This window comes from Pinus tabuliformis, chromosome X (genome assembly GCF_031772625.1).
Source record: "Pinus tabuliformis cultivar Carrire ecotype Pingquan chromosome X, CPIR1, whole genome shotgun sequence".
NCBI lineage: Eukaryota > Viridiplantae > Streptophyta > Pinopsida > Pinales > Pinaceae > Pinus > Pinus tabuliformis.
This window is the reverse complement of record NC_142308.1, coordinates 922,074,768-922,363,125: the sequence shown is the minus strand read 5'-3', so window position 1 is coordinate 922,363,125 and position 288,358 is coordinate 922,074,768. Positions and strand designations below refer to the sequence as shown.

At 39.1% G+C, this 288,358-nt stretch overlaps 1 protein-coding gene across 8 annotated transcripts; it reads right to left on the bottom strand.

Annotated features, from left to right (window-relative positions):
• Positions 1–149,340: 149,340 nt before the first annotated feature.
• On the bottom strand, positions 149,341–282,501 carry ADA2B (ADA2 2B). Of its 8 annotated transcripts, none has more exons than XM_089452931.1 (14): positions 281,889–282,501; positions 247,443–247,498; positions 229,407–229,579; positions 224,111–224,176; positions 223,849–223,974; positions 223,668–223,743; positions 214,513–214,588; positions 214,336–214,397; positions 214,066–214,143; positions 210,736–210,964; positions 209,301–209,511; positions 178,751–179,098; positions 150,305–150,491; positions 149,349–149,991 (listed from the first exon to the last, which is right to left on the bottom strand). In XM_089452931.1, exons 1-14 carry the CDS (start codon positions 281,939–281,941, stop codon positions 149,951–149,953), a joined length of 1,782 nt encoding a protein of 593 aa, XP_089309057.1. In that variant the 5' UTR covers positions 281,942–282,501; the 3' UTR covers positions 149,349–149,950. The 8 variants fall into 8 exon arrangements, with proteins under 8 accessions (XP_089309059.1, XP_089309060.1, XP_089309057.1 ...); XM_089452927.1 differs by having other exon boundaries at positions 149,351–149,991; positions 214,066–214,194; positions 281,889–282,500; XM_089452932.1 differs by having other exon boundaries at positions 149,353–149,991; positions 210,736–210,958; positions 281,889–282,500.
• Positions 282,502–288,358: the final 5,857 nt, after the last annotated feature.

Here is a 288,358-nt window from a genome sequence, read left to right as displayed (position 1 = left end):
AATTAATTGGTGATCGTGTTATTTATCTAGTCTTGTATGTGGATGATATGTTGTTGATTGGAAATGACAAAGAAATTATCCACTATTTGAAGACCCATTTGTCCTCAAAATTCAACATGAAGGATATTGGTGCTACAAATTATATTTTGGGCATGGAAATTAAACGAGATCAGGAAAAGAGGAAGCTCTGGTTAAACCAGAGGAAGTATGCCGAGAAAATACTACTAAGGTTTAATATGCAATATAGTAAACCGGTGAAGGTTCCTATTCATGTAGGTGTAAAGTTATCTATTGAATAATTTTGCAAGACATAAGAAGAGGAAGAGGATATGTCCCATGTTCCATGCGCAAGTGCAGTCGGTAGCTTGATGTATGCAATGGTATGTACTAGACCATATATTGCACATACAGTGGTAGTATTGAACAAGGTTATGTCAAAACCAGGAAAGGAGCAATGAACAGTAGTGAAGCGGGTTTTCAGGTATTTGTGTGGCACTAGTGATTATGGTTTGTGCTACCAAGGAAGACCAGGATTGGATAGATTTTTTGACATCCGTGGCTTCGTTGATATAGACTAGGTTGGATATCTAGATCAGAGAACATCTACAAGCGGGTATGTGTTTAACCTATTTGGAGGAGAAATTAGTTGGATGAGCAAGAGACAGTCTCTAGTGGCACTTTCAAATATAGAGGAAGAATACATGGAAGCCACTCATGCAAGAAAGGAAGTAATTTGGTTGCAAATATTATGTTCAAGTATGGAGTTAGTACAATGAGCTATAAGGATAGACTGTGACAACCAAAGTGCAATTTTCTTGATAAAAAACCCTTCTTATCATTCAAATACAAAGCACATTGATTTTGAGTATCACTTAGTGAGGGATATGGTTGGGGACAAAAAGGTGTTATTGGTAAAGGTGGACACTTTGAAGAATGTTGCAGATGCATTGACAAATTCTGTGAGTACTGAGAATTTTTCTAGGTGTAGAGAAACAATGGGTGTTGCAGGGCTATACCAATGAGTAAGCTCTGTTTTGACCCCCTGTGTGGAAAATAAAACAACGAGTGGAAGAATGGTATGTGTGTGTTATATTATTTCCACGACTATTCACATGTGTGGGGATGGGGGGGACAATATCCCCCCTTGTTCGTTGCATTGGGTACAACAAGGGGGTCACAAGGGGAATGCAGCCCCCCTACATGGGGTCTGAGGCATTAACCTGAGAAAGAAAATTAGACCCTATATTATGTGGGTAGACCTACCTATGGTTTTGTGCATGGGTTTTGCACATGGTTTTGATCATGATGGTTTTCTAGCCATGGTATTTTGTAGATCTGGCCAAGGGAACTACGATTATGTTCTAGTCCAGGGTTAATGGATTGGGGTTTATGAATTCTTCAGAATGTATATATATGTATTGTAACATTAAAAGGAACATAATGAAAATCAATCTAATAGTCCTGGTTTTGGGATCCAGGGGAAAATCTCAGTGTATATTTGTTTTATGTTTTATGTTCTTGCCATTGTTTATTTTATGTTTTTAAAATTCGTATGCAAGTAATTTCTGTAAAGGGTTAAAACCTACATTTTGTAGATGACTTCAAAGTCATAACCCAACAACTTAGTGATCCATTTTTGTTGCTCTTCTAAAGATAATCTTTGTTCCAAAAAGTATTTAATACTATCATGATATATTTTTACCTTGAAGTTTCTTCCCATTAGGTAAGAGCTTCATTGCTTCAGGGCATGTAGTATTGCCAACATTTCCTTCTCATAAATAGGTTTGTGTAAATACTTTCCCTTGATTGGATGAATTTCAAAAGCAATCGGTCTTCCTTCTTGCATTAAAATGGAACCAATTTCATTTCCTAAGGCATCACATTCCACCATAAAGGTTTTTGTTGCGGAATCTCCGTTGATTTTGGAGCAAGCCAATGATGGTTTGTTGTTAGATAGGATTTTGGATTCGGACAAAGCTTTGTTGGAAGCTAAGCACTAACATGATGATATGGAAAAAAAACAATGTCAGTCTTTCTAGCTTCTCTTAGAAGACAAGTTTCTGCATCACTTAAGCAATATGGAGTATTCCTTGGATGGTTTGTGTGAGGAGTGTTGCATGCAGGACCTGCACTTAATAAAACTCCTCAACACTTAATTGTCAACCTGGGGGATTCATAAAATTAGAGACGAAGCATAGGAAATTCCAGAGATGGTATGAATTTTCTTGATAGAAATTCCTACTTTCTTAAAGAAAAGCTTGCAGAATCGAGAGAGTAAAAGATAACTTAATCATCAAAGTAATCGAGTGCTAGAACAAGAAATAATGCATTTGCAAAGGAATCAAAATAAAAAGGCAATCACTCCAACTGATCAATTTTTAATTACTAAGTATGTGTTATGTTTTTCTTTAGCAGAGACACTTGGCAGTCTCGTAGAATGGTCCCTTAAACCTGCTTCTTTAGAGATTTCCTTCGTGCACTAATTTTTCCTGCACTATCGCAGTATGCTTGCACTAGTGCAGGAACAAAGGTTTATGCAGGAGGTATAAATGGTGTCTTTACCAAAGGCTTTTTACTTCATGCAAGGGCTCGAACTTCCAGGGTTCAAAGCACTCAGATCCTATGACAAGAAACTAGTTCTTGCACCTGATTAGAGTTTCCTGCACTTAGCTATTAATTCTTAAAATGAGTGCTTAATTATTGCAAGTGTCAAATTAAATTGCACACATAAAAAATGAATGTTCATGATCTTAATAGAATGCAATAATGAAGAAACAATCAATATAAATTTATCCTGTCATCAGCATTTAATGAAAGAAAAGAAGATTGTGGGAAGTAAGCTAAAAATTCTTGCTGCAACACACCAACGTGCACTGGTGTAGGTTCATTTCTCCTACTTGGACCAGGCGGGGAAAACCAATCAAACAGAATTGCAGGAAAGGAAATATCACACCAACATGCACTGGTGCAGGTTCATTTCTCCTGCTTGGACCAGGTAGGGAAAACCAATCGAAATCAAGTGTGGGAAGAGAAATTGCAGGAAAAGGAAATTTATCTACTTCACACAACGGATCCGCTTTCACTCAGACAGGAATGCATGTGCTAGAAATTAAATCACACTTGACAATGTAAACACAAATTATAGGGAAATGAAATGGGGTAAACGTGTTGGGTTGGCTAGGCCCTAGCCAACCAGTGCGTTTCCCTTTTAAATAAAAATGCTGCTCAGTAACTCAAAACAGACTCATTTGTTAAAAGGAACAAATAAGGTTTGAAAAGCATGAGGTGAAGCTCCTTATTCCTATTGATTCACAAAGGCAAAGTACATCATGAAATACAGAGTCCAGCCCAGATTTGGGTGATAACAAAAGGTACAATCTCCCGTTTAGAAACACAGTCCTGTTACTACCTCCCCCCTATGTGCATAATTGCTCCTCCTTTTATAATATGTTTGCATGATAATTAATCGTATCCTTTGTAAACAATCATGGTTATTTCATCCCAACTAATTCTAGTTAAATAGAATATCAGTACAACCTCTCCCCTATTAAAAAATAGAGATTTAATACGAATTTTCCAAATCTGGGCATTTTCTAGATTTCTGGAAAAATTGGTATTTTTAAGAAACTGCCTCCAAATATCTCTTCATATCTCCTCAACCATTATGCATTTTGGAAAACGGCTGATGTCTTACTCAATTTCCTATACTGGGAAAAAAAACCCATGTTTCAAAATTTTTAGATTCGCAATGATCGGCGTGAAAATCGAGGAGTAAATCGGCTGTCGGGAAACTGCTGTGAATTCGGGTGGAAGTTGTAAAATCTGAACTGGTGCAGGAATGTGTGGTGCAGGAATCCTACCGGTACTAGTGCAAGAATGTGTGGTGCAGGAACTTTGCCTCTATCAGAATAGGCATATAACCAACTTTGTAAACCTGCAAACACACAAACTATTATTAAATATGCCTTTAATGTTTAAATCTCATTAAAACAAAGGAATAGCAAATACTTACTTATTATCTTCGAGAATGAACAAAACTATGACAATGACTAGTCAAGCTAAACAAAATCATGAGTGATTTCGAGTAAAAGGTGATATAAAGCAAGGCAAAACAGAGGCCCAACATCCCCCCATGCTAACCTTCTTGCATGTCCTCATGCAAGGAAATCAATTGTCGTGTTGTTGCTCCCAAATTGCAAGGATGGTGCGTGCTTGCACTGATCTACTTACACTGCCTAAACTGCGTTGCTTTGCAGGCACTTTTCTGCCTGCACTACTGTATATTACAACATGATTGCACTGGTGCAAGCAAAGGAAGAAAATTGATGGGGAATTGCGAAAATGGGATATGAAGAAAGGCAGAAAATTTTCTGGAAGGTCTCCCTGCTAACCACGTTACAGTTCTAATGAAAATATTAGTTGTAAGAATGCAACAAGATTAGGTACAAAAAGTAGAAACTATAGACAAAAGAGTATGGTACATACCTGTTACCTTGTCCCAAATGAGTTCCTTGTTTTGTTTCTACCCAAAGTCTTATAATGAAAATAAATTTTTGTTGAAAAGGTGCAATCTCAAAATAACTACCACAAGTTCATGCACCTACTATAGCAATCTTGTACCTAGATTATACAACGCATATTTAAAAGCAACCACCATCAATACACATTGTTGCCAACCAACATCTTGTGAGCAGTCACAATTGAGTAATTCATCACTCTAAATACCATGAAATTCAAAATGAGTTATGATACCAATTAGCAACCTCTTTATTGAACACTCTAAATTCTGTTATCATCTGGATTCAAACTAAATTTCCTCTTAATATAGAACAAAGAATAACCTTTACTAAGGGTACCACATCCTTAAAGATTCTTGATTTTTTAAAGATATAATTCAAAGCATCATGTTCAAATCGTTTTTAAAACCATTGTCCAAAAAAAAGGATAAGTTTAGGGGAAGAGAAATATAGCCAAGCAAATCATAGTATGCAATTAACTTTAATACCACAGACATATCCCTATTGCCCGCAGGTCTCCATAACCTCGGCAGGGGTGTCTTTTGACCCATTGAAATGTCTATGTCCCACTTACTAGGCATGGATTTAGAGTTATCTTATTTTAATTTTAGATGAAGGCCATTGTTCTGGCTTGGTAACCAACTCATGGCAGTGCCACTCATAAGAAGTAACATGGATGAACAGGTCGGCTCATGATGAGACCTCATGTCTTCCAACTTTTTGGTTGAAAGCCATTACTCTGGCTTGGTGACCAGAAGTAGTAATGTCATGCATGCTAGGTCTCATGATCATGGTAGGTTGGCTCATCACGAGACCTCCTATCCTCCCCTAAAACTTTTGTATAGTCTGATTATGATTAACCTAAAAGGTTACTTAATAAGTGGGGAGATAGATCTACTCCTTAAGAGTACGAGATGGCGTGAAAAGTTTTTAATGACTAATCATTACTGACTAGTTCCTCTGCCCCAAAGACTTATTAAAGATATCCCAGATAATGACTAAAAGACTCCTTGAATTAAGAATGCTAGTGTTCTGATGAATAGCTTATTTATGATCTTAACAAGAGTGGTCCTCCATAGAGGGTTTCCAATAGTACCTTCTAATAGAAACTGAAATCATATATATCAGATGACAACTTCTTGGAGTGATTAGTCATGGTTACTTTGAAAAATCATGAGGTATTAGAGTGAATCATACTCAACAAGATGTGTCACAGATGTGTGTGTTAACAACCAATGCGGATCAAAAGTAGTTTTAGTGACTACACTTTAAAAATCAAAAACCCTAATAGCATCTTAACAGCTTTATTCACCTACCCTACTTTACCTAAGAGGCGGAAGGCTTCCTTTTATGTATAAGAGTACTTCCAATGAAGCCATGTGTGGATCAGGTGAAAATATATATTCATGCTCAAATTTATCATACAAACTTGAAAGTGTGCATGAGCATGAAAAACCAATGAATGTAAATGATATGACAACAAGAGTTTTAGAAGAGGATAATGTTGCCTTGCTTGAGTAGTTGTTTGGAACCAATGTTCGATGTAATCATGGTAGCCTTGGTCCATTTCTTGATTTGGCCCATGCTGCACATCTTCTTCTTCCTTGTCATGTCGATTGTCCTCCTTAGGGCGATTAGTCTCTTGATCACATTCTGGATCTGCTAATAGACATGTCAAGAACTTTTCGTTCTCAGGTTCCAATGGATATCCTTCATTGATTATAGTGCATGATTCATTCGTCTCCTCAAAAGAGACTTCTAAATCCTCTTGTGATGGTGGAGAAATGGACAAGTCCTTGACTATTGTCAAGAAGTTTTCTTCTTGAGAGGTAGAGATCAAGATCCCAGTAGCTACTAGGGCTTGAGAGAGAACCTTCATACTTGTTATCATCTTTAAGTCCATCTGGTTGATTGATAGTCCCTGTCTCCACACATATATTAGTAACGGGGGTTCTTATAACACCCCAAAAAATGATATAATGTTAAAGATTAGGATCTGAAGATAATTGATTTTAAAAGTTATTTGCTGAAATAAATCTCACCAAACTTGCATAAAAAATACAAAAAAGATAAAGGCAGACTTACCCCTATTGCATCAACAGAAAATTATTACCAAATCAAATTGCCTCCCCGGCAGCGGCGCCAAAATGTTGGGTGCAGGAATTGCACTTAAGCAAACTCCTCAACACTTAATTGTCAACTTGGGGGATTCGTAAACTTAGAGATGAAGCACAGGCAATGCCAGAGATGGTATGAATTTTCCTGATAGAAATTCCTACTTTCTTAAAGAAAAGCTTGCAGAATCGAAAGAGTAAAAGATAACTGAATCATCAAAGTAATCTAGTGTTGGAACAAGAAAGAATGCATTTGCAAAGGAATCAAAATAAAAAGGCAATCACTCCAACTGATCAATTTTTAATTACTGAGTATGTGTTATGTTTTTCTTTAGCAGAGACACTTGGCAGTCTCGTAGAATGGGCCCTTAAACCTGCTTCTTTAGAGATTTCCTTCTTGCACTAATCTGTCATGTACTATTGTAGTTTGCTTACACTAGTGCAAGAACAAAGGTTTATGCAGGAGGTATAAATGGTGTCTTTACCAAGGCTTTTTACTTCATGCAAGGGCTCGAACTTCCAGGGTTCAGAGCACTCAGATCCTATGACAAGAAACTAGTTCTTGCAACGGATTAGAGCTTCCTGCACTTAGCTATTAATTCTTAAAATGAGTGCTTAATTATTGCAAGTGTCAAATTAAATTGCACACATAAAATGTGAATGTTCCTGATCTTAATAGAATGCAATAATGAAGAAACAATCAATATACATTTGTCATGTCATAAACATTTAATGAAAGAAAAGAAGATTGTGGGAAGTAAGATAAAAATTCTTGCTGCAACACACCAACATGCACTAGTACAGGTTCATTTCTCCTGCTTGGACCAGGAAGGGGAAAACCAATCAAACGGAATTGCAGGAAAGGAAATATCACACCAACGTGCACTGGTGCAGGTTTATTTTTGCTGCTTGGACCAGGCAGGGAAAACCAATCAAACGGAATTGCAAGAAAGGAAATATCACACCAACGTGCACTGGTGTAGATTCATTTCTCCTACTTGGACCAGGCAGAGAAAACCAATCTGAAATCAAATGCAGGAAAACAAATTGCAGGAAAAGGAAATTTATTTACTTCACACAACGCATCTGCTTTCACTAAGACAAGAATGCATGTGCTAGAAATTAAATGACACTTGACAATGTAAACACAAATTACAGGGAAATGAAATGGGGTAAACATGCTGGGTTGGCTAGGCCCTAGCCAACCAGTGCGTTTCCCTTTTAAATAAAATCGCTTCTTAGTAACTCAGATCATACTCATTCGTTTAAAGGAACAAATAAGATTCGAAAATCATGAGGTGGAGCTCCTTATTCCTATTAATCACAAAGGTAAAGTACATCATGAAATACAGAGTCTAGCCCAGATTTGGGCGATAATAAAAGGTACAATCTCCCGTTTAGAAACACAGTCCTGTTACCGCCTCCCCCCTACGTGCATAATTGCTCCTCCTTTTATAATATGTTTACATGATAATTAATCGTATCCTTTGTAAACAATCATGGGGATTTCATCCCAACTAATTCTAATTAAATAGAATATCAGTACAATCGTTCCCCTATTAAAAAATAGAGATTTAATATGAATTTTCCAAATCTGGGCATTTTCTAGATTTCTGGAAAAATTGGTATTTTTAACAAACTGCCTCCAAAGACCTCTTCATATCTCCTCAACCATTATGCATTTTGGAAAACGGCTCGCGTTTTACTCAATTTCCTATACTGGGAAAAAAACCTATGTTTCAGAATTTTGAGATTCGCAACGATCGGCGTGGAAATTGAGTAAATCGGCTGTTGGGAAACTACTGCGAATTTGGGTGGAAGTTGTAAAATCTGAACTAGTGCAGGAATGTGTGGTGCAGGAATCCTACTGGTACTAGTGCAAGAATGTGTGGTGCAGGAACTTTGCCTCTATTAGAATAGGTATATAACCAACTTTGTAAACCTGCAAACACACAAATTATTATTAAATATGCCTTTAATGTTTTAATCTCATTAAAACAAAGGAATAGCAAATACTTACTTATTATCTCTAAGAATGCACAAAACTATGACAATGACTAGTCAAGCTAAAGAAAAGCATGAGTGATTTCGAGTAAAAGGTGATATAAAGCAAGGCAAAACAAAGGCCCAACTTCCCCCCATGCTGACCTTCTTGCATGTCCTCATGCAAGGAAATCCATTGTCGCGTTGTTGCTCCCAAATTGCAAGGATGGTGCGTGCTTGCACTGATCTACTTACACCGCCTAAACTACGTTGCTTTGCTGGCACTTTTCTACTTGCACTATTGTATATTACAACATGATTGCACTGGTGCAAGCATAAGAAGAAAACTGATGGGGAATTACGAAAATGGGATATGAAGAAACGTAGAAAATTTTATGGAAGGTCCGCCTGCTAACCACATTACAGTTCTAATGAAAATATTAATTGTAAGAATGCAACAATATTAGGTACAAAATGTAGAAATTATAGACAAAAGAGTATGGTACATACCTGTTACCTTGTCCCAAATGAATTCCTTGTTTTGTTTCTACCCAAAGTCTTATAATGAAAATCAAATTTTGTTGAAAAGGTGCAATCTCAAAATAACTACCACAAGTTCATGCACCTACTATAGCAATCTTGTACCTAGATTATGCAGCGCATATTTAGAGGCAACCAGCATCTTGTGAGCAGTCATCATTGAGTAATTCATCACTCTAAATACCATGAAAGTCAAAATGAGTTATGATACCAATTAGCAACCTCTTTATTGAACACTCTAAATTTTGTTGTCATCCAGATTCAAACTAAATTTCCTCTTAATATAAAACAAAGAATAACCTTTACTAAGGTTACCACATCCTTAAAGATTCTTGATTTTTTAAAGATATAACTCAAAGCATCATGTTCAAATCGTCTTTAAAACCATTGTCCAAAAAAAAAGGATAAGTTTAGGGGAAGAGAAAGATAGCCAAGCAAATCATAGTATGCAATTAAATTTAATACCACAGATATAACCCTACTGCCTGTAGGTGTCCATAACCTCGGCAGGGGTGTCTTTTGACCCATCGAAAGGTCTTTGTCCCACTTACTAGGCATGGATTCAAAGTTATTGTATTTTAATTTTAGATGAAGGCCACTGTTCTAGCTTGGTAACCAACTAATGGCAATGCCACTCACAAGAAGTAACATGGATGAACAGGTCGGCTCGTGATGAGACCTCCTGTCTTCCAAATTTTCGGTTGAAATCCAGTACTCTGGCTTGGTACCCAGAAGTAGTAATGTCATGCATGCTAGGTCTCATGATTGTGGTAGGTCGACTCATCACGAGACCTCCTATCCTCCCCTAAATCTTTTGTATAGTCTTATTATGATTAACCTAAAAGGTTACTTAATAAGTGGGGAGACAGATCTACTCCTTAAGAGTACGGGATGGCATGAAAAAAATTTAATGGCTAATCATTACTGACTAGTTCCTCTGCCCCAAAGACTTATAAAGATATCCCAAATAAATACTAAAATACTCCTTGAATTAAGAATGCCAGTGTTCTCATGAATAGCTTATTATGATCTTAACAAGAGTGGTCCTCCATAGGGGGTTTCCAATACTACCTTCTAAGGGAAACTGAAATCATATATATCAAATGACAACTTCTTAGAGTGATTAGCCATGTTTACTTTGAAAAATCATGAGGTATTAGAGTGAATCATACTTAACAAGATGTGTCACAGATCTTTGTGTTAACAATCAATGTGGATCAAAAGTAGTTTTAGTGACTAAATTTTAAAAATCAAAACCCTAATAGCATCTTAATAGCTTTATTCACCTACCCCACTTTACCTAAGAGGCGGAAGGCTTCCTTTTATGTATAGGAGTACTTCCAATGAAGCCATGTGCGGATCAGGTGAAAATATATATTCATTCTCAAATTTATCATACAAACTTGAAAGTGTGCATGAGCATGAAAAACCAACGAATGTAAATGATATGACAACAAGAGTTTTAGAAGAGGCTAATGTTGCCTTGCTTGAGTGGTTGTTTGGAACCAATGTTCAATGTAATCATGGTAGCCTTGGTCCATTTCTTGATTTGGCCCATGCTGCACATCTTCTTCTTCCTTGTCATGTCGATTTTCCTCCTTAGGGTGATCAGTCTCTTGATCACATTCTGGATCTGCTGATAGACATGTCAATAACTTTTCGTTTTCAAGTTCCAATGGATATCCTTTGTTGATTATAGTGCATGATTCATTTGTCTCCACAAAAGATACTTCTAAATCCTCTTGTGATGGTGGAGAAATGGACAAGTCCTTAACTATTGTCAAAAAAATTTCTTCTTGAGAGGTAGAGATCAAGATCCCAGTAGCTGCTAGGGCTTGAGAGAGAACCTTCATACTTGTTATCATCTTTAAGTGATCTAGTTGATTGATAGTCCCTGTCTCCACACACATATTAGTAATGGGGGTTCTTACAACACTCCAAAAAATGATATAACGTTAAAGATTAGGATCTGAAGATAATTGATTTTAAAAGTTATTGGCTGAAATAAAGCTCACCACACTTGCATAAAAAATACAAAAAGATAAAGGCAGACTTACCCCTATTGCATCAATAGAAAATTCTTACCAAATCAAATTGCCTCCCCGGCAACGGCGCCAAAATGTTGGGTGCAGGAATTGCACTTAAGCAAACTCCTCAACACTTAATTGTCAACCTGGGGGATTCGTAAACTTAGAGATGAAGCATAGGCAATGCCAGAGATGGTATGAATTTTCCTGATAAAAATTCCTACTTTCTTAAAGAAAATCTTGCAGAATCGAAAGAGTAAAAGATAACTAAATCATCAAAGTAATCTAGTGTTGGAACAAGAAAGAATGCATTTGCAAAGGAATCAAAATAAAAAGGAAATCACTCCAACTAATCAATTTTTAATTACTGAGTATGTGTTATGTTTTTCTTTAGCAAAGACACTTGGCAGTCTCATAGAATGGGCCCTTAAACCTGCTTCTTTAGAGATTTCCTTCTTGCACTAATATGTCCTGCACTATCGCAGTCTGCTTGCACTAGTGCAGGAACAGAGGTTTATGCAGGAGGTATAAATGGTGTCTTTACCAAAGGCTTTTTACTTCATGCAAGGGCTTAAACTTCCAGGGTTCAGAGCACTCAAATCCTATGATAAGAAACTAGTTCTTACACCTGATCAAAGCTTCCTGCACTTAGCTATTAATTCTTAAAATGAGTGTTTAATTATTGCAAGTGTCAAATTAAATTGCACACATAAAAAGTGAATATTCCTTATCTTAACATAATGCAATAATGAAGAAACAATCAATATACATTTATCCTGTCATAACCATTAAATGAAAGAAAAGAATATTGCGAGAATTAAGCTAAAAATTCTTGCTACAACACACCAACGCTCACTGTTGCAGGTTCATTTCTCCTGCTTGGACCAAGTGGGGAAAACCAATCAGACGGAATCGCAGGAAATGAGATATCACACCAACGTGCACTGGTGCAGGTTCATTTCTCCTGCTTGGACCAGGCAGGGAAAACCAATCAAACGGAATTGCAGGAAAGGAAATATCACACCAATGTGCACTGGTGTAGGTTCATTTCTCCTGCTTGGACCAGGTGGGGAAAACCAATCTGAAATCAAGTGCAGGAAAAGAAATTGTAGGAAAAGGAAATTTATCTACTTCACACAACGGATCCGCTTTCACTCAGACAGGAATGCATGTGTTGGAAATTAAATCACACTTGACAATGTAAACACAAATTACAGGGAAACGAAATGGGGTAAACGTGCTGGGTTGGCTGGGCCCTAGCCAACCAGTGTGTTTCCCTTTTAAATAAAAATGTTGCTCAGTAACTCAGATCAGACTCATTTGTTTAAAGGAACAAATAAGATTCGAAAAGCATGAGGTGGAGCTCCTTATTCCTATTAATTCACAAAGGAAAAGTACATCATGAAATACAGAGTCTAGCCTAGATTTGGGCGATAACAAAAGGTACAATCTCCCATTTAGAAACACAGTCCTGTTACCGCCTCCCCCCTACGTGCATAATTGCTCCTCCTTTTATAATATGTTTACATGATAATTAATCATATCCTTTGTAAAAAATCATGGGGATTTCATCCCAACTAATTCTAATTAAATAGAATATCAGTACAATCGTTCCCCTATTAAAAAAATAGAGATTTAATACGAATTTTCCAAATCTAGATGTTTTCTAGATTTTTGGAAAAATTGGTATTTCTAACAAACTGGCTCCAAATACCTCTTCGTATCTCCTCAACCATTACTCATTTTCGAAAATGGCCCTTGATTTACTCAATTTCCTATATTGGGAAAAAGACCCATGTTTCAGAATTTTGAGATTCGCAACGATCGGCGTGGAAATCGAGGAGTAAATCGACCGTCAAGAAACTGTTGTGAATTCATGTGGAAGTTGTAAAATCTGAACTAGTGCAAGAATGTGTCGTGCAGGAATCCTACCAGTACTAGTGCAAGAATGTGTGGTTCAGGAACTTCGCCTCTATCAGAATAGGCATATAACCAACTTTGTAAACCTGCAAACACACAAACTATTCTTAAATATGCCTTTACTAGTGCAGGAATGTGTGGTGCAGGAATCCTACCAGTACTAGTGCAAGAATGTGTGGTTCAAGAACTTCGCCTCTATCAGAATAGGCATATAACCAACTTTGTAAACCTGCAAACACACAAACTATTATTAAATATGCCTTTAATGTTTAAATCTCATTAAAACAAAGGAATAGCAAATATTTACTGATTATTTCCAAGAATGCACAAAACTATGACAATGACTAGTCAAGCTAAACAAAAGCATGAGTGATTTCGAGTAAAAGGTGATATAAAGCAAGGTAAAATAGAGGCCCAACAAGGAGGTATTTTATCTCATTGCCCAAGTCTCAGCCATGGAAAATATCATGTATGGCGGTGTTCAATTTGGTTCAGTAGGCATTGGTTCTAGTGTCTCCTAAGAACAAGAACTCTCGTCGTTCGCAAGGAGTTAATTCCCCTAGTAATGCTCGTAGCTGATGGTTGGTTCCAATGATTGTTTTTTATGGTTTTCTTAATCTCCACTAATATCTTGTGTTATCTTGCAAATATATTATAATCCTTGGGTCATTTTGTCGAATTCTTTGTAGAAGTGTTTTTGTATAAGAAAGAAATGTAGCTTTAGAGATAACGTACTTTTTGTATGAAGAAATGTATTTTTCTATGGCCAAATATCATAAAGTTGTTGTAAGAGTTTTGGCCCATAAACCAGTCATTATTAATATAAAACCCTGACATGTTTCCTTTATAAAAAAAATCCCAGTGGAATTCACAACTCTTACAAAAGTCAAAGTACAACCTATAGACAAGAAACCATTACAAAGGAAGTTAGAGTGGAAAAGTTGAGTGTCATTAATGATGAAAATATGTCTATAATTAAATAATTCAATCCATTGATTAACCAAGTAACACTTATAGATTGAATGATAATAAAAGGTCCATTTTCCACCATTGAAAAAGTATATCTCAACCTAAAAGCATTGACAAATAAATAAATACCAAAGAATAAGTTTTTGGTTTTGATATATCATATAGAAGATAAACTATTAGAAATTATTGTAACCCTAATATAAGAATTGTTACATGAAATGATCAACATATCCACATCATATTAAACAAAACTCATTCCATATTTTTAAATATGAAAATGTTAATTTGACTATTTCTAAAGGTATCCTAAGAAGTGTCATTGAACAAGACGTAATCAAATGGATAATCATATAATATTAACATTTATTGACCTAGGGTTTTTGCCCCCTTTTTGATGTCACCATATTGTTCAAACCTTTGAAGATCATGTTATCTTGTTTCCTCAACCAACGCAACATCAATATAGAGAAAATTCAAGTTGAAATAAAGATGCACATTTATCCTAATTGAGTTCTAAAGATGATGCACGCCTTAATGGAATCACGAAGTATACAAATATAGATTACATAATGATAAAATCAAAAGTCATCACCCTATCAACTTGTGACCAATAAATGATAATTGTAGTCACAAAATATCTCATATAGAAATCCTTACATTTCATTATTACAATATATTATATGTATCCTAATGGATTTCCTTCCTTACTCTTATATGGATTGGATTTTTTTTCCATGAATGTAATGGACATAATAATAATAATAATAAATGAAGTGACATATCCTAGCTTATGTTTGATTTTTGTAGCTATGGTCGGTCTTCATATTGTATAATTTAGCCTTTCAAATATATGTATTGGTAAATTTCAAGACATTGTTTTCATGTCTTTTTCAAAAGAAAGAATTTGATTTTTTTTTTATTTTAAATATTTTGGCATTAAAGAATTTAATTCAGCTTCCACTTGGTCAAGTTATCCCTGCCCCATTGTGGCATCCATTTGGCCTCCTAAGAAAGATATATATAAATCATTTAGCCTCCTCCTCTTGGCACCATTCGACCTGAAGAAATAACAACTTTTGATCCAAACGAAGAAGAAACAGAACAAGGATGAGGACAAGAAGACCTTTTCCTCTCTAGTTTTACCTTGCACTTTCTCTCTTTGTTTTTTTCGCATGTGCGACGTTTTTCGGGGAATGTCTAGCAGCAATTCCATTTTTATTTTTATTTTAGGAGGTGGCCGAAATTTGGCCCTAGCAGAGCACAAAAGGTCGATACTTTTGGGAAACATATTGACTCGATTTTAAGACAATTTGTCTAGGTTTTACAAGGGATCTCTTATTGGTCTATTTGACTTGATTTTGACTAGGAAAGATCAATTCTATCTCTTGTTGAATTGAAGAATTTCTCTAAGGAAAAGGTTGCTAGTTTTTTCCCCCAAGTGGGTTTTCTAAAGGTCAATATTATATTGTTCGTGTGCATCATGGTTTCATTATGATATCTATTGTCCTACTGCATTTTTTGTTGAATTTATAAATTATAATTTATTAATGGTTAATTAGAAGTGTGAAAGATAATCATCATACATTGATTGGAAGTAATTATCAGTTTAAAAAATAAGTGCTAGTATCTATTGTCCTTGTAAAATCAACATGGTATTGTAGAAAACTAAAAAACTAATAATAACACATTCACTCATAAAATAAATATTAGACATATAGAAAAAACAAACATGGTGGAAAAGGCCTCAGCATTCCTCACATTCTCATATTAATCAATCCAATGTACAAAGAATGATAATAGTATAAATAAATACATGAGGAAGTTGTCTCAAGATAGTGCATCTATCTTGGACAAACTTGGTTGAGATATTTTCTCAACAAAACACTAATATAGGAGAACTAGTTGGAGAGAATCTCTCATCCTATGTAAACTCCCTAGTTTGAGGAACTAACTCCTAATTCTCAATATTTGATCTATTTAATTATGATTTTTGGATTTATAATTGTTTTATTATGAGAGTCAGGCTAACATTTCCCCCCTCAATGTTAAATCCAAAATAAGAACAAGGAACCCTCTTCCAAGTTCTCAAGTTGATCCTCAAAAACATTTGCCTGAAAAACCGCCAAAGCTGGATGCTGAAGAAACTTCAATATGAAGAGACTATGAATCAGCTAAAAGTATGAGTCATCTCTGAAATTCTGTTTGACAAATCCATCACGTGTCAAGCTGTAAAAGGATCCATCTGTCCTTTGCTTGAAATCAGCGTCATGTGTCCATTGACAAAATTTGATGAACACCCACTGGTTGATGACGTTGAAAAACAACTCACTGTTGCTATTGTTGTGTTTGAAAACTACTCACTGCTGACTTTGTTGTCGATCGCCCACTGGCAAATTTGTTGATGCTCACTCACTGATGAAAATGACCACTGGTTGCTTTGCTGATGTTGTCGAGACTTTCAGTCTGACAACCATTGTCAATTTCATTGACATTTCCCTCCCTTTGTCAGCTAAAAGGAGAGACAATCTTCTGAATTTGATATCTGAACTCCCCCCCTTCAGGTGTAAGAGAGTTTCTCTATTTTACTCCTCTGTTCAACTGCACAAGAGTACCATCTTCATTTTTACTGTTGGCTGCAATATGTGTGAGTGAATTCAATTGTAAAACTTATACAATCTTCTGACCATGGATGACCATTCCCAAGGATCAATCCATGAATAATCGATCTTCAACCTCCTTGATTGTTGTTTTTTGCTGCATTGTGCTGATGAATGATTGGACTTGCCACAATGGTGACAAAGATGGAGATCAAAACACTGATCTTCCATATGATCGTTTCTTTGACAATGAAGGCATTTTGGTTTGACTGCAACTGCAATTTGTGTGTATTTCTGTTTGTCTTCAACTTTCTCAGAACTAGTCGATGTGATTTGTGCAAGAAACCCTTCACTGACAAACTTAATGGTCCTTGAATAATATGAGATATGCAAGTTGGTGTCATCTTTGACATATCCTAAGCCTCATCGATTTCTGTTACTTTGGATTTCTTCCCATGGCTTGATGATTGGTTTGGAAGAAAGTTGAACTAGATCAGGGACCACTTCGACACTTGAAGTTGGTTGGATCAGTGACTTGGAATCAACATCTTTATCTTCATCTGTACGGATGAAAGACTTGGAAACATCACTCTTCTATTGCAACTCATCTCTTTGAAGTTGTGACTCCAGTTGAAGGAACTCAATTGTTTCATGTGCTTGTTGTAGATTCATTGAAATATCAACAAGAGTTTCTTTGTTGATTTGTACCATGTCTTCAGCAGTTGAGAGGATCAATTGTTAAGAATCTTTAATAACTGAATGCTTTTCGCCATGTGAACTTGTTGGAACTCACACTCATTTGCTTTTAATACTTGTTGGATTTGTAGAACTCGTTGGCTTAATGTTTGATTGTTTGTTGCACGCTCGCTTGAACTTGTTTTAACAATTGATTGTTTGAACTCACACTTTCTTGCTTTCACGCTCGCTTGATGAAGATTGCTTTGCTTGAATGCTTCATTGACACTTTGTGAATGCTTCAATCAACTTCACACTTGCTCATTTGTTGTAGAAAGATTTTCACTTGTTTGAATTCACTCTCTTGATTGATCAAAAGAAGGGTGTTGAATACTATCAAAAATGCACCCAAGAGAAATGCTTACAATGATTTGAATGACTCAGTTAAACACAATGGATTCACTGGGTTTAATTTGATTTCCTATCAAATCAAAGCGTGGGTGTCGGTTTCAACCGAAAATGCACCCTTACAATTCAACTGAATTTGACTTTGATTACAATCCAACTTACAAATTATGATTTGCAAGTTACAGTTTTGTATTGAACTTATTAAAAAATGGTGCAAGTGCAATTTTCAAAACATTGTTGTTGAATTGCTGCAAAAATTATTGATGTAGATGACAACTTGATTGGAAGTTGATGTAGAAATGTTGTTGACAACTTGATTATGTATTGTTGCTTCTTGATTGCTTGCAGTTTGCTTGATTACATAAGCTTGAATGTAATTGATTATGTGCATGCAATTCGCTAATTTGTTGTGTGCTACATGTGTACCATATTACAAATATACCACATGAAGGTTAGTGTCAAAACTAGACACAAAATAAAAACAATATCAAGAATCATGCACCATCACAAACATACGCATGGTGTACCTAAGATCCCCTTATTCAAATTTAGGGTGGATCTAAGACACAAGCACCACAAAAATTATGATGTTATTAATTACAAGAGTACATCATTCTTCAATGTCACAACTTTGTAGTGTAAACTTCTCAATAAGAATGTCACACTTGTAAACTTTGGAAGCAAATTGTCTTCAAAAAACTGTCTGCACTGACTCAATCACTCTCAAAGTAAAATATTACTTTGGATTATAATAATGACTTTCACTCAAACAAATTCACTTATCGCTCCAAATTTACAAAATATGCACCTTATGACTCCACAAAATCATTTATTACTCCCTTACATAAAGAATTAGAAATACTCCTTATCCCTCTAAAATATACAAAAATCACCTCTTACTTCTCACTCCAAAAAACTTATTACTCCGAAATATTAAAACATACCCTTATTACTCCAAAAACATCACTTTAAAAATAAGAAAACACATATTATTTCAAAAAAATGTCTTTTCTTTTGGTTTTCTTGTCTTCCAAAAAACTAGAATTTTTTTTAACCTCTCCTAAAACAATACTTTAAAAAATCTACTTATCACTCCGAAAGTACTTTCATAACCCACCTTATCTCTCATAAAAACTTTAGGATCACTCTTTAAAAATTCCTTTACATACTTCCCATTAAAATGATTATTAAAACTTTATAAAATCACTTAAAGTCACGTTTCATTTTAAAATTTACAACTTCTGTATGTAAAGGTATGCTCGCCATTCACTTTATGGGTAAGTAACATCCACCATACAATGTCTTTTCAAAATCTTCTACAGCGTCCACACAATTTGGATTTACCAAAACAAAGCATAGAATAAGAGGCTCTCCATGGATAACAATATAACTCCTTGAAAAATGAGAACCGCAGATATGCTCTTTTTCTAATGCGTGTTCTATTTCAATTTGTTAAATTGCTTCGGAAAACAGTGGAATATGACCATGTCACTCTCGTCGCACTCTAGAGTTCAAGTCCAGCCAAACGTCCTTTTGTTTTTTGAAGCGGCTGTCAGCGAATGCGAATATATTGAGACGTTGTTTTCTGAAGCCTTCGTTTGAAGGAAATCAACGCATAGAATTATGTTGTTGCCTTGAAGAGACTGTCGTGAAGAAATGCTGCGTGAATCCTCCTGCACACGGAAAGAAAAGGAGAGCCGCAGAAGAATAAAGCAGCAGAAGAATTTTTCTCGGACTGTTTGAAGTCAAACAGAAAGAAAGTCCATGCTGCTACCGATGGAGAGTGACGACCATTTAAGAAGAGAATCAAGGCATTGGATCTCTTTTTAGCCGCTTAAAAAAGGCCCTCAAAACTGCATGAAAAAAAGAACGCAGTTTGTGAGCCCGCCAGCCGAGTTGGAGGAACCCGCACTGTCAGAAACCCCAGCCGGACGAGCAAGATCATCCCGGGAACCTCTCGTGTGCTCCCCACAGTGCAGGTCTTCTATTAAGTACGTTGGATGCAATTCAAAAAAAAGGAGAAGTATGCCACAAATACAATATGTCGCTCAATAATTTGAAGATCATCATCGAGATCTCATTGAACTAGATTAGAATTGTCGTTTTTCAGATGTCCGACAGAATTGCCAATCAATTATTTGCTCATCAATTGAATAGAGTTTTCCAAGACTTTGTTGAGTTGGAATATACTCGTCACATCAATGGTATTATTGGAGCTCCGATACCATATGTAGAAAACTAAAAAATTAATAACAACACACTCACTCATAAAATAAATATTAGACATATAAAAAAGCCAGACAAGGTGGAAAAGGCCTCAGCCTTATAACATTCCTCACGTTCTCATTATTAATCAATCCAATGTACAAAGAATGATAATAGTACAAATAAATACATGAGAAAGTTGTCTCAAGATAGTGCATCTATCTTGAATAAACTTGGTTGAGATATTTTCTCAACAAAACACTAATCTAGGAGAACTAGTTGAAGAGAATCTCTTATCCTAACTAAAATCTCTAGTTTGAGGAACTAACTCCTAATTCTCGAGACTTGATTTATTTAATTATTATTTTTGGATTTATAATTGTTTTATTATGAGAGTGAGGTTAACAGGTATCAGAGCTTTGGTGAAGGGAAGAGGATATCGATATCACTTTTGAAATCAAATAATTTGCAAAGATAATTTTTGATTATATTTATAACCATGGGTTCCTACATTAAGACATAAAACAAGTTGGAGGGTGTTACAAATTTCAGAGCATGGAAAACTAGGATTGATCTTATTCTTGCAAAGAATGATGTTTTGGATATTGTGAAGGGAAAGTTTGACGAATTAGTAGATAATGAAGGGAAACCAAAATATACTAATGATGACATCACATCCATGGGTATTATTGTGGAGTTTATTAGAGATCATTTTATTCCTTATGTCTCAAATCTTGACACTTCAAAGAAGATGTATGATGCCTTGGTTGGACTATATACCATCAACAACATTGGTCAAGCAATGAGTTTGAAAAATGATATTTGTGATGTTAAAATGTCAAGAAATGATATTGTGGCCTCATATTTCATGAGGATTTCTCAACTAAGAGATCAACTTCAAGCAATTGAAGAAATTATTTCTGAGAGAGAACTTGTGACTACAGCAATTAATGGTTTGCCTGACTCATGGGATTCGTTTGCATCTAGTATTTGTGGCAGGAAGGAAACTCCAAGTTTTGAGGAACTATGGACCTCATGTACTAAAGAAGAATCTAGACTAATATCCAAGGGAAAGATTCAAAGACCTCTAGATGGTGAATCTCAAGATTTTGCAGCCCATGCAAAGAATGGTAAAGGAAGGAGGAATTTTGGAAGATTTCAGAAAAATAAAAAAAATAATAAAAAACAAATAAAAAAAAACAAATAAACAAACAAAAAAAAAAAAAACAAAAAAAAAACAAAACAAAACCAAACAAAACAAAAAATAATAAAAAATAAATAATAATAATAATAATATTTCTCAGGAAGGATACTTTCTCCTAATCATGGTCAAGCAAAGAAATATTTCTCAAATATTCAATGCTTTTGTTACCACGAGTTTGGTCCTTATACTGAAGGGAAGGATGATAAGAAAAGAAAGAACAAGCAACATGTTTCTACAACAACCATTAATAATGAGCAACCTAATCAAAAGAAATTCAAGAATGAAAGTGAAGAAGATTTTTTTTCTTTTCTACTCTTTCATGTACTATTACAAGTAACAGTGATATCTGGTTGGTATATAGTGGAGTTTCTAGACATATGATAGGTAACCACACTAGTCTCAAAAATTTGGACGAAAATAAATTAACACTAAAGGTGGAGGTTGGTGATGATGGGAAATATGAAGTCAAAGGTGTTGGGTCAACATCCTTTCAGTTGGAAACAAGAGGAAATATGTCTTTGAATGATGTATTGTATGTTCTAGGTTTGAAAAAGAACTTAGTATCTACCTCATCTTTGGAAGACAAAGGATATAAAGTTTCATTTATTGATGGATAAGTTTTTCTTTGGAAAAGGGGCTCAGGCATAGATTCTGCCAAAGTAATTGGTGTTCGAGAATGAGGCTTGTAAAGAATCCTTGGAAAATATGATCAATTATTGATACATAAAAACACCAATATATGTGAACCATGCCATTGTAGATTTTCTCACATTCATTATAAGGCAGCTTTTTCTGTATTAAATAATGTTGTTATAGGCCTACCAGAACTTTAAGTATAGCATGTAGGAATTTGGAAAGATTTTGCACTTGGAAATAATGCCAATAGATACTTTCCAAGAAGTGGAAATAGATCCAAGGAAGTCTAGGAACTAATTCATTCATATGTGTGTGGACCAATGACAACAACTTCCTTGAGTGATGTAACATTTATTAATGATTTATCCTGAAAAAATTGGCTCTATTTCATGAGGAAAAAAGATGAAGTCTTTAGCAGGTTTCAAGAAGTCAAGATTTAGGTAGAGAAATTGACAGGAAAGAATATCATGATTCTTAGATCTAATAATAGAGGAGAATACACTTCCAATGAACTCATTTATTTTTGCAAAGAAGCTCGCATTAAGAGGGAGTTAATAGTTCCTTACAATCTGTAGGACAGAGTTGTCGAAAGGAAGAATAGAACCATTGTAGAAGCTTCTAAGGAAATGATCCATGATCAATATTTTCCCTTGTTCTTATGGGGAGAAGCATCCAAGACAATAATTTATGTGAAAAATAGAAGTCCTCACCAATTGTTGGAATTCAAGACTCATGAAGAAGTCTTCAAAGGTAAGAAACCAAAGGTTGGACATTTGAGAATATTTGGTTGTCCTGTTTACATACATGTACCCAAGGAGAAGAGGTTGAAGTTGGAGCCTTATAGAAAGAAGGGAACATTTGTTGGGTATAGTGAGACATCAAAGGCCTACAAAATTTATATTCCAGGTCAACGAAGGATTGAAATCAGTAGAGATGTTATCTTTGATGAGGATGCATCTTTCAGGAAATCCAAGGATGTTGATGTTGATGAAGAACATGAAGCTCCTCAAAATGTTGATACATGGCTCTCTGAACCAGTGAATCCTTCAAAATATCAGCAAGACTTAGAAGGAACAAACAATCCAATGGACTCTCCTAGGATTATTGTTCTAAAATTCAAGAAGATACATGCATGGCTTTCAAATACTTTACAGGATGCAGAAGGACATGCATCTCCTTATGGATGTTTGGAGAAAGCAAAAATCTGAATAACTACTCATGATATGTTGCATTAATGAGTCGTATCATTAATTCTGATCCATCCAACTATGGGGAGGCAACAAATTAGCAAGCTTGGAAAGATGCCATGTTAGAAGAACATCAGTCCAACATGAAGAATGACATATGGGATATTGTGTTAAGACCTTAAGGGAAGTCAGTGGTAACCTCCAAATGGATATACAAAATCAAACATGCAGTCGATGGCTGCATAGAGAAGTACAAGCCAATATCCGTGGCAAGAGAGTTATCCCATAAATGTTGAATTATGTAGCTTGGGAGGTGCTCCACAAGCCTAGATATAGGGTTTGTATGAGTTTGGTCACAAAATAATTTGTGGGAAAAGAACCCAAGTGAAGGGGTTTTAGACCCATATGGAGTTTAAAATTCTACAATAAATTAAAAGGGAAAAATTAAATTCCTATGTCTAAGAGAGGATCAAAATCCATAAGATCTAGAGGATTATAAAGAGGCTTAGGGAGATATATTTGGAGGCCTTAGGATCAAGGCTAGATATCAAGTGAGAGGGATATTTCTTGAGAAAAGAGGTTGCTAGAGATGAAGGCAAGGAGAGGTAGAGCTTGGACACTGAGTAGGGTTACAAGGGAAGCTAAAGTCATATATCCAAGTGCAATGAAAGGTAGTGAAGAAATATCAAGGAGAGTCGCAATTAGAAGGAGGGTTTCTATCCTAGGATGCTCACTCTTATGGAGGTATTATTCAACCCTCGTAGCCAATTTATTCCCAAAATTCTTGTTGAATTGTGATGAGGGTCACAGGCCTAGTTTTTGGAATGAAAATGTGACTAAGAGACATGTTTACCTTGCCAAGAAGGGGTCACAGAATGGTGTGTCTTGCCACAAGAAAAAGGAAAGGCCATAAGGCCTAAACCATTGTCCAGTTTGAAGGAAGAGGGACGCGAGCCCTAGTGTGCATGGTAGGAGGTCAAAAGGGCCTAGATGATTATGGCCATGAGGGTCGAGCACCCTCAAAACCTCAATGTAGAAAAAGAGTGGCCTATGTGGCCTAGTTGATGTGGAACATCCCTAGAAGAATGAGGTCGTGTGACTGTCTAAGGTGACTAGTGTCTTGGGCAAGTAGGTTGAATAGTTAGGACTATGTGGAGCTGCTAGAAGAGGGATTGAGTTGTGGAATAATTGCTAACTAGATAGGTTGATCCAAGGCTTGGGAACAACAAATTTGATGCCCTAGTGTAGGTTTGTTTAGTGCATACACAGTCACCCAGAATCAGACTCTAAAGTCTTCCCTAAATTATGTATTTCTCATAGGGGTTGGAGAAGAGGGTTGAGTCCCTTGTGGTACCAGTTTGTCTATGTTTGAAGGTAAAATGCATCAGGTCATTTTCATTAGGCCTATAGGAGAAACTGTGAGCAGAATAGTCGGCACAGTGGAAAAAATTAGGGTGTTACTGAAGGTTGGAACTTTCATGAAAAGGAACAAGTTGTGAAGTCTATTCATAGGGTATAGACAACAGATTTAAAGTTTCCCTAGATCTATGTGATTTGAGGGTCAAATCACGAGTCTGAGGGCAGATCTACAAGCCCTAGGTGAGGAGGGTTCTAGTGGCCCTAGATCATTGAGGAGATGACTGAAGATGGGCATATCTAAAGCATAAGAAGCAGTGTAGGATTGGTGTTAAAATTGGACAGTTGGATGGTAGCTTAAGAGCAGATTGGAGCACCGCAACAATTGTCATATTGGGGCCCCAAGTGTAGACTTGAGAAGGACCTAAAGCATGCTAGGAGAGGAATAATTATTGAGCTCAGGGACTTGTATATGGGTAAAAATGACCTCATCAACATGTAAGGGAGACCACCTGGTCAAAGCCCCAACTAAGCCCTAATATGTTTAATTTAGTGGTTCTGAATGGTTCTATTAGGTCTAGTTACCCCCTCTCTCTCCTTGCTTACTTGTGATATTCTAATACTCACCAAACAAGAAGAGAGATATCAGATCTACCTCCTTGTTGCATGCTTGTAAGAAAGCAGTCCATAAGCTAAATTAATGGTTCAGCCAAGCCACTCCAAAGTCTGCCCTTGTGTAAGAGGATTTCTAGAATCCAATAATTAAATCTAAATGAAAATCTACTCTAATATGCAAGTAACAAAAATAAATCTTAAATCTATCTCAATTGAAAGACGGGTTAGTCCCCCTCTCAACCAAGGGCAAGGTAAAAGGAGATTTGGACCGGCTTTGAATTTAGAATGAAAATGAAATCAATAAGCCAAGGAAATAGTTCGAGGACTTATCGCTAGTTCAAGTGAGTATATGCATTCAGCAATATGATGAATAGTCATCGATCTCTGGTGTACATACACCTAAATTAAAATAAATTCAATTCAATTTTAATAGTATGTTGTCTTAAGGAAACAGTTCTCATAAAACAATCATGATTAAGATAAATACAAACTTATTGTTAATCTGCTAAATAGTTAATAGTAATGACACATATATCTATTCAAATTCATTACTCAATTTGATAGTAATTAGATCCATCATTAAAAGAAAGTTTTCAAATGATTTAAACAAGTATACAATTGACTGAATTTACAATAGTGCAAAATTCAAGAAACATATACTTATCTAGATAAAGAATTGCCTCAAAATTGAATTACATTGAAGCTAAAAATCAATCCATGATTTTGACAAAAGTGTACAAAAATTGTGGATCTAATCAAAGCTTGTTGAGCATATAATTTCTCAAAAAAATTCATGGTAGTATGAAAATTTTTTGGAGTTGTAATACGTCTCTTTATATCTAGGCCAAACTAACTAATTATTTACAAAATTTTGGTCTCTACAGTAGTGTAAAAAGCCCTCTCTTTGCAGAGAAATTCCTCTATAGTTTCAGATCTAGAACCACCCCAAGTGCATATTCATGCTCCTTTTATAATCCTTTTGAGATTGTTTAGATTCATTGCTTTCTTCAGCATCCAATCTTCCATTATCCACGTGTCATAAAAACCATAAAAAAGTATTAAAAACTAAAATAAAACATAACTAAACTATATTAATACAAAAATATAAATTTAAATGTGATATTATCATTCAAATAAATAAAATTACTAAATGATAAAGACAAATAAATTCAACATAAGTAAACTAAAAACCATCCAATTATAATGAAATTAAACTAAAATAGCTTAAAAATAAAGTAACTGCACCGGTTCAAATCCCCGTGGGTACTTAGGTTAGTCTTAACTAAAAAAAACAACATAGAACTAGGTTTAAAATAATCTAAAATAATAATTGAACAAATTAAAACCAATAATTAAATACTAAAGTAGTTTAATTCACCGCAATTCAAATAATTATATTAATAAATGACGTAAAGTTTAAAATTATAATAACAATAATGTTATATATAAAAGTCTATCATCTTGGATAAACGGTGAGTGTTCTGTTAAGGAACTCTTTGATGTTAAGGCACTCTTTAATGTGAAGTGAACCGTGTGTTTTGTTAAGGCACTCCTTGATGTTAAGACATTCCTTAATGTGAAGCCATTTGTTCAATTCCTTAATGTGAAGCCATTTGTTCAATTCCCCACCCTGATGAGTTTAATATATTAAACATAGATCTGATGACCAAGAGGTGTAGATGTGAGACTGTAAATGATTGATTCTTCTTCATTTTGTTTCTCTTATTTTATTTCTTTTTCTTTTTTTTTATCTTCATCGGTTTTCTTCTCTTTTGTTTCCATTTAAGGCGAGCAATTCTTCATTTTGTTTCTCTTATTTTATTTCTTTCTTTTTCTTGAGCTTGATGGGTTTTCTTCTCATTTGTCCCCATTTAAGGGGAACAATCCTACGCCTTAAAATGCCCTCATATTCCTTTGCGTTTACCCAAATCCACCTTCCTGTGTTGTCTATTAAAACAATTTTAACTTGACCCAAATGATTTATTTCCACAAAATCTGAAATTTCCTTACTCTTTACCCCTAGGCTCTTTCGAACGTTTTCCATATTCTGAATGTTTACTTATTTAGAAGTTAACTGGCTCACTGCTGAGCAAACTCTGTTCAAACTCCCTGTTCACGTTATCTGTCCATTGAGCTCACAAAATCCTGTCCTCTACTTTCACGCTGCGTGTTGCCTGTAAACCGTAAAACTCCGAACCTGTGGAATAAAAAACGTCCAAATCCGAGCCTCCAGATAACCATTTAAAACCTTTAAATTGCTCTAGCCCTGTGCTCCGAGTCGCAGAGTCGCAAATGTCTCCACGCTGTCCGAACTGAAATTTCCGCGCTGTCCAAATAGAAAAGCCCGCGCTTCAAGCAGAATAAGGCATAACGCAGAAGAAAAAGGCCCATGCACTATGAACGCTCTGTAAATTCTCCGGATTTCAAACTGGACGGAATTTATGATCAGTGTGAAAGTGACACCGTGAAATTTTGCATATGCAAATCTGAATCCCGCTGCCCGTTCCACGCTCCCTGTTCCTGCGCTTCCTGCGCTGAGCTATGGAGGAACATGGCATAAGAAAACTGTGAGTAGCTTTGTCCTGAGAATGGCTTTTGAACCTACATCTCAGACTTTTTCAGCTGTGTCCAATTGCAATGAGTACACTTCAAATTCAACTACTTGGATAGATATGAATGGCTAGAATTTGTTCAATCCCGTGCTACGCTCTTTGTAGTCTTGCGAAACTTTGAAAAAAAATAATAAATTAATTGAACCGTTAACCAAACTAATTAACCAACTATCTATCCAACGCTTTTGAATTTCATTAGCGATTCCTTATTTTCTCTTTTTTTTTTTATTGGTTGCCAACAGTTTTCTTCATAAATCAACGTAATAAAATCGTGATTTGCTACACCCATATTTAGATTTGATCTCGTGGAACTGCCTCTGCGATTCTGATTGGATACGAGATTTTATCAACGCCACTTAATCCATCATACTCGGGATTTAATTTTCTCGCGAGATTTTCCTCCATCGTGGTATATCTGCAATACAAACAGTGTAATCAATTAGGGCATAAACTTGAAAACAAAGAAAAACAAAATTTTTAACTATTAAAGGAATCACGAGATAAAATGAAAGAAAGCTAACTTAACCTGGAATTCGCTTGAAACTTGTGTTTAAACAATGGAAAATCCTAATCCAGATGGCAGTTTAGTTTATGTGACCAGAGGTAAATTGTAGTGGTGAGGCTATGTGGAAATGACGTGGACATCTGACGTGGTTTCTGTTTATTCTCAGCATTATAGCATAAATTCACGGGATTTATATTTGATGGAGAGAATATTCTTTCCATCACAAGGTTGTAAAATATCAAGTGGTAATAAAAACTAACATAGATTCATTTTAACCACGGATCTAATATGAACAAAGAGATCAAATTTCTTCAAATGCAAACTTATTTTATGGTACAAAAAACATTATATAGTTTTTTATTGTTTAAACTAGATTTTTGAATGTTATAGAGATTATATAACATGTGCATTGACCCATTTTATCAACTTACATTAAAATGGTTTTTTTTGTTATTAATATATTTTTAAGTATACCTCAACATTAATTCATATTAAAATATTTTATTCCTAATCTATATTGAATAATTTAGTCTATACAACATTAAAATATTTTCTTTTAACATTTCTTTTCTATTTAGATATATGTAGTTGATATCACATGTTAAAAATCTTACATATTTTTTTTCTTTTCTATTTAAAGAATATTTTGATTTTATTTTAATAGGGGTGTACTACTTACACATCTCTTTCGCACTAGGCTTTAGAATGAGCATCTTAGCTCAATTATAAGTTTGAAAGTTTGCAAGCCGCTACTTCATCACTTATAACATACTGCCTATAAATTGGAGCATTTGCAATATGTTTTGGTTGTGCGCCCATTTTTTACTTGATTTTGTTTTGTTTTTGAGTTTTTTTTAGAGTTTTAATAAATGGTTATACATAATGAGTCCCTCACGAATTTTCATACATTAAATGGTTTTATCAAGCCGATAGGAATTTTATTATGAGATTTTACCCCATGACATTGTAGTAGATTCATCGACCTAGAAAGAATATACCAATTCGATGGTGTGATATTCGCGGGTATTTTGCATAGTCTCTGTTGGACAACTGGGAGTGGGCAGTGGGGTACAATTCGAGATTTGGGCTCTACTTTGTTGATTACAACAACAATCTCACCAGATATCCCAAGTCTTATGTCCATCTGTTCAAAAACAATTTGCTTTGGACCCACCTACCGCATCATTTCCTTCATTCCCTTATATAAGAGAATAAGCTTCGATAGTAACACAGGATTATCTGAATTTCGCTCCAACAAATTCTCTGAATAGCTTTTTTCAACAACCTCTATCTTTCTTTAGCAATGTAGTGATTCAACTATTCCATTGAAATCGAGAGAGAAAGTTCTCCCAAAATCGGCCCTGCAATCCAAATACAATAAAGAAATTAGCATTTTACAAATAATTTGAAACTAAACTAATCCTAATGAAAAACTAATGATAAATAGCTCGAGACCATTAATAGTGACTTATTCGAAACTTAATAGTAATGACCAAACCAAAGTGTGAAAAGTGGCAGACGTGGATGGATATCGGAGGTTGGAGTATTGGATTTTCAACATGACACACTTTGCAAAACTTGCAATATGTGGAAAGTTTCAATGAGGAGCGGATGTGATATTATATTAAATCGTTGTGATAAAGCCCATCAGATCCATAACCATATCGGCTATCAGAAGATTAAGTCATATCAGTGATTTTAGATATGTGCCATTTCAAAAGTTTCGATATGAGAATGAATGTGATTTTATAATTAATCCAAAACTTAAATCAAATCGGGTCTGACATATCAAAGATTAAAACATATCGGAGGTCAGAGGTTATATCGCATATCAGAGATCAAAGGGATATGAATATCGGAAGTTGGAAATCGGAATGATTTTTGTATCAGAGGTCGAATATCGGAGGTTATATCGCTATTGGAATATCGACGAAGCGTCAAATCATAGTTTTTTAAATGTGTTTCGAAAGGAAATCTCTGATATGCATTACCTCTAATATGCAAGAGCAGAATAATGACATAGAATGTGGGTGCAAAGATATGTCAGAAATTATGGTTTTATGAACAAAAGTTTGCATATTAAATGGGACTTATATCGGAGATCTTTAATATTACAATATCCATGGATTTTGATATGTGTGATTGTTAAGGGATGAATTCCCCTAGGGTCTTTGGGTTGACACCCTAGCAGATCGAAGGTTGTCTATACAGAGAAACACACATTCCATACAACCATAACGCTAATATAAGCAAACTATACAATAAGGGGCATACCTGGGGGTTCTTCGTTTGAGAAGATCCTGCCAGGGTCCAAACCCTCTTGGAGTTCCTTTTGCTCCTTCAACCTGCAAAACAATAAATTCAAGAAAGTACAGTAGTATATGGACTAAACATCATAAAGAAATCATCTTCATAGTATATTGAAAGGTAGTTAGTTATGTAATTAAACAACCATTCATATCTGAATCATAACATGGATATCATAAACATGAAAAAGATTTATATCAGGAACAAAGACAAGTGTTTCTTTTATTATAGACAAGTAAAGTACAGAAAGGAATAATTTCACCTGATTCATTCTTTCGCAGGCTCCAAGCAGAACCGTCCTGCGGATTCGTCCAGTCTCAAGCCTTTAACAAACTCCTTCCATGACTTACTCCATGATAGCTCAAGTAGTAGATAGACATCATCACACAAGGAAACAAGGGTTTCCTGTAAATAGGGGAAGTGCAGGAGGCACTAGGATCTTCAGACCTGGTCAGGGAAATCTCAGCATAGTAACCTTTCTCTCTCTTCTCTCCTCCCTTAAGCCTTCCCATTGAAGCCTTTTTATACTTCTCCCAAAGTAGTTTTTTAGTTGGGAATTCGTTGGGAACAGTTGGGCCACGGGCACTAATAGGTAATCAGCAGGTAAAACCCGCGATCTCCGCCCGAAATTAAGGAGATTTATTTTTTTTAAGTGTTTTAAGACATATACGCGGGTTGGGTATACACAGACCTGCATGCACACGCGTTTAAATCAGAGCAATGTCGTGTATAGGGAATAAAACACTGTTTTTTAAATTTTGGACCAGGTCTGGAAGGAGGGGTTGCCCTAGGTCATGAGTACAGCATCACAAACACCAAGAGTGAGGTTTGGAGCTATAATAGATGCCCCCTAATATATGAGGTCAGAAGGGGTACATGATGGCCGAAATGTATTAAGTAAGTACATGGAAAGGAAATCTGTCAAAAACTGAGAAGGACTTCACCAAAGTTCAGCCTGCCAAGCCACAAAAAGAAATCGAAAAGAAACACTATCTGAGGCGGGCATACCCATGCTCAGAGAAAGTAAAGCATGTCTGCATATCAAGTACAAGCGATCCACTAAGTATACAAGTATAAAGAACTAGAAAATACGTAATAGATCATTTGATCACGATCGGACAAGTACATGTCTGAATATCACATATAAGAATGTCAATGATGCTGAAGAATGAACTGGATCACTGATATCAAAGATTGATCACAAAAGGTACCAAATGGACATGATGAAATAGGATGGTACTACACTGCAAACTCAGATGCCAGCATATAGAATGTCGCCATGAATGACTGCAACATATAAGGTGGGGTGGTATCAACTAGCAGCAATAGGAGCAACTGTCAAGTGAACCAATGAATGCTGATGCAACCTGAGGTCTTCACCGACCATCGTGGTACATTTCTACACCATGGGAATAAATGATCTGAATTCGACCATGTGAGAAATTGTTTGATTACCGGTCATTGATGTATACCATTAACAAACGCGAGACTACTCACCGATAATGATAATGAGCGTCAAGGTACCCAGTACAATCTAACAAGTGTGAATGGATGAGCTGAAGTCGAACACCTGTAAGAATCTATCAATCAGGAGACAATGATGGTTTCCCACTATCGATAGCAAAGGATCTGCCACTAATGACTGCAAATCCCAAGGTACTGCCAAATGGACTCTAGATCTTTGCCCTAGAGCAATGAGTCAAAGTCGATAGGGAAAGATCTGCTAGAAGGAAGGCATTAAGGCACCTTTCATCAATCTAGCACGAGTGTAATCCGTAGGCCAATAATGTGGAAGGAATCGGACAAAAAAGATGTAGTAACCTGACCGAAGTACGTTTCCGACATACACAAGATGCGACTAGCGCACGACAGAAACCCTCTGAACCAACTAATAATGAAAGCTGACACAGAGGCGAGGTATCCACCAATAGGGTCAAATGGAAACCAAGGTACTGCACGAATCCCAATGTGTGATAATGTAAGATGATGTCGAACACAAGGGAAACCAATCAGTCAAAGACCCATGGTACTGATCGATACTAAGCATAAGGTGACCTATCAATAATGAAAATAGGGCTAGGGTGCAGCTCTAGGTCTGTCCTCAGAGCAAGATGTCGTCGTCGATAAGGACAAGACCTGCCAGCAAGAAGTCAATGGGGACCTTCTCAAACCGGCACGAGTAAAGGACCAATATAGCTGATGTGATGACAGACATGATACTGACAACCAGGGATGGCCGACTAAAAAATGAGTCAAGAGACACCGCAGAGAGGCCGACTCAGGCTAACTTCCCTTGAACAAAAACACAACTCAATGTGACTATGTGGCAGCATATGATGACTCTGTATAAGCTCGTTGTGCAGGAGGCACGAACGAACCCTCCATATGATTGGAAGAGATATCCAATCGGGGGAGAACTGACTCAATAACAAGGTTGAGGCATGCCTAGGTCAAACTAAATCTCGCCCAAATGGAGGAGACTTTGTGGCGACACGACTGACTCTAGCTGCCAACAATAAGTGGAAATATTGTCCCGTTCCCGCTCTTTTTTTGGAATATATAATTTTTTGTCTTTTTCTTTAAGCTGGAAAAAGAATAAAAGAATGCTATAGTATAGTGGAAAGAACGAGTGTCGGTGAAACAGATGATCTAGTTCCTGGGATTGGAACGTTCCTATGCTTAATGCAAGGAGGTGAAAAACTGGTCAAAGACACTCAAAGGTGTGTTCCTTCCACAGATCAAGGTGTGTCAAGTTGCAGAAGGCAAGGGCATGCAAGTTTGATTTCGCAGTAGTCATGGTCAAAAGTTGGCTTAAACACGAGTCCAAGTGAAGCCGGCTTAAGGCCAAAAGGGTGCAAATGGTCAAAATGCAATGCAGTAGTACAACTCAACACAAAGGAGCCTCTAGGGTATAAGGCCAGAACGAAGCGAAGAAGCAAAGAGGAATGAGTCTTCATTGCATAAGTCATGGCGGGACTACAGAGGACTCCTGAGCCTACTCAGATCGGAGCAGCATGGGCAACAAATGTCAGTGAGGTGCTAACTACGATGCCCATGTAAAGGATGGCTTCTACCATCGTGTCATGATTTAAAGAATCGGCGAGTGAAAATGGCTTGAGAACCATAACACGATGGGATCGACCCTACGGCAAGTGTATCGGCAGATGGAGGCTAGTATGCATAATGCAACGGAAAAATGGTGTCCCTAACCTATATGCCAGTGAGAAAACGATACCTACCATGACAGGTCAGCAGTCATGGAACCGTCTCGAAACTGTCGAAAAACGTCCAAAATGTCCTGAAAATAAAACCATTCTCGAGATTCCAAACTCCCAAGTTAAAAGTTACATGAGACCAAACAAAATTAAGTTTTGAAAAAAAATTTCATTTTCAAAGCCTATAAAAGAGTTTTTGGACTCACCATTTTCACCATTTGAGCTTGAGAGCAGAGGAGAGGAGCAAAAGAAGCAACTTTTTCCATACGCCAAATTCAACCGTTCAGATCCTTCCAAAACCACCAGGTAACTTCTATACTTGTCTTGCATTCAATTGTGACTAGTTTTAGAATTTTTAATTTAAGTTTTACCGTTGAATTCTTTGTCAAAAATTTCACTGCGGCATATACGCGGGTTGGGTATATGAAACCCGCATACACGCGGGCCCTACACACGACTATGTGTAAATGGACCCGCGTATACGCCGCGAACATTTCAAACAAAAAAAACTAACGGTTTAAAATCATTTTTTCTTCAGGATGCCAGTCACTTGGCGAGAAAGAGAGCATACCTCAGTGGATGATGAGGTCATGAACGATCCCAATGCTTTGGATGCCTTACGGGGATGTGGTTTGCTAAAATTCTTCAAATTGCCAAATATGAAAGCAAACACACGCCTGCTTGAGATGCTCATTCACTACTAGAGCATCGAGGATGATTCGTTTATGATTGACCAGATGCCACTCAAGATAGAAGTGGAAGACATTTATTTCATCACAGGCCTTTCCTGAAGGGGAGAGGTAGTACATTCCAGGGGCAGGACACGAGGCAGTCTCTCGATCGAGGACTACGTACATATATATTGCCCGGGACATCCAGAGAAGGTTGGAAGTCAAATTCCAATCAAACATGTGGAGAGTTTATCGCTGAGGATAATCCTGTTTACTATAGCTAGAGTAAATAGATCAGCTTCACTGCACCAAGCATCATGGCCAGCCATGAGCTTGGCAGTAGATTGTTTGACCACTGTATTTGACTGGTGTACTCCTCTTCTGGCCAACCTAAAAAGCCAGCTAACTTCCATCAAGAGAGGGTAGACCAAAAACTTCGGATATGGGACTATTTTGTGTTCTTTCTTTTTTGAGAGGGTCCCAGCACTTCGTCCTAGAGTGCCAGTTTCAATCAGCACCCCACGAGATCCACGCATGGGCAGGTGGGCTGACTTGATGAAATGTCTAGGAGGTGGGGACGTCCCACGGACTGCATTTGACGATGAATTCTTCTCCTGGTGGGAGCAGTAGATCATTGCCATAGATGAATACCCTTATGATGGGTTGGATTTCTGAGGGGATCCCAATCTAGTATTACCACCGACTGCAACATGGGGCGACATAGGTAAGTGTTTTTATTTTTTTATGATTTCTTTTTGTGATTTTTCAAATATAATAATGAATTTTGAAAAATGTTTTTGAGAGGATTCAAATGATTAATTTCATGATCATGTTCCAGATATTGGGCCGGTATGACCAGATGAGTTCCCACGGCACAGACGTCGCGGCCGAGGGGCCGAAGAGGCAGCTGCAGACATAGAGCGACTACTACACACAGTTCAGCGGCACTTGGTGAGACTCACTCACGGAGTACCGATGGCTGCCGTAGAGGATCTTCCTGTAGATATGCAGCGTCATGTGGTTGGCATGCCACGTGACTGGGTTCACACTCTTAGGCATGTGGCCAATGTGATAGTTACCTACTTAGCCACTCATCCTGAGCCGGGGCATTAGATGTACTAGACATGATTATGGGAATTTGAGTCCCAATTTTGTATATTATTTTTGGACAAACTTATGTACACTCGAGATGTTTTATGATATATATATACAGTTCGACTTTTGATGCTTGATTTTATTGTGATGAATGATTGATGTGCCAGTCTAATGCTTGATTAGCGATAGAATCAGCTAACCAATTATGAGATCTTGGAATGTGTAAATAATTAATATAAGTAAACGATCTTTGCAACAACCTCACCCTTAAATACTGGCGATATAAACATGGATCCCTTACCCGATAAATGTTATTCAATTGTGACACTATCAATTGTGAATCAAGATAAACTACCAACGACTCGATTTCGTGAGAAATTGTCTCGGATAGTAAATTAATGACGGAAGTATACTCAACCATATTATTTGAAGCGGGACCAATGCATACTCCCCTTGATACCATCAACTGACCAGTTGGATAGTAGAGTACCCAAGTTGTGGAAGTGAGGTTCCGAGTGTGCCGACTAGCACCATTGGCGAATCCAAAATAGACCAAGTCATCCATCAACAGCTTCCACAGCAGACCAAAAAGTGTTGATATCAAAAACTCTCGATGAGATATGTACAAATATACACAATGTACAAAGAATCCATTGCCTAGCTACTAAGCAACATACTTCTTAAGGTAGAGCCCGTCAGGGGGCTCTGCCCACTTGCTCCTAGGGATGCTTATTGGTAAAATTATCGAACCAATCAATATATTTCCTTCGGCAAATAACTGTGTTGGAGCCAAAGGAACCATACAAACATCGCCAGTCAAACAAGAGGACATGGATTTGACTTCATGCAAAGGGGACGAAAACATGACTGACGATGTAAATCTTCCAAAGGTCGATCTACAACCGTCATTGCTTCGAATATCGCTTCGTCAGATGGAAAAACAATATCCGAGCAATCCAACACAGAAGTGGAATCAAGGGGCCAAGGATGAGCCACATCACCATCTATCTCTTTCTCAGAGGAAGGAGTAGAATGGTTGTCTGCAAAGTTGATGATAGATTCACATCTAGGTTCTGTTGCATACATAAGAGATTTTATTCCACCCACCTTGCCGTCATCCGATGTGGTCACAGATGAAGATAAGGCTCCAGGATCCGAAAAATAATGAGCTTGAACAAACTCTTTCCGTAAAGGGTCTCTGGAGGATGAAATTGTATCTATTATAGCTGTAGGAGGGGGAAGATCAAACATACCCATCAATGAAGAGTACATCCTGACTCCTGAATTCTCAGTAGGTGGACGAGGGTTATCCACTAAAGGCACAGTAGAGTCGGAAGTTGCTTGAGGATCGACTGGACAATAATCCAATTGATCAACCTTAACGATTTTCCCTTCATAAGGAAAGCAAATGACGTGAAACAAAGTTGAAACAACGGCGTCCATTTCGTATACCCAATTCCTTCCTAAGAGGAGATTGTAGTCTAGGTTAGCATTAATGACTTCTACTTCAATATCAACGACCTTCCCTCCAACACATATAGGAAAGGCAGGGATAATCCCGTATGGCCTATGAGAATGACCATCGAACATTGTCAAGAGGGTAGGTGAAGAAACAACCGAAGGTGACCCAATGGCCTTCCAACATGACATAGACATGACACACGTGGAAGCTCCCTCATCAATAACCGTCCAAAAAATATTAGTTTTCCGGTAGGTATACTTTATCTAGAAAGCCATATGATGAGGGAGTCTCTTTTTGACATTATGCATATCAAAAGTGAGAGCTAAAGAATTATTTGGATCCATTGCCCCCATTTCCGATAGCAAGGCACTTCTTTGAGCAGGACACGACTGGAGCACCTCTAAAGCGGACATAGCACATGGACTTTGCGCCAGATCCTCAGTAATGGAGTAATTCTAGGTTGCCCTAATATTAGGGTTGATAGTTGCGCATTTAGCGGAACCTTTCGGTACCCGTGGTATAGTCTCGACAGAGGGTCGCTCAATATGAAGTGGGTTGTTAGTTTCGGGAACTGTTTTATCCTTGGAAGTTTCACCTTCACCATAATCACGTGACCGTGTGGCCACATTAGCGTGAGAACCCATCATGAAAACATTTGATGATTTATCCCCTTCCTGGTTGCCCCCTGCGGAGGTACCAGGGTTTGAACTCGCACCAACAAGCATTTGCTACCCTTGGGGAAAAGGGTTGGTTAACACAGCTTGAGAACTAGAAGTCCCTTGCTACCCTAAGAAGTGATGAGCGTCTTGAATCTTGGGGCAGAGATGAGTTAAATGGTCTCCACTGCATAACTTGCATGGAAACTTAACTTTCTTTTTAGACTCATTTCTACCACCACCAGCATTATTGCCAGGATTATTTGCATCAGTCTTCCCATCTTGACTCTTTTTCTTACCTCGTCCTTTCTTCTTCCCATTGGAATTTTGATTTCCTTTGGGGTTGGTAGATTGGACGGCATTGACTGAAGAGGGTTGGGAAGACAAAGGGTTAGACGATGTGACCTGGTTGTTAGAAGCAGTTTGTAAAGATAACTGCTGCAATTGACTCAACAGGTTCACTGCATTTGTGTCTACCGATCCAACAATACCATCCGCGTGGGGACCTGGCTTCGACTTGGCTATATCAACCTTAGTCCTGGGAGCATCAGGCAAGATTTTTTGTAGAATCCCAGACTGAGAATAAATCAACTCTAATTGTTGGGCTCTAAAAATAGCTTGCTCCTCAGAATAGATTTCGGACAGGAAAACATCCTTAGAGATTTCAGGTTGTAAAGATTTCAAAAACCATTCGAAATAGTATTCCGGGGGAATCTTGGATTTAATAAGCCTCTTTCTTCGTCTCCATCCTGAATGTGGTCAAAAATGTGAGTTGTCATGTCCTAATGGAAATTGGCCAGAAGTTCGGTTCTGGCGATCATAACGGATGGGCAACTATAAATGATTTAAGAAAATATTAGCTAAGTCGGCGAAAGATGTAAAGTTGCCCCCTGGCAACTCTATATACCACTTGGCCACATTACCAGTCAAGGTGCATTGAAAAAGTCTCAACCTAATCGAGTCATCAATAAGGGAGTTTGATGAGCACCACAAATGGAATGTGGTTACATGGTCGCCTGGGTCTTCACCGCCCTTCCCTTCGAATTTTGGAATGTCTGAAGGGAGTTTGGTTGGGACCGGAGGCCAGGCCGGGTTGTATTTGATTGGATCGTTTGTTAATTTCATGAGATCTGGCAAGTTCAAAGTTGCCAGAAAAGGAAGCCTAGGAGGACCTTGGGGATTCCACCCAGACTGGGCGGAGCTCCCAAAGTTCTGAAAAGATTGGCCTGGATTTTGAAAGGCACCAGGCTACCCGAAGTATCCAGCAGAACCAGCTGAACCAAAAGGCAAGCCTTGTGATCCAACGAAACTCAGAGTTTGACCAACTCCGGCCGCAAAACCTCCATAATCGACGAAGCTTCCTCCTAAAGGATTATAAGGAGTCGATAACCCCTGATAAGGATTCCAAGCAGAAGCTAAGGGAGGAATACTTCGAAATGAACTAACTGTGGAGTACGGCCCATTCCCTTGTTGGCCGAAAAACGGATTCCCAGTTCCCATGCCACTAACCACAAGGTTATTCCAACCTTGAAAGGGATTACTGCTTTGTCCTGTAGCGGAAAAAGGCATAGATCCTATCATTGGGTTGGAATGTGGTATATGACCACTTCCAAAAGGAAAACCCTGAAATGAAGCCAATCCACCCATCATGGATGTGGAGGCACTAAATGGAACTGACAGAATACCCTGTGAATGGGTGCCAAATGCGAAGAATCCAGTACTAAAAGCATTGGTTTAGGAATTTCCACTCGTAGAAGGAATGGAGATAGACCCAACTAAAGATGTGCTCGCAAAAGACCCAAATAAAGATGCAGAGGGGATGGAAATAGTTCCTCCCCCTTGTATTGATGTTGGAGTCTGCATAGTTGTAGCACTTGTGGTAGAAGCCATGCTTCCAGTAGTAGCAATCGATGGTAAGTGCGTAATATGACTTGGACTTGACGGTCTATGCATCGAAGACCCAACGTATTGTAATACTTCTGGATAACTAGTAGGTAGGGGAGAATTCGGAGCCGCTAACGACTCTGGGAGTTCTTCTACCTCTATGTTATCTTCCGTCTGAAAGAGAACTCGAGAAAGAATTGGAGTGTTCCTCTCTTGTTCCGCGAAAGTACTAGGCCTGTTTTGAACACTAACGTCCCTGTGAGGAGGATCAATCCCCGATGCGTTCGCTGCCATGGGATGAAACCCACTGGCAGTATTACCTCTGCACCTTCTAGGAGAAGGCTCTAAACTTGGTGGTGAAAGACCACGAAGTCTTCAAGACCGTCTAGGTGATCGGTCAGCCACTTTGAATTTTTTATTAAGATCTAGCTAAAGACTCAAAAAATTGAAAGCTAGGCCAACTAGGAGCACAGAGCACACACTAAAAAATCCCTAAAAGATATCAGCCAATCAAAAAACTTTCGAGTATTTCCGCTCCGGGTGATGAGGACCGAACACCAAAATACAAGAAAGTGAAGTAAGGGGCCTTCCGAAGATAGTCTGGGATAATGACGGCCCAGTCCTATCAGCGAAGGTAACAGAGGAAGTTACGCTGACCTCCTAACAACAGCCTGCGCCGGTGCAAGCCCCCAAGCTTCGCAAGGGTGCCCTCTAGTAGTACCGTTGAGAGTGATACAACGTCAACCTCAGGTGCCACGGGATTCCCCTCTGCAGCCACCTATGTAGATCCCTAGGAGTAGCAACTAAGGTTACCAACTTGTGTCAAAATCCAGGCGGAACAGTCTTGAGGTAAGATCTGACAAGTAGGAGAGGGGGTATCTCTCTTCCCTGTCTTCAAAAACCCTTGTGCTTAACTCCCAGATCCGGAGCTTTCCTGGTCTCCCTAATGCTATTGGATTTTCACTCACTATTCAGACTCCTATGTTTGACAGTTTAAATGGCCTTGGAGAGTTATCTCTCCACTCGCCTAATCCAAGGCCCTAAAATATCCTAAAACTTGTTGGTGTGTCTAACTTGACAATTATAAAAAGTTCTAGTATATTTTAATTAGCGCTTGTTTTTAAATGGGTTGTTCTTTAAGTCAAGGGATAAGCAGAAGTGAAACTAGTGGTGTTTTGACACAAAAGAAATTAATAAAAAACCAAACTATATGCAAATTCACTTGTTTTCGTTTTTCGATGAAAGAGATTTCTACTAGGTTCAGAGGAACTTCAAAGAAAGCAACAAATTTTTCTTTTCTTTTATTTTACTCACGCTTCACACTCACAAAAGTTAACAAAACTATGGATGTCCTAAAAACATGTGCAAGTTTATCCTAATGCAATGAGTACATGCTGATGCAAGACTTAAGGCTACTCTAAATCAAGAAATGAAAGTAACTTGTTTATCAATATGATTTGCCACTTAAAATGTTTAGATGGAATATGAGTTGCTAATGCTCATTTTCGTCTCTACACTAAAAGCAAGTTTCAAGACAAACAAAAAAGGCACTTTCATTCACTAAAAGAAACTAAATCAAAACAAAGTTCAAGAAAGCAAAACCGAGTTTTTCAAAAGTTTTCTTCAAAAGCAAAAACAAAAACGTCTTTTCAAAAGTGCTCTCAACAAGACTGAAACTTTATGATTGAAAAATCCGCAACAAAACACTTTGCAAGCTGACAACACAAAATGGATGAAAACTCAACAATAAAAATGTGTTTCGAGATGCTCTTAACAATCAAAAGCAGCAATGAGAGTTTTGGCAACAAAGACCAAAAGATCAAAAAGACAATTTTCAAGAAAGTGTCAATCAACAACTTTCGGAAAACAAGAAAAGTAGATGGTCACCAAAAATGTAGTTTCAACAAGCAAACAAAAAGGTCACCAAAACAAGATTTGACACAAAGATTGAGATCAATCTTCCTGCCCTGAAGAATCACAACAGCCAAGATTCCCAGCAAGAAATCTTGCGTGCTTAAACAAAAAACGATGACACTTGCAAAGACAAATAAGACCAACACTTTCCATGGTCAGAGAGAATTTGAAATCAGATGCTTGCTGTAAAACTAAAGACTGTCATAGAAAAGTAATTGTTCAGGACTGAATCAGACCAGCAGACAGACCTTCAGAAACAAAAAGATTTGAAAAATCTTGAAAATTACAAGATATACGTGATTGTATTGATGTACAGCTGTGTGTATACATGACTGAGCCTAAGGAAACCTGCGTATACGCGGGTTTACTTAAGGAAACATGCATATATACGCTTCTATAAATAAAAAAAACAACGTATATAAAAGATTTGAAGAAAAAACAAAAAACAATCTGAAGAAATTGATCAAACATACAATTCAAGTTCCTACAGGAACAGACTACACAACAACAGCAAGCAAATAGACAGCTGAGCCCTGATTGGCTTGAATAAACCCAAACTAGGAACAACAATACTGTTGTCCCCAATGGAGTCGCCAATTCTGTTAAGGGATGAATTCATGTAGGGTCTTTGGGTTGACACCCTAGCAGATCGGAGGTTGTCTATACAGAGAAACACACATTCCATACAGCCATAACACTAATATAAGCAAACTATATGATAAGGGGTATACCTGGGGGTCCTTCGTTTGAGAAGATCCTGCCAGGGTCCAAACCCTCTTGGAGTTCCTTTTGCTCCTTCAACCTGCAAAATAATCAATTCAAGAAAGTACAACAGTATATGGACTAAACATCATAAAGAAATCATCTTCATAGTATATTGAAAGGTAGTTAGTTATGCAATTAAACAACCATTAATATTTGAATCATAACATGGATATCATAAACATGAACAAGATTTATATCAGGAACAAAGACAAGTGTTTCTTTTATTATAGACAAGTAAAGTATAGAAAGGAATAATTTCACCTGATTCGTCCTTTCGCAGGCTCCAACCGGAACTGTCCTCCGGATTCGTCCAGTCTCAAGCCTTTAACAAACTCCTTCCATGACTTACTCCATGATATCTCAAGTGGTAGATAGACATCATCACACAAGGAAACAATGGTTTCTTGTAAATGGGGGAAGTGCAGGAGGCACTAGGATCTTCAGACCTGGTCAGGGAAATCTCAACATAGTAAGCTTTCTCTCTCTTCTCTCCTCCCTTAGGCCTTCCCATTGAAGCCTTTTAATACTTCTCCCAAAGTAGTTTTTTAGTTGGGAATTCGTTGGGAACAATTGGGCCACAGGCACTAATAGGTAATCAGCAAATAAAACCCGTGATCTACGCCCGAAATTAAGGAGATTTATTTTTTTAAGTGTTTTAAGACATATACGTGGGTTGGGTATACACAGACCTGCGTACACACGCGTTTAGCTCAGGGCAATGTCGTGTATAGGGAATAAAACATTGTTTTTTAAATTTTGGACCAGGTCCGGAAGGATGGGTTGCCCTAGGCCATGAGTACAGCGTCACAAACATCAAGAGTGAGGTTTGGAGCTATAATAGTAATGCAAAGAATTATATCCACTTTATTAAATGGGTTTGAAACTTTGGATAAATGTTTTATTAATCCTCTTCATATGGTAATTTGAGGTATGTTCTATGCTTAGAACAATTTATTTCAATTTTCACAGTTAGCTCAATATCTTTTCCATATTAGCAATCACATCAGCATTAAAGTAAATTGCAGATAGAACATAAACATAAATTGCAGAAAACAATCCAAGACAAGAGGACACAAGATGTGGCGCTAGCCAGGGACAAACCCCAATGTGAGGAAACCCTTGATCAATTCTTCTTATATGTTCTTCAATAGTTCAACAGAGAGAGAGAGAGAGAGAGAGAGAGAGAGAGAGAGAGAGAGAGAGAGAGAGAGAGAGAGAGAGAGATTTACAACAAAAGTCAACACTTTGACTTATCTAGATAAGAGCATAGATCATCTCTAAGAAGATGATACATGATATCAGTTGAAGACACGCTGCTTCAACTGATTCTCCAAGGTGACTCCTTCACCTATCATTGTGCTACATCTCGTCATCATGTCGCACCTCACGGTGTTGCACCATGATGCACCCATCATCACAATGTCGGACCTCATGACCATGTTTCACTCATCATACTACTTATGCTGCCACTGTTGTCCCACGTGCCATTGTTGCATTGTGCTACTGTCCCATGTGCCATAGCTGCGCCATGCTACCAGAGCTATCCCATGTGCCATAGTTGCACCTTGCTATTGTCCAATGAGTTTGCAGCAACATGCCTTCGTTGTTGTCCCATTGTAGCATTTGCTTCCATGTCATAGTTGTTGTCCCAATTGTGCCAATGATGCCATGTCATAGTTGTTGTCCTATTATGCCTTTTTTGTCCCATTTACTATGCAGTTGTCCCTTTTACTATGCAGCTCCATGATTTCCATTGCTGCCTAGTTTTATTGTTGTAGTTGTTGTCCCTAACAATCATGCTATCCCAACTGTGCCATTATTGCACTATGACATTGTCGTACCTCAATAGCCTTGCCATACCTTGTTTTTGTCCCAATAGCCTTGCCATACCTTCTGTTGCATCCTACTGCTGATCTCTGCCTAGGGTTTTGTGCATGTATGAGTCTGGTTAGGGCACACCAACAAGCTTACACCGGTGCCCTAATCTTCTCCAAATAGGCCGCTTACTTCAGTGAAAGGATCCAAGGTATCCAAGGTGATGTTGTAGGACTTGGGCACCTCCATAAAGATCCCTACAACAATCAACTCATACCTGAAGCAATATTCCCACTCCATAACAATAAACTAGCCTAACATATAGGGAGAATACCCCTATTTTGCCTCGCTATCCTTAGAGATGACTCCGACCTAGTTAGGAGGGCCTTTCTAGGCCTCTCGGCCATCTAAACTTCACCTCCCAACTGTTGTTGTAGAAGTTCTTGACTGCAGCCCTATAAACAAAGATATACACCCCAAAACCATGAACAAAACAATCATTAAACTCACTTATAGTCTGCAGCCTGATTTGCAAGGTAAGACTACTCCAGCGTGCCACAAAATAGCCCTCAAGCCATCCTTCTTGCCTCCTTCCAATGTGGCTAAGAGCTGCGGCTCTTCTTCTCTAAAATCCACACCCAAAACAGTGAGAATATCTCCATAAACTCGGCTACCTTCTAGACTGCGTAGATACCAGCATATAGGTTAGGGTTGTCCTCCTTGTAGCATTAGGGCTTCTCACTTGACTATGTCCTCTTGGTTAGGGCAGACTGTAGCTAGGGCATCCTCCTCCTAGATCTCTCTTCCACTAAGACCCAAAGCGAGTGGAGAGAAATCAAGAGAGAGATGAGTGTGAAATGACTCTCAAGTCATCTCCTTTTATACTAAAACGTTGAGCACATGTGGGTTTATTTGGTTGTTGGCCGACCTTGACGAATTGACTTATAACACAAATAAATTCATAACTCCATGAATACTTATTGGAATCGGATCATCTTTAGATCAATACTACACCTCTTGATGAGAGTGATCCAAGAAAAATATCAACTGCCATAAATAAGATGAGCCACATGGAGTTTGGCCCTAGTTGCCAATTTTAACACTCCCTCTCAACTAGGGAGAACTCCATCCACTGATCCATCTTCCAGACTATACTATCTCTGCCATTAGTGCCATGCACTGCTCTGCTCTGCTTTGCTATGCTCTGCTGCTCTGTTAAGCTCTGCTCTGCTAAACTATGAAGAAGAAGAATTGATCATGAATGTCTCATACCATTCTCTACTGACCTGAAGTCAGTTCCATATGAAGAGAGTGTGTCATACCACTCTTTCTGATCCCAGATGAGTTCCAAGAGAGTGAGTCATATCACTCTTACTAAACCGAAGTCAGTTTTGTTGATCCCAGATCAATATCACAAGAGAGTGTCTCAAACCAATCATACGGATCCTAGATCAATTTCATTGATCCCAGATCAATGGAGGACATCCTAACATAGGGAGTGCGATAGATACAACAATGTGTCCATCGATAGTACTACTATGGTCCCTAACCCCATTTCCTTACTCATTGGCCAGATGAGGGGTACTTCCCATGAGTCCCAGACTGCATGGGTAGGATGCCTCAACAGGAGAACCATTCATCATGTCCATAAGTCACCATGGGGTATCACAGGGGAGGCTGAACCATTCACCCTATACACACCGCACCATTAGGGGAGGGTGAGTTTCCCTATGGTCGATTATTGCTCCAAGAAATACCCCAAGCCCCTCAGAGCTCCTAGAGCTCAATGCATGCATCATGCAGGACCCTCATAAGAGGGTCTCTCAATGACTCTAAGTTGTTCGGGAAAGTCACAATTTGACCTTTCCCCGGGGTTTTGACAGAATTTTTGCAACCTGTACATCAACCTCAATGCGATGGAGCCTCCTCGCTCATCAACGTACCATATCCCAGATAAGGTAGTATATGATGTCTATATGCTGGAGAAATCATAGAATATGGGATTCCTCATCAATTAAATCCCCCCATGGTTGACACAGAAGATCACGGTGGCATCCATCATGTGTACAAACAGCTCACTGAAGAGCTTTCACAACCAGGCAGTTTCACATAAGATCATACTCGTAGCTATGTATTCGGTATCAATGGTGCTTATAGCAACCAACTTCTACTTCCTGCTCATCCAGGATATCGAAGCAAAACCCAAAGTGAACCAGCACTCAGAAGTGCTCTTGCGATCCTCTACACTTCATGCCCAATTAGTATCAATATAATCATGCAGCTTCACATTTCCGACAATGTATCTAAATCCATGAGAGATTGTGCCATGAAGATATCTCAGAAGATTCTTGGCACCAATCCAGTGAGGCTCAACCATATATGAGCTCATCATGCTAGCTGCAAAACATATGTGCGGATGGAAGTTCACCAAGAACATCAACGCTAGTATGAGTTTTTGAAACTCAGAAGCATTTCCCAAATCTGGTCTGGCATCACTACCACATAACTTCTGAAAGTTAAGCTCCATCGAGGTAGTCACAATCTTGCAGTTCACCATTCCAATTCCGGAATCCAACTCCCTCTTACTTATGCAAATGAGAGGGTCTGCACCTGTCAGAAAGAGGTCATCTTCAGAAGGTGCCAGTATGAGAGGTCTATTATCCACAACCTTCAAGCAATGGTTTGTATCAACTTCACTCCTAGTGAATCTCATCTTCATTAGATAGATGTCAATCCTCTCATACTACGCCTGGGGTGTTTTTCTTCAAGCCATAAAGGGATTTCTTCCACCTGCATACATGATATTCTCGATCACGAATCCCAAACCCCTTAGGTTGTTCCAAACCTTTGGGCCTGCTACATGAGGGGAATGGTCCCCTTGTAAGATTTTCCTCCAGTACATCTCAGACATGTACCTTCATCCTCTTTTTGAATTCCGGCATCCTAGTCACCATCTGACTCATATCGGGTAAGGTCCTATAATAAGTAGACCTTCAGTGCTATAAATGAGATATGTCAACTGACATGATCCCCAATGGACCATCCTGCAACTTGATACAAATTTCCAACCCTGAACCCATGAGTAAAAGCATCTTTGAAAATTCTATTTTCAAACACGTACCTTTCCATCAATGAATGCCACCCTGAAACCTTTGATTTCCATTGCCAAAATGGACACCAGGTTCTTCTTACGATCAGATACATAAAAGAGATTCTTTTAGATGAATCGAGTTACCCTCATTCAATTGAGGAGTAACATTCCCTACACCCTTTCCAAGATAGGTGGCATCGACTCCAAGTGTAATCCCATGATTGTTTCCATCTCTACCAAATTAGAGAGAGCACCCTTCTATCCGTTGAACTACCTTGAAGCACTACAATGAATAACCCAGATTCCCAAAGAGTTTGGAGGAGAGGGTCAATATAATATAATGTCGCTTTATCTTACCAAAGACAACATTTGATTCTTCATACCTAGAGTTCCTTGCTTTCTATGAAGAATCGGTCGTTTCCTTGATGACCTGCATTACCTGTCATTCCTCTGATCATTGAAGATGTCCCTAGAAGGATTGTTATCATCATCAAGTGATGTGTCCCTACCATTTGGGCGCTCATTTGCATAATGGCTAAACTTATTACAAACAAGGCATCTGCCTTTCCTTCCACCCTTAGATCTGGACTTCCCATTGAAGTGATCTTTAGGAAGGCCATCAGAAGCTCCCACTGCACCACTCTAATAATATTCTCTGCTTCAACTTCACCCTTGGTGAATTTGAAGAGGGATGACGAATCCATTGATCCTTTTGTCATTTCCCAATTGTCATCAGTGATTTCTCTTTCACTCTAGCTTGGGATTTTTCTTCACCTCGGTTCTGATACCATGTTAATTTGAGGTATGTTATATTCTTAGAGCAATTTATTTCAATTTTCACAGTTAGCTCAATATCTTTTCCAGATTAGAAATCACATCAGCATTAAAGTAAACTGCAGATAGAACATAAACATAAATCACAGAAGACAAGCCAAGACAAGAGGACACAAGATGTGGTGCTAGCCAGGGACAAACCCCAATGTGGGGAACCCTTGATCAATTCTTCTTATATGTTCTTCAATAGTTCAGCAGAGAGAAAGAGAGATATATTTACATCACAAGTCAACACTTTGACTTATCTAGATAAGAGCATAGATCATCTCTAAGAAGATGATACATGAGATCAGTTGAAGACATGTTGCTTCAACTAATTCTCCAAGGTGACTCCTTCACCTATCATTGTGTTGCATATCATCATCATGTTGCACCTCACGGTGTTGCACCATGATGCACCCATCATCACAATGTCGGACCTCATGACCATGTTTCACTCATCATACTACTTATGCTGCCACTGTTGTCCCACGTGCCATTGTTGAATTGTGCTACTGTCCCATGTGCCATAGTTGCACCATGCTACCACAGCTATCCCATGTGCCATAGTTGTACCTTGCTACTGCCCAATGAGTTTGCAGCAGCATGCCTTCGTTGTTGTCCCATTGTAGCATTTGCTACCATGTCATAGTTGTTGTCCCAATTGTGCCTATGCTGCCATGTCTTAGCTGATGTACTATTATGCCTTTATTGTCCCATTTACTATACAGTTGTCCCTTTTACTATGCGGCTCCATGCTTTCCACTACTACCTAGTTGTATTGTTGTAGTTGTTGTCCCTAACAGACATGCTATTCCAATTGTTCCATTATTGCACTATGCCATTGCCATACCTCAATAGCCTTTCCATACCTTGTTGTTGTCCCAATAGCCTTGCCATAACTTCTGCTGCATGCTACTGCTGATCTCTGCCTAGGGTTTTGTGCAAGTACCAGTCTGGTTAGGGTACACAAACAAGCTTACACCGGTGCCCTAATATTCTCCAAACAGGTTGCTTACTTCAGCTGAAGGATCCAAGGTATCCAAGGTGATGTTATAGGACTTGGGCACCTCCATAAAGCTCCCTACAACAATCAACTCAGACCTAAAGCAATCTTCCCACTCCATTACAATAAACAAGCCTAACATATAGGGAGAATACCCTTGTTTTTCCTCGCTATCCTTAGAGATGACTCCGACCTATTTAGGAGGGCCTTTCTAGGCCTCTCGGCCATCTAAAATTCACCTCCCAACTATTGTTGTAGCAGTCCCTCACTGCAGCCCTATAAACAAATATATACACCCAAAACCATGCACAAAACAATCATTAAACTCACCTATAGTCTGCAGCCTAATTTTCAAGGTAAGACTGCTCCAACGTGTCACAAAACAGCCCTCAAGCCATCCATCTTGCCTCCTGCAATGCAGCTAAGAGTTGCGCCTCTTCTTCTCTAAAATCTGCATCCAAAACAGTGAGAATATCTCCATAAACTCGGCTACCTTCTAGACTACGTAGATACCAGTGTATAGGTTAGGGTTGTCCTCCTTGAAGCATTAGGGCTTCTCACTTGACTGCATCCTCTTGGTTAGGGCAGACTACGGCTAGGGAATCCTCCTCCTAGATCTCTCTTCCACTAAGACCCAAAGCGAGTGGAGAGAAATCAAGAGAGAGAAGAGTGTGAAATGACTCTCAAGTCATCTCCTTTTGTACTAAAACATTGAGCACATGTGGGTTTATTTGGCTCTTGGTCGACCTTGATGAATTGACTTATAACACAAATAAATTCATAACTCCATGAATACTTATTGGAATAGTATGATATTTAGATCAATCCTACACCTCTCGATGAGAGGGATCCAAGAAAAATATCAACTGCCATAAATAAGATGAGCCACATGGAGTTTGGCCCTAGTTGCCAATTTTATCACTCCCTCTCAACTAGGGAGAACTTCGTCCACTGATCCATCTGCCAAACTGTACTACCTATATCTTTCTTTAGTGATGTATTGTTTCAACTGTTCCATTAAAATTGGTAGAGAAAGTTCTCCCATAATCGGCCCTGCAACCCAAATACAATAAGCAAAATTAGCATTTTACAAATAATTTGAAACTAAACTAATCCTAATGAAAAACCAATGATATATAGCTTGAGACCATTAATAGTGACTTATTCAAAACTTAATAGTAATGACCAAACCAAAGTGTGACAAGTGGCAGACGCAGATGGATATCGGAGGTTGGAGTATTGGAGTTTTAACATGACACACTTTGCAAAACTTGTGATATATGGAAAGTTCCGATGAGAAGCGGATGTGATATTATATTAAATCGTTGTGATGAATCCCATCAGATCCACAACCATATCGGTTATCAGAAGATTAATTCATATCAACAATTTTAGATATGTATCATTTCAAAAGTTTTGATATGAGAGTGGATGTGATTTTATAATTAATCCAAAACTTAGATTAAATCGGGTCTGACATATCACAAATTAAAACATATCGGAAGTTAGAGATTATATCGCATATTAGAGATCAAATTGATATGAATATCAAAAGTTGAAAATCGGAGTGATTTTTGTATCAGAGGTCGAAGATCGAAGGTTACGTCACTATCGGAATATCGACAGAGTGTCATATCAGAGTTTTTTAAATGTGTCTCGAAAGGAAATCTCTGATATGCATTACCTTTGATATGTGAGAGCAGAACAATGACATAGAATGTGGGTGCAAAGATATGTCGGATATTTTGGTTTTATGAAATAAAGTTTGCATATTAAATGGGACTTATATCGGAGATCTTTAATATTACAATATCCATGGATTTCGATATGTGTAATGCAAAGAATTATAGCCACTTTATTAAATGGGTTTGAAACTTTGGATAAATGTTTTATTAAGCCTCTTCATAATATAATTCATACTTTGATATCAGGGATTCTCAAAAGGATTCTTCCGATGTCAAAGTCTCGATGACTCAAAACTTCGATATTAGATTTGATATATGCATTCTTTTCAATAGGTCTTTCTCTACTTTTATCAATAAGCCAATTCATAATATAAAAGCCACTTTGTAATATAAGACTTGGTCTTGTTCTCGGGGGCTATGTAATGAATTAAAAAAATATTTTAAAAAATAAAATAAATATTTACAAAGAACTATAACTTATAAAACAAAAAGATAATATACATTATATACATCCTACAAGGTCAAGGAAGTGAAAAATATCCAATTTAATTATTCGTTATTTGCAAACCAAGTGTCCAAATGATCAAACGAGTTATGGTAGGAAGATAAGAACATATCAAACTCATTGAAGCAATCCAAACCCCCAAAATCAAATAGTAATATGACCAACCATTCAACTAAAGGGTCCCCATAGTGAAAATTAAGTGAATAATGGGGGGGGGTTGTGTTTTTACCACAACAATAGCGACACACTGGGAAGAAACAATTATCTCTGGAAAAATGATGAAACTCTAAGAAAAACGAATAAGGTTAAATCAATAAAAGTGCTAGGATTCATATTTTTAATGAAATCCCAATAATGAATAATAGAGTTTATCATTTTGTATATCTCCAAAATTGATTATAAGAGTCATGTTTGACAACAATTATTTAATTGATAATAGCTTAAACTTAAAGAACAAAATCTTATCATTGTGTTTAGTAAGAAATATGAACTCTCATTGTCATAGGTAGAGCCATTGCTGCCAGCAAGCATTCATAGCCTCGACAGGGTTACCTCTTAGCCCAAAAGAAATGTTAGTATCCCATATGTTTAAAAATTTCATAGGAGACATAATTCATTAATAACTCTGAAAACCATTGTCATAGCTTGGTAACCAGATATTGACAATTCCATTCACAAACGTTAATAGTCATGAATAAGTCGGCTCGTGATGAGACCTCTCATCTTACAGCGAATTGTGATATGCCATTATCTTGGTTTGGTGACCAAATACGATAATGTCATAACCATCAAGACGTGTCATCATGGTAGGCTAGCTGATTACTGAGACCCCCTATCTTTCAGGTATTTTACACAACTTTTAATTTACACTCTGATACTATTATCATACATGGGGAGACAAATATTTCCTTAAGAGATTGGGATGAATTAGAAGAATTATAAAAATACTAAACTTGTTTCTTGATTTTAATTGCTTTAGGAAGAGTTGTTTATAATATAAGTTGTTGCAAAAACAAAAGTACCTCTTATGTTATAAAGTGAGATTATCAAAATGATAAAGAAAAACAAATATAATAAGAATTTCAAATATGGATCTAAAAGATATCAATTTTATAATTAACTTGATATTCTTTCTTTTACCAATAAATTTTATTAAGAGTAAAAAATTCCCATGTATCAGACCAAAGGTGGGTGGAAAAGTCCCTCCAACTAAAAGGTAGGTAATATCACCAAGATTAATCCCAAACAGAGGTAAAATATGCAACAAGGGGATTGTAAAAGGGACCAAGAAATATTGTGGAAACAAATCCAACCAAGAGACAAGAGAAAAGCAGTCCAAATAAAAGGGAATTAAAATAGATGCAGACTTACAGCAAGAAAAATCATGAAATAAGAAAAACTTGAATGAAACAAGATAAAAGCAATATCTTGATATAAGCAATAAAGATCTTGTTATGTTCTTTGCATTATGTCAAACATATGAAATGTTGTCTTGCTTGGTGAGTTTGTTATTCAAGACTTTTATTTAAATAAATCTCTAACTAAAAGGAGAGTTGTGATTAAAGTTTGCATATGAGAATTTAATAGGAATGTTATTCCCTTTATCAAATCTCACTTTAAAACATGTAACTTTGAATAAACATATCTGAAAAGAGAATAAGCAGGATGATAAGAAAATCTCAAAAGTAAAGCAAATCTCTCTCAATGAGTTTTGAAAATTGCTCCTTTTAGCATTAAGATTTGTCACAACTAATTTATTGGTAAAAGTTGATCTTCTAACTCAAGCCAATACCTGCTAGAAGAACAACACAAAATAAGAAAGCAAAAAAATGACTAAAAGAGAAAAGAAATTCTAGAAAAATAAAAACAGATGGAAATGAACATGTAAATGTGTACCTGGGAGAATTTCATCATAGTTTTACTTGATGAACCTTTATTTTCTCCTATGTATTTATCAAAGTTCAAAACCATCTTCTTATTTAATTTAAACTAACTGCTAAACTACACCTAATCCTAATCTAAAAAGTAGACTAAGACTAAGTAAAGTTGTGCTTCCAATGTAACCATTAAAGCATCTTAGTATCTGCATGAATGTGTAAAATCAAACATCAGTGACAAAATCATAAATATACTAACAAAAAAAAAAAAACTAAAAAACTAAAAAAACTGAATATATTATGTGCATCTAATGCTAATGTATGTACAAGAAGCAACTTATTTACAAAATCTCTTCCCTGAAATTCTTCCAAATATTTATCTATAGGATCATCAAAATAAGAATGTGATTCAGATGTTTGAAAAAAATTCAAAGAAAGAGGAAACAACAAACCAGTATTAAATGTTAAATCTTTGCAAATGAAAGGTTGTTGTAAAGAAAAAGAAAAATCAAAAATCTTCTTTTCAAAAGAATCGAGTGAATAGCAATGAGGAATATTTCTGAAAAGAATGCATGGCTGGTCAAAATGTATAGATGTACTCTCGAGTGTTATCATTAATGTAAAATGCATTTGGAAATCTGGAATCAATTGTCCAATCATAAGATAGAACCTCAACCTAAGAAGAAATTGAAATAGATGATTGAAATTTTGAAATTGATTGTTGCATGTACTAATTAATGCAATTGACAAGAGTGTGGAACTTTGTTGCTCAAGATGTGGTATTTTACAAATGATTATGAATTTAAAATCATTATTATCCTCAAGATTAAAAATGCAAGAAGGTGCATTATCATTGTAGGATTGAGAAATCGGAGCTGATTTATAAGCATTGAAATCATTATGACTATGAGGGGAAGTGTTTGAATTGTTATCTTTTTCACTTTCAAAAACAAATTCATTTAAGGATTTGGAATCAATTAAAACAGTTTTTAAAGATGAAGAAGAACCAAATTCAAAATTTTCATTGTCATAAATAACTTTATTTAGTGTCTTCCTTGGTATGTGATTCTTCATTAGAATTACAAGGAAGAGAAATTGAGTACTTAAACCAACTCGTTAATTGATGTTCAAGAGGTAAATCATTGGATTTAAAAAGCATTAATGTCAATTCAAATTTAACTAAAAATTGATCCAAGGGCTCACCTTTTGTCCTACACAATTCAAGTAGTTGTTTGCACACCTTTTTGTAGTTGTATCATTGAAAATCCTGAAGGAACATCACTGCAAACTCATCCCAGCTATGTACTGAGGCAACTGGAAGTGAAAGACACCAGTCTTTTTCTTGTCCTGATAAAGTATATATGAAAATCCTGCCAAGGGCAACCTCATCAATATTAAATTTTTGAGAATTTGAAATGAATTGAAAAATGTGATTGAAGGCAAAAGACTTACCATTAAACTTTACCTTTGAAAATGTTTTAAATCCCTTGATTGGAGTATTGTTTGATTGTGATACACTAAATCATCTCCAAGGAGGTTTTTTAGAGGAACCCATAATTCAAAGTTTAAAATTCTGCAATAAAAACTTTAACAAACAATTTAAAACAAGATTCCTTCTAGCACCAAAAATGTTGATTGGAAAAAATGACCCTTCAACATTTTAAGGGAGACCACCCGATCGAGAACTTAAAGCAGCTCATTTTCTGTTGAAATGGTGGTTTCGACTGGTTAAACTAGGTCAAGTTAACCTTTCTCTATCTCTATTAACTTAAAGTAAATCTTTTAGTTGCCAACAAAGAAAGAGCAATCAAATTAGCCTTCCTGTTGAACTCAAGCAAGGAAGAAAATCCTTAAGTTGATCTATGGCTCAACCAAACCAGAAATATGCTTGGCCCCTTTAAGAAGGGGACTTCTAAAAATTCAAAGTTAAACTAAATGCAGATTAAACATATATCTGCAAGACTAATCTAAAACAAAAAAACCTATCTCTAATTGGAATGGGATAACCCTTTCCCAATCCGAGAGAAACCTAATTAAAACAGGAGAAGAACTGATATAATTGATCATGTGATTTTGTATTATTTAAAGGAAGTAGTTCACATTAACTAATATAAGTGAAAGCAATAAGCCTGAAAATGAATAATAAATAGTTATCAATCGCCACAGGAATACTTCAACGAATTAAGATTTATTTCATTCTCATTCTACCTTGCAAAGATAGATTTAACAAAGCTTCAATAAAAAAATGGCAATGCCACAACAATAGTGCATAATATCAAAGAAGCATAATATTGTTTAGAATAAATATCATAACCAAAAATGATACTTTAACAGTGAGACAATAATCTAGAGTTCTGGTTATACTACACAAGAATAAGAATTAATTAAAACCATGTCAAAATTTTATTACCACAGTTTCGAGAGTGGCTCTAACCCTTAATGGAACTACTTTCAATAGTGTGAAGTCCCTTTATAACAGAACCATAACTTCTCTGCAACCTCTACAATTAAACTCTTTGCGCTTTACAGTAGTGCGAAAGAACAAATTGAATTATTACAGAGCCCCCTGTGTGATTGGGACCTCCTCGATCTTATTGAAGAGACAGGTATTTATACAGAGTTTCAAAGTTAACAGATCCCTTTGGTTTCTCAACAAACGAGAAATAAAAAAGCAAATCAATCTGGAGGTTTTGTATTTTGTTCAATCACAAGGTGAACTTAGAACATTTCGAAAGCTTCATTTGGATCATATTTGAATAGTCTTCGAATGAGAGGAAGGGTAGTTTCCAACAAATTCTCTGAATAGCCTTTTTCAACAACCTTTGTCTTTCTTTAGCATTGTAGTGGTTCAATTGTTCCATTAAAATCAGAAGAGAAAGTTCTCCCAGAATTGGCCCTGCAATCCAAATACAACAAAGTAATTAGTGTTTTACAAATAATTTGGATCTAAACTAATCCTAATGAAAATAACTGGATACCATTAATAATGACTTATTCAAAACGTAATAGTAACTACCAAACCTAAGTGTGATAAGTGGCAGACGCAGATGAATATCAGAGGTTAGAGTATCAGAGTTTTAACATGACACACTTTGCAAAACTTGCAAGATATGGAAAGTTCTGATGAAGAGTGGATGTGATATTATATTAAATCGTTGTGATCAAGCCCATCGGATTCGCAATCATATCAGTGATTTTAGGTATGTGTCATTTCAAAAGTTCTGATATGAGAGTGGATGTGATTTTATAATTAATCCAAAACTTAAATCAAATCGGATCTGGCATATCAGAGGTCGGAGGTTATATCGCATATCAGAAATCAGAGGGATATGAATTTCAAAAGTTAGAGATTGGAGTGAGTGTTGTATCGGAGGTCGAAGATCGGAGGTTATATTGCTATCGGAATATCAACGGAGTGCCATATCAGAGTTTTTTAAATGTGTCTTGAAAGGAAATTTCCAATATGCATTACCTCCAATATGCGGGAGTAGAACAATGACGTGGAATGTGGTTGTAAAGATATGTTGGAGAATTTGGTTTTGTGAACCAAATTTTGCATATTAAAAGGACTTATATCAGATATATTTAATATTGAGAGTTCGGAGATTTCTGTGGTGAGGATTTTGATTATAATATCTCAGAGTAACCATAGTGTTCATTTTTGTTTCGACGTTTCGAGTTAATACCATGACTCATCATCAGGAAAAACTTGCCAAGAAGAGAAGGAAAAAAGAGGAGATAAATAGGGATTCTAATATGTATAATGCAAAGAATTACGGCCACTTTCTTAAATGGGTTCGAAACTTTGGATAAATGTTTTATTAAGCCTCTTTATAATATAGTTCAAACTTTGATATCGAGGATTTTCAAAAGGATTCTTCTAATGTCAAAGTCCCGATGACTCAAAACTGTGATATTAGATTTGATATATGCATTATTTTCAATAGGTATTTCTTTGATTTTATCAATAAGCCAATTCATAATATAAAATCCACTTTGTAATATAAGACTTGGTCTTTTTCTCGGGGGCTATGTAATGAATTAAATAAATATTTACAAAGAACTATAACTTATAAAACAAAAAGATAATATACATTATATACATCCTACAAGGCCAAGGCAGGGAAAAATATCCAATTTAATTAGGCTCTATTTGCAAATCAAACGTCCAAATGAGATCAAAAAAGTTATGATAGGAAGATAAAAACATATCGAACTCATTGAAGCAATCCAAACTCTCAAAATAAAATAGTAATATGACCAACCATTCAACTAAAGGGTCCCCATAGTGAAAATTAAGTTAATAATAGGGGGGGTTATGTTTTTACCACAACAAGGCCCTTCGGTCAATTCCAAAGTCTACGGAGATGTGGATAGCAGAATATTAGTTATCCAAGATAAAAGGGCAAGGCAATTTTTTTTGCATGTGGTCAAGGGTGATTTGCTTTTAATTTCAAAATGAGGAGGATAGAAATTTGATTTTATGTCACCAAACTTTCTGTACTTAATGAGAACATTGTTAATGTTTTTTATCCCAGGTCCCTTGACTTCAACCCAGATCCATGTTTTTGTTTTGATCTGTCATCACTTTCTGGTTATCCAAGGGTATCAAGACAGTCAATTTCCTGCAATGCTACCTCTGTGTCACTCTACATTCATCTACACTTCTATCGGCATATATTTGCACCCTTTTGGTGCAAATTCTAGTTATATGTGTAAGTTATGTTTTTTTTTAGACAAAGGTCGGTTGCTGTTCATTAATCTGAAAAAGATGAGGCTAAAGCCTTACATAGGATGCTTCAGGAGCATTTTGAGGCCTAGGAATTACAAAAAGGGCTTTTTCCTTGGTCCTTACTTTAACTGGACTACTACTATTGCTGCTTATGCTACTATATATTTTGACATACTGCTGTCCCCAAAATTTACATTTACAAAGCATGATTAGTCAATCTCGATGTGGCTCATCATCCTTGCTGTTGATCCCTCTGGGTTCTGGTCTGCTTCGATTGGCTTGGCGCTTGAGGAGGATGTGGCTTCCATCTTTTCCAGCATGTTCTTGAGAATTTCAAGCCTCTCTTCAGCATGAGCACATCTGTTGTGTAGATCACTGAACTGTTCATGGAGGGTATGGACCCTGTGCAGAAAAAGGTTCATTTCTGCTCTGTACTTATCATGGAGGATTTTGACTTGCTCTTCCAGCCTATTCTCCAGAATACGAACTTTGTCCTCCATCCGGTTCTCCATGCTGCGCACTAGGTCCTCCAAGGCTCTTTGCTGGGCTCGAACTTCATTGAACTCCATGTTCAGGTCACGGCAATGAAAGCAATCCTCTGGGCGCTCCATTGTATTCTTTGGCTGGGAAGTAGTACTGTTCCTTTGCTTTTGCACTCGGTGATGTCGATTTACTTTGCTGTTGATAGAGATTCTTCTAAGGCTCTCGGAGGTAAGAGCACTTAGAGGAAGGCGCTTTGAAGGATTGACGCTGTCGCTAATACCTCTTGGGAGACGGTTAAGCTCAACAACGCTCTCACTGTTTAACAGAGTGAGAGTAAAATTTCTAAAAAACTCAACAATCCTGCTTCTATCTGGCTTACTGAAATGATCTGCAGAATCGGCTCCTCTCTCAAGTTTTCCGTGAGGATTATCAACTGTGAGTTGTAGCTTTTGCGCTGAAGGGATATTTAAGGAATTTCTGTGGATACGATGGCGGGAGAGGGTTCTACGCTTCCCGATACTCCCCTGATTTTTTCTGCTCATATCTTGGCTGAGATCGACTTTCCTGAGGCAAGGACGATTTTCTGACCTTTGGATCTTGATTCCCCTGCTTTGGAGTGAACTTCTGTGCCGTCTGTTGATACAATTTCTATCATTCTGATCAGTTCCGTCCTCTGATCTGTTGATTTGGTTGCTGTGGCAGATTCTAGTGGATGGGAGACCGCGTGAGCTGATTAGATGTGTGTCTTTCATGGCAGCAAATGGATAGATACGTGATCATTACAACTGAGCTGGCCTTTGGGTCGATTGCAAGCTTTGCTGGCGTGGTGATCAGCCTTTTTGTTGAGTCCCCTTAGGATATGAAAATAGTGGGCTTCTTCCAGCATGCTGTGCAGAACTTGATTTCTGTTGTTAATTTGTTGCAGCAGGATGTTCGGTGTAGTCCTCTTTTGTTCCATGAGCCGGATAATAATTGCTGAGTCACCAAAGACATTCACTTTCTTTATGCCCAGGTTGATCACTTGACTTAGTCCTTGGAATAAAGCCAGGCCTTCGGCTCGATTGTTGGATAGGTCACCCAATCCCCATTCAAATTGCAGGATAGACTCACCATTTGCATTGCAGATGATGCCTCCAGCACCTGCGAGACCGGGGTTGGATTTTGAGGCACCGTCGAAGAAGAGGCAATATTTGTTGTTGTTGCTCAACCAAAGAGCGAATTCTTCATCCTTGGGCCTTAGCTTCCAAGCTGTGGCTGTCTCTTTTGAACTTGAGTTATCCTTTTCTTGTTCATGGGCGCTGATGATACTACCATAATTAATCAAATTTCTTTCTTCAGCACTGAAGCTGCTGAGATTGACTTTGCTGTGTGAGCGAATGGTCACAGCTTCTACAGCTAAGCTGATAATTTTGTGACACATGTATCTGGAGTTGTGTCCTTTGTCTTGGAACACTTTCTTGTTTCTGGCTAGCCAAATGGTCCATAGAAGAGTTAATGGTAAAGTGTTCCATATCCTCTGAGATAATTTTATCTTCTTGCTCTGCCAGGGACAAAGCTTCTTCCAGTTTTGGACTGTCTCTGCTATGTTTGGCTTAGGATTCCATTCAACTCCTCCCACATAAGCTATTTCTTTCCAACAGTTTGCAGCTACTTGGCATTCCATGAACAGATGCTGTATTGTCTCTTCAGCTTGAAGACAGTTTGGGCACCTAGAGGGGCCTAGGATGCCCTTTTTTTTAAGGTTTTCAGCTGTTAAGATCTTACCTTTCAGAAGGATCCAGCAGAAGAATTTAACTTTAGGAGGGGCTTCCGCTTTCCAAACCAGCTTCCAATGACTCCATGTATCCTGCGGAAAGGTATTAGCGCATAAATGGTGGTACCCTGCTTTGGCTGAGTATTCAGTGCCTGTGGGGTCCCATCGAAAGCTATCTCTGCCTCCCTTTTGAATAGGTGCCTTACTGTGCAGTTGGTCTTCTAGAGCAATGAAGCTTTTTTCCAGATCCCTTGGGTAGTTTGGCAGAGCCCAGCCAGTCCAAGCTTGGGATGAGCTTTCCCACTTAGAGATTTGGGCTAAGTTCCAGATTCCTTTATTGTTTAGCCAGTTTATAGCTGAGATTGCTTCTGCTTTGGATCCTATGGGGCTCTGGCCTAGAATTCTATCTTTAAAAATGCTGATGCTACTTCCCCCTCCAGGAACTTTGGAGATGTGCTGGGTCATGATAGGGATGATTTTCTTGCACAGTTTCCAGATGTTAGAGCTGTCTCTATTGGGAATGTTAGCTTCCAGGAGCTTGTGCCTAGAACTGCTGAGATACTTGGCTTCTAGGACTGATTTCCACCAGGCAGAATTCCCAGTGGTTAATCTCCAAACAATTTTAGCCCCGAGAGCTAGATTCAAGAGGTATGGGGACCTTATTCCGAGACCTCCTTTTTCTTAGGGTTGAATGACATTTTTCCATCCAACCAAGTTGAACTTTTTTTTCTCCGTTTTGCCTCCTTGCCAGAGGAAAGAACGAAGGGCCTTCTCCAATTTGTGATGAAAGTTCATTGGAGCTTGTAATAAAGAGAAACGATAGATAGGGAGAGAAATCAAACCTGATTTGAGAAGAACAAGACGGCCTGCTGGGTTCAGCCACATGGTTCCCCATTGTTGGATTTTCCTTTTGATTTTGTCGAGAATTGTGTTCCAAGTTTCAGTCTTCAGGGGACCCTTACTCACCGGCATCCCTAGGTAGGTGAAATGGTTCCAATCGATCTTGTAAGAGACCTCTAAGATATTTGCAATATTTTGAATGGTGTGAGCTGTTGCGTTCCATCCATAGATGCAGCTTTTGCCTTGGCTGATTCTTCCTCCGGAGCAGTCCATGAATTGGTCCAAGATCCTTTTGAAGCGCCTGGCAATGATGGTCGATGCGCCACCCATCAGGAGGGTATCATCAGCGAATTGGGAGTGGTTAATGTTCTTTGTGCCCTGCTCAAATTGGATACCTGTAATTAAGCCTGCTCTTCGATTGTGTTCCAAGGCTTTGTTGAGGGATTCAGCCATGAGAATGAAGAGGTAGGGAGAGAGGGGGCAGCCTTGCCTGAGGCCTCGGGAGGATTGAAAAGCTGTACAAGGTCTTCCATTTACCAGAGGCGAGATCCAAGGATTAGAGATACAGCCTTTGACCATATTAATGAAGGAAGCATTGAATCCTAGTTTTCTCAAAACAGCAAAAAGGAAGGAATGTCTGACTCTATCGAAGGCATTTGCAAGATCAAGTTTAAGGATAAATCCTTTTTCCTTTCGACTTAGGCTAGAGTGGATGGCTTCTTGTACTAGAAGGATAGAGTCGGAGATGTGCCTATTGGCTAAAAAACCTCCCTGGTTTTCCGAAATTAAGGAAGGAAGGAGAGGCTTGAGCCTTGTGGAAAGAATTTTTGTGATTATTTTGTAAGTAGAGTTGCACAGGGATATTGGCCGGAATCTAGAGAAGGTGATTGGCCTATTCTCTTTAGGAATGAGGGCTAAATATGTTGAGTTGGTATAACCCCCTAATTTGCCTTTCCTGAAGACCCAGCGGATCATCTTGAGAATGTCCTTTTTAATCATTGACCAATATTCTCTAAAGAAGCTGATAGGGAACCCATCGGGCCCTGGGGCTTTGTCCGGATGGAGGCTCCAGATCGCCTTTTTGACTTCATCCTCCTCAACTTCTTGGGTGAGACTGTTATTCATTTCTTGAGTGACTTCTCTGGTCATATATTGGAGGAAGTTTGAGAAGTCCTCCTCATTGCTGTCCTCTGTCAGTAGAGAATTGAAGTGGATGGTTGCCGCAGCCTTGATGGAGTCTTGGGTTTCATGAATGTTCCCTTCGTCATCCCTGATTGTATTAACTGTGTTTCTTGCCTTCCTAATTGTGGCTTGTTTATGGAAGTAAGAGGTGTTTTTGTCACCTTCACGCAGCCAGATCTGCCTGGATTTTAATCTCCATTTAATTTCTTCATCTCTAACTGTTTGTGTTAGCTCTGCATACAATCTAATCTCTTTTTGTCTTGCTTGCTGAGTGAGTCCTTCCGTTTCAATACTTTGCTGTATTTTTTCAAGGCTTTGCTTGATGTCTTTTTTGGCTGCCTCGGGTTCCTTGAAATTTGCTTTTGCCCAAGTCTTTAGCGCCTGCCTCGTTTGCTTCAATTTTGATTCCCAAATGAAGATTGGAGAGCCCTCCACGTGCTGTGACCAAGCATGCTTGACTATATCACGGGCTGCTGGAATTTGATTCCAAAGGGAGGAGTATTTGAAGGGGAGGGGGCCAAGGTGGCTTTGGCTTTGCAAGGTGAGAGTGATGGGGAAATGGTCCGAGGCGGAAGTATTGAGGATGTCTGACTGCCCGTTGGAGAATGAGGACAGAAAGGCGATATTAATTAGGAAACGGTCAAGACGTTCCATAATGTTGCCTGCTCCCAACCGCCTATTGCTCCAAGTATATTTGCGGTTCTTGGGCTTTAAATCGACCAGGTCTTTTTCTTGCATGATGTGTTCCAGCCGGTTTCGGAAATGATCAGCAGTGAAGATACCTCCCCTTTTTTCGTTTGAATGCATGATCAGATTTAGATCCCCTGCTAGGATGAGGTTATTATCTCGTTCTTCTTCTAAATCTTCCTCTAAGGTAGTCCAGCAATCTTCTTTTTCCCTGAAGTGGTTGGGAGAGTAGATGTTGTAGATTTTGACTTCTGTGCCATTGTCCTTGTTTTCCAGTTTAACACTTATCCAATGCTGCTGTGTTTTGACAAAGCTACAGCTCCATTTGCTGATGTTCCACATTGTTAAAATGCCTCCTGAAGCTCCTCTCGCTTCACTGGTGCAGCCACCGTACTGTTTTTGTTGGCCAATAAATCTGCTGATTTCGGACTGATTTAATTTTGTTTCTTGAATAAGTAAGATATCAGGCTTTTCACTGTGGATTAACTCCATGAGGGCAGCTTTTTTGGAGGGGTGCCCTAGTCCCCTGCTGTTCCAAGACAGCACTTTCATCATGATTTACCAGTGGTATGTAGAGGTGCTCGCCTCTCTTTGCCTTTGATATTGTTTTCCTTGTCCGAAACTCCTAGAATGTAGGTTTCGATCGGTGTCTGTGATCCCATTGCTATATCCTTCTGCGCGCTTTCTTCTCTATGCTGTTTTGCCGACTTTCTTCCTGGTCCATGTTTTTTTTGAATCTCACTAGATGCTCCTAGGTCCTTTGATAAGCTTCTTGTGATTCTTGTTGAGGTAGTATCCGGGGAAGGCTGAGTGGTATGAGGGGGTGAAGGGATATGTTGATCAGAAGGGTCGTGGATGGGATCTTCTTCAGAAAGGGATGCAAAAGGGTTTGAGGACGGAGGGATGGGGGGGTCAGTGGAACGAGGGGGAGAGGAGGGGAGAGGAGGAGGGGTTTGCTTTGAGGGGGAAGGTGGAGGCCCAGAACTGGATGGATGCATGGTAGGGGTAGGTATTTTCGACGAGGGTTCAACTGATTCCAGGGGATGGTTTGTCTTTTTTTTTTTCCGGACTATTTCCCATGCTTCCTCAGGGGCTTCATTATTGCTGTTATCATCTGTTCTAGATTTACTGCATCTGTTAGCAAAGTGACCGTATTCATGACATACCTTGCATTTGAAGGGGAGCTGCTCGTAGTCCACTTGCTGGATGTGCGTCCACTAGTCTACTTTGAGTTTGATTGCCTCTGGTAAGCCTTTGCCTAAGTCCACTTCTACGCATATCCTCGCACATGCATACATGTTCTCCTTTGGCTCCGATCTGTCTACATATTTCCCTACAGCGTTCCCGATAGCACGTACAGATTCGTCTCCCCAGCAGTGGAGAGGGAGGTGCGGCAAACGAACCCATACAGGGACCGCGTTGGGAACGTCCATTTCTGGATCGAAGTCAGGAGTCCAGCGATTGAGATAAAGTCCTCTGGTGTCCATGAAATAGGGACTGTTTCTGAAGATGAGGTTGCGATCCTCCACTGATTCAAAGAGGAAGGTAAAGAATCCCCTTCCGCAAAATCTTATAGCGATTTTCCCATGGACCATTGCATTCCAGTTTCTTTCCACCCAGCGTTGGACCGTGCGGGGGGAAGGCCATAGCCCCGTGAACTGTCCAACTAGTCCACGCTCTGCAAGAGCCACAGCAGCTCTTCTTGGAAGTGCTGAGGGAAGGGGAACCTCCGGGATTTTGTCCAACTTTTTGACAAACTTTGAGGCTGAAGGACGGATCCTTTCCTTGTTGTTCTCTGGAATGAGAGAAGCGAAAGCTTTCTCCATTTCAGCTTGCTCATGAGAGGGCTGTGCCATAGATCCGCACAGGGTCTCACAGGAAGAATGCTAGGAGGATTAGAGGCCCGAAGGGAAGAAGGCAGAAGGCCTTCAGGAGGAGGAAAACAGCAGGGGCCGCAGCCAGCCTCAGGGCTGTCGCGGAAGGGGCAGGAGGCCCGAAAAAACGAAGAAAAGGCCAGAGGCCCGGGAGCTGAGAGGGCAGAAGGCCCAGGACAAAGGGATCCGGAGCAGAGAGCTACGGCCCAGCAGCAGGGCTGCCAGGCACTGCGTGCTCAGGAGGTCAGGGCTGCGCCATTGGGCGGGAGCTCGAAATCCATTTCCGCAGCGTTGTAAGTTATGTTAGTATGATACTTTATATGTAATTTTTCCACTATACAGTTTATTAACATGTGGCTTTGCAGTGAGTTTTCATTTAATGTATTTATTTGATTGTTTGTACATACTCTATAGGATATGTAATGTATATTACTTATTTATTAATAAAGTTTCAAAAATGTATGATGTATATGACTTTAATTTGTATACAAGGTTGGATTTTCAGATATTTTTATTTATTTTGTTTATTAAAATATTTTGTTATTTTAATAAATTTTTCATATATTATATTTATATAATAATATTTATAATATTTTTATAATTAACTATGGAATCACAATAAAATAATATTAGTTTAAATTGAATTTACATAAAAAAAAAAAAATAATAATAATTAAATTAATTACACTGTTAATATTTACATAAATTTAAAATAAATTTATAAAATAAAAGGAAAAATATATATTTACATAATGTAACCCAAGGTGGTAAAAAAATGATCAACTTCAACCAATTGAATCATTTAAACTATGCAATGGATATGCATGAAACTTTAGTCATTGGAAAGCAAGCGGGAAGACTAGCATAATAGAGTCATAAGCGACCAAAATCGAAACCAGTTGAAAGCACTCATAGCAAAGGAAAACAAGCTAAAAATGACATCAACCAAGTTAAATGAAGGGTCCCTATTATTATTAGGAAGATAATAATGTAATAATGGGGGGTTGTTGTTTTACCACAATAGGATTGTAGCAAAGAGAGCGAGATTGATAACCCTAGTTCATTGTGTAGATATGGACTTCTATAGTGAGAGTGGGCAGCCTTAGTGCCCTATACTTGTCTTCATATAGTAGTAGAGGAAGGAAAATGGGCAACCCAAGAGCTATTCACAAATGGAGTTGTGAACAGCTAACAGAATTCCCTAAGAATTGCAGACATTGAAGGACAAAGGAGAAGTTAGAGGGAAGATTGACTTGGCCGAGTTCAGTGACCTAAAGGAGCAGAATTCACTGATAGAGGTAGATTGATTAGCTACAGGATGTGTTCAGGATAATTGGACTGAAAGGGTTGTGTGTGGGCACCATCAGCAAGTAGGTCAAGTGTTGCCTTGTTTAGGGTAGATTGGTTGTCAAATGATTGAAACCAAGCCCTAGTTTGTATTCGTATATTAGTGTGACTCTATGAAGACCATGATCCCTGGTACGGGAGCCCTAGACTAATGTATTATAGTTTGTTAATATAACAAAGAAGGGTTTGAAAAAAATTAAAATTTCCATGTGCGCTAGTTGATTCATTGATGTGTGTTTTTTACGTTGTGAAAAGTAGTTTGTTGTGGCATTTGAGTTGGTTCTATTAGAGATTGTAAGACCCAAAACTAGTTTGTCATATTTCATGGAAATTTAACAAGAAAGAGGGAGAGGATTAGGAGGAAAATTTTTCTCCAATTTCCAAAGTACACTTCTATTAGAAATATCATTTATATTGCTTGTGTTATGGGCTATAAATCTCATCAAATGGATGTGAAGACATTTTTCCTCAATGGGTTGATTGAAGAAGAAGTGTACGTAGAACAACCTCAATGATCGGAATCTGGATTAGGGGTAAAAATTTGCTAAAAAATCAAAGTGCTTGGAATCGCTCAAAATCTAAATGACCGCGTTTATCTCGGCGATACGATCCCAATGCAACTCATTTCACTCAAAATAGCACTCATATGAGAAAGATAGAGCCTTCTATTCGCTTTGTTAAACATAAAAAATTTGGGTATAGGGCTCACTAGGATGCTGACTAGGCAACTGTACAGCCCCGTCAGCAAAAAGAATATTCCTTGGAATATTCCCAGAATATTTCGACATATAGCTCGATCAGATTTTGACAATTGTCAGCATGTTATTGGTTAAAGGTATTTTGGTGGACCAATAAGAGGCTGACATGTGGCAAGCTCGGAGGCCGCCACGTGCCCTCTCAAAGATCGGGTAAAATGTTTTGGCAGGCTAGGGAATCGAACTCGTGACCTCACCCACACAAGCCCCACGTCTTACCACTATGCTGCCACCATTGAACTTAACCTTATACATTTTCATTAATATTTAAATGTTATGTGCCAAGAGTTTGGAGGTAAGGGGACCAACCCCAATTCCATGGGCACCATACGACCAACACGAAACACGGAGGGTGCTAGGGAAGTTGGCAGCAGTTTTGGCAGGTCCGAAAAATCTGGCACCACTCCAAATTTGGCGGGGTTAACTGGAGTTTCTCCAAATTTGGTGGCATTTTCCTAGGGAAAACTGAAGAGACCATAACTTCTTCAATTTTCGACCAATTTTGGCTCAAAATAGTCTTTCCTAGATGATTTGAATTATTTAGACACAATAGAATAGGTTGCAGAGGCAGAAAGGCACTTATGTATGTGAGATTTCTACGTTTAAGTTTAAGGAATCCTAGTGCCACCAGGAGAGGAGGTCAAGCTAGGTCAGTTGAAGACCAATTGCAAATCTTGGAAAGTCAGTTGTGGGGTTTTTGGGTCTTCTTAATCCAATGGAGCGGGTTTCAAAGCCATTGGAGCTTTGAAGGTTCATGTATTCTGAGAATTTACCATTAATCCAAAGAGAGCCTAACCATTGAAGTAGGTCTAAGGAGATGTAGCCCAGGAGGGGTGAACTCCTATATCATCTTTGTGTTATGAGTTGTTGTGTTTTAATTCTCTGCCATTTTTACTTGTTGTATGTGTGTTTTAAACAGCTAATTAACCTCATAATTTTCTTATAAAATACACTCCATACTTGACACGTAATTCCTCACATTTTGGTTAATTTGAGACAATCCTAAACATATTTTTAATACTGATGAGGGAGCTTGCATAACATTAACAAGTTTGCCCAACATTTCATATCAAGTTGGTATCATAGAACTGTTAGCTCATTTTAACCCCGAGATGGTTTGCCAAGGTTAGCTAGAAAATTAGTTATTGGTTTTGTGTTTGTGAAAGGAGAATTTAACTTTGTGCAAGTTTATGTGATAGCAACTTCAACAAGTGATGTTTTTAATCCATATTCCTTAGCAAGAATCTTTGATTTAGAGATGTTGCAAGAGCTTATCATCATGAGAGATATGGTGCAAGAGATGAATGAAGATAGGAAGGAGAACGCTATACTTCAAGAGGAGTTGATGGCCATGAAGGAGGAGAAGCAAGAGCTTCTTGAAAAGATGCATGAGATGAAGATTCAACTCCATGATGTCAAGGAAACCCTAGCCAAGTATGTGCATGAAAATGAGGTATGCAATTCAAATTTATCTTCAATTTTCTCTAAAAATGAATTTTTTGGTGCTTTTGAAAGACACACTAGAGGAATAGGGTCCAAATTATTGATGAAGATGGGCTATGAAGGTAAAGGGTTAGGAAAACATGCACAAGGCATAGTTGAGCCAATTGTTGTTGAGGAAAGGCCTAGGTATTTGGGTCTTGGTTAAGGACATCATGATGGAGAATGCTCCAAAGCCAAGGAGGCACATGAAAGTGTTCCAAGAAGTACTTTCATTACATGTTCATTACCTCAAGCTTGTGAAGTTTGTGTTCATGAAGAATGCAAAAGTTTTATGCCCACTTTGCAAGAAGATGTTCTTAAGCATGCAACTAGTGGAAATGGCAAACAAGAGGATGTTGAAATCTCTAAGGTCATTGAAACTATTGTTGGTATTCCGAAGAGAGCCACAACCTCATCAAATTCACCTCCTCAAGAAGGCGACAAAGGTGAATGTGCAAGGTATAAATCTTCCTTTAATCAAGTTTCTTTTGATTATGATAAACATGGTAAATCTTCACATAAGATTTGGAGAAAACTTACATGTTCCTTTTGTGGTTTGAATAACCATAATGTTTCGAGGTGTTGAAAGAGGATAGCCATACATAGGAAACTTTCAAAACAAAAGAGACAAAAAGCCAAAGGCCCATTGGATAATGAAAATCGTGTTGAAAAGAAGATGCAATTATTTTTCACTCATTGCCATAAGCAGGGTCATCTTGTAGACAAGTGTTGTACTTTTCATCCAATAAGTCATCCACAACATTTGAAGAAGGCAGAGAGAGATTTTGGAAAGAATGGAAAAGATGATTCCATAATTGATGTGGGTCGGGATGATACACATGATGAAGTGCAGCTGAAAGAAGCACCATTGAAATAGTTTGGAAAGAGATGGTTAGATTTCTTAACCAATTAAGGCCTTACATTTCTTTTGATAATTGATGCAAATCTGGCCTTATTGATGCATTTCCTTGTTATTTGGATGCATTTCCTTTTTCCTAAAGGTATGTTGCATATCGCATCAAGTGAGATGTTGGAAACGTAGATTTATGTTGACTCACTTAGATGCAGCAAAGATGGAAATTTGCAACTACAAAATTGCATGCATGTTGCATTCTTGAAGTTGTATGTTTATGCCAGGAAGGTGTTCGAAAGTGGAGTATGTTGACTCACTTTATTGCAGCAAATTTGGTCGTTTCATCTCTTTAAGTACTTGTACGTACCAATGGGATTCTTGTACTTTTGATTGTGCTTGTGAATGATGGTTTGTGTGTGTAAACAGTGGAATTTTTAATAGTTTCATTGTGCTTGAACATGCATGAGTAATTAAATTGTGTTGGTTGATTGCTTTGTTAACATGTATGTTGTCAACTTGAAATTGTTGATCACTTTCACATGCATGAGTGTCAGCTTGTGTGGTCAATTGATTGTTAATATGTATGTTATCAACTTGAGAATGTTGATCATTTGCACATGCATGAGTGTCGTCTTGTGTGGTCGATTGATTGTTACATGTATGCTATATTGACTTGGAAGAGTTGATTTTGTATCCAAATATGAAAGGGGGATGTGACGAGTTCTTTCATGAGAATGTGGAATTCTTGTTGTAAATCATCAAGTTGTTGTACATGCTTTTGCTTGACTTGAAAGTCAGTTTTTTGAAGAAGCATGTTTTGTCGACTTGTGTTTAGTCGATGGTTTATACACCAAGATGTAAGATTACATGGCGATGTTCACATGATGTGACATTTGTTTCTTTGAAGAAGCAAAAGGAAGAGGTCATCAAGTTATATTCTTGCATGAGTGTTTTTCAAGGTTAATGGTGTTTCTTGTGACAAGATGTCGCGGGATTTTGGAAGGTCCACGCTTGAGAAAGAGGCTCATGATTAGCCTTTATTCTCAAATCATGACATGAGCAGCATGTTAATACTGGAAGATGATGGAATCAAGAAGCAAAAGTGGAAAAAAATGCCAAAAAAATTGCATCCATTGTAGACCATTTGATGTGTTGATGCCAAGAAGCGAAAGAGATGGCGAATGAGTTCTTCCAGATGTGGAATTTGGAACCATGGAGGTAAATAATGGTCATTTATTTTCTTGTTATTACTGATATTGGACCTGATTGTTGTAGTTCACTCAGATGGGCTTAACTTGGAAAAGTGGTTTCCAAGGAAAAGCTTGCATCGAATACATGTGTTGCAAAGAAGGAACATGATTCTCAATGGAAAGGCCATCATTCAGTTTTCCAAGCACAGAGGGATCGCTTTGGTACAATAGGGTGTTTAATCAGCAAGCAGCCAACAAGTGTTGGATTGGGTCAACAACAAAAGGAAAACATTGGTTGAAGTGCTAAGCCATTTGCAAGGCAAGGCATGTCAGTGAACCCAAGTGGTTGTCATGGAAATTTTTCCAAGTAGAATCAATTGATAGAACTTGGGAAGGAGAACACTATTCATCTCTCATTAGATAACCAGTTTTTGTGGGTCCAAAATCCTATCAGTGGGAAGGAGTGATCAGAATTTGGATTAGGGGAAAAAAATTTCTAAAAAATATAAGTTCTCTGAATCACTCAAACTCTGAATGAATGTGTCCGCCTCGACGATATGATCCCAATGCAACTCGTTTCACTCAAAACGGAGCTCGTATAAGAAAGATGGAGCCTTTTGTCCGCTTTGCTAAATATGTAAAATTTCGATTATAGATCTGACTAGGATGTTGACTTTGCATCCGTATAGCCCAGTCAGAAAAATTAATATTCCTTGGAATATTCTTGGAATATTCTAACATATGGCTCAATCGGATTTTGACAATTGTCGGCATGTTATTGGTTAAAGGTATTTTGGTGGACCAATGAGAGGCTGACACGTGGCAAGCCTAAAGGCTACCACGTGCCCTCCCAAAGGTCAGGTAAAATGTTTTGGCAAGCTGGGGAATCAAACTGATGACCTCACCCACACAAGCCCTACATCTTACCACTATGCTGCCACCATTGAACTTAACCTTATACAGTTTCATTAATATTTAAATGTTATGGCCGAGAGTTTGGAGGTAAGGGGCCAGCCCAAGGGGACCAGCCCCGGTTCCATGGGCACCATATGACCAGCGTTGAATGAAGAGGGTGCTAGGGCAGTTGACGGCAGTTTTGGAAGGTCCAAAAAATCTGGCACCACTCCAAATTTGGCGGGGTTAACTCGAGTTTCTCTAGATTTGGAGGAGTTTTCCTAGGGAAAATTGAATAGACCATAATTTCTTCAATTTTCGACCAATTTTGGCACAGAAAGAGTCATTCCTAGATGATTTGGATGCTATGAACACAATGGAATAGGTTTCAAAGGTAGAAAGGCACTTCTGTATGTGATTTTTCTACGTTGAAGTTTAAGGAAGCTTAGGGCCACTAGGAGAGGAGGTCAAGCCTAGATCAGCTGAAGTCCAATTGCAGAGCTTGGAAAGTCATTTTTGGGGTTTTTGGGTCTTCTGAATCCAATGGAGTAGGTTGAAAAGCCATTGGAGCACTACAAGTGCATGTAATCAGATAATTGACCATTAATCCAAAGAGGGCCTAGCCATTGAAGCAGGTCCAAGGAGATGTAGCCCAGGAGGGGTGAACTCCTTTATCAGCTTTGTGTTATGAGTTGTTGTGTTTTAATTCTCTGCAATTTTTACTTGTTGTATATTTATTTTAGATAGCTAATTAACCTCATAATTTTCTCATAAAAGACACTCAATACTTGACACATAATTCCTCACATTTTGGTTAATTTGAGACGATCATAAACACATTTTTAATACTGATGAGGGAGATTGCATAGCATTAACAAGTTTGCACAACATTTCAGATCACTCAAGGTTTTTAGGTACTTGAGAGGGAGACTCATATTTTCAAACTGAATAAATCCTTGTATGGACTCAAGCAAGCACCTCAAGCTTGGTATTCATGAATTGACGGATATATGTTCAGTCTTTGTTTTAGCAAGACTGATGTTAATCCAAAACTTTACTATAAGGTTTCTTGAGGTGAGACTGTGATTTTATTATTATATGTTGATGACTTGTTTCTGATAGGGTTAGAGAATCTCATCAATCAGTGTAATATGGAGCTAACTGTTGAATTCGATATGAAGGACCTAGGCTTGATGCATTACTACATAAGATTGGAAATATGGCAAAAGCCAAGAGAGATCTCTCTTAGTCAAGGAGAATATATATTATGGTCCTTCAAAGGATTTGGAATGATGGAATGTAAGCCCATGTCTACTCCCATGATGATGAACCTAAATAAGTTGAGAGACTCTGGTTCAAATTTAGTGGATTCCTCTATGTATCGACGAATGATTGGTTCATTGATGTATCTAGTTAATACTAGGTCAGACATTTTCTTTGCAATAAATGCTTTTAGTTAGTTCCAGGTCGAATCGAGGCATGTACATTAGATTGCAGCAAAGCATGTTCTGAGATATGTACATGGCATAGGCTATTATGGTTTTAGATATGTCTTAAACGGTGGAGTACAACTATAGGGATTCTCATGCTATGATTGAGCAGGGAATGCAAAAGATAGGATGAGCACATCAAGATGTTGTTTCAGCTTGGGATCTGCTATGATATCTTGGATGAGTAAAAAATAGACATTTGTGGCACTCAACACTACAAAGGTAGAGTACATTGCAACTATTTTGGCAAGTTGTGAAGCAGTATTGCTTCATAAGCTACTTGCAAAATTTCTTGATCAGGTGTAGGATTTGACCATGATATGTTGCCACAATCAAAGTTGTGTGAAGCTTCCATAAAATCCAATTTTTCATGATCAGTTGAAGCACATCAAGATCAAGTACCATCACATTCTAGACATGGTATAGAAGGGAGCATTGAAGCTCTAATACATCTCTACTAACACCTGGGTTGTTGACATTCTCACCAAGCCTCTTCCCAGAGAAAAGTTTTTATACTTTAGGGACAAGCTTGGAGTAGTTGAAAATGCCTCCCTCGTTGAGTGGAAGTGTTGATGTTGTTGCATCAAGGGGAAGACATTCTCCCTAAGTTTGGATATAGACAAGCCAAGCATTGACCAAGGGCCACAAAATGTGGCTAGGGAGAATGGCCCATATAGCAACAAGGCCTAGAGTGCTCCCAAGATGGGTGAGTGAGTGCCTCTAGCATCAAGCAAGAGAGTTACAATTTAATCAGCATGCAAGAATAGTAATAGCCCAGGATTTCACCATAAGTCACAAGTGTTGACCAGGTTCCAAGTGATGACTTGGACATTTGGTGAATTTCTCCAAGTGACAACTTGTTGAGCATGATGTTGATGCAGGATGCTTTCCACGGGTAATGGATTGACACATTGTTAAGTTATGGTATGTTCTATGCTTATAACAGTTTACTTCTTTTTCTAATTATATTCCACCGATTAGCAATCACATGTACATAAAGTAAAGTGCAGATAGAACATTAAACGATCGACAGAAAACAAGCCAAGACAAGAGACACAAGATGTGGCGGCTAGCCAGGGACAAACCCCACAATGTGTGGGGAAACCCTTTGATCAAATCTTCTTTTATCTTCAATAATTCAGCAGAGAGAAATAGTACAATAAATCTGATTCATATCAGCAGTAGCAAACCCTAGATCAGTAGCATCAGCATTAGCGGCTTCATTATCAAACTAGGGCAGACCATATCTCACAAACCGACAGTCGGATTGACTTCATTCCATCACCAAAAGTTTCGGCTTCCAGAGGAGGTTTAGATGAACCTACAGTGCAGTTCAGATGAGGAGATCTTCTAGGTGACGCAAGTCAATCTTTACTTCTGCAGTTGCAGCTTCAGTTTCAGCAATTTCCGGCTTCAAACTAGGGCAGTCAATATCTTGCAAACCGTTCGTCAGATTGACTTCATTCCACCACCAAAAGTTGCAGCTTTCAAAGGAGGTTCAGATGAACCTACAGCACACTTCCAAAGAGGAGATCTTCTAGGCCACGCAAGTCAATATTTACTTCTGCAGTTGCAGCTTCAAATTCAACAGCTTCCGGCTTCACATGTGTGAGAGAGAGAGACCCATTTCAGCGCAGAAGAGAAGAGACTCATATCTACGCAGTAGAGAGAGAGAGGTGTGATGAGATGAGTGAGTCCAAATGAGGAAAAGTCCTCTTATATTTATACACAACGTTGGTGGGTGAATAGATGCGACTGTTGGGCTTCTGAGCCTACATGAGTTGTAGGTCGGCTTGATAATAATTCCATAATCAAAATAAATTCATATCTCCATGAATACTTATCGGAATTGGATGATCTTTATATCAATCCTACACCTCTCGATGAGAGGAATCTAATAAAAATATTATTAGCCATGAATAAGATGACCCACATGAAGTTTTGCCCTGGTTTCCAATTTTAACACTCCCTCTCAACCATGGAGAACTTCATCTGCAATCTATCTATCGGTCGTTACTATTCATCCATCAAATGCACTGCCCTGTACAGCCTGACCCTTGCCCTGCTCTGCTCTAATCTCCCTGTTCTGCTTTGTCTTGTTCTGCCCTGCACTGATCTGTACTATTTTGCTTTGTTCTGCTCTGCTCTTGCATTGTTTTGTTCTACTCTGCTTTTGCATTGTTCTGTTCTGCTCTGCTTTTGTCCGAATTATGAAGAAGAAGAAATGATCGAGAATGTATCATACTGACTCAAAGTCAGTCTCAGAGTATGTACCACTGGTCCCAGACCAGTCTCAACCAACCCGAAGTCAGCGTCATAGTGAGTACAACTCCACTGGTCCCAGACCAATATCATCCTCCACTGACTCAAAGTCAGTCTCAGAGTATGTACCACTGATCCCAGACCAGTCTCAACCGACCCGAATTCAGCGTCATAGTATGGTACAACTCCTACCACTGGTCCCAGACCAGTATCATTGATCCCAGATCAATGGAGGTCATCCTAGCATGGGGAGTACGGTAGTTACAACGATGCGTCCATCGGTACTACTATGGTCCCTAACTTCATTTCCCTACTCATTGATCAGATGAGAGGTACTTCCCATGAGTCCCAGACTGCATGGGTAGGATGCCTCGACAGGAGAACTAATCAATCCTGTCCTCACAGGAGAACACATCAATCCTGCTACAATTGCCATGGAGAACACATCAATCCAGGCCTCACGGGAGAACACATCAATCCTGCTACAATTGCCATGGAGAACACATCAATCCAGGCTGCCATGGAGAACACATAAATCCAGGCCTCACAAGAGAACACATCAATCCTGCTACAATTGCCATGGAGAACACATCAATCTAGGCCTCACAGGAGAACACATCAATCCTGCTACAATCACCATGGAGAACACATCAATCCAGGCCTCACAGGAGAACTAATCATCCTGCTACACAGGAGAGCGAATCATCCTATTCCACAAGAGAGCGAATCATCTTGTCCCACAAGAGAGCGAATCATCTTGTTCCAGTGTGCACCACCAGGGGAGGGTGAGTCACCCTGTGGTCATATGTTGCTCCAGTAAGAACCAAAAGCCCTCAGAGCTCCTAGAGCTCAATGTATGCAACATGCAGGACCCTTGTACAAGGGTTTCTTGCCGACTCCAAGTCGTTTGGGAAAATCACAGATTAGATCTTTCCTCGGGGCTTTGACAAGGTGTATCAACCTGTACATCATCTTAATACGATGGAGCCTCCTTGCTCATCAACTTACCATATCCTAGATGATGTCTATCTACTGGAGCAATCGACGAATACGGGATTCCTCAATAATCAAATCCCACCTCTGGTTGTTATAGAGAACCAGAGTGGTATCCAATGTAAATCCAAACAGCTCACTGAAGAGCTTTCGCAACTAGACTACCTCACACGAGATCATGCTAGCAACAATATATCCTGCTTCAGCGGTGCTCAAAGCCACCGACTTCTGCTTCCTGCTCATCCATGATATCGAAGCAAATCCCAAGGTGAAACAGCACCCGGAAGTGCTCTTACAGTCCACCACACTGCCTGCCCAATCAACATCAGTATATCCAAGTAGTCTCACATCTCCGACATTGTATCTTAATCCATGAGAGATTGTGTCCTGAAGACATCTCAGAAGATTCATGGCATCAATGCAGTGAGGCTCAACCAAATATGAGCTCACAGTGCTAACTGCAAAACATATGTTCGGACGGAGGTTCACCAAGAACATCAATGCGAATGAGTTTTTGAAACTCAGAGGCATTTCCCAAGTCTGGTCCGACATCACTACCATATAACTTCTAAAAGTTAAGATCCTCGAGGTAGTCACAGGCTTGTAGTCCATCATACCAAATCTTTCCAATATCTTTACCACATATTTTCCTTGAGATAGGAAAATTTCCCTTGGCTTCTGCCATACTTCAAGTCCTTGGTCCTTCATTTCAAATTCAGAAGCCAGCTCCCTCTTACATTTGTGAATGAGAGGGTCTACACTTGTTAGAAAGAGGTCATCCACATACAACACCAGTATGAGAGGCTTGTCATCTTCAACCTTAAAGTAAAGGTTAGGATCGGCTTCACTCCTAGTGAAACCCAGCTTCATCAAGTAGCTATCAATCCTCTCATACCATGCTCGGGGTGCTTGCTTCAGCCCATAGAGAGCCTTCTTTAACCTGCATACATGAGATTTTCAATCATAAATCTCAAATCCTTTAGGTTGCTCCACATAGACCTCTTCTTTGATAGAACCATGCAAGAACGCGGTCTTGACATCCACCTAATGTAGGTTCCATCCTTGTGAAGCCACAAGGGCTATGATCAAGCGGATGGTCGTATATCTGGCAACAGGTGCAAATATCATAGTCTATACCTTCCTTCTGGGATAAACCACAAGCAACAAAATGAACCTTATACTTTTCCATACTTCCATTTGCTGCATGCTTTATCTTGTAAAGCCATTTTGAAGTAACAATTGTCTTGTCCAGGGTCTGGGAACTACTTCCCAGACATCATTCTCCATAATAGACTCATATTCTATGGTCATAACATCCTTCCATAGTTAATGATTGACGACGTCTGAGAATGATGAAGGCTCATTTTGTATGATCATGCTCATGATGGTCAGGTATCCCTGATACCTGTTAAGTTTCTTACTTTGATGGAAGGTTCCTCAGGGTGCAGCATGTCCTTCAGCATCATCAAGTATCCCCCTAAGCCATGAAGGCCTCTTCCTAGAAGAGGAAGGCTCATGTGGATGAGGATCAATTGGATCCATGGGTTCTTCTACATCAGGCATTGATTCATCATCCTTTTCTTTCGGTTCCCTGGTGTCGGCTTCTTGAGAGCTACTCAAAGTCAGCAAATTTTCCACCTTGCTGAGAGCCATATCTTTGTCAAAGATGACATCATGATTAATCATGACTTCCCTTTGACCGGTGGTGAACATTTCTTCAGGAGTTTAGGAACCCAATGCTTGATGAGGGCATCGATTTTGTACATATACGGCAGTGTTTGCGGCTTCAGCCCATAGAAACTTAGGAAGACTTTGATCATGTAGCATGGCCCAGACAGCTTCCATAATTGTGCAGTTCTTCCTTTTTGCCACACCATTTTGCTCAAGAGTATGTGGTGTAGTAGTCTCCCTCTTAATGCCAACCTCAGGCATGCCTGAGTAAACCAATTGTAATATATCGGAGGTCTTGCTTTGGCTTGAGGGGAATGGTCCCCTTTTGAGCTTTCCTTTGGCACATCCCGAACATACACCTTCTTTCTCTACTTGGAATTCGGACAACCCTGTTACCATCTGTCTTACATCGGGTAGAGCTTTGTAATGAAGGTGGGTAAACCTCTGATGCCAAAGTTTGGACTGAAGAGATGTGTCATAAGACATGAAACCTAGCGGACTTCCATCGACCTGATATAATGAATCAACACTAAACCCAAGAATAAAGGCATCTTTAACATTATTTTTCCATATACATACCTTGCCATTGCTGAAGGTTACCTTGTAGCCTCTGTCTTCCATTGCCAAGATGGACACTAGGTTCCTTTTGAGGTCAGGTGCATTTAATACATCCTAGAATTTCTAGCCTTCTTGAATGCTTGTCCTCTTCCTTGATTCCCAACTCTCCTCTTACCTTTGCTGTTGAATTTCTCATTCCTTTGATTTCCATCAGAGGGATTTCGAGTTGCACCACTGCATACTGTACCATGCTTCTCTAATCATGATTATCATCATGCTGCCCATGTCCATGATTTTATCCATCATAATGTTGCTCAAACTAGTGTGCATCATCATCATGCTATCCTATATGTCCATGATCTCATGTTGCCCTTTATGTCCATGATCTCATTCATCATGATGCTCATGATCTCATACATAGTGACTTGCTTTATCGCAAATGTAACATCGTCATTTTCTTCTAGCCTTAGGTCCAGCCTTTCCTTTTGATTTAGTCCCGAAATTATTTCTTTTCTTTGCATGAGAAGAAAAGGCAGTAGGAGGACCTTTAGGCATGGACATTTCTTGCACTTCTTCCCTTGTTTCTTCCTGAATGCATCTAGCCATTAATTCCTCGAAACCAGGAATTACATTATAGTTCAAAAGAGTAGTCATGAACACATACCTTTCAAATGGCAATCCTCCAAGAGTTGTGAGTGCCATTTCTCTGTCAGTAATAGTTTCCCCAATAGATAGGAGATCGTTCTTGATCTCAGTGATTCTTAAGAAGTATGTTTGCATACTTTCATCTTTACCCTTCTTGATTTCCCTCATCTTATTTCTAAGAAACAAAACTTGATTTGCATCATTAACTTTAAATAAACTCACCAGTCTATCGTATATTTCCTTGGAGGTGTCCAGTTCAAAGATGTAGGCCACCAAGTGCTTGTCAATAGAGTCCCGAATGATCTTCTATTGTTTTTACTTCTCCATTTTTTCATTTGTTCCAGGCAGCAACGGATGCATTTGATGGAGGCTCAAAAATATTGCCTCTCACATGATCCAACACTCCTTGATTCTCAAGGGTTAGATTGATATACATCTTCCATCCGTGATAGTCAGCTTTCTCACGGAGCTTGTCTTCAGCAAGAAGGAGTGTTGAGGACCCCATAGTTCTTTTAGGATAGCCTTGCCAATATTCTCTTCGATGATTACTCTTGCTCTTGCTCGGGCTTTGTCTTCAACTCAGCTCTGATACCATGTTAAGTTATGGTATGTTCTATGCTTATAACAGTTTTCTTCTTTTTCTAATTATATTCCACCGATTAGCAATCACATGTACATAAAGTAAAGTGCAGATAGAACATTAAACGATCGACAGAAAACAAGCCAAGACAAGAGACACAAGATGTGGCGGCTAGCCCGGGACAAACCCCACAATGTGTGGGGAAACCCTTTGATCAAATCTTCTTTTATCTTCAATAATTCAACAGAGAGAAATAGTACAATAAATCTGATTCATATCAGCAGTAGCAAACCCTAGATCAGTAGCATCAGCATTAGCGGCTTCATTATCAAACTAGGGCAGACCATATCTCACAAACCGACAGTCGGATTGAATTCATTCCATCACCAAAAGTTTCGGCTTCCAGAGGAGGTTCAGATGAACCTACAGTGCAGTTCAGATGAGGAGATCTTCTAGGCGATGCAAGTCAATCTTTACTTCTGCAGTTGCAGCTTCAGTTTCAACAGTTTCCGGCTTCAAACTAGGGCAGTCAATATCTTGCAACCGTTCATCGGATTGACTTCATTCCAGCACCAAAAGTTGCAGCTTTCAAAGGAGGTTCAGATGAACCTACAGCGCAGTTCCAAAGAGGAGATCTTCTAGGCCACGCAAGTCAATCTTTACTTCTGCAGTTGCAGCTTCAAATTCAACAGCTTCCGGCTTCACATGTGTGAGAGAGAGAGAGACCCATTTCAGCGTAGTAGAGAAGAGACTCATATCTGCGCAGTAGAGAGAGAGAGGTGTGATGAGATGAGTGAGTCCAAATGAGGAAAAGTCCTCTTATATTTATACACAACGTTGGTGGATGAATAGATGCGACTGTTGGGCTTCTGAGCCTACATGAGTTGTAGGTCGACTTGATAATAATTCCATAATCAAAATAAATTCATATCTCCATGAATACTTATCGGAATTGGATGATCTTTATATCAATCCTACACCTCTCGATGAGACGAATCTAATAAAAATATTATTAGCCATGAATAAGATGACCCACATGAAGTTTTGCCCTGGTTGCCAATTTTAACACACATCAACATAGCTACTTCATTCAACCTTTCCTTTGAGAAATTTTCAACAAGAGAACATCCGAAGAAGTAGTTATGAATACCTCCCCAGCTAAGAGGGAGTGTTGGATTTTTGTAGCTATGGTCGGTCTTCATATTGTATAATTTAACCCTTCAAATATATGTATTGATAAATTTCAAGACATGTTCTTCATGTCTTTTTCAAAAGAAATAATTTGAATTTTCAATTTTAAATATTTTGGCATTAAAGAAGTCGGTGCTACCCCATTATGGCACCCATTCGGCCTCCTAAGAAACATATATATAACTCATTCAGGCTCCTCTTGGCACCATTTGACCTCAAGCAATAACAACTTCTGATCGAAGCGAAGGAGAAACAAAACAATAAGGATCCAGACAAGAAGAGATTTTTCTCTCTAGTTTGACCTTGCACTTTCTCTCTCTGTTGACTTCACACATGACATTTTTCTAGGCATATATGGTAGCAAGAATTAGAGAAAATTTCAACCTAAAAGTGGGATCCTAAGGAAAAATAATAAAATAATAGGAAAATAATAAAACAAGAGTTATGAATTTTGGAGGGAAAGAAGAAAACTACTTTTTTTAACTGTAATTTTGGCTTATCTCCTTATAGGTTTACTCAAATTTCAAGTGCAGATACTCGTTGGATATAGAATTAAATTTCACAGCCAATGACTATTCATTATGCATACTTATAAGAAGACCCACAATGATAAAAATTGAAAATACATTAAAAAAACATGTTCAACACGTTTTTTTAATGTATCTTCAATTTTTTTATCAATGTGGGCCTTTTCAAAAGTATGCATAATGGGTATATGCTGGATGTGGAATTTAATTCTACATCTAATGATTGTCTACACCTGAGATTTGAGTAAACATATAAGGAGATAAGCCAAAAAACAATTAAAAATAGTTTTTTTTTGTATTTTCCCTCCAAAATATTTACATGCACCTCTTTTTAAATTTAAAGGATTTTGATTGGTTTACATATTATGTACATTAAAATTTCATGGGCACTTTTAGGTTGAAATTTCCTCTAATCTTTGAATTTGTTTGAGTTCAGGAGGAGGTCAAAATCCGGCCCTAGTAGAGAAAATCAATCCGCGACTTTTGGGATGCATCTTAACTTGATTTTAAGACACTTTGACCAAGTTTGACTAGGGATCTCTTGCTAGTCTATTTGACTTAATTTTGACTAGGAAATATTAGTTGTATCTCTTTTTTAATTGAATAATTTCTCTAAGGAAAAAGTTATTGTTGAATTGAAGAATTTCTCTAAGGAAAAGGTTCTTGGGTTTTTCCCCCTAGTGGGATTTTCTAAGGTAAATTTTGTGTTATTTTGTGCCATTTTTTCATTGTGATCTCTAATGTCCTACTACATTTGTTGTTGAATTTCTAAAGTATAACTGCTTAATGGTTAACTGGAAGTGTCAAAGATAATCATAATACCATTGGAAATATTTATTAGTTTCATAAATAAGTGTTATTATCTATTGTCCTTGTAAAATTAACAACCTAGGGACATGGCCCATCAACCATTGTCACTAGTCAATGCATACAAGTATACCATGATATACATTATGACCATCAATTGTACCATCTTAGTCTTTATTAAACACTTATCATATATGAATTTTAACCTAATGTCTCTTGTCTTAGATATTTCTTAGTAAATTAAAATGAAATCATTTCCTTTAATAAATAATAGCCAACATAAGAAGGACATTTAAAGGTTAAAACCCTATTCATTTCATTTACTAAGGAATGTTTAACATAAGCAGGACATTAGGTTAAAATCCATATAGGACAAGAATTTGATAATGACTAAGATAGATGAGAGAATTGATGATTGCAATGTATTATTTCATTTACTAAAGGAATATTCAACATATGAAGGGAAATAGGTAAAATCCATATAGGATAGGTATTTAATAATAAATAGAATAGATAATAGAATTGATTATTAGAATGCGATGTGACAACATAGTTTTATACATTCACTAATCATGATGGTTGATAGGCCATGTCCCTTCGTTAGCATGTATGGCTTCATTTAATATTATTATTTACTAATGTTTATTAATGTATATTCATTACAAGAAACATATTGTTTATAACATTAGAAGCATTGGTTAATCATCAACATATTTAGTTGGGACCCATTAAATTGGATTGAAATTCAAGTTTTAGACCTAACATGGCAGAAAATGTGCATACGATGTTGATTTTTGTGATATATTATAAAGATAGCTAAGGAAATTTATTAATCATGTAACATGATGTAACTAAGTTTAATGGATGCTAGTGTGTAAACAAGCTACACTACAATATCAATGGACCTATATGGTATTATACATATGATACAAAGTATCGAATTCCATGGTGCATTGTCTCTTTGCTAGTAAAAATAATAGGTATGTGAGAGAAAAGGGTGGGTAGCTCTTCTTACAAGAGCACTATTGCTTCCTTGTTAGGGGGAGTGTTGTGATTCATGGGATAGAAGGTGGTTTCTTAGCAATCAAGGATGTACCATAAAGTTGTGAATTGACATGAGTGGACAAGCTCACATAATTGAGAGGCATTGAGAATTGAAAGGGGTTCATTGTGATCTAATGCATGGATACACTTAAATATTATAATTACTTTTTAGGTCTACAAAAGAATCATTGCTTCCATCATCAAGTAGTGTGCCCCATGTGTCATAATTAGAACAATCAGCACTAAGGAATGGTTGTTTGAGCTTCGAGAGAATGGCTTGCCTTCTATCATTCATTCACTAGGCTATCAATTGTGTCAGTGGCACACCCAAAATAGTGAACACACTCTAGGATTACATGTGGTAGAGTTTTGTACTTAATTTATGAACATTATCAATTGAACCTTGACAAATCAAATTTGGATGGGTCTAAAAAGATGTCGAACCCTAGGTATGTTTAGTATTATATTTTTGATGAGATAAATAAAATATTGGACAAGTATTATGTAGCTAGTCGGTTGTTTATTCTAAATTTTCGCAAATGTATTCCTTGGAGCACGTCTCTAGAGCCAAAATAGAGTCATGCCGAGTGAAGTTTTAGTTAGCAAGTGAAGGATAAACTTTGCAATGCTAACATTGGCCTTACAAAAATCTCAACAATGTTAATAATCATTGGTAGTGAATTAATTGAACATTGAACTAAGTCAATCATGCCAACTCAAAGCCTACATAGATTCATATGAAGAAATATGAAACAAAAAACTCATAAAAAATGCACACACCACAAAATCTAATGGAGAGATGCATAAAGTTCTAAATTTGAATAGATTAGATGTCAGTTGCTTAATTCTCACCTTGTTTCTCTGCAGGGGATCACAAAGTGTAAATACAAGGAAATGATTGAGGCACGCTAATGAGAGAATTCCCAACAAAAACTATCGTATTCAGAGATGGGGAAAAATAGATTTTCAAATATATTTATAATAAAGTCCATGGGTAGTGGCAGTAGATTGGAAATCATGCCCTTAGCAAACCAAAATAGACATTGTCAAAAAAATTGTAGAATAACCATGTTAACATAAACAATTCTAGTGTTATGGTATAGTAAGGTTGATCTTTATCACAACTTACCAATATACTCTCATTACCTTCCTTTCTTCTCGCATGGCATTCCCCACCAAGGGTCAATTCAAAGATTTGGAGTAATTAAAATAACCACAATATTAAATAGACTCGAGATTATTAGATTTGTTCCTTTCCCAATCCTAACTACATTCTAATAAGACATATTCAATTTCATCATCTACATATTCGAGGCATATAGCCAAATTGGGGACAATAACAATCTTGACAATGTAAATCTTAGGTGTCATTTCCTTGTGTTGATATAACATGAAGCCTAACATGTTAGTTTTAAAATTTCTCCATACCATTTTGTAAGGACTTATTTGGTCATAAACACCTTGTAATGATATATTACCCTCCTTACAAAAGAGGACACATGGTCAAAAAAGGACATATGGTAATTAACAAAAGTGTGTGATGATGTTACAATGAATCTCTTTTGAGTGGTTAGAAAGTAAAGGGTGTGTGACCCATAATTTTTTCGTCAACTAGATTATTATCATTATTATTTATTATTTTTAATATTGTTAGGTTTATTACATATCCCACCCCTTAAAGAATGTTTTGTCCTTGGAGCATAATAAATAGAATTCTATATAACTCAACAAGTTTTTTTAGTGACATCATCTTATTTGGTTGTAATTGTTTGAATTGAATTCTATTTCAAGCATTGGCAACGTGACTTCATAGTGTGTGCGTCATATTTTGAAACCTTTTAACCTTGTTGTTTATCATGAACCCTTGATGCTTGATCTGAAATCTACGAGATTGATTATTTGCACAATTTCACCAACATTAACTAAGGTTGCATTTATGTGAATGAATGGGGGGAATTAAGATGTTAATATGCCTTAAACATAAACTTTGAGAAATGAAAATAAGAATGGACAACAGCAATAAAATATGAAAACACAGCAAACATTGTTGATGGAGTTCGTCCCTCCTAGACTACATCTCTGGGTCTGCTTCCTATGGGCATCTGTTATATTAGGAATGCTCCAAAAAGGTTCTTTACATAGAATTTCACCAATTGATGTGCATGCAAGCACTGCTGGTTACTGTAAAAAAAAAAACCCTTTGTCTTATCTCTCCAACGCCTGTCTCCATTCTCAGAAAGGCCAAAGGATGGCCAAGATAAGCTCAAATGAATATTTACAGGCACAAATAAAACTTGCTTTCTGAGACTCACCATTTAACTCCTTCTGCCTAGGCGCAGTGACAAATATTTTATAATGCCTCAAGCAAGTTCCAGGGTTGAACCTCTCGGGCTATACATGGCATGTATTTTTGGTTAGGTGAACTGACATTTACATGGTGCAATATACGTCCTACACCTAGCGCAAAGGTAGCTATAATAAGGTTTCGGTGTGTTACATTTAAAACATGGTGCAACACTTGGCGCATACCATATAACAATATTAAACCAAAGTTTTTAATGCCAAATGTTGGCACAATAGTAATGGACAACATTTCATATAACATTAATGAAATTTTGTTGGGCAGATAGAGTGAACTCGGAAGTCAACAAGAACTTTGACCCGTGGCATCTAACCCCAGCGGGCTCGACCTGCACCATGTGAACTTTGTGCCATATAACTGCCACATTTGTTGGGTTGCCACCACGTCATTGACTTCGTGCCATGCCAGACCCGTTCACCAACTCTAACAGTGACGTGATCCGTGCCATGTGAATTGCTTATACCCGACAGTGCTGACTCTGTGCCACACGTGTCTCCTACGCGTTGTTTTCCCTGCCTTGCCACACAACCGTGCCACATAGTTGTGCCACCTCTGTGTTATACCAAATTGTTTGCTCTTATGGTTACTAGACCCGCTCCACCATAGTTTAATGAACATCATATCCGCCGTATACGTTGACCTGTATATATATGACATCAACCCATCGTAATAAGGTTTTTGTATGGTTGTTTAACTATATATATACATAGTTTAACATTTGTGCTCAACGTTTACATTTAGTTTGTAAACCATATAAATAAACATCTAAATGCACTCCAATGTTTTTTAATATATATTTTGAACTTTGTAAAAACTCCACTCCAAACTGCCACACCATATCATTTAGATTTTAACATAAAGTTTTTTAACCCCACAATCTCACCATGCACCTGCAACAAATGTATATGTACCTTGACACATCAGACCCTGCACCTTTTGAACTACGTTGACCTGACCATTGCCATGTGTCGAGTTGCATGAATGCCACATGGCCAACAAGGCCCCTTTTGCACTTGTTCACCATAAACTTCAATGATCAATTTTTCCTTCATCCGGAGGCCAAATGAGAAACCGAAGATATTGTCGGATTCAACGCGATGAACTCTACAGCTATTTCCGGGAACAATTGAGGCCTTTGGACTTGGAGCAATTTTGAGGATCCTCCTGGATCATTCCTCTCCACTGGAAGCTTTTGGACCACCAAAAGTTTGGTTTTAAGAAGACATGAGGTGAGGGTACAGCTCCCTCACCCTTCTGATCTCCATCCACCTTGCCTTGCTTGGATTCATGCCTTTGAGTCCCACTCGAAGATACTCAACATCTCCTCGCATAGAAGTGTGGACCTTCCTATCCAAGATGGTATCTTCCTACAACTTAGTCATGTATTCAGGTGAAAAATCATCTATAGTTGGAATTTGAACATTCTCCTCTGGATCCATGATCATAAGAGGCTCATACAACTTTAAATTTTTGAAAATTACAACTGAATATATGTGCATATATGGAGGAAAATTTAACTGAAATGCATTGTGACCAATCTTTTCAATAGTTTCAAAAGGACCATACCTGATCGGTTTCAACTTTTTACCTTCACCTTTCATCCTTTCTTTTCTGATGTAAATCAATACTTGATCACCAACCTAAAAGTGAAGATCCACCTTATGCTTATCATGGCACATTTTGTACTTGGCTTGAATTTTCTCCAATTGATCTTGCACTGCTTCATGAATCTTCTGGATTCTTTGAATGAACTTGATTGCCTTGTTGGCATCTCCATGCCATCCTCCTGAGCTTCTTCACCAAACATGAAGTCCATTGGTGACTTCAGTGGGTAACCAAAACATGTCTCAAAAGGAGATCTACCAGTAGAATAATGCAAGGCCCGGTTGTAAGCATGTTGGACATAGTGTAAAGATTCATCCCACAACTTAGGATGTTTGCTGCAATAGCCCCTTAGAGGATGTACCAATGATTTGTTCACCACCTTTGTTTGACCGTTTATTTGTGGACGAAAATTTGTGCTATTTTTCAGCTTAGCGCCCATGAGTCCCCACAAAGTGGACCAAAACTCTCCCATGAAACGAGAGTCCCGATCTGAAATAATGGAAGTAAGCAACCTAGAATGAACCCATACATTTGAAAAGAACATATGTGCATTCTGTTCAACAGTTACTTGCTTTTTACCTAGAACAATAATATACATTTTGCTAAATCTATCAACCACGACATACAAATAATCATGCCATTTTCCAGACATAGGAAGTCCTCCTACAAAATCCATAGATATATTGTCCCATGGTCTAGAAGGAATTGGAAGAGGCATATACAAACCTAACTTTCTGTTGCTTGGTTTGCTTGTTGAACACATGACACAACCTTTAATGTACTTAGCAATCGTTTCATTCATTCGAGGCCAATAACAATACCTTTGTAACGGTTCCACTGTCTTACCTACACCAAAATTCCCTGAAACACGAGAAGAATGTGCTTCCCTGATCACATGCGCTCTTTCTCCCTGTGGTATGCACAAATTGCCAAGGTGGTATAATAACCTGTCATGAACATGATAATTCACTTCTTCCACCTGAGCACAATGAGTTAGTGATTCATAAACATGTTTGAAATCAGTATCTTCAGCATATTGTTGAATGTAACTTTCATGTGCTAAAGAACTATTTTGAAGTATAACTGAAGCATTTAAAGATGGTATTCACAACATATCAACTACTTTGTTTGTTGTACCTTTCTTATACGTTATTACTAAGTGGAATTGTTGCAAAAAAACCATCCATCTATAACGTCAAGACTGTTGCAACTTAGTTTGAGATTGAAGGTATTGAAGTGGTTGATGATCTGTATGAATCATTGTTTTTTTGCCCATTAAATAATGTTTCCATTTTTTAACACTTTCCACTAATGCATATAATTCTTTATCATGACGTGGATAATTTGCAACTTCTTTATAAAATGTTTCTGAATGAAACAAATAAGATTTCCTTTTTGCAATAACACTGCACCCATTGAATTCACCCACCAGCATCAGTTTCTATTTCAAATGGTTGTTGAAGGTCTGGCAAAGCTAAGATTTGTGTTGTCATAATTTTCTGCTTTAAATTATCAGATGTTTTTTGTTGTTTTCCTCCCCACTGGAAAGAAACTTTAAAACTTATTAAAGCATGAAGTGGTGATGCAATAAAAGAGAAATGAGAAATAAATTTCCTCCAATACTGAATTGCACCCAAAAAACTTCCATCACATTTTGAGGTCTTGGCCACTTAATGGTTACATCAATTTTAGTTGGATCTATTTTAAGATGACCTCCTCCAACTATGTAACCAAGATATACTAAGGAAGTTTTCCCAAATTCACATTTAGAAAGTTTGAGATACAGTTTCTCTCTTTGCAACACATCAAAAACTTGTTTAACATGCTTTACATGTTCTTCCAAACTTGATATGAAAATAAGAATATCATCCAGATAGACTATGACAAACTTATCAAGAAAAGTATGAAACACATCATTCATCCCTCTCATAAAAGTTCTTGGAGCGTTGCATAAACCAAACGGCATAACCAACCATTCATAAAGCCCCTGTCTAGTCTTAAATGCAGTTTTCCATATATCATTCTCTACAATACGAATCTGATGATAACCACTTCTTAAATCCAGTTTTGTAAAGTAAACAACATTCTTTAACTGATCAAGCAAATCATCTATTCTTGGAAGAGGATACCTGTTCTTTATGGTGATTTTATTTAAATCTCTAAAATCAATGCACATTCTCCAAGTTTCGTCTTTCTTAGGCGCTAAAATGATCAGTGATCCACATGAAGAAGAACTGGGTCGAATAAAGACTTTATCAACCAAATCCTGAATTTGGTTTCTTTGATTCGGAATCTAAATCTGAACATGAATTATCAAAAGATGAAGATGGAGGAGAAGGAGGTTCACTACCATAAGCTTTTTCCTTGCCCTTTTTCACTTTTGTTCCTTTAGAAGACGAAGTTGAATCTCTAGCTTTCTTGTCTTCATAAATTTCTACAATCATCCTTTGCATATTAAGGAACATCTACTGAAATTGCTCCTTGCTCTTTGTCTCAGGATCTTCTCCTTCATTTGAACCTGCCATCTTTTGTGAGACTTTCTTCTTTCCAATCTCTGGATTTAACTCTTCAAGTTTCCCTTCTCCACGTTGCGACCTGGATCTAGTCAACATTCACATTGGCAAATATCCTGCTTAAACATGATCAACCTTGCTCTGATACCAAAATATGATATGAAATCTACAGGATTGATTATTTGCGCAATTTCACCAACATTAACTAAGGTTTCATTTATGTGAATGAATGAGGGAAATTAAGTTGTTAATATGCCTTAAACATAAAATTTGAGAATTGAAAATAAGAATGAACAGCAGTAAAAAAGACACAAAACATCCCTCCTGGACTACGTCTCTGGGTCCGCTTCCAATGGGCATCTGTTATATTAGGAATTCTCCAAAAAGGTTCTTTACATAGAATTTCACCAATTGATCTGTGCATGCAAACACTGTTGGTTACTATCAAAATGAATCCCTCTATTTCAGCTCACCAATGCATGTCTTCGTTCTCAAAAAGGCCCAAGGATGGCCAAGATAAGCTCAAATGAATATTCACAAGCACAAATAAAACTCGATTTTGAAGCTCACTATTCAACTCCTCCTGCCTGGGCACAGTGGAAAACATTTTATAATGCCTCGGGCAAGTTCCAGGGTCGAACCTCCCAGGCTATACATGGCATGTAGTTTTGGTTAGGTGAACTGACATTTACATGGTGCAATATAATTCCTACACCTAGCGCAAAGGTAGCTATAATAAGATTTCGGCATATTACATTTAAAACATGGTGCAACACTTGGCGCATACCATATAACAATATTAAACCAAAGTTCTTAATGCCAAACGTTGGCGCAATGGTAATGGAAAAGATGTCATATAACATTAATGAAATTTTGTTGGGTGGATAGAGTAAACTCGACGGTCAACAAGAACTTTGCCCATGGCATCTAACCCTGACAGTCTCGACCTGCTCCATGTGAACTTCATTCCACATAAACACCACATCTACTGGATTTCCACTATGTCATTGACTTTGCACCATGCCAAACCCATTCACCAACTCGGACGGTGACGTGATCTATTCCATGTGAACTATCTATATCTAACAGTGCTAACTTTGTGCCACATGTGCCACCTACGCGTTGTTCTACATGCCTTGCCACACAACCATGCCACATAGTTGTGCCACCCCCATGTTATACCAAACTATTTGCTCCGACGGTGATTGGACCTGCTCCACCATAGTTTAACGAACATCATATCCACCATATATGTTGACCTGTATATATATGACACCAACCCGTCGTAAAAAGGTTTTTGTATGGTTGTTTAACTATATATATACATATTTTAACATTTGCGCTCAACGTTTACAATTAGTTTGTAAACCATATAAATCAACATTTAAATTCGCTCCAATTGTTTTTAATATATGGTTTGAACTTTGTAAAAACTCTACTCCAAACTATGCCACCATATCATTTAGGTTTTAACATATAGTCTTTTAACCCCACAATCTCACCATGCACCTGCAACAAATGTATATGTACCTTGACACATCAGATCTTGCACCTTTTGAACTACGTTGACCTAACCACTTCCATGTGTCAAGCTGCGTGAACGCCACATGGCAAGCAAGGCCCCTTTTGCACCTGTTCACCATAAACTGCAATAAGCAATTTCTCCTTCATCTAGAGGCCAAATGGGAAATCGAAGACACTGTTGGATTTAGCGTGACGAAATCTACAGCTTGGTGCTATTTCCGGGAACAACTGAGACCTTTGGAATTGGAGCAATTTTGAGGATCCTCCTAGATCAATGCTTCTTACACAAATCATTTTCTTTTATTTTGATTTTTGTCCTTTGTCATTAGTTGAAAATCATTTTTCAATTAATGGAAACTTTCAACCCCAAATAACTTATAATGTTTCCCTTGTAGTTAAATTCCATGGACTATCTTTTAAGTTTTATAGTATAAGTTCCCAACTGCATCGACCATTCAAAATATAGCACAATATATGTCAACCAATATTTACTAGTCTATCCAGCCATAAATACGTGAGGTCAGTATAAGCCCATCGTAGGATTGAAGCAGGTACATTATCCAGTGGTGGGAATATGCTTCCCCACGTATTAATGGCTAGATAGACTGGTAAAAATGCCTTGCTGAGACAACAGAGACATCCATGCACGTGGAAAATTGATAGGCAATCGGCAAGACTATTTAGATCCCTATAAATGTACTTACAAGCATACCATTGGTTCTAGAGCATACAAACATATTTGTAGTTATGTCAATTAGCATATCTATATCAGAAAGAGGGTGCCAAATTTTAAATTTTTTTATTACAAATATCACGTGTATGGTCAAAGATGTAATAAAAAAGAATATCCTCTGTCATCACCATTTAATGAAAGGTTGTGATTAAGTTTATTAAGTTACTTCCATTTTATAAAGAGGAATTTGTGATTATTTGTGTTATTTAATGGTTTTTTAACCACGTAGCTTACTTCCTAAAACGTGAATTCTTGCCAAGTTGTTGTCGCAATTACCTTTTTTCTTGCATTCGTGTCCTGAGCCTATTGACGTTCATTGGAAATTTAACTTACATGGTTGGGCTAGTTCTAATTCTTGTATTTGAACCAAGCATTAGGGGAATTTTGAAGTCTAAAATGGGCCTCCTAAGAAAAATGTACAACCACAATAAACTTTATAAAAACCAATAGGATTCAAGATGATGATGTCAACCATGGGGGATGATTCACCATTTTTGGAGTAAAAAAGTAAAAAGATTTAAAAGTAATAAAATAATAAAACTATTTTTTCAACTTGTATTTTCAACTTATCTCCCTAAGGTTTTACTCAAATTTCGAGTGGGAGTACTCGTTGGATGCAAAATTTAGTTCATCATCCAAGGAGTACCCATCTTGTATATTTTCGATGGACTTTGTATACAAAAAATGAGAAATACATGAAAAAACATTATTGCAATCATGTTTTTAATGTATTTCTCACTTTTCGTGTAGTAGGGTTCATTAGAAGTATGCAACATGGGTACTCCTTGGATGAGGAATCAAATTTTGCATCCAACGGGTGTTTTCGATCAAAATTTGAGTAAGCCCAAGATAAGTTGAAAATACGAGTTGAAAAAACAGTTTTTTTCTTTTTTCCTTCTAAATTTTGATGATGTAATCTAATCTTATTTTATAATTTCCTTAGGAGGCCCATTTTAGACCTCAAAATTCCCCTAATGACATCATGAGATATTCCTTATTCTTTGGCATCTTGTTCATTGGTGATCATAATAAATGTACTTGGTGGGCTACACAAAATGGTGCAGCTAGTTAGCAAATTGATATCTATACATTTATGGGTATCATCAAAATCTAAAAGTATAGCTACATCTCTATTTTTATAATTCCTTTAAGCTTGGGGATTTTGCTTATAATTTCCCTATCATGGTTGTATAATTTCTCTAGCTCTTAGATCTTATGATCCTTAGACGAGGTAGACCATATTTTATGGTTGGTTCTTGTATTTGTTCTTTTCTCAAGTAACAATTTCCTTTTGGGAGACCTTATCTACTGATCTGAAATGGGGCACTAAAGGCTTCTTGTCAAACTTACAAGAACCTATCCCACTCCAAAGCTTATATATTCCCAAGATCTATGCTTATGATTGAAAATTTGCGGAATTAAAGAACTTGAAATAGGTGTATGTCTTTGTTTTCCTTTAATTGTTAAGTGCTTTAAGTTGATTTGCTTAAACTGAAATAAAACACATAAAAGTAAAATAGTGCAGCAAATAAGCAAACCACATAAGGCAACAATATAATATGGAGTTTGCCCTGATATCTTGGGCTATGTCTCCTTGAGCTTTAATCAACTCGATTAGGCTCTTTGGGATTATGGCTTAAATTCTTTTACAAGTTCCACACTTAACTCCATTGGTTTACAACTGCACCTATGGGTTTAGAATACCATCTTATCCCGTTGGATGTCCATACTCTGCAGACAGATCTAGGCTTCTCTGGACTAGATTCCTTCAATCAAAGCTCCTGGCTTGCACCAACTCCCTCAGAATTCTTTTACTGTCTCTAGAATTCCTTCTTTTGTCTTTAACACACATCGGACACCAACAACAACTTAATCATTTGATCTCTTTGCTATTTTGAACTTCATTACAGCCTCATGGCTCTTAGAAGTCTGTTTTGAGCTCTCTGGCTCTAAGGCTCTGCCCCAAACCTCTGGTGGCTCTCTACGAATCCTCGGCTCTATGGCTCTCTAGCTTTGCAACTCTGTTGTGCTCAAGCTCTCTGACTCTGCAACTCTGTTGCGCCCAGCTCTCTGAGGAATCAACCCTTTTGCCATCGCCCCAACCTATGGTGGCTTCTCTGACTTTCTCGAGCTCTCTAGCTCTACAGCCTTGTGGCTCTCGGCTCTGTCAGCTCTGCAAAGGGGGAGAGAGTACTATGTGATTCTGTCTCTACCCCCAGCTGTGATTTCCCTCGAGAGAGAACTAACTTATCTGTTGCTACATTTTTGTGAGCCCCCTGTGAGAGTCATACTCTCTGGCTTTTGAGGAATCCTCTGACTCTGCGGTTCCCCCAATCGTTCCTCTGTCTCTCATCATGAGGAATCATTCCTTCCCGACTCTTCAGCTATGTGTGCTTCATAACGCATCCCTGTTACCGAAACGCCCACTCATAGAGTGGCACAGGTGTGATGGCTGTTTCCAAATGGAAATGAACCGGCGGCCTCTTTCCAGAACGAAATCCACGAAATAACGCATTCTGGTTCGTAACGGAAATACACAGGAAAACTCACGAAAAACACATCACGAGTCTTTAAGTCGGATCTCAAATTATATGAAATCGCGCTTATAATCCCATTGGGTCCGCCTTTGGTCACAATATCGCAATCGTATTGTCACATGGTATGGTGCTCCCCTCTGCATTGTTGTGATCCAATAACCAGTCACCGATCGCATCGATGTATCGCTATTGGCTCCATCGCATGTCGCATGTGCACTGGCCCTTTGTATTGGGGGTCCACCAATCGTCGATTGCCAATCGGCATTATCAGCCCATCGCAATCACTTTTTCCAATGGCCTGAGACCTGTACCACGTCTAATGCATTGTTCTGATGCGATATATAGATATCGCTGATTCGCCGATCACCGACCCGCTTCATCGTAATCACAATCGGCTTTGCCAGGGGTTCCGATATCGCATGTAGGCCTTCCTCCGATGCGATATATCGGAGATCGCTAATCGGGGGTCCTTAAGGCCTTTGGTCTAATTCCTCCCTTGGAACCTTTCCGATGCGAAATTTACATATAACTACGCCTTTGACCCTTTTCCTTATCCGACTCAAATTTACAAAGGATTTGTGCCATTTAGCACCTTTTACCTCTTATATGAAGTCTTTTAGACTTAGAGGTTTATCCAAGATCCATTTTGGATCACGCCTTCCCACTAAAAAAAAATTGGACTCCAAAAGACTAATATACTGATATGAACATTAAATGAGAGTATGTCACCCTCTTCTTTCAGCCTCCATACACTTGCCTTGCATAGTGCCTCTGAACCAAAGCCTTTGAACACTTCCTTCCTGGATGTGCTTGTCCTCCTGGGAAGAATTGTCTTCCTCCTTGACTTCCTGCAGAACTCCTGCTGAGAAGGTCACAGAAGGTAGTTTGAACTTCTCTGCCTTGATCATTGATCCAAGGTGGCTCAAACCAATGTGAAGTTACATCTACTTCACAAAATTTTCATTTGTACCTGTTTGACATACTGTCAACAACAACTGTTAACAACAACAGGATTACAGACAACAATTGGATGGCCTAAACTCCTGCTTCAACAAAAGAAACAGATTTCACATCTTGTGAACACCTCCATGTCTTTACATCTGCATACAAATGATTGACTAGATAACAAGCCAACAAAACATGCCTTTAAAACAATTGACCCTTCAAGTCAAGCATGTAGAAAAAGAATTCTACAGTTCTTTTTCAAAGATGAAACACTTCATCATCATCTCCATCTTGGAGACCAAATCAACTTTTCTCAAGTCAATATTGCATTACATGCATGTTTAAAAACAAAGTAATCAACCCTTCAAGTTAATCACACATACATGTTCAAATACAAGGAAATCATTAGCATCCATGTGTTCATGCACATCATTCTCATGCATGCATTTCATCCTTCAACTTTCGCTTAAGCAAACTGTACTTTCGAAGCTGAAATGAAATATAATGTTTCATCCTTCAACTTTCACTTAAATACATTGTACTTTCAAAGCTGAAATGAACATAATGTTGCAGCAATAAAGTGAGTCTCCTACTCAACTTTTCCATTCACCTTCTTGGTAGAATCTTGCAACTTGCATCTCATTAACAAAGAAATGAAAATAGATGTGATACATTTCTGTTCACATCAAAAGATATGCAACTTTAATTGGATAAGAACTCTAACCATTTCTTACCAATCCATTTCAAAGGTCCTTCCTTTGTCTACACATCAACAAAAACATGTGAATTGTCTTGAAACACATCATTTATGGAATCTTTCTTTCCATTCTTGCCATTTTCTCTTTCCACCTTCTTCAAGTTTCATGGAAGCATTGTTGGATTCAGAGTCCAACATTTTGCAGAAATATGTCCTTGCTTATGGCAATAAGTGCAACACATGTGCATCCTCTTGACAGTGTGATTTTCCTTGCCCGGTGGACCTTTGGCTTCTTGCTTTCTTTCCTTCAAAATTTTCCTGTATGTGGCCATTCCCTTCCAAAATCTAGAAACATATGGTTATCCAAACCACAAAAGGAACATGCAATTCTTTTCCCATACTTATATGGAAATTTATCATGCTAAACATAATCGAAAGGAATATGGTTAAAACCATATTTATACCTTTCTTTTTCACCTTTATTGCCTTCATGAGGAGGTGAATTGAATGAAGAAGTAGCTCCCTTTGGAACACCATCAACCTCTTCAATGTTTTCAGAGTTTCCACAACTCTCTGGTTCAAGTGTATGCTGATATACACCTTCTTTCTACAAAGTATGCTTCACACTATTACATTCCCCAAGAATACAATCTTCACACTCTTGAGGAAGAAGACCTGACATGAAACTCCTTCTTAAGACTGTTTCAATGGCCTTCATGGCAGCTTTGGAACTTTCTCCATAAGATTGTCCATAGCCAAGACCCAAATACTTAGGCCTTTCCTCAACCATTATTGGCTCAACAATACCCTATGCATGTTTGCCCAATCCTTTTCCTTCATAGCCTATTTTGGACATTAACTTGGACCCTATGCCTTCGTATTTTTTTCAAAAGAACCAATATAAACATTCTTAGAAGAATTTGAAGACAAACTAGAATTATTTACCTCTTCTTCAAGTTGATACTTAACTAAGGCTTCTTTGGCAACAAAGAGTTGTGTCTCCAACTCATGCATCCTTTCTAGATTCATATTTGCAATATGAAGTTGCCTCTTCATTTCTTGCAATTTGTCAGAAAGCCACTGCTTCTCTTCCTTCATGGAATTCAACTGCTCTCTAAGTATGATGCTCTTCCTTCCATCCACATACATTTCTCTCACCATATCCATCATGATGAACAAGTTTTGTTTCATGTCTTCACCAAAGACTCTTGTGAAGAAAGAAGAATTTGAAGACTCACTTGTAGAAGTTGTCATTATCAAAATGAACAAAAGAACTTCAAACAAGATTAACAAAGAGCTTATTCAATAAACCTTTTGCAACAAACCTCTTGTGCATCAAGGATTGCTTTGAGGTCATTTGGCATAAGAAGAATGACGTCAACCCTTCTTCCTTCTTGTCCTTTCCTAGACTTAGCTATCAATAGCTTTCACCTCTGCAAACTCAAACAATCAAACAATCAATCCTTGACTGATTAAACACCTTTCAAGTTAAGCAAGCAAATAGATTGCTCTGCCAATCAAGCATCCTGATCCGATACCACTTGCATCATGATACCATCTGCTTCATGATACAACCTGCTCTGGTATAACCAGCTTTGATATCACCTTCTTTGAAGGTGGGGTTAATCAACCTGATGCTCTGATATAACCAGCTTTGATACCACCTTATCTGAAATGGGGCACTAAAGACTTCTTGTCAAACTTACAAGAACCTCTCCCACTCCAAGCTTATATATTCCCAATATCTATGCTTATGATTGACAATTTGCGGAATTAAAGGACTTGAAATAGGTGTATGTCTTTGTTTGCCTTTAACTGTTAAGTGCTTTAAGTTGATTTTCTTAAACTGAAATAAAACACATAACAGTAAAACAGTGCAGCAAATAAGTAAACCACATAAGGCAACAATATAATATGGAGTTCACCCTGATATCTTGGGCTATGTCTCCTTGAGCTCTAATCAACTCGATTAGGATCTTTGGGATTATGGCTTAAATTCTTTTACAAGTTCCACACTTAACTCCATTGGTTTACAACTACACCTATGGGTTTAGAATACCATCTTATCCCGCTGGCTGTCCATACTTTGCAGACAGATCTAGGCTTCTCTGGACTAGATTCCTTCAATTAGCGCTCCGGGCTATCTTGAGCTCCTAGCTTGCACCAACTCCCTCATAATTCTTTTATTGTCTCTGGAATTTCTTCTTCTATCTTCAGCACACATCAAACATCAACAACAACTTGATCATTTGATCTATTTGTTGTTCTTAACTTCATTACAGCCTCATGGCTCTTAGAAGTCTGTTTTGAGCTCTTTGGCTCTGTGGCTCTGCCCCCAACCTCTGGTGGCTCTGCCTCTATCAAGCCTCCAACCTCTGGTGGCTCTCTACGAATCCTCGGCTCTACGGCTCTCTGGCTTTGCAACTCTGTTGCGCTCAAGCTCTCTGGCTCTACAACTCCGCTGCACCCAACTCTCTGAGGAATCACCCCTTTTGCCATCGCCCCAACCTCTGGTGGCTTCTCTGGCTTTCTCGAGCTCTCTGGCTCTACGGCCTTGTGGCTCTCGGCTCTGTCAGCTCTACAAAGGGGGAGAGAGTACTATGCGATTCTGTATCTACCCCCAGCTGTGAGTTCCCTCGAGAGAGAACTAACTTCTCTGCTGCTACATTTTTGTGAGCCCCCTGTGAAAGTCATACTCTCTGGCTTTTGAGGAATCCTCCAACTCTGTGGTTCCCCCAGCCATTCCTCTGTCTCTCATCATGAGGAATCATTCCTTCCTGGCTCTTCCACTCTGCGTGCTTCATAACGCATCCCTGTTACCGAAACGCCCGCTCATAGCGTGGCACACGTGTGATGGCTATTTCCAAATGGAAATGAACTGGTGGCCTCTTTCCAAAACGAAATCTATGAAATAACGTATTCTGGTTCGTAACAGAAATACATAGGAAAACTCACAAAAAACACATCACGAGTCTTTAAGCCAGATCTCAAATTATATGAAATCGCGCTTATAATCCCATCGGGTCTGCCTTTGGTCGCAATATCACAATTGCATTGTCACATGGTATGGTGCTCCCCTCTGCATTGTTGCGATCTGATCGCCAATCACCGATCGCATCGTCGTATCGCTATCGGCTCCATCGCATGTCGCATGTGCACTGGCCCTTTGTATTGGGGGTCCACTGATCACCGATCGTCGATCGGCGCTATCGGCCCATCGCAATCGCTTTGTCCAATGGCCCGAGGCCTATACCACATTTGATGCATTGTTCCGATGCAATATATAGATATCACTGATTCACCGATCGCCGACCCACTTCATCGCAATCACAATCGGCTATGCCCGGGGTTCTGATATCACATGCAGGCCTTCCTCCAATGCAATATATTAGAGATCGCTAATCAGGGGTCCTTAAGGCCTTTGGTCTAAGTCCTCCCTTGGAACCTTTCCGATGTGACATTTACATATAACTCCGCCTTTGACCCTTTTCTTTATCTGACTTGGATTTACAAAGGATTTGTGCCATTTAGCACCTTTTACCTCTTATATGAAGTCTTTTAGACTTAGAGGTTTATCCAATATCCATTTTGGATCATCTACAATATTATTCTATTTAATATCTAACATTGAAGTTAATGATATTTTTTAGCACCACTCTACCATTGTTGGATTTTGACTATACATAATAGTGATTTCTTTTCCCTAAATCCTATACCATTATTGGATTTTGACAATACATAATAGTGATTTCTTTTCCCTAAATCCTATCAACCTTCTTTACTAACTTGTCTTCACAGCAATGCTCTAAAACCCATCTCTTACCACATTTATGACAATTGTGTTGTTTTCTTTTATTAACTCTAGCCATCATCTTTTGGAGTCTTCTGTTAACTTGTCAAGTTAATCCACTAATTAATTTTGGAACCTTTTGATCGTATCTATAATTTGTGACATTATTAGTTTCATCTTCATAACAATTCACACTTGATTATAACTTGTCATTGTTAGCCATACTAGTCATGGTTGTTTTTCTTGCAGAATGCATGTTTAGCTTTATTTTGTATGTTATTTATATTGTGATATCCCCTAGATAAATATTTATCTCATCATAAATAATTGTAATTAAGTTAATTGATTGAGAAAGGGACACGGATTCCATTGCTTGAGGTAGGAGATTGCTTGAGGGAATGGATGTTTTTAATGGCAGGCATGGTGTAATATTCCTATTTAGGAAATACAGTGATAAACAAAGCAAATAACAACATGCACACATATCAGGCACATGAGTAAACATCTGGAAATCCATCAAAATAAACTCCCATTTGAGCCATTTTATTAAATAAAATTGTAGTACGATGGGGGTTTGGTTTGTGTACACCTGGGCTTGCCAAAAAGGAAATCTAGACAAGCCCCAGGTGGGAACGTTCAATGCCTAGACGGTGGAAAGTGTATCCTTTGTTATGCTTTGTGCTGCCCTGGAGAAACTACATTGTTTGCTGCAAAGGTTCAACTATTTTGCCCCCTTCTGATGCTCAGAAAATTTTGGGAAATTAACCCTGTGCTCCTCTCAAATAAACCACCAAAACCCAGAAAGGGTTTGTTCTAGTTATGACCCCTGAAATTGACCCCCAATTACCATAGCCTTCAAACTAACTGGAAAATACGACCCTCCTAGAAAATATCTATCGCAAACCTCAAAAATGATGCCAAAAGGTTAGGCTTCACTCGTCTGGATGACTCCCTAAATTACCCAGGTCAAATCATATCCCCAAGCTAGCTCCCTAACACCCACGTGTGCCCAAGAAGTTCTCACTGTGCAAGCACCGCAGTCATCAATATGGCACATTGTAGCGGCAAGGACTCTCACAAAAATAGTGATTGTCCTCCCCTAAAACCTCTAGAAATAGATGATGAAATGCTTCCTCTAGAATCCTCCACGAATTGGCTTCTTATGCTGACCTCCCCAAGCGCAATTCGTACACCATACTGCACCTAGAAAGCACCAATGAGGCCTCACAAAATCCCTGTGACAATGTTGAACCGACTCACAATAGATATGATTTCCCTCCTTGGGCTGGCACTTGAAGTCCACCGAAGCAAGGGGTGAGAAACTCGCTTGAGAATCTCGAGTGTAGACTCGGCTAAATAGAGCAAGCGTGTTAGATGTAAGAAATTGTCAAAATGCCAAAAGCCCCAAACTGAAGTGAGCCCCTTCTATTTAACCTTGGTTGCCTCCTCCTCATGTGGGTCCCATCATCGAACTCCCTTCCTCCCCAAGTAGCTTGAATTTCCCAAGTGGAGCGTATTTCCTTCTTGGTGGCCCCCACATTCCACTAAGAGTTCGATTTTGCTTTTTTCCATAGTGTGAGTGCCTCCATCAATTAAAAATTGGAAGTGGGGTCCTCCAACCCACTTCTCCTAAGTTAAAACCCAAAATTGTCAAAATTGTACAAAAATTATATTCTCACTTAACAATAAGTGCTAAGGGGGAATATCACACCTCGTTTCGATGAAGTGGTCTTAAATGGGTTGACTGTGCAATAAGTTTAACCAACCAGAAAAGGACAAGCCCATGTGTCCTTAGCCTCTAACAACAAGTAAGACAGGAAAAAAAATTAATGGAATAGAATGGGCTACATTGTCTAAGGATGGGGTTGTGTGCAACCTCAGGAAGAGGTAAGTGGTTGTTCATTGAGCACGCAAGGAAAAAAATCAGCTAGGGGACTTTTTGGGGAATCCCTCATGCTCTCTCTCAAACGTGCAGAAGCAGCAGGGGAGTGCATAGTTGAAGGGAAGGAGAGGTGATCCCTATCTCAAAGTTTGAACTCTAGATCACAGCACCAGCTAAGGAATCCTCTGACATGATGCTTGCTGGGTAAAAAACATCACACACAGAGAGCACTGGCTTTCCTATAAGGCTAAAGAAACCACTAGAATCTTGTGGCTTGATGGACCTATTGGACTGGGAAGATTTGCTCAGATGTTTGAGAGGGCTAAAGAACCACCAAGAGTTGCCTTGGGGCTAAAGCTTTGGTGTTTGGCTCACTGATGAACCACCTAGAGAGTCATTTCTTTACCTATAAAGGAGTTTGAGGGCAGAAATAAGGAGCTGCAAATCTTACAATGAGAGGCTTGTTCTAATGCGGGAGAGACAAGCTGAAGTTATCGTATTCTTATTGCAAAGCATGTCAGACTTGAAAAGAAAAAGGCAACAAGTCTTGGATATTAGTCATGGGGACGAGTAGAGTCCCTTTTGCATAGAATAAAGGACTAACAGAGAAGACGATAGTTGGTCAAGGAAGACACACAAGGTTTCAAGTGAGGACTCGGTGAAGGGAGGCACTCTATTGCAAACTCCCAAAAGGAAGCCAAGCATTCACACACTGTAATATTAAGATAAGTTAAGAAGGCCACATCACCATCATCATCATGAAAACAAAAGAGGAAGAGAAATTGTGACAAAAGAGTTCAAGAAGGCCAAACCTCCCACATTTTATGGTGAATTAAAGAATTCATAGGATGTAGAAGCTTGGTTGCTAGGGATGAAGAAATTCTTCTAAATTCACGATTATTCAGAAAATATGAAATGCAAGATCGCTACCTTTATCCTAAAGGGAAAGGTTGACATCTAGTGGGAAGACATGAAGAATGTAAATGGGATAAGAGAAGAATATTTGTGTTGGAGGGAGTTCGAGGCATATTTCTAGAGCAAGTATCTATCTGAGAGGTACTTCGACAATAAGGAAAAGGAATTCTATGAGCTTAAATTGGGCCATATGTGAGATGATGAATATACCACCAAATTTTTGGAGTTTTTAAGGTACGTCCCTTATCTCAAAGAGGAAAAATCAAAGATTCAAATATATGTCAGTGGAATGCCACCATCCTTCAAGGATAGGATTGAGTTCGACAAACCCAAAACATTGGAGGATGCAATCTGAAAGTTGAAACATTGTTACGAGCAGTCCAAGCACATGCCTGAGTTTAAATTCGACTAGAAGTCTAAGAGCAGTGCCAAGTTCAAAGGCAAAAGGTAGAAATTGATTAATGAATCGCATACAGCCCCCGCTACTCAAGAGATTCAGCAAAGGCTAAGCATTGTTGGCAAAGACTATTCTACTCAAGAAGTAGCTAAGAGCTATGGGAAGCGTTTATATAAGTGTTGGACATGTGGAGAAAATCATTTGAGACAAGATTTCCCCACAGCATAAGCATGTTGTCCCAAAACTATACAATGCACAAGAAACGTGGAATGTGGGAAATGTGGCACGTGGGATGCCTAGGACCTATGCAACATTGGACAACTAGTAGGAAAACCATCAGGCTTCCATAATTGAGATGGAAGGTAAGGTTTGCAATCAAATTACTTCTATTTTGATTGACCCTGGTTCTAGTTATAGTTATGTAATCCAAATGTTTGTGGAACGATGCCAATTGAACTAAGAACCATATGAGGAACTCTGGCTAGTCCAGTTACCCAAAGAAGACGGTCGAGTGTTTGGTGAAGGCTTGCCCAGTTGAATTAAATGGAATGGCCACCATGGCAGACCTCAATGTGTTGCCACTAGGAGCATATAGCATAATGTTGGGCATGGATTGGTTGTACAAGCACCGCACCAAGGTAGAGTGTTTTAAAAAGGAAATTGAGTGTTTGGATGAGCATGGAGAAAGAAGGGTGTTGTAGGGAAAGTGGAAACCCATATCCGTGAGGGTAATCTCAACCATGCAAGCCAAGAGAAGCATCGGGAAGGGATGCACATCATTTGTTATGCAAGTTTCTAGAAGCGCTAAAGCCAATAGTAGCACTGAGAGTAATGAAAGCGACATCTTAACTAGATATCCCATCATGAAGCAGTTATAAGATGTCTTCCATGAAGAAATTTCTAGATTACCTCCTCATAGAAAGATGGATTTCTCCATAGAATTGATACCAAGAGCAACCCCAACATCAAAAGCACCATATCGAATGAGTACTCTAGAGTTGGTTCAGTTGAAGCTATGACTCAAGGACTGTGTAATGTCCCAAATGGAGGAAATTTGGAACAAACCCTTCAAATCAAATTTTCAAGCACTTAACAAAAAATTGCCATGAAAAACTCAAATACCAAAAATTTGATAGAAACCATAAACCCACAAATTGCACAAAAATCTCACTAAAAGATTACAACATGAGGAACAATGAGAAATGCAGTAACAAAATCCAACTTTATTGTATATAGATATATGACAATACAATAGCTGAAAATGACCCTTCCGCCTCCAAACTGAAACATGAAACAAATACTACACCTATGGATTCTGAATGAATCCACTAAGGGGAGATGGGTGCTCGCCCAATCTCTCTAAATCACCTGAGGGTTTCCGTCTTGGGGCTACTGCTAGAGTAGAGAATCGGGTTCTCAACCTCTCATACAAGAAACAATATCAAAACCAAGATGTCCTCCAAAGGCTCCTCTTCCTCTTTTATAGATCTGATGGACCCCTCTAGAATCTTCTATTTTATCATTATTTAATCGTGGAGTACTTTTTCCCTCTTTTATTTTAATTAAAATATTATTTTTAATGTGGAAAAAGGCTAAATTAGCCACCATGTCTCCTTGGGTCACTGAAACTCCCATCCAAAAGTCCCATCATGTAGATGTTCTTGTTCTGGTTCAAACGAGCTATTACACTGAGGCGTTTCATCAATTAATCTCCCCAGAATGCCACCTCGAGCATAATTAATTAAGTTTTGCCCAATAATAATGCTGATTTTTGAAAGTTGTCAAAATGCAACGAAACGAAAGGCAAACTATGTTGATGGTGGAATATGCCAAGCGAATGCCATCAAATCCCAAAAAAACTCCTCAAAACCCCATCGAGACCCCTAATTACATAAATCTTCTCCATAGACCTGGCCATCCCCTATCCTGGAAATCCACCCTGGTTGTACTATGAAGAAGAATAAAAATGGGGACATGACAGTCCTCCCGCCTCAAGATTGCTTTCTCTCAAGCAATCTGAATCTGTAGACCGATTTGATGGCCCAACGCCACTAAGACCCAATGCATAGATCCATACGAACCACTAGTCCACGTCAGGTCTCCAAGCTATCGAAACATGACTGGATCCTCCAATACCTAGATCCCATGTCCATCTCTGACTCAACCTGCTGCCAGTAGATCCACCTGGATCCCAATTCCACCAAGAAGGAGTGTTAATGCTACATGGCTCTTGTTGTGTTATACCTCCAGTTGTGAATATTGCCCTACTAACTGTGTACCAGCTCATAACCTCTCACGAATCCGATCCTTGGGATACCTCAAGGTAAGTCTCACCATATTGATGCTGCATTGAGATACTGATGAGTGGAAAACCCACATTTTGTTGCCGACTCGAGCATCTAATATCCCCCACCTCTAGGGGCTCCTACAGTACACTGCTCCCGACTAAGAATGATACTCCATCAATAGGATACCAACTCATGATCTCCCGCCAATCTAAGACATGGACTCCTATGTAAGGAACAAGTCTACTATGCTGATGTTGGTCCATGCTCAACTCATGCTTCCCCATTTGGTTGGTCAACAATATCCATCAAGAAAGTCCTGCTTCTCTCCCTGTAACGGGTACAATTAGCCAAACTATGTTGCAAGCCCTGTCTATGTACTCTTGGAGAGGGCCGATGCCTGAAAATGTTGTAGCTCAGCTAGTTGCCACTACCCCTATTTGCACCTCAACAATGGGTAGACACAAAGATGGATGCACTGCCATCTCCCTCTCCTGATAGGAAACTCCACGCTCTTCCAATCCACCAATCTCCTGCCAAATTATCCTGTCATACTCCAACATCTCATGAGGACAAGTGTCAACAAACATCGTCACCCTTCCAGTTGTCTGTACATCTATCTGCTCCTCATCAACGACTGACCCCAATGGTGGCTGCTCATCCTCCATCATCACAGGTTCAATATGAACCTCCAACTGGCTCTCCCAAAAAGGCTCATCATGCATACTGTGCTCCTCATCCTCCTCAGCTAACTCAGGCTCCATCATATGATGCTCATGCTGACTCATCACTAGTGACACACTATCTTGAATGTCTCTCCAAGGACCCACGGACTGCTCATCATACGAATCTGGCCTGATGTCAATGACTCGCCATGACTCATGCTCCTCTATGTTCTCTCTATGTTGAATCATCATTCACTCATCTACTCACTGATCTCTTTCCCACATGGGAAAAATCAGCAGCTCCTTGTACTCGTCTACCACACATGGATGCATATTTGGGCTATTGTCATCAACTCCATATGACTGCTCGTGCTCCTCTAAGGTATCATTGTATGAACCCATAAACTCATCCAGCGAAGAGTCCTCAACCTGGCAAACATAAATAATATCTCCCTTCTCTATCGTTGTCATCTCCTAAGTGTCACTCAAGCATGAGAGATCAAGACCCCAAGGTCCTTTGCAGATGAAGCAAAGTTCCTACCTCCTCATCTCATTCTTACTGCATGAGCCCCCAAACCTGATTTGCTCATCCCTGGTCAATTGTCTCCTGAACAGCCCAATATTCTGCTCAACCAACCTCTCGTCTAGTTCATAAGCAGTAGGTGAGACCAACTATTCTCTCCTCCAAACAGACAGCAATCGAGACTGCAAATCCCAGAAAATGACATCACGACCTCTCATACATGATGACAGGATAGACTGCATGTGTGCTACGATTGTATCAGAATGATGTTTTCTAATGTTGAAAAAGCATTGGAACATCTGTAGGATCAAACCGTCACACTCCAAATCAAACATGATCTCATAATTCCTAGTCATGTCCATGCCTCCTAAAATCTAAAGCTTCTTCCCAAGGGTAGATCATGCATTGTTGTCCAAGTCTCGGAAAGTTTCTATCAGTAGTTTGAAAACTTTCCTCATAACATCATCATTGTAAGGAGCTATGGGGGCGGTCATTCTCATGATGTTACTAAGACAAGATGCAACTGAAAGGCTAACCCCTTCACAAGGTTCCTCCAAGAACTTATGTTGTATGAGAGCAAGCATGGTTGGTTTTAGAGCCCAAATTAGTTTCTTCCCTTCTAACTGGCTCATTTTGGAAAGGACTGCATCTGGTTCATCAAGTTTGCAAAGGACTTTCCATGTGATCCTCGTGTGCTTCAAATCTGTCCCAAGTGCAAATATCTTGTGTTTTATTTCCTACCCCTTTTGCAAATCCTTTGGCGGTTCTTTCTGAAGAATGACATAAATCTTTCTTGAAAAAGGTTTGTTGTTTAGTTTTGTTTTCTGGTCTACTAAAGCATGGTAGTTCAAGGAACCAATTTCTGTGGTTAATCTTCTCAATTTGTTTAGGAGTTCCTCCATGATGGAATGTTTGCACGAGGACACTATTTTCTAAATTTGAGTGAATTTCTCAGCAAAGTGTTTTGACAAACAGTTTGATGACAAATTGTTGTAGATGCAATTTCATACAACAATGCAAGTTCAATCTCATGCTAAACATTTCAAAGCAACGCACTTCATTCATATATACCAAGAAAGTCATATAAACCATTGTTTTGTGCCAATGGAAATGATTTAACTCAAACTAATAAATGACATGATGTCTGAACAGAGAAATAGAACCTGAGTTTGAATAGGTTTCTTGTTGTCAGGTGTCTGTTGTGATGAGACTAGTAGTTGTCCCTTCAAATTTTGAGTCATGAAATTAGCTCATAGTAGTGGCACTCCAGCAAGTGTATATTCAGAAAATATGAGCTTGTAATTTTGTTTTCCAAAAACAATTAAAACAGGTTCCTTTCAGCATATAGAGTCGGCCTTTAATATTTGCGTTTAAAAAACAATACACATGCTTTCTCTAAGCCTAAAATCGACCTCCCATGAAGGTTGCACATCCACACGCCTTAGAGGAGGTAAAATTTCAGCCCATAATTAAGTTCACTCAGCCACAAGGTAACAAATAGCATGTATTCTTTTCACAAGCTCCTAGTCACCCTAATGAAATTCACGTAGACTTGATTCAGTCAAGACTACATCGCTGGCGAGGATCGCACATATGAACAACATTTTCCTTTCTGGAACAATGAATTGGTCACTGCTGCGCAGACAATCGTGGACTTTGATAGAGGCTTGGATTGGTCTATGCCCTCCTAGTTTTCTGATATGAAACACTTGGCTATATCTCGATTTCCCATATATCGAATTCGACCCCACTTGCTAATCCCCTTGTGCCTCCTTGACTTTCATTCTGGTAGCCACGATCAAGAAGCAATCATGTTTTTGGAGATGTTGTTTGAAGTTATCTCCATCACCTTTGGCAAGCTGGCTCGATTTGTTACAACTTAACCTTTCATCCCCAACAATCACCCTTGTTATGCGGCGGCTCTTCTATTGGAAATTTCTCCGATTGTCACAGGATGGCTACCAATTCTTGAGAAGAATATTATTGGTTTGAATAATAAATCAAATGCAACGCCCGAATAGTTTTTTAACTTCAGAAACTCAGTCTACAGTCCTCTTTGATAGTGGATTTGATCCTTATAATTCAGCTCCCAATCGCACTCACATTCTCGTTCAAATCATTTGAGTTGCACTCTGATCAAATCAACATAGTGATGCATTCCCTACATAGTTTCCCACAGTTAGACGCAGAGCGCACAGTAAATTTCCCAAATTCCTCTAGTACCCACGCCGATTCCTCCTTTACCATGATTCTCTACACCTTTGTTGTCGGTTTGTTTTTACCCCTGCATCTATGCAAGAGTCATCACAATCACAATTGCCACGATGAAGTTCCAGAAGCCCCACGTGCAATGACAATTCTAAACTGGAGGGCTTGAGATTCTACGCAGCTTTCGCACCAAGATAAAATACCATGCACCACTCATATCTCCAACCCGAACTTCATATGAACACAGTGTTTCAACGTTCCATAGATTTATTGACTCTGTATTTCTCGACGAGCCCATCAGCTTTGTCTCCCTTGTGGCTCGAACCACAAACACCCTTGAATGTTGCGGATCTCCTTAACGTACGACACTGACGAATGACTTATCCATCGTTGACTTTGGTCACAAATCGAGGTGAGGCTCGATCTCGTTATTACCCTGCACTCTGAGACAACTCAACCCCAAGTTATGTCGAAGCTCCCCAAACTCTGATGTGAAAATATCGCAATCGGTCAACAATAGGACTCATCAAGCCGGTTGGCTAGATCCCATGTGGTCTCATCTGGTATAGATCATGGCCCAAGCATCCCGAATCAGCTATTTAATTTTTCAATGCAGCCCTGGAGAATTTTGAATCCACAGAGTAATGGCAACCTCAATTCTGAAAAAACCTTAAATCACATTTTGAGTTGAGAGAATGGCGGAAAAATTTGTCTCACATTTAATGAGAAAATTTGTCAAAACTCCTTTTAACAATTTCTCATTTTGCTATAGGAAACTGGGTTTTTGACATCTTCGACAAATCCTCTAACAATAACAGTTTCAACTGAAAATTGAAAAACTTGTAGGCTGAGCCAAGACCAAGGCTCTGATACCACTGTAATGTCCCAAATGGAGGAAATTTGGAACAAAACCTTCAAATCAAGTTTTCAAGCACTTAATAGAAAATTTCCATGAAAAACCCAAATACCAGAAATTTGATAGAAACCATAAACCCACAAATTTCACGAAAATCTCACTAAAAGATAACAACATGAGGAACAATGAGAAATGCAATAACAAAACCTAGCTTTATTATATATAGATATATGACAATACAATAGTTGGAAATGACCCTTCGGCCTCCAAACTGAAACAGGAAACAAATACTACTCCTATGGATTCTGAATGAATCCACCAAGGGGAGATGGGTGCTCACCCAATCTCTCTAAATCACCCAAGGGTTTCCGTCCAAGCGCTACTGCTAGAGTAGAGAACCAGGTTCTCAACCTCTCAAACACGAAAAAATATTAAAACCAAGATGTTCTCCAATGGCCTCCTCCTCTTTTATAGATCTGATGGATCCCAACACAACTCGTTTTACTCAAAACTGAGCTCCTATGAGAAAGATAGAGCCTTCTGTCCGCTTTGCTAAACAGGGAAAATTTTGGGTACGGGGCTGACTAGGATGCTGACTAGGCATCCATATAGCCCAGCGAACAAAAATAATATTCCAAGGAATATTCCTTAGAATATTTTCAGAATATTCTAACATATGGCTCAATTGGATTTTGACAATTGTCAGCATGTTATTGGTCAAAGGTATTTTGGTGGACCGATGAGAGGCTAACACATCGCAAGCCTAGAGGTTGCCACGTGCCCTCTCAAAGGACAGGTAAAATGTTTTGGCAGGTCTAGGAATCAAAATCGTGACCTTGCCAACACAAGCCCCACGTCTTACCACTATGCCTCCACCATTAAACTTAACCTTATACATTTTCATTAATATTTAAATGTTATGCGCCCAATGTTTCGAGGTAAGGGGACCAGCCCCGGTTCCATGGGCACCATATGACCAGCGTTGAATGCAGAGGTTGTTACAGCAGTTGGAGGCGGTTTTGGCAAGTCTAACAAATCCAGCACCGCTCAAAATTTGGCGGGGTTAACTAGAGTTTCTCCAGATTTGGTGGAGTTTTCCTAGGGAAAATTGAAGAGACCATAACTTCTTCAATTTTCGACCCATTTTGGCTCAGAAAGAGTCTTTCCTAGATGATTTGGATGCTCTGAACACAATGGAATAAGTTGCAGAGGCAAAAAGGCACTTTTGTATGTGATTTTTCTACGTTGAAATTTAAGGAAGCCCAGGGCCACCAGGAGAGGAGGTCAAGCCTAGATCAGCTGAAGTCCAATTGCAGAACTTGGAAAGTCATTTTTGGGGTTTTTGTGTCTTCTGAATCCAATGGAGCAGGTTGCAAAGCCATTGGAATACAGCAGGTGCATGTAATCAGAGAATTGGCCATTAATCCAAAGAGGGCCTAGCCATTGAAGCAAGTCTAAGGAGATGTAGCCCAAGAGGGGCGAACTCCTTTATCATCTTTGTGTTATGAGTTGCTTTGTTTTAACTCTATGCCATTTTCACTTGTTGTGTATGTGTTTTAAATAGCTAATTAACCTCATAATTTTCTCATAAAAGACACTCAATACTTGGCACATAATTCTTCACATTTTGGTTAATTTGATACGATCATAAACACATTTTTAATAATAAATAGGGAGCTGGCATAGCATTAACAAGTTTTCCCAACATTTCAGATCACTCAAGGTTTTTAGGTACTTGAGAGGGAGACTCATGTTTACAAACTAAATAAATCCTTGTATGGACTCAAGCAAGCACCTCAAGCTTGGTATTCACGAATAGACAAATATATGTTGAGTCTTTGTTTAGCAAGACTGATGCTTATCCAAACCTTTACTATAAGGTTTCTTGAGGTGAGCCGGTGATTTGATTTTTATATGTTGATGACTTGTTTCTGACAGGGGTAGAGAATCTCATTGATCAGTGTAAGATGGAGTTGACCGTTGCATTCAATATGAAGGACCTAGGCTTGATGCATTACTACATAGGATATGGAAAAAACCAAGAGAGATCTCTCTTAATCAAAAAGAATATATTATTATGGTCCTTCAAAGGATTTGGAATGATGGAATGTAAGCCCATGTCTACTCCCATGGTGATGAACCTAAATAAGTTGAGAGACTCTGATTGAGATTTAGTGGATTCCTCTATGTATCGACAAATGATTGGTTCATTGATGTATCTAGTTAATACTAGGTCAAACATTTTCTTTGCAATAAATACTTTGAGTTAGTTCTAGGTGGAATCGAGTCATGTACGTTAGATTGCAGCAAAGCATGTTTTGAGATATATACACAGCACAGTCTATTATGGTTTGAGATATGTCATAAACGGTGGAGTATAGCTACAGGGATTCTCATGTTATCATTGGGCAAGGAATGTAAACTCAAACCATACATAGATTCATATGAAGAAATATGAAACAAAAACCTCATAAAAAATGCACACACCACAAAATCTAATGGAGAGCTACACAAAGTTCTAAAGTTGAATAGATTAGATGTCAGTTGCTTAATTCTCACCTTGTTTCTTTGCAGGGGATCACAAAGTGTAAATACAAGGAAATGCTTGAGGCACACTAATGAGAGAATTCCCAAAAAAAACTATCATATTCAGAGATGGGGAAAAAACAGATTTTCAAAGACATTTACAATAAAGTCCATGGGTAGTGGCAGTAGATTGGAAATCATGCCCTTAGCAAGCCAAAATAGACATTGTCAAAAAAAATTGTAGAATAACCATGTTAACATAAACAAGTCTAGTGTTATGGTATAGTAAGGTTGATCTTTATCACAACTTACCAATATACTATCATTGTCTTCCTTTCTTCTCATATGGCATTCCTACCTAGGGTCAATTCAAAGGGTTGGAGTAACTAAAATAATGACAATATTAAATAGACTTTAGATCGTTAAATTTGTTCCTTTCCCACTCCTAACTACATTCTAATAGGACATATTCAATTTCACCATCTACCTATTCGAGGCATATAGCCAAAGTGGGGACCATAACAATCTTGACAATTTAGATCTTAGGTGTCAATTCCTTGTGTTGATATAACATGAAGCCTAACATGTTAGTTTTAAAATTTCTCCATACCATTTTGTAAGGACTTATTTGGCCATAAAATTACCCTCCTTACAAAAGAGGACACATGGTCAAAAAAGGACATATGGTAATTAACTAAAGTGTGTGATGATGTTACAATGAATATCTTTTGAGTGGTTAGAAAGTGAAGGGTGTGTGACCCCTAATTTTTTCGTCAACTAGATTATTATAATTATCATTATTATTTATTATTATTAATATTATTAGGTTTATTACATGGCCAACCCCTTAAAGAATGTTTTGTCCTTGGAGCATAATAAATAGAATTCTATATAATTCAACAAGTCTTTTTAGTGACATCATCTTATTTGGTTGTAATTGTTTGAATTGAATTATATTTCAAGCATTGGAAATTTGACTTCATAGTGTGTGCATCATATTTTGAAACCTTTTAACCTTGTTGTTTATCATGAACCCTTCATTCTTGATCTGTAATCTACAGGATTGATTGTTTGCACAATTTCACCAACATTAACTAAGGTTGCATTTATGTGAACAAATGAGGGAAATTAAGTTGTTAATATGCCTTAAACATAAAATTTGAGAACTGAAAATAAGAATGAACAGAAGTAATAAAAGATGCAAACACAACAAACATTGTTGACAGAGTTCGTCCCTCCTGGACTACGTCTCTGGGTCCGCTCCCAATGGGCGTCTGTTATATTTGGAATGCTCCAAAAAGGCTATTTACATAGAATTTCACCAATTGATCTGTGGATGCAAGCACTGTTGGTTACTGTCAAAAAGAAACCCTTTGTCTCATCTCTCCAACGCATGTCTCCATTCTCAAAAAGGTCCAAGGATGGCCAAGATATGCTCAAATGAATATTTACAGGCACAAATAAAACTTGCTTTCTAAAGCTCACTATTCAACTCCTTCTGCTTGGGCATAGTGGCAAACATTTTATAATGCCTCAGGAAAATTCCAGGGTCGAACCTCCCAGGCTATACATGGCATGTATTTTTAGTTAGGTGAACTGACATTTACATGGTGCAATATAAGTCCTACACCTAGTGAAAAGGTAGTTATAATAAGGTTTCGGCGTGTTACATTTAAAACATGGTGCAACACTTGGTGCATACCATATAAAAATAGTAAACTAAATTTTTTAAAGCCTAAACATTGGCACAGTGGTAATGGACAACATTTCATATAACATTAATGAAATTTTGTTGGGCGAATAGAGTGAACGTTGCGGTCAACAAGAACTCTGGCCCGTGGCATCTAACCCCAGCGGACTCGACCTGCTCCATGTGAACTCTGTGCCACATAACTGCCACATTTGTTGGATTTCCACCACGTTGTTGACTCTGTGCCATGCCAGACCCGTCACCAACTCCGACGGTGATGTGATTCGTGCCATGTGAAACTCGTATCTTCTTTCCAATCTATGGATTTAACTCTTCAAGTTTCCATTCTCCACGTTGCAACCTGGATCTAGTCAACATTCACATTGGCAAATATCCTGCTTAAACATGATCAACCTTACTCTGATACCAAAATATGATCTAAAATCTAAAAGATTGATTCTTTGCGCAATTTCACCAACATTAACTAAGATTGCATTTATGTGAACGAACAAGGGAAATTAAGTTGTTAATATGTCTTAAACATAAAATTTGAGAACTGAAAATAAGAATGAACAGCAGCAATAAAAGATGCAAACACAACAAACATTGTTGACGGATTTCATCCCTCCTGGACTACGTCTCTAGGTCCGCTTCCAATGGGCATCTATTATATTAGGAATTTTCCGAAAATGTTATTTACATAGAATTTCACCAATTGATAGGTGAATGCAGGCACTACTGGTTATTGTCAAAACGAATCACTCTGTCTCACCTCACCAATGCCTTTCTTCATTCTCAAAAAGGCCCAAGGATGGCCAACATATACTCAAATGAATATTTTCAGGCATAAATAAAATTCAGTTTTGAAGCTCACTTTAACTCCTCCTGCCTGGGTGCAGTGGCAAACATTTTATAATGCCTTGGGCAAGTTCCAGGGTCAAACCTCCCAGGCTATACATGGCATGTAGTTTTGGTTAGGTGAACTGACATTTACATGCTGCAATATAAGTCCTACACTTAGCGCAAAGGCAGATATAATAAGATTTCAGCTTATTACATTTAAAACATGGTGCAACACTTGGCGCATACCATATAACAATATTAAACCAAAGTTTTTAATGCCAAATGTTGGCGCAATGGTAATGGAAAACATGTTATATAACATTAATGAAAGTTTGTTGGGCGGATAGAGTGAACTCGGCATTCAACAAGAACTCCGACCCATGCCATCTAACCCCGACAGTCTCGACCTGCTCCACGTGAACTCCGTGCCACATAACCGCCACATCTATTATATTTCCACTGCATCGTTGACTTCGCGCCATGCCAGATCCATTCACCAACTCTGACGGTGATGTGATCTTTGCCATATAAACTGCGTATATCTGACGGTTCTAACTCCGTGCCACCTGCGAGTTGTTCTACCTGCCTTGCCACACAACCATGCCACATAGATGTGCCACCCCCACGTTATACCAAATTGTTTGCTCCGATGGTGACTGGACCTGCTCCACCATAGTTTAACGAACATCATATCCGCTATATATGTTGACTTGTATATATATGACATCAACCCATCGTAACAAGGTTTTTGTATGGTTGTTTAACTATATATATACATAGTTTAAGATTTGTGCTCAATGTTTACAATTAATTTGTAAACCATATAAATCAACATTTAAATGTGCTCCAATGGTTTTTAATAAATGGTTTGAAATTTGTAAAATCTCCGCTCCAAACTGCGCCATCATATCATTCAGGTTTTAACATATAGTTTTTTAACCCCACAATCTTACCATGCACCTGCAACAAATGTATATGTACCTTCACACATCAAACCTTGCACCTTTTGAACTACGTTGACCTGACCATTGCCACGTGTCAAACTGGGTGAACACCACATGGCCAGCAATGCCCCTTTTGCACCTGTTCATCATAAACTTCAATAGGAAATTTCTCCTTCATCCGGAGGCCAAATGAGAAACCAAAGATACCGTCGGATTTAGCGTGACGAAATCTATAGCTTGGTGCTATTTCCAGGAACAACCAAGAGCTTTGGACTTGGAGCAATTTTTGAGGATCCTCAGGGATCAATGCTCCTAACACAAATCATTTTCTTTTGTTATGATTTTTGTACTTTTTCATTAGTTGAAAATCATTTTTCTATTGATGGAAATTTTCAACCCCAAATAACTTATAATGTAGCCCTTTTAGTTAAATTCCATGGACTATCTTTTAAGTTTTATAGTATAAGTTCCCAACTGCATCAATCATTCAACATCTAGCACTATATATGTCAACCAATATTTACCAGTCTATTTGGCCATAAATACGTGGGGGCAATATAAGCCCATCATAGGATTGAAGCAGGTACATTATCCAGCGGTGGGTATATACTTCCCCGCGTATTAATGGCAAGATAGACTCGTAAATATGCCTTGCCGAGACAACAGAGACCTCCATGCACGTGGAAAATTGATAAGCAATTGGCAACACTGTTGAGACCCCTATATATGTGCTTACGAGAATACCATTGTATGTTAGAGCATATAAACATATTTGTAGTTATGTCAATAACCATATCTATATCAGAAAGAGGGTGCCAAATTTAATTTTTTTTTTATTACAAATATCACTTGTATGGTTAAAGATGTAATAAAAAAGAATATCCTCTGTCATCACCATTTAATGAAAGGTTGTGATTAAGTTTATTAAGTTACTTCCATTTTATAAAGGGGTATTTGTGATTATTTGTGCTATTTAATGGTTTTTAAACCACATAGCTTACTTCCTAAAACTTGGATTCTTGCCAAGTTGTTGTCGCAATTACATGTTTTCTCGCATTGGTGTCCTCAACCTATTGACGTTCATTGGAAATTTAACTTACATGGTTTGACTAGCTCTAATTCTTGTATTTGAACCAAGCATTAGGGGAATTTTGAAATCTAAAATGGGCCTCCTAAGAAAAATGTACAACCAAAATAAAATTTATAAAAACCGATAGGATTCAAGATGACAATCTCAACCATGGGGGATGATTCACCATTTTTGGAGTAAAAAGGTAAAAATGATTAAAAAATAATAAAATAATAAAACTATTTTTTCAACTCGTATTTTCAACTTATCTCCCTAAGGTTTTACTCAAATTTTGAGATGGAGTACTCGTTGCATGAAAAATTTAATTCCTCATCCAAGGAGTACCCATGTTGCATACTTTTGATGGACCTTCTATACAAAAAATGAAAAATACATGAAAAAACATTATTGCAATCACGTTTTTCATGTATTTCTCACTTTTCGTGTAGTAGGGTCCATCAGAAGTATGCAACATGGGTACTCCTTTGATGAGAAATCAAATTTTGCATCCAACGAGTGTTTTCAATCGAAATTTGAGTAACCCAAGATAAGTTGAAAATACGAGTTGAAAAAACAGTTTTTTCTTTTTCCCTCTAAACTTTGATGATGTAATCTAATCTAATTTTATTATTTCCACTATTATTTTATAATTTCCTTAGGATGCCCATTTTAGACCTCAAAATTCCCCTAATGACTTGATGGCATATTCCTTATTGTTTGGCCTCTTGTTCATTGGTGATCATAATAAAGGTACTTGGTGGGCTATACAAAATGGTGCAGCTAGTTAGCAAATTGATATCTATACATTTATGAGTATCAACAAAATCTAAAAGTATAGCTACATCTCTATTTTTATAATTCCTTTAAGCTTGGGGACTTTGTTTATAATTTCCCTATCATGGTCGCATAATTTCTCTAGCTCCTAGATCTTATGATCCTTAGACAAGGTAGACCATATTTTATGGTTGCTTCTTGTATTTGTTCTTCTCAAGTAACAATTTCCTTTTGAGGGACATTATCTATAATATTATTCTATTTAATATCTAACATTGAAGTTAATGATATTTTTTAGCACCACTCTACTATTGTTGGAATTTGAACTATACATAATAGTGATTTCTTTTCCCTAAATCCTATCAACCTTCCTTACTAACTTGTCTTCACATCAATGCTATGAAACCCATCCCTTGCCACATTTATGACAATTGTGTTGTTTTCTTCTATTAACTCTAGCCATCATCTTTCGGAGTCTCTATTAACTTATCAAGTTAATCCACTAATTAATTTTGTGTCCTTTTGATCGTATATGTATTGTGCGACATTATTAGTTTCATCTTCATAACAATTCACACTTGATTATAACTCGTCATTGCTAGCCATACTAGTCATGGTTGTTTTTCTTGCAGAATGCATGTTTAGCTTTATTTTGTATGTTATTTATATTGTGATATCCCCTAGCTAAATATTTCTCCCATCATAAATAATTGTAATTAAGTTAATTGACTGAGAAAGGGACACAGATTCCATTGCTTTAGGTAGGAGATTGCTTGAGGGAATGGATGTTTTAAATGATAGGCATGGTGTAATATTCCTATTTAGGAAATACAATGATAAACAAAGCAAATAACAACATGCACACATAGAATTCAGGCACATAAGTAAACATCTGGAACTCCATCAAAATAAACTCCCATCTGAGCCATTTTATTAAATAAAATTGTAGTACAATGGGGGTTTGGTTTGTGTGCACCTGGGCTTGCCAAAAAGGCAAGATAGACAAGCCTCGATAGGAAAGGTTCAATGCCCGGATGCTGGAAGGTGTATAATTTATTATGCTTTGCATTGCCTTGGAGAAACTATATTGTCTGCTACAAAGGTTCAACTATTTAGCCCCCTTCCAGTGCTCAGAAAATTTTGATAAATTAACCCCGTGCTCCTCTCAAATAAACCACCAAAACCCAGAATGGTTTTAGTCTAGCTCTGACCCCCAAAATTGACCCTCAATTACCACAGCCTCCAAACTCACTGGGAATACGGCCCTCGTGGAAAATCTCTGCTGAAAACCTCCAAAATGATGCCAAAAAGTTAGGCTTCACTCCTCTGGATGACTCCCTAAATTCCCCAGCTCAAATCAGATCTCCAAGCTAGCTCCCTAACTCCCACATGTGCCCAAGAAGTTCTCACTGCACAAGCCCCACAGTCACCAAAATGGCACATTGTAGTAGCAAGGACTCTCCCAAAAATAGTGGTTTTCCTTCCCTAAAACCTCCAGAAATAGATGATGAAATGCTTCCTCTAGAATCCTCCGCGAATGGCTTCTTATGCTGACCTCCCCAATTGCAATTCGTACACCATACTACACCTAGAAAGCAACAATGAGGCCTCACAAAATCCATATGACAATGTTGAACCGGCTCACAATAGATATGATTTCCCTCCTTGGGCTGGCACTCGAAGTCCACTGAAGCAAGGGATGAGAAACTCGCTTAAGAATCTCGGGTGTGGACTCTGCTAAACAGAGCAAGCGTGTTAGATGCAAACAATTGTCAAAATGCCAAAAGCCCTAAACTGAAGTGAGACCCTTCTATTTAACCTTGGTTGCCTCCTCCTCATGTCAGTCCCATCATCGAACTCCCTTCCTCCTCAAGTAGCTTGAATTTCCCATGTGGAGTGTATTTCCTTCTTGGCGGCCCACACATTCCACTAGGAGTTTGATTTTGTTTTTTTCCATAGTGTGAGTGCCTACATCAATTAGAAATTGGAAGTGGGGTCCTCCAACCCACTTCTCATAAGTTAAAACCCAAAATTGTACAAAAATTATATTCTCAATTAGCAATAAGTGCTAAGGGGTAATATCACACATGGGTTGGATGAAGTGGTCTTAAATGGGTTGAATGTGCAATAAGTTTAACCAACCAAAAAAGGACAAGTCCATGTGTCCTTAGCCTCTAACAACAAGTAAGACAGGACAAAAATTTAATGGAATAGAATGGGCTACGTTGTCCAAGGATGGGGTTGTGTGCAAATTCGAGAAGAGGTAAGCAGTTGGTCATTGAGCACGCAAGGGAAAAAATCAGCTAAGGGGACTTTCTAGGGAATCTTTCATGCTCTCTCTCGCACGTGCAGAAGCAGCGAGGGAGTGCATATTTGAAGGGAAGGAGAGGTGATCCCTATCTCAAATTTTGAACTCTAGATCATAGCACCAGCTAAGGAATCCTCTGACATGAGGCTTGCTGGGTAAAAAACATCACAGAAAGAGAGAGAGCACTGACTTGCCTGTAAGGCTAAAGAAACCACTAGAAGCTTGTGGCTTGATGGACCTATTGGACTGGGAAGATTCACTCAGATGTTTGTGAGGGCTGAAGAACCACCAGGAGTTGCCTTGGGGCTAAAGATTTGGTGTCTGACTCACTGATTAACCACCTTGAGAGTCATTTCTTTACCTATAGAGGAGTTTGATGGTAGAAATAAAGAGTTGCAAAGCTTACAATTAGAGGCTTGTTCGAACGCAAGAGAAACAAGTTGAAGTTATCGTAGTCATATTGCAAAGCATGTCAGACTTGCAAAGAAAAAGGCAACAATTCTTGGGTATTAGTCATGGGGACGGGTAGAGTCTCGTTCGCACAGAAGAAAGGACTAACAAAGCAGACAATAGTTGGTCAAGGAAGAGGCACGGGGTGTCAAGTGAAGACACGGTGAAGGGAGGCTCTCTATTGCAAACTCCCAAAAGGAAGCCAAGCATTCACACGTTGCAATATGAAGATAAGTTCAGAAGACCACATCACCATCATCATCACCATCATCATCGTCATGAAGACAAAAGAGGAAGAGAAATTGTGCTAGAAGAGTTCAAGAAGGCCAAACCTCCCACATTTTATGGTGAATTAAAGAAGTCAAAGGATGTAGAAGCCTAGTTGCTAGGGATGAAGAAATTCTTCCGAATTCACCATTATTCAAAAAATATGAAAGCCAAGATCGCTACCTTTAGCCTAAAGGAAAATTTTGACATCTAGTGGGAAGACATGAAAAATGTAAAGGGGATTAGAGAATAATATTTGTCTTGGAGGGAGTTCAAGGCATATTTCTAGAGCAAGTATCTATCCGAGAGGTACTTCGACAATAAGGCAAAGGAATTCTATGAGCGTAAATTAGGCCATGTGTGAGATGATGAATATATGACCAAATTTTTGGAGTTGTTAAGGTACGTCCCTTATCTCAAAGAGGAAAAAGCAAAGATTCAAAGATATGTTAGTGAAATTCCACCATCCTTCAAGGATAGGATTGAGTTCGACAAACCCAAAACATTGGAGGATGCAATCTGAAAGTTGAAACATTGTTAAGACCAGTCCAAGCACATGCCCGAGTTTAAATTCGACTAGAAGTCTAAGAGCAATGCCAAGTTCCAAGGAAAAAGGTAGAAATTGATTAATGAATTGCATACAGCCCCCACTACTCAAGAGAGTCAGCAAAGGTTAAGCATTGTTGGAAAAGACTGTTCTACTCAGGGAGTAGCTAAGAGTTATGGGAAGGGTCTATATAAGTGTTGGACATGTGGAGAAAATCATTTGAGACAAGATTTCCCCACATCATAAACATGTTATCCAAAAACTATACAATGCATATGAAACGTGGAATGTGGGAAATGTGGCACGTGGGATGCCTAGGATCTATACAGCATTGGACAACTGGTAGGGAAACCATCAGGCTTCCATAATTGAGATGGAAGGTAAGGTTTGCAATCAAATTACTTCTATTTTGATTGACCTTGGTTCTAGTTATAGTTATGTAAGCCCAATGTTTGTGGAACGATGCCAATTGAACTAAGAACCACATGAGAAACTCTGGCTAGTCCAGTTAGCCAAAGAAGAGGGTCGAGTGTTGGGTGAAGGCTTGCCCAGTTGAATTAAATGGAATGGCCACCATGGAAGACCTCAATGTGTTGCCACTAGGAGCATATAGCATAATGTTGGGCATGGATTGGTTGTACAAGCACCACACCAAGGTAGAGATTTTCAAAAGGAAATTGAGTGTTTGGATGAGCATGGAGAAAGAAGGGTGTTGCAGGGAAAGTGGAAACCCATATCCGTGAGGGTAATCTCAACCATGCAAGCCAAGAGCATCATCAGGAAGGGATGCACCTTATTTGTTATGAAAGTTTCTAGAATTGCTAAAGCCAACAGTAGCACTATGAGTAGTGAAAGCGAAATCTTCACTAGATATCCCATCATGAAGCAGTTCTAAGATGTCTTCCATGAAGAAATTCCTAGATTACCCCCTCATAGAAAGATGGATTTCTCCATAGAATTGATACCAAGAGCAACCATAACATCAAAATCGCCATATCGAATGAGCACTCCAGAGTTGGTTCAGTTGAAACTATGGCTCAAGGACTATGTAATGTCCCAAACGGAGGAAATTTGGAACAAACCCTTCAAATCAAATTTTCAAGCACTTAACAAAAAATTGCCATGAAAAACTCAAATACCATAAATTTGATAGAAACCATAAACCCACAAATTGCACAAAAATCTCGCTAAAATATCACAAGATGAGGAACAATGAGAAATGTAGTAACAAAATCCATCTTTATTATATATAGATATATGACAATACAATAGTTGGAAATGACCCTCCGACCTCCAAACTGAAACATGAAACAAATACTACAGTATGGATTCTAAATGAATCCACCAAGAGGAGATGGGTGCTCGCCCAATCTCTCTAAATCACCAAAGGGTTTCTGTCCTGGGGCTACTGCTAGAGTAGAGAACCGAGTTCTCAACCTCTCATACAAGAAACAATATCAAAACCAAGATGTCCTCCAATGGCCTCCTCCCTCCAATGGCCTCCTCCTCCTCTTTATAGATCTGATGCACCCCTCTAGAATCTTCTATTTTATCATTATTTAATCATGGAGCACTTTTTCCCTCTTTTATTTTAATTAAAATATACTTTTTAATGCGGGAAAAGGATAAATTGGCCACCATGTCTCCTCAGGTCACTGAAACTCCCAACCAAAAGTTCCATCATGTAGATGTTCTCATTCCAGTTCCAACAAGCTATTACATTGAGGTGTTTCATCAATTAATCTCCCTGAAATGCCACCTCGAGCATAATTAATTAAGTTATGCCCAATAATAATGTTGGTTTTTGAAAGTTGTCGGAATGAAATGGAACGAAAGGTAAATTGTGCTGATGGTGGCATATGCCGAGTGAATTCCCTAAAATCCCATAAAAACTCCATCGAGACCCCTGATGACATAAACCTGCTCCACTGACATGGCCACCCCATGTCCTGGAAATCCACCATGGTTGTACTATGAAGAAGAATACAAATGGGGACATGACAGTCCTCCTGCCCCAAGATTGCTTGCCCTCAAGTAATCCAAATATGTGGACCGATCTGGTGGCCCAACGCCACTAAAACCCAATGCCCGCATCCCATACAAACCACTAGTCCATCCCACATCCATCTCTGACTCAACCTGCTTCCAATAGATCCACCTAGATCCCAATTCCACCAAGGAGTGTTAGTGATACATGGATCTTGTTGTGTTGTAGCTCTGGTTGTGAATGTTTCCCTCCCAACTGTGTACCGTCTCATCACCTCTCAATCCTTGGCATACCCCAAGGTCAATCTCACCATATTGATGTTGTGCTAAGACACTTATGAGTGACCAACTCACATTCTACTGTCGACTCGAACATGTAATATCCCCCACCTCTAGGGCCTCCTACAGTACACTGCTCCCGACTAAGAATGATACTCCATCAATAGGATACCAACTCATGATCTCCCGCCAATCTAAGTCATGGACTCCTGTGTAAGGAACAAGTCTACTATGTTGATGTTGGTCCATTCTCAACTCATGCTTCCCTATTTGGTTGGTCAGCAATATCCATCAAGAAAGTCCTACCTCTCTCCCTGTAATGGGTACAAGTAGCCAAACTATGTTTCAAACCCTGTCTCTGTACTCCTGGAAAGGGTTGTTGCCTGAAAATGTTGCAGCTCGACTAGCTGCCACTACCCCTATTTGCACCTTATCAACAGGTAGACCCAAATATGGATGCACTGCCATCTCCCTCTCCTGATAGGAAACTCCACGCTCTTCCAATCCACCAATCTCCTGCCAAATTGTCCTATCATACTCCAACATCTCTGGAGGACAAGTGTCAGTGAACATCGTCACCCTGCTAGCTGTCTATACATCTGTCCACTCCTCATCAACGACTGGCCCCAAGGGTGGTTTCTCATCCTCCATCATCACGGGTTCAATATGAACCTCCAACTGGCTCTCCCTAAAGGCTCATCATGCATATTGTGTGCCTCATCCTCCTCAACTGACTCACGCTCCATCATATGCTGCTCATGTTGACTCATCACTGGTGACACACTATCTTGAATGTCTCTCCTAGGACCCACGGACTGCTCATCATATGAATCTGGCCTGATTTCAATGACTTGCCATGACACATGCTCCTCTATGTTCTCTCTATGTTGAATCATCATCCGCTAGTCTACTCCTTAATCTCTTTCCCACATGGGAACAATCGATGGCTCCTCGTACTCTTCTACCACACATGGATGCATATTTGGGCTACTGTCATCAACTCCATATTGCTCGTGCTCCTCTAACGTATCATTGTATGAACCCATGGACTCGTCCAACAAAGAGTCCTCAACCTGGTAGACATAAAGAATATCTCCCTACTCTATCGTTGTCATCTCCTCAGTGTCACTCAAGCATGAGTGGTCAGGACCCTAAGGTCCTTTGCAGATGAAGAAAAGTCCCTTCCTCCTCATCTCATTCTTGCTGGATGAGCCCCCAAACCTGAGCTGCTCCTCCCTAGTCAAATGTCTCCTCAACATCCCAATATTCTGCTCAACCAACCTCTCTTCTAGTTCATAAGCAACAGGTGAGACCAATTGTTCTCTCCTCCAAACGGATAGCAGTCGAGACTGCAACTCCCAGCAAATGGCATCACGACCTCTCATACATGATCATAGGATGGACTGCATGTGTGCTACGATTGTGTCAGAATGATGTTTCCTAATGTTGAAGAAGCATTGGAACATTTGTATGATCAAACTTTCACACTCCAGATCAAACATGATCTCATAAGTCCTAGTCATGGCCATACCTCCTAAAATCTTAAGCTTCTGCCCAAGGGTAGATCCTGCAATGTTGTCCAAGTCTCGGAAATTTTTTTCAGTAGTGTGAAAACTTTCCTCATAACATCATCATTGTAAGGAGCTATGGGGGTGGTCATTCCCATGATGTTACTCAGACAAGATGGAACTGGAAGGCTAACCCCTTCACAAGGTTCCTCCAAGAACTTATGTTGTATAAGAGCAAGCATGGTTGGTTTTAGAGCCCAAATTAGTTTCTTCCCTTCTAACTAGCTCACTTTGGAAAGGAGTGCATCTAGGTCATTAAGTTTGAAAAGGACTTTCCATGTGAACCTTGTGTGCTTAAAATTTGTCCCAAGTGCAAAGATCTTGTGTTCTATTTCCTGCCCCTTTTGCAAATCCTTTGGCAGTTCTTTCTGAAGAATGACATACATCTTTCTTGAAAAAGGTTTGTTGTTCAGTTTTGTTTTCTGGTCTACTGAAGCATGGTAGTTCAAGGAACCAATTTCTGTGGTTAATCTTCTCAATTTGTTTAGGAGTTCCTCCACGATAGAATGTTTGCACGAGGACACTATTTTCTGAGTTTGAGTGAATTTCTCAGCAAAGTGTTTTGACAAACTGTTGTAGATGCAATTTCATACAACAATGCAAGTTCACTCCCATGCTAAACATTTCAAAGCAATGCACTTCATTCATATATACCCAGAATGCCATATAAACCATTGTTTTGTACCAATGGAAATGATTTAACCCAAACTAATAAATGACATGAGGTCTGAACAGAGAAATAGAACTTGAGTTTGAATAGTTTGCTTGTTGTCAAGTGTCTGTTGTGATGAGAATAATAGTTGTCCCTTCAAATTTCAATCATGAAATTAGTGCATAGTAGTGGCACTCCAGCAAGTGTATATTCAGAAAATATGAGCTTGTAATTTTGTTTTCCAACAATAATTAAAACAGGTTCCTTTCAGCATATAGAGTCAGCCTTTAATCTTTGTGTTCAACAAATGATACCCATGCTTTCTCTAAGCCTAAAATCAACCTCCAATGAAGGTAGCACATCCACACGCCTAAGAGGAGGTAAAATTTCAGCCCATAATTAAGTTCACTCGGCCACAAGGTAACAAATAGCATGTACTCTTTTCACAAGCTCCTAGACACCCTAATGAAATTCACATAGACTTGATTCAGTCAAGACTACATCGCTGGCGAGGATCGCACATATGAACAACTTTTTCCTTTCTGGAACAATGAATTGGTCGTTGTTGCGCAGACAATCCTGGGCTTTAACAGAGGTTTGGATTGGTCTATGCCCTCCTGGTTTTCTGATATGCAATGCTTGGCTATATCTCGGTTTCCCATATATCGAATTCAACCCCACTTGCTAATCCACTTGTGCCTCCTTGACTTTCACTACGGTAGCCACGATCAGGCAACAATCATGTTTTTGGAGATGTTGTTTAAAGTTGGCTCCATCACCTTTGGCAAGGCAGCTAGAGTTGTTACGACTTAACCTTTCAACGCCGACAATAGTCCGTAAATCACCCTTGTTATGTGGTGGCTATTCTATTGGAAATTTCTTCTACTGTCACAGGATGGCTCCCGATTCTTGAGAAGAATATTATTGGTATGAAAAATAAATCAAATGAAACACCTGAATAGGTTGTTAACTTCATAAACTCAGTCTGTTGTCCTCTTTGACAGTGGGTTTGATCCTTATAGTTCAGCTCCTAATCGCACTGGCATTCTCGTTCAAATCATTTGAGTTGCACTCTGATCAAATCAGCATAGTGATGCATTCCTTGCATAGGTTCCCGCAGCCAGACACAGAGTGCACAGTAAATTTCACAAATTCCTCTGGTACACACATTGATTCCTCCTTTTACATGATCCGCTACACCTTTGTTGTCGGTTTGTTGTTACCCCTGCATCCATGCAAGATTCATCACGATCACAATTTCCACGGTAAAGTTCCAGAAGCCCCACATGAAATGACAATTATACACTGGAGGGCTCGAGCTTTTATGCAACCGCCACAACAAGATAAAATACAATGCACCACTCGTATCTCCAACCTGAACTTCCTATGAACACAGTGTTTCAACGTTGCATAGATTCAATGACTTTGTTTTTCCCGACAGGCCCATCAGCTTTGTCTCCCTTGTGGCTCGCACCACAAACACCCTTGAATGTCACGGATCTCCTCAACGTACACCACTGACTGATGACTTATCCATCACTGACTTTGGTCACAAATCGGGGTGAGGCTCGATCCTGTTATTACTTTGCACTCCGAGACATTTCTACCCCAAGTTATGTCGAAGCTCTCCAAACTCTAATGTGAACATCTCGCAATCGGTCAACAATAGGACTCATCAAGCAGGTTGGCTAGATCCCATGTGGTCTCAGCTGGTATACATCATGTCCCAAGCAACTCGAATCAGCTATTTAATTTTTCAATGCGGCCCTGGAGAATTTTGATTCCATAGAATAATGACGACCTCAATTCTGCAAAAACCTTGAATCACATTTCAAGCTAAGAGAATGGCAGAAATATTTGTTGCACATTTACTGAGAAAAATTGTCAAAACTCCTTTTAACAATTTCTCATTTTGCTACAGGAAACTGGGTTTTCGACATCTTCGACAAATCCTCTAACAATAACAATTTCAACTGAAAATTGAAAAACTTGTAGCTTGAGCCAAGACCAAGGCTCTGATACCATTGTAATGTCCCAAATGGAGGAAATTTGGAACAAACCCTTCAAATCAAATTTTCAATCACTTAACAGAAAATTTCTATGAAAAACCCAAATACTAGAAATTTGATAGAAACCATAAACCCACAAATTGCACGGAAATCTCACTAAAAGATCACAACACGAGGAACAATGAGAAATTCAATAACAAAATCCAGCTTTATTATATATAGATATATGACAATACAATAGTTGGAAATGACCCTCCGGCCTCCAAACTGAAACAATGAACAAATACTACACCTATGGATTCTGAATGAATCCACCAAGGGGAGATGGGTGCTCGCCCAATCTCTCTAAATCACTTGAGGGTTTCTGTCCTAGGGCTATTGCTAGAGTAGAGAACCGGGTTCTCAACCTCTCATACAAGAAACAATATCAAAACCAAGATGTCCTCCAATGGCCTCCTCCTCCTCTTTATAGATCTAATTGACCCCTCTAGAATCTTCTATTTTATCATTATTTAATCATGGAGCACTTTTTCCTCTTTTATTTTAATTAAAATATTCTTTTTAGTGTGAGAAAAGGGTAAATTGGTCACCATGTCTCCTCAGCTCACTGAAGCTCCCATCCAAAAGTATCATCATTTAGATCTTCTTGTTATGGTTCCAACAAGCTATTACATTGAGGTGTTTCATCAACTAATCTCCACGGAATGCCACCTCGAGCATAATTATTAAAGTTATGCCCAATAATAATGTTGATTTTTTAATTTTGTCGAAATGCAACGGAACGAAAGGCAAATTGTGCTGATGATGGAATATGTCGAGCGAATGCCATCAAATCCCATAAAAATTCCTCAAAACTCCATCGAGACCCCCGATGACATAAACCTGCTCCACTGACATGGCCACCCCATGTCCTGGAAATCCACCATGGTTGTACTATGAAGAAGAATAAAAATGGGGACATGACAGTCCTCCCGCCCCAAGATTTCTTGCCCTCAAGTAATCCAAATATGTGGACTGATCTGGTGGCCCAACGCCACTAAAACCCAATGCCCGCATCCCATATGAATCACTAGTCCATCCCACGTCCATCTCTGACTCAACCTGCTTCCAATAGATCCACCTAGATCCCAATTCCACCAAGGAGTGTTAGTGATACATGGATCTTGTTGTGTTGTAGCTCTGGTTGTGAATGTTTCCCTCCCAACTGTGTACCATCTCATCACCTCTCTCCAATCCAATCCTTGGCATACCCCAAGGTCAATCTCACCATATTGATGTTGTGCTAAGACACTTATGAGTGGCCAACTCACATTTTGTTGCTAACTCGAGCATGTAATATCCCCCACCTCTAGGGGCTCCTACAGTACACTTCTCCCGACTAACAATGATACTCCATCAACATGATACCAACTCATGATCTCCCACCAATCTAAGCCATGGACTCCTATGTAAGGAACAAGTCTACTATGTTGATGTTGGTCCATTCTCAACTCATGCTTCCCTATTTGGTTGGTCAGCAATATCCATCGAGAAAGTCCTACCTCTCTCCCTGTAATGGGTACAAGTAGCCAAACTATGTTTCAAACCCTGTCTCTGTACTCCTGGAAAGGGTTGTTGCCTGAAAATGTTGCAACTCGACTAGCTGCCACTACCCCTATTTTCACCTTATCAATAGGTAGACCCAAATATGGATGCACTGCCATCTCCCTCTCCTGATAGGAAACTCCATGCTCTTCCAATCCACCAATCTCCTGCGAAATTGCCCTGTCATACTCCAACATCTCCTGAGGACAAGTGTCAGTGAACATCGTCACCCTGCCAGCTGTCTATACATCTGTCTGTGCCTCATCAATGACTGGCCCCAAGGGTGGTTTCTCATCCTCCATCATCACGGGTTCAATATGAACCTCTAACTGGCTCTCCCAAAAAGGCTTATCATGCATATTGTGTGCCTCATCCTCCTCAGCTGACTCATGCTCCATCATATGCTGCTCATGTTGACTCATCACTGGTGACACACTATCTTGAATGTCTCTCCTAGGACCCACGGACTACTCATAATATGAATATGGCCTGATTTCGATGACTCGCCATGACACACGCTCCTCTATGTTCTCTCTATGTTGAATCATCATCCGCTCGTCTACTCCCTAATCTCTTTCCCACATGGGAACAATCGGTGGCTCCTCGTACTCTTCTACCACACATGGATGCATATCTCGGCTATTGTCATCAACTCCATATTGCTCGTGCTCCTCTAAGGTATCATTGTATGAACCCATGGACTCATCCAACGAAGAGTCCTCAACTTAGTAGACATAAAGAATATCTCCCTACTCTATCGTTGTCATCTCCTCAGTGTCACTCAAGCATGAGTGGTCAGGACTCTAAGGTCCTTTGCAAATGAAGAAAAGTCCCTTCCCCCTCATCTCATTCTTGCTAGATGAGCCCCCAAACCTGAGCTGCTCCTCCCTGGTCAAATGTCTCCTCAACATCCCAATGTTCTGCTCAACCAACCTCTCTTCTAGTTCATAAGTAGCAGGTGAGACCAACTGTTCTCTCCTCCAAACGGATAGCAATCGAGACTGCAACTCCCGACAAATGGCATCACAACCTCTCATACATGATGATAGGATGGACTACATGTGTGCTACGATTGTGTCAGAATGATGTTTCCTAATGTTGAAGAAGCATTGGAACATTTGTAGGATCAGACTTTCACACTCCAGATCAAACATGATCTCATAAGTCCTAGTCATGGCCATACCTCCTAAAATCTCAAGCTTCTTCCCAAGGGTAGATCCTGTAATGTTGTCCAAGTCTCGGAAATTTTTTTCAGCAGTGTGAAAACTTTCCTCATAACATCATCATTGTAAGGAGCTATGGGGGTGGTCATTCCCATGATGTTACTCAGACAAGATGCAACTGGAAGGCTAACCCCTTCACAAGGTTCCTCCAAGAACTTATGTTGTATAAGAGCAAGCATGGTTGGTTTTAGAGCCCAAATTAGTTTCTTCCCTTCTAACTAGCTCACTTTGGAAAGGAGTGCATCTAGCTCATCAAGATTGAAAAGGACTTTCCATGTGAACCTTGTGTGCTTAAAATTTGTCCCAAGTGCAAAGATCTTGTGTTCTATTTCCTGCCCCTTTTGCAAATCCTTTGGCAGTTCTTTCTGAAGAATGACATACATCTTTCTTGAAAAAGGTTTGTTGTTCAGTTTTGTTTTCTGGTCTACTGAAGCATGGTAGATCAAGGAACCAATTTCTGTGGTTAATCTTCTCAATTTCTTTAGGAGTTCCTCCACGATAGAATGTTTGCACGAGGACACTATTTTCTGAGTTTGAGTGAATTTTGACAAACTGTTGTAGATGCAATTTCATACAACAGTGCAAGTTCACTCCCATGCTAAACATTTCAAAGCAATGCACTTCATTCATATATACCCAGAATGCCATATAAACCATTGTTTTGTACCAATGGAAATGATTTAACCCAAACTAATAAATGACATGAGGCCAGAACAAAGAAATAGAACTTGAGTTTGAATAGTTTGCTTGTTGTCAGGTGTCTGTTGTGTTGAGAATAATAGATGTCCCTTCAAATTTCAATCATGAAATTAGTGCATAGTAGTGGCACTCCAGCAAGTGCATATTCAGAAAATATGAACTTGTAATTTTGTTTTCCAACAACAATTAAAACATGTTCCTTTCAGCATATAGAGTCAGCCTTTAATCTCTGTGTTCAACAAATGATACCCATGCTTTCTCTAAGCCTAAAATCAACCTCCAATGAAGGTAGCACATCCACACACCTAATAGGAGGTAAAATTTTAGCCCATAATTAAGTTCACTCAGCCACAAGGTAACAAATAGCATGTACTCTTTTCACAAGCTCCTATTCACCCTAATGAAATTCACGTAGACTTGATTCAGTCAAGACTACATCGCTGGCAAGGATCGCACATATGAACAACTTTTTCCTTTCTGGAACATTGAATTGGTCGTTGTTGCACAGACAATCCTGGGCTTTAACAGAGGCTTGGATTGGTCTGTGCCCTCCTAGTTTTCTGATATGCAATGCTTGGCTATATCTCAGTTGCCCATATATCGAATTCAACCCCACTTGCTAATCCGCTTGTGCCTCCTTGACTTTCACTATGGTAGCCACAATTAGGCAACAATCATGTTTTTGGAGATGTTGTTTGCAGTCGGCTCCATCACCTTTGGCAAGGCGGCTAGAGTTGTTACGACTTAACCTTTCAACGCCGACAATAGTCTGTAAATCACCCTTGTTATGTGGTGGCTAGTCTATTGGAAATTTCTTCTATTGTCACAGGATGGCTCCCGATTCTTGAGAATAATATTATTGGTATGAAAAATAAATCAAATGAACACCTAAATAGGTTGTTAACTTCATAAACTCAGTCTATAGTCCTCTTCGACAATGGGTTTGATCCTTATAGTTCAGCTCCCAATCGCATTGGCATTTTCGTTCAAATCATTTGAGTTGCACTCTGATCAAATCAGCATAGTGATGCATTCCCTGCATAGGTTCCCACAGCCAGACACAGAGTGCACAGTGAATTTCCCACCACTCGTATCTCCAACCTGAACTTCCTATGAACACAGTGTTTCAACGTTGCATAGATTCAATGACTTTGTTTTTCCCGACAGGCCCATCAGCTTTGTCTCCCTTGTGGCTCACACCACAAACACCCTTGAATGTCACGGATCTCCTCAACGTACACCACTGACTGATGACTTATCCATCACTGACTTTGGTCACAAATCGGGGTGAGGCTCGATCCTGTTATTACTTTGCACTCCGAGACATTTCTACCCCAAGTTATGTCGAAGCTCTCCAAACTCTGATGTGAACATCTCGCAATCGGTCAACAATAGGACTCATCAAGCAGGTTGGCTAGATCCCATGTGGTCTCAGCTGGTATACATCATGTCCCAAGCAACTCGAATCAGCTATTTAATTTTTCAATGCGGCCCTGGAGAATTTTGATTCCATAGAATAATGACGACCTCAATTCTGCAAAAACCTTGAATCACATTTCAAGCTAAGAGAATGGCAGAAATATTTGTTGCACATTTACTGAGAAAATTTGTCAAAACTCCTTTTAACAATTTCTCATTTTGCTACAGGAAACTGGGTTTTCGACATCTTCGACAAATCCTCTAACAATAACAATTTCAACTGAAAATTGAAAAACTTGTAGCTTGAGCCAAGACCAAGGCTCTGATACCACTGTTATGTCCCAAATGGAGGAAATTTGGAACAAACCCTTCAAATCAAATTTTCAAGCACTTAACAAAAAATTGCCATGAAAAACCCAAATACTAGAAATTTGATAGAAACCATAAACCCACAAATTGCATTGAAATCTCACTAAAAGATCACAACATGAGGAACAATGAGAAATTCAATAAAAAAATCCAGCTTCATTATATATAGATATATGACAATACAATAGTTGGAAATGACCCTCCGGCCTCCAAACTGAAACAATAAACAAATACTACACCTATGGATTCTAAATGAATCCACCAAGGCGAGATGGGTGCTCGCCCAATCTCTCTAAATCACTCGAGGGTTTCTGTCCTAGGGCTATTGCTAGAGTAGAGAACCGGGTTCTCAACCTCTCATACAAGAAACAATATCAAAACCAAGATGTCCTCCAATGGCCTCCTCCTCCTCTTTTATAGATCTGATGGACCCCTCTAGAATCTTCTATTTTATCATTATTTAATCATGGAGCACTTTTTCCTCTTTTATTTTAATTAAAATATTCTTTTTAATGTGAGAAAAGGGTAAATTGGTCACCATGTCTCCTCAGGCCACTAAAGCTCCCATCCAAAAGTATCATCATTTAGATCTTCTTGTTATGGTTCCAACGAGCTATTACATTGATGTGTTTCATAAATTAATCTCCCCGCAATGCCACCTCGAGCATAATTATTAAAGTTATGCCCAATAATAATGTTGATTTTTTAATTTTGTCGAAATGCAATGGAACGAAAGGAAAATTGTGCTGATGATGGAATATGTCGAGCGAATGCCATCAAATCCCATAAAAACTCCTCAAAAACTCCATCGAGACCCCTAATGACATAAACTTGCTCCACTGAAATGGCCACCCCATGTCCTAGAAATCCACCATGGTTGTACTATGAAGCAGAATAAAAATAGGGACATGACAGTCCTCTCGCCCCAAGATTGCTTGCCCTCAAGTAATCCAAATACATGGAGCGATCTGGTGGCCTAACGCCACTAAAACCCAATGCCCGCATCCCATACGAACCACTGGTCCACGTCAGGTCTCCAAGCTATCGAAATATGACTAGATCCTCCAATACCTGGATTCCATGTCCATCTCTGACTCAACCTGCTGCCAATAGATCCAGGTGGATCCCTATTCCACCAAGAAGGAGTGTTAATGCTACATGGCTCCTGCTGTGTTGTAGCTCTAGCTGTGTATGTTTCCCTACCAACTGTGTGCCATCTCATCACCTCTCTCCAATCCAATCCTTGGCATACCCCAAGGTCAGTCTCAGCACACTGATGTTGCGCTAAGATACTAATGAGTGGCCAAACCACATTCTGCTGCCGACTCGAGCATGTAATATCCCCCACCTCTAGGGGCTCCTACAGTACATTGTTCTCGACTAAGAATGATACTCCATCAATGGGATACCAACTCATGATCTCCTGCCAATCTAAGTCATGGACACCTGTGTAAGGAACAAGTCTACTATGTTGATGTTGGTCCATTCTCAACTCATGCTGCCCTATCTGGTTCAGTTGAAGCTGTGGGTCAAGGAAATGCTTGATAAGGGCTACATAAGGTCGAGTGTGTCTCCCTGGGGAGCACCAGTGCTATTTGTGAAGAAAAAGGACAGCACACTCAAACTATGTATTGACTACAGGCAACTAAACTAGGCAGCCATCAAGAACCGATACCCTTTGCCAAGGATCGATGACCTATTCGAGCAACAATCTTTTCCAAGATTGATTTGAGGTTAGGATATCATCAGGTGTCCATCAAGGAGGAAGATATCCACAAAACAACCTTTCGAATTAGGTATGGGTATTACGAATTCATAGTGGTACCATTTGGGCTTATTAATGCCTCTACCACCTTCATGTGTTTAATGAACAATGTGTGTTATATCCTTACTTGGACAAATTTTTCATTGTCTTCATTGATGAGATTCTAGAATATTCAAAGGTTGAAGAAGAACATGTAAAGAACCTAGCTGCAGTGCTACAGTTGCTAAGGGAACAAAAGCTTTATGCAAGGCTCAGAAAATGTGATTTCTTCCGCTCACAAATACATTATTTGGGACACATCATCTCCAAGGAGGGGATAGCAATTGATCCGGAAAAGATCAAGGCCATAATGGAGTGACCAACACCAAAAAAAAGTGAATGAGGTTAAATCATTAATGGGGTTGGAAGGCTACTATAGAAGATTCATCAAAAACTTCTCGAAGATAGGTCACCCAATAACTTCTTTACAGAAGGAAGGGAAGAAATTTGAATGGAAAATTGAATGTGCAACAAGCTTTGAGCAGTTGAAACAGTTGCTCACTAATGCACCAGTGCTGAGAATTGCAAATCCAGACAAAGATTTTTTGGTTTGTACAAATGGATGCAAGGAGAGGCTCTGTGGAGTCTTAATGCAAGAAAGACAGGTGGTATATTATGAGTCACGAAAGATAAATAAGCATGAGGCAAACTATATAACTCATGATTTGGAGTTACTTTCCATTGTCCATGCATTAAAAATGTGGAGGCACTACCTCCTCAGCAAGAGGTTCACATTGATGACAGATCATGGGGGACAAGCTAGATGGTTGGCCATACTCGTGAGGTTCGACTTTGAAATCAAGTACATCAAGGGAAAATAAAATAGAGTTGTTGATGCACTCAGTAGAAGGATTCAAGTAGATAACTCGGCAGCCATAAGCTCTTACGGTTTAGACCTAGGAGAACTGGTCAAACATGTCAGGCAGCATGATGAGAAATATCAGCAAATAAAGGAAAAGCTACATCAAGATGGTGAGGGTGGAAAGGATGAAGGATACCATCTCTCAGATGATGGTCTAGTTAGATTCAAGAATAAAATATGTGTCAAACAATAATGACTTGAAGTTATAATGAGAGAGTTCCATGTTAAGCCATATTTCAGTCACCTGGGATACCAAAAGACTCTAATGGCCATCAAAAAGTTTTACTATTGGTCTAATTTGAAAAGGAAAGCAGTTGAGTTTGTTGCTAAATGCATGGAGTGCCAGCTAGTGAAGGTCAAGTGTAAACACCCAACTAGGTTATTGCAACCTATTCCCATTCCAGAATGGACGTAGGAAGTGATATCCATGGATTTCATTACCAATTTTCCAAGAACCTCCAAACACCATGATTCCATTATGGTGGTCATTGATAATATGAGCAAAGTGGCTCATTTTATGGCAGTCAAAACCACCAATTCAGCTAGTGAGGTGTCTCAAATCTTTGTAAGGGAGATTGTGAGATTTCATGGAGGTCCTAAGAAGATCATTTCAAATAGAGATGCCAAGTTCACCTCAAGGTTTTGGAAAGAGATATTGCAGGTTTGGGGATAGAATTGGCCTTTAGTATAGCTTATCATTCGCATATGGATGGACAAACAGAGAGGACAAATAGAATCCTCAAGGATATGTTGAGGATGTATGCAATGTACCAGCCAAAGAAGTGGGAAGAGCATCTTCCACTTGTAAGGTTTGAATACAACAATGAGCACCAAGAATCTCTAAAGATGAGCTTGTTTGAGGCACTTTATGGAAGGAGTTGCAATACTCCTATCAACTGGAGTGATCCAGTGAACAGGGTCCTTATTGGGCTTGATATGTTAAAAGAAATGGAGCAACAAATGAATATCATCAAGCAAAATCTAAAGGTGGCACAAGATAGGAAGAAAAGCTATGCAAATCAGCGTAGGGTGCATAAGGAATTCCAAGTTGGGGAACATGTTTATTTGAGAATCAAACCCAAGAAGAGTTCCTTGAAGATTGGGTCATGTGCCAAGTTGGCACCATGGTTTTGTGGGCCTTTTGAAATACTTGAAAGGATAGGCCCAATGGCCTATAGATTAACCTTACCACCATCAATGAAAGTCCATGATGTTTTCCATGTTTCATTGCTTAAAAGATATGTACGGGACATTGATCATGTTATTGATTGGACTGTGTTATAGGTGGAACCAGAGGGAGAGTTCCAGCTGAAAACTCTATGCATCCTAGAATGGAGAAAGCTCATGCTTCATAATCGAGCAAGTCAAAGTGTAGTGGAAACACTTTGGGACGGAGGAAACCGTGTGTGAAATGGCTGGCCAGTTTAGGGTAACATATCCTTTATTATTTGTTGAGTGAAGAAAATGTAAATATATTGTAAATGTTGTACAAAGTTGTGTATATAAAGCTCCCTAAACAACAATGCTTGGTCTAAAGCATGTTTTGTTACATACGGATATTGAACACCAAGGAAGATGCTCCACTCAAGGGGGAGGGGACTATGATATCTCCTGGGTAAATATTTCTCTCATCATAAATAATTGTAGTTATGTTAATTGACTGAGAAAGGGACATGAATTCATTGGCTTGAGGTAGGTGATTGCTTGAGGGAATGGATCTTTTAAATGGCAGACATGGGTTGGTTGAAGTGGTTATAAATGGTCTGACTATGCAATAAGTTCAACCAACCTGAAAAGGACATGCCCAGGGGTCCTTAGCCTCTAACAGCAAGTAAGAGAGGAAAAAAATTAATGGAACAGAATGGGTTGTGATATCCAAGGAGGGGGTTGTGTGGAACGTCGGGAAGAGGTAGGTGGTTGGCCACTGAGTAGGCAAGAAAAAAAATTAGTGGAGGGGACTTTTTGGGCGATCCCTCGCACACTCTCTCTTGGATGCATAAAAGCAGCGAGAGAGTGCATCATTGAAGGGAAGGAGAGGTGATCCATATCTTGAAGTTTGAACTCTGGATCAAAGCACCAGCTGAGGAAACCTTTGACATGAGGCTTGCTAGGTAAAAATCATAACTAAGAGAGAGTAGTGACTCGCCTGTAAAGTTGAAGAAACCACTGGAATCTTGTGGTTTGATTGACCTACTAAAGTCGGAAGCTTGTGGTTTGATTAACCTACGAAAGTCAGAAGATTCGCTCAAGTGCTTGTGAGGGCTCAAAAACCACCAAGAGTTGCCTTGGGGCTAAAGCTCTGGTGCTTGACTCACTGATGAACCACCTAGAGAGTTATTTCTTTACCAATCAGTAGCTTAACCACTGATGAACCTTCCTTATTGTGGACTCTCTTCTCCTGAAAATTGAGTTGAAGTTCTTTGCACTGTGGTATCCTAACATAAATGTGATTATGCTTGAAATATTTGAATGATCATGTGTGTAGTTGGTGGATGAAAGTAGTGTGGCCTTAGAGCATCCTATTTCAGTTGTTTTGTTGGTAAAAAGGCCTCAAAAGCACTCCACCTGAAGCATTGGAATTTGGCTCAGGGGTGACAGCTGCAAGAAATACTTGGTTGCAACTTGTCAGAGTCCCACTCTTAATTGCCATAACTTTTATAAGATAAGTATAATCTTACATTTGTGCTTGTGACTACTATATTGTCTCTATTATTGCGAATAATGGCATGCTAATGTTTACAAGTGTTCGTTCTTGCATATGTCAATTATCTAAATGTTGTGTGGGTTACAGGCCTTTAGTGATGTTAAATCTAATGCTCAAATGTGTAATTCATGCATGTGAATTGAATTGGCACTGAGATTCCTATATACCTATGGAATGTTGATATCCTATGGGAAATCTAGGCATGGAATGACTTCTTGTCTGCTTACAAAAGTTCTTTACATATTTATTAATAGCCCAAAAGTTAGATTGGGACAAATCTTATATCGTTGGAATTGTCTCGATGAGAAGAATGTGATAACATTGTTTGTTTTGAGTTTCGAAAGAGTAGAAGAAAGCGAGAAAAAAAAATGACCCCATTTGCATAATGTGACCATGGTAGTCGAGTCATCATAGTGACTGCCCCCTGCTTGGGTGGGCAATAGTAGGGGATATGTTACATATATAAAATTTAATTATATTGATAAATTAATTTTATGTAGTAACTTATTTGAAAATATTCCAAAAACGTCCCCCAAAAAAAAAAAAAAACCTTTAAGGATTACAACTTGATGTATGGAAAGGTCAAGTTTAAAATAACATGCAAATGTCCAATGGTATATAGTTGAGAATATATCCGCTAACAGTGAGTATCATATATGTATGAATTTAGAGAATTCACAATGAACAATAGGCAATATCAACATATAGATCAGTAATTGTTGGATGATGTAAGCCACTTACGTACAATAAACTACAAATGGCAAACATATTAATGCAAATTGGTATTTGTACAAAATTTTGAAATAGTCGATGGATATATGATGCATACACTAATGTAGCAATGACCATTGTATAGCCTAGTAAATTAGTACTTGCATATATCAGCTTGCAAATCAAATATATTGCATCAATTGTATGGATCACCGGGTTGTCATACAAATTAACTGATCATCATATATGGAACATGGCAATGCTAGTGCATAAATACAAATCATTGGTTGGAATATTTTAACTAATAAATTGTATAAAAACTTAGCTTGAGTACTATTGAAATTGGCAACTAGGGCCAAACTCCATGTGGGTCATCTTATTAATGGAAGCTAATATTTTTCTTGGATCCCTCTCATTGAGAGGTGTAAGGTTGATCTAAAGATCATCAGATTCTGATAAGTATTCATGGAGATATGAATTTATTTGTGTTATGAGACAATTCGTCAAGGTCGGCCAGCAACCAAATAAACCCCACTTGTGCTCAACGTTTTAGTATAAATAAAGGTGGCCTTCAAGTCATTTTCAAAACACTTGGGATCTCTTCCTCTCTACTTGTCTTTGGGTTTTGGTAGGAGGAAAGATCCTAAGGGATAACGCTGCCCTAATCTAGAGGGCAGAAGCCGGAACTGCCGAAATTGTAAGGAATAGCCAGAATTGTCGAAACTGCCGGGAAAAGCCAGAACTGTCTGGAATAGCAAGAATTGCCGGAAATAGCCGGAATTGCCGGAACTACCGGAACTGTTGGAACTACCGGAATTACCAGAACTGCCGGGAATAGCCAGAATTGCCGGAAAAGCCGGAACTACCGGGAAAAGCTGAAATTGCCAGCAAAAGTTGGAACTGCCGGGAATAGCCGGAATTGCGGGAACTGTCAGGAACTGCCGAAACTGCCACGAACAGTCGGAATTGCAGAAACTGCCGGGACTACTGGGAACTGTCAGAACAGGTGGGAAAGCTGACACAGAGGGCAGAAGCCGGAACTGTCGGGAACAACCGAAACAGCCAGAATTGTCGGAACTACCGGGAACAGCCAAAATTGCCAGCACTGACGGGAACAGCCGGAACTACCGAGAACTGCCGGAACAGCGAGAGCATCTGTCTCCGAAGGAGAGCAGCATACGAGGGACAACTAACTAACATTGGGACAATTGTATGGTACTTAGCAACAAATACACCAAGCATGCAATGTTACAGCTAGCATGCAAGGGACAGCTAGCATGCAAAAGACAACAAGCATGCTAGGGACAACAAGCAAGCAAGATGCAGCCAGCACATAGGTCAGTATGGCAACATGGTGCAACAATGGCACATAATGCAGTACAGTGATGGGTATAGTCATGATTAATGCAGCATGATGAGATGCAGCATAGTGATGATGGGTGCAGCATGGTGAGGTGCAACATGATGACGAAATGTAGCGCAACGATAGGTGAAGGAGTCCCCTTGGAGAATCAGTGGAAGCAACATGTCTTCAACTGATCTCATGTATCATCTTCTTAGAGATGATCTATGCTCTTATCTAGATAAGTCAAAGTGTTGACTTCTGTTGTAAACATACTATCTCTCTCTCTCTGCTGAACTATTGAAGAACATATAAGAAGAATTGATCAAGGGTTTCCCCACATTGGGGTTTGTCCCTAGCTAGCGACACATCTTGTGTCCTCTTGTCTTGGCTTGTCTTCTGCGATTTATGTTTATGTTCTATCTGCAGTTTACTTTAATGTTGATGTGATTGCTAATCTGGAAAAGATATTGAGCTAACTGTGAAAATTGAAATAAATTGCTCTAAGCATAGAACATACCTAAAATTTAACATGGTATCAGAGTTAAGGTGAAGACAATGCCCAAGCAAGAGTGAAAGAGCAATAAACGAAGATAGTTGGGAAAGGACAAAAGGATCAGTGGATTCCTCATCCCTCCTTAAATTCACCGAGGGTGAAGTCGAAGCAGAAAATATTATCAGAATGACACAGCGGAAGTTTTTGATGGCCTACCTAAAGATCACTTCATTGGGAAATCCGAATCTAAGGGTGGAAGGAAAGGCAGATGGCTTGGTTGTAATAAGTTCGGCCATTATGTGAAGGAGTGTCTGAATGGCATAGACACATCTCTTGATGAAGATAACAATCATTCCAGGGACATCTTCAATGATCAAAGGAATGACAGGTAATGCAGGTCATCAAGAAAATGGCCGACTCTTCAAAGAAAGCAAAGAACCCCAGGTATGAAGAATCAAATGTTGTTTTTGATAAGATAAAGAAGCGTTATCTTGTATTGGCCCTCTCCTTCAGATTCTTTGGGAATCTGGCTTATTGATTGTAGTGCTTCAAGGCACTTCATCGGATAGTAGGGTGCACTCTCTAATTTGGTAGAGATGGAAACAATTGTGGGATTATACTTGGAGTCGGTGCCACCTCTCCCGGAAAGGGTGTAGGGAATGTTACCCCTCAATTGAATGAGGGTAACTTGATTCATTTACAGAATCTCTTTTATGTACCTGATCGCAAGAAGAACCTGGTGTCCATTTCGGCAATGGAAGTCAAAGGTTACAGGGTGACACTCATCGATGGAAAGGTACGTGTTTGAAAATAGAATTTTCAAAGATATTTTTGAGTTCAGGGTTGTATCAAGTTGCAGGAAGTCCACTGGGGACCATGTCCATTGACACATAGCACCGGAGGTCTGTGAGTCAGATGGTGACAGGGATGTCTGAGTTCAAAAAGAGCATGAAAGTACATGTCTAAGATGTACCGAAGGAAAATCTTACAAGGGGACCATTCCCCTCATGTAGCAGGTCCACAGGTTTGGAACAACCCGAGGGTTTGAGATTCATGATCAGGAATCTCACGTATGCAGGTGGAAGAAATCCCTCTATGGCTTGAAGCAAAATTCCCAGGGCATAGTATGAGAGGATTGATAGTTGTCAGATGAAGCTAAGATTCACTAAAAGTGAAGCCGATCCAAACCATTGTTTGGAGGTTGTGGATGATAGACCTCTCATACCAGCACCTTCTGAGGACGACCTATTTCAAACAGGTGCAGACCCTATCACTTGCAGAAGTAAGAGGCAGTTGGATTCCGGATGTGGAATGGTAAACTGCAAGCTCATGACTACCTCGAGGATCTTAACTTTCAGAAGTTATATGGTGATGATGCCGGACTAGATTTGGGAAATGCCTCTGAGTTCCATAAACTCATTTGCATCGATGTTCTTAGTGAGCTTTCGTCTGGACATATATTTTGCAGTTAGCATGGTGAGCTCATATTTGGTTGGATTGGTGCTAAGAATCTTCTAAGATATCTTCGGGGCACAATCTCTCATGGATTGATATATACTGCCGAAAATATGACGCTGCATGATTATTCGAACGCTGACTAGGCAGGGAGTGTGGAGGATCACTAGAGCACTTCTTAGCACTGGTTCTCTTTGGGTTCTGCTTCGATATCATGGATAAGCAGGAAGCAAAAGTCGGTTGCTATAAGCATTGGCGAGACCAAATACATAGCTACGAGTATGATCTCGTATGAAGCTACCTAGTTGTGGAAGCTCTTCAGTGAGCTGTTTGTACACATGATGAATACCACTATGATTCTCTGTGACAACCAGAGGGGGGATTAGATTATTGAGGAATCCTGTATTCGATGATTGCTCCAGCAGATAGACATCAGATACTACCTTATCTGGGATATGGTAAGTCGATGAGCGACGAGGCTCCATCGCATTGAGACTGATGTACAGTTCGCAGACATTTTTTCAAAGCCTTGGGGAAAGGTCAAATCTGTGACTTTCCTGAATGACTTAGAGTCCTTGAGAGACCTTATTATAAGGGTCCTGCATTTTGCTTGCATTGAGCTCTGGGAGCTCTGGGGGGCTTGGGGTACTTACTGGAGCAACATACAACCACAGGGCAACTCACACTCCCCTAGTGGTGCGCTATGTACATGATGACAGGTTCAACCTTCCCCTGTGATACCCCGTGGCGACTGTGGAATAGGCTGATTAGTTCTCCTGTGGGCTGGGATGATTAGTTCTCCCGTGGAAACTGTGCAACGGGATGATTAGTTCTCCCGTGGCAACTGTGAGACAGAATGATTAGTTCTCTTGTGAGCCGGGATGATTAGTTCTCCCGTGGCAACTGTGAAACAGGATGATTAGTTCTCCTAAACGCTGGGATGATTAGTTCTCCCATGGCGACTTTGGGGCAGGATGATTCGTTCTCCTGTGGACAGGATGATTAGTTCTCCTGTTGAGGCATCCTACCCATGCAGTCTGGGACTCATGGGAAGTACCTATCATCTGATCAATGAGCAAGGAAACGGGGTTAGGGACCATAGTAGTACTATTGATGGACGCATCGATGTATCTACCGTACTCCCTATGCTAGGATGACTTCCATTGATCTGGGATCAATGAAACTAATCTGGGATCAGTATGAGTGGTTTGAGACACTCTCTTGTGATATTGATCTGGGATCAATAAAACTAACTTCGGGCCAGTAAGAGTGATGTGACACACTCTTTAGATGAAACTGACTTCGGGCTAGTAAGAATGATGTGACACACTCTCTTTAGATGAAACTGACTTCGGGTCAGTAGATAATGGTATGAGACAATCTTGATCAATTCTTCTTCTTCATGGTTCAGTAGAGCTCAACAGAGCAGAGCAGTGCAGGGCACTGATGGCAGAGATAGTACACTTGGACATATGGATCAGCGGATGAAGTTCTCCCTAGTTAAGGAGTGTTAAAATTGGCAACTAGGGACAAACTCCATGTGGGTCATCTTATTAATGGAAGCTGATATTTTTCTTGGATCCCTCTCATCGAGAGGTGTAGGATTGATCTAAAGATCGTCCGATTCTGATAAGTATTCATGGAGATATGAATTTATTTGTGTTATGAGACAATTCATCAAGGTTGGCCAGCAACCAAATAAACCCCAATTGTGCTCAATGTTTTAGTATAAATAGAGGTGGCTTCAAGTCATTTTCAACACACTTGGGATCTCTTCTTCTCTACTTGACTTTGGGTTTTAGTGGGAGAAGAGATCCTAAGGGATAACGGTGCCCTATTTTAGAGGGCAGAAGCTAGAACTGTCGGAACTGCCGGAAAAAGCTAGAACTACCTAGAATAGTCGGAACTGCCGGTAATAGCCGGCACTGCCTAGAATAGCTGAAACTGTCAGGAATAGCTGAAATTGTCGGGAACTATCAGAATTGCCGGAACTGCCGAGAACTGCCAGCACTGCCAAGAATAACCGAAATTGTTGAAACTGTCGAGAATTGCCAGAACTACCGAGAACAGCCGGAATTGTCGAAACTATCGGAACTGCTGGGAACTACCGGAACAGGGGGGAAAGCTGACGCAGAGGGCAAAAGCCGGAACTGCCATGAACAGCCGGAACTGCCGGGAACAGCTGGAATTGTCGGAACCACTGGAAATGTTGAGAACACCCGGAATTGTCGAAATTGTCGGGAATAATCGACACTGTCGAGAACTGCCGGAACAGCTAGAGCATCTGTCTTCGAAGGAGAGCAGCATACAAGGGACAACTAACGCACATTGGGACAGTTGTATGATACTTAGCAGCAAATACACCATGCATGCAATGTTACAGCTAGCATGCAAGGGACACCTAGCATGCAACAGCAAGCATGCAAAGGATGACAAGCATGCTAAGGACAACAAGTAAGCTAGGGACAACAAGCAAGCAAGACGCAGCCAGCGCATAGGTTAGTGTGGCGACATGCAGCAGCAATGGCACATAATGCAGTACAGTGATGGGTACAGTCATGATTAATGAAGCATGATGAGATGCAGCATAGTGATGATGGGTGCAGCGTGGTGCAACATGGTGAGGTGCAGCATGATGACGAAATGCAGCACAACGATAGGTGAAGGAGTCATCTTGGAGAATCAATTGAAGCAACATGTCTTCCACTGATCTCATGTATCATCTTCTTAGAGATGATCTATGCTCTTATCTAGATAAGTCAAAGTGTTGACTTCTATTGTAAACATACTATCTCTCTCTCTCTCTGTGCTGAATTATTGAAGAACATATAAGAAGAATTGATCAAGGGTTTCCCCACATTAGGGTTTGTCCTTGGCTAGCACCACATCTTGTGTCCTCTTGTCTTGGCTTGCCTTCTGCGATTTATGTTTATGTTCTATCTGCAGTTTACTTTAATGCTAATGTGATTGCTAATCTGGAAAAGATATTGAGCTAACTGTGAAAATTGAAATAAATTGCTCTAAGCATAGAACATACCTAAAATTTAACAAGTACCAAATGGACTAAACAATGTATAATTATTATGAATTTGGCATAGTATTTCACTTGACAAATATTTCTACAAGTATACATTGAATAATGATTAATTTAAGATCAATGTTGTTACAGCGAGCCTTGTGAGAGTATACGTATATCCATTGACTAGTCAATAAGTTACAAGAAACATCTAGTTTTCCCATCTACTAATTCTTGGAACGCCTGGAAACATCAAAACATATACAAAATACCATGGGGATGCCATCAACCGTACTATATAGTGTTTTAAAATTTGGAAACGTCATACAATATAACTAACGTTTCAAGTACTTTTTTGGAAGTTTCCAGGCTGACCTAAGTGCCTAAGAGGGGCATGCAATCCATATGAAAATATATGTCAATGACCCCTTTAAAACAAAACAAATACAGGGGTTTGAATTTTGAACAATCCATGATCTTGGTCATTGATGGCAATTGAAGTAAAAGTTGGCATTCTCCTTTATTTTACCTGACTTTCCCCTTTACCTTGCCTTTTCTATTATTTTACTTAAATTTTTAACATTACCATTAGTTGTTTTGGGATGTGGAGGGTAGTCTCAACATCATCATCCTTCATATGGAAAAAATATAATTTCATCCCACTCAAAACTTAACAAGCTTGACTATTTCAGAATTTTAGGATTGGGGGGATTGTAATGTTTCACTAAATTCTATCATATACAAGGATATGGGAATAGCATCAGTCACGACCACCAAGTTGTGGGAGTTTACATCATGTAATCATCTATAATAATTATTATAGACAATCTAAAATATCACAATATGTATCAATCTTATTATGTAATCATCTACCATAATTATTATAGACAATCTAAAGTATCACTATATATCAATCTTATTTGCTTGCAATATAATGTGTTATTAAAATCAAATAAAAAAATAATATATATCTATATTTTTTTTTACTTTTTATATCATTATGTTTATTACAATCTACCTCATCTTTATGATAAATCTATAATTGAAAAGAGTATCTTTCAAGTCAAATTAAATCACAGCCAAAAATCCATTAGGTCTATTTGTGTGCACAAACAACAAAAAAAATACGTTTAGAATGAGCCAAGTAGTTTTCATTTTTAATCATAAATCCCCACCCCAATACATGAGTATCAAAAGGGATTTTTGGCAAAGTGAATTATACCATACAAGGTGTAGTATTTTTCTATCTATATTCAATGTCACGGTTTTGAAGCAAATGTAAATCATAGCCAAAAATCCATTAGGTCTATTTGTGTGTAAAGACCACAAAAATAGACGTTTAGAATGAGCCAAGTAGTCCGCTTTTTTAATCATAAATCCCCACCCCAGTACACGAGTATCAAAAGGAGTTTTTGGCAAAGTGAAGTGTACCATAGAAGGTGTAATATTTTTCTATCTATATGCAATGTCACAGTTTTGAAGCAAATGTAAATCACAGCCAAAAATCTATTAGTTCTATTTGTGTGCACAGACCACAAAAAGAGACGTTTAGGATGAGCCAAGTAGTCCACTTTTTTAATCATAAATCCCCACCCTAGTACATGAGTATCAAAAGGATTTTTTGGCAAAGTGAACTGTACCATACAAGGTGTAATATTTTCCTATCTACATTCAATGTCACAGGTTTGAAGCGAATGTAGGTAAACCTCATCTCTCCATATGTAATATTTACATAGTTATTCAGCAAAATGTTTGACCTTAATGAAATCCTAGCACAGGTGTTGGGCTAAACAAAGTTTTTATCAAGAATTATCATGCAACAATGCCACTAATTGTCAATTGGGTCTCACTTAAGGATAATAGGAGAATTTGTTGCCCCCATCACCCATGATCAAATCCAGTTTGTAATATGTCTTCCCCTTGAGGGTCAATTGGCCCTGAGAAGGTAGTAGCAATTTCTTTTGTGCTCAACTTAAGGGTGGGATGAGATGCTTCTAAATGTTTCAAACCAAGGGGATTAGCTCAATCAATCATCAATAATGTTGCACAGCATTTGGCTAATTCCATGGCTAACAAGACCCTAGTTCAAATCCTCCTTTGTTAGGATCACTAAACACATTATTGACAGTTTTACCATGGCTAACACGACCCTAGTTCGAATCCCTTCACTTAGGTTCACTAGTCTACACCAACTAGGTTAAACACATTAGTCTACATTAATGGTTTTACTAAGAATGCCATCTACAAATGTGAAAGGTTCACTAGTCTACACCAACTAAGTTAAACACATTAGTCTACATTAATGGTTTTACTAAGAATGCCATCTACAAATGTGAAAAAACATCCTTTGGCTCTTCATGCATAATTTCTCTTGCAAGAAAAACAATGCCACTAGTAATTTTAAATATAACAATGATCATATTTGGCCACAATTTGCTTAACCTTCTCAACAATAGTGTCATCAGCGTTTAGTTAGCCATTAAGTGAGATTGAGGGTCTTGATATTCACAGCCTACCTATGAAACCGGATTCGTCCCCCAAGCCCTATGTGTCCTGAATCCGGCGAATGAGACATGACTCGAGCATATTCGTGTCTAAAAATCGAGACACGTCATGTCCGATCGGAACACTTTGAATCTAGAACGTGTCCCGATCAGGACACTTCTATTAGCACATTCATTTGTTTAGTTTGTTGTGGGTTTGCTATGGGTGTTTGGGAGCAAGGAGCAAAGGGTATGGGAGCATTTTCAAGGAGATTCAAGCAACAAGCAAGTGCTAGAGCCTATCAGATTTGATGATGGTGATACTATAGAGGGGTCATCCTCCACACCAACAAAGATGACTTTGGATACAGAGGAGGAGTATGCCGCAGAAGAGAGCAGTGGTGACCATGATGATGAGGACAGTGAGCTGATTTTGATGACGACTGTGAGGATCGATGACTCATGAATCATGAGCTACCTACTGCCTTGAGGCTTGTATACTTGTAGTTGTAGTTGTTTTGTATTTGTTATTTCTATTTGCCATTGGCATTGCATTACCTATGTAAACAGTGACACATTTTGATTTTGATGACTTAATGAGAAAACTACAATATCTTTATCTTACTATTTTGTCTTTCTCCTATTGGATCATTGATGAATTGAATATGTATTAAAAATTTATCATTTATGTCACAATTGTATTTGTAATTTTGTATGCATTATGTTACTCTGTAAAACTTACATCTAGATGAAGATCTATGTTTGAATCGATGAATTTGTCTCATGAATGAGAATTTGTGTAAGAAATATTTAATTTTTAATATATATATATCCGAACGTGTCCTGTGCCGAGGGGTCAACGTGTCTGTATCCGACACTCGAATCCCCGTATCCATCGAATCCCGAATCCTCGTGTGTCAGGGGACTTAGCATCCTACCCATTATTATTTTTCCAAAAACTTCATGGAATTTTAGACCAGTTTATCCATAAATTACAATGGGAATGAGAAACCAATACCCAATTGGTAAAAACAAGGGTAAAGTTTCCTAAACTCTGAACATTTTGCCTATATAATATTATGCTAGTCACTAATTTGTGAGATGAAAATATATTTCTCAAATCTAAAATAGCCCAGATGGTAAAATTATTCGGTAATTAAAACTAACAAAAACCTCAAACCCCGCATGTGTAATATTTCAAATGATAGGGGTAAACTAATAGCTGAAGAACAAAGACGTAAGTTTCAGTTCTTTAGAATAAACAACTAACATTCTTATAAATTTGAGTCCATGCTAAGGTAGCTTTATATTAGTCAATCCACAAATTAACATAAAATACATCAGCTTTATAATAATAATAAACCACCACTGTAAAGTTGCTAATTAACATCATTTTGCCAGTTAATAATATACACTAGATTCTGCTAAATATTAAAATTTAATTGAAGGTTTCAACTTTCACTAATCTTGTATAGGAATGTATCTCATCCATAAAATGTTTGACTCTCACCTGTGATACTAACCGGGAATTACCATACGATAACCAACGAAGTAGGTGAATTCTAGAGATAAATGGCCATCAATCTTTAGCTATATTTCTAATGGTTCACAGGAGGCCTAGTGACCAAGAGTGTTAGTCATGATGTCCAACTTCCTTTGGCATCACTTCCAATTCACTTCATATCAGAATTCCAGACTATAACCAAAGTGAAAAACGATTAAGGATACGCTGGTCTCACCGAATTAAAATCCACAGATTGCATGTAATATAACCTCCTCAAAAGAAATAAAAAATATGCCCTAGAATTGGATGGCCAACCTAACAATCATGAAAAAAATGGATTTTCTACAGAATACTTGCCTCGGGACGCATTTGAAGAACATTATTCAGAACAACATTAACATCCTTTGCGTCATAGGCATGAAAATCAATACTTGTGAAGTTCCTGAATCTGGAAATGGATTTTGCACGTCATCACAGACAAAATGTTGATCACAGAGATCTTTCACATATTGCAATCATTGGCGGAGCACGTTTCCAGAAATGAGAAATATATTTACTCAGGATTTAGGACATGAATCAGCGGAATTCTACTGACCTATAAATGATCAAATATACACGAAAAAAGACTTACCCTCTCCCTTACATTTTTTGTATCTTACTTGTGTCACCTCAGGTGCATTGTCATACACCACAAACAAGAATGAGAAATTATAGATACACTGGAGAAACAGTTACCTCGCATAATCTGTTTTGTGCGAAGAAGATTGTATTTTGATCGTATCTTAATCATGAGGTCTTCTTTGATTGCCCACACTTCACATTCTTTATAACTCAATGCAAAATGATAGACTCCCATGGGTATAGTAAACCAAAAAATACAAATGTTAAAATAACAACGATGTTGGATAAGGAGACTACATAAATTTCCAATGATCATAGTAGCCCTCATGCATAAAACTCACATCCACAAGACTTCATGATAAGAGGATTGCACCTTATCTAATTTAGAAACTAAAATCGCCGGAAAAATCTGTTGTGGATTCATTGGAAAAAACTAGCCCAATGGATTCACATCTAGTAATTTATTAGATATATCTCACCTACACTGAGCTTCAGAGCAACAAGATGGTAATGTGGGGCACTCAACATTTTCCTTTCCTTGGAAGTACCTCCTCTTAAGATTTCAACACCCCTTTGACTTCGCAATTTAGAAATAATGGACTATGCCTTCCAGTTTTCTGTTCATCACTGGGGTAATTTTACAAAAACAACAAATATTTCCTGATGTGCCCTTCCCCAGCTGAGAAAAGACAAAAGAGAACAGAGGATACTCAGTGTACTGCAGGAAGGTATCCCTAGAGGACCATGTTATCTGTTCCCCAAGAGCCTTAATATCCTACACTAACCTCAAAGGCAAAAGGAACGTAAATGGATTTTACTCAATCTGATCTGCTCAGAGTGTCAGCCAAACTTTTATAAATAGGCAAAATCCTCCAAACTTATCAATAATGACACAGCTCTATCACAATGACAAGACAAACAAATGCAGAAAAGATAGAAAGACATACAGAAAGATATATTATTAATGAATCAATGAGTGGCTTATTCCTCACCCTGAATCCAGCCCATTCTTGATAGTAAATCATACACTTTATCCACTTTGGCCTGATCAACTTTAAAAAAACGATATGCATCAGATCTTTTTACAGAAGAGCCTTGCAGACTCTCTAACATTAAAACTTCCTTCATTTTAAGATATTGAGCTGGTAGTAATCTATTCTGAGTGCAAAGTTCTCGTTCCTGCAAAAAGAACAATGTTTTCTAATGTCAAACATGTTAACCCACGTGTATAAAACTTACATTTTGATGAAAAAAAGATATTGAGAAAACACAAACAATTGTGATCCAATTAAACTAAGACGTTTGTGTTAAAAATAAAAATAAGTCGAAGAACAAAAGAATTATCAAAAATAAAAATAAAATTTGAAAGAAGACAGAATTGACTAATGAAAAATAGACCCAAAGCAAAAGTAGAACACGAGAAGATTCTGGATCATTTTGCACATTTTTGAGAACTGCTGGACTCTGACATCTATTAACACAGATTTCTGATTATATTTAACTTGTAATATTAAAAATAATGCTATCTGGGCCCTAGGATGGCAGGTGACAGGTGGATGCCGGGACAGAAGGGGCTGGGGTGCTTATCTACAAATTACACCACCTATAGACAAATAGACACTCAGTTTGCATGCGGCATTGAACTGCTACAAACAATGAAGTCAAACTCTTAGCAACCTACCAAGGCTTGAAAATCATACCTAAGAGTACCAGTAATGACATTAATAAATCGATGATTTCTGCCTGATCATCCAACCAACAATCATGAACCAGATGTCATGGCAAACGAAAGGGCCAGCTTATCTCGTGGCATATTGAAGGAAAGGTGCCACAATGGGACCTGTTACCCCTCCTTCCAGCGTGGATACTTAGTAAAATTTCCCACTTTTGTTTGAATTTTAATGCACAAAAATTTTCCACTTTTATTTGGATTTTAATGCACAAATACAAAAGGGAAACAGATGGTGGTTTATTATTTCCAAGCGGCTGGACAAACGCAAGGGCTATGTCCTCTATTCAGACAACATGGAAGCGATGATTTAAAGATGGTCGTGAAGGAGATGGAACCGCTTTTCAAAGCCCTTAAAACCACATCCCAGGTTTGGTAAGAATACTGCAATATCAAATCTGGACAACACGATATTTGTTTATGCACTCTGGAAGGTGCCGACACTTCTAAGGTCATTTGTACTCGAGGATGGAGGTCTCGCTATCGTCTTTGGAAATGCAGACTTGATGTTTCTGTGGTTACAGACAAAATCCTTCGCAGGACTGATTTCCGGGAAGGAAGATAAGCATTGAAAGGAGATTATGTTGCTGGGTGTAAACCGTACACACCCAGGTTACAGGAAGTGGTGGATGCTTGATAAGCTGGTCGTTTGCCAGATTGAACCATATGTGGGGTTTTTCCTGAATAAATGTGGCACATTCAATCCACTCGTGAACATGGTCAAGCATTTCTATTACACTATTTTTATTATAAGGTAGCTGTTGCACTAAATAGGCCTTCTTCAAAGTGGTTGTGGGGCATATTATTCGAAGGAAACAAGCATTGAAAGGATAAATTATTCTCAAGGATGATCCTTTTGATTGTGGGGCCCCATTGATCATTTGTAAAGATGGTTGGATAATGGAAGTATTCATCTCCCGAGGAGCTTAATGAAAATCTTCTTGGTGCCATTGGTATTTCAGGTTTGTTATGTGGTACATGTTTCGACTTAAAAGGATTTCTTTTCTTGGTTCTGTCTACAGTATTTTAAAGGGATAAATTTGTGGGTGATTCAAATCACCGCAGGACTTATTGCTAAGTTACCAAGATTCGGATACGGATCCGGATTCACTAGTTTTTTGAAAATCCAGGATCTGGATACGGCAAGGATACGCCAAGTACAAAAAAATTAAAATATAATAATATTTTTTAAATTTTAAAAAACAGTTTTAGAGTTCAAAAATCAAATCAAGATGACAATGGACATAGTGGTCTAGTGGACCGGTGGTTAGTTTATGGTATGGATGAAATTAGTCAATGAGTTTGGCCTTTGGTGTCCTTTCACAACTGGAAGTTAATCAACATGTGAAAGGAACTCGTTGGGTTCATAGAAGCATGATAGGAAGAACTTAAGAAGCGTGAAGACTATTGGTTTCACTGTGAGTATAAAAATTAAAAATTCAACAAATTAAAAATTTCCAAATGTGTATAGTGTGAATTGTTACTCAATACTATCTTATGCGGCCAAGTCGTATTCTTCTCTCTATTCTAACTTCTTCCATGTCGTATTCTTCTTTGTTCTTCCCTGTTGTGATTGTCGTATTCTTCTCTCTGTGTCGTTGACAGTCAGATTAAGACAATGAGGGTAAGCCAAAAAGAAAACCTAAATCTAACTTGAAATCTAATGTCCGAAAAATTTAACCCGCATTGCATATAACTTGAAATCCGTCGTCCAGAAAATTTAAACCACAATGGATACTTGAAATCCAGAAAATGAATGCGGGATCCGTTTCATATGTGCGGGATCTATTTCCAGTTTGAAAGATTTGTTTCCAGCCAACATAGAAACGCCACGTGTTGGTTCTTGGACAGATCTTGGCGGATCCGGATCCGGATCAGATACGTGGATCCTAGACGAAGGAGTGTCGAATCTGGTAACTTAGGCTTACTGTGATCAATCCATTGAGGGACAATGTTCATGTGAAAAGAGAGATCAGGGCACTAGACCTCATCTCGTCCATTATTGGCATAAAGTAATCATCGAGCTTCTTTGCTAGGCAAACCCTTCAGGAGGTTCCCTTAGTAAATGCTTGGTTTATTTAATTCCATAGTCAATCCTTGGGTTGAGGCCAATCCCTTTGAGGAATCCACTCTAGTGGGCACGTGACTTTGCAGTTTACCCTAAAACGCTGGGAAACTACCCATCTCTCTAGATACTACTTTCTCCTACCCAATCCATTATCCCAAGAAACTGACCTAAGGAGGATCATTCTTGTTGGTATCCTCTCGTCCTAACATTCCCTTGACTCCATCACCCTTGAACATCGCCATTGATCTTCACATCCCTCCATCGCCACTATTTTATTTTTTTCTTTTAGAAACCCAATTCATTTACTTGGGTTATACTTGTGACATCCCCTTGCTTCGTATTATTGATGCTTTGGTGAGGTTTAGGGGATCCCCCCTCCAAGCTAAAGGAGGGCAAGCCTAAAGAGGCAAGATAGGTTGTCGTGGTGACAGTGGTAACCTACCCAAGTTTCACTAAGATTATAAGATGTCATTTGGAGCTTTCATCACTTTAATGTATAATTTCAGCGGCAACAAGGCCACAATGAGATATATTTGTGTGCCATGACATGGCTACTTGAGCAACTATACATCGGTGAAGCAAGGGGAGTGGAATATCAAACACCCTCCTCCATCGTAACCCATCCTATCACATTAATGGAAAGGGGGGAATAGTTGAAGTCCCTCCATCTTATCTCCTCCTTCACACATGAGGCTACAAGGGGCCTCCACTCTCCATCATCGTTCCTCTAAGTTCAAGTGAGCAGATGCCTATCCATTTCTCCTTTCCCCCGACACTTTATATCAGTATCTATAGGCACTTGCCTTCCCCTCCCTTGTGCATAAATTGGTTCCCCCTATCCACACTCCTATTGACCCCCATCCATCTAGTGTTGACCTTCTCATTTCTTGTTAAGCAACTTGGGCAGTCTCGATCCCTCCAACAAAATGGATTCTCCTCATTTTAAGTGCAAAGTGAAGACTTAAATAGAAGCACTTCAGACAACAACTAGCAAGAGCAACTAGACAAAATTAGCATTAGAGGAAAGGGTTCAAGATCAATCAACAAGTTCAGTCCTAGATCTAACATCTCTCACTCCCGAAGTGCACTCCGGCTGCAATCACTTAGGGAGTGACCCTGAGAACACGCTCTTGAATCACTCTCGTTTGGGAACAATTTTTGGAAGCACGCTCCCGCGAAAGAAAAAAAAAATACTCCCTAGCTTTTCTTCGCAAAAAAAATCCATGACAAAGTATGCAACAAAGCTGGTGAGAAAGAAAAGTGTTAGAACAACAAATTTTACATGCTCCCATTGTAAAACAACCTACACTAGTTCATATACTTGTGTAAGAAAGCATCTCTACAAGATTATGCCATGTGATGAAAATAAGACTGTATGGGTCAAAACTTGTAATCAAGTGCTAGCAAAAGATAGGAATAGATACTAAATAATACCCAGACACAATACAATTCCCTCATACAAATAGAGGGTTTCCTTCTAGGACAAAAAACCCTAACTTAACATATATTCTACTGTCAGATCTTCCACCTAATAAACTATCCATATTTACTACAAAATTAAAATATTTTACAAGGTTATTTTTCTCAAAATTTTCCTTTCAAGGGTGCTGCCCCCAAACCCCTGCCAGGGGGCGCTCAAAGGTTGTTGTTGCCCCCACCCCCCTGGACTGGTGAAATTCATATATAAAGTGAATTTCTTATCATGGTAGTTACTTGTGATTATTTATATATGTGTTTTTCCAATCAGTTTTAACTTCATTCATTATATCATCACGTAATTACACAAGTACAATGCATAAATAGGCAAGAGACACAAAAATTAGGCTCCAAGCTAGGGCAAAAACCCACAAGGGGAAAAGTTGTCAATATTTTCCTTATAGCTTCTTCATCAACAAGAGAAATCCAAGTCACCACTAGCAGGTCCAATTGCCAAGTCAACCTCCATCAACACTCAACATGAAGGCTGTCCATATGTCACAAAAGATAGATGCCTTAAGTAGCTTGCATATCATAGAGAACCAATCCTTGAACTAACTCGCATCATCAAAAAAAAAAGTCGTTAAAAAGTTCAAATTCTTACAGAAATACTGCCACAAGAAGCCCGAATGGTTCACAAATATACAGTCACAAGAAGCTCACATTGTCCACAAAGTAATAGTCACAAGAAGCTCCCACTTGTCACATAGTCACGGCCATAGGAAGCTTGCACTTGTCACAGATTCATAGCCACAAGAAGCTCGTATTTGTCACAGAATCATAACCACAAGAAACTCGTATTTGTCACAAAGTCATAGCCACAAGAAGCTCGCATTTACAGAGAAAGATACATCACAGAAGTTCATCCTTTTTGTGCTTGAGAAACCATGCTACAGGTAGCTCACATATATGCCTCAGGATCCAGATTACTTTGCCACAGAAGATCACCGAATTGTTTCCAAAATGATGGAGGGTAGGTGCCAATATATAGTTGTTTCTATGTGTGAAGAGACACAACTCTTAGGCAGGCCAACTTCTCATCCTGGAGGGCCAACTTTGCAATTTGGACGAATAAAAGATATTTACAAAAAATTCAAATTTTCTTCGTTTTGTACGGTCACGAAGAACATGCCCTTTTGACTTTTCTTTTGACCAAAATAAAGCATGAAGAACATGCTTTATAATAAAAATAATAATAATGATTTTTTTGTTTTTGTTTTTACATTGATACAAGTACAATAATTATGAAGACTGGACCTAGTTACAATTTCAACACTCCCTCTTAACTAAGGAGTCATTCATAATGACTTATCATGATATTATCAAGTTGAGACCTTTTATAAGAAAGGATTCGGATTGATAAGCATCATCATAACCAACATTGCCAAAATAGCAAGGCCCTGATTAACAAGTTCTATTTCTCCACTAGATCAGAACAAAATGTTGGGAGGCATAAATTTGGATACCACTGCCTCTCAAGGCACATACCCCATCCAGATGTTCACCATGTATGCCCTCACAAGACAATTCTTAACTTGGATACTCATCCTCAAAGAATATCAGTCCTCGAGACTATTCTTATCTTGGATACAAACCCTTAAAAGAATATCAGTCCCAGATGCTTATACAATCCACCATTCTCCTTACCAATGCCTTCACTAAGCGTACGGTTGTTAGTCTTGGCCATAGTTCATGACACATGGAGAATACGATGTCCACCCTCACTGCCTCTCAACCAGGGAGGAGATCCGCATTCTCTCTCAACAAGGAGAAATAACCACAAGCCTAAGCTTGTCAAAAATACTCATCAATGTATCAGCCACTTGTTCTTCCATGGAGATCTGTTGTAGCTTCTTGGCTCCTATCTGCATCACATCATAATTAGCTTCGACCTTCCTAGTTCTTTGACAATCTCCAGGTAGCTTTGAATCCAATATGTCATCAAGTAGTTCATCAAACACCTTATGGAGACAAACTTCTTCTCAGCTGATTGCACAATCCTTCACATCTTCTTCCTTTGTAACAGAATTTTGCTTTCACGTTTTCCAAGAAATCATATCAACTTCCAATCATCAGTAGTATCTCTATGTCAATCAATGTGTTCCTCATCCTAACTGAAGTCTAACTCATGAGCTTGCACTCATACTGTGAGAAAGACAAATCAAGGTCTTCATTGGCTAAGGCACAAGCCAAAAGACCTTAATTTACTACATTGTCAACACTCCCTCTTAGCAAGGAAGGTACTTCTGGAAGAACATCCTCCACTTGGATCTGTCTCCAACACCACCACATTATCCATTGTTGTAGTTGCTCCCTCTGAATTAGAAGACTTCCTTGCTTCCTACTACAGAATCTGGTTTGAAGACATGTTCTTTCCAACCATGCTCCTATGATCCACCTTGTACACCCCATTTGAGCCTACTACCGATTTTCTCTTTGGCTTTGAGTCTTTCAACTTAGTCATCAGTGCCATATACACGGTGTACCTCTATGGTTGCTTACATTGCCGAAACACAGAGCTAGGAGTCTCAACTCGCTCTTAGGCCTCCTGATTGGCCCACTTCGCTCTCCTCCTCCTTATGCTGGGAGTCACTGAGTGAGTGGCTACTTCCACTCGTTCTAGTCTCTTCTCCTCACCATCTTGCTGGTCAGCCCACTTGCCAACTAGCCAATACTCAAACTATGATATTGGTTGAGGCTCCTTCTTGGTAGCTCTAACCTACTATCGCTCCAGGAACTCCCTCAGATCTCTGCTCTCCTCAACCCTCATGTCTCTACCTTGGGCAATTCCCGCCTTGCTGCTCAAGGTTGCGCCTGTCTCAACCTGTAGCAAGTACAGATTCTTCATCCTCACACCTATCTGCTTCTTACATCCAGAAGCTAAGTGCTTGAGGTAAGCCTTACCTTTGTTGAAGATGACATCATAACCCTTGTCCTCAAGGGTAGCTACTGAAACAAGGTTCTTCTTCAACCCTGGAACATAGAGGACATCTCTGAGATGGAGAGAGCTACCTAACTCCCTTTCAAAACTAGCATTACCAACTCCCTTAGTTACATGCTTGACATCATATCCTAGCTCAATCTAAAACTGCATGTCCTTCTCCTTTAGATGGCTGAAATACTCCTTGTTCCCGGTCATATGGAAGGATGCTCCTAAATCAATATACCATACATTGTTATCTATTGAGCTTTCCATGCAAGCTATCAATGAGAAATATTTCTCGAACTGAGAAGAAAATGCATCTACCTCAGCTGATGCAGCCACATGATCCTTACTGGACTCCTTCCGATTAGGACACTTAGTGGCATAGTGTCCGAACTCATGGCAATGGAAGCACTTGATCTTGCTCAGATCCTTCTTCTTCTTCTCGCCCTTCTGACTAGACTCAACCTCTCCTTGGCCCTTCTTGCCCTTGGCTTTGCTACCTTTGCCTGCCAAGGCAAAGTTCTCCTCGTCCTCTGTCGGAGCTGATCTCCCAGCTCTCGTCCCTCTTCATATTTCTTCTTCAACGTAGTCACTCCATAGCCTTTCCCAATTGGGAATATTCTCTCTACCACTTACTGCATCCTGGAAACTATCCCAAGACTTATGAAGTCCCAGAAGCGCAAGACTCATAAGGTCATTGTTAAGGTCCAACCCTAACCCCCTTATTTATGTAATAGGGTCAAGTCATAATTATAGTTAAGTAAAGAGTCAATAAAGCCCATATTAATAATTGTAAGTGGTTGACCTGCATTTAAAGAAGGGACCACAGTTAGTTGCAAATGGGCCATGGTATTAGATAGATGGTATTAATAAGAACCATGGTATTGACCCATGGTATTGCATGTACGAATCCTATATAAAGGATAGAGACTCCCCTCGAGGAGCATCGTGTCTTATTTTGTAATTGAGCCCAGCTCTATTGGAGGTTGCCCCCTCGAAGAGGCAAGTGAACATTGCTTTCCTTTCTGAATAATAAAATACTTGTTGTTATTTCTTATTGTTCTGTGTTCTGGGTATATTTCTTCGCATATTTGGTATTCTGGTATCTTCTCACAGGTCAAGAGCATAACAAGTGGTATCAGAGCACTTTCCAAGGCCGATGGGATCTCATTTTTAGCAACAACAAAAAAAAATTGGCTAGAAACGTGTTTTGGCGTCTTTAAACCACGAGATCTGTCGATGAGTGCATAAACCTGTGGATTTGGGGAGGCATGCACGCAGGAAATACAAGAGGTGGTCACGCTTGTTGAACTCCCTTGTAACCCCTATGGGTACCCCTTCGAGTAGTAACGCATTAGACAGAACCGCGCATGGACTGTCTTCCAAGTACCCTCTGGGTATATCGGAAGCCCCCTAGGCTCTCTTGAAACCTCGCCATAGATAAATCGTCGGCCGTCTTGCTGCTACAGTACACCGAGAACAACACTCGGGGAGATTACTCGTGCATACGATAGGGTAGTCGGGTTGTACGGCTAAGGGTACGGTTGATCCTCCTTGGTTAGTGCCATGAAAGATTGGGCTGAGTACTACTGTCAGACCCTTATGTATATTGCGATCTGTAGCACTTGACACTCCTTGAGACCATAGTTCCCTTGTCTCTCTCTAGATCACACATCATCTTTGCCAGATCAAATCTAGCAGGTGGGGTTCTGTCGTAGCCGCAACAATCAGTTCCGCCATTCAGATCTCTCAGATCCACCATTCAAATCTATCAGATCCGCCAATCAGATCTATCAAATCCGCCATTCAGATCTAGCTGTTTGGGTTTTGTAGCAGTCGCCACAATCAGATCCACCATTCAGATCTAGCAGCAGGGGTTCGATCACTGCCACATTCCTACTCATACTCTGCAGTTGAGGGTTAGCCGATAGATCAGACTATTTGTGTGGGCCCCTATACCTGGGCGTGATTCTCGCAGGACATTGGGCAGAATTGACTTTTCTGGGATTCGGCTACTGCAGTATTCCTAAGCGAGGAGTAAAACTCCTTTCGGAGTAATAAAAATAAATAAATAAAAAATCTGAGACCCTCCCGGGACGCTTATAGGAGCCCATAAGAATCAGGTCGACGAGCTGAGCAAGGTGGAACCATTCACTTGTTAGCATAAAAAAATTCGGGTGGTCCCAAATTTTTTTTTGCAGTAAAGATAAGTGCATCAGATCGGTGCATGGTACAAACCAGAGCTCAAGCTATGGCCAATCAAAAGATCAACACCATTGAACAAAAGTTGGACGCATTACTGACGACAATCAAGACCTTCGTTGACACAATCACAAAGGGCAAGTCAGAGGAACAATCGGAAGCATATGCTTTCAATGAAAACATTGAAGGCGTGTCTAGCCATTCTCTTTACCTCTTTGGCAACCACCAACAGTCCCAGCGGCGACCACCCAAGCTGGACATGTATAAATTTGATGGCCCTCATTCGGCCACATGGCTAGCACAAATGGAGCAATATTTCACATTGAATCACATCTAAGATGATGCGACTCAGCTAAGTGTGGGTAGCATGTACTTGGACAACGAAAGATGGCAATGGTGGCAATGGCATCAATGTTGCTATGGAAGGCCCGTGACTTGGCAGGTATTCACAAAAGCCCTTACGGATTGCTTCGACCATGAATCTAATTTTTTGGGTCGTCTTACTAAGCTCCGACAGACAAGAACAGTGCAAGAATATATTACAGCCTTTGAAGCCTTAGCCTTCCGCACAGGAGGTCTACGAGATGATTTCTACTTGGAATGTTTTGTCAGCGGTCTCAAAGAAGCCATACAAGCCCACGTCCGACTACAACACCCAATCTCATGGCTCGATGCTTGCAAGATAGCTCGTGAAGTAGAACGCGCGTTAGCGGCTCAGTCGAATCGTCCAAATTTCTTAGCCAAGGGTCGCCCCACCCAGGCTCCAAGCACTACCCAAACACTTAAGGTTCAAAAGGTGTCACTAGCGGAAATGGTGGAAAGAAGAAAGCAAGGATTGTGTTACTACTGTGATGAGAAATACTCCCCGGGGCATAAAATGCAAGGAACCCAAATTCTTTCATATTGATGCTACTGATCACAGTTCATCGGAGGAAGCGCCACCATTTGAGGAACTAGAGGAGGAAGATGAGGACAACCAGCTGGACAATGCGCTCCCAGCTACACCTGATGAACCAGTTATCTTGCTTCATGCTTTGGCAAGGATTTCTTCTCCCCAAACTCTCAAAATTAGAGGTTTTATTAAGCATCGCCCTGTCGTAGTCTTGATTGATAGTGGCAGTACACATAAATTTATCCATCAAAGAGTCGCTAAAGCAGTGCATTGTTTTGTCAGAGCAGTCTCTAATTTCCAGGGCCAAATTGCTGATGGGGGGGCAATGAAATGTGAAGGCCGCTATGAAAATGTCAAACTTCAAATGGGGGATTATCAACTAAAGACCCACATGTTTGCCACACACATGGGAGGGTGTGACATTGTCTTGGGTGTTGAATGGCTCCGCACACTCAGCCCAATCACAATGGATTTCTAGGAGTTATATATGAGCTTTAAGCAGAACAACCACACACATACCCTTCGAGGACTCCAAGCAGGTGCTCCCTCTATCATCAACTCGCTTAGGATGGAAAAATTATTAAAAAGGGCCACCATGGAGTTATAGCCCAATTTAATGCCATCCAGGCCTTCTAACCCACTTCTCTTCATATTCATCCTGAAATGCAATAGATCTTAAACAACCATCTGCCGGTCTTTAACAAGCCTCATGAGCTTCCACCCTCGAGAGGGGAACACGATCATATAGCATTACTTTGGTCCCAGGGGCCCAACCACCAAATGTGCGCCCATATAGATATTTGTTGGCCCAAAAGATTGAAATTGAAAAAATCATCAAGGAACTCTTGGAAGCAGGCATCATTTGTCCTAGCATTAGTCCTTATTCATCGCCTGTGGTCATGGTGCTCAAGAAAGATGGGGAATGGCGTATGTGTCCAGACTTCGGGGCCCTCAACAAGCTGACAGTCAAAGATAAATTTCCCATCCCGGTTGTCAATGATTTGGTGGATGAACTAAATGGGGCTCAATTCTTTACTAAGCTCGACCTTTGCTCGGGCTATCACCAAATTCGCATGAAAGAAGTAGACATTCCAAAGACTGCTTTCCGAACTCATGAAGGCCATTATGAATTCTTGGTCATGTCATTTGGCCTTTGTAATGCCCCATCCACTTTTCAGAGCCCCATGAACCACCTGATATGGGTATAATTTATGGGTACAGTGGTTAATACATAAATTATACAGTGGTATAATTTATGTATTTAAAAACCTAGGTAAGCCTATTATATTGGCAATGATTTTTATCCTAGGAGGTTTTTTGTCTCATTGATACATATGTGTTTCTAAACACAGATGATCGGTAGAGTTTTTCCCTCCAACCTCACCCCAAAGCTAGGTTGGAATTTATCGTCAAGGTCTTAGGTGAGTCCTAGTGTTCTAGTCGAGTCTTTTGTAAAAGTGATTTGGGAATAATTTAAGTTAATTGACTAAATTATTTTATTACAAATCACTTCGTCTACTAGATCATACTAAGTCACAAAATTGGGTAATATATTGAGGATCTATAATGATGGGTGTTCCCCCTTTGAGGGTTGATAATGTAGTATCTTGATGTAAAAAATATTTTGGTGCATGGTCCCTCATATTTAGACACCATGGCTAAAACATTAGAGAGTGAAAAATTTATTAATCCCCTCAAGTGTCATTTAATTAAATTTTCTGGCAAAAATAATTAAAATCCTAAGGCAAAAATTTAATTAATTAGAGTCAAAATTAAAATCCTAGAGAAATTAAATTCTCCAAGTGGAAAAATTCGTGGGTCCTAAAGAAATATTGGACCCTTGGGCCTTGGTGGTTAGGTCAAAGTCAATTTTTTGAGGAAAGTAGCTCAAAATTAATTATTTTGAGCTTGTTGACCTAGGCTGTCATTGATGTCAATATGGCAATATTCTAGATACTAGATGATGATATGAAGCGAAGGGGAAGCAGAGCAGATCCATGAAGAGACGGGAGCAAGGCCATCAGGATAGCCGAGCCATAAGCAAAAGTCTGTTAATGGAGAATTAACAAAGGAGGCATATCAAAGCATATTGCAGAATATCATAGCAAACAGAGGAGGTCTCTTTGAAAGACATTGCCAAGCTAGAGGAGCCACATTGGAGCAAGAGAAGCCACATCGAAGGAGCATTGCATGTAATACATGCCCAAGAAGAACCAATGGCAAGAAGTCATCAAAAGAGGAGTCAACATGCCAGAGGAGGCAAAACAGAGCTATCGGAGCTACAGGAGAAGCCATATATATATGCCAAAGAAGAACATACAGGAGGAGCAAAACAGAGCTATCGGGGAGCATATCGGAGAAGCAAAGAGCAAACAGAGCTATCAGAGAGCTATCAGAGGCCATATATGCATGCAAATACAGGCGGAGCAGCATATATCATATAAATATGCATTTACACTATAGGAGGCTGAAGAGTTAAAGGAGGCAAAAACATATATATATAGGCTATATACACTATCGGCGACAAAAACCTATACATATATGCAAATACACTATCAGAGCGGAAAGGCAGAGCTTATATATATGTGCGCAATATACACTATCGGAGGCAAAGTGTACATATACAGCAGAATACACTATCGGAGGCGAAAATCACATATATATCGAAAACTTATGCATAAAGGCAATTTGCACTATCGGAGGCGGAAAACACAGTTATATCAATATACACTATTGGAGCGGGCATATATATATATATATCGACGACAGTGAAATCGGCGGTTCGGTTATGTGCCATCACCCCAAACCCCCAACAGCGACATATACATGCGGACCCGCTGCAACATTGTGCTATGGTTTAATGCAATATCGCATCCGCCCATCGCAATAATGCCCAAAGGGCTGTCCTCCGCAAAGCGCCGATTGCAATTGCAAGACCGGACCCGATGCAACATTATAGTTGGGCTTAATACGATATCGCATCTGCCATATCGCAAGTGTGTAAGGCCTTGCCACGGATCCGATGGAGTTATCAACTACTGCTTAATATAATATCACGTCCAGTGGAGAATCGGCCATCGGCCATCAGCGATGTCATGAGCGCGACTGCCGATTGCGATTGCACATCGGATCCGATGCGGTTATAGACTCAGGTGAATTAAATTTGAAGTCTGCCCTTAAGCGGTTCGGTCGTGTTTTTTCATATAACTCTGTGTATTCAATTTTTTGTATTGCGCGGGGTTTTAAGGCCAAAGATGCATATAAAACGCACCTGATAGTTAATGAGGCCTGAACGATAGTTCAGTGGGCTGAATCATGGCGATCGCGAATGCGATTTAAACGTGGCATGTCTGTTAAACGATAAAGTCCTATGTATGAACGATATTAAAAGGAAAAAAGGGGCTCTCTCTGATAACTGTTAATAAGCATCATTTCCTCTGTAATACACCCGGCTCTTCTGTATTAACGTGTCTGTGAAGCAGTGGCTAATCTGAACAGGCAGAGGAAACTACAGCGCCCAAGAAGGGGAGCCGAAGGATCAAGCGAGATAGAAGAAACCACAGCGACTGAGAAGGAAGCCAAAGAGCCAACGGAAAAGAGAAAACCGATAGTCGGAGGAATCAAGAGTATATACAACAACAAAAACAGAGAACAAGTGGAAAAAAGGCGATGTAGTTGTTGTGTTGTTGAAACAGTTAAGGAAACAGAGGCAGTAGCAGCGGGTCCAGCAGAACAAAAAAAGGGCCGAAGGACCAACAGGACAGGAGACAGTCGAAGGGTAGATGTAGCCAGCAGAGAAACACTCATGCTGAAGCATTCACTGTGACAATAAGAACATATGCTTGAACAGAAAGCTAGTTCTTATGCAGAGTCTAATACAGCTGACAGTGGACTCATTAAAGCTGTGTGGAGACATTATCAGAGGTCATGAAGGCTATTGGAGACTCTGTGTGAGCAGTATGAAGAGTTGTAAAGACTCCTTCATAAGAAGACTAGTTGTCATTGATGGTGTAGCATGGAGACTACAGTGAAGCTATAAACAAACAGAACTCAGTAAAGAAGAGTTCTGAGAGCAGAACATTACTATCAAATATGCCTTGACAAGATTGGGTTGGGACCCTTGGGGTTGATGCCTCAGAAGTAAGAAGGATTGGAGTCCTTGGGCTTGGTGCCTCAGAAGTAAGAAAGATAGGTGTCCTTGGAACTAGTGTCTCAGGAACTAGAAGGATTGAATTCCTTGGGAGTTGGTGCTCCTAAGTCCAAGATTGGTGCCTTAGCGAAATAGAGTTGGAGCTCTGGAGGATGGAGCCTCACAAAAGTCCAAGTTGGTGCTTGGCAACTGATTGCAACCACTTATATACTGTATCTATTTTACTGCAAAGATTATATTAATAAAAGCATTTATTCTTGTTGTTCATCTTGTGTTCTGAATATAATTGTTTTAACTGGCAAAACAAAAGTCGGAAAAAGAAATACTAATTCACCCCCCCTCTCAGTATTTCCAACAGAGCTAATAAAAAATGGATTAAATGAGAAATTCGAAAATTCCTCAAAAATAAAGATTTTCGACGATGGAGATTAAAAGATGATCAAACATCTATCAACGATCGAGATTATTTTGATGGGGACCAAACCAACTAACCATTATTTTCCACTTGGAGGATTTATCTATAAATTAGAAGCCATTTGCTTCTCAAGGCATCCAATCTTTGGATTGTGTACTAACTCTCAAAGCTCTCTTGTAATTTTTCTGCAATAATAATAATGCAAAAGTCTTTGGATTTTTCATTGATGGTGGTGTTTCTCTCCTATGTCTTATGGTAATACTGCTCCTAATGCTCTATTGAATAATATTTTAGAAGTTGATCATTAGTCTTTGTGGAATAGCCTATTGCACAGATATCTTGCATTGAGTATTGGATCTAAGATAGCATTTTAATTTAATTGAGTTAGCAGGTATCTCTAATTCTTGAAGATTATATTGTTATTTTATGTCTCTATTGATCTAACAACTTGATCTTGAGTGTGCAAAGATTTTTTTATATTCGAAAACTTGGGTGTGAGGCGAAGTCCTCAGTTGTCTTCATAAGATTTGAAGAGCCTTCCTGATTGGATCCCAAGACTTATCTAACGAAGACTTTCTTGCAGGGTTTCTTGGCCAGTGCCTCATTTAAACTCATTTATATCTTAAAATATTTTATATATGGTGCTTCAATTGATAGATTTTCTAATAAAAGAGCTTTTAGTTAAGGATCAAGGATTGGAGTTGGACTCATAATCCTTTGATCCATCACTAGAAATTTGTAAATAATTCCTTTATTTGTAAATATTTTCTTTAAACCTTATATATACTTTCCATTTTGTATATAAGATTTGGAGCTTCAAAACGAATTTTCTAGGCTCCCTAAATCATAAATGAATAAATAAATAAAATTTGCAAAAAAAAAAAAACCATCTAGAAAATATCATTTGCATTTGTGTCAAAGCCATGAGGGATTAAGGAATTTTTCTCCTCACATTCAATGTTATTTTTAAAGGGAATTTCGATCTTAAATAAATCTTTATTTTCCAAACAGTTTTATACATTGATTTTTTTAAGGCAGCATCCATGAAGTTTCTAGCCAATTTTATTTAAATTTTACTAATCTGTTTGTGCAGACTGAGAGGATTTTGTTTAACTGAAAGCCGCAAGCATTTTTTAAGGCTTGTTCTTATTTGCTAATTTTCTAGTGAAGGTCGAAAACATTTATGAAGCAAAATCTTATCCCAAGCAAAGGTTGAGAGATTTGATTTTCCTCTGGTTGCAAAAATCAATTAAATTCTAGGAGGTTTTCTAGAAGAAAAATCTAAGTCTTTTGAGCAAAAAAATCAAAAAGAATTACGAGGCCATTGACAAAATTTCTTCAATCCTGAGCGAAATCCCACAATGGATCGATTTTCTAGAAAGTTGTCTTCATATTTCTGACCCTGTACGGAATTCCCTTGATGTCTTTGCAATGACAACCGATTTTCCAAGGGTGCTTTCTCTCCTTGGTTGCAGGCCCTAAGCAGTTGATCTCTTCATCATATTTTTCCTTGGACCAAAAACAAAAATTAAATTCTTCTAAAGGGTCTCTTGCTAATCGACCTAAATTTGCAGTCGTCCCCTTTTCCTTTGAGCAGGATCAATTCCCCTTTCTTGAGGTCGTCTTCATTTCTGATCCCTTTCTCTTCAGAGACGTGAGCAAAAGCCTCTGAAATGGCTGAGTGGAAATCACTTGGAAGCCAATAATTAAATTTTTGAGGCTGTAAGGTTTTCTTTTAACTTGGAGCTTGAACGTCAAACTTTTTAAAGCTGATTTTTCTTTGGTAAGGTCGATTTCCTTTTTGGGGAAAAAATCATATATTATAAAGTTTATAAACAATTATAAATTTTTCCTCATTTTAATTGTTAGGGGATGTGACACTATTTTTCAATGTTCCACGGGGACTCGCCCCCCCCCCCCTTAGAGGTCTAGTTTCCTCGCTCCCCCGCGCTCCGGGGACTTGGGGACGAGTAGGGGACGTTTCCCCACGCTCCCAAAATGGAGGAAACTCAGGGGGACGTGCCAGGGAAACGTTTCCCTTCCCTGAGGGGACGTTTCCCCACGCTCCCAAAAAAATGGCCTTGCTTATAGTTTATGATTTAATAGACCTAAAGTGGTACAAAGCTACTCATGTTCTATATGGGGATAACGTCTTGTGCTGTCTTTTGGTTTCAACAAGCGTTATTTTAGAGGGTCAGTATCATGGAAATTTGTTGGACCATATAGCACGTACATGAATTTTCCCTTTTAAAACTTCTCCTTTTTTTCTCAAGTGATGGCTAGATTACAGTGGGGAGATAACTGGAGTGACAGGCAAAGAATATGAGACATTCAGTTTGTGTTTTTAATTTGCATGACATTTGACATACAAACTATGGAAGCAGCACCTATGTCATGTGGGAAATAATTGGGTGGACTATAGACTAACATGCGTTTACTGCAAGCATGACAAAATACTATGGGCAGCAAGAAATCTCAGGAACTGTTGTTATATATGAATTTATACAGTTACAAAATTTACACAGACCACAGTTGCTCAGCTTGAATTCTCAGGTCTGAAAATTATTTTCACCCCTGAAATACACTGCTCGTTTGAAGTTTGAACTGCATGGCATTGCTCTAATAAGGTAGACAAATTATCCATGCCATCGTTGGTCACCCAAGTTGGTTTGCAGATGGTCATCCTGCAGTCAATGTCATTTGATAGTAAACTGTCAAAAACTCTTTCATGTGATCTTCTCATCTCTCCTGGAACTAAAACTCTTCTTTCAGCATATGGTGTACTCTCTATATTATATATAATATAACAAACTTTCTAGCTGTTGGATCCAATACAGCTGGACAACCCATTGTAGTTGCCCCTTCTACTGCCAATGCAGTATTCCTGATCTGTTCATTTACCTTTTCACAGAATTCAGTGGCTACCTTATCAAGCTGAAGCTCTCCCTCTGTCTGACCAAAATATAAATTAGAATTTGACCAAGCTAAATTAGAATTTTAAATTTATTATTTTATATGATATTATAAATTTGGATAATGTCAAATGATATTCATATCAATGATCATGCTTTGCAGCTTTTCAATTCAAACCAAATTGTCATAGTGGACTCAATTAATAAATTATATTTTATATTTATAAATTTTTAAGACCCTGACGCTCCCCCACGTTTCCTAAAAAATGGTAGGGAGCTTTTGCATAGGCCGCTCCCGCGCCCCCTCGCTCCCTCGCCCCCTCGTCCCGGAACCTTGGTGGAACATTGCTATTTTTAAGGAAATTTGATTTGGTTTAATAGGGAATTTTTCATATAAAAATTAAATTTCTTTGGTAAAAAATTTTAATTTTATCCCTCGTTGCTATCCTGAAAAGGGCATATTTAAAATTTCATTTATTAATCCCTCTCAAAGTTTTAATACCCCTTCATTTGTCTAAAGGAGTTCTTTTGTAATTTTAATAAAATCATTTTCCAAAGGGTTCCGCCCTTGGTATCCCTATCTCTTGTCATAGTTTGATCCAACGTGCAATTGCTACTTATTTGATCTCTATTATCACTTGGTCTATTTTACATTTCAGTAGTTCATGTCTTTTTATCATATGTAAAGTGGTATAACTTAAGTCTTCTAATTAGCAATCTCAAATGCCATCTTTTGAAATGATTAATTGTGCTCAATAATTCATGCATTATAAGTGATATCATTTAATCATTTAAGGCACTTGTGTTATTTATCTAACACTTTGTTTCATTGAGTGACCTCTATTTGCTTCATTGTCATAAATTAAACTCACTTTGTACTTAAAGTTCTTTTAATCATAAGTGGATTAGTATTTCATTTCTTTGAAGCATAGTAATTAAGCCTCATTGAAGCCTTGTGTTAGCATTACACTAGAATTTGCATCATTCACCTAACTTGCATCTATCTTGGTCATATTGTTAAATTGTGAGCATATTTATTTCACTTGCAAAGTTATAATATTGCTCTTATACATTGTCATATTTTACTTGAGCATTTACTTTGAAGTGCAAGTTTCTTTCATTCCTACAAGTTATATTTATCAGCTCATGCTTTAATATTGTGCCATTTTCTTGTGCTAACATATTTTCTTGCAGCACTGCTTATTTAACAACTTGAAACTTTGCATATTTGTGCAAGTGATATAATATATTTTGAGCATTGTTCATTAGGCACTGGTCTATATCTGTTAATTTGCTATTGCCTCAATATATTTAATTGCTTCATCTTGTTAAGACATACTTTGCTCATTTAATTAACACACTTGCTAACTAATTCTAATTTAAGTTGCTTAGAGAGGTAGTGATCTTGCCCTGAGTCTCCTAGGACTTGTTGTTCCAACAAGTTTTCCCCTTGTCATCATCTTTAGGGACTACCCCCTTGACCTAAGCTAAGAGAAAGTCTAAATGGAGTGTGTTAGCACTCTATATTTCCTAACATTGTGAAAGAAATACAAAGGTAACTACAAAACCACTTTGGAAGCTGGGACCTAGCCCTGCCAACCTCAAAGAAGGATCTCTCTTTCAAATTTAGATTTGTTTATATTGAGATATTAGGCTAGTTGTGGAAGCTCAAGGGTTTTGGTTTTAGATTTGGTTTGGTTGTTTGGTTAAGAATGTAACAATACACCATTGGGTAATGGAGTTAATATACTTCAAATGGATTTATTTCAGCATTTACAGACAAGTCTAACAGAGCAAGGTAGGCAGATTTATTGGATCTTATATGTTTAATGAGATGGAAAAAAGAGAAATGATTAAGTATTCATTAAGCAGAGAGAAATTAAGAATTCTATTGCTTAACTTCAGTAGAAAACATTTATATTGTTTTAAGCCAGAACAGGGTGTTATTAAAACAAATCTTGAGCTTAATTTTCTTTGAGACAATAGAGAAAAGAAACACATATGAAAAACAAAGAAAACACAATAACAAAGAGAAGATCACTTCACCAAAAATCTGACACAGGAATCCTGAAAAAGCTTTTGTATTACTAAAATGTGTCCACTGGAACTCGGTGGAACAGCTTTACATCAATGGTCATTTCTTTTACATAAACATCAACCTCTATTACTTCGAATTATGAAGTACTTATAGGAAAATAATTACAAAATATCTTGATGTCAAAAGATCAAGACAGAATCCTAAAATATCTAAAACAGATTACATAAATAGTACAAAAATTTAGGAATTCAGAACTACTAGAGCTGTTGGCACTATTGTCGAGGAAGGTTGTTGATGACTAGTCCCAAAAAAGTGTTGTCTTACTGTCTAAGATAGAAAATGTTTCACTCAAGTAATTCACACAAGTGATCCCATCGATCTTCACTGGGGATAGAAAGTTTTATTAGCTTTCTATATGTTTCATCAACTTCGGTATATTTCTCAAAGGTGGGTCTATTGATGAAAATATGTTTAATCTCATGTTTGATGATGAGATCAAAATCTAAAGCCTCCAAGAAAGCTTTGCCTGTCATACTTCCTTTTACCCCTGCAAACTTGGATTTATCTTTGGAAATAGTGTAAAGCTTTTGATTGTAGTCACTGAAGTTGATTAACCTGTCATTCATGGCCACTAAACCTGGCAGACCTCTCTGATTCAGTAGATTAAACTTGGTATGAAATCTCTGGACAGCAGTTTCCAGAGTTTGGCATTTGTTCTCTAATTGAACCATCAGGTTTCTCTTCTACAAAACCTTCTTGATTTCTAAGATGGTTTCGGTCCTATCTTCAACCTTTAGCTCCTCTAGTCTTAGAATTTAAGATTTTGATCAATGTTGCTGCTTCAGTTGGCTTATCTCCCAATACTTGCCTTACTTGTTTTATCAATGTTTTCGACCTTTGCATCAACTCCTCCTGCTTGAAGATGATTTGGATTGATGGCCAAATCTCAGTTATAGCTGCATTGATATATGTCCATATGTTTTCTTTAACCTGTGCTACAATTTGAGCCATCACTGACTCACTCTCTAAAAACTCTATTCTGAGCAAGCTAGTGATATTTTTGTAACTCTACTATATAGGATTTATCATTCTTCAAGTTCGGTTCCTATAGATTTTTCAATTGTTCTTTCAATTTCTCAATCTCCTTTCCCTGAATAATCATCTCCTGCATGGCTTTAACCAATTCGGTGGCAGAATATGTATTCGATGTTGGTGTTGTTGTTGATGTTGAAGCCTCTGTTGCTCCTGCAACTACAATTGGTACTGCTGTAAGTGGGACTATAGCCAACTGTGAGGATTGCTCCTTCTCTTTGAGTAATTTTTCTAGTTCCACCTCCATTTCTCTGATTTGGACATTCTGTTCAATTATTATCTTGAACATGTCTTCCTTTTGTTTTTCCAATTCTCCCATTTCCTTGGTTTGAGGATCCTTTGTAGATGGCAACTTGAGTTGCTTCCTCAGAGCTGCTATATCAGCATTTTTCTTCTTTACTATCTCCTCCACTGCCTTTACATCACTGGGGTCATAACCTAACTTTATGACTAAGTCCTCTAATGACTTAATCCTAGTATCTTTTGCCAAGGATGAGATTTTCTCCAGCTTTAGTTGCGACTGTATGTTGCTGATGGAGGCTTGCAGTTTTGAAGTTGTCATGGCAGTGTTAGTCAGAGTGGAGTATAACATCTCCCCAGTCTATTTGTGCATGTCCATCTAATCAATCGGATGGATCTAATTTGTATCAAAAGAGAAGATTGTCTTATTGTAGTCTGCTATTGATTTAGGAAAAGGAATTTGTGCTTGCAAGAAAGTCATCTACATTCTCCCTTGTTCAGTATCAAAGGCTAACAAAAGCATTTGTTGGGAAGTAGTAGTTTGCTTCCAGAATTGAGTGTAAGTATTGGCTTTTAACATTTCATTCTTCTGCTTGATTGCTTTGTACTTAGCAAAAATATTAGGCTCTGTTTGGCCTTGAGCCAAGTCTGTTGTCTGAGCCACATTTGGAGGATCTTTTGAAGCAGAGGAAGATGGAGAGCCTATAAAAATGTCCTCGTCTTATACCTGCAAAAATGTCTTCTGGTGTTGTTGGCACATATTTACCTGTCATGACTATGGTAGTCTGCCTTCGTCATATTGCATAAAAACTGGTGGTGGATTCTTTTTAGGTTTCTTTCTATAAATTAAGAACTACTTGGCTTCAATTTTTGTCAAAGGAGAAGACTCTTCTTCTCTAGGCCTTTTATCACGTTTCTCCTGGGGGACTGATGTCTGTGAGGTGGTTGTATATAAAATTTGTTCCTCAGCTTCTTGCAATGTGTTCTCTTCCCATTTATCTTTGTTCATAAACTTCTCAATTTCGGGCCTGGGAGTATGAGAATAAGAAGTGGTCTTCTACTCCACTCTTAGACTAGAAATTATGCCGAAGGGGTCATAGGACCAAGTGAAACTTAACTGAAAGTTCATCTGCTTGAGAAGTGTATCTACCTCAGTGCCTATTGCCCTGCTATTGCATATGAATGGCCCCACCTGTGTTTTGATCTTGAATTGGGCCTTCTTCTTGGCTGAGACAAAATGTAAATCATCCATATTAATCATTTGCCTGATATACTCCAATGAGAAAATTCTCATAGGAACATATTTTGGCAATCTGTATGGTGGCAGCTCACAACCATACACTTTGATCTCGATGTAGTTCTGGTACAAGTACCAGTCTCTTGTTTTGGCTTGATCACTGAGGTGTAAAGTCCTTTGAATCTCATAACCTATCCTAGGTTCCACATTGTTGTTTAGAAGACACACCACTGTATAGATAAATTGATCAATGAAGTCACTGAAGGTGAAATCACTTGAATTCTTTCTCACTAAAGAGGTCCATTGTATAATTGATTGTGCATTACCTTGATCATCCAATTTCTGCAAGGTCATTGGAAACCTGTCTGCCTGATGAAACAAAAACATGTATACTAACACTGATGAATGTTTAAACATTCCTTTTGTTGTGATCTTGAGGAATTGGTCATGGATGTTATTTGCAAGGAATTGACTAAAATTAAATATTACAGAAGGTTTTTCTTTTGTGGAAAAGATGGACAGAAAACCTAAAATAGGCTCATCTACCCATTGATCTGAGTGGTATCCTAGTAGACAAGACACTAATGACACAATTTGTTTAATTTTTTCTTTGGGAGTTGAACATCTTCTGGTAGAAAGATCTCAAATATCCTAGCTCTCTGAGGGAAGGTCAACTTTTGGTAGAGTTCCATGAGGGAATCTATAGAAAAAGGGCTCAAAGAGTCACCCTAGGGGATTTGCAGCATTTGGTTAATGGATTCTGGGGTTATGGTCAGCAGAATGTCACCATTCTGGGCCACAATGGCTCTTTGGCTAGGAATATATCTGGATTGACACCACATGACAAAGTCTGGAAAAGGATGAGTCTGGGGAAACATGAATTGTGGCAAGAGGGATTCTAGAGATTGATTTCATCACTCTAGTCCAGAAAGGTCTGTTTGAGCCAATTGTGTAGTTCGAACAAGTCAAACTCACAATTGGTCTCTGCAATTTTGTAATGTTGATCTGCCAAGGGTATATGGTCCAAGTCAATTACAGGAGGGATCATTGGATTCTCGTTGGTTTGTTTTGACTTTCCCTTAGGTGCCATTGCTCAGAATGTTAGGAACAGAGATGAAGGTTTTTGGTCTTTTACCCGGGAAAATTCGAAAGTCTGATGCAGAAAATTGATCGTTGTGACCGATATGGTTGAAACTAGCTGACTGGGATCTGTAAGGGTGACCAAGCAATCGAGCAGATGAGGTGGTAGTTTGAAAACCTGTACCTGTTTGTCTGAAAGGGACGGGGAGCAGAAAGGAGCGACAGTGATCGATTTGGGGATTTTTATAAATGATTGGGAGCTTTCCATTATTTCTGGTCCGTTATGAAACGGATCGGTTGCCAGGTGGTATACGTTTGGGGGTAACGGGCATAGTGTAACGGGTAGATTATAACGAAACTAGAGCGAGGAGGCCATGTGGTGAGTTAGGAGTGGCAAGGAAGTAGGGACGTGGCAGAGGGATGATGAAATATGCGGAGATAACTGTTGGCGGGAAGTTGGGCAGATCCCGGGGGGGTAGGTGGTAACAGTTTGGAGGGTGGGTGCAAAATGACAAGCGCCCGCCACATATCGTGGGGCCCGGGAATAGGAATACCGCTTTTCGGATCCCCCTGTTGATAAAGATAGGATGGGCAAGGGGTCAAAAGTTGATTCCCCGTCGTTGATCCGCGCAAGGTAAATCATAACCGCTGGATTGTGCACACCATATACCACAAGCCGACAAAAAAATTTTGTCGCTTTCGACCTTTGTTACAAAAATCAAACATTAGCGCTTGTGCATTATTACATATTAATTAATCGTGTTTAAATTACATGATTAAACTAATTAAATCAAGATTAATCTACACTAAACATAATTAATTTAATCCAAGGGCGCGTTTTTATTAGCAAACCCATATTATTGTCCTAAGGATGCTTCTAACCCTATTATAATGCATATTTAAGAAATTAACCAAGTTTAGACACTTTGGTTAATATTCCTCTAATCTCCCTATTGCTTTCAACCAAGATTAGGCGGGATGGTTGATTTATTATCTAATCTATGCAACCTTTTAACTTAATTTAATCATGATTAAACAATATGATCAAACTATAGAACTTATTTCTATGTGGCATTTAAACAAGCTGCACACTTTTATTTGAAAAAATTCTAAAGTAATTTTAATGCATTTTTTTTTATCTTTTTGGTGGCATTTCAACTTGCTCACCTGCATATATTTTTATGGCGTTTTTTTATTCTTTCTTTTTATTCTATTTTTTCTTTTTCTCATATACATTTTTTATACCCCCTTTTCATCATTATATATATTGTAAATCATTTGCAGAATACAATATTATTTACAATTTCATCAATTGAAAGGAAATAGCCAATCAAAAATTGAAACTATGAATCATAAGACCCTAACAAAGTGAAGAGGGATCAGAGTGACAACCCCTACTCTGAGTGTTGCGCCTTAGGTGTACACTTTGGGTTTTCCCAAGATAAAAAATTGTCTCTTGAGCATGCTTATTCTAGTGTAATCTCTACTATTCTATTGCATTTATGGTTGAAATTTTCTTTTGTATAATTGCATAATGATTTGGAATGTGCTAAAGTAAGAATAAGATCATTGGAAGTAATTATTTGTAGCAAAAAATTGTGCCCATCTTTATTACACTTGAAAAATCAATAGATGCAAGTAAAAATAAGTGAGACGCCCATGGGTTGTTATAGTGCACAAACCCTCTTTGTTTGCTCTCTCCCTATCCACTCTCAGCTACTCTTCTCATCTATGGAACAAATGCACTCCAATACAATAGAACCTCTTTTCCTCCTAGTGGCATGGTTATAACACACCCCAATAGTCTACTAGTGGTTAAGTTTGACTCCTTCAACTCTTAACTAAATTACAATATGATTCTTCTAGAGTCCTTTTCATCATGATCAGGTGGCTAGCCCCTTTTCCATGAATAATGGGGGCTAACATGGCATTCTCTCAAATCATGGTGGTCAAAATAAGAAAGTCAACTTCCGGGTGGCATAAATTTTGCATAGGGACTCCGATTGAGGCAATTCTTGTGTCGTTGGAAAGGTATTTGTGTGTAGAATAGTGTTAGGGGTGCAGCACTTGAGAGGCAAAGTTTTACCCCCAAAAAACTCTGTTTTATGCCTCAAACTACTTCGGGAAGGTTTCAAACCACAATTTTCCAAATTGGGACCCACCAATAAAAATTATCTGATGAGCCGATTCCTCTACTTTTTCCACTCTAAAAGCATCAAGATGGATGAAAAATGACATAATGATCCAATCTGGATCAAAGGAGCTGGTCAAGAAAGATTCTAAAAAGAACAGCTCAAAGAATCAATCTAGATCCCATCCAGTCCCCCAATCTGCCCTGTCAACGTCAGATCAAGTGCAAACAGAGAATATCACTCCTTATCATGAGGATGAGATGCCAATTGGGAAAATATTGAATCTTCACAAGAAAAGGACCAGTTTTAGAAAAGGAGGATTCATAAGCTAAAAAGGAGAAAGAGGAGGAGGGAAATCGTCTCTCTACTTCTCCTTACTTTGCAAATGTTTTAAAGGAAAAAAAAAATCTGTGTTCCTCCCCTCCATTTAAAAGAGGAAGAAAAGATCACAGAAAGAGATCTCCAAAATTTGGTACCCAACAATCTCTTGACTCCTTTGGATCTAGTGAGGGGTCAATTCCACTCCAATCTTAGACATGTTTTGTTTTTGCATCATTTTGTGCAAACAATTTTTAAGTACGTACTCTTGTACTCAGGAGGCAATAAGATCAAATTATAGAATAATTAGTGTTGGATCTCTCACCTTTATCATTTTAATGGTAGGAGTATTGTTTTTTCATTTTAATGTCCTTTTTTTTCATAATCTCTGAAGCAGGCATTGCTTGTATCATTCTCTCCATTGTATCTCAGCTATGTGCTCCAATTATTGTTAGAAAAATGTGAGGGATCTGGATTCAGTGCATCAACAAGTCTGCGTACAAGAAAGGGGTGGAATTTTTTGGCTACAATATGAAATTCCAAATGTTGAAGGCCATCTTACCAACTACCTTGATGTATTTTCGATCTTGATCTGTTAGAATATATTTTTTCAATTTTGATTTCTTTCAAAATTTGAATATTTTTTTTACTTTCTAAGGAGAAAATTAAAAATTAAAAGTTCCTCATTATCATCAGGGAATGCTAATGCACTTAATCTGGACAAGGTTGATGGAACATTGAATAGGACTATTGAGAGAGGAGACAGCATTCAAAAAACAGGAGCTAAAGTGACTGGACACTCTGTCACTAGCACCTTCAAATGAAAAGCCAGGGACTTTTGCTCCCCAATTATGAATGCACTAGCACTATGAAGTGTTGGTTAAGTAGCCCCAAGGGTACCTCAATCAGTTGAACCATCCACCCAATGCATGTTTCCAATGGGGAGGCATAGGTTCAAATCCAGTCAAGTCCCTCAGGGTTAACAGCCACTATTGTGATTGGCAGTTGAGCCATCCTCCATCCAGATATTCAGTGGAAGAGAGGAGGGGAAGGATCCCACAAAGTTTTCCTTGGAACAAAAAATAAAGTGTCGGACAAGAGATTGTACTTTCCAATTGGCATTGAAAATGGGCACAGCCCAAAAATGTTGAAAAAACCAGACTCAGGAATAACTCAACAAAAGTCAAAAACTAAGACTCCACAAAAAATTGGCAAGCACTAAAAAGTAAATATGCTTGCTTATTTCATTTTCCTATCAATATTGTTTTCAGGCACTGCCAATTTTTTTGAAAAAGGTAACAACTTTTTCAGCTGTTCAAAACCAAGAAATTTTCTAGGTGATTCAACTCTTGGAAAAAACCTTGGGAAAAAATCGAACTCATTGATTTCTCAAAGATTTTTTCAACGGCATTACAGAAACTCTTATTTGAAATATTTTTCCCTTATTCATGTTATTCTCTGTCGTACATGGTATTTGGAATCAATACGTTGTAATAAATTTTGGAACTTCTCTACAAGTATTTGATATATAAAATTTCACATTTGCCCGATTAAGTTTATAGGCCTTGGTGTTTATTTGTAATCAAATCCATTTTAGAAATTTTAAGTATTTTCAAATTTTTCTTTGCCAGGTTTTATGTCATGTTTTTCCTGAGTAATTCCAAGTCTGAGCAATACTTTTTCGTTTTTGATTTTCCACACTTTTCCTTAGTCCAAATCACACAAATTTGGCGCCAATGCAATAATAAATGACAATGGAAATAATTCTACTCACCACGAGAGATTGGAAATTTGGATGTCATGACTACAACTTCACAGTTCTATTTTCACAGCACACCTAGTAAGTAAATTTATTAATGTCCAACTTATGACCACAAAAGTAGGTCAATGGGAATGAAGAAGGGTACAGTCAGTATGACTACAAGGTGGGAGTGCAAGCGCATCTCCTAAAAAAAAAATCTAAAAATAACATATAGAGAGAAAGAAACCAGTGGTAGTGCTGCCGTGACACGTATATAAGAAACCATGGTATAATACAAAATACTCAATAGTTTGCAGCACGATACAAAATAATAATGGCCTGCTAAAAAGGAATGAGTGAGTGAGATGGTAAGGTCTGACAGTGGAGCTAGAGATGTCAGGGGCTCCTGTCTCTAACGACTGATGGCAAGGGATAGCGGTGGATCCAACTGTATGATCCTAGGAGGGGATGTATGAGCAAGGGATACTCCTAACATTCGAGGGATAGTCCTCATCAAATGAAAAATGACACAAAATGTTCAAAGATACACTATCTAGATATTCAGTAACTTTGACTGCTTCTTCAAAAAATTGCTTTGAAGTTAAGTGATACTCGCAATCACCATGCATAGGATTTTCTCATTCTCTTTCATAAAAAGATTAACTGATCAAATCCATATGCTCCTACATTTTATGAATTAATCAGGAAAACTCATGCCAACAACTCCCATCTACTTTGGAAAACTAAGCAAGTATAAGCATTTATGATAGGTCAGGAGCAATAAGCTTACAGTATCAGACAGCAACTCCACGCCTGGAAAGCCCGTTATGTCCCATTGTATTAAAGATTTCTTTGCTCCCTTTTGCCCTGCAGCCGCAGGACATGTGTTGTTTCCTACAGGTGCCTGCCCTGCAGTACTCTTTATCTTTTGGTTGTCCACCATACCACCAGGACTACCATCTCCTTCTCCTCTTTCTCTGTTTGTAGTGCGGTTTGCACGCTGAGCTACTTTTCCACTTGCAGCCAGTTGACAACTTTCCTTTGATTTTTTCTGACTGGCTTCAGCCTCTCTCTTCTTTTTTTCTGCTGCATACTGTTCCCCTTCAGCCAATGTGTGACAACCAGCAGCTCTATATTCCTGCAAATTAAAGTTCAGTTTTAAATTTGTTAAATTCAGTCAACAAAGAAAACACAAGCAATACAACAAAACTGGAAACTGAAGGAAACCATTTTATCTCATCCTAATAAAGGAAAGAGAAAACAAAAGTAGAAACCAGATTATCACAGCGAAAAAAGCCTGCATTCTATTACAGAACAGTAAAGACATGAGATGTATACACCTGAAAAAGGAAACCAAAGAACAATGCATTTATTTGTCCAGGCCAACAAATATTGGAGAGAAGTAATATCATAGTAGATTGCAAACAAAATCAGAGGTCCAAAAAACACATACAACTGATTTTTTACCATGACCTTATTTAAGTATTAAACATAAGTGAGCTTAAATGAGTTGTTGGACCCTAGTTTCAGCATTCTTTATTGAGATAACTTAAATTTTTCCCTTTCTGTGAAACATATCATGGCATTAAAAGAAGTGGCACCCCTCTGTATTCATTATGAAAAACAGTGAGAATTTGGATTGCTGCAATGCCACTGCATCTACAACCCATAAGGAGCCATATCATGATAACCTCAGAACCTATAGATATACATAGACATAGCTGGGAAAAGAGATACAAGAAAATTTAGCGCCATACAAAACACATTTACAGCCTAGTCTGTTGGTATAATAAATCTACGGCACATGCATCCTCCAACTGATGACCTGAAATGAAATAACAAGCATTGACAGGAACAGAGGGCATAATTATTAAATAAACCAGAAAGAAAATCATTTAGGAGGAAATCCAATGAAACCTTCTATTTCATCTTAATTTGAAACTCAGTTGGACAACAACAAACATCTTAACACTCAGCAAGACCTCAACATAATAGATTTCAAAGTATATTGGGTTGATATTGAACTAGAATTTATTCCAATCTCAATTTGCCTTAGTTTAAGCCAAATCATATGATAATATGGCATTGAGGCAACAAGAAGTTTCACCAAGTTTGCAGTTTTTGTTATCTTGTGATATAAATATATCCATTCCTAAAACAATCCATTGCCTAACATCTTTAATAACTAACCCAGATATTTAGTCAGGTGAGGAAGAGGATTACTATAGACTGTAAAGAGATTTGTTTTGTGTAATGTCCCTTTTTTCCAGATGTGCCGAGGAAAAAAGGGACATCTCAGTAGCCTAGCTAATTCCCATAGGCTACAGAATATTAAATATCAGGGAATTAATTTATCAACAAGTGACTAAAATCATCTGGGTTGGCGAACTGAAAATGGAACTAGAATAAATTTGAGAAAAGACAACATCCCTTCAGCTGATCTTCTGGAAGAACCATCAGAAATCAGAGAGTTAGCTAATTGGATGAACAGGGAAGGATATATTAGAATCAAAGATATTTCTCAGTGGGATGAACATGGTGCGTGGAAGAATTGGATTTGTCCGAGACTCCCTTCACATTATTAGCCCCATTGCAAAATGCTAATTAATTCCCTAAAAGGATATGCTCCCATTGAAATATCATTATCTGACAAACGGCCGTGGAGGATTGCCCACATCAACGATACTTGATTAAAGCTGGGTATGATCTTCTTGTTCGCAATCTCCCTCACCCAGCTTCGTCAAAATTATGGAAGAAGATCTGGCACAAAGATGGGATTCGCAAGGTCAATATATTCTGCTGGACTTTAGTCCATGAGAAAATATTAACATCAGAGAATTTAAAGAAACAAAATATCCAAGGACCGTCGAGATGCGCTCTATGCCAGGCAGAGGAGGAGGACATTCCTCATCTTTTTTAGTTGTGTCCCTTTTCTCTCACTGTCTGGCAGAAAGCCTTTGAGAAAATCAGCAACGTAGATTCTATTCCAGAAAACTGGACGGAGATGTTGAAATTTGGGGAAATAGGTTTCCTTGGCCACAAACAGCTTCGTCATTGTCTATGCATTGCTGGATGTCGCTCCTGAAATACCTCTGTTGAGCAATATGGCTAGTTCGAAATAGCGTCATTTTTAAAAGAGATCATCCCTCCTCAGTCAAGATAGAAAATAAAGCTCTGAATCTTCCATTTGAAGCTATTACAGCCAAGGGTTTTAACCTCTCAGATATAGAGGACTTAAACCCAAGCAAAAAAAAATTGGATTGAAGTTGGTCGGACTTCTCCTCATGCAGGTAGCTTCAACCTCCGCCCAGCCTTCAATGAACGTTTTTGTATAAGAATGGAACTTCCTGAATTTCAAAAATGGAGAAAAACAAAGGATCATCTTATTGATTTTTCCTCGGCACTTCAGAATCAGGTCTATGTCTAAAAACACGATCACAAACACATTGAAATACCACAACAAAAGCACTTTGCACAGCGAAAAATGTAGAGCAGTGAATCAATGAAGTAAACAATAATTTTTGCAACCCAAAACTTGTTATATTACAACTTTAATACAACAAACACAGGGCTCCTATACCAGGGATCATGGCCCTTACAATTAGCCCTGGTACAAGGAAACTAGGGCTTGATGACAACAACACATGACCATCAATCTGCCCTTGAACAAGACACACTTGACTTGCTGATGAAGCGCTTACCACAGCCTTTTCAGTCCATGTACCTTGAACACCCCGCAGGTCCCTTGGCAACTATACACAAAGAGAGTACGGCTGCTCCAATGCCTCTGCCACTGCTGCTCACAACGTCCTCTGCTACTTCAGATTTGCTTGCACACCCAGCTCTTCAATCTGCCTTCTATCAATGACACTGCTGCTCCAATGACACTGAACTTAGGCCTTCTTCAAGCTGCTTTCTTACATACCTCTTGCTGATCCAAAATGTCTGATCATAGGTCTTAAGGACAGCCCTTCCAACTGTCTTCTTGCTGCTCCAAGACAACAGTACTTAGGGCACACATGGCAGCCCTCACAACTATGGCTCAACACCTCATGAATGATAGTACTTAGGGCATCACAAATCAGCCCACACACAGTCCCTTAACAACCTATAAGATGACTGATCTAGGGCACAAAAACACTGCTGTTCACCACCCTTGTTGACAGCCTTCCACACTTAGCAAATCATCAACCATAAGACCACAAAGCATACCTCTCCAGAGACTCGACACAGCCTCCAACGCTCCTCTGTTCTGGGCACCAACAGTCAGATTTCAGCCTAATTGCAGTCCACAGTTAGGGTTACCTCAGTCACATTAAACGCTGTAATAAGCTCCCATACAGACCTGTTTCCCTTCACTGCCTTTAGAGAATAACTCAGCCTAGACTCGGCCTAACATTCCACCTCAAACAAAGGTCTCGGTTGAGGTCTCGGCTCTCTCTTCAAGCTCTGAAGTTAGCTCGGCTGTCACAGAGATTATCACAGAAATAAACAACCCAGAACTATGCCCCATCCACAAACAGACCTTCTCAAACTTGGCCAGCCAGAACCTACAACAAGAACCCAATCTCACCCTTCTCTCCTTGCTAACTAGGCTCCTTTGAGGTCTGTGGTCCTCTTGTGAAGTCTTCTCTTGATGAGATCGCACTTGTGGATGTGACAAATGATCTTGAACTCACCTCTTCTTATAGTGATCTTAGGGGCTAACATTAAACTCCAAGGATCATGTCTTGTAGGCCAAGCCGACATGAGCCTACACATAAAAACCCCACTATCATTAGAAATAAATTCTCTTTCATTTGTTTATCGCCACTCTATAGAAGCCCTAGGTGCTCCTTAGTCCATCAAGGGTGCTCCTCATGCATCTTGTTGACCACTCATGTGTCAACCACCCCTTGAGTAGAGTGCAGTGCAAAACAGTTAGAATTTTTTCAGATTTCATCATCATCTTATGGCTTCTGGTCTTCATATTGTAATCCAAATCCTATTGCCCTATGGACCTTCATGTAAAAATGATTCTAGTATGTTTATAAAGTCATGTAAAACATCTAGGTAACCCTATGATTTTTATCAAAGAGTTTCACTCTATGGATTTTTTTCCTCCGCCAATTATCTATGTTTTTAAACATTTATAATTAGTAGAGTTTTTCTCCCAAGCATGCCCCAAAGCTAGAGTGGGGCTCAACGGTAAGGTCTTAGGTGAGTCCTAGTGTATCAAGTCTATGTAAATTATCATACTAGATCATCTGTAAAGTGTCGCAAAATTTGGTTGAGTCTAGAGGTCATGTTTTTATTGTCAAAATTCCCCTTTTGTATGGGATTTTCTATGTAATATTTGATGTAAAGATGTAAAAAGTGTTGTCTATAGAGGTTCTAGGGGGTATGAGTACTTAATTTTACACCTCAACTCCTAAACTTTCTATCTAGACACGCTTTGAGGGTGGAAAATATCTCTAACCCCCTCTAGAATCGTTACTTTTATTTCCTACAAAACATGGCAAAATAATTGGCCAAAAATTAATCAAAAAATAAATGAGAGAAAATAAAATTTTCTCGAAGTAGAAAAATAATTAAAAAGGAAATGTGCACTTTCCAAAAATGAGAATCAAATTGAAAGAACAAAAGTCTCATTTCCAACGCAGAAAAAGACCCACAAAAAATTCGTTGGGCCATAAGGAAATTGTTTTCTCAAGGAAATACAATTTCTAGGTCTAGGTGGTTATTTTGAAGATTTTCTAGTAGTCCAAAACCACCCAGAAGTCAAAGGTTGGTCCATCCAACACATCAATCAAGGAGGTCAAAATTCTTGGAGATCTGTGCAATAGTAATCAAGGGTTCAAATTGTTTTGAACAGGATCAAGCCATGGATCAAATCAACTAGCCGTTTTTTCCACTTGGAGGCTCTCAAACTCTCATTTTTTCCATATAAGGAAGCTCTAAGCTCCTCATATCATCTTCATGTAATCTTGAGCTCTTGGCTAAGCGAAGTTTTGGTATCCTTGTAATATTTTTTTGAGCAATATAATAAAGTCATTGGGGCAAAGCTATGGTGTTATTCTTCAGTTATATGGTATAATCTTTCTAATCTCTAGTGTGTAATATTCTACTAGTGCTTTATATTGTTATTTCCATTAGCTCTTAAAGATTCACTGTTGTATAGTTACCTTGCATCATTGTTTAGATTTGGAGAAACACACTAGGTGGAGCAAGTCTAATGGTTTTCAATTAAACCCTTAGACTCCTCTATCACTGTGCTATCCAAATCTCTATGGATCTAACAATTATCTTTCAAGTGTGTGTAGAAAATAGTATTGTTGATCAAATCTTCGATACTTGGGGGCATTCTCGGTTGAATTAACCAACTATTCAAGCATAGAAGCTGAAGAACCCATAGTGGGTCAGCTGAAGACTTATCTTTCAAATCAAGAAAAGGGGTTTTCCTTGCCATTTGATCTCGATCGAATTTAATTATCTTTAAAATCTTTCAAAATTTATTTTAGAGTTTTAATGAATAGATCTATTATTAGAAGAGCTTATCATTGTAAATTTGTGAATAGATCTTGTGTATATATTCCCTCCTAACCTTGTATATATTTCCATCTATTTGTATATATGTGTTGGGTTTTTTCTTGATTCTTCTTTGTAGATCTGAAGGAAGGCATCGATCATTAGACTTGGACCTATTGTATATAATTTTTGCACGCTTGATCCCATCGAAATTTTGAGGAAGATTGTTTTCTGAAGCTAGGATCAGCCTCCTAGCCTAGACGACTAGGGCTCTTTAGGGCAGCGAAGATTGTACAACTAGTTGTTCACACCTTTGAGGTGGCCAAAAGGGTTTGGAGGCCTATTTGCCTTCCAAATCGAAATTTCTCCAAGAGTTTTCCTCCATAACATTTTTGCAATTTTGTTCTAGTGTTTCACTTCGGTTTTTGGCAACAAGAAATTCCAGCTTAATCTGTCCTTGAATTAAATTGTGAATTAAAATCAAATTCTATTCTCATAACTTGTAAAAAGCTAATTAAGTTTAATTAACTTAATTAACTTAGGAATTTCAAGTTGGAAGTCTTTATGTAGTCATGTATATGTTCTCCCTAAATTTTAGGGGTCCAAGATGAGTTTATTTGAGTTGTAATTAGATAACTCAATTTGACTGAGTTATAGACAGTTAAACTAGTTCTAACTGTTTGTGGAACTAGTAGAGGTCTAGTAGTGAGTTGGTGCACTAGTGCATCCTTAATGCTACTCCAGCGAACTGAAGATTCCCTCATGACAAACTCATTCATATCAGTTCAGAGAAAGACCCAGTTGAGACTAGAGTGCAGGGACAATGTCCTATCAGTTGTAGAATGGTCCAAGTAGTACAGATCATGCATGCAATCACAAAATGGCCTAAGTTTGGATTGCATAGTTATGGAGGAAGGATTTTCCAATTAAATATGAGTTGATCCTCACAGGAATTGCGCAAGGAAATAGAGGCTTGGTAGGCAGCATAAATTGGCTAAGTGTTGGTCAGTGCGGGCTTGTGAGGGAGAGAGTTGATCATACTTGTGCAGAAATTGTTCTTATGAGAACATGCTTTGCATTATCACTCAGATTTCTGATTAATGCAATAGATAGTCAGGGTTTTGAGCAATGGCTTTCCCAGAGAAACAATTGTGTTAGGTGTCTTTGATTATCTTCCTCTTGTCAATTATTGTTTTCATCGATCTAATGGTTTCCACTGTTTAAAGAGTAGAGTAGATTCTTGTCTTGTGTTTTAGTACATTACATGAGATGTGAATCTACAGGAAAATCTACATGGTATCGAAGCAGAAGACAATATACTAGAGGAGATTTAAAAGTTTTGAGTTTTGGGTTACAGGCTATGAAACCAGATTCGTCCCCCAAGCCCTACGTGTCCCGAATCCGGCGAATTGCAAACGATTCAGGCAGATTCGTGTCTGAAAATCGGGACGCATCATGTCCAATCGGGACACTTCGAATCTAGAACATGTCCCGATCAGGACACTTCTATTTGCACATTCACTTGTTTAGTTTGTTGTGGGTTTGCTATGGGTGTTTGGGAGCAAGGAGCAAAGGGTGTGGGAGCATTTTCAAGGAGATTCAAGCAATAGGTAAGTGCTAGAGCCTGTCAGATTTGATGATGGTGATACTATAGAGGGGTCATCCTCCACACCAACAGATGCAGAGATGACTTTGGATACAGAGGAGGAGGATGCAGCAGAGGAGAGCAGTGGTGACCATGATGATGAGGACAGTGATGCTGATTTTGATGATGACTATGAGGATTGATGACTCATGAGTCATGAGCTACCTACTGCCTTGACGCTTGTATACTTGTAGACTTGTAGTTGTAGTTATTTTGTGTTTGTTATTTCTATTTGCCATTGGCATTGCACTACCTATGTAAGCCTATGTAAGCAGTAACACATTTTGATTTTGATGACTTAATGAGAAAACTACAATATCTTTATCTTATTATTTTGTCTTTCTCCTATTGGATAATTGATGAATTGAATATGTATTATAAATTTATAATTTATCATTTATCATTTATCATTTATGTCACAATTGTATTTGTAATTTTGTATGCATAATGTTACTCTGTAAAACTTACATCTAGATGAAGATCTATGTTTGATTCAATGAATTTATCTCATGAATGAGAATTTGAGTAAGAAATATCTAATTAAATTTGAGTAAGAAATATATAATTTTTAATATATATATATAGCATATATGAACGTGTCCTGTGCCGGGGGCTCAATGCGTCTGTATCCGACACTCGAATCCCTGTATTCGTCGAATCCTGAATCCCTGTGTCAAGTGACTTAGGTTATAGGTGAAATTCGAATTTGCAATACATACTTTAGGATCGGCAAATGGCTTTCTACAGTTTGAGGCTCGAGTATGCCTTGGAAGGTAGCTCAAATTATATAGCTTGGAAGGATAGGATGGAGGCTGTGCTGGAGGATAATGGCCTCAAGGAATTCATTGAGAAAGACATTCCTAAGCCAGCAACATCGGATGCACAGAATCTAGCCGAATGGAAGAAGTGTGTGGCAAAGGCAAGGCGGATAATCCTTGAGGGAGTTTGAGACCACATTGTCTCGAGTCTCCATGGGAAGGAAACTCCGTATGCTATGTGGAAAGCATTGACAGACCTATTCCAGAACAACAGTGACCATAGGAAGTTGGCACTGAAAGACAAACTTCGAAAAATCAAGATGGAGAAAGGCGAGACCATTCCAAAATACTTGACCAAGTTCACTCATTGTCGTGATGAGCTTGGAAGTGTTGGAATAATCGTTTCCGAGGATGATATGGTGAGCCTAGCTCTCCTAGGCCTTCCCAAGAGTTGGAATAGCTATCAAGACTCTGTTAATGGGAGGGAGAAGCTGCCAGATTGGGAACGACTGTGGTCGTATTTGATGCAGGAGGAGATCAGAAGGAACACCAGAGATGGTTCCTCATCAAAGACTGATGATGAGGAAAATTGTGCCTTAGTGGGTAAGGCAAGGAAGGGGAAAGGGAAGGCATCCCATTCCAAATCGGATTCTTGTCATGGAGGCAAGAAGAAAGACATGTCGAAAGTTAAGTGCTTTCATTGTCATGAGCTGGGACATTTTGCTACAAATTATCCGCTCAAGAAGTCCAAGAAGAAGTCCTCAGGAGGAGCAGCGGGTGAGGCTTTGGCGTCTCAATTCGAATTCGAATTTACTCTCATTGCATGCATGGTGTCATCAATGATGGGTAGTGTATGGTACCTTGACAGTGGAGCTTCATTCCACATGATTGGTGACAAGGAGTTGTTCAATGACCTGGAGGAGAAGGATCTCCAGATGCATATCGAGATGGGTGACGATGGGAGGTATAGTGCTACTGGATTGGGCACGGTTACTTTTCAGAGGGAGCAGGGTGCTCCTCTCACCTTGAGAGATGTTATGTATGTGCCCGGGTTGAAGAAGAACTTAGTATCAATCGCCATGTTGGAGGATAGAGGCTATGATGTGGTCTTTAGCAAAGGAAAGGCGTTCCTTCAACACATAGCCACAGGTCAGGTAAAGAAGATAGGGCTTCTAGTTAGGAATCTCTATAAGTTGGAGGCAGAGGATTGTGCTTCTTTGAGCACGAAAGAGCCGAGATGTTGACGAGTTGTGGCACAGGCGATTAGGTCACTTGCATCATGGGGCTTTGAAAATCATGCAGCATATCTCTACTGGTCTTCCCAAAGGTACGTTAAAGCAAGTTCATACATGCAAGGGGTGTACTTTGGGAAAATACACTAAGGCTTCCTTTCACGACAGGGACAGTCGAGCAAAGGAGATTCTAGAGCAAGTCCATTCAGATGTGTTGGATCAAATCTATATTGGCACTATCAGCACAAATGGGTTGGAAGATACATCAGATGGATGTAAAGACAACCTTCCTTAATGGCATGATTAAGGAAGAGGTGTACATAGAGCAGCCTGAAGGTTTTGAGACCTTCGACCATGAGTCGCATGTGTGTCGGCTCAAGAGAGCGTTGTATGGGCTGAAGCAAGCACCCCATGCTTGGTACACCAGGATCGATAGCTACTTCACCGGGTTTGGCTTCACCAAGAGTGAAGCGGATGTGAACCTGTACCACATAGTGGTGGAAGGTAAATTGTTGATCATTGTGTTATATGTCGACGATTTGATTTTGACAGGTGATGATCAGTTGATCAAGTCTTGCAAGGAGGATCTTGCAAGAGAGTTTGAGATGAAGGACATGGGGCTCATGCATTACTTTCTAGGCATGGAAGTATGGCAAGATGATGGGGAACTGTTTGTGTCTCAGGGCAAGTATGCCAACGAGATACTCAGGAGCTTTTCCATGGAGAGCAACAAACCCATGGAGACTCCTCTAGCAGGTAACTGGAGGAAGGAGGATGCTACTTCAGGGAAGTAGTGGAAGCTACTATTTGCAGGTAGCTTGTGGGTTCACTCATGTATTTGGTGAACACACAACCGGATATGTGCTATGCAGTTAACCAACTTAGTCAAGCAATGGTTAGGCCTACCAAGTTGTATTGGAAGCGGCAAAGCATGTGTTGAGATACCTCAAGGGCACTGCTCAGTATGGATTATGGTACAGACGGACGGAGGGTGTGAAGCTTCAAGGCTTCACCAATGCAAATTGGGCAAGGAGTCCATCTGACAGGAAGAGCACATCAGGAGGGATCTTCAGTATTGGGTCAGCAACAGTTTCTTGGTACAGCAGGAAACAAAGATCGATTGCACTCAGTTCAGCAAAGGCAGAGTACATGGCTGCAAGTCAGGCAGCATGTGAGGCCATCTGGATGAGGAAGATTCTGGTTGGTTTGTTTGGTCAGCAGATGGATCCAACTATGATTTACTGCGATAATCAGAGTTGTATCAAACTCTCTGAAAATCCAGTTTTTCATGATCAGTCCAAGCATATTGATATTCGATATCATCATCTCAAAGATTGTGTATTGAGGCGGATTATGTTATTGGAGTACATTCCCACGGAGGAGTAAGACGCTGACATTTTGACAAAGGCATTGTCAAGATGTAAATTTGAGTTTCACAGAGACAGGATCAGGGTAGCTGATAATCCCTTTCTTGTTAAGAGAGAGTGTTGAGAAATGGCAACAAAAAATTTCAGTTTAATTTGTCCTTGAATTAAACTGTGAATTAAAATTGAATTCTATTCTCATAGCAACTTGTAAAAAGTTAATTAAGTTTAATTAACTTAAGAATTTCGAGTTTGAAGTCTTTCTGTAGTCATGTATATGTTCTCCCTAAATTTTAGGAGTCCAAGATGAGTTTATTTGAGTTGTAATTAGATAGCTCAGTTTGACTGAGTTATAGACAGTTAAACTAGTTCTAACTATTTATGGAACTAATAGAGGTCTAGTAGTGAGTTGGTGCACTGGTGCATCCTCAGTGCTACTCCAGCTAACTGAAGATTTCCTCATGAGAAACTCATGCATGTCAGTTCAAAGAAAGACCCAGTTGAGACTAGAGTGCAGGGACAGTGTACTATCAGTTGTAGAATGATCTGAGTTGTATAGATCATGCATGCAATCAAAGAAGGACCTAAGTTTGGATTGTGCAGTTATGGAGGAAGGATTTCCCAATTAAATATGGGTTGATCCTCACAGGAATTGCGCAAGGAAATAGGGGCTTGGCAGGTAGCAAAAATTGGCTAAGTGTTGGTCAGTGCGGGCTTGTGAGGCAGAGAGTTGATCATACTTGTGCAGGAATTGTTCTTGTGAGAACAAGCTTTGTATTATCACTCAGATTTCTGATTAATGCAATAGATAGTCGAGGTTTTGAGCAGTGGCTTTCCCTAGAGAAACAATTGTGTTATGTGTCTTTGATTATCTTCCTCTTGTCGATTATTGTTTTCATCGATCTATTGGTTTCCGTTGTTTAAAGAGTAGAGTAGATTCTTGTCTTGTGTTTTAGTACATTACATGAGCTGTGAATCTATAGGAAAATCTACAATTCCTTGTTATTTCAGTTATTAGAATAGGTTTTATTTCAGCAATTTTATTTCATATCATTAGATTAGTTTTATCTCAGTATTGTTAGAATAGTTTCTATTTACAGAGCTTCTATTGCAAAACTTGATATTATATGATGATTTTTAATTTGATTTACTTTGTTTAATGTGGATGTAGATTCTGGATTCTCCCACATGTCCCCATGTAGAACCATATGTTGACCACTCGTGTGTCAACCACCCCTTGAGCAAAGTTCAGTGCAGAGCAGTCATAAGATTTTCAGATTTCATCATCATCTTACAGCTTTCGGTCTTCATATTGTAATCCAAATTTTGTTGCCCTATGGGCCTTGATGTAAAAATGATTCTAGTATGTTTATAAATCCATGTAAAACATCTAGGTTGATAGAGAGATAGGCCAACCTTCTTCATTTCCAATTTGAGAAGCTTGACCCTTAAGCAACGGTTAAAACGGGTGACCTTGCAGTTCTCTTCTGGCTGAGTCCCTTGTAGGAATGAAGGCACTTGGGTTGCTAGAACTCCTAGGTAGGTATCGTTATTGAGGCCTTAGACTCCTTCACTGATAGTTCTCCCAACAACCATGTTCTTAAGACTTGCTTCGATAATTGAGGAGAAGGCTTTCACCTTAGAATAGGCATATAATTAAAATTAACCAATATCTTGCATCTCACATAGGTAGATCTTGCATTCATCATCTTTTTGCATTTCAATTGGTTATTGTAATTGGTATTGTGACCTCATTTCTTACTTGCAAATCTTATATTGTTGTACTTATCATTTTCAAGTCTATAGCTTACTAAATATTATCTTTACTTGAAGTACAACTCTTATTTTTATTGCAAGCTTATCTCTTATTGCTCATATATCCAATTGTTTTAATCTCTTGATATCTCGTACTAACTTTGTCATGCAGCATTACTTGTCTTGTGACTTGAGATATCATTTATTTTGTGCGAGTACTTTAATAATTAATTCATATTTTGAGTATTGTTATTAAGACATCGGTCTCTCACTCTTTATCATTTTAAGTGCCTCACTGATCTAATTGAATCTATTTTTAACATTCACCTTGCTCAATAATAATAATCTCAATTGCCAATTAACTTTAAGTCAAGTTGCCCAGAGGAGTAACTGCGTTGCCCTTAGTTTCCTAGAACTTCTTGTTCCAACAAGTTTTCCTCTTTCATTTACCTTTAGGGACTACCCCCGAATAGCTTGTCTAGGAAAGAGCTTAAACAGAGTAAGTAGGGAATAGGTGACAACCCCTACTCTGAACGTTGTGCCTTAGGTGTACACTTTGGGCTACAACGCATTCAATGATTAAACAATTAACTTTTCACTTGGGTCTTTGCCCATGACTTTGGGCACAAATCCCAGCACTTGGGTACATTTCCCATGAAGCTCCATTTTCATGGGTCAACTCCTCACAAACCCAGTACCCCAAGGGTTGTGGGAGTACCTCCCAAGCTACACATTTCAACACATCTATCGTTGTTTTTTGATGTAGCTTCGAAGGGTAACCCCAAGTTGGCAGGAACGAGAAGGGTAATCCTTCGCCCCGCTGAATAGAGAGATATACAATTTGCCTAGCGCCTGGGTCTATGACAAGCAACCAAGCAGAATATTTAGCTCTCTAGAAAAGGCTCGAAATCGCCATAGACAAAGGAATCTTTCGATTATTGGTATTTGAAGATTCAATGTTGGTAATCAAACAGGTTCAGAAACTTAAGGAAATTCGAAGTAATGTTATTCACAACATACTGTCAAGGATCAATATGCAATTGAGGTTATTTGAGGAGGTTAAATTTTTTCATATACTCTAACATTTGAATAAAGAAGCAGATGCTTTAGCCAACAAAGGATCCAGGATGGAACAAGGCGTGACGGAGATGGATGATCTCCATTTATCTTATGTCCCATTACCATGATCTGCCGACAAATTATAGAGAAAGAGATAGGGCATTTTGGTCGTCCATTGGAAAACCAATTGGACAATCCAAAACAATATCATTTATTTCTCCCAGATTCAATCTTGTGCCAATCTCAAGGTAGATCGGATCAGAGGCGGAAGTTAACTAGCCAAATGGAGCTAGAGTACGCAAATCATTATGACATATGCACAAGACCCTTACACAACTCCAAGAGATGAGATATTTGTCGATCAATCGGGTCTCGCAAATAGGAGGGGTAACTCCATTTAAATGTGTTTGGTATCTCAAGAAGGTACCTAAGTCTCAGGCATTCAGAAATAAATGTGAAAATCCTCTACAGCAAATGTGCATTAATGAAAGTTGTTGGAGTGAATCGCAACCTCGGTGCCATGGATTGGGTTGCTCTTGCATTGATTACATACAGTTGGTGACGTCACTTCATAAGTGGAGCTTTATTTATTTATTCGGCTCCAGAAATTGTGTGTCTATCGCTTTTGTCAATCAGTAGTGAAGCAAGCTTGCTTCTTGCAGACATAATAGAAAGGGTTCAACTTTGCAGGTCAGGTTCAATGGCATCTCTAGACCAGCATTCCCTTGAACAAGGTCTGGCCCGGATGAATCAATTAACTAACAAATTGTCGGAAATAGTAGTCTCATTGTTGGAACTCACGAACCGACGAAACAATCCAGCAGACAAGGAAATGGCCTTGTAACTAGTTCTTTTGGACAAGAAATTTGAGTTGCTTCAGATGAAATTTGAAAAACTCCAGGCTTTCATGGAGGTGGAGGCAACAGTCTTAAACATCAGAGTAGGTAGATTGGAAGTTGTGTTCAGTTAGGTATTGAAGAACAATCAAGCGGAATTGGAGACAAGTGCAATCCAATCAAGGAAAAGGAGTTTTGGCGTTGTCGATCGAGCCCTGGAAGTTTTTGAACAAGCTACAGACCCAAGAAAAGCAGCCCTACAAGCTGGGACATCTGGTTCAAGTCACTCCTATAGACTTAGTTGATGTATTGCAAGTACATTTTGTTGTTAGGCATCTTCTTTAGAGTCTATGGTAGATATCAGTGTTGGAATGTAGTCAAAAGATCTTCTAGATGTAGGGAAATTCCTCATTGGAGGGGAATGTACAGTGAAATTTTTGAGAAGCTTGAAAATGTAAAGGTACTGGCCTAGAATCTAGTTTTTCTTTTTAATATAAAAATCTCTACCCATTCCAATTAAAAAAATTGACTAAGGGGGAACCAGTTGATTTAAGGCGGAACCAACCAAATTTTGCTAACATGTTCCAAGGATCATTTTTGTATAAATTCCCCATAATTTATTAATAAAAAATGGCTGGAAATTTGTTATGGAATTTTATCTAAAAATTACGGTAATTGGTTATTATTTTTCTTGTACGAATTTAAATAAAATGTGGGTTCTCCGAATTTTTCATGTTTAATTTAATGAATTTCATGAATTATTTCTAAAACTTTTTTGAGGAAACTTGGGAAGTCTGAGAAGATTACAAAATAATTTAAAAGGGGATATCACATTTTGCTAGATTACGCTATACATATACCCATAGATTCTTAAACATATGCCTCATATTATCCAATTTTCCTTTCTCTTTTCAATTCTCATCAAATAAGGAAGGCAACCATCAAATCCTCAATATCAGTTTCAACCTAAATTAGTGAATCAACCAACCCAAAATGGCAATCCAACTCCTAAAATGTAGGAAATACGAAGAATGAAGGGAACTACTAAGAGACTACTACCAACCATAGCATTCCTAAAAATACGCACTATTAAAAATATCACTCACATGTCAATAAAATTAGATCTCATCAGACTCATTTTTCTGCAAGGAATCCAAATATATGCTCGAAATCCACATCGAAGCCCTAAAACCCCAATTGATAAAAATAGCAATATCATGAAAATGCTCAATGTCGCCCATAAAAGCTTATTCGCATCATGAGGCTCACATAGACCAATAGTAGGTGTTCAACTCTGACATGTGGACCTCATAACCTTGGCTCCTAGAAAATAGGAAAACTGCTAATAATAGCAATTCTCCAAATCCAATGAATATGCCTCTAAAGTGGACCCACCACTGTGAAACCTAATGCACTTGTCACTAAACACCAACCTAATGAAAGCTAGCAATCTCTTAAACCTCCATTTGCACAAGCAAATTTGCGGGTTAATAATGGCAACACAAGGGGGCAAGATCCCCATGTGGGATGTTTAGAACCTCAAGATCTTCGTGCTCTACAACCGTAAATAACTGATCTATAAAAAATCTGGCCTGCCAACCACTATTGTTCTTGTTCACTGGACAACATAATCAAATGCATAGTGCCTTTAATTATCTATTGTAATGAGAACTCAACCATACATTCTTCTTTGCAACTTCAACCTGCAACCCACCTATCTGCATGCTCCTCCGACAGGAAAATGGGTTGAAATCAACAAATGGGAGAAAGCCACCTCATGATATGCCAACAAGGAAAACACCTACAACAAGATGACACCATATCCCTAAGGTTGAATGAGAAGCTCTCTTACCAAAAATGACAACTTGATGCAGTAAATGAAGAGACTAAACCATCAAGTGACTCAAGATTCATCCCATTGTCTCTTTAACATAACCTAAACCTACTAAACTCAAAAATCACAGTGTTAAAAATGGTGTTTGTTGCCACAAAATCTAGCAGGCCTAGTGCAAAGCTCCATTAGGCAGAACCAGACCTTCAAGAAACAAGAGAAAGGGTTGCCATTGTTACCTCAACAACCTTTCTCTCGCTCTTTAACAGTATTTTACGATGAAGGTGGCTTCCCTAAATCACCTAAAGGATACTCAATTATTATTGCTCAAGGTGATAAATATTGAATTTAATAAATGGAATAAGCATCGGCATAGCCCAAAAAGGCCTAGATATTCTATGTCAATATTTGAGTACTCTACTTCAAGGCCAAAAGGACAATCGTTATAAGTAAGGTTTTGTTGATTTGCAATCATAGGGTACACGATGTCATATAACAGGGAAGGAAAAGGCCTATCAAGAATATTCAACAAAGAGGGAACATGACCTTCCAATAGATACTAGGAATCGTTCTAATAAATAGAATTTTCTAGCTGAAAAGTATGCATAAATAGTAAATAGGGATGAATCAACAACAAAGAAAGAGGTTTAACCATGCAACAATACTAGTTTTTGCTTTTGTATAATTTAATGATGTCATTTCTAATGTATGGGCAACAAATATCCAACAAAATTTCAGATTTATACAATTTTCTACCCTAAAACTCTAGCCACTAACCCTAGATGTATAGGAACAAAGGAAAAAGATGGAAATTTAATTAATTTTATGGATGTTCAACACAATAATGATTAGTGTCTTATCCTAAATGGGCTTAATGGAGTCTTCTAGGGTTAAATTCAATGAGAACAATTTAAATAAGGTGAGGGAGAATGACTAGGGCATCCACTTTTAAAACTCTACCTATTTTCCTTGTAAGGGGAGAAACTATATATAAGGAATGCACAATCATAGTTTCCTTATAAGCTTCAAAGAGAACAATTTTGCAGGACATAATGGAGCAAGATTTCATCATAGATTTAGCATTTAGTCAAGGAATAAAATAGAAACCCTACTTCACACATACAATACGCAAAATATAGAAGATAAAGCATGAAACTTACAACATTCTCTGAAGTACTTCTTTCAATACTGGCAAAACATCTCCACACGGAGATTCATCTCCAAGAGAACTCGCACCATAGAAAAGTCACATCTTGCCCAAGTAGCAAAAATGACTAATTCGCACTCATTTACAACGGAAGAGTGATAAATATGATGATGATCCAAATGAAATAAGGGGAGCCTCTACTTATATGAGGCTTGCAACCCTTTAGTTTTAAAAATTTACAAGTAAAACCCCTAATACAAGTTTTCTTAAGTGTTCAATGACTAAGAGGTTACAAGGCAACCTCATAATAGCTCAAAAACATAATAAATAATGCCAAAATAGCCCACACGTTTAGGAAAAGAGGCTCCTTCACTATGACATCATCCTCCAAGGGAGCTGAAAATGCCACAAGCAGTGTTGCAAGAACCATCCCTCCCCCCAGTTTAGGAGGCGAATTCGCATCCCAAACAGATCCACGGGTGATCCTCGAGAGAAATCGCAGTTCCGCCCTTTTTTCGTGGTTCCTAGACTTTCGAAACCATGGTTCCAAAAACTGCTTGCACAAGGCATTTTTTTCGGAATTTTCAAACTGCTATGTGAGGACCCATGCTTCCCAAACACTCCCAAGGTGCTCCCTTGATGCTTCCTAGATGCTCCCTAATGGTAATGTTAAATTCTTAAAGTAAAAGTGACATTTTACTTAAATTTTTAACATTACCATGAAATAACTTTGAATGTTTGAGAGTGGTTCCAACCTCATTGGACTTAATATGGATAAAATGGAATTTCATATCTCATTCAAACTTCAGCAGACTTAATAGTTTTCAGGATTTAGGGATCAATGGGATTGTGGCATTTCATTATATTATATCATGTATGAGGGTATGTAATTGCCATTTAATCAAGAGCACCAAGCTCTATATGTACCCCAATGTTGGTGGTGTTGATTGTTGAACTCCTTTGTCATGGCCTTCGCAAAAATGTACCCTTCACTCAAGTCAAAATCATTGATCGGGCATGTTAAGATTTTTCTACCATTTTATAAGACTTGGATTTGGCAGTTTGATCAAAATTGGGAAACGTTGACTAATATCCCTAGAGAATCGAAGTAAAGGCAAAGGCTAGACAAGAGGAGAGGAATCTAGATTCTAGATGGTTGATGCTTGAATAATTAATCATTAATGTACTATGGATGCATTTCTATCTTGATTTGGGTACAATATGCATGCTCTAATATATTATACAACTACTTTGGCACTCTAGATGTTTTTTTGAATGTAAATACAATGAGATATATATATATATATAATAAACGTTTTTGGGACGCTCCACTTCCGTGGATTTTTGGAAAATGATGCTTCTGATGCTTCGCTTCCAAAAAATGTCCCCACTTCATCCATGCTTCGTGCAACCTTGGCCACAAGCAAGTGACAAATAGGTCATGAGTGGTCCATACTCCAAGAAATAGCTCAAGGTTCATGGGTATGCCTCCAAAGTGCCCCCAACACCATGATGTCATCACTAAGGGGCCCTACGTCACCCTTTTAAGGGCCAAAGGGGTGACATGTACCAATATGCTCAAGCATTGGGGTCTATTAGTGATATGCAAGCCCTCCCTTGTCATCTCAAGGACAGCCATCATCATTTGGGCTCTGGGACAAGCAACATCCATCAAACAGCATCAAGGCCAGTCCGGGGGCGTCTTAGGTCCATTTTGGCACCTTATCAATAAAACCAACACAAAGCCTTAGTGGCTCAACGTTTCATCATCCAAGGGTATTGTAGAGTGTCAAGTACCATGTGGAACCATCTCATATCCCAATGCTCTACTCTGGAGGGGCAATGATGCATCAACAAGATCATAGCTACTCTATAGTTTTAAAATTGGCAACTAGTGCCAAACTCCATGTGGGTCATCTTATTTATGGCAGTTGATATTATTCTTGGATTCCTCTCTTCGAGAGGTGTAGGATTGATCTAAAGATCATCCAATTCCAACATGTATTTATGAAGATATGAATTTATTTGTATTATTGATAATTTGTCAAGGTCGGCCAGCAAGCAAATTACCCCCAGCTCAACCTCAACGTTGCATTATAAATAGAGGTGACCTCAAGTCATTTGAGACACACATCCCTCATGATCTCTCTCCACTCGTTTGGGTTTGTGGAAAGAGAGGTCAAGAGGGAGACCTTGGATCTAGCCATCATAATGAAGCCCTAGCCGCAGTCATGAAGCCCTAGCCGCAGTCAATGAAGCCTAGCCACAATCATGAAGCCTTAGTCGCAGTCAATGAAACCTAGCCACAGTCATGAAGCCTAGCCGCAGTCAATGAAGCCCTAGCCGCAGTTTATGGAGCCCCAGCTGCAGCGAGACGAGGAGAGACCTAGCCGCAACAAGAGGAGACCTCAACATAAGCGTGAAGAAGTCTAGATGGAGAGCGTGGAAATCTTTGTGTGTTGTAGGTGACAGCATGGCAAATAAGGCAGCCTTAAGGCTTGAATTAAAGGGTTGTTAGCAAGGCTGGAAGTTACAGTCATAAGGAGAAGCATTGTGTTGGAGAAGTTTGTATTCAAGACAACGTAGGGCAGAATAGGTTATGCATTTAGGTGCTTCCAAGAGTATACTGTTAGGCCAAGATCTTCACGAAGGAAACGTTCCCATTTGAGTGTCATTTGGGCAAGCCGAAAGCTACAGCGAGCTGTTCTGCTAGGCCACAGGCCATAACTCACAAACTAGAGGTTGAGTTAAGAGCTGTCAAGGGTGGACAACACCTTTAGAAGGTAGTGTAGCATGAGAGAAGGGCCTCCAAGGTAAAATGCAGTCCTAAAAGGACTTGTCTCCTCACTGTGTGGTGGAACTAAAGCTACAGGACTTGCCCTAACCTATAATGTAGCAAACCTCAGTGCTAACATGTTATAGCAAGGGCTACTAGTTTGATGAACTCAAAGGGTATGCTACAGCACTCTTAGTGATTGGTTGAAGACTATCATGAGAATTCAGGGCAACATCTTAGAACAGTCATCATTAGCAAAACGATGGACTTACTGTCGCTGTCATAAAATATCAGTTTTGTATATTTGTACTATCTCTATCTCTCTACTGAACTATTGAAGATTATAAGAAGATTTGATCAAGGGTTTCCCCACATTGGGGTTTGTCCCTGGCTAGTGCCATATCTTGTGCCCTCTTGTCTTGGCTTGTCTTCTATTGTTGATGTTTATGTTCTATCTACATTTTACTATCATGTTAATGTGACTGCTAAATTGGTCATTGATATTGGGCTAATTAAGAAATTGAAGTAAATTGCACTTAAGCATAGAACATACCTAAATTAACATATAGACTAGGTAAAACGACCTCTAAAATGCTACTACAAGGGATAGGAATCATCGCCCAAGAGGCCTCTACTGTTGTGATAACACCGCCTAACAAAACCTTCCCAAGATCAAGTGCAATCAACAATCATTAGGGCAGTAACATAAATGCATCATAGTAAACCATAACTAACGTTAGGGACACAACAATACTTCACACAAAGCCTACCTTCAAATGTCTAACTAGATCAAGTCTCGTAAACAAGTTACCTCCTTAGGGATGGCTAGATCAATAACCCTATTAGGTGTGTCCCATGTTAGCCCATCAATCCATAGGTGTGTGAAAATGGTGGTTGCAAAGTGGGAGGGACGTAAAGGCAAGGTGTCATAGCCATGTGACTAGCTAATGGAGGTCCAACATCATGAGTGTATATATGTGAGGGATCAATCATAAAGGCATGAGTTACCCCTTTCCTCAGCGCACTTTTTCCATCCCTCTGGTGCACCTTTTACTTCTTTATGCATTAGAAGGAATTTCAACCTAAAAGTGGCCTCCTAAGGAAAAATAATAAAATAAGTGTCATGAATTTTGGAGGGAAAAGAAGAAAACTACTTTTTTTAATGTATTTTTGGCTTATCTCCTTATAGGTTTACTCAAATTTCAAGTGCAGACACTCATTGGATGCGGAATTAAATTTTTCATCCAACGAGTACCCATTATGCATACTTTTGAGAAGACCCACTGATAAAAATTATAGATACATTAAAAAACGCATTGATATCTGCAATTTTTATCAATGTGGGTCTTCTCAAAAGTACACATAATGGGTACTCGTTGGATGTAGAATTTAATTCCTCATCCAACGAGAGTCTGCACTTGAAATTTGAGTAAACCTATAAGGAGATAAGCCAAAAATACAATTAAAAAAGTAGTTTTTTTTTATTTTCCCTCCAAAATATTTACATGTAACTCTTTTTAAATTTAAAGGATTTTGATTGGTTTACATATTATGTACGTGAAAATTTCATGGGCACTTTTAGACTAAAATTTCCTCTAATCATTTGCCTTTATTTGGGTGCATAGCTCGAAAGCCTAGGCTTGCTTTTGAGATTTTCCATTACCCCTTTTGAATGAGTCAATTTATTGCTCATCAATGTTGGGACAATACAAAAATTCCTTTTTTTTATGAAGCATCATGTGCTTGAGAAAATCGGTGATGACTAATGAGAGGGCTAGAGCTCATGCTAGGCTTTTGCCCACACGCTAAATAATTGTCTCAACCATCTTTTTTATTTAATCTTTTTCTTACATTGTGGAATTCTTGTGCTTTTATCTTTGTTTTAGCTACATCAACCTCTATGGACAACTTTTTCGAACTCGAACTCAAGGATGAGGATGAAAGGTACCAATTACAATGATCAATGTCCACCACCCCTAAGAATGGAGATGAATAATAGGGAAAATGGAACGTGGCACGTATGAAATATCTTAAACACACTACTTCAATCAGTGTCTCTCCAATAGTTGATCCAGATTTAAACAGGAACGCAATAAAATACAGAGATAACCATAAAGACAGATATGCAGTGGAAATAATACTTCATTTCATTAATGTAAAATACTGAAATATGCTTACAAACAGAAATGGAAATAAACCAGCTAGGGCGATGGTAGCTTATCTCTGAGAAGAGATGTGGCGGCTAGATGCCTCTGAACTGTGTTACAATGAGGCTCAAAGGTCTATTTATTGTTGAGAAACAATGGAAAACCCTTAACATCCCAAAACCTAACCCTAAAAAAAGAAACGCCAAATTGTGGGCCCCGTTTTGGGTAAGTTGGTAATCAACTTCCTGGGGTCGTAACTTTGGCACCCGATCTCCGTTTGACGCGTACAATAGCTCGTTAGAGAGATCTATCTGAGCACTACAACTTTGGGAAGAGCAACATCAGTCCATGGACCCATGTTGCTCCCAGATTTCCCAGAAAACGTCGTTTAGGGCCTCAAAACGGCTCCGAAAGTTCAGGACCCGAAAAACTGTTAAAAATAATAAATTGTGCTACAAATAAGAAAACTGAAAAGCTGAAAGAGACAGTTGTGGGGGTCCAAATGGGATAGGTGGGTGGCCACCAACTTCCACCTGGATCATTCCTCCCCCCATAGGAAGCAATGGTCCCCATTGCATTGAGTTCCTCCATCTGCTGAACTTGTTCCCGGGTGAGTTGTTCTGCAATCTCGGATGTGTCCAGTAATGGTGGGAAGCATGGTCGAGGGCGGTACACATTGAAAACTTGGTGCAGGCGAAGGAAGGGAGGAATGTTGTGCTCCAAAGCATTATTTCCCACAGCCTTGATAATGGTGTAAGGACCATGTCGGCATGGTCGGAGCTTCTGATGGGCTCTTGTAAGGCGTTCTTTCTGCAGATGTAACCAAACTTTGTTGCCCACTTGAAGTTTATGTGGTACCCTTGTGGGTGAGGAGAAATTGTTCATGTGTTCTGTCATGACCATATCCCTTTGTTGCTGCTGTTGCATGGAGGAACCCTTCACGGGGGTCATGGATGTGGTGACGATCTTCCCCTTACTTTGCGAGCGAACCAGACAGAAAATGAATTTCCTTATTTGGGAGATGAGCTTACTGCCTTTCTTAGTAGAGATCAAAGAGGTGGCGGTAGGTGGGGCTACCTCCGTTATCCTATATAATGAATTATCCAAAGAAATAATGACAACGCGAGGCTGATAACGAATTATCCAAAGAAATAATGACAGCGCGAGGCCTTGACTCATACACAGCGTGTCGCCTCCACAAGTATGGCAAGCCTAATAATACATCACAAACATCCAGAGGTGTAACATCACAAAATACCTCGTCTATAAAGGGCTTGATGCTGTAGGGAAGGCGGCACTGTTGGCAAACTTTGAGATCTCGTCCTTCATGAAGCCACCCGATATTGTACGGTTGCGGCTGTGGTGTAGTTGGTAGGCCCAACCACTTCACGACCTCTGCTGAAATGAGGTTCTTTTGGCTGCCACTATCGACAATGAATTGCAGCGGCGAACCCTTCACCCACATCTGTGAGTGGAAAAGACGCTCCCCCTCCTCTAGGTCTTCGGGCTCATTCTTCTGGATCTTGGCGGTGGCAACAATGACGTTGGGCTCCGCATCAATGATCTGCTTCCCTTTGCCATTCCCCTTGTCGGGTTCTGACTCAGGGTTGGAACATGCATTTGATTTTGAAGCCTTCAACTCGGCCACCAGCGACTGCTTGGTCCGACACTCACTTGTGTTATGAGTGGGACTCTTGTGGAACTCATACCACTTTCCTGTGTCCTTCTTCGACTTCGTGGTGTTGTTCTTTTCTTGCGGCTTCGATGGGTTGTCTTGGGTCACCCCGCCTTGGCTTTGTCCTTTGGTCTTCGGATTTGCAAATATGAAGTCTCGCTTCTTCTGTTTGAACTTTTGCCCAATTTTGATAGCGTATTGGTAAGTCGTGCCAAGCGAGGAGATGTTCAGGAACTCCATCTCTTCCTGGATGTATCTGTGTAGGCAGCCACGATATTTGAGTACCAGATAAAGCTCAGAATCTTTGATACCCAACTGTGTGCGAAGGGTATGAAAAATGTTGGTGAACTCCGGCACATCTTGGTCCCTTCCCTACTGCAGTGTGGTCCACTTTATGTATTTGTCCTCATAGCTTTTGACAGGGTAGTACTGCTCCTTGATGGCATCCTAGAAAGAATTCCAAGTGGCTGCAGCTAAGAACAGTGAGTCTGTACTTTCATCCTTCTGCTCGCAGTAGGTTTCCCACCAGTCCTTGACGTGGGGGGCTACTTTGAGAAGAGCGAAAACAATCTTTTCCCAACTCGAAAATTCATGAACAGAAAAATAACCCTCTAGCAGATTTAACCATTTATCTACGGCATCTGCGTCTATCTGACCCTCGACTATGGGGATTTCAAAATTAACTTGTACCTTAAAGGGCATGGCATTTCCAGAATAGCTACTGGAAGCCGATGCGTCACCTCTGGGTAGCCGTTGAAGGATCTGCGCAAAGTTGTCCCTCATCGCGTTCCTTTGTCGCTCGAGGGCTTCTTCAAGCAAGGTTATAATGGGATCTCCTGCCCCCTCGTCTTTCTTTTCATCCGCCATGGGAGGCCATCAGGATTTGCGAGGCTAGTCTTGCAAAGGTTCGACCAGTTCAAACCCTAACTACTTATATCCCGACCTCGTCGGGGACATGCAAAGAAAAACAGAGAAAAAGCAAACCGCTCTAATACCTCTGATCTAGATTTAAACAAGAATGCAATAAAAAACAGAGATAACCATAAAGACAGATATGCAATGGAAATAATACTTCATTTCATTAATGTAAAATACTGAAATATACTTACAAACAGAAATGGAAATAAACCAGCTAGGGCAATGGTAGCTTATCTCTGAAAAGAGATGTGGCGGCTACATGCCTCTGAATTGTGTTACAATGAGGCTCGAAGGCCTATTTATTGTTGAGAAACAATGGAAAACCCTTAACATCCCAAAACCTAACCCTAGAAGATGAAACGCCAAATTGCAGGCCCTGTTTTGGGTTAGTTGGTACATCAACTTCCTGGGGTCGTAACTTTGGCATCCGATCTCCGTTTGACGCGTACAATAGCTCGTTAGAAAGATCTATCCGAGCACTACAACTTTGGGAAGAGAAACATCGGTCCATGGACCCATGTTGCTCTCAGATTTCCCAAAAAACGTCGTTGAGGGCCTCAAAACGACTCCGGAAGTTCAAGACCCGAAAAATTGTTAAAAATAATAAATTGTGCTACAAATAAGGAAACTGAAAAGCTGAAAGAGACAGTTGTGGGGGTCCAAATGGGATAGGTGGGTGGCCACCAACATCCACCTAGATCAATAGTGCCCTTCCTAAAACCCTAAGGCCTCAGAGGAGGTCCCACTAGACTAGAGTCACAAACTAACCTCCCAAGTGAAGCGAGGGAACAAGAATACAGACAAGATTGGCCAATTATCCAATTGGCCCCTTAATTCATATTAATATGCCTGTAACATTAAGTGAAAGCACATGACTACAAAATGGTTAATGTGCTTGCTAATGGATGACCCACCTTCATTCAAGAAGGAATGTCGGATTGTAGAGAGATATGACCAAAGCTTTGCTTGCTTTTGAGATTTTCCATTATCCCTTTTGGATGAGTCAGTTTACCGCTTAGCACGGTTGGGACAATACAAAAGTTCCTTTTTTCGATGAAGCATCATGTGCTTGAGGAACTAGATGGTGGCTAATGAGGGGGGTAGAGCTCATGTTAGGCTTTTTCCCACATGCTAAATAAATGTCTCAACCATCTTTTGCATTTTATCTTTTTCTTTCATTGTGGATTTCTTGCACTTTTATCTTTCTTTTAGCTGCATCAACCTCCACGGATAAGTTTTTCCCACACTCAAGGATGAGGATGAAAGGTGCCAATCACAATGATCAATGACCACCAGCCCAAAGAATGGAAATGAATAATGGGAAAAAATGGAATGTGGTATGCATGGAATATCTTAAACACACTACTTCAACCAGTGCCTCAACAACAGTGCCTTTCCTAAAACCCAAATGCCTCCAAAGAAGTCCCACAAGACTAGAGTCACAAACTAACCTCACAAGTGAAGTGAGGAAAAAAGAATACACACAAGATCAGTCAGTTATCCAATTTGCCGCTTAATTCATATTAATATGCTTGTAAATTTTAAGCGAACGCATATGATTGCAAAATGGTAAATGTACCTGCTGATGGATGACCCACCTTCCTTCAAGAAGGAATGCCAAATGAGAGTGACATCTGACCAGAGCAAGAAGTGGAAGATCCTGGCAATATGTTATGTGCTGATCTTATAGGACTGCTGCCTGGTTTGCTCCCCAAGGAGGCAAAAAGTTTTCTCCTATGGGTTACCCACTATTTGGTGGGTGACTGTGCCCTCATCCAGGTTTGTCCTGGAGTGATCATCAAGCCAATGATAACGGTACTGATGACATTGTACTTAAGGGTTTGACTCAAAACATGACATTTTTAGCTGAACTTGAAACACAATAAGGGAAATAAAAAAACCTACACATGCAAAGCATTTATTACAGAAGGAAACTATCCTTTCTGTGCTGACTAAACATAAGGAAAAAATAACAGAACTGTAATCTGAAACTGGCAGCAGCAAAACGGAAAGGAAATCAGTGAAATGAAAGTAACCTACAAGCTGACCTAAGGCAGGAAAAGTTGACAAAACTGTAATTTCAAAATGACAGCAGCAGACATAAAATATTATAGTTTACACAAATTTAAAAAATTAAAAGTTTAGAAAATTAAAAATTAAAAAAATATAAAAGTAAAAATCAAACAAACAAAAACAGCAAAAGAACAGTAATAGGGAATGGTGATAAGTTCGTAACTACCTGCAAAAACCCAAAATTTTGTCTGTTGATCACTTATGCTAACCATGCAGATTTCTTGAGTGTTGATAACGTACCATCACTATGGACACCTCCCTATGACTGGAAAAGCACCAATCCAAATGGTGTAACTAGCAATGTCCATAGGCTAATTACTCAGTCATTTCATAGGTTTTTTTTGGAGCAGATCCGAGAGATATCATGGATGAAAACGTTCAATTATAGTATATTTGTGTCATAGCAGCAAGAACCAATCAGGTAAGACTTCAAGAAGGAATGCCATGTTGAAATATGTAACTAAGTTCGGTCTTCATAATGACATGTGCAATCATGAATTTATGTAATTAAGAAAAATAAAATTATTTTATGCTTGAGACATGGGTTTCATGCTCAACTAATTTTATTTTATAGATGAAGCTCCCATTGTGAACTATTTGGATGGGTCATTAAGTCATAAAGTCAATTAAGTCATTGTCATGTATTGAAGACCCATTTGGGCATGTTACATATTGTAAAAGAGAACTTATTTTAGTCATAAAGCCTCCAAGACCTTGTCACAAGCACTCAATCAAGTTGGCCTTACAAAATAAGATTTAGATCATTCTAGAAGGTGATGTCAGCCTAGACACTAGCACAAGTTGGCTTATTTCCCATGGGCAGACTACTATATAAGGGAGGACTCAGCCTTACGTGAAGACAATTCATTCAAGCATCTGAAATAGAAGATCAAGTGTGAGGAAGACAAGAAGAAAAGCCTCTCATCAAGCGAAGAAGGGAGAAGAAGGAGCTGAAGTAATTTTCATCTATTTTGGGGCAAATACCTCTCACACATGCGAGGAAGATTAGTACCACCTGCTGCAGAAGAAGCCGAGTTATTACAGTCATCCTAGGAGGTCGAATCAAGGAAGAAATCAAGTCACTTATCAAGCCGAATTGCAGGAGGAGATACTATCTAAGCGAAAGAAATCAAGGGATAAAATAATTGTTTGTCCCTCACACGTGTTGCAACTAGGGTTTCTGAAGAGGCCAAGAATTGCAGGTTTGTGTCAATAGGCCGAAATCTGAAGAGAAGTCGAGATCTATGGTAAAGCAGTCAGTTTGACTAGTGTTGATTCAAGGAAGAAGAATTGTTTTAAGGAAGCCTTGTGACTTGGTCTTGGAGAGGTTGTTAGCTCAAGGGTCCTGGTTTTGGAATTCATTATTTGAAGATTCTACAAGGAGAACAATTTGTTTGGGTTTTCCTCTCAATTTGGAGAGGTTTTGGCCCTGGTGGATCGCCTACATCTTGTGTCCCTTGTCTCATTGTTGTTCATATTTTGAGAACTGTTTGATGAAAAGAACACTGTAATAATCATACTAAAGAAGAACCTAATCAAAAGAAGTAGAAAGTATTCACAAGCAGTTATCAATTCTAGAAAAATCACCTCTTGTCTTTGCCCTAGATTTCTCAACATGCCAAATGGGAGAGAAAATTTTGACCAGAGCAAGCAGTGGAGGATTCTGGCAATATATTATGTGCTGATCATATAGGGCTGCTGGCTGGCTGGCTGTCCAAGGAGGTGAAAATTTTTCGCCTATGGGTTACCCACCACTATTTGTTGGGTAACAGTGCACTCATCCAGCACCAAGCCAATGATAACGGTAGTGATGCCATCATACTTTAAGGGTTTGACTCAAAAAATGACAATATTTTAGCTGAACTTGAAATGCATAAAGGGAAATTAAAAAACCTACACATATGCAAAGCATTTATTATGAAGGAAACTAACCTTTTGCTGACCTAAAGTAAGAAAAAAATAACAGAACTGTAATCTGAAAATGGCAGCAGCAAAATGGAAAGGAAATCAGTGAAATGAAACTAACCTACAATATGACCTGAGGCAAGAAAAGTTGACAAAACTGTTATCTGAAAATAACAGCAGCAGGCATAAAAAATTATAATTTACGATTAAAAAAAACAACCAAACAGAAGAACAGTAGTAGGTAATGGTGATAACTACCCGTAAAATCCCAAAATTTTGTCTGCTGATCACTTGTGCTAACCATGCAGAATTCTTAAGTGTTGATAATGTGCTATCACTATGGACACCCCCTTATACCTGGAAAAACACTAATCCAAATGGTGTAATTAGCAGTGTCCGTAGGCTAATTACTCAGTTATTTTGTAGGTTTGCTTGGAGCAGATCTGAAAGACATGAATGAAGACGTCCAATTATAGCATATTTGTGGCATAGCAACAAGAACCAATCAGGTAAGACTCCAATTTGCAAATCATACCCAGCCTAGTGTCTAAATCAGGCCAAGTCAACATAGCCCAGCAAAAACTCACCATCAGTAAGTCAAACTCGGCTACTATGAGTTTGCAACTTTGCCAAGTAATTCACAAGTTTTTGACACCCATTGAGTTTGACCTAGTAAGGCCGGGCCAAAATCTTATTGGACTTCACTATAGAAAATAAAAATAAAAATCAGTTATTGAGATGCACTCCACTTGAGCAAAGTGTTGAAAGCAAGCATATTGAAAGATGCTCTCGAGTCTCACAGTTATTGAGGCATTAGTAAGGAAACAATATTGTTAGTGATTTTCCTAGAATGATTTTGATGATGTAAATGTATTACAAGCTCATTAATATTGTTCCACGTTGCCACATTCATTGCACCATTCTATGAAGCATATCTATGCTTGCAACGATAACAAGGAAATGCCATTTTCTAATGCAACTGCTCATACTTGTTAAGGGACAAGTTGGCCCAATTTCAGCCATGGGGGAGCCCAAATACCCATAGTTGTTATATTGATAACACGAGCCTCCATAAGGCATCACTCACTAGATTAGATAGCTTTCTACGTTTTAGGTTTATTGACTTTATGCTTTACATATACATTGTATTTGGACAGGCCTTAGCAATTTCAATCCAACTGATGGAGATATAATTTTGCTTTGTAAATTACCATTATATTAAATTTCTCCAGGACATCTTCTATCTTGCATTTTACTAACTTCTATTATGTATTCCTTTTTTAGCATTTCATATGTTGAAATTTATCGAATCCGGAGAAATCTTCTGAACACCCTTTAAGGTTTGCACATAATATACCTATAATCAAATTGAGCCCTTTTGGTCCTTGAGACATTACTACAAAATTGTCCTTTTTTCCAACGTTCTCATGTAATCAACAAGGAAAGAGTATTAGAAAATCTCTAAAGACTCTTTCTACCTCTGAGGAGGGTATTTTGGAATCTTCTCAGTCTAGAATCATAGACCATCAAGTGACTGGAGAAGAATCCACAAACAAGCATATAGTCTGATCAACTGACTTCTTTAAAACAGGAATACACAATGGGAAACTGCTTCACATTACTCATCTTTGGCACAGATCCCTGTAAATAAATATATACTGACTTGAATTACAAAACAGTTTCACAATTTTCGAGTTCTGCCAGTTGCAGACCTGTAATTCCTGAATCCTTTGTCTCAGCTTGCGCTCCATGTTCAAACCATCAAGCAATGCATTATGCTCTTCTTGTGAATGGAAACGCATGAACACCCTACAACGCTGGTAAAGTTCTTTTTCCTCCTTTGAAAGCATTTTCTCCAGGGGCCTAGAATGAAGTAGGTCTCTTTCCAATATAAAATCTTTTCGCCGTTTTCGTTCGTCAAGCCTGTCAATCACAAAATATTATTTTTTTACAAAAATTCTTTGATATACAAACAGTGAACATGGTCATCTTAATATAAGCACGCACTGAAATACGGAACATCAAATTCCCTACTATATTGCAAGTTGTAAATTCTACATTTTCAGGTTCCAAATTCAAGATTGTAGAAGCAAATAGTGTTTTGCTTGTACGCAAAGCAAGTAATACATCTGGGTGCCACATTGAAAACAAAATCTTCCAAACGGTATATTCATTCAAGCCAAAGCATCTCATATGTCATGGGAAAAAAAATCGAGGGAACACTGCCCTCTTTTGGAAACCACCTATGATGATCTTTTTGGGAAAAATTATAATCTGTAATGATATTGAGGAAGCCTTCAATACTATATTAGTTGCATATAATTATAATTTGAGTTGCTGGAAACATCCATACAAATCTCCTAGTCGTGTCCATTTGACTGAAAAAATTATAAGCACAATATTCAGAGCTTTCTAACAGAAACATCCATTAGACAGCTGTATTAGATGGCATACATTGTTGTATGAGCAAGCTGCTGCTACTTTGATATATAGCATGGAGAATACCAGTTCATTCCCCATAATGAAAAAGGTGGTTTCATTACAATTTATAGGAAAAGGTAAAGAACTTTCCTTCAGTGATTAATTAAAAAAAATATACAGAAACTTGACTGTACAGCAAGTAACCTGCCCTGTATGTATGGAGGAACCAATGCTCCAACCTTTGTCGCAACATTATGTGTGGTCACATTTTTCCATCTGATTTTCATTAACAGCCCATTAAAAGGGTCCAGCAGAACAAGGGCGGCTTCCACTACAGTACCATATTTATTTTATTGAATGTTATACAGTCAAGAGTGAGAGCCACGGAATGCCCAAAACTCAGAAGCATTATTAGATAAGATATGGTGTTCTAAAAAGGAAAGAGATTCACAAAACTCAAACATCCTATAAGGAATGTAAGACTAGGCCATCACTCATAAGAGAACATTGTGCACAAAATGCTCTGCCAATTGGAATTTTAAATCGAAACAAGCTATCTAGTAAAGATCTTGGAAAACGAAATACTACGGTCTTCCAAAAAAAGAATGCTCACATTTTGATTTTTACATGTCATAACATTTTAGCACAGAAGAAACTGATTCTGGAGTCCGTACATGTTACTTGTAAATGTAATTATGGATGCACCTCTGGGTAACTAGAACTCACCTAGATAAATATATGCGCAACATGCGTAGCTTCAATTCATGGTCTGTTTCTGAATCATTTTCCTTGAATTCCATCTCTGCCAAAGGCAACTCTGCATCATTGTCATACTCTGGATCAAACTCTTGTCTTTTAGGATTATAACCACTTAGTTCCAACAGAGGAGAACCATCTTCCCCTGATGTCTTCGGTTTTTTCCCTCCAATACTCCGATTTGTCAAAGGATCTGTAACTATGCAACACAACAGCCATCACTATAAATTCCATTCTCTAATCAGCAAAAAATAATTTCCAAACAATTAAATTTAGGAAAAAGAAAATCCAAAATTCTTATAAAAACATCTCTACAGTGATCCTGAACCCTGGTTATGAAACATGACTCAACCTTAATGTTGTTAGTTTGCCTGTTCAGTCTTAAACCTATATCATTCTCCCATATTTTTGGTATTGCTGGTTCGAACAGCAATGCACCAGACACTAATCAAACGTAAATTAGGAGGCAATATATGGAGCTTAATGAATTTTAAACATGATAAAGTGATGTGGATTTACTATGTGGAGCTTAACAAGTTATAAACATGATAACGTGATGTGGATTTACTAACTTTTACAAAAAAACTCCTAAAGCACTTGGATTATGCAGATTTCACAAGTCAAACTTGTGATTGTAACAAATCCCTGTTGGATTTTGGACAAAATTGATCGGAAAATATGTCCAAAAAAAACTAAAAAGTGTAAGGTTTAAACTACATATTTGTTTTCCGAACACACAAAAGAAAAAACATAACAAATACAAAATTATTACTTATTCAATGAAAGAGATCAATCGCATTCCATGAAAAATATGTAAGAGACATGGAATGATATTTAATTAATTTTTAAGAAGTCGAGTTCTGATAGCAAGTTGACTAAGAGTGATATTCTTCTCTCCAATCAACACTTGGAGTCTTAACTCGTTCTTCCTTCAATCAACACTGAAAACTAACTCGTTCTAACTGAACTTGTAACTGCCACCTCATTTTGTAGTCAAACTAAAGAAGACTCCAATTAACTGAACCTCCAACTCTACGCATGTGATCTTGATGATCATTCCAGTAAACTGGAAATAAACTCATCCTAACTAAAGTCTAACTCATGAGCTCGCACTCATGTTGAGAGAAAGATAAACTGAGGTCGTCACTAGCTAAGGCTCAAGCAAAAAGGCCTTTACTTGCTACATTTTCAATAGTTAATCACTTTGGAGATTAGGGTTACAGACTTACAGTTACGGATTTAGCTCAATGTAAAGTTATAAAAGAAAGGCTAGGGAGACAAGAAGGACGTAACAAGTAGTAGTGCGAGACATTGGAAGAGGCTTCTCAGTGAGTGTGTTAGATCTGAGGTGGGGCAACAAGGATATCCAAATCAGCCAAGGAAGGTTTGATCAGCTAGATCAGATCCAATGTTGTATGTATTTCCTCAATTGGGCCATTATCCCAGGACAGAAGCCCAAGTAAGTTTGGATTGTTAATGAAAAACTTTGATTGCGCAGAATATATGTGTCATTTTTATGAGACTGGTTATTTTATTTTTGGTTCCGTTGAATATGAAGAACTTAGCTATGTAAATTATTCAATAGATCTGCAATCTATTATGTTAATAATTTACCTGGTGCTAGGTTTAATGAAAATTTAACAGTATGATATGCTACTCCTTTATGAGAGAAATGGATCCTTTGTCCATTAAAAAGTGTCTTCACCTAGCCTATTTCTTCATCACCGTGAACCTTTTTAATATAAAATACTATTTTAGTTGATCATTGGGAAGCCTCCCTTGTGGTGAAATTCCACTAAAGCGCAGGAGGAATATTGCTGAGGTGACAGTGGCAATCTACTTCATTGTTGCAACAAGGTCTGGACTTTGCCTTGTGAGTCCGCTCACAAGGCCTGCTGAATAAACAATGAGGTAATAGCTCAAGCAAGGGGGGAGGTGCGCAGCGAATAGTAAACAATTAGGAGCAGAGCAACCTCGAAAAAGAAGAATAAGGTAGGGTAAAGAGTCAATATCCTAGTGCTGTATCCCTAATTCCTAGCTAAAGCAATAAGTTCTAAGTAAGGTTGGGTGTCTCTAGGGGTAACAGGCAGGCATGAAACTCAAGGCGGGTAGGGGATTCCTAGAATGGAGTAGGCTCTAATTGAGGAATCGTATTCTCTTCAGCGGTTCCAGAAGGTAATACATGGTACCCAGAAGATCCTATCCCAAGTTCATAAGGTAAAGGGAGGGGGGATAGTAGGGTAAAGGTGAATATATCCTATTAACTACCCTCCTCTGATCTGATTCCGGGCTTCATCAATGGGTTAGGGATCACTCCATCTCCTAGGGTGAAAGTAGTAAGAAAGGTAAGGGTGAGGTTGTCTAATCCGGTCCTGATAAGAGGGGAATAGTTGTACCTCCTAAGCACTTCATGAATCCAAGTGGTATAGGGAATATGTCTAAGTCTATAGGTGGGTAGGTGGGTTGATAACAGACACTAAAAGGTATAAGTAGGGCTCTTCCTAGCTCTTCCTAGCCAGTGGGTTCAAATTCCTAAAGATATCCTATCCTGAGCATGGCCAAAAGAATATGTCATAGCAGTACCCAGAAGTTCATAGTGATACCGAATTTATGAGGTAAGGTATTAGGGTAAAAGGTAAATAGTAAGAGTGCCCTCCTAACATTCAGAAAGCGAGTGTAATGATGTTGCAATGTAATATGTTCTATGTAGCAACCAATAAAATTTCAGTCATCAATATACCCATAATGGCAAAAGAAAACTATTGAAAGAAAATAAAAAACAGGTTTTATATTCTGTGATTAATAAGAAATCAGAGTGGTTCCCAATGGGATCATGATCAAATGAAGAGGATGGTGATGTGTTAGGGTGCCAACCAAAGTTCAATTCTCGAAAGATGAGATTCTAGTGGTTGGAGAAAGGTGTGAGTTCTAGGTGACTCATACACTGCTGCCATGGCAGCTTAGCCAAATGTGAGCATTGTGTTGTTCGAAAATGTGAAATCCATCTTTCAGAGGCTGGCTAAGAGATAAGATAAGATAATGTTATTAATGTCCAACATTGCAATTTGTCATTAGAAAGGCTAGAATACCTCGCAAAAGCAAGCCAATTTTAAGAAAGCACATACAAAAACAGGATAAAAAAATAAAAACAAAACAGGACGTTATAATAAGAGCAGAAAAACTGATAATAAAATAAAAATTATAGTTGAATCGCATAAAATTCTAACAGCCTGGAGCACAACATGATGATCTTCAAGACAAGCATAAAATATCAAAATCCTTTAAAAAACAATTTTTAACCTTCAGTTAATGCTGGACTTCCTGCAACAAGCCCATTGGACCCCTCCTTGACTTGCACTGCATTTGAACCCTTTTTCCCTGTGCCATTACCACGAAGGTTATTTGCCTTCTTCTCTGAATTTTCTCGTTCTGTTAACAAATTATATAAGGTATTAATCAACTTAATTTGTAATAGTGTATCTTTAGCCCATTATAACACGAGGTGAATAACCTCCTTCAGGACAATCTCAATAGATGCTATCTTCTGTCTTTTAAAAACCATCACTGCACCTGCTATTGAATTTGATGGGGAACGGCCTTCTGCTAATGAGTCTTTATTCACATCTTCCATCCTTCACAAGCAACTTGGAAATAAGATAACGTCATACTGAAACAATCATCTGTACTTGCAATTTCAGTTTTTAACTAAATTGCATATGTAACAAACTGATAAGATGAAATTCTTACTTGATCCTTAAAGGAGATACAGAAGGCTCTTCTTTGGGAGGTTTAGATAAACTCGGATCTCCATAGGCAGAAAACCCTGCATGGAAAGTCCATGCAAACCAAACATCATAGTCATTAGCAAATGTCTTAAAATAAGATTCACTCTTTACTGAACAATCTGGCATGCATAAAACTTAAAAACAAAATAGAACTGCAAATATGTTGTCCCAGATAAAATCCTAGTACACACCAAGATATCCCATAAAATACCAAGCTTCACATTTGTTGTAGTGAAGAATAGAATAACAGTACACAAGCAGCACTAAAAGTTATGAACAATCAATACTACTATGAGAATGCAGATTTTCCTCAATTTAAAGGAAGGATTTTAACATACAATATGTAAATCTAGTCTTGGCCAAAGGACGGTGTTGACAACTTCCTGGACATTCCCAAGGTGAAATAAAAGTGAAAGGCTCATTCCCAAGGAGAAAAATCTCTCAAAAAATCATGGGTCCAAAAGAAATTAATTTTCTGAGGTCCTCCATCAAGGGAAAAATCAATTTTTAAAAAAAATTGAACTTATTGACCAAGATGGTTAAGTCAAAAGGGATTTTTTGAGGAAAAAAGACGAAAAAATATTTTTTGACCAGGAAAAAAGGGCTTCATCAACAAATTCGAATTTCTTCTTCCAAATCGAGGGTCCGGATTTAATTTTGGCATGGATCAAGCAGCAACTAGCCGTTAGTCTCTAGGATCAATTCAAAATTTTGCACTTCTTTGGACCTAGCTGTTTTCCACTTGGAGGGTGTTAAAATTGGCAACTAGGGCCAAACTCCATGTGGGTCATCTTATTAATGGCAGCTGATATTTTTCTTGGACTCTTCTCGTCGAGAGGTGTAGGATTGATCTAAAGTTCATCCGATTCCGATAAGTATTCATGAAGATATGATTTTATTTGTGTTATGGGACAATTCATCAAGGTCGGCCAGCCACTAATCTGCCCCCTCTTTTGCTCCACGTTTTACTATAAAAGGAGGAGGTCTTCAAGTCATTTGTACACACACACTCTTCTTGTGATCTCTTCCTCTCCACTTGTCTTTGGGTTTTGGTGGGAGGAGAGATCCTAAGAGTAAACGCTGGCCTAAGTCTTATGATGCTCTAGCCGTAGTAAGGAGGATGCCCTAGCAGCAGTCTGGCCGCAGTTAAAGGAGGAACATCTAGATGCAGTCAAAGGGAATATGCAATTTCCTAATCCGCATTCTGAGAGAGATCTTAACACTGTCATGGAGGAGAGAAAAAGTCTAAACGCTGACCTAAAGGGAGATGCCCTAACTGCTGTTCTATACGAGATCAAGGTACAGTCAAAAGAGAAGGCTCAATGCAGTCAAGGAGAGAGCTCTATCCACAGTTAAGGGTGGCCCTAATCCCCTGTTAAAGAGGCCCTTATATGCTGTCCTAAGGTGCCCTAATCCGCAGTCTGTTGAGCCCTTATTCACAGCTAAATAGTGATCCTATTCTGCAGCAACTGGGCCCTAATACACAGCTAAGAGGAGGTTCTATACACAGCTAATATAGGCCCTAAATGAAGGCCCTAATCTGCAGCTACAGAAGGCCTAAATCTGCTGCCTTATCCGCTTCCCTAGCTGCTGTTTATCTAGCCCTTAATCTGCAGTCAAGAGACCTTAGACGCAGTTAAAAGGAGGCCTTAAACTTCATTAAAAGAGAACCCTTAGACGCAGTCAAGGAGAGACTCTTAACCACAGCAAGAAGGTGTCTTATCACTACATGAATAATGCTGTAAGGACAGCATATTTGCTGTGATAAAAGAAGTTGTTTATCGTATGCCTTAAGGACTGTTTGATAAGCCACAGTTATACAGTGAAGAAAAGCGTTGAAGTCTGCTCCTTAGTGTTGCTGCATTAATGATGTTTATGTAACTGTTTTGAGGACATTTACTTCAGAGTTGCTATGTGCTAGGCCATAGGCCATAGCATCATAGCAAGGGTTTCTTAGAGCTGCTCTTTTGGACTGTTTAGAGATTATGAAGGAAGTTTAGGTCTGCCTCAGGTACCCTCATCAGATCAGCAAGCTTATACATGGGACAGCTGCAAGCTTGGTGACACATGGACAGTTGCAAGAATCGTGGACAGCAGCAAGTACAGTGCAGCAAGTACATTGGGACAGCAATAAGCATGGTGCAGCAGTGACACTATGTACAGCAGTGATAAACAATGGGGCAGCAGCAGCATGAGGTCCAACATTGTGATGATGGGTGCAGCATGGTGCAGCACAGTGAGGTGCAACATGATGACGAGATGCAGCACTATGATAGGTGAAGGAGTCACCTTGGAGAATCAGTTGAAGCAACATGTCTTCAACTGATTTCTTGTATCATCATCCTAGGAGATGATCTATGCTCTTATCTAGATAAGTCAAAGTGTTGACTTTTGTTGTAAATGTACTATCTCTCTCTCTCTCTGCTGAACTATTGAAGAACACATAAGAAGAATTGATCAAGGGTTTCCCCACATTGGGGTTTGTCCTTGGCTAGCGCCACATCTTGTGTCCTCTTGTCTTGGCTTGTCTTCTACGATTTATGTTTATGTTCTATCTGCAATTTACTTTAATGCTGATGTGATTGCTAATCTAGAAAAGAAATTGAGTTAACTGTAAAAATTGAAATAAATTTCTCTAGCATAGAACATACCCAAATTTAACATGGTATCAGAGCTGAGGTGAAGACAAAGCCCAAGCAAGAGTGAAAGAGCAACCACTGAAGACAACTGGGAAGGACAAAAGGATCAATGGATTCCTCATCCCTCTTCAAATTCACCAAGGGTGAAGTCAAAGGAGAGAACATTATCAGAATGGCGCAGCAGAAGCTTCTGACAGCCTAAATATCACTTCAATGGGAAGTCTGGATCTAAGGGTGAAAAGAAAGACAAATGCCTTGTTTGCAATAAGTTCGGCCATTATGCGAAGGAGTGTCCGAGTGGCAGGAACACATCACTTGATGATGATAACAATCATTCCAGGGACATCTTCAATGATCAGAGGAATGACAGGTAATGCAGGTCATCAAGGAAATGGCCAACTCTTCAGAGAAAGCAAGGAACCCCAAGTACGAAGAGTCAAATGTTGTCTCTGATAAGATAAAGAAGCGTTATCTTGTATTGGCCCTCTCCTTCAGATTCTTTGGGAATTTGGCTTATTGATTGTAGTGCTTCAAAGCACTTCAACAGATAGAAGGGTGCTCTCTCTAATTTGGTAGAGATGGAAACAATCATGGGAATATACTTGGAGTCGATGCCACCTATCCCGGAAAGGGTGTAGGGAATGTTACCCCTCAATTGAATGAGGGTAACTCGATTCATTTACAGAATCTCTTTTATGTACCTGATCGCAAGAAGAACCTAGTGTCCATTTCGGCAATGGAAAGGTTTCAGGGTGGCATTCATCGATGGCAAGGTACGTGTTTGAAAATAGAATTTTCAAAGATGCTTTTTCTCATGGGTTCAGGGTTGGCAGTTTGTATCAAGTTGCAGGATGGTCCATTGGGGATCATGTCAATAGACATATCTTATCTATAACACCGGAGGTCTACTTATTATGGGGCCCTACCCGATGTGAGTCAGATGGTGACAGGGTTGCTTGAATTCAAGAAAAGCATGAAGGTACATGTCCGAGACATACCGAAGGAAAATATTTCAAGGGGACCATTCCCCTCATGTAACAGGTCCACATGTTTGGAACAAACCGAGGAGTTTGAGATTCATGATCGACAATCTCATATATACAGGTGGAAGAAAGCCCTCTATGGCTTGAAGCAAAAAGTCGGGATACCTTTACACAATCCTTCCTGACACCCCTCGGTCTAATTCTGCTCGTTCAGATCCACCGAGGGCATCCCACGCTGCGGATGGGGTCATTGGTTCAGTCGCTTCTGGTAAACCTTACTTCCCTACCAGTCATAATACATATGGATTCCCAATGGAGATGCCGTTTCTTTATATACGCTATTTTCATGGAGCCACTTTGAACAATCGAGATAATCCAAAACTAAGAGTGTATTCTGCCTCCGGGGATTGGGGTGGGTGGGTAAATAGTTGCTATAATAGGACCTTTAGGTGCTCGACCAAAAGCCCCCCCACCCAATAAGTAAATTGAGGGGAATCTTGAAAAACCTCCGCGCTATATATATAAAAAGAGGGGTGAAAATGGCCAAATAACTCCTCGAGCATAGTATGAGAGGATTGATAGCTATCTGATGAAGCTGATATTCACTAGGAGTGAAGCCGATCCAAAACTTTGCTTGAAGATTGTGGATGATAGACCTCTCATACCGGCACCTTCTGAGGACGACGTCTTCCTGACAAGTGTAGACTCTCTTGTTTGCAGAAGTAGGAGGGAGTTGGATTCCAGATTTGGAATGGTAAGATGCAAGCCCGTGACTACCTCAATGGAGCTTAACTTTCAGAAGTTATGTGGTAGTAATGCCGGACCAGAATTGGGAAATGCCTCTAAGTTTCATAAACTCATTCGCATTGATGTTCTTGGTGAACTTCCGTCCGGACATATGTTTCACAGTTAGCATGATAAGCTCATATATGGTTGAGCCTCACTGGATTGGTGCCAAGAATCTTCTGAGATATCTTCGGGGCACAATCTATCATGGATTGAGATACACTATCGGAAATGTGAAGCTGCATGATTAATCGGATGCTGACTAGGCAGGCAGAGTGGAGGATCGCAAGAACACTTCTGAGTGCCGGTTCTCTTTGGGTTCTGCTTCGATATCCTAGATGAGCAGGAAGCAGAAGACGATTGCTTTGAGCACTGCTGAGACCGAATACATAGCTACGAGTATGATCTCAAGTGAAGCTGCTTGGTTGTGGAAGCTCTTCAGTGAGTTGTTTGTACACATGATGAATAACACTGTGATTCTCTGTCACAACCAAGGGGGGATTTGATTATTGAGGAATCCCGTATTCGATGATTGCTCCAACGGAGAGAAGTCAGATACTACCTTATTTGGGATATGGTAAGTCGATGAGCGAGGAGGCTCCATCGCATTGAGACTGATCTACAGGTCGCAGACATTTTGTTAAATCCCCGAGGAAAGGTCAACTCCGTGACTTTCCCGAATGACTTGGAGTTGTTGAGAGACCTTCGTATAAGGGTCCTGCATGTTGCATGCATTGAGCTCTGGGAGCTCTGGGGGGCTTGGGGTACTTACTGGAGCAACACACGACCATAGGGCGACTCACCCTCCCCTAATGGTGCATTGTGTACAGGGTGAATAGCTCAGCCTTTTTCTGTGATACCCCGAGGCGATTTTGGGACAGGATGATTAGTTCTCCTGTGGAACAGGATGATTAGTTCTCCTGTGGGCCGAGATGATTAGTTCTCCTGTGGCGACTGTGGGATAGGATGATTCGTTATCCTATGGACAGGATGATTAGTTCTCCTGTCGAGGCATCCTACCCATGCAGTCTGGGACTCATGGGAAGTACCTCTCATCTGATCAATGAGCAGGGAAATGGGGTTAGGGACCATAGTTGTACTATCGATGAACGCATCGTTGTATCTACCGTACTCCCTATGCTAGGATGACCTCCATTGATCTGGGATCAGTATGAGTGGTTGAAGACACTCTCTTGTGATATTGATCTGGGATCAATAAAACTGACTTCGGGTCAGTAAGAGTGATATGACACACTTTCTTCAGATGAAACTGACTTTGGGTCAATAGAGAATGGTATGAGACATTCTCGATCAATTCTTCTTCTTCATGGTTCAGCAGAACAGAGCAGTGCAGGGCACGAATGGCAGAGATAGTACAGTGGGACATATGGATCAGCGGATGGAGTTCTCCCGAGTTGAGAGGGAGTGTTAAAATTGGCAACTAGGGCCAAACTCCATGTGGGTCATCTTATTAATGGCAGCTGATATTTTTCTTGGACTCCTCTCGTCGAGAGGTGTAGGGTTGATCTAAAGATCATCCGATACCGATAAGTATTCATGAAGATATGATTTTATTTGTGTTATGGGACAATTCATCAAGGTCGGCCAGCCACTAATCTGCCCCCTCTTGTGCTCCACGTTTTACTATAAAAGGAGGAGGTCTTCAAGTCATTTGTACACCCACACACACACTTCTTGTGATCTCTTCCTCTCCACTTGTCTTTGGGTTTTGGTGGGAGGAGAGATCCTAAGAGTATACGCTGGCCTAAGTCTTATGATGCCCTAGCCATAGTAAGGAGGATGCCCTAGCAGCAGTCTGGCCGCAGTTAAAGGAGGAACATCTAGATGCAGTCAAAGGGAATATGCCATGCCCTAATCCACATTCTGAGAGAGACCTTAACGCTGTCATGGAGGAGAGAAGAAGTCTAAACGCTGACCTAAAGGGAGATGCCCTAACTGCTGTTCTATACAAGATCAAGGCACAGTCAAAAGAGAAGGCTCAATGCAGTCAAGGAGAGAGCTCTATCCGCAGTTAAGGGTGGCCCTAATTCACTGTTAAAGAGGCCCTTATATGCTGTCCTAAGGTGCCCTAATCCGCAGTCTGTTGAGCCCTTATTCACAGCTAAACAGTGATCCTATTCCGCAGCAACTGGGCCCTAATACGCAGCTAAGAGGAGGTTCTATACACAGCTAGGCCCTAAATGAAGGCCCTAATCCGCAGCTACAGAAGGCCTAAATCCACTGCCTTATCCACTTCCCTAGCTGCTGTTTATCTAGCCCTTAATCCGCAGTCAAGAGACCTTAGACACAGTTAAAAGGGAGGCCTTAAACTTCAGTAAAAGAGAACCCTTAGACGCAGTCAAGGAGAGACTCTTAACCACAGCAAGAAGGGGTCTTATCACTACATGAATAAGCCTGTAAGGACAGCATGTTTGCTGTGATAAAAGAAGTTGTTTATCGTATGCCTTAAGGACTGTTTGATAAGCCACAGTTATACAGTGAAGGAAAGCATTGAAGTCTGCTCCTCTAGGGGATATCACAAGTGTTTAATTATGATTAAAAATATAGTATCATAAGCTTAACACAACAGCTGAAATAAACTAAGAATATAAAAAAGAAGCTACAACTATAAAATGACCACACCATTCACACAATGAACACAAGATTTAAGTTGTGAAATTCAATATAGGACAACAAACCCAAAAGGCAAGGACTATGCTTTACTCTTTTCTTCTTAGAGAGAAAATTCAAACACAAAGAAAGATGAACTCACTATGGAGTTACAATAGAGGCTATGGCCGGAATCACTGATATAGGGTTTTCTATTTACTCTATTATGTTCATAAAATCCCACTCCTCTACTTTGATCATCTATGGGATAGGAACAATCCCCTTCCTTTTCTTGTGGGATAGTTTATAACATGTCCTAATTGTTGAGAAATCTAGGGCATAGAGATGAGGTGATTTCTCTAGCAATGATAACTGCTTATGAAGACTTTTTACTTTCGTAATTAGGTTCTTCTTTGACTTGTTTATTATTATGTGTTCTTCGTCATCAAACAGCGACCAAACCATAAAGAACAATGAGATTAAGGACACAAGATATAGGCTATCAGCCAGGGCCAAAACCTCTCCAAGCTTGAGAGGAAAACTCACCGAATTCTTCTTCTTATAGAATCTTCAATTGATGAATTCCAAGACCTAGACCCTTGACCAATTACGCCTCCAAGACCAAGTCAATTCTTGCTTCAAATCAAAGTCAATTAATTCTTGAAGATGTTGCACTTTCTCCTTCTTCACTAACCCTTGGCTCAGCAACTTAAGTCTGAAATTCTAAGCCTCTTTCTCTGCAACTTTCGGCTTCCTGTAGGTGAGTGAAACTTCCCACGTGTGACCAAATTAGAGTTGCTTTAGCCTTCCTTTTTCCTTCGCTTGGCTAGGGCTGACTCTTTGTGACTTCGGCCTTCTATGTAGCTTCCTTTCTTGCCTTGTTTCAGCCCTCTTGAGATGACTATAGTTTGGACTTGCAGCAGATAGGGAAACCCTAGTTTCCTCGCACGTGTGAACAGAATTAGCCCAAAATAGACCTGCAATTACTTCGCTCTTCCTTCGATCTTGATCTCCTCTTCGCTAAATGAGAGGCTCCTTTCTTCCTTTTGCTCGCACTTTCTTCTGCTTTTCAGATGCTTGATTGATTGTCTACCAAGTGAGGCTGAGTCCTCCTTTATATAGTGATCTGCCCGTGTAAATAAGCTGACTTGTCCTCATGCCTAGGCTGACATCTCCTTTTAGAACAATCTATATCTTCTTTGGAAGGCCGACTTGTTTGAGTACTTGTGACAAGGTCTTGGAGGGTCTTTTGACTCTTATAATAACACAAATAAATATGTAACATGCTCAAGAACGGTCTCTCATATATGACAAAGACTCAATTGACTTTATGACTTAATGACCAATCCTAAGAGCTCACAATGGGAGCTTGATCTATATAAAAATAAAATTCGTTGAGCATGAAACCCATGACTCAAGCATAACAGAAATAATTTTATTTTTCTTCTTTACATCAATTACATAAAATCATGATTACACATGTCATTATGAAGACTAAACCTAGTTACATACTTCAACAAGTCATCCAGATTCTAGGGTTAGGGTTAGGGTTTTGCAGAACTCAACTCCCAATTAGGATTCGGGTTTTGGAGCCTTTAGAATCACTGCAATTTAATGCGTATTCCAGCAAGCACATGCCAGCTTCAATGCATTCAAAGGGGAGAGCCCCTACAGGGTTCAATGGTCTTTGCCCCAAAAATTGTCTAAGCCAACACCATAAAAATAAAATCCAAAGGATGGTGCTGCTGGAGATGTTTGGGCGATATCATACAATAATATTATGAACCAGTAACTACTATCCAGCAATTCAGGAAAATCCAGTAAAGTTAACTTTAACCACCTAAGTAAATTTATTTTTGTCCACTAGATCTGTTTCGAGGTAGGAGAAGCTAATTAACTGGAGAACTTGTAATAAATGAGAAACTTTGCTAGTAGCCTGCTAATAGATACATCAAAACTTTGGCCTTGGGGGAAGAAATGACCACTATAACACATACGCAAAATAACTTTTCCTTTTCATTCAGAGGATATGTGGCATGTAATGATAGAACAGATAGGAACATAAAACCAGCCTGCAATTGAATAGATTCCCAACTAACCTTTTTTGCCTTCTGCATGTACTTTGGCCATGTTTAAAAGTTCTGCCTTTGTCTTTCCAATAACATGTGACATATCCTAGAAAAAGTTTAGCTTAGATTATTAGTTTTGAAATAAATAGTCAAGCTCAATTCTGAGAGTAACTATGTATAAACACAAAAGCTGAAGGGGTGGGTTCCGTACAGGTAGAGGGTAGCATGGAGATTTCATGTATGCCATCATATAATGATCATAGCACTGGGATTTTGTCTTTGTGCCAACATGGTCTGCAACCTCTGCCCAATTTCCTAATCCATACATTTCAACTCCCTGCAAATGGACAGATTAACAAAAAATTAGAATCTCAGAAAAATGAAAAAGGACAACAGTATAAAATGCCAGCACAAACCAAGTCCTTAAAAGTAAACAATGTGTTGCATTATAGATACCTTACAGTTTGTCATACCTCTAAGAGCAATATCTCTTCATCTGCATTCCAATCTGGGTGAATGAGGGGAAAAGACAGATTGTCCTGGAGAACAATAATTCTGAAGTCAACAAAACACATTTGCAAACAAAGAAAAGGCACATCCTTTGACCTCAACAAAGTCACCACTTCTTTCATGAAATAAGGTTCTATAAAATACAACCATATCACCACAGGCTAGGCCATCATGTCAGGGCAACTTTTAAAGACACCATATAAATAGTTCATTTTTCTAAATTCAAATAGTCCATTTCTCTCATGTCAGTGTCCATCAATGATTTTGGGTATTCATGCGCAAGGCTCTAAACAAAAGCATAGGCTAGGTGTTTTCCATTTATTAGAAATACAATTGCAATTAAAAGCTAGGATAGTTTGTCAAATATGTGTTTGGTCCAGATGGTCCTACAATCAGACTGCAGATTCAACTGATCAGTGTTTTCAAACTTGGTCAACTCAGACTTGGACTTGGCCAAGTTGACCCCCTGCCAAACCAGCCCGGTCTTCGAAATGGTTCCAGGGTACGATTTTGTACCAACCTGATCGAGTCATACACCAAGTTGACCTGTCACAATCCCACAAAACATGAATTAAGGAATCTGGATGTGGATCCACTAGTAATAGGCGACATATGCATAGATCAAGACATGTCAGGCAGTGCACTACCCAACATAGCTGTGCAGGCTGTGCTTATACTAGTACTACTACTGAAGTTGCATATCTGAGGAGTTGGAGACAGATGCTGATTCCGAGGATCCCATTTCCAGCAGTATCAATGAGTTTGATGATTGATCATGTTGTTCAGTCATATGTGGTAGGCCAGTAGCTTGTAGCATGTTGTTTTTTGGACTCTAGAGGCCACCTAGAGCCTCATCAATTATATATTTTGTTTCAGATATGTATTGCACTAGAAGCCATTTTGATATATTTACCCTTACTGTTATATACTATATACATGAGCAGACTTTGCATATTTTGTTTCCAGTGGTTTAGAATCATGGTTTGGAATTGTTAAATAATTTATTCCATTGAAGTTTTAATATTTTATGTAATTTTTAGTAAACCAAGTCAATTCAAACCGTTGGCATCATAAATTGAAGAAATAATTGTATGGTTTGAATTTTAAACAGGCCCCTGAGGCATGGTATGAAAAAATTGAACGTGTTTTCCTCATTCTGGTTTCAAAGACTGTGACTCTGATCATACTGTCTATGTTTTACTGTAAACATTAAAACTTTAATTGTTGCATTGTATGTTGTGATTTGGTCATCACTAAAAGTAATGTTAGTTTAATTTTGGGTTTAAAGAAATAATTAACAGATACATTTGTGATGAATGACCTTGGTCTGTCCCATTTCTTTTTGGGCATCCAAGATTTTCAAATTGATGATGGTATCTTTATTTCTCAACCTAAATATGTATTGAATCTCTTTTAAAGGTTCAACACAGAAGACTATAATTACCAGTCGAGAGTGAAGCTAACTGTGGAATGTGACTCTCCAAAAGTCGATGCTACTCTCTACAAGCAGCTTGTCGGTAGACGTATCTATTTAACTCACAGTCGACCAAAGATTTCTTTAATTGTTAATATGGTCAGTTCATTAATGCAAGATCTGCGAGAGAGCCACTTGAAGATGGCAAATAGGATTGTTAATATGAAGGGTACTTATCAGCTTGGTATCAAATATTGCAAAACTAGGAAACATTAATCGACTACACCAACTTGAATTGGGATGGAGATAACAAGAAGTCTACTTGGACTGTGTTTCATTTTGGCTCTAGACCCACAATACGGTCTTATAAGAAGCAAAAGGCAGTCTCTCTCTCAACTGCAAAAGTCAAATATCACAGTGCAGTTGATGCTAGCATAGAAGCAACCTGGATTAGTAACCTTTTAGAAGAGCTCAGGTTTTCAATTGAAGGATCAACTATGGTATATTGTGGTAATCGAAGTGCAATACCCATGGCTAGGAATCTAGTCACGCATAGTAAGATGATACATGTGGAGCTTCATGCTCATTATTTAAGGCAATTGGTACAAAATGGTAGTTTGTCTCTTATCTATGATAAGACTGAGGACAGATGATCAATTTGTTGATTTCTTTACAAAGGCTTTACCCCAAATTAATGTAAAATTTCAAGTTATGCTTGGGCTTGTAATGTCCCTTCCTAAATTATTTTGAAACAGGATTTATTTCTACATTTTGGGGGCCAATTTTGGGGAATACGGAGCCCATTTAATTTTTTATAGAAGACTAGGGAGTTAGAGGCAAGTTAATTTTATTTTATTTTGTTTTGTTAATGATATGTGGGGACCACCCACATAAGAAATACGCACTCCTTAAGCCAATGATTCGAAATGCATGAGAGGGAAGAAAATGCGGGGAGAAAGGCTCCACGAAAGTAATAAAAGGAAGGCAGCACACTTCATTTGGCATTCTTGGCTTATCGAATATGATTTTGTTGCTCGAGTTGTTTAGCAAGAGTTTTCCAAGCGGAGAACTCACCCTTTCTTCAGGGGGCTTCGAGTGCCACCCTAGAGAGGTTCATCCATTATCATTTGGATGAGATTTGTAGAGAGATTTCAGCATTTGTATTCAGTTCGCCCCAGCAGTGCGTATTTTGGGAGGACGCAATAGTGGATCTAGTGTGTCCATTGCAACATTCTTCCGGAGGGCTATTGCCAAGAGAAATTAGGATAAGAAGGCTCAATACCTTTTTGGGTGACTTTGAGCGCTGGAAGTGGCAGCAATATTCAGGAGTGATTTTGCAAAGTCTGTGGCCAACGCAGAAGAGAGAAACTGGGCATATGTGGGAGAAAGAGTTTTAGCCATTGGAGCTATTGCTTGTCAGGAGAAATAAAGGAAGTATTGGTGGAGTTGATTGCTACATTTTAGGAGTGTCTGGTGAGGATTTTACTGGTGGTTTGACAAACAGTGTGCTTCAACATCTATTAGAAAGCGTAGGGCTTTTGGGGGTCGATTTTGGAAGATCAAAATTAGGCCAAACCATTTCTGGGTTTTGGTGGGTTTTGCCTAAGGAGTCTAGATATAAATTTGCAGAATTTTTTGAGCACCAAAGGTGGGGTTTTCAGCCATATCTTTGCAGCAGACAGTGTAGAATTGCTAGGGACTACATAGTGCCTTTGGGGGTCGATTTTGGGAGGTCAAAATCAGGCCAAACCATTTCTGGGTTTTTGTAGATTTTGCCTAAGGACCCTAGATATAAATTTGTAGAATTTACTGGGCACCAGAGGTTGGGTGAGTTTGAGCGCTGGAAGTGGCAGCAATATTCAGGAGTGATTTTGCAGAGTCTGTGGCCAACGCAAAAGAGAGAAACTGGGCATACGTGAGAGATAGAGGTTTAGCCATTGGAGCTATTTCTTGCCGGGAGAAATAAGGGAAGTATTGGTGGAGTTGATTGCTACATTTTAGGAGTGTCTGGTGAGGATTTTACTGGTGGTTTGACAAACAGTGTGCTTCAACATCTATTAGAAAGCGTAGGGCTTTTGGGGGTTGATTTTGGAAGGCCAAAATTAGGCCAAACCATTTCTGGGTTTTTGTGGGTTTTGCCTGAGGAGTCTAGATATAAATTTGCAGAATTTTTTGAGCACCAGAGGCGGGGTTTTCAGCCATATCTTTGCAGCAGACAATGCAGAATTGCTAGGGACTACATAGTGCCTTTGGGGTTCGATTTTGGGAGGTCAAAATCAGGCCAAATCATTTCTGGGTTTTTGTAGATTTTGCCTGAGGACCCTAGATATAAATTTGTATAATTTTCTGAGCACCAGAGGTTGGGTTTTCAGCCATATATTTGCAGCTGTAAGCAGACCAGGCAAAATTGTTGGGGACTGCACAGTGCAGCAGTTGGTCAGCTGATTGTAGCTCAGGGTTGTCATTGTTTCACCTAGGCTTTGCTCCGCTTGCCTTTGAGGCAAGCCCAGGTGCATTCATTCCATATTTTGTACTCTTACACCAGTTTATAATAAAATCGGTCAGTTGCTTCCATATTTCTGATTGTTCTGGGTGTTTACTAAATTGTTTTAAAAATTTTGTGGTGAAAATTGTTATTTGCTTGCATATCACTGTTTTTCTTATTTTGGAACATTACAGGGCTTCAAAAACCTACAATTATGGGGAGATTGTACAATCAAGATAACTCCAGCTCCTAAATCTCTACAGCTTTGCACGGAGGAGGAGAGTTAGAACAATTGGCTAAGCAGGTTCATCGCACTTCTAGATCTTCTGGAGACAATTAGTGGAAAGTTGATAGTCGACTAGCAGAGTAAACAGAGCAGTCAACTAAGCATTCAACTGATCAAGTGGGTCGACTAGAACAATCGACTAGTGTGCAGGTCAAGGTAAAATTCAAGGATTTCATTGAGCTATCTAGCTAATCAAAGTGGACCATGTTTTCCTTGCTTCCAAGGATTTAGTTACACATTGGTGCAATATATGGATCAATCTATCATGTAAGTTTCCTTGACATACCCATATCCCCATGTCTCCCGATACCTAGTTTTCAAAAATGGTGTACCCGTCCCCATACCTATGTCCCTAGGCAACTATGCCAGCAAACCAACATCTAGCATGGAAACAGAGTCAATTTCAGGCTCCAAGTAGAAGCGGTCTAACTACTTACTTTATTTTAGTATTTTTTTGATAAATTTTATATCTATCTATGATAAGATGGGAAGTATGCTTATATATGGTTGGGAGTATACCACATAGATATCACAACAGTATGCCAATTTTCTTTTTCCAGTCAATATTTACATATATGCATGTGCAATCAGATATCAGCAGTGGCATAACCTTTACAACACAGCCACAACTTTTACGTATGTTCTTGCCTCCTTTGTGAGTGACTATCATAGATTGACTTATTTTTCTACAAAATAAAGCCACAAAATTGAGGAATCTAGCTTTCCATAATTTAGAAAAATCAAAATCATAGGATTAAGGAAACTCCTACCCTGCCCCCGTTTATTGCCTGGAAATATTTTTGAAATACAAACATGTTCAAAACTGAAACTCACCAAAAACATTCTTGGGCCTTTATGTTTTCAAAAATGCTAAACGGAAAAAGTGGAGAGGAATAAAAAAAGTAGATGCCCAAGAAATGCCAAAACAAATCCTAAAGATTTCCAACAACTAAAAAGAAAAAAACATCTGAAATATTTTTTTGGGTTTTTATTTTTTTAAATATAAAACATTTTCCCATTTCAGGGGGACTTTGAGAAAAATTAATCAGCACCCCATCTACTGAAATCACCTACCATTACTCTGTAAGGATGATTGCTCTTGTGAGGAGTAACCTCAGCACCTACAGAAAAGCATTCTACACACAAATCAAAATCCGGACATGTTGCACATTTGATGCGGATTGTCCCTGAAATATCCTTGTTACAGTAGTTGCAATGGTATAGTGCCCTTTTTCCTTCATTTGTCCCTGCATCATTCCCAAGAAGAAGAATTAATTGTCATCAAGACAAATATTGTTGTGCAAAACCATGAGATCATCCCAAATGGGATCCATCATAATACAGCCTACAGGTAGTTGCTTTCAAGATCAAGAAATGAAAATACAAATACAATACAGTGTACTATCTTGTGGCATTTCTTTTGCAATCAACACATGTTTTGCACCTTTGAAGGCACAAACAAAAACAAAGATATAGCAATTCACTTAGGATAATTGCAGTACTTAAGAATCATAACCTTAACCCATATTTATCAACAGATGTGGTTTCATGGGACAAGGCATTTTATTTGGGTAAGAAAACTAGTCTAGCCATCATTTTCAACACATTGGATTTCAAACTTTCATAGGATGAGGCACTTAGTTTGGGTAAAAATTAGTTTGGGTAAAAAGAATCAAGGAAGTAGACATTTTCAACAATCTCATAGAATCAATCAAAACATATCCATTCAGCATTGTAATGTGGTCACCTCCTATAATATTATTGAACAAGCTAATACTAAAACTTAACTATTGTGCCAATATTTACAAGTGACTTCAATGGAAACCCATACAAATGTATTGGTGTGATAAATCTTTAGATCTATTGCAAAATAGAATTTTCAAAATTTGAAGCAACTTTGCAAATAAGTTTGATTTCTTCAACCTGTGTTTGATTTATTAAATACAGTGACACTGAGTCCAAACTTAAACTTATTCGCACATTCTTTAAAACAGAGACAAAATTGGGGACATAGTTGAACAAACACTGGGATTCGGGCTACAAATGCTTGGAGAATATCGTTCTACAATTTTGAAAAGTTCAAAAAAAAAGTGAGATTATCCCATCTTCCTATCTCTTGCCAATTCTCATGGAATAAGGAAGGCAGCAATCAAATCCTCGATATAGTTTCAACCTAATTTAGTGAATCAACCAACCCGAAATGGCAATCCAACTCCTAAAATGTAGGAGTGACGGAAAATGAAGGGAACTACTAAGAGACTACTACCAACCATAGCATTCCTAAAGATAGGCACTACTAAAAATAGCAATCACGTGTCAATAAAATTAGTCTCATCAGACCCATTTTTCTGCAAGGAATCCAGATATATGCTCCAAATCGGCATTGGAGCCCTGAAACCCCAACTGATAAAAATAGCAATGTCATGAAAATGCTCGATGTCACCCAAAAAATCTTATTTGCATCCTCAGAGGCTCACACAGACCAATAGTAGGTGTTCAACTCTCACATGCGGACCTCGGAACCTTGGCTCCTAGAAAATAGGAAAACTGCTAATAATAGAGATTCTTCAAATCCAATGAATATGCCTCTAAAATGGACTCATCACTGACACACCTGATGCACTTGTCACTGAACGCCAACCTGATGAAAGCTACCAGGATCTTAAACCTCCAGTTGCACAAGCAAATCTTGGGGTTAACAATAGCAACACAAGGGGGCAAGATCCCCATGTGAGATGTTCAGAACCTCAAGATCTCTGTGCTCTACAACCTTAAATCACTAATCTCTTGAAAATCTGGCCTGCCGACCACTATTGTTCTTGTCCACTAGACAATGTAATCAAATGCACAGTGCCTTCACTAACCTGCTGTAATGAGGACTCAACCATATTTTCCTCTCTGCAACTTCAACCTGCAACCCACCTATCTGTATGCTCCTCCCACAGGAAAATGGGATGAATTCAACAAATGGGAGAAAGCCACCTAATCATATGCCAACAAGGAAAACGCCTACAACAAGATGGCACCATATACCTAAGGTTGAATGAGGAGCTCACCAACCAAAAAAGATGACTCGAGGCAGTAAATGAAGAGACTAAACCATCAAGTGACTCAAGATTCATCCCATTGTCTCTTCAAAACAACCCAAACCTACTAAACTCAGAACACACATAGTGGCAAGAATGGTATTTGTTGCCACAACTTGTTCTTGAAGAGACTCGACTTGTTCTTTGTACTTCACTACTTGTGGAGATGTGATCTCATGTAGATTTTGGCTATTGGAGATTAGTTTGTTGTGGAGATGTCATTTTGGGATCGAAAAAAGAAATGTTCTTGGATATATTGTAGCATTTTTAATGAATATCTTATGGTTTTGCACGTAATGGAATATTGCTAGGGCTTATATTTTCCTCGTCTAAATGCATATGTTTACAAGAAATTCTTAGTAATTATTGCATGCTTAATCTTGTATCCTTGAACTACCTAGAAAACCTCCTAGAGAGCCTATTTCTAATGAATTTCTCCCCTTATAAAATGATGGCTAGGGTTGGGAAGTGAAAACTAGGGTTTTCCCCTTGCTCCCTTCAGAAATTTGATATTTCCATTGTTAAAGTTCCCAAGACTCCATCACCCAAGTAGGGAAAAGGCATTGGAAATCCTCTTGATGATCAAAACAACTCTAGAACTTTACCTTTTCCGTCTCTTTTCCTATTTTCAGCCCTTCAAGGAAAGCACTAGGGCTAGGGCTTATTACAAATTCAACTCAGGTTTCAATTATCGAAACATTGGAGTTGATTTGGCATTCTCCCACCTTGCTTGACCTCACAAACTCAAAATCTAGCATATTGCATGGTCAAAAGTGCCTAATTAGGGCCCCTTTCGCTAAAGATTGGGTTCAAGAGAGCTAGGACATTTTACGAGTACTCAAAGATAACTTGAAAATGGCTCAAAACCAACAAAAATTCTACGCAGACAGGCACAGATGGAGCGTAGCTAAGCAGGGGATATAGTGTACCTTCATCTATAGCCCTAAATCACAATCACACAATAGAAAAACACAATTTATTTCTAGGGAGCCCAACTGGGAAAACCCTTTGCTTGTTTGAGAATTTATTGATAGAAATTGAGTTATTGATCTCTTACAAATACAATTTTTCAATCTAAAAAACACACTTGCCCTCCCTGCTTGATCTAAGCTTGAAACCCTTGCAAGAAATGTTGATCATGCTGCCCTCTTCCCTTGTTTTACCTCTGCTCTGAATTCCTAGTACAAATCCAAGGAAATAAGTCCCTATTTCCTAGCGCAAAAGTTGCTCCTATTTCTTAGGAATTAGATCCTAAATTATAGTGCATGAAAAAGGGAAATCTACCTTCTACCAACTTGCATAAGTCTCTCCTTGGCTCGTTTTATCAATCACAAGCTCCACACACAAACTCGTGCTCAAGAATAATGATACAATGAGTGCCTTTGTCCTCCTTATAAGCAAATCGAAGTACCTAATTCTAGCAAGTAGTTAATTATGGAAAGAAAAATTGGTGATTGAATGAGTTAAGTGAGTCTAACTGACTCATGTAACTCGTCCTGCCCAAATTTAGAGTTGATACTCACGCATGTTGGCTTCCACAACTAACTCGCACTAGGAGACACTAAGTTGAGCTTCCCACTCTAGCAATCAGTCGAACTACTTAATAACTCGTCCTAAATTGTAGTGAACTCGAGCATGCTAAAGGACTCGTTGAGGTCTCTTTGACTAAGGCACAAGTCAAAGAAACCCTTTCTCGCTACCATTTTCAACACTCCCTCTTAGCGAGGAAGGGATTTTGTACAACTCCCAACTTATCTCTGAAATGAACAAAATTGCTTCTTGCCAATGCCTTGGTCAAGATATCTGCTATTTGCTCCCCTATTGGAATGTACAGTAGCTTCACTATCCCTTTCTGCACACAATCTTTGAGATGATGATACCTGATCTCGATATGCTTTGAGCGATCATGAAACACTGGGTTCTCAGAGAGCTTGATGCAACTCTGATTATCACAGCGTATCATGGTAGGCTCCATCCCCTATCTAAAAAGCCCCACAAGGAGCTTCTCCATCCGAATAGCCTCGCATGCTACCAAACTAGCATCCATGTACTCTGCCTCTGCTAAAGTGAGTGCAACTGGTCTTTGCTTCCTACTATACCAAGAAACAGTTGTTGACCCAATGCTAAAGACGCCACCTGAAGTACTATGCATGTTTGTGGAGCACACTGCCTAATCTGCATTTGTGAAGCCCTCAAGCCTCACTCCATCAACCTGTTTGTACCACAATCCATAATCCGTTGTGCCTTTGGGATATCTCAACACATGCTTTGCAACAACCCAATGAACTCTGGTCGGTTCCAACATGAACTAACTCAGCTGGTTGATTGCAAAACAAATATCAGGTCGTGTTGACCAATACATCAACAACCAATGAGTTGCCTATATATTGTAGCATCCACTCGCTCTACTCTAGTAACATCCACCTTCCTCCAGTTTGTGTCAAGAGGCGTAGCCATGGGCATGTAATCCCGCATATGAAATCTCCAAAGAATCTTTGTAATGTATTTCCCTTGTCCCATGAAGATCTCAACATCACCCTACTAAACCTCCAAGCCAAGGAAATAGTGCATAAGCCCCATATCCTTCATCTCAAAATCCCTTGCAATGTCCTCCTTGCAATCTCAAATCAAGCTATCTACTCCAGTCAATATAAGGTCGTCAACATAAAGCACTAAAATGAGCGGAAGCCCTCCAACCATGATGTAGTACAAGTTGGCATTCACCTCACTCTTAGTGAAGCCCAATTCCCGAAGGTAGATATTACTACAAGTGTACCATGCCCTCAAAGCCTACTTGAGACCATAAAGAGCTCTCTTCAGCCTGCACACATGTGTGTCTCTGCTGAACTACTCAAACCCCTCTAGTTGCTCCATATAAATCTCCTCCTCAACCACTCCTTTGAGGAATGTTGTCTTCACATCCATCTGGTGGATCTTCCACCCCTTCTATGTTGCAACTTGCAAGTGCCAGAATAATCCTAATGTATGAATATCGTGCTACTGGGGCAAAGGTCTCATCATAGACTATGCCCTCAATCTGTGAGAAGCCTTTGGTCACAAACCTAGCCATGTACTTCTCCACACTCCTTATCTTTCTTCTTCATAAAATATATCCAAGTTTTACGAGAATAATCATCAACGAAAGTAACATAATCCCTGTGTCTCTCATCAGAGACGAAGAAGAGAAGGATCCACACACATTTGAATGCATGAATTCCAAAATCTCTTCAGCTTTGTTGTCTCGGCCCTAAAAAGAAGTCTTAGCACACTTGCCAAGTGTGCATCCCTTGCACACTCCATTCTTGTCAAGGTTGCATGTTGGTAATCCTGTGGATATTTGCTGAAGAATCTTCAGCGCCCCATGATGCAAGTGTCCCATGCACCTGTGCCAAAGTTCTCCAATATCTCTACTATGCTCACCATGTGCCTGGCTACTCGAGGTTGTGCAAGTCTCTACCTACAACTTGTAAAGGTTCTTCATCCTCACACCTATCTGCTTCACTAATCCAAAAGCTAGATGCTTGAGGTACACCTTACCTCTGTTGAAGATGACATCATATCCCTTGTCCTCAAGGATAGTTACTGAAACTAGGTTCTTCTTCAGCCCTGGAACATAAACAACATCCCTGAGATGGAGAAGGTTCCCAAACTCCCTCTCAAAGCTAACAGTACCAACCCCCTTGGTTGCATACTTGCCATTATCTCCAAGCTCGATATGCACTTGCAAATCCTTCTCCTCTAGCTGGCTAAAGTACTCCATGTTCCCGATCATGTGGAAGGATGCACCTAAAACAATATACCATGTGTTGCTGCCTACTAAACTTCCCATGCAAGCTATCAATGAGAAATCTTTCTCAAACTAAGTAGCAAGCCCATCTACCTCAATTGATGCAACCACATGCTCCTTATTCGACCCCTTCTTCTGATTTAGACACTTAGTAGCATAGTGCCCAAACTCGTGGCAATGGAAGCACTTGATCTTACTTAGATCCTTCTTCTTGTCACTCTTCTGACTGGTCTCGCCCTTCCCTTTGCATTTCTCGCCCTTGGCTTTACTTGCAAGAGCAAAATTATCCTTGTCCTCGATCTTGACTAATCTCCTTTCCATGGTTCCTCTTCAGATCTCTTCCTGTATGTTGTCAATACAAAACCTTTCCCAATCAGGGAAGTTATCTCTCCCACTAATAGCATCTTGGAACCCTTTCCAAGACTTATGAAGTCCAAGAAAGGCAAGACTCACAAGGTCATGATCAGACACAACTTCACCCACACCACCTAGTTCATCTCAAACCTAAGTGAACCTAGTAAGATATGTGATAATGGGCTCACCTTGTTTCATCCGGATACTCCTAAGCTCCTCTTTAAGAGCAAGCTTCCTAGTATCACTAGTACTTCGATATAACGTTCAAAATGCTAGATACATCTCATAAGTTGTTTTCTTCTCATGGATGTGAGGCAGTATATGATATTTAACCCCTTCTAGAATAATCCTCTTCGCCTTGACATCATTCTTAGTATGTTGGGCCAGTTGTTGGGGATCTTGTGGTGGTGGGAGGACCTGCTTCACGAATTCTTCCACACCATTATCCTCCAACACTATCATGATCCTTCCTTTCCAAGAGATGAAGTTCGAGGCTCCCTCTAGATAGTGATCAGCTCTCAATCCTTGGTACGCCATTCTCCCTATCCAAGGAACTGCTCTTCAAACTTCCAATCCCTATTCTCCAAGTGTTGGTGTTTATCCTATTCACTACTCTGATACCAAGTAGAAATTTCATGAAATTTTGCAACTGCTTATATGAATAATCTGAAATCTAATTTATTTTCATAAAGACATAGAATTTCTCTACTAGTTGCAGTGGAATAGAATAGAATTTAAATCACAATCACACAATAGCAAAACACAATTCTTTTCTCGGGAACCCAACTGGGAAAACCCTCTGTGTTTGAGAATTTTATTGCTAAAAATTGAGTAATTGATCTCTTACAAATACAACTCTTTCAATCTGAAAAAACACACTTGTCTTCCTTGCTTGATCTAAGCTTGAAACCCTTGCAAGAAATGTTGATCATGTTGTCGTCTTCCCTTGCTTTACCTCTGCTCTGAATTCCTAGCGCAAATCCAAGGAAATAAGTCCCTATTTCCTAGCGTAAGAGTTGCTCTTATTTCTTAGGAATTAGCTCCTAAATTCTAGCGCATGAGTGAGGAAAATTTACCTTCTACCAACTCGCACAAGCCTCTCCTTGGCTCGTTCTCTCTCTCACAAGCTCTACACACAAACTCTCAAGAATAATGATACAATGAATGCCTTTGTCCCGCTTATAAGCAAATCAAAGTAGCTAATTCTGGCAAGTAGTTATTTCTAAAAAGTCGAACTAGTGATTGAGTGAGTTAAGTGAGTCTAATTGACTCATGTAACTCGTCCTGCCCAAATTTAGACTTGAGACTCACGCATGTTGGTTTCCACAACTAACTCGCACTAGGAGACACTAAAATGAGCCTCCCACTCCAGCAATCAGTCGAACTAGTGATTGAGTGAGTTAAGTGAGTCTAATTGACTCATGTAACTCGTCCTGCCCAAATTTAGACTTGAGACTCACGCAAGATGGTTTCCACAACTAACTCGCACTAGGAGACACCAAACTAAGCCTCCCACTCCAGCAATCAATCAAACTGCTTCACAACTCATCCTAAATTGTAGGGAACTTGAGCATGCTAAAGAAGGACTTGTTGAGGTCTCTTTGAATAAGGCACAAGTCAAAGAAACTCTTTCTCGCTACCATTTTCAACACTACAGGCATTCATTGCTCAAAATGAAGCCCAAGTTCTATGGGCCATACAGGATCGTGAGATGAGTTGGGGAAGCGGCCTACAAGCTAGATCTTTCGGAGGAGTGTAAAATTCACAATGTCTTCCATGTTTCTTGCCTCAAAAAGGCTCTAGGGCAGCATGTAGTTACTTCTACCGAGCTTCCACCCTTGGATGAAGAAGGGGAGTTGGTCTTGGTTCTAGAAGAGATTTTGGAGACAAGGGGGTGAATGTTGAGGAGTAGGAACATGAAGGAGTACCTAGTGAAGTGGAAGGACTTTCCTGTTGAAGATGCCACTTGGGAGGGCAAACGTGTGCTCAAGCATCCAGAGTTAAATTTGTTTGAGGACAAGCAATCTTGGGCAGGGAGAATTGTAATGTCCCCAACTGCTTAAGAGGCTTATGGGGGAGTTCTGCTAGCCTAATAAAGTCCATGTAGGCTAAGGCGGGGAAAATTAACTAAGGGAACATGATTTGCCTAGAAAAACATTAGAAATGCTAAAGCGGTAAAAAGGGGGGGCTTGTCCTAGGCTAACGAAAAGTCACTTTTAATTTATAAAGTGAAAAAGCCACTAAAGTGACTTTATAAAAACAAAAGGATAAAAAAGTGGCAAAAGTGGCGATCAAGTTATAAAAAAGGGAAAATGAAAAGTCTCTCCTCATTTTAGTCTTTTCTCATTTGAAAAAAAAAATAAAAAAATTGGAGAGCTCTTGTAGAAGAGTCTAGGGTTTTGGAAACCCAACTTGTTGGTTGCCAGTTTCGGTGTTGAGACCATACACCCTAGCTAGTTTGGAGAGCGGAACTCAGATTTGGCCATTGTGCTTCACTGAAAAAGGAAATTTGAAGAAGATAAAGAGGTAACAGTGCTATCAGTTGATTTTATCTTCTAATATTGGGTATTTCATATCTCTTTTACAAGCTGAGATCCCATGCTTGAAGGGCCGAGCAATGCCACAAGATCAGGGGTCGATTCCCATAGCAAAGATGATCCAGGTGGATGTTGGTGGCCACCCACCTATCCCATTTGGACCCCACAACTGTCTCTTTCAGTTTTTCAGTTTCCTTAATTATAGCACAGTTTACTATTTTTAGCAGTTTTTCGGGTCCTAAACTTCCGGAGCCGTTTTGAGGCCCTAAACGACGTTTTTTGGGAAATCTACCGCCAGCAATTTTTCTTTCAAAAAATTGTCTTTTTCGTCGTAGTCCTCAAAGAGATCTTTCCAACGGGCTATCATGCGCGTCAAACGGAGATAATACGACCAATTCGCGACCCCGGGAAGTTGGCTGTCCAACTCACCCCAAAACGGGGCCCACAATTTGGCGTTTCATCTTCTAGGGTTAGGTTTTGGGATGTGAAGGGTTTTCCATTGTTTCTCAATAATAAATAGGCCTTCGAGCCTCATTGTAACACAGTTTAGAACAGTTCAGAGGCATGTAGCCACCACATCTCTTCTCAGAGATAAGCTACCATTGCCCTAGCTGGTTTATTTCCATTTCTGTTTGTAAGCATATTTCAGTGTTTTACAGTAATGAAATGAAGTATTATTTCCGCTGCATATCTGTCTTTATGGTTATCTCTATATTTTATTGGGTTCATGTTTAAATCCAGATCAAAAGAGGGACGAGTTTATCTTGTGACTGGAGGGCTGAGTTCAGTACCCAACACCTGAGTTTTCCTTTGTTATTAAGAGGTTGAGTTCTATGCTTATTCTGCTCGACAAGTTCCCTTCAAAGGACCGAGCTACTACTAATAAATGGTCTGAGTCTATTCAAATGTTCCTGGATGAGTTTAACTGGAAGAAAGGAGCCGAGTCAATTATTCAAAAGGGGGCTAAGCATTATTACTATTCCAAGGGTCGAGTTTACAGCCACATGAGTGCCAAGTTTCACTGACTGAAGGGGTACAAATACTCTCTTTTGCTGATGAACAAATGCACCCTTCATTGAAGGCCGAGTTAAGCCTATATGGGTCAATTTTCCTCTGCTAGTTGAGGCGAGTATGTTAAAATTGGCAACTAGGTCCAAACTCCATGTGGGTCATCTTATTTATGGCAGTTGATATTTTTCTTGGATCCCTCTCATCGAGAGGTGTAAGATTGATCTAAAGATCATCCAATTCCGATAAGTATTCATGGAGTTATGAATTTATTTGTGTTATAAGACAATTCGTCAAGGTCGGCCAGCAACTAAATAACACCCACATGTGCTCAACGTTTTAGTATAAAAAGAGGTGGCTTGCTAGTCATTTGTACACACTCTTCTTGTGATCTCTTCCTCTCCACTTGTCTTTGGGTTTTGGTGGGAGGATAGATCCTAAGAGATATGCTGCCCTAAGAAGAGCTGCCCTAGATGCTGCCATGGGGAAGAAGGATCTACGCAGCTCCTAGAAGATGATGCCCTAGCTCTATGTGCCCTAGATCTAGGACGTTGTCATGGTGAAGCTGCCTAAGACAAAGTCATGTTGAAGCTGCCCAAGTGACAAGCAGATTTGGAGGGTTGTTCGAGGACTGTTGAGAGGAGTTTAGGGCTGCCCAAGTGCCCTAACCAGAATAGCTAGGAACAGCAAAGTGACAAGCAAATTTGGAGGGGTGTTCGAGGACTGTTGAGAGGAGTTTAGGGCTACCCAAGTGCCCTAACCAGAACAGTTAGGAACAGCAAAGTGACAAGCATATTTGGAGGGTTGTTCGAGGACTGTTGAGAGGAGTTTAGGGCTGCCCAAGTGCCCTAACCAGAACAGTTAGGAACAGCAAAGTGACAAGCATATTTGGAGGGTTGTTCGAGGACTGTTGAGAGGAGTTTAGGGCTGCCCAAGTGCCCTAACCAGAACAGTTAGGAACAGCAAAGAGACAAGCATATTTGGAGGATTGTTTGAGAACTATTGAGAGGAGTTTAGGGCTGCCTAAGTGCCCTAACCAAAACAGTTAGGAACAGCAAAGTGACAAGCAGATTTGGAGGGTTGTTCGAGGACTGTTGAGAGGAGTTTAGGGCTGCGCAAGTGCCCTAACCAGAACAGTTAGGAACAGCAAAGTGACAAGCAGATTTGGAGGGTTGTTCGAGCACTGTTGAGAGGAGTTTCGGGCTGCCCAAGTGCCCTAACCTGAACAGTTAGGAACAACAAAGTGACAAGCATATTTGGAACAGTGTTAGAGGTGCATTGGGTCAAGGATATTGACTAGATTTGGATCAGATTCGGAGCAACCTGTGGAAGCCACGTGCTGGGTTAACATGGAGTGTTGAATACGCCAAAGGAGTGCCGCATGATGTGATGGATGCAGCAGTATGGTATATTGCAGCAGCATGGTGCAGTAAGGTGCATGGAACATGTTTAGATGCAGCAGTTGGACAGCAAAAAGCAATGCAAGGGACAACAAGCTAATACATGGGAAAACTGCAAGCATTGTGAAGCATGGACAGCAGCAAGAAGCTTGGGATAGCTGCAAGCATGGTGAAGCATGGACAGCAGCAAGAAGCATGGACAATAGCAGCATGGTAAAGCATGGACAGCAGCAAGCACAGTGCTACAAGTACATTGGGACAGCAGTATAGTACTTGGTGTAGCAAGGACACAAAGCAGCAATGGTGCAGCAAGCACATGGGTGACAACATGGTGCAGCCGTGGCACTAGGTACAGCAGTGCTAAACACTAGGACAATAGCAGCATGAGGTCCAGCATTGTGATGATGGGTGCAACATGGTGTAGCACAGTGAGGTGCAACATGATGACAAGATGTAGCACAATGATAGGTGAAGGAGTCACCTTAGAGAATCAATTGAAGCAGCATGTCTTCAACTAATCTCACATATCATCTTCCTAGAGATGATCTATGCTCTTATCTAGATAATTCAAAGTGTTGACTTCTGTTGTAAATGTACTATCACTTTCTCTCTCTCTTTGTTGAACTACTGAAGAACATATAAGAAGAATTGATCAAGGGTTCCCCACATTGGGGTTTGTCCCTGGCTAGCGCCACATCATGTGTCCTCTTGTCTTGGCTTGTCTTCTGTGATTTATATTTATGTTCTATCTGCAGTTTACTTTTATGCTGAGGTGATTGCTAATCTGGAAAAGGTATTGAGCTAACTGTGAAAATTGAAATAAATTGCTCTAGCATAGAACATACCTAAAATTAACATGGTATCAGAGGTGAGGTGAAGACAAAGCCCAAGCAAGAGTGAAAGAGCAATCACCGAAGACAGCTGGGAAAGGACAAAAGGATCAATGGATTCCTCATCCCTCTTCTAATTCACCAAGGGTGAAGTTGAAGCAGAGAATATTATCAGAATGGCGCAGCGGAAGTTTATGATGGCCTACCTAAAGATCACTTCAACGGGAAGTCCGAATCTAAGGAAAGGCAGATGCCATTACGCGAAGGAGTGTCCAAATGGCAGGGACACATCACTTGATGATGATAACAATCACTCCAGGGACATCTTCAATGATCAGAAGAATGACAGTGCAGGTCATCAAGCAAATGGCTGATTCTTCAAGAAAGCAAGGAACCCCAGGTATGAAGAATCAAATGTTGTTTCTAATAAGATAAAGAAGTGTTATATTGTATTGGCCCTCTCCTTCAGATTCTTTGGGAATCTGGCTTATTGATTGTAGTGCTTCAAGGCACTCCATCAGATAGAAGGGTGCTCTCTCTCTAATTTGGTAGAGATGAAAACATTCGTGGGATTATACTTGGAGCCAATGCCACCTATCCCGGAAAGGGTGTTACCCCTCAATTGAATGAGGGTAACTCGATTCATTTACAGAATCTCTTTTATGTACCTGATCGCAAGAAGAACCTGGTGTCCATTTCGGCAATGGAAGTCAAAGGTTGCAGGGTGGCATTCATCGATGGAAAGGTACGTGTTTGAAAATAGAATTTTCAAAGATGCTTTTACTCATGGGTTCAGGGTTGGCAATTTGTATCAAGTTGCAGGAAGTCCATTGGGGACCATGTCAGTTGACACATAGCACCGGAGGTCTGTGAGTCAGATGATGACAGGGATGCCTGAATTCAAAAGGAGCATGAAGGTACATGTCTGAGATGTACCGAAAGAAAATCTTACAAGGGGACCATTCCCCTCATGTAGCAGGTCCATAGGTTTGGAACAGCCCGATAAGGTTTGAGATTCATGATCGAGAATCTCATGTGTGTAGGTAGAAGAAATCCCTCTATGGCTTGAAGCAAATCACCTCGAGTTTGATATGAGAGGATTGATAGCTGTCAAATGAAGTTGAAGAATGAATCCAATCCAAACCATTGTTTGAAGGTTGTGGATGATGGACCTCTCATACCGACACCTTATGAGAACGACCTATTTCTAACAGATGCAGACCCTCTCACTTGCAGAAGTAAGAGGGAGTTAGATTCTGGATGTGGAATGGTAAATTGCAAGCCCGTGACTACCTCGAGGATCTTAACTTTCAGAAGTTATATGGTGGTGATGCCGGACCAGATTTGGGAAATGCCTTTGAGTTTCATAAACTCATTTGCATTGATGTTCTTGGTGAACTTCCGTCCGGATATATGTTTTGTAGTTAGCATAGTGAGCTCATATTTGGTTGAGCCTCACTGGATTGGTGCCAAGAATCTTCTAAGATATCTTCGGGGCACAATCTCTCATGGATTGAGATACACTGCCGGAAAAATTAAGTTGCATGATTATGCTCACTGGGCAGGCAGTGTGGAGGATCACTAAAGCACTTCTCAGTGTTGGTTCTTTTTGGGTTCTACTTCGATAGCATCGCCGAGACCGAATACATAGCCACGAGAATGATCTCGTATGAAGCTGTCTGGTTGTGGAAGCTCTTCAATGCGCTGTTTGTACACATGATGAATACCACCATATCCTCTGTGACAACCAGGGGGGATTCGATTGTTGAGGAATCCTGTATTCAATGATTGCTCCAACAAATAGGCATCAAATATTACCTTATCCGGGATATGGTAAGTCGATGAGTGAGAAGGCTCCATCACATTGAGACTGATGTACAGGTCGCAGACATTTTGTCAAAGCCCCGGGGAAAGGTCAAATCTGTGACTTTCCCGGACGACTTGGAGTCATTGAGAGACCTTCGTATAAGGGTCCTGCATGTTGCATGCATTGAGCTCTGGGAGCTCTGGGGGGCTTGGGGTACTTACTGGAGCAACACACGACCATAGGGCGACTCACCCTCCCCTAATGGTGCGTTGTGTACAAGGTGAATAGCTCAGCCTTCCCCTATGATACCCCAAGGCGACTTTGGGACGGGATGATTCGTTCTCCTGTGAGCCAGGATGATTTGTTCTCCTGTGAGCCAGGATGATTCATTCTCCTATGGGACAGGATGATTAGTTCTCTTGTCGAGGCATCCTACCCATGCAGTCTGGGACTCATGGGAAGTACCTTTCATCTGATCAATGAGCATGGAAATGGGATTAGGGACCATAGTAGTACTATCGATGGACGCATCGTTGTATCTACCGTACTTCCTATGCTAGGATGACCTCCAACTGATCTGGGATCAGTATGAGTGGTTTGAGACACTCACTTGTAATATTGATTTGGGATCAATAAAACTGACTTCGAGTCAGTAAAAGTGATATGACACACTCTCTTCATATGGAACTGACTTTGGGTCAATAGAGAATGGTATGAAACATTCTCGGTCAATTCTTCTTCATGGTTCAACAGAACAAAGCAGAGCAGAGAAAAGCAGAGCTGAGCTCAGTAGAGCAGAGCAGAGCAATGCAGGGCATTGATGACAGAGATAGTACAGTCGGACATATGGATCAGCGGATGGAGTTCTCCCTAGTTGAGAGGGAGTGTTAAAATTGGCAACTAGGGCCAAACTCCATGTGGGTCATCTTATTTATGGCAGCGGATATTTTTCTTGGATCCCTCTCATCGAGAGGTGTAGGATTGATCTAAAGATCATCCAATTCCGATAAGTATTCATGGAGTTATGAATTTATTTGTATTATAAGAAAATTCGTCAAGGTCGGCCAGAAACTAAATAACACCCACATGTGCTCACGTTTTAGTATAAAAAGAGGTGGCTTGCTAGTCATTTGTACACACTCTTCTTGTGATCTCTTCCTCCCCACTTGTCTTTGGTTTTTGGTGGGAGGATAGATCCTAAGAGATATGCTGCCCTAAGAAGAGTTGCCCTAGATGCTGCCATGGGGAAGAAGGATCTACACAGCTCCTAGAAGATGATGCCCTAGCTCTATGTGCCCTAGATCTAGGACGTTATCATGGTGAAGCTGCCTAAGACAAAGTCATGTTGAAGCTGCCCAAGTGACAAGCAGATTTGGAGGGCTGTTTGAGGACTGTTGAGAGGAGTTTAGGGCTGCCCAAGTGCCCTAACCATAACAGTTAGGAACAGCAAAGTGACAAGCAGATTTGGAGGGTTGTTCGAGGACTATTGAGAGGAGTTTAGGGCTGCCCAAGTGCCCTAACCAGAACAGTTAGGAACAGCAAAGTGACAAGCATATTTGGAGGGTTGTACGAGGACTGTTGAGAGGAGTTTAGGGCTTCCCAAGTGCACTAACCAGAACAGTTAGGAACAGCAAAGTGACAAGTATATTTGGAGGGTTGTTCGAGGACTGTTGAAAGGAGTTTAGGGCTGCCCAAGTGCCCTAACCAGAACAGTTAGAAACAGCAAAGCGACAAGCAGATTTGGAGGGTTGTTCGAGGACTGTTAAGAGGAGTTTAGGGCTGCCCAAGTGCCCTAACCAGAACAGTTAGGAACAGCACAGTGACAAGCAGATTTGGAGGGTTGTTCGAGCACTGTTGAGAGGAGTTTAGGGCTGCCCAAGTGCCCTAACCAAAACAATTAAGAACAACAAAGTGACAAACACATTTGGAGCAGTGTTAGAGGTGCGTTGGGTCAAGGATATTGACCAGATTTGGATCAAATTCAGAGCAGCCTGTGGGAGCCACGTGTTGGGTTAACATGGAGTGTTGAATACCCCAAAGAAGTGCAACATGATGTGATGGATGCAGCAGTATGGTATATTGCAGCAGCATGGTGCAGTAAGGTGCATGGAACAACATGTTTAGATGCAGCAGTTGGACAGCAACAAGCAATGCAAGGGACAACAAGCTAATACATGGGCCAACTGCAAGCATGGTGAAGCATGGACAGCATCAAAAAACTTGGGATAGCTGCAAGCATGGTGAAGCATGGACAGCAGCAAGCACAGTGCTGCAAGTACATTGGGACAGCAATATAGTACTTGGTGCAGCAAGGACACAAAGCAGCTATGGTACAGCAAACACATGGGTGCAGCCATGGCACTAGGTGCAGCAGTGCTAAACACTAGGACAACAACAGCATGAGGTCCAGCATTGTGATGATGGGTGCAGCATGGTGCAGCACGGTGAGGTGTAGCATGATGACGAGATGTAGCACAATGACAGGTGAAGGAGTCACCTTAGAGAATCAGTTGAAGCAGCATGTCTTCAACTGATCTCACGTATCATCTTCCTAGAGATGATCTATGCTCTTATCTAGATAAGTCAAAGTGTTCACTTCTGTTGTAAATGTACTATCTCTCTCTCTCTCTCTCTGCTGAACTATTGAAGAATAGATAAGAAGAATTGATCAAGGGTTTCCCCACATTGGGGTTTGTCCCTAGCTAGCGCCACATCTTGTGTCCTCTTGTCTTGGCTTGTCCTCTGCTATTTATATTTATGTTCTATCTGCAGTTTACTTTTATGCTGTGATTGCTAATCTGGAAAAGATATTGAGCTAACTGTGAAAATTGAAATAAATTGCTCTAGCATAGAACATACCTATAATTAACAATTGATCTCACGTATCATCTTCTTAGAGATGATCTATGCTCTTATCTAGATAAGTCAAAGTGTTGACTTCTGTTGTAAATGTACTATCTCTCTCTCTCTCTCTCTCTCTCTGCTGAACTATTGAAGAACATATAAGAAGAATTGATCAAGGGTTTCCCCACATTGGGGTTTATCCTTGGCTAGCGCCACATCTTGTGTCCTCTTGTCTTGGCTTGTCTTTTGCCATTTATATTTATGTTCTATCTGCAGTTTACTTCTATGCTGATGTGATTGCTAATCTGGAAAAGATATTGAACTAACTGTGAAAAATGAAATAAATTGCTCTAGCATAGAAAGGGGCCAAGTCAATCATTCAAAAGGGGGCTAAGCATTACTGTTCCAGGGGTCGAGTTTACAGCCACATGAGTGCCGAGTTTCACTGACTGAAGGGGGACGAATACTCTCTTTTGCTGGTGAACAAATGCACCCTTCATTGAAGGCTGAGTTAAGCCTGTATGGGTCAATTTTCCTCTGCTGGTTGAGGCCGAGTATCATCCCATTGGCCAGCCGAGTATACCTGTAGACAAAGGGAAGCAGAACAGCTGTTGTAAAAGGGCCAAGTTGCTTCTTTGAGGACTGAGTGATCTACCACATCCAACCATGATAGAGATCGAGCTTCTCTGCTGATTATATGAATGCTGTAAAGAGATATCAGAGCTGAAGGCTGAAGTTGTTGCCACTGTCATCAAAGGGGACCCTCATTGTCACTACGCTAGAGAATACACAGATTCCTTGTTTTTATTGTATACGTGGTCCCTGTATCAGTTTATATATCTGAAATATATCTCTTTAATTGCTCTCAACAGTGATCTTTATAATCTCTGGATGCTATATGAATGATGTGTTGCTGGTTTAAATTATTGTTATAAGCATTCTTGTGGTACTGTGTGTAAGACATTGAAATAAATACAAGAAGAGCACCTACAGCACTGTGTTTATAAACTGTTTGATGAAATGTGCCACTGAAAACTCAGTCGAAACTTAGAGGTTTTAAGGGGAAAATTTGAGATATCTCAGTAGGATATGTTACAATCCCACATCTTGTATGTTTGGAGTTGCACATCATCTATGCAATAATGCATTATACAGCCAGAATTTGTGTTACAAATCTTTCAACTAGCTCAACAAGAAAGGAATTTTAAAACTTGGAATAAAAGTACATAACATATTAGGTTAAAACTGAAAACATTAATAAGCTTCTGTCAAGCAGACTTAGGTTCATGGAGGTTTGACAGTGCGTACACATATTTCTTACACTAAAACATGACAGCATTAAAAAGTACCAGTACCTGAAATAGATTACAACTAGTTCTGTTGGAAGGAAAAGCTATATTAAAGAGGGTACATGAAACTTGCTCTAAAGCTCATTTAAATACATAATAACAACAAACCTGAAGTTCCACCATCCAAATTATCTCCACCCGATGCAACTCTTCGCCTTTTCGACCTATAAATGCAGGTAACCACACTGACTCTCTTAGGTAATAAAAAAACATGCTGTGAAAAGCTACTTCAAGATGATGCTGAGCTTAAAGAGAACAGTGAAATGGAAGAAGCAAATATTTGATATGGACCATCAGAAAGTAGAAATCATGACTTATCCCATGCTTCTTGGTTGAAAATACAAGAATGGTTTCCATAATTTCATTTGGGATTTTTATCCTACATCTTTAGTTGAACTTTTTGGGACAATCATTTTATAGGCATCCTAAACGTACCAACTTCTGTAACAAACTCTGCATGAAAAGGAACAATTATGCGTTGTATATAGAAATTTCATGTCTTCTTGACGGAGTTATTTTATTTTGGTTACAAACATATCACATTTTCTATTTTCAACATGCATTAATAGGTAGAAGACTTGTTTCCAGGCTACTAAAAGAAGAAGAAGAAAAGAGTAGTCAATTGTCTTGAAGCAACCAATTCCCAGTGCAGTTGCATTGGCATCAGAGCTATGCAGCCAAAACCATATCAGTTGCAGTAGGAATAGACAGATTAATTTACAGTGGACTATTTAAACTCAATAGCCATTTCAGTAGAATTCTTTATTAATAATATAGTTTTTGTTAGGAATCAAATCGATGAGAATAGTGAAAAGCATTGTTGTTGACTCAAAAGATACAAAACAAAATATATATATATATATATATTATAAACAGTAAAATGTAGAATTAGCCAGAAAAATATCATAAAATACAAAATATTTTAAATCCCAGGAGAAGTTATCAAATAAAGTTGAACTGTGCTTCTAACCCATAAGATGAGCTCTACTAGCACCCCTATCTTAACATAGAAAAGTTCCGTGCTGCACTAAGCCAACAACAAAAATGATAGTCATAGGACCTAAGTGCTTTCCAACATAACTTTTGCCTAAATTAACTTACACCACTGCAGGCAATTATTATACAATCTTTGACTTCTAAAGGAAATAACTATTTGCTATACTCATTTGCTCAGTGTAGTCAGATAAATAGCTGTTGCAAACAACAAAACACATAGGGGGGATTTTCCAACAAATTCAATCCTCACAAAGCTATATCAAAGGATCTAGATATGCAGTATCATGAAAAAGTCAAAGATTTCCACTGGATTCATGTCAACCCCAAGATTTTCCCCCTTGCAAACCTGGAGGATTAATGACCAATACATTTCATCAGGCTGGAGGTTCAAAGACATGCTCAGATACAGTTTTTCTTTGGCTGGGGGCTGGTTCCCAGGGAGATGGGTTGCGGTATCGATTCAGTGATGTTACGGTTATTTAGACACAGTATTTGCACAGATTGGAGAGAGTTGGGATTTATTAGCAGTCCTAATTTTTAGGAGACAGAGTTCAGAAGCCCACATGGCGGTATTGATTGCATATTTAGAGTCCTTATGCACTTAAGATTTCAATGACACTTCTCTGAGTGACATACATGGTGCTTTCTATTTTTGGCATGTTTGGTCTAGAGATTCGCATGTCAAAGATAATGATATTTTTGGGATCCTTGTGAGATTCTGAGTTCAATGAACTACTTTCGGGTGACATGCAAGCACTCTATTTTTTTAGTAGTACTTGCATGTCGATTCTCATCACGGGATTCGGACTCCTTGCTGGAAGATGGACCAACGAGTATGGTTTCATGAACATGTGAGACATTTATATTTTTAGCAGTAGTTGCATGTCAAATCTGGCTATGTATTCAAACTCCCTGCTGAAAACTGAATCCAATGAGAATGGTTCCATCAACATGCGTGGTATTTCTATTTTTAGCAGTCTTTGCATGACAGTTCTGACAGCATATTTGCACTCCCCATGGAAATATGAGTCCGATGAGTATGATATTGTGAACATGCGGATAGGTGTCTATTTTTAGCAATGCTTAGTTTTAGATATGTTATATTTGACAGGGTTCCCCCAGCTGTTCTGAACATTTTTACCAAGGCCATGGGCTGTTCCCCCTTTGATGGTTTTAATCACGTAATACACTGGTGTACTGATCTTTGATCTGTTTGTGTGAACAGCTGCTTAAGGAATTCAGCCTATGTGGAAATAACCTATTTTGTCAAACAGGGGAAAAGTGGTTCCACTCTGACTTTGTTTTCCACCAATTGGGGTTTCACTGCCCTCCAGTTTGGAAAGCAAACTTTAGTTTTCAGCCTTGGTTGTAGGCTTTTGGATCATGTTTTATGGGTAAGAAGAGTGGCAAGGCATAGAGGCAAGGGACTTCATTGCCACAGTTGGCACAAATCTCAATCTTTCTGGAGCAAAGGTGAGAAGAAAGGGCACATAGCTCTGGTTTGGTTTGAGACAGCAGAGACTGCCCAACACCATGGGCAGGAAGGGATCCTCTATGGATTGAATAAGCCATAAATACTCTGTGCTTTAGTTGGACCCAGCAGGGTTTTTGACTTGCATACCTTCTCCTTGATCTGGCACTGTTGGTGAAAATTTTGTATGTGAAAATTATGTGTCTTTCCTAGCAGATGATTGATTTTCGGTTGAGAGGTAGATGTTGTCATGATATGGCCTGCATTTCAGGATCTCTGAAAGACGTGAGCACATATGGGTGGTTGAAAACCCCTCCATATGCAAATCTTTCCAAGGAAGAGTATTTGTCTCTTGTACAACAAATGTGATTGTTTTTAATTGCTTACATGGGCTTATTATGTAATTATGATTCTTAGATCTGTTATATGTTATTCATATTAATTTATGCATGTTACATTTACTTCCCTAGTTAGATGCAAATATAATTCGCTATAATTCATGAATAATCTGCTATTCTTTCTAAAGACTATGAGAAGATTAATTGTTTTCTGTTTATATGTTTCCACTATTCTATTGTTAAAGGATCTAATGGAAAGTCCATGGGATCCTAACATCAGAAGTTAGACTGTGGATTGAGGCAATTGATGCTCCAATCCTCCGATGTAGGGTCTGGGTATGTTACAGAGTAGAGTCAGAGCATATAAGAGTTCCCCATTAGAATTTGACAGCAAAAATTTGTGGAAGAAGTGCCTTGTTTCCTCGATGGTGCGAATGAGGGAACTGCAATTGTTACAGTAGTATTAGAGCTTCCAGTGGAGGCTAGAGCTCTACAACTTCATCCATAAAGCTCCAATTCATCATCTAGAAAAAGTGCAAAAATCTCAAGAGAGAGAAAAGATCCAATCCAAAGTGATGATGAGCAAATGAACTCATCTCACTTGTATTTATACACTAATTAGGAGTTCGAATTAGCCTCCTTGGCCTACATAAGCCCCAAAAATAAAATAATGTTCTAATAATTCAACTTTTGGTGACAAGCCCACCAAACTAGCTCATAAATGAAAGAATAAGCCTCTCAAGAGGTCAAATAATAATCTATGCATGTCGTAGGGCCCTCTAAGAGGCCTAATGAGGTCCATGGGTGCCACAATGAAGAGTAGGACACTCAAAAATAGTGGACAAGGGGTTGACCCCTTGCAATAACCTGTGGTGCTCCAAATGACATGTGGGGGCACACAAGTGTCCTCATGGGTCTCCAAACAATCGAAGATGCCTGTAGATCGCCTACAAGGACTAGGATGATGGTGCAGGTGATGCCACATCATCATGCAAGCCCTGGATCAACTACCAAGTGTATGGTGCAAATCTGGGGCTAGTTGGGCATAATGGATCAGGTGCATCTTCCTCGTCCAATGAGTGAACCACAAGCAATCTCTAAATGTTTGTGGGGATCCATGGAGTGTTGACTATTGTTGTGGAGGCCCAAGGCTCTCAACGCACACCCTACATGTGCCAATGTAGCCCTCTGGAGGATTAGGACCTTGTATAGGGAGACCAAACCCAAGATGGAAACCATATGGGGTCTTGCATAAGATCCAATGCGTCCCCTAGCCTTCCAGTACAACAAGTCATTAGAGAAATCGAGTAAATGAACTTACCAATCATGGACCATAGGTGGGGACTTCATAATGGTCTTCCCTCCCATAGTGGGCTTTGCGATGTGCCAATGTCTCCTAAAACTCCAAATGGGGTTAAACAAGAATCCTATTAGGTGGTTTCTACTTCTAAAGGTGATAATATATTCAAGGTACATCCTTCAAAAGGTGGTGGCCTGTCACAGATAGTTGAATGAAGTAGGGGATGAGAAGAGACAACCCTGGGTCACATGCTGGGGTACAAGGGTAGCTAATAAGAGGGAATCCCACACTTGGGTTTATAATGTATAGGAAGGAGCAATCGTGGTACATGAGGTGGTCGACCTTGATTTTTCCACCCTTCTTTATATTCCTTTTGTCTTTTTATGATTTTCTTTGATTAACTGTTCAGCGTTCAAGGGGTAAGAACATGATGTATAAGATATAGCAATGAATACCCCCTTTTAAGATAGGGTGGTTCATTGCCCACCAGGGGTTGGGAAAATCTTAGGTTCCTATATGATGAAGGAGGTTCATAGAACTTATAAGAACCAGGGTGATGGCCACAATGATGAGGTAGAGCTCATGTATTGGCTTTTGCCCACGTGCTAAATGTGTTTGTCCCAACCATCTTTTGCATTTTGTGGTATATTTCCTATTAAATGTCGTCGAATATTCTTTTATCTTTCTTTTTAGCTGCATCAACCTTCGGGCATCATTCCAGGCCATGACCTAAGGCGCGGGCAAGACGAAGGGGCAAGCTAACCCTATGTGGACCCAGTGGAGGAATGTGGACCTAGGTGGGAGAAATGATAAATGGGCTAATAATGAGTGGAAAGAGGGTAATATAATTGGATAAGGGAGCGGAACCACGCAACCAAAATCGGGGTTTCCCATGAAATACCATCCCTAGAGCCAAATGGTCAATAAAAGAGATCCCATGGGACTAGAATGCAAGGTTAATATCCGAAAGGGGTCTAGGGGACAAGGGCACAGACCTAACCCATTCTTTCTGCGGAATCCCCCCATTAATCCATGCCCAGAAGTGTCCATGATAAGCAAACTACAATGCTCAATTACCAAATAACAAGGCATACCTTTAGGTTTGGGAGGCCCACCTTCAAACATATGATCATGAAAAATGGGCAAGGAACCACATGGTTGGGCTCAGGTGGCAGATAAATGGCACAATGAGCTAGCTAGAGGCTGCAAGGCATTGTTGGCTACCGACTGAGGACCATCTTGGAGAAAAAAAATTCTTTTAGGGATATCACCCACAAAATGGTGGGTAACAGATTGCAAGGGAAGCAGATGAGCCAGGTAAACAATTTCAATTTTCAAATTCTGATTTTCTTTGATTAACTGTTCAGGGTTCAAGGGGTAAGAACATGATGTATAAGATATAGCAATGAATACCCCCTTTTAAGATAGGGTGGTTCATTGCCCACCAGGGGTTGGGAAAATCTTAGGTTCCTATATGATGAAGGAAGTTCATAGAACTTATAGGAACCAGGGTGATGGCCACGATGATGGGGTAGAGCTCATGTATTGGCTTTTGCCCACGTGCTAAATGTGTTTGTCCCAACCATCTTTTGCATTTTGTGGTATATTTCCTATTAAATGTCATTGAATATGCTTTTATCTTTCTTTTTCGCTGCATCAACCTTCGGGCATCATTCCAGGCCATGACCTAAGGTGCAGGCAAGACGAAGGGGCAAGCTAACCCTATGTGGACCCAGTGGAGGAATGTGGACCTAGGTGGGAGAAATGATAAATGGGCTAATAATGAGTGGAAAGAGGGTAATATAATTGGATAAGGGAGCGGAACCACGCAACCAAAATTGGGGTTTCCCATGAAATACCATCCCTAGAGCCAAATGGTCAATAAAAGAGATCCCATGGGACTAGAATGCAAGGTTAATATCCAAAAGGGGTCTAGGGGACAAGGGCACAGACCTAACCCATTCTTTCTGCCGAATCCCCCCATTAATCCATGCCCAGAAGTGTCCATGATAAGCAAACTACAATACTCAATTACCAAATGACAAGGCATACCTTTAGGTTTGGGAGGGATCATGGAAAATACCACATGGTTGGGCTTAGGTGGCAGATAAATGGCACAATGAGCTAGCTAGAGGCTGCAAGGCATTGTTGGCTACCAACTGAGGACCATCTTGAGAGAGGGATATCACCCACAAAATGGTGGGTAACAGATGCAAGGGAAGCAGATGAGCCAGGTAAACAATTTCAATTTTCAAATTCTAATTTTGACACATATAGATGGGGCTTGCAGCACTGCTAGGCTACCCTTGCACAATGGAGAGAGAGATGCAGAGTCACCTCAACAGATTTTATGTGTTGACCAGGATGGTGAGATGAGGCGACATGAGCTATCAATGTGCAAGGTGCAACACTCGCAGGATGGAGGGCTTGTTCTATGTGCAGGAGTTCGTGCATTCAATCCCTCTCTTGGGGTTGGATGGCAAGAGATTTTGAGTTGGTACCCGATGGAGTGGGCTGGACTCATGGAGATGGTCGTAGTCTAGAGTGAAGCTTAGTGGGAGAGCACTAGAGGCCCAAGTTGGCATTGGGATCCAGGTGGGACTTCCTATCTGATATCAGACATGTGGGATGGCTATGGCATTGATGAGGTAGTTGACCCAGTTATTGACTGCATGCATTCTTTAGGGGAGTTCCAGTCGCCACTAGTGGCTAGGCAGATTGTGAGCAAAATCCAAGGGTTGTTTTAACATGTTGGTTTCGCATGGGGTCATAGGATGATTAGCATTCTCTGGCAGGAGGGAGGTGGCATGGGTAGGCCACCAAACCAGGCATTGTATGGAGACGATGTTCTCCCATTGAGGTATTGCGCTTAGGGGTTACTGAGGATCAGCATAGCAAAGATACCCCCTCTAGCAGGTGGGGAGTTAGGCCGCTCAGGTCTACCAGGATGGATGAGGAGACATGACACGTGTCATGGTGGGTCCACTAGCAGAGTGGCGAATACTTTATCACATGCGGGATACCATATGTTGCAGGGTGGTACGACAGTAGGCAATGGTACATAAGACTGCACAGAGTTATGTCGTAGGGTCCAATGTTATATAGAGGGATGTGGCCTAATGCATATAGACCCAATTTTAGACCATAGCATCCAGTGGTGTGCAAGGCTATGCAGCGAGGAGCAATGGCCTGCAGAGGATCATGGAGATGCATGGTTGGATGAGGAGACATGACGCGTGTCATGGTGGGTCCACTAGCAAAGTGGCAGAGACTTTGTCACATACCGGATACCATATGTTACAAGGTGGTACGACAGTAGGCAATGGTACACAGGACTGCATAGAGTTATGTCGTAGGGTCCAATGTTGTATAGAGGGATGTGGCCTAATGCATATAGACCAAATTTTAGACCATAGCATCCAGTGGTGTGCAAGGCTATGCAGCGAGGAGGAGTGGCCTGCAGAGGAGCATGGAAATGCATGGTGGTGTGCCATAGCATGTCGGTTTAAGTTGTGGAGTAGGAGTGACTCGCATCGCATTGAGTACCTGCAGGGAGTGTCAGGTATAATGACAATGGCAAGACACGAGATGATGCAAGATGGGACAACAATAGCAGGGCATATCCAACAATGTACAGGGTAGGATGCGATGTATAGTGGCATGCCGAGGAGTAAAGGGATGCTCGATGGTATGCAAGGGCGTCTGGTGCTACACAACGGGGTCTTGCAGGGTTACCTCCAAGGAGACTTATGGACGGAGACATAAGGCATACCTTTGGGTGTAGTTCACTCAAGATCGACAAGGACGCAGATGTGTGATACCTTTGGGTGTAGTTCACTCAAGATCGACAAGGACGCAGATGTGTGATACTCAATGGTATACATGGGGACTCACACGCTTCTCGTTCTTCTACATCACTTACGGGCACAGGCGATTTGGCTATTGTCCTTTGACACTCTGGGCATGAGCAGCAAGGGAGAGGAAGCTCACCCGAGATATTTGGATGACACTCAGCGCACTAGGGGAGAGGGAGCTCACCCGAGATATTTGGATGACACTCAGCGCACTATGGGAGACACCTCTCAGCGGTGGCATTGGGCCGGTGCACGAGTTGACAGCGATAGGTTGGGGGATGAGGTGATCATCTGTAGGGGTGGCATATCATTCATCACTGAGCCTACGCCTGGGGAGCTGGTCACGAGGGAGATATGTGTCACTCTTTCCACAGGGCATGACAGGGCCATGCATGAGCAAAGGATACCGTGTACGGCTAAGCCAGTTTTTCAGTATGTGTCCAGTCTCCAGACATTGTATTGGCACATTATCGAGAGGGCTGGTGGCAAACTTAGTGGTGATGGTTGGCAGGAGCAGGATGGATCCACATACACTGAGTCGATTGCGAGTATCAGATACCCATCTATTTGCTGCATTCAGGGGGTAGCTATTTGGCACATGTGATTTCTAGCGGTCATTAGTACTACACAGTGGCAGGCACAGGGCAGTTTAGCATGCATCAGATTAGTTCATGGTACATGGAGCCTATATAAGGACTAGAGATCAGGCACAAATGAATTTCAACAGTCGTCAAAGCTATGTCACGGCAGGTCTGGCTATGGGATCCAAGGATTTAATTGGTTGATAGATCACTCTGTCTCTTGATGAGGGGAGTCATGGCAAAGAGTGATCTAGCTCACTCTTGGGTTGATACATGGGGGTTCACAGAGGCCTTCATCGTATGGCGAGGTAGGATTTCCCTATTGCTGCACAGGTTTGGGGTTAGCTTTGGATGGGTAGGCTTTGGCATCATGGAGATGCTTGGGCAAGATGTATTTGGCCTTTATCAATATTTCACCATCAGGTTCCAGGAGAGGAGGATATGGTATGCGCACGATGGGAAGTCAGATGTAATCAAAGTGGCACAGCGTCAACATGGTGGCATCTTTTTTAGATTAGCATGGGACCCTGGTATCGAGGGATTCATTTATGACAAGATGGTGTACAGATTCAAGGTGACTTAGTGGCACATTTGGGACCCGATATTATTTGCAATTATATTTTGGGTCAACAGAGAGAGGGAGCGCTTGTTTGAGCATTGCTTGAGGACAAGCAATTTTTGGCGGGGAGGACTGTAATATCCCCAATTTTGTGAGCATGGGAGTAAATAAGGAATTTTGCCCAATTTTAGTAATATCAATTAAAAGGGGATATTATTGGAGAAAGGTGGCTAGTATTATTTTATTGGAGAATAGCGGCAAATTATTATTTTATTAAATGGCGGCAAAAGTAACTTGGTGTAAAATGGCCCCCACTAACAAAATAATATTAAAAAAGGAGTCTAGAGGCATGAGGAGAAATCATAAAAGGAGGATGGACTCATTTTGTGGATTATCTTTTGACTATTACACTTAACACTTCATTTTCTCTTGGAGTTGTTTAGCGCAAGGGTAAAGTGTTGTTTAGCACAGGAATTCCATGCAAAATTCCACCCCAACTTCGGAGGACTTTGAGTGCCTCCCTAGTTCAGAATTCAGAGAATCCATTGTTGGGCTTTCATAAAGCTTCATTGACAACAATATTCCCAACTCTGCGTATTTCCTGAGCGTAGAAGCAATTCGAGTTATTCATTATGGTCCAGCATACAGCGAGTTGGAGTCTGAGTTATTTGCAGGAAGATTATCCTAGTTGGCGCCGAGAATTTTGTGGTGATTTTGCAGGGATAGAGAGCAACAAATCTATGGAACGAAATTCTCTTCATTTGGAAGTGCGTAGGGGTTTCTGGCTTAGCCTATGCAAGGGAAGAAGGGAGAAGAATTGTGGAGAGATAAGGGCTGAAGATTGGAGGTATACCTCAAGGGAGAATTTAGCCAGTGGTAGATTTGGGCATAATTTTGTAATATCAAACTGTGGGGCGTTTTCTGGCCAGATTGGGCAATTTGCACTTGTTGGGGGTCACCGGGGGTCGGTGGATTCAACCCAAACCCTTTCTGGGTTTTTGTGGGTTTGGTGAGAGGAGTTCGAGGTTAATTTCATATAATTGGGCAATATTTCTGGCAGAAATCAGTGTTCTAGTCAACAGTCAGCAGCATAAATTATTGGAGAAGGGCACAATTCACTCTGGGACCATTTCCACCACTTGGGTTCGTGAGATTTTTCTGGGTTATTCTGGGTTCCTTGTGAGGAGGCTCCAGTTAATTTCCTAGAATTTTTTGAGCAGTTTAGAGGGTCGAAACACTAATTCCATTCCACCGAGCAGTAGCAGAATTCACTGGGCCAGCGCAGAGACTTGGGGAGCGCAATTTCCAGCACTTTAGCAGCTCCATTTTCACCTGGGACTTGACTAGCTTGTTGTAGCAAGCCCAGGTTCCTCTTCTTCATTTATATGTACATTGTTTTCTCAGATAATAAAACGGCTCAACTCTTGGTACAATTCCTGGTGCAATTTGTCATTTTGTTGGTGTGTTAGTTTCATGGTTACATGTTTATGCTTTATTTGTTGTTATCACTTAATATTTCCCACTAGGAATATTACAGAGATTCAATAGTATAGCATTCAATGTCATATAGCAGCCTTCAAAAAGGCCTAAAATGACATGCAATAAGAAAGGAACAAGACCTTCAAATAGAGGTTAGGATTAGGCTAGGGTATATAGTTCTATGGATGTTGAATATGCATAAGCAGCAATAAAAGGGGGTGATATCATCCCTGTTAAGGTATATTAGATCAAGCCCTATGCTAGATTTTGCTTGTAAGCAATTTATACAAGCAATTCAAAACTTATGAGCCACCCACATACATTCAAATGACACTTTTATGCATAAACTTGCCCTGGAAATCCTGGCAGTTACCCTAGCCATCTAGGAGAGAGAAAAAGAGAGAGGTTTTATTTAGTTTTATGGTGATCAACACATTCTTAAACCAATGCCTTATCCTACTAGGATCTAATGGAGTCTTTATAGCACAAATTCAAAGGAAGGATATTGATGAAGTAATGGGGTGCCTAGGGCATCCATTTATAAAACCCTAGCTATTGCTCTTGTGAGTCACATTAAGAGTTTCCCTATAGGCCTTAGAGGGGGCAATCTTACATGCAATATTGAAGCAAAACTTCAACAATGATAAAATATTTAGTCATGGAATAATTGAAGCCCTACTTTTAACATAAAGCATGCAAAATATTAATATTAATATAATAAACTTACAAAATCCCCTACAAAGGCACTTCTTTCAATCCCAAAAGAATGTCTCAATGCAAAAATTACATCCAACAGCAAGTCTCACCAAGAAAGATCACATTTTTCCCAATGTAGTGAAAAAGACTAGCTCGCACTCTTTTTGAGCGGAACAGAATTCAATGTGTGATGATGATAAAAAAAATGAGAGGAGGTTCTATTTATATGAAACCTATCCCACTTATTTTTGCAATAATTCAACTAATGAAGCCCTATTGACAAGTTTACTTTAAGTGTTCCACAAGAAAGAGGTTACAAGCCAACCCCATAGCTCAAAAACATAACAAAAGTGCCATAAATGCCCACACATGTGGGAGAAAATCCTCCTCAAGCATGACATCATCCTCCAAATGAGCTAGAAGCCACAAAAAGGTGTGATATGGGCTAATGAGTGCTCCATACTCCAAGATGTATCTCAAAGATCATGTGCAAGCCTCCAAAGTGCCTCTATGCCAACACATCATCTCCATGGTGCCCAACATCACCCTCAAGGGAGCAAGAGGGTGATGTGGCACTCTCTAACTCAAGTGTTGGGGCTCTAAGGTGATGTGCAAGCCCTCCCCTATCATATCAAGGATGACCATCATCATATACGCTCTGAAACAAGTGACGCCCATCAAACAGTGTCAAGGCCAGACTAGTGGCATGCTGGGTCCACCAGGCACATCATCAATATCTCCAACACCAAGCTATGCCCTCAACGCTTCATCATGTGGGAGTCCCTCGAGGTGTCAAGCATCATGTGGGGTAATCAAGCAGCCCAATGCTCTACTCTGGATGGGCAACACTACATCAACAAGGACAATGTCTCTCACTACAATGGATAACATGGTCTCTGCTACTCAACTAAGAAGATGGGGCAATCACCTTAAGAAGCTTCTACTGTTGTGATGAGAACCACCTAACAAAACCCTCTCCAAATCAAGTGGAAAACAACAATCATTAGGTATAAAAACCATGGATGCATCATAGTGGTCCAAACTTAATGTTAGTGGCACAATAATACTTCACACAAAGATCACCTTCAAATATCTAAGTAGAATGAGTCCCATATAAGTGTTCCCTCTTATGTTAAAAATGGTTAGATAGATAACCCCATTAGGTGTTGACAACCCCCAAGGGGAAATGACAGTCCCAAGTTATCCCATCAATCCACAAGTGTGAGTGTGAAGATGGTGGCAATAGAGTGGGTATGAGTTCAGGTCATGGTGCCATAATGAAGTGACCAAATAAATGTGGTCCAACATCCTAAGTGCATAGATGTAAGAAGGGAGAAAGCATGGAGGCATGAGTTACCCCTTTCTTGGGCCTGCTTTTCCCATGTCGTTGGTGTGCCTTTTACTTCTTTATGATAATGCTTTGATTTGGGTGCATAGCTCAGGAGCCCAAGCTTGCTTTTTGAGATTTAGCATTTAGTACCCTTTAATGACGAGGCAGTTTATTGCTTATCAAGGTTGAACAATGCAAGGGTTCCTTTTTATAGAGTGGGCGTCATGTGCTCGAGGAACTGGGTGACAGCTAATGAGGGGGGTAAAGCTCATGCTAGGCTTTTGCCCTCGCACTAATCAAATGTCACATCCATCTTTTGCATTTTATCTTTTTATTTCATTGTAACTTTCTTATGCATTTAACTTCTTTGAGTTGCATCAACCTCTAGGGCAAAGCCTTTCGTCCCAGACTTAAGGATGAGGATGAAAGGGTACCAATCACCGTGACAAATGACCACCAGCCCAAAGAATGGAGATGGAATATTGGGAAAGATTGAAAGTGTTAAGTATGGGATATCATGGACACGCTACTTCAATCAAAGCCTCCCCAGTACTGTCCTTCCTAAAACCATAAGGTCTCAAAGGAGGTCCCACTAAACTTGAGTCAAAGACTAACCTCCAAGGTGAAGTGATGGAACAAGAATACAGTCAAGATTGGTCAATCATCCAAATCACCCCTTGATTCATATTAGTATGCCTAAAACATCAAGTAAAAACACATGATTACAAAATGGTTAAAGAACTTGTTGATGGATGTCCCACCTTCCTTCAAGAAGGAATGTCATATGAGAGAGAGAAATCTAACCAGAGCAAGAAGTGGAGGACCTATGGCATCATGCCATGCACTGATCACTAGGGTTGTTGTGTTAATGTGTGCAACTAAGGGCTAATTCCCCCACTTGGAAGCCCCTCCTTTGATGGCTCATTGCACATTTGGATCACCCTTGATGGCATCTCCCTTCTCCTCTAAAATAAGAAATTTTGGACACCCACAAATGGCCTTTCTTCAAGTCAGCCTCATTTTCAAGTCGGCCTCATCTGCAAGTCGGCCCCATTGGTGAAAAGTCAAGACCCTTGACCCCACATTGATCACTATAAATACACCATAAGGCCTCCTCATTTTGGCATCTCATCATCACACATTTCTCTTCTCTTCTTGGATTTGATACATTTGAAAATTGCAGGAGTTGCTTCACACGTGCGGGGAGGAAGGAAGACAAAATTGCGGGTGGCTGAAAATTTGATTTGTCCAGCACTTTGACCAGCATTGACCAACATTGACTTTGACTTTCAGAGCAGAATTTGACTTCAATCTTTTTGGCATATCTATATTTGGTAAGGCTGCATTTTTGGGCACAAAAACCAACGTAATCTAGGTTGTTTGACTAGCATTGACCGCAGACTTAATTGCAAACCTTGACCGCAAAATTTCTCTCTTTTGATCGATCTTGATTGGGATTTCTTGGACTATTTTGTACTGAATTTGACTAGCATTGGAGGCTGAGCATGTAGAAAGTTGACCGAGCTCTTGAAAGGTTGATTTGACCGCTATTGACTTGACTGGTCACTAGCTAGGGCACGTTGACTGTTGCTATCTACCTCAGAAATTGCATACTTGGAACAGGAATATTGTTGATCAGATTGGGCTTCTTGTTTTGGCAATGGATACTAGTTGACCATCTTTCTTTGATAGTCAAAGTCTTGGCTTTGACTTTGTCATCATTGTACTAAATTAGATCTTCTCTCTCTGTTGAACATTTGATATTAATCAATAAGGAGGATTGGTTGGGTTTTCCCCCTTGTGGGGTTTTGCTCTGGCACTAGCCTAAATCTTTGTGTTCATTATCTTGGCTTGTCTTCTTGTGCATTGTTGATGATGTTCTATCTACAATTACTGTCAATGGTTATCTAAAGTTAATGTTAATTGATTGTTGTTGAAGTTTACTGTGATTGCTATTGGAATTTGAAGTGAAATCTAGGTTGTTTGATTGGCATTGACCACAGTGTTAATTGAAAACCTTGACTGCAGAACTTCTCTCTTTTGACCGAGCTTGACTAGGATTTCTTGGACTGTTTTGCGCTGACTTTGACTAGCATTGGAGGCCGAGCTTGAAAGTTCAAAATCTGGCCAAACCATTTCTAGGATTTTATGGGTTTTCGATAAGGATCCCAGATATAAAGTTTCATAATTTTCCAAGCATCGGAGGTGGGTTTTTAGCCGTATCTTTGCAGCAGACAGTGCATAATTGCTAGGAATTGTGTAGGGCATATTGGAGGCCGAATTTGGGAGGTTGGATTCAACCCAAACCATTTCTGGGTTTTTCTGGGTTTTTCTGGGTTTTTGACAAGGATCCTAGATATACAGTTTCAACGTTTTCTATGCACCAAAGATGGGGTTTCTTGCAGTCCCTTTCCAGTCAGCAATGTAGTTTTTAGGGACAACACAGAGCATTAGAAGAGCAATCATTTCCAGCTTTGGGACTATTGTTTTATCACCTGGGTCCTGTCAAGATTGCCCTTGAGGCAAGCCTAGGTGCATTTCTCCATATTGTTGTACTTGCTCCATTTCATTAATAAAATGGCTTAGTTGGTTCTCACTTCTGGAGTTTTAATAAGCATTTGCTGATTTTTTTATTTCTTGTCACAAATCGATTTTGTTTTGCATATCATTGTTTATTTAAGTTTGGAACATTACAGTGGTATCAGAGCCATAATCTTGGCTCAGTCTATCGGAAACCCTTCGTGCTATGACAAGACCAGAATAAAAGCTAAAAAATCATGGGATCCAAAGAAAGGTTAGAATCAAACAACATGGCAATAACCTTGAATGAGGTGATTAGGTTGCAACAAATGATGATTGATGTGAGGGAGAAGTTGATTCATTCCGCAATTTGGAATCTGGGCACGATTGCAACTGATGTGGAGTTATTAGGAGTAAACTAGAGGGCATACCAATCACTGGGTCATGGCATTCAGGCGTCCCTCTCTTTTTGGGAGTTTTGTGAAATAAGAGGCATGCACAAACCAATGGAGATTCAGTGGGATTTTGTTGGGATGATGAGGAGGATTAAGGAAGAAGATGAGAGAGTAGTTCAAGGGACCATGGTTGGCAAGGAGACAGTTGAGCATACAGTCGTTGATGAGATGCCATTGATTGTTGAGGTATTCATTGATGAGGTATCACGGGTTGTGATTGAGGTCTTAGGTGATAGGAGTGCACCACAAGTTGATGAGGTGTCGGGAAACATCCCCACTGTTGATGAGAAGCCAATAGGTACAGAGGCATCCAAATCTATGACAGAGTTGCCAGACAGCAATCACCTACAGCTGACTAATGAGCATGTCTTGCATGTTGGGTTGTCTAGGGAGGAGCAGCTGGAGGCTCATGTCGAGCCCATGATGGAGGAGGATGTTCAACCATCCTTTAGGGCAGCCAGTGATGAAGGGTAGCATAGAGACCACACGTTGGGATTTCAACATAGTTTGCTTTAGAGGCACACTGACAGGATCTACAGCGTTATGAGTGCACCCTTACGCATTAGATTGAGAGAGGCAGAGTTGTCTGGACATACCAGAGGGGATGACTAGGTTAGCAACACTATTGGGTCACCTTTTCCCACTGGAGAGAGAGAGAGACAGAGACAGAGCTAGCTAGTCAGAGTTGCACAAGATGCAACATCCGCATGTCAGGCTTGTTCTATGTGCTAGAGTTTGTGCATTCAATCCCCCTCTTGGGGTTGTATGGCGAGAGATTTTGAGTTGGTACCCTAAGAAGTGGGCTATGGAGATGGTGGTGTACCTGGGTGTAGCTCAGCAGGAGCTTCTAAGCACTAGGGATACCAGAAGCCCTAATTGGCATTGGGATCCAGGTGGGACTACCTATCATTTCCCAGGTATGCCATTTGACTACGACCTGGATGGTACAATTGACCTAGTAGTTGAGTGTGCACATTCGCTAGGGGAGTCTCGGTCAGCACCAAGGGCCAACCAGTTTATGGACATACTCCTTTGGTTGTCTAGGTATGACGATTGGACACAGGATGACAGGGTGATCAACATACTCTAGCAGGAGTTTGTCAGAGGAGGTGGCATTGGCAGGCCACTAGATAGCATCTTGTATGGAGTTGAGGACTCTTCACTTTTGTGCGGGGCACAGACGACGCAAAGGAGCAGAGCAGTGATGGCATCACCACTGACACATAGTGAGATTCGCTCCTCAGATCCCTCAGGGAGGATTTGGAGGGGATTCCCTTCATCGGAGAGCATGGTCATGCGAGGGTGGAGGTATTGATACAAGTCGGGTGCGGGCTGATGCATATGGACACAACTTTAGGCTATCACATCCAGGGATGGGTAGGAGCATCTAGTGTGGGGCAGTGGTATGTGAATGGGCATGGAGACGCATGGGGGTGTGTCGTAGTATGTTAGACTACGTTGTGGAGTGGGAGTGCCTCACATCGCATTGAGTACATGTGGGGAGTGACAGGTGCAGTGACACAGGTGGGACACAGGACGGTACAGGATGGTATAGTCGTAGCCGAGAGTATCCAGTGGTGTACCGGGATAGGTTGCGACGTACAGTGGCATGTCGAGGAGTGCGGCCATACTGGGTGGTATGCAGTGGTAAATGATGTGGTGCAACGGGCACTTGGAGAGTTGCCTCCCAGGAGACTTATTGACAGGGGCACTATGTGTACCATGGGATGCAGCCCGCCTAGGATCGATGAGGACACTGTTGAGCATCTGGGGACACCATGTTTAGTGGAGACAGGGCTTCGAGGGGGTTATCAACAGATCCAAGATAGAGAGGGGGTCGTCCGTAGGATTACTCTTAAGCATTCTGGCAAACTCTTGATCATACCCATCCTCCTCCGGTGTTGTTTACAATTGCAGAGTGTTTGTTTGTTGCCCCTTGACACTCTCCATTTAGGCAAGAGGGCTTGGGAGGCTCCCCCTAGGCAGTTGGATGAGACACCTCGTGTCATGAGTCGAGATGAGACTCTCCAATTGAGGCACTTGATAGGTGCACGAGTTGACGAATACAAGCTTAGGGATGGCATGGTTGATTGTCAAGGTAGCATATGTTCCACCCCTAGGCTCACACTTGGGGAGGTGACTGATAGGGAGTTTCATGGTGCTTTTTCAGCTAGACAGCTTGAGCCACTAGGTGAGCATGAGGTGCAAAGGACAGTAGTCCTTGTTGGTAGGATGATGCCTAGGCTTTCGACAATACCCGGGCACATCATCAAGAGCTGTGATAGCATATCTCATTGTGTGATATTCGCAGCAAAGTTCTTGATGCTCGGTGCCTACCTATTACATACCTACATGAGGTAGAGACGGGGCATAAAGGGGTCCCAACAGCTAGCAGCATATCACAGCGGCAGGCAGAGAGGATTGGGGGTTCTAGACCTCAAGTATGGTTATGGGATCCAGGGATCCAATATATTGGTGGGATACTCCACTCCTCAGTGAGCATGGTCGGGATGACAGGTGAACTAATTCATTCACAGGCGGACACATTTGGGATCACTGGGGAGATCACTGAAGCCCTCACCATAGGACGACGCAGATTGTTTCTCAAGATTGGGGCTAGCCATGGAGTGATAAGCGCCGACATTGTTGAGTCGCTTTGGCAAGATTTGCCTAGCCTCCATCATCACATAGATTATGGTGGAGAGTTATTGGAGAGGAGGCTTTGTATGAGCATGCTAGGAAGTCAATCATTACCAGAGTGTCAAGATGTCAGCAGGATAGGTTCCTTCTACGACATGCAGGGGATTCTAGCATAACAGGGTTGAGCAGTTTTGTTACCCAAGGTAAGCGAGTTTCTACTAGGGAGGGTCATCAAGATCTTCCATTTGGTTTCCATGATTCGCTGATGGCATGGGAGCCTTCATCAGCATGGCAAGATGGATAGCAAGAGGATTGCAAGAGGAGCTCATGCATGAGAGGCTTCATTCACATGGGGATTGAGTTGTATCTTCAGGGGCCCACAATCAGAGTGCATGGGGTGGACTATTCGGTAGGGCAGCTTCATGAGGATTTGGATGGAGTTTCACATCGTCAGGATACTCTACATTTTGGCAGTAGACAAAGGGGTTCTAACGCCCCTATATGGAAGGATAGTGAGTAGAGCAAGGGGTGCTTCACGTTGATTAGGTTGGCTTGGGATCCTAGTATCGGGGGACTCCTTCACTATAGGATAGTACAACGATCAGGGACGATCCAATGGCATATTTGGAACCCTGGTGAAGTTTGCAGCAACAGTGGGGATCCACAATCAAAGAGGGCGCTTGTTCAGGCACTACTTGAGGACAAGCAATTTTTGGTGTATTGGAGGAGCTTGCCAGATGAGGATGCTACTTGGGAGGGCGAGCACATACTTAAGCATCCAGCACCGAAGTTGCTTGGGGACAAACAACACTTGGGAGGGGAGAACTGTCATGTCCCTTCCTAAATCATTTTGGAACAAGATAATTTTTTATATTATGGGGCCAATTTTGGAGCTAGTGGACCCCATTCGATTTTATTAGGAGATTAGACTTAGGAAAAGTTATTTGTGTTGTAGTTAAGTTACGCACTCCCTAGTTCGATTTGCATGGAGGTGGTTAACTTTTGCATGATGGTGGTTAAGTGAGGGCCCATGATGGAGGGACAACTTGGAGGGAAAAGTGCTCCACGAAATCTATATAAGGAAGGAAACTCTCCTCATCTCATTCATTCATCTTTTTGGTAATATCGATTTCTCTTTGGTCGCCCGAGCTGCTTAGACGAGTCACTTCTTGTTCAACATGAGTTCTTTAATCGAAGAGCTCACCCTTTCTTCAGGGGACTTCAAGTGCCACCCTAGGAACGTTTTCTTTCATTTATTCAAGAGGAAGATCTCAGTGTGATTCCCAGTGATTGCATCAATCTCTAGGTGGTGCATATTACTGGAGGACGCAGTGAAGAGGAGGTCGAGTTTGCTTGTGGCTTCTTGCAAAGGAGTTTGGGTGAAGGATCTTTTGAAGAGGACGCATAGGAGGATTGTTGGCATTTTGGAGAAGTTTTGGAGCTGGAGGAGTGTGCTACTTCGCAGGGTGATTTTCGCACTTCCTCGGCCAATGCAAAGGCAACACTGGGTGTTCACGTGGAGGGTAGAGTATCAGTCTTTGAAGCTAGAATTTACTGTGATTGTTGCATTTTCATGAGATTGGAGGAGGATTTCGATTAGGGTTTATTGCAAGTCATTTTTTGGAGCAGCTTGGAGGGCATGGGGCATATTAGAGGTCGATTTTGAAAGTTCAAAATCTAGCCAAACCATTTCTGAGTTTTTCTGGGTTTTCGACAAGGATCCCAGATATAAAGTTTCATAATTATCTAAGCATCGGAGGTGGGATTTTTAGCCGTATCTTTGCAGCAGACAGTGCAGACTTACTAGGGGTTGTGTAAGGCATATTGGAGGCCGAATTTGGGAGGTTGGATTCAGCCCAAACCCTTTCTAGGTTTTTCTAGGTTTTTGACAAGGATCCTAGATATAAAGTTTCAACATTTTCTAAGCACCAGAGATGGGGGTTTCTTGTAGTTCTTTTCCAGACAGCAGTGTAGTTTCCAGAGACAACACAGAGCATTAGAGGAGCAATCATTTCCAACTTCAAGACTGTTGTTTTATCACCTGGTCCTGTCAAGCTTGCCCTTGAGGCAAGCCCAAGTGCATTTCTCCATATTATTGTACTTGCTCCATTTCATTAATAAAATGGTTCAGTTGGTTCTCACTTCTGGAGTTTTAATAAGCATTTGTTGATTGTTTTTATTTCCTGTGACAAATCGATTTTGTTTTTCATATCACTGTCTATTTAAGTTTGGAACATTACATGGGATTTACAGGAAGTTGTGTTGGTTTGAACTTATACTTCAAGTTTGAAAAGAACATGCCACTTATTTTAGTGTTATATGTTGATGATCTATTTATGACTGATGTAGACCCTCTCATCTATCAATGTAAGAGGGAGTTGACTTCTAAATTCAAGATGAAGGATGAAGCATCTAGGACTGATGTGTTACTTCCTAGGCTTGGAGTTTTGGCAAAAGTCAAGCGGGATTTCCCTCTCTCAAGGAAAATATATTGCGAAGTTGTTAGAAAGATGTGGCATGGTCGAATGCAAGTCAGTGACTACACCAATGGAACTAAATTTGAAGCTATGTGGAAGTGTTGTTGGTCCTGATTTGGCAAATCCTTCTGAATATAGATAACTTGTAGGAGCTTTGATGTTCTTGGTGGAAACACGACCGAACATATGCTTTGTTGTCAATAAATTGAATCAATTTGTGGTTGAGCCTCATCATATACATTGGGTTGTTGCAAAGAATCTTTTGAGATATCTTCATGGTACTATCAACCATGGACTAAGGTACATTGCCGAGAATCTGAGATTACATGGGTATTCTAATGTCGACTGGGTTGGCATTGTGGTGGATAGAAAAAGAACATTTGAATGTTGTTCCTCTTTGGGTTTCACTTCAATTTCATGGATGAGCCAGAAACAAAAATATGTTGCATTGAGCACGCTGAGGCTGAATATATTGCAACTAGTATGGCTTGTTGTAAAGCCATTTGGTTGAGGAAGCTCTTCAGTGAGCTATTTGAGCACGTTCTGGATACCACCGTCATTTATTGCGATAATCAAAGTGGAATTCGCCTTTCAGAGAATCCCATGTTCCACGACCGATCAAAGCATATTGATATTAGGTACCACTTTATCTGAGATATAGTACAAAGGGGAGCAATCAAGCTCCATCACATCAAGACAGATGAACAAGTTGCTCACATCCTCACAAATCCTTTGGGAAAGGCCAAGTTCTTAACCTTCAAAAAGAGACTTGGAGTCGTGGAAAGACCCTCCCATGAGGGTCCCGATTGAGTTGGACATTGAGCTCTAGGAGCTCCTGGGGGTCTGGGGTACTTCTTGGAGCTATATGAGCACAGGGTGAGTGGTTCACCTTCCCGTGTGGAGTACATACCCTAGAATGTGAGCATAGGGTGAGTGGTTCACCCTCCCCTATGAAGCACGTTATATGAGAATAGGGGGAGCGGTTCACCTTCCTCTGTGGATACCCCAACATACATCCCACCCTTGTAGTCTGGGACACTTGGGAAGTACCTCTCATTTGGCCAATGAGTTGGGAAAAATGGTTAGGGTTTATTAGTACTACTGACAGATGCGTCCGGTACTACGGTATTCCCTATTAGGATGCATGAAGTTCACCAATTTTGATCACTAAGGATCACGCCCAGTAGGGGTTCTACCCCCTGGACATGAGGACTTGCCTCTGTCATTTTGACAAGGGTGGCAGGATCTTGTGACCCACCCTCTTTCGATCCTTTCTTATTGGTCTATGATATCAATCTTCAATAGAGACGAGACAAGTTGCAGAGATGGTACATGATGGACATGATGGCATAGCAGTGGATGGATGTTGACAGGTGGAATTCCTCCCTAGTTGAGAGGGAGTGTTAAAGAGTGCAACTAGGGGCTAATTCCCCCACTTGGAAGCCCCTCCTTTGATGACTCATTGCACATTTGGATCACCCTTGATGGCATCTCCCTTCTCCTCCAAAATCAGAATTTTTGCACACCTACAAATGGCCTTTCTTCAAGTCGACCTCTTTTTCAAGTCAGCCCCATTGGTAAAATTCATGACCCTTGACCACACTTTGATCACTATAAATACACCATAAGGCCTCCTCATTTTGGCATCTCATCATCACACATTTTTCTTCTCTTCTTAGGTTCGATACACCTGAAAATTACAAGAGTTTCTTCACACGTGTGAGGAGGAAGGAAGACAAAATTGAAGGGGGCTGAAAATCTGATCTGTCCAGCACTTTGACTAGCATTGACAAGCGTTGATTTTGACTTTCTAAGTATATTTTGACTTCAATATTTTGGACATAACTGTCTAAAAAGGTTGCATTTCTATGCACAAAAACCAAGGTAATCTGGGTTGTTTCACTAGCATTGACTGCAGCCTTAATTGCAGACCTTGACCGCAGAATTTCTCTCTTTTGACCGAGCTTGACTAGGATTTCTTGGACTGTCTTGGGTTGACTTTGACTAGCATTAGAGGCCGAGTTTGTGGACAGTTGACCGAGCTGTTGAAAGGCTGATTTGACTGCTATTGACTTCACAGGTTAGGGCACGTTGACTGTTGCTATCTACTTCATAAATTGCAAACTTGGAACAAGATTATTGTTGATCAAATTGGGCTTCTTGTTTTGGCATTGGATATTGGTTGGTCATCTTTCTTTGATATTCAAAGTCTTGACTTTGACTTTGTCATCATTGTACTAAATTGGATCCTCTCTCTCTGTTGAACATTTGATATTAATCAATAAGAAGGATTGGTTGGGTTCTCCCCATTGTGGACTTTTGCCCTGGCATTAGCCTAAATCTTTGTGTTCATTGTCTTGGTTTGTCTTCTTGTGCATTGGTGATGATGTTCTATCTACAATTACTGTCAATGGTTATCTAATGTGAATGCTAATTGATTGCTACTGAATTTTACTGCAATTGCTATTGGAATCTGAAGTGGAATTATTATTGGGCTAATAAGATATTGAGGTAATTGTTGCAAGCGTAGAACATACCATAAAAATTAACATGTTGGTTTGCTGGTTTTCCAAGGAGGAGAAAAATTCTTCTATGGGTTGCCCACTTTTTGGTGGGCAACTGTGCTCACATATGGCGATTAGAAGATGACCACAAACTATTGGAACTTGAATCTAAGGCTCAGTAGTTCTTGAAACATTACTTGATTTAGCTGGAACTTGATGTCTTCTGATAACTGGAAGTGCTTGCGAATGGCAATTTGAAAATGACAGCAACTGATGGAAATTTGAAGATGATCGTAAACTGAATCATGTTCATGGCTTTGACTCTATCTCGATGCTCTCGTTCTAGTTGTGGCTCAAGTTCGCTTGTGTATGCTTGATTGATAAGGCTCCAAAACTAGAAGCCCGATCATCAATCACTTATATCATTCCCCCCTATCAAATACAAGGTGAGAAGAAGAATATCTTTCCACAATGCTCCAATGGATGAAGATCAAAAATTGTCCATGGGGCAACCTTGATGAGGGTATTGGCTTCTACAAAAAATGAATCCATTTACAATGCAATTTAACTAGTAAACTTACAAAAAAAAACATTTGCAAGTTACCGATATTCTCAATTTTGAATGTGAATTGATCTTCAGGAGTTAATGTGAGATGCCTTGAATACTTTGCAACAATCATATATGGGCCCAATTGTATGGCTATGACTTTCACTGATGAAAACCCACTCCAAAAATGGATGAAATGCAAAATCTTCCAACTACAACAAACTTGATAGAATTATCAATCTGCAGAGTATAATGAACTGCAAATGTCTGGATGTTGTAAGCCCTGACCAAACCATCTGCATATGCAACATACAAGAGTGGGCTCCATTGATGGCAGGAAAGATTAACAACAAGTTTCTTGAGATCTTGGGTTACTACATATGCAATTTTTTTCCAAATAAACTGATTATCCTCACCAATAACATGCATATGCTGAGAATGCCCATGAATCACCCATTACAACAAATATCCTTTAGGAATTCTGGGCAGAAATCTCTATACAATCCATTAAAGAGCTCTTTACGTGGTCAATATAAACAAATGGAAGTGCTACAACAATATCCACATAGATACCTAAAATGATGTATGTCAAATTTGCTTTCTAAAAGATATATCGTGAACATGTTACATTCAGAAAACACATTGGCAAGATCCAGGGACCAACCAGACTGTAAGCCTTCATTTGCACTTCATATCACCCGCTTGACATCCAAAATTTTGCTGCAACAAATGAAAGGAGTTGATCAATCCGCTGCTAAAGAGACCGACTTCCCATCTGATTCGAAATGGATGAAAATGAAATGGATGGGGGTGTCTCCCGTCTTTGATACCCTATGTGGCAAAGGCAAGGTTTTACGGTTGGGATCAGTCAGACCAGTATTTGGAGAGAGTGGGTCGCAAGAGTTCTAAAGTGTCAAGCGGGTGTACAAAGAGGTCCCACAAAGGTTCTGAAGCACTAAGAAGATAGAGAGGGACATGCAAAGGGAGCTAATGTCAATACTGAAGGTTGTGTGGAAGGAGCGCACAATTGGACACGAGAATGATGATGAAATGACTGGAAAAGCCTTCAAATACCACAGAATGGACACACAACAGACGCACAGATAGAGAAATGGCCAAGGGAATGTCAGACTAGAGTAGGGCACAGATCTGACAAGCTCTGAGAGCACCTAGTCTCTAATACCACTATCAGGCTGAGCCTGACTGAAAATCAGAGAGAAAGATAAGCATGGAATACATTTCATTAAACAGATGTACATATAAATGCAATTTCCTATGACTGTTGGATTCATATTCCAAGGTCCCTTGGACTCCTCATGATGGTTCATATTCCACACCATAACCTTTACAGATTAGGTGTCTGGCAGCTAGAATATGCCTGTGTTTCCTATCAGCTTAGTTTTTGCAGTTGTTTCACACAAAAAGTGAAGAATTTATCTCCAAATCACTTACCATTTGAAGTTGACCTACTGAAGCTAGAACATATTTGTGTTTTCTTGATGACTGTATGAAAGAATTTGTAATTTTTTAATCAGTACCATACAATGTGTTGGTGAGAAAATTATAAAAGTTGGAAGCCAAAAAGCAAAATGTGAAAGCATCAAAGAAAAAGGTGAAAGCAAAAAAGTCTAAAAGTGTAAGAAAAAACCAAAATAAAATGAAGCAAAAAATGTTACAAAAAGGTGAATGCATGGAAGCAAAAGTGTCAAAGCAAAAAGAGAAAGAAGGAAAGCAAAAGCAGAAAAGGTAGAATCAAAATCAGGTAAGTAAACACATAAAAACTAAAAACACAAAATTTGAACACAAGAAAGCACAAAAGCTAAAAGCAAAAGTTAGAAATTGAAATGCTCCATTTTATTTAAGGTTGGTACCAATGATGGGAAGGCTATTGCACTATTTCCACAACAATGGAAAGTTTTCCTACAGGTACAGAAGAATGAGAGTTATCTGCAAAAAAAGCAAGCACCCAACCAACTTCTGAAGGCTTCTAGTATGGGTACCAAAAAGTGCTAAACAACTAAGTTTTGAAATCTATAGAAGCTAGCATGGAGCTTCATTTGGAGTAGAACCAGTTGTAAGAAATATCTTACACAGAAGAGTGAAACTAAGAAGTTTACTTGTTCAGATTTGTAGCATATCAGATTATCGAGCTCAACCAAATTGACATTGACCCAATTTGAATTTTTGTATGCCAAAGTTACAAAATCAGTTCAGCTGCCAACTTCTCGAGGGTGAAGAAGGTTGCAAGAACATTCACTTCCAGCAAATTTGTTCTCTTTGAAAAGAAGAGAAAGAGGAAAAGAGACTTGTATAATTGGATATCAGACGAAGTGTTACGAATATAAATATATAAAAGTAATAAATACAGATAATAAATAATAAACACAATAATATGTAAATTAGTAATAGTTAATTAAACAAAGAGGCATGTCTCTACAGACATGACCATTCATGAAAGGGTACTTACCTGGTTATATATACAGGACCCTCACTCTCAATTGTAACATCATTCTTACTCATACATTTTAATACATATATTCTTGTATCTCAATGGAGATATACATATTCCAAGTCTTCTGGGGTATTTAACCTGAAGAACGAACTTTGTTTGCTTCATTTGGTATCAGAGCAGTTCAATCCTTTGGCTGCTCCACCGCTGCCCAGAGCCACGCTCTCTAATCCAGGCCCTTGGCCATCAAGGTTTCGTCAACATTGTTGTCATCGAGATTGAAGCGTTTCGCTATACTTTTGGAGTTTCTTCGTTGTTGAATTCGTCAAAGGTCCTTGGCCATTTTTTTAAAGAAGAAAAAATAAAAATAAAAATAAAAAGAGAAACAAAAAAAACAAGAAAAAAAAATAAAAAAGAGTTGAAAATACAAAATTAGATTATATATTAAAAGCAAAAAGAAATATTAAAAAATATATATATATATATATAATTATAAAAATAAAAATAAAAAACTTACCTTCGACCGTAGCTGCTTTTCCAATTGCAGCATCCCAACCATAGCCAATTTCCAATCGCAGTATCCCTTTAAAATTCGGCAGCCTCCCAACCAACCGCCACAACAATAGTCCAGCACATTTATTCCCTCGTTGAATCGGGCACCATAAGTCGCACCATCAACCACACGTCGCAGAAACCATACGCAACCAATTTTCCATTGTCGCTAAGGCCCCTAATGGCCTTATCCACCATCGTCGTGGCTGTTGCAGTCACCAGATTACGGCCTCATTCCCCACAATGTGAATTTCGTTCTACGTCGATTGGATTCCAAATCATTGCTTTATGCAGCAACTCAATCGCCATACACCTCTGATCGGTTGTCGTACCAGCATCGTATTACTCCACCAACATCGACACCTTGTATTTGTTGTCTCCGGAGCCGCAGCATCATTTTTCCTGCCATAACAAATACGCCAAAGCTAGTTCCACTGCCATCCTCTCGATTCGTTGTGGCTAATTGTCCCTGTCCGTGTTGCCCATGTCTAACCGTGATTCATTGTCTCCCAATCGACCGTCACACCTGTCCGCCACCATTGACCATTGTTCAACCTTGTCTGCCGTGTCATTTCATTTCATTTGGCTAGTTAAAAGAGTCGATGTAAAATATTGCATTATAACTTTATATAGTTATAATAAAATTAAAAACTATATAGTTTAAGAAAAGAAAGAAGAAATCACTACATAAATATATCATTATATTTCCAATCAATCATTTATCTAAAAAGTAATTAGAAGGAAAGAAAAAAGAAAAAAAGGGAAGCATTATTAAATAAAATATATATATGTATAATAAAGAAGTAACCAAATAAATAAATAAATAAGGTTATTTTTAAAACCCTAGAGCATTCAGAAAAGAAAGATGGAGTCTAACTCAGAAACAAAGGAAGGAAGATTTTCCTATAAAGGTATTCCAATTGTAGATTTTAGATTATTTACATTAAAGGGGTGTATCCAAGGGAAAGAAATTATTATCGCTATTAATACAAATGCCGAGAATAATTACATCAATATTAATTTGGCAAATCAACTATTAATTCTAGAGCCAAATATAGGCGAACGTTGGCGGAAAAGAATATAAAACTAATGATTTACAAGTGACATTCATCATTATGAGTACAAATCTCAATTTCGTGTCGTAACTATGCTTGACAAAAAGGTTGACATAATTCTCGGTTGACCTTGGTTCAAGGAATTAGGTACGTTCATTCTAAACACAAAAAACAAATTCTTGATGTTCCCTTACAAGAAGAAGATGGTCACGTTCCAAGACATGACAACGAAATCAAAATTGATAATGCCTTCAGCAAAAGATCTTAAGGATATTTCGAAACTAATGTTTCAAGAGAATCCAGAAATAGTATCAAAGAAGCAAAAAGAGCTTGAAGAAGTCATATCCAATAAAAATAAGGAAAAATCATGTTTGAAGGAGCATAATTAGAAGCTACTTACACAAGTAAGAAAACGCAAAGCTAAGAAACACGAGTTAGAACAAGAAAAAGAAATTTCTGAAAAGAAACTCAATGAAAGTCTATTAGGAAATGAAGAGGAAAGTTTAAGCTTAAAGAACCTTAACCAAAGGTTATTAGAACAAAACAAGTGTTTAAAAGTTGAGAAGCTTGAATACCAAAATAAAGTTGACTCAGAAAATGAGGAACTTTTACGTCTCAAAAACCATAATCGAAGTCTACTCACTCAAATTAAGAAACTTAAGGATGATAGGAAAAGGTTAGAAGAACTTATCATGAAAGAAGTGTCAAAGTCGTCAATCCAAGTTGAAGATAAAGGAATAAATACCGATCCATTTAATATCACGACTCAAGAGGATGAGAAACCAAAAGAAGTTAAAACATATTCAGAAGTTGCAGTTCAAATGATGAACATTCCAAATGATGATGCCAACTCAACAACAACACCTAAAGGAAATCAGGGAACTGGCACTAACATGATAAGGGAAAGTCCAACTAGAAGAACTCCTTATCGTCATCTGAATCACAAGAACAGACATCTCAATCAATCTACGAATTCATATCACTCAGAACATAAACAACAAACTTATGTTTCGAAGAATACTGAAGTGCGCACAACTCAGTCCAGTGATAACAATTCATCACAAATTTCCAGTAATCAAAAGATTTCACAAAAGATTAATTTAGGATGGTCAGATCCTTCCTCTGTGCGACAATTTTATATGTCACTCCAAGGATCATATCAACTTGTATCGACAAAGATGATTGTCCCGAGACAAGAAGACATTCGTAGCAAAAAAAGAGATCAAGTCCTTTCTTCGACAAGCTTTGAGGGCACAGTTTTTTGAAGGAGAAGGCAATGTTATGAATATAATTATGTAAAAGTAATAAATACAGATAATAAATAATAAACATAATAATATGTAAATTAGTAATAGTTAGTCAAACAAAGAGGCATGTCTCTACAAACATGATCGTTCGTCAAAGGGTACTTACCTGGCTATATACACTGCACCCTCACTCTCAATTGTAACGTCATTCTCACTCATACATTTTAATACATATATTCTTGTATCTCAATAGAGATCTACATATTCCAAGTCTTCTGGAGTTTTTAACCTCAAGAACAAACTTTGTTCACTTCAGGAAGTTTTCTGATTTTTCATAAATCCATGCAGAGCAGAGCCTCCAGGGTCATTTTGACCAATTTCACTAAGTTTGTGGCTACTTCTCAAAACACTCAACACTTTGCAAGTGAAGAAGACAAAAGTATGGAAGCTTCATTAGATAGGGATTTGGTCAAGACCATGAGGAGTCTGCAAGATCAAAATCCATTATTATAAGGTAGATTTGTACCGCATATTAACCAAATCATGCACGAATGGACATTCAAGACAAATCATGTAGGTGAGACAGGGAGGATGCATCTCCAGTAAAACATCAAGGAGGAATTCTTCCTAATCAAATTCAACTCCAGTAAAACATCATGTTGGAATTCTTCTTTAACAAAATAATCAACAAGGAGGTCTTCTTCCATTGATAGGAGCACCTGCTTTGATTCGAACAGAGACTATACTTCCACCTTCAGGTGCATAAGGAGCAAAAAAGAGAAAGCTTCCATGGAAAAGAAATTTCAGAAAGTGAAGGCACATGCCTTTGATGGGAGACAAATAAATCATTTCAAACTCAATGATTTTTCTAACAACATGAAGGCCAAGGTAGCAATTTATAACTCGACTAGAAGGACATCCCTATGGTGGGACAATCAAAATAAATTGAAGAAGATCCAAGAAAAGGATTCATCCTCATGAAACTTTAATTAATTAAGACAGAAGTACTTATCTAAACACTAAGGTAAGGTAACAATGACTTCCACCTCTATCAAAATCAAGGAGCTAGTCATAATTACATATCACTTCATGTAGTCACTAAGGGCGGGCTTAAAGCAAGCAAACCAGAGCGACCATAGTTAGTGGAAATGTTTGGAAAGATACGAAAACCAATCGAAGAGATGATCCTCAAATGGGCAGTGAAATTGAACGGATTCACCACTTTGGCAAACTTGTGTATTCCACCTCTAGGGTCGTACGATGTCGTAATTGGACTAGATTAGCATGCACCTCATCAAACTAAGGTGAATTGTTACAAGAAGATCCTATAATGTATTGATGATTAAGGGAAAATAAAACATGTCTAAGAAAATTAAGCCCATCTCCTCTTGAAAGAGATTTTCAATGAAGGTGAAGAGATATTTGAGACAAGGTCATCAGCTTTATGTTGTGCATGTTATTGATCCTTCAAATAATACAGGTTCTAGCCTTCAAGATTATTGAGTCTTTCAAGGATTCATCTAATGTGTTCCTAAATAAGGTGTCAAAACTTACTCCAATGAAGAAAGTAAAATTTTCCAAGGTGTTTTGGATTGAGCCCATATCCAAGGTTCCTTATAGAATGAATTCACCACAGTTGTCAAAGTTGCAAATGAAAATACAATTGTTACTAGAGAGAGGCTACATTAGACCTAACTCTTCATGAAGAAGGATGTCACACTTAGGTTGTACATTGACTACCAAATCAAATCAAGGATAAAAACATTTATAAGACATAGTTCAAAACACGTTATGCATACTAGATTTTGTAGTGCTATGCCTTAGGCTACCCAATGCCCCAACTACATGCACGTGCCTAATAAATAGTATTTTCAACAAGTGCCTAGATCAGTTTGTCCTCACATTTTTGGGTGACATTTCGATATATTCAAGATTTTTAGAAGAACATGAAAAATACTAACGCTTGATGCTACAAGTGCAACAAGAGTTAATGTATTAATTTGTAACTATATTATAAATTACATCTTTAGTAGGGACTAAATCATGGAGAAAGACTTGGTTGATTTCGATGACAATCAATACAAGGGCCTCCAGATAAGGGCATGCCCTAGATTCAAATCTTTTTCAAATCGGCAAGAATTGGGGGGGGGGGGGGGGAGTCTAGGTGAATCTATCTTGGACAAGTCCGTTAATGAATCTTCACGACAGAGGACAAAGTTGGATGAGGTGTCGAGAATTACAAAGGATCTAAGTTTTTTTTGTTGGCATGTGGAGAAGCCACAAGCAAGGGGGTAGAATCGAGTGTGCAAATGGTCCAAGGGCATTTATGACAAGAATGTGAGCCAATTCATGCCCTCATGCAGGTAGTTTAAGTGTTATCCCAATGATTCTACTTAAACGAGATTCTTTTAGTTAAAAGGCGTGAAGGGTATGTCTTATGATCTGATGAATGGTAGTGTCAATGTGCTTCTCTCTCTCTCTCTCTCTCTCTCTCTCTCTCTCTCTCTCTCTCTCTCTTTGTGATCTAACCTTATTTGATCAAGCTCTACTTCTGAGCTTCTACTCTCCTCTTTCGAGCTCCTTGAACTCTGTTCCCAAAACCCACCTGATTGGCCTCTACCTTTTATGCATACTTTCTATCTAGACAAATCTTCCTACTCGATAGAAAATATCTACCAACTGAATGAAGATATTTTCTAGACATTTGTCTCTACTCCTAAAATTATCTAACATCTCAACCTTTCATTTGTCATTTTTACAAAGGCCCAGTTGGCCAAAACACCAACTCACCTAACAACCTAACAACCCAGATTCTTTTAGAGTCTGGACACTTGTATTTATATCAAAAATCCTAATTTTATACAAATTACATTTGAGGGAATTTCTTCCCCTTTGGACAATTTATATAAAAATAGGTTGCCTCGGGTTGATGCCCCTGCATCTTTTTGTAAGTGCCTTTTTGGGCTTGGAGGAGTTGTGTTCTGCCACTAGGGTTTTTGCAAGCCACTTTGAAGGATAATCCCTCGATAGCTAATGCTCACAGTACCAACCTTGCCCCTTCGGTAAAGCAGGTTAATGAAAGTGTTGCTAGGAGATTGAAAATGAAGAGTGTGCTAAAATATGCAAAGACTAAGTGAACCTAGTGCTTGGAATTGAAATCAAGTTGAATGAGGTTGACAATATGAATAAAAGGGCCTTGGTAGGGTGTTTTCAAGGATCACTCATTGGAGAAAAACTCTTACAAAGAGTGGGAAAATTGTAATTTTGAACCAGTAGTCAAATATTCTCCCCATTGTATGGTTTTATTAAAGGGGTGGATAGCTTTTGTTTTATGAACAAAACAAGACACAGAGAAGGTCTTGACTAGTTGTTGGAAACTACGGTTGAAACATCCTTTGTTAAAATGTTGGCCCTAGTGTTTCAATGTTATGTCAAAACCAATGCCAATTTAGGTTTGCCTACCGAAATAGCCATTGGCTTTTTGGTCCGAGGATGTTTTCAGAGAAACTAGAAACACCATAAGGGTTTTCAATGAGGCAGATCTGATATTTTAGTCTCTGAGATGAAGCTTGCTTGCATACTAGTAGGGATTGAGTTGAAGAATGGCCTAGAAAAAAGTATAGGGTTGTCAAGAGGTGATCTGACGGTGGTCCAAGTTCTCGATTATGAAGGGATTCCCATTAGGTGTAGACAATGCCATTCACATGGTAATGTGGTGATTGAACATCAACCTCCACATTAGAAGAAAACATGGGTAAAGAAATATAATTAAAAGGAAGGATGAGGAAGAGAATCAAAATCTCAACTTCAAAATGAAGAGGGGAAATATGAGTTCCAAAACTATTGTCATTGTGGAAGTAGTGGTGTGAATGAAAGAAGAAATGGTTATCATTAATGGAGCTATGCCAAATTTGGGAATTGTGAGAGACCTCCAATTTTAAAAGACTCAAGCAAGTGACAGAACTTTTTAGAGAGTGTTTCAGGCCAAAAAGACTCTCTTCCTTCCCTTATAAATCATATTCCTAGGGAATTAGGATTTAGTACTAACTACCAAAGATATTGTTAGTGATCATGACCCAAAATTCATCAATAATTTTGGAAGGAGGTGTTTATAGTTTATACCTGTTGGCACCACCTGAAAGCCAAGTACTAGCTATCATCCTAAACATATAGACATACAAAGATCATGAACAAGTGTGTATATGGGTTCTTGAGAAACTATGTTACAATACAGCAAGCTTCTTGAATCTTGCCAAAACAGTTACACTTGGAAGAAAATTGATACAATAGTATATAACACAAAACCATTAGAATGTTGCCATTTAAATCCCTTTGTAGTTATGACCCTCCTTTGCTAATTGATTTGGCCACTGAAGACTCTCAAGCGCCAGCTGTTAGAGTTCCTAGAGGACAGCCAACAGAAATTAAAGCGGCTAAAGGATAATCTCAAATCAACTGGACATAGGACGAAACCCCAGCAGGACCACCACCAAAATGAGTGGGAATTTCAAGTGGGAGATTGGGTCTTATTGAGACTACAACCTTACAAGAAGTCGTCTTTCAAAGGTAAAGGGATGGAGAAACTTGGGCCTAGATATTATGCTGCTTGTAAGGTTCTAGCAGGGGTGGGACAGGTTGCATATACTCTTGAACTTCCAACAGAGTCACAAGTGCATAACAACTTTCATGTTTCATACTTGAAGAAAGTGGTAGGGAAAATATCAATATTTCAAATATCTTGCATCACAGTTTACTCAATTCTAATTTAAGAACATGTACATTGAAGGATGTTCCATGTGCAGTCTGGGCTGTCTCAAGCTTGAAGAGAGTAGTAGGGAAAAATGTTAAAATTTCAGATATCTTGTGTCAGTGTATATTTCTCCTTAATAACATGTATGCTAAAGGTTGCTCCATGTGGTCTCTAGATTTAATTGTTTATTTTTGTTTATTATCACCTCATGTGCTTTGTGAAGTGTGAAATTTCTATAAAATATGAAGAATTTAATATTTATGATGAACAAAATTCTTGAAGCTCCAGAAAACAGTAACTTTTCTTGTCCTCACTCACCTACCGGTTTGAAACAGTCTTAATTTGATTAAATATTGTGTTTAATTCTCTTCATTATAACTTGAACTGCGATGGAACTTACATTGAAGTTTTCTTAATATATACGACTAAACTCTAATTTAATTCAATTAAATACAATGTCAATACAAAGCAAGCCTACATATATATTCCTGACACACTATAATATCAAATGAGCTTTAACTTGTAATTTAAGTTAACATTTCTGAGACACTCCATTATCATACTAACTTTAACATACTGCAACTTAATTTAACATAATGGCAAGTAATTTCGAGCCCTCGTTTAAGAAATTTCTATGAAGTAAACAATAAAAGGGCTAAAATACCAGTTTAAAGTCCCAATCTGAGCAGAATAAAATGAACAGAAAGATAATCGAAGCCACTGACTTAAGAAAACCAAAAATAACAATATATACCGTTGAGTGGGATCGTCTTCCGTAGCGGCCAGCACACCCCTTGAGCGTCCCATGACTACAGAATTCTGCTAATGAAAAGGCCGTCAATTGGAAATCATCCCGGGTTACAGGTGAACCCTTCCCGAAACCCGATTACCGGACATGATAGAATTTCACAAAGTGCAAATCTAATGATATATGGCAACGGCACACCGAAAGCATTAAACTTTAATAGAAATTATCAGTGTTCTTCGACCTTCCGTCAAACCCTCAAACAGTCCTTCGAAACCGCGATGGGAGGAAATTAGTAAGACTTTTCCCGAAATTCATAGGCATTGCGTGAATTACAGAGGTGGCCGTCCGCCCAACAGAGATCTCCAATAAATGGCACGCTTTCTGAGATTAAATTCGACCACAATGAAACCCTCAAACCCTACCGACCGAACTCTGCGATCAAACCCTCGTTTCGCCTACGATGTATAATGTAATCCTTAATCCACAGCGTATGCGTATACCAATTGTATACCGTATATACGCTTGCTCTCAGGGACTTTGGACTTTCGGCCTGTTTTATTACAGGCATGGCGGTTAGATATATTGGAGACAATTGTGTGGAATCCTTAGGTCTACCACAATAGTCATCTTATTTATTATTAAATTTTGTGGAATTCTTGTGGAATAGTCGTCCTATTATTATTATTTTTATTAATAAATTGTTTGTCGCTTTTCTCCTCTGCATTATTTAACAAAACCTTAACTTTGTAGAAGTAGTATAGCTAATTTAGATAGGTAGGGTGGCCCACTTACCTGGCAAACTAAGTAATACAACTAGTGGCCCACCTGTAAAGGCAAAATAAAGTTTCACGGTTGATATGGTAATATAGGTACTTTTGATGGGTGACTTTCTCACACTGCGCGAAATATTTTTTTTTAATTATTTATGGTTTTTATCTTCACCTTTTATACTTAGGGAAAGGGTTAACATTAATGAGTGAGTTTCTTAAGGTGTTATTGTTTAAATCATAATTTTATTAACAAAATGCGGTTAGTTTTGTATAAAAAAAATAAAAGATTATGTTGTTTGAATTTGGATTAAATTTTTAATAAGTTGAATTTATTTAGAATTATGTAAATTTGTGAAAATATTATTGAATTATCATGTATTTTATAGTCAATTAATTTTATTAACAAAATGCGGTTAGTTTTGTAAAACAAAAATAAAAGATTATGTTGTTTGAATTTGGATTAAATTTTTAATAATTCTAATTTATTTAGAATTATGTAAATTTGTGAAAATATTATTGAATTATCATGTATTTTATAGTCAATTAAGTAGAGATATTGTAATGTAAATAAAATTACAATAAAAATAAATATAAAAATATAAAAAAATTATTGAGTTATCTTTTTTTTACATTTTAACTTGTAAATTAAAATATATATATATATATATATAATTAATGAATTTTTGAAGGAAAGGTTTCAAATAATGTAATTCTTTGCAACAAAATTATGGCTTTCTTCTTGGAATCTTGATCTAACAAGAAAATTCATTAATCTTTATGGATTTTCTGTTTTGAGTAGATGTCAGCTTTGTTATGACTTTAGTCATTCAATGTCTTTTCAGAAAATTTGGACATATGTTTATATGTTTAAAAGTTATTATTGGTTTTGTTGGGTTGCGATTTTTATCATTTTGTTATGGGGTTAGGTGTTTAGAAATAATGTTTAAAAAGTTTAGAGTATCAGCTCTTTATGGCTATTTGATTGTAAGAAGCCATATTTTGGTCTTTGGAACTTGAATATGTATGTAACTTTGATTCTATCGCATGAATTGCAAGTAATTGTGTTTTTTTCCTTGTGAAAAAAATATATATATATATATATAATTACTAATTAAACGAGCCTATATCCATTTTAACTTTAGATCTACCAAGGGCCTAAAGGGATCAAATCTCTTGAGATGCAAACTTCTTTTAGAGTGAAAAGAGATTTGATCTCTCTTTGGCAGATCCAAAGTTAAGATGGATCTACATTGGTTTTATTATGCACTAAACTTAAATCATAGTGAAACTTTATTTATGTTTAAATTTTTTGTGAAATTCTTATTGAATTTATCGTGAAGAAAAACAACTTTTTACTATAATACTAACTTATTTTTATAAAATTATTATAATTATAATTAAAAAATTAGTTAGTCTAAACTAGTCTAACATTGTTCCATATTTATCATAAATAGGATACCTTGTGGCAAAGGAAAAAGCATGTTGTGTGGACTTGGAAACGTATAGCAACATTGTAGATAAGGTCAAATTCAGATACACATAGTAGCTTCTTGCAAAGGCCAAAGCATGTTTTGTGGACTTTAAAACATATAGCAACATTATAGACTAGGTCAAATTCACATACAGTGTTTTATCTATGTGGTTTACGGTCTCTAAAGATCGGTGGCCACTACGTCCATGGAATATTTGTGTCAGGTAGATCAACCCGAAAGGATCACTTCCTACTAGCTCAACTACAAAGCCTAACCCTGAGAGTGTTGATAGAATTGAGCATGTGACCTCTCATTAATAGAGGTGCTTTAATGGCACGGGGACTTGACCAACTGAGTTAACCCTCGTGGCTCACATACACATAGTGTTATTGTTAATAATTTTGTTATTGTAAATAATATTGATTATAACATAAAGATCGGCCTAGATCCATCTTAACCTTGGATCTATCAAACATTAAGAGGGATCAAATATCTCGAGGTGCAAACCTCTTTTTTATTGCAAAACCTGAGAAAAGGTTGCACCTCGAGAGATTTCATCCCTCTTAGTGCTTGATAAATCCGGGGTTAAGATGGATCTAGGTTGGTTTTAGTCGTGCATGGTCACGCAAAATTTATTGAACATCTAATTATTCCAATCATTTTAAATATGCTAAATATGTCTAAGATTAATCTGATTATTTTAATTTTAAATTTTCTTAGTTACTTCAGTTTGTTGAGATGATAGAGACTGTTAGTAACTTGAATGATGAAAAATGATGAAATGAAAATTTTGGATGCTGGGTGACAATGTAACAATGTTGAATTATACAAAATGTGAATAATAATAATGTATTTAATTACAAGTAGTCTTCATTCTAATCAATCTCAAATTGTTTTCCTCTATTATTCTCATTGTCGTACATGTTAGTTTTTCCATCTTTTAATATCAATCATATGAATAGGATGGTTGGAATAATAGACCATCCAAATATTTAACTCGAGCTATTGTAGAAAACGCCACCTTGTATGTCTTGCCCCTAACATTAATGGTATCTTTCTCCAAAGTCAATAATTGTGACTTATGGAGTGTTAAACCCCCAGTAAGCCTCAATGGTAGTTGTTTGCAATTACCTCATTTGAATGCAAAGTGACTAACAATGTTGAATTATGGAGAATGGGAATAATAAGAATGTACTCAACTACAAATAGTTTACAGTTTCAAGAAGCAAACATTTATTTTGAACATTTTATTTAAGATGAAAATTCAAGTGTTTAATTTATTATTGAATTACTATAACACATAAATCAATATGTGTCATCAATAAAAAGAAAATTTCTTACATTGAAATCAATGCACATTATTAATCTAATTACTTTGAAATTAATGTACAGCATACATCTAGTTCAATCAAGTCAGAAATCATCTAGGGAAAGAAATAAAAAAGGATTAGAATCAACAACCACACTGAAATCAATGCATTTAGTCCAACCAATCAAATAGGATTGGGAATCAACATCTACACTAAAAGCAATATATATATATATATATATATATATATATATATATATATATATATATATATATATATATATATAATATATATATATAGAATATATAATATATATATATATATATATATATATATATATATATATTATATATATATATATATATATATATATATATATATGAGTGAAAAACCAAAATATTCATGGCTCTCTAAATCTAACTTCTTTTGGTTTTGTAAAAGCGTTATTTCCTCTCCCTTTATAGTTAATAATGTCCAATATTACATAATACTATACAATATTTGTATTTGTCTCTACGTGTCCCTTTCTTCTACCCTCTCTCTCCCTCCTCCATCTCTTTGTCTATCTCCCTCCCTCTCTCCTTCTCTCTCTCCCCCTCCCTTTCTCCCTCATCTCTCTCTCCCCTTCTCTCTCTCCCCATCTCTCTCTCTCTCTCTGCTTCTCCCTCCACTCTTTGTCTCTCTCTTCTTCCATCTCTCTCCCTCACCATCTATATCTATATCTCCCTCCATCTCTCATTCTAACACACATGCTCTCTTTTTCCATATATATCTCTCCCTCCCTCTCTCTCTTTGTTTCTCTCTTCTTCCCTCTCTCCCCCCTCCACACACACACACACACACACATATATATATCCATTTGTCTCTCTATTTCACTCCCCAAACATACACAATCTCTCTCAATATCTATATATCTCTCTCTTTGTATGTCCTCAATTTTTGTGTTACCTTGTGATGAGAATAGGAGGAGTTTCCAGAGCTTATGTCAGCTAGGTCAAAGGAGTTGGATTACATTATTGGTGGGCTTGAAGGGTTTTGAGGAGTTTCACGAGGCCTGACTAAGATTGCTTGTCATTTTTCATCATTAGGATAAGTTTTTCATAGTTCAATCTTGGTTTCACTACATTACGACAATTTTTATAAAACTAAGTTATTAATGGGGATATTTTAATTAATTATGCTTAAGGTGTTGTTTCGGGTTGACTATTTGGAGAAAATTCTTAGTGCAATAGCTCGCTGGAATCAGGGGAAAAATATCTACAGGATGGAATGATAAAAAGGGGCTTTGGTGGCCTGTGTGACCATGGAGGCGAATTAAGCATTTTTTGGGGTTGAAAAGAAAGGAAAAGTGCTTTTAATATTTAATTGGAGGGAAATGGTAAAAGGAATCAAGTGAGTTATAAAAAAGGGAATGAAGGGGTCTCTTCTTATTCTAATCTTTTGACATTTGAGAAAAAAAAAATTTTGAAGAGCTCTTGGAGAAGAGTTTAGGGTTTTGGAAACCCTATTTGCAAATTGCTAATTTCAGTGTTGAAACCATACACCCCAATTAGTTAGAGAGCGAAATCACTCAGATTTCACCATTGTGCTTCAACGGAGAAAAATATTTGTGGAAGATAATGGAGGTAACAATGTTATTGGTTGATTACCTTCTAACATGGGTTTTCCTTCATCTCTTGAACATACTATGCATACCCATTAAAAGGAGGAGATTCCAAGCTTAAGAAGGGACGAGTTATACTGCCATTGAGGCCAATGTCATTCTCAGTTTGTGGGTTGAAGTTTTGAGGGAACAAATCAAGGTTCCTTACTGTTATATGAAGGTCAAGTTGTTCATTATTTAGTTGGCCGAGTTTTGTGGGTGAAAAATTGGGATTTATCTTAGCACAAATGGGGTTGAATTCAATGTTTATATGGGTCAAGTTCACCCATATTGACTGGAAAATTTTGCTAGAGATTGTCAAAAAAATGCACTGAGTTTATACTTATTGTGTGGTCTATGAACTCCCTTGTTTGATGGATGAACAAACTGATATGTTTACACAGTATTTTGTGGGGTTGATTTCTCAATTAAATGAGTCAAGTGGTCGCTTGAAGAAGGGACAAATATATTGTTGAAGATGTCATTATTTTGTTGGAGGAAATCATTGTCATTCCCTTGGTTAAATATACAAGGTTCATTGTTCTTTATTTATGTATATTAGTCCTAAAGTTCAGTCAAGAGATTTAGAGTTATATCTTTTATTTGCTCATAAAAGTGGCTTGTACCAATTATGAATATTATATGAATGTTATATTGTTGATTTGAAAGTGTTTCCATGAGTTTTATTTGGCACTTTGTGTATTCCATTGAGTAAATTAAATAAAAGTGTACCCACAACCATGGGTTTACTAATTGTTTGAATGAATTTCACAAAGACCATAACCAACAAAACACATAAATTTGTGGGAAACTTGAGGTACTTCTATGAGGGTATCTTACAATGGTATTAGAGCATGGTCTTGGACAACTATGTGGTTTGAAGGGAAGTTTATCATAGCAGTTTGATGAGTTTTGAAGTTATCAAGGCAGGCAGCCCACTCCACTTTGGAAGGATTAAGACAAATCAAGAACTCATGGAGGAACTTTTGCAAGCTATGCATGGATATAAAAAGAATTTAACAACATTGTTAGAGATTTCTTAATGGCTGAAGCCACTCTTATCAGTCGGGAAGAAAAAAAGAAGGGCTCAAATCAGAAGAAGTGGATGACAACTTGGAAGTGTATGCACATGTTCATGTTGAGGATGTGTGCAATGAGTTTGGTAAAACACTAGCCTTTAGTAGTCCATTAGAACCATCCTATGAGGCTGATAACACTAGTAAATATGATCAATATGATGAGAATACATATGATAAAGTTTCCCAATCAATTAGTAATGATG

What these genes read in the sequence shown, in the direction of transcription:
- ADA2B (XM_089452927.1), bottom strand. Translation starts at nt 281,941, where the DNA reads ATGGGACGCTCAAGGGGTGTGCTGGCCGCTACGGAAGACGATCCCACT. An exon ending in ACATGCAGAAGGCAAAAAAG is followed by an intron (nt 214,589 to 223,667) that starts GTTAGTTGGGAA and finishes CTTTCCATGCAG; the next exon opens with GGTTTTCTGCCTATGGAGAT. An exon ending in AAGTCCAGCATTAACTGAAG is followed by an intron (nt 210,965 to 214,065) that starts GTTAAAAATTGT and finishes TGTGTTGCATAG; the next exon opens with TTACAGATCCTTTGACAAAT.